This window comes from Grus americana, chromosome 2 (genome assembly GCF_028858705.1).
Source record: "Grus americana isolate bGruAme1 chromosome 2, bGruAme1.mat, whole genome shotgun sequence".
Classification (NCBI taxonomy): Eukaryota; Metazoa; Chordata; class Aves; order Gruiformes; family Gruidae; genus Grus; species Grus americana.
In genome coordinates this window covers 136,587,682-136,861,725 of record NC_072853.1, presented here as the reverse complement: position 1 = coordinate 136,861,725, position 274,044 = coordinate 136,587,682, and the positions used below count along the sequence as shown (strand labels likewise).

Genomic DNA, 274,044 nt, shown 5'->3' with positions numbered 1-274,044 from the left:
TAAAAGGCACAGAGATTAATCTAGTCAACTGCATCTGATTTTCCAGACATTTTTCTTGTTTGCATTATTACAAGGAGCAAAACAAGATCTTTTTAGTTCTGATGGCTCCTCCCACTGTACATTGGTTCTGAGGGGTAGGTAAGTAGGACATTCCCAAACACATACACAACCTTCAGAACTATTTTCCTCTTCCTTCTTGACATTATGGTTTTGTACTTCTTCCCTTACTCCAGCAGTCTGTTGTGCCTAGTACCTTCTCTCTTGCCCAGCCAGTGTTTCCCCACTTCATTTCTTTCACGCATATTAATTCTTCTGTGAAGGATGAAAAGGCAAGAGAGATTGAGGAACGTGGACCACATGTCAATACTGGTTCCATTCTTGTTCTGAAGCCCATTTTCCTTATTATGTTAGGTGGATGAGGCTTGATCTGTCCAGAAGTAGTAATATTTGATAAAAACTGTGATGGATGCAGACATCAGTGTCATCAAATACGTTGTATATTTATGGTGAGATTGGATGATCCAGCCAAATACCACTTTGAAGCTGCTTTTGGCTGCATTTGAATGTCAGATGCTTCAGAAGTTTTCATGCTTTCCACAGTCCCTATGGACTATCAAAAGATTCTTGTCTTGTGTTGATAGTGCCTGTTAGTTCTTCAAGAAGCCCTTCAGTATAGATTCTTGGGGTCTTGGTTAGACTGCACTTCTTACTGCTATTTCTCCTTTTATTTTCTGTTTTCTTAGACAATGATGCCGAAGGGAGAGCATATTTAACATCATTATCAATTTATGTTGTGTCTTAACATGAGTTAAGAAAATTGGGATTTTTGGTTTTACGTCTTTTTAATATTCATTTGATAGTAACAGGCCATGAAACACAGTGGCATTTTGTGAATACATAATTTGCTTTAGTTCCATTCCACTTTGCATTTTTTATTGAATCAATCTAATAATTTGGTTACTATGTATGTATGTGCATGCTCATATATAAACTTTTGAAGTGGGGTCAAAAGTAAATTCACACATATTGGGAAAACAATTTTACATGTTTTTTAATTGGATAAAGAGGGCCAGAGGCAACATTTTTGCCTCAAAGCAAGCAAAGAGCAGGCTAATCCATCATTTCTGTGCAGGGGTATAACATCTGAAACCACAGGAGGAGTTTGCAATTATGCAGTAAATATGCCACTCATAAGACTGAAAAGTGTTGTTTTTTCTTTTTTATTGAAGAAAGAAGATATGTACAAATTGGAATCAAATTACAGAAGTGAAATTCACCTGAAAATTTAACTACTGGGGGGAAAAAAGAATCATCTGTTTCTATGACTGAAACTCATACAGCATAAGTTATCGGAGTGGTAGAAATAATACTGAAAAGGTTTAGTGAAAAATGATTACAAGTAGAATTTCTTGATTAAAAATTGCAATTGAGTCTTCGGTAGGTGTGGTATAAATTAACTGAGAAATCATCTGTTCCTTTTTCAAAGTAATTTCTAAGCTTTTGAAGAATTTTGTTTGTAATGCAGGCAAAATAAGATTAATTTACCTTTTCTTGACCAGCAGCATGGTTCACTATTGTGTGTTTTAAAGAGAAATGCATGCAATCAAGGCACATTTGGCAAATTAAAGTGAATTATAAAAGTAAAATTAGCAAAAAATACAGTACTTCCTGCTATGGAAGTGCAAGATCTGTAAAAGACAACGTAAAGCTAAAAATATCTGAGAGCCATTCTTGCAGCCAGAACGGTATCTGCAGCATTCTGAACAGTGATGCAGGCTTTTAGCCAGAATGTTGCATTTGCAGGACTGTATTTCACTAATTTTATCCAGACATATAAGTTATTACTTCAGTGGTGGCAAACCTTAAAATGAATATCCAGAGCTGTAAGTGAGCAAGTGGAATGTCAGTTCTCTTTAGAGAGTTTTTCTGTTCAAGTAGGATAAGTGTCTTGGCTTTCTTTAAGTCACCAATAACTGTCTCTAATTGTTGAAGTCACTGTTTACAGAGACAGACATAGGTTCTTTGCATATCTGAAGAGATTAGAAAGTCCCCAAGAAGGCAGTGTATCAGGTTTTATCTTGCATGTGTATTGCTATTTGTAGCAGTTTACACGTGTCATGGTTTTGCCCCAGCTGGCAGCTAAGCTGCTTACTGCTGCTCACTCACTTCCCCCCACGGTGGGATGGGGGAGACAACTGAAAGGGTTAAAGTGAGGAAACTTGTGGATTGAGATAAAGACAGTTTAAGAAGTAAAGCAAAAGCCTTGCACGCAGGCAAAGCAGGACAGGGAATTCATTCACCACTTCCTATTGGCAAGCAGGTGTTCAGCCATCTCCGCGAAAGCAGGGCGCCATCATGCGTAATGGTTGCTTAGGAAGACAAATGCCATCACTCCAAATGTGCCCCCACTTCTTTCTTCTCCCCCCAGCTTTATATGCTGAGCACGATGTCATATGGTATGGAATATCACTTTGGTCAGTTGGGGTTAGCTGGCTCAGCTGTGTCCCCTCCCAACTTCTTGTGCACCCCCAGCCTACTCGCCGGTGGGATGGTGTGAGAAGCAGAAGAGGCCTTGGCTCTGTGTAAGCACTGCTCAGCCGTAACGAAAACATCTCTATATTATCAGCACTGTTATCAGCACAAATCCAAAATGCAGCCCTATACTAGCTATTATGAAGAAAATTAACTCTATCCCAGCCAAAACCAGCACAACACAAAATCTCAGGCTTCATCATTATTTCTACGTCTAATACGAGAAAAAAAAAATTGACAAAGCATAGACTAAACATTTTGTTTCCAGATATTTTATTTCAGTTCTTGATTGATTACTAGAAAAAATAATTATGTGACAGTTTTCTTTTATGCTTTTCACAATCTTTTACTAATTGCCTGTGACTGAGACCTAATCGATCCTTCACGTAGTCCTTTTGGACTGACTTACATCTTTGCTGTTTCAGTCTTTGTTGCACAGCAGCTGCCTCAGAGTATTTGCTCTGTGGTCTCAGAGTATTTGTTCTGTGGTGACAGTGGTTCCCAAGTCAGTATCATGTCACAGTGAAGATATAGCTTGAGGCAGTATAATACATAGTGGAATGTTGGAAAAGGCAAAACTGTTTTCCCTCTGAATCATAATTAACACCTTTGGGGAAATCTTATCTTACTTCATAATAGCATATTTTTATGTTTGTATTTTTACAAATATGATCGCAAAGGGTTATTTCTTGCTTTGAGATTCTTTGATGAAAGATGCTATAGATGTGTGGAATACTTACATAAAGTGTGCTATTGATTTGATCCTATTGCTATGTGGAACTGAGATCAAACCAGCATGTATTTAGCAAGGGAGTTATGCACATGCATAACTTAAATGATGTAAATAGTTGACTACCAAAAATCAAAGACTGCTTACATGCCTAATATACAATGTGCATAGAATCACCTATAGATCAGATCCCTAAGGGGAATTCTAAGTGTTATTGACTTCATACACAGTTCTGCAAAATATTTCTGATGTATGTTTTTTATTTTTGACAAAATGGTGTAACAAGCGGTAAATTTTAGTTAATGATGTAGAAGTGTTCCATGATTTTTAATTTGTTAATAGTTGAAGTATAAATGGAGAATATGAACACTACAAATGTAAAGGAAATGTGGTCTCTGAAGACAATGGAGTGTTTTCGTACTTGCAAATCATTGTAGCTAAGTGTTCAAAAACTTATATTGAGTTTCACCTGTTGTATCAAGTGTTTTATGTCACACTTTTGGCATTGTTTTAAATGGTTCTGGTAGCTAAATTTCTTCTAGAGTCTATGAATACTTGATACAGAGGAAGCATCTTGTTTATGTTCTGTGCAAGTGCTAGAGAAAAAATTGACAGAGATTTCATTTGATGTTTGACATACATTTTAAAGCTTCACCCTAAAATGTTATATTCTCCCTGGAGTGTTTATCTATTCCATACTCAGTAATCCTTTAGGCTATTTCTCTAGAGTATGGAAGGTTACTTCAACAACTAATGAGTATTTTGTGTACCCAAAGTAAAAGAATTTAAAGATAAGAGAATTACCCCATAGTATCTAATCCAATAATTTATGAGTGAGAGTCCCTGACTGCAGGAGTTTTTGTGAAATTCAGAAGGTTAAAGACTTGAAGAAAGTCTCCTGCTGCTTTGGGGAGTGCTTTGGCAAGTAGGTGATGAGGTGGAGGCCTTAGGTAATTTTTCATTAGAAATGATTGACTAGTCTTAAACACTTGGCTCCGGGAGGGTCTCCATGGATTCTAGGTACATTGGTCAGCTGTTAAGTAATGCCAAGGTTGGGTAGGCCTATCTACTCAGCTTTAACATCGCCATTTATTGTGCTGGTTTATAGGAATTGTGTTTTAGGGTGTTTGATTGTCAGAGTGCATTGTATGGTAACCCTAACAGAGATTAAGACATAGAAGTTGAGGGATGGAAATCCCAGGGGCTTTTTTTCCACTATTACTATGACTTAACAGCAGGCACCAGCCATTAGGGTAATGCCCTATCATCTCAGTAAAAAAAAAGAAATGTTTAATTTAGTCTTTTTTGACAGGAGTCCAATCATGACTGGAGGAACAGTTACCTCTGAGCAAAGACTAATGGTAGTTTCCTTTTCCCAAAACGATTCAAAGCAGATAGTCTATGAACTGGTTAAATATATGGTATTAAGCCACAGATGCCAGTGATACAGCATGATGTAGTGAAACACTAGAGAATACTTAAGATCGAAAGTTAGATTTGGAATACAGTTGGTATTTTCACTGCTCTAAAGCTTTGTTTGTTTTAATTTTGATGTGTGCATATTATCATGCTGTGTTTTATTGCTTTACCATGTTGTGTGTTATCTCCGTGGAATGTTTGTGAAGGAATGTGAAACAATACACCAAACTTAAAGTGATGGAGAGAATCAAATAACACCAATGAAAATTTGCATATTTGGTACAAATAGGAATATGAACTTTACTGTTTATTACTACACTGAAAGTATTGCTTCTGTATCTCGTGTCATGTTAATAATGTTCCTTACCCTTAGAATGCCAGGAATGTTATTCATTAGTCCCATGTCTGAAGAACATAGATGAACACAGATTGCCAGAGTTCATATAGAAGGGATTCCATCTGTTTAAGTTTTTATTTAACAAATGAAGACTGATCCTAGCTATACCATCAGGGACTGAAATTGCAGCAGGTAAGACAAGATACTATTCAACACAAAAATTGGACTTTGCCTTCATTGTGGATTTGTATGGTATACATTAGACAAAACAATCGTGTAGCTAGTTCATTTTCCTCCTTTTCTTTTGAATTTTTAGTGTGACATTCTAACCTTTTTGGCAGTTTGTAAGGGAAGTGCCTTAAAATGCAGCCTGCCTTGTTGAAAGGTTTGTGAATCTTTTCTCTCTTTCTAAACCATTTTTATAGTGAGCAAAACCTGCAGGATGATAGTCCTTAAAAACAGTAGTCCTGTCATAATCCTTTGCCTTATCCTTTGCTGACTTGTCCAGTTCTAGCATGAAAATGTCAGATTAGAAAGGGTCAGTCCTTTGATCCTGTTCAGTTTTTAGAAAGATCAAGGTTACAGGTTTTTCCCAACTGCAGCAATGTGGCTACTTGTCATCCAGCAATTATATAGAGACTCAGCCTGTTTAACATATACCACTGAGCAACCATCAAAGGTTAACCGTTTTCCAACATACTAATCTAGCTGGATGCAAACCAACTACTTAATGAAAAATGCTCTGTATCCTGTTACTGTTTTTCTGAGTAGTGAAGTCCGACTCATCTTACTTTAAAAATTCTTCTGACACTTAGCTGTGCCAGTACACTTGTGTTTCCACATACATTGTCTTCTTCAGTACTGAACACTTCAGAAAACAGAATAAGTAATGCATCCTTTTCAGTTTCTTGTTTGTTTGTTTTGTTTTGTTTGTGGGTGGGGTTTTTTTGTTGTTGGAACAGAATTGTGGGACAAGTAACCTAACTACTGGAAAGACAAGAGTTTGGTCATTGAGACACCATGGGAAAGAAGATTTAGATTTTGCCAGAGCCAGAAGTTTCAAAGTGGAGGGCAGAAGCAGGCAGATTTGCAAGGAGCTGCAGTATTTGAGTAGGTAAAGATTACTACAAAGTACTGCATTCTTAGGTTAAGATTCAGACAGTGGCTTGAATGGTCTGTCTAATGAGGGCTTTTAGGGAAGAAGTATGCAAAAAAGTACTTAATTAAGCAAATAAAAATAGAAAACCATCTTAATATTTACTTTATTCTTGGCAAAGGATGTTGCAAATATTTTCTTCTGGCAGTGTCAAAATTCATAACTGATTACAAAAATTTCAAAAGAAAATACAGGGACAATAGTTGCAGAGCACTTAAAAGAGGCTTTATGGATAACTCATTACCTGTATTCTTAATGGTCTTGTTCACAAAATCAGATTACTGTAATTTTATAAGGGTAACACTGAGAGGGCATCTACTGATAGATTTTATGTAGGTTGTAAGCAGGATTTTGAGCCAAATTCTTCAACAGGGAAGTCCAGGTGTGTGGTAGCCTTATAGCTTTCTAAGAAACCTGAATGTGAACCTTTTCAGCTTAGGCAGTATTCTTTCTCCTCAGAAAGAGGAGGCTGTGGTTGCCCACCAGCAGATATGACCAGTGCAGTGAAACATGAGTTTCTGTGAAGATGTCAGATTCTGAAGTCTCCCTGACTTGCCCTGGTTGAGTATGGAATGTGTGAATGGTACAGACACACTGTGCTGTGCATTCTTCCCTTTGCAGGGGAAGAGAAGACACAGAGACAGTCAGAAATGGGTATCTACCATGTGAATTTAGACTTGGCAGTCTATTAAATCCCAAGGGCAGCATGTGCATTGGCTAACGTTTGGTTTGGCAATCTGCAGACAGAATAATTCTTTTGAAGTCTTATGAAAAGTTGTGATGATCAGAAGAAAATGAAGGACATGCAGCACATGCTGTCCTCCACATGTCATTTTGTTCCATTTTTTTGATCCATTTTCTCTTCTTTCTCCTCTTCTAGACACACCCACATTCAGACATTTCAATATCTGAAAACAAAAGATGCAGTGCAGCGATCCAACCTGTTCCCCACTGCTATAAGCTGTTCTGGCTACCGTCCTAAAAATTTCAATAAAGATGTACAAAAGCAAAAGTTTCAGCAGGCTTTTTCAGTAACAAAAAAAAAAAAAAAGGCAAGTGATCCTTGCTAAAACCAAAATTTTTGCAGCTTTACATTTCAGAAACACTCAGACCTCTGTTCTCCATCCCAGCTTAATGGCCATAGGGAATCTAAAAGAGCTTTCTTCAACCCATCCCAAAAATAAATGAATAAATAAATAAGTAAATAAATAAAATAATAATCTAACAGGCAACAGATGTTTAAACTTGCTTCAGCTGCAATTAAAACAAAGTCTTTGTGCTACAGAGTCTTGTTTTAAAGCTCTGCATAGTCCCTCCATTTCTCATTGGCTGTTCTTGTGGTAGGACTAGACAAGCACTTTTCTCCTTAGGCCCTCTCCATCAACTCTCCACTGTCTCATATAAAAGAACTTTAATGAATGTTCCTGGTTAGCTCTTCTTTAGCCCACCAAAGCATCGGACTTCACAGACTGGTTTATACTTTTACTAAGTTTCTCTGCAATTTCCTCACTAAGTCACTTCTCACTGGGGCTAACAAAACAAATCACATGTGGAACTGCTAGGTCAAGTCAGAGCATGACTTTTCCTCTCAGTAGTCAAAATTAAAAAATGATGCATCCAGTCATTCTAAAATGAGATTTTAAATATTTCTGTATCAAAGAACGAGTGTGCTGTAGCAAGTATAGTTCAGAACAACCAAGGGTTTGAAACAACAAAACAATTATACGCTATTGTACAACTACTAAAATAAGGCAGGGGACAAGAAATAGACAAAGTGTTCAATAAAACATTTTTCAGTGATTTAATATTTTTTACTTAAGTAGATAGTAACAAAGGTCACTTTTTGACAGCAGTTGTCCTTGGGGTGTAGTAAACAGAACTATATTATTGTTGCAGTGTATTCTGATTTAGGCCTCTTTTTCAGGGAGCTGATTTTTTTATTATTATTTTCCTTTACATTCATGAAGTACCATATTCCACAAACTGCCCTATTAAAGTCAGTGGTCCTGATTTTCATTTATATTAAGAAGTCCTCTGTATGTCTTTGTGGTTGTATAGAGGTACTAAGAAGGCCTGAACTCCAGCTAGGTAATGTAATGCTACCTCATTCATTATAATATGTTGTCAAAACAAAGTGAGTTAAGAAAAAACAAACTCCCAAAATGGAGTTACAGTCCAGTGTTTGTAGATATTTTTCTCAGCAAATAGTAGAAACTAATTATTTTCATGGCATGTAGTTTGATGAGCATTAATTAAGAATGAAGAGTATTTTCTTGTCTTGGAAGTACTGTGGAAGGTAGATGTTTGAATATGAATTCGGTGGTAGGCAATATCACTTGTAAATCACACTTTTCTAGTGTGTCAGTCCACATAACTCATACGATGAGTGAGCTGAAAGGCTGGATGTCTTTCAGAAAGATGCATGGGCAGGCTTTTCATTGTGGGGGCGACGTTCAGGCAAAATTAACAAATCCAGTGACAGAATGTCTGCTTAACTCATAAATCTCTAGAGAATTTTCAGTTTTAGCCTGAAGCGATGTTTATATATATGTCAGTGAACTTAAAATCAAAGCCCTTTGCCTGGCCTACAGGAAGGGAAACGCATCATGAGAATAGGATACCTTCCAACACTAAGGATTCCTTATAATTTTCCACCAAACACCTCCAGGTTAATACTGTAGCAACAAGACTCTCACAGTGGAATGTGTTGAGCAGTCCTTTCTTGATTAATGCTGTACTTCTTCAGGAAGGATATAAAGGTCAAGGTTAGGAGGACTACAGTGATTTACTAGCAGAAATCTGTTAGTTATTTTGAAGGGTGTTATTCAAATGTCTGCTTTATTTCCAAACAAATGACTGAACTTGGATTGGGTGGGTTTGGTTCCAAGGCTGCTGGAAAGGAGAGAGCAACAGATTTGTTACTATTACTAAAAAACTGCATAAACAAACTTCTCAAAGGGTCGTTTTAGTCTAGACTGCAAGAGTCAGGCCCTTCTAACTTCCACAGTTTAAAATGTCTTAATGACTCATACTATCTCCCACTGCCTCTACACGGTGTGCCTCTGAGTGCTACCATGCTATCAAAACAATCAGCATCTGGCTAAGTTTGTTTTTAGTGATGTCTAAGGAAAATTGATTTCCATTCATTATAAAACAATTTACCCCTTAGCTGGGGGCAATTTTCATCAACTTGAAAGTAATGAAATAATGATGGCAGATTAACAGATTATTTCTAATTTATTCACTTTTAGTTTCCTAAAGAAGCAAGTATGAGAACTTATAAAATTATTAGGTTCTTTTTAAAATGCTTGAAATGCTTTTTAAGAATCCCCTGGACTTAATGATCTGCCCATACAATAGGATATTATTGAGAAAGTCAACTTCTATATATTCTTAGTGTAATAAACCTAGACTATTTAGTGGTCTAATTTGTGTAAAAACTTATCATCTGATCTGCCTCTACATTGTTCTTTTTCAAAACATTTTCATGCTTCTTGTATCTATTTGGCTTAATATTTCAGGTGAAAACTAAGAAAATTCTAGCACATTTGTCTTTTCTTTTTAACTCTGAAACAAACGTAAGAAGATGTATCATATTTAAAATTATTTCAGTTTAAGCAGTACTATTTTTTTCACTGAATCTTTGAGAAACTTTGGCAAGAGTCTCCACTGTGAATACAAGAGCAATGGCCTACATCCTACCCACTGCAACTTTACACGCTGGAGATTCTCCATATAGAAAAAAACTAGTTGGATGTACCCACGTAATACCTTTTGTCTAGATCCTTGGATAGACCCCTGTGAGTTCACATGTAACAGGATGAAACAGAAGGCAGATTGTACAGGCCAGGTTGAAGCATTCGGAGCTAGGAGATGAGTCATGAAGTGTAATGTTATTCCTTGAGAAAATTCAAGATTAACATATTTCTAACACTGCTTTCTTGCAGATCTCCCCCACAAAAGGCCAAAGTCATGGCCAAAGAAGAGACCATAGCTAACTCAGGTGGCACTTCAAAGTTAAGTCACTGCTGATGGACAAAGCTCCTACTGGCTTCCCTCATGTTTCCTCAAATATGCCAGACTTAGAGATTGGCCCCATGGTCTTTCTATAGCATGTCCAGCAAAATTTCATGAAGTCTTAATGGAAGTATGTCAAATTATTTCCATTCAGGTAGTTCTGCGTGCAAAGACAAACTAGGAGTTATTATCTCTATTGCTAAAAGCGAACTCTTATTAAATGTACATATTGTTCCAACAGACAAACTTCATTGATTGTAGAAGAGTTGTGAGCAAGATGTGTCAGTTTTTTCACCATTCTTATTTCTGGGAGTCAAACACAGAACAAATAGGGCAACTTTACTGACGCGTAATGACTATCAGCTTTGAAAATAATTTTGGTTAAATTTTGGTCCATTATCTCAATCTTTTGTGCTTTATCATCTTGAAGAAGTAGCTGGAGAACAATTTAAAAATGGAGAGATGTTTGGCATTTGGGAATATTTTCTCCCTCATAAAATGATTGAATGAGACTATAATGTCTGTTAAAATAAAAAAGTAGGATATCTGTAGGTCCACTGGATTGATATACCTAGTAGCAATGTCATGTCACCTATCTCCCTGCTAACTCCTTTATTCATCATCTATCCTCTTAGGCTTGAAAGAAGCACCTTTAACATCAGAGAATTTAAGTATAAATGGTCTCCGATCTCGTTGTTCTGATATTTTTGTGATCACAGAACTAAACTAGAAACAATACCTTTCTTACATGTAGCAGATTTTAAAGAGAATTCTTGAAAGTAGCTTTGAGGAAAAATCATTAAATTTTGTCGATAAAATTTAGGATTCAGTAAGTCAAGCAGTAGAGGTGGTTTTTAAACAGTTCTACATTAACAACCAAGGAAGATCTCTGCCAAGAACTTCATGATGAATCTTTTGGAATTAAAATGCAAAATGGAATGAGATAACGAGAAGGTCAAAGAGAGCTTGTGTGAGACCTTATCAGGCAAGACTTTTCATTACTCTCTCTTTGTGTAATCTTTTCTTTAGGTGCAAATGGGTTGTAAAAGTGAATGATTTAAGAACAGCAGAATCCCGTGGTGAAATCTTTCCTGTAGTATTTCAATATAGTTTGAAAGATTAAGAACAGGTGATTCTTGGACTATGTGTTGAAAGGTAGATTGCTTACTATATATTTCCTGATACATTCTGTAAGAATTTGTGGATAATGTTGTGCAGGGCTCTATTGGCTCTATTGGAAACATGAAACTGTATGTTATTTTTACCTTTAGTCTTTGACTTCATCATCATCACTAATGAAAATAATAATAAAAAAAAAACCATTGTGATGTCTTACTAGCTTGTAAAACTTCCCAAATACACACTTCTTCTGGAATGTACAACTTGAGAATTGTTAAATAAGAACATGGCTTGGGCCATTAATAAGCACCATCTGTTAAATGGCCATATAAGATTTTTACATCCAAAAAGAATCCACAGAAATATTATTTTAATGTTAAATATCATGAATAGATTTTTTTTTACCAAATAATGTTCTCCCACTTTCTAAGATCAAATGTTGTGACTGATTAAAATGTGTGCATTTTCATACATAGAGCCACACAATACAGTTTTTTAGCAGTATTTATTTTTGTAAAAAACCAAAAAAACCAATGAATTTGAAAGGAAATCATCATATCTGTCTTTTGATTGCACGCTTTTAAACAAAAATAATACAGTGGAGAATGAAAGAAAAAAATTTTTATGTTGCTACTTCAAAATAACACCTAAGTCTATGAATTTTCAAAATGAAAATATATATACCAAGAATGCTAAAATATCTATTTTACATTATCTACAAAATGTATGTTCTAATCCAGCCACAAATCATAGGAAAATACTTCGATACATGAGAAAAGCTATAAACATAAGAACATTTTTGAGGGAAATAACACACATAAAAGCTCATTAAATAATTACAACAACAAATAAATAGTTTGTTCAGCTTTACTTTTTGATTGCTGCCATGCATATTTTAATTTTTGGTATACTGAGATAAGAGAAAGGTCAGCATGCAAGGCATTTTTTTTAGAATGAATCTGAAAGCAGATACTAGGTGTCATATTTTTAAGCTGTTGTCAGAAGTTCATAAAACATGATATAGAAGGCAATAGATGTGATAACTGTTCTCATGAAAACACACAACAAAGCATCTTTTTACAAAATAGACTTCAGTGAATATTCATGGCAAATTTTCTTTGCCTCCATGGCTGGAGAAAATGTAAAAGTTTATAGTGTGGGTTTGGAAGGCTTGTGTTATTCCCCATCTTGAGCATTTGGAAAATCACCTAACAGGTCCATATGCTGAGAATGCCCCTTTTGATTTTGGTCAAAGCAACAAGCATGTAGTGTCAACTGAGAACACAGCAATGGCAGACTTGTCTTTAAGCAGTCAGAAGGGTAAAGCAAATGGTTACAGGTGAGTTCAATTTTGGCAGGAGAATAGGGAGATGAGAGAGGAGAGAATGTCTGACTTCTAACTTGTACTGTGTTTGCTGGATTTACTGGCTCTTTTCCTCTCTTTGTGATGCTGGATGGGTTTTGCTTGAGAGGTTCCCTCAAAGTTGTGGCTGGACTCATTGTGCTGCCTGGTGTATCGCTTGCACTTGCAGGCAGTGACCACAGTTATTTTGTAGGTTCTTATACTTCCATCCTGGCACTGAAGCTGGATCCTCTGGGTGCGAGTTTTGTCATTGACACATCTCCACTCTTGCGAGCTCCGCCTGCTCCAGTACTTGGTTCCGTAGCCTCCTCCAATCCAGTTGGGGAGCAGTGGCAAAGGGAGACATTCACCAGCACACACCAGCTCCTTCAGTGGATTGATGCTGGTGCACTGGCCATCTGAAATGTACTTGGTGGATCTCAGTTCCCGACAGCCAACTTGAACACGATCTGCAGAATGCACAGAATAATAAACACTGAGATTGAGAATGGAGAGATTTCCTCAAGCAGTCATTTTCACATTAACAAGCTATGTTTTGCAGAAGTTGAAGTAGGCTGTAATCTTTACAGGACATCTCTTTACTCTTGTGTCCCCCAACACAAGGGCCTCAAGCGCTGATGGTATCTCTGGGTATTACCACAGCATAAAGAAATCATAATGATATGCACTTCAGCAGTTGTGGTAAGAGAAGCAATTTTTTTCCTCTATCCTTCTTCTCAGGGACATACCTTTTAGAAGAGAAAAAGTGCCCCAAGGGAAGAAGTGTTTCCTGCTTGTTCTCAGTCTAGGGAATCTGCTCTGTGATGTTTACAACAATTATGTTGGATCGTTAGCAAGGGGGAAAATAGTGCTTTGGAAACTGCTTATATGCTTTTAATGAATTTCAGTGTGTTTCTTCTCATTCCACGGTTACAGTGGACTGAGTCTCCCATGAGTGCTGCTGCTCTCAACACAGATACTGCAGAAGTGATAACAGCCAAAGTTACCAGGGAATGGTGTTCTGCATGTAAAGTTTGATTAGCAGTGACGATTTCAGAGTGGTCGTTTTGCCCTCAGGGTAACACCATCTTTCTACCTGTAGTAGTCTTTATATTATATGTAACATAGAGGATCCTGAAAATTCTCTCAGGCAACTGACATAGAATCAACATGCAGAGCTTGTCATGCAGGCATGTTTGTACCCGTCTGTATGTGCAGTTCTGCACCCTGCAATAAACACAACTGTTTATTTCAGTAATTACACTTTTAAATAAACGCCCACAGTGCGCTTAATTTTAATAAGCAATCTTTACTGGCTATGCTCTCCCTCTTTCTGAAAGACAATTACGGCGCAGATTCTACACACAATGCAATTAACTAACGCCTTTAAAATAGAAGTAATTACTAGAAACATTTTAGAGTGAATCATAAAAGACTTTGAAGGTACATCTACATATCACAGCTACAGGCTGCTTCTGTTTCTACTTGGAGTTTTGGAAGCAAGTTCTGAACGGAGACACTGACTTAAGATTACTTCACCCTGTCCCCTGTGCCTCAGGATGGGCAGTCAGAGGGACGGTAAATCTGGAGGCTGATCGGAGGGACTGTTTACTGGGCTATTCTCCTGCCTGCCTTGCAGAAAAGATTCAAGCTTGCCTTCCTGCAGCTGCACTCAGGAATGTACCTGGAAGCAGCTGGTCACAGATTTGAGTTTGTGTCTCCTGTTTTTGTCTTTCCTGGCTCAGCTTTTCTCCAGTGACAGCTCATTGACAATGAATACCTATTGGGCTGCTCCAGTAATCTCATAATGATAAGATGTTTCCTGTGCACTTAAACCCTTAGCATTCAGAGAAGCTGACACACCTGGCTTAGCTGAAAGGTATTGGTGTCGCTTTTTGCCTTCACTTTCCAGGAATGACACTATTTTTATCGGATCATTGTGGGTGGGTTGGTGTGTGTGTGTGTCTCTATTTGGATTTCTTTCATTTTAAAGAGGCGGGCAGGGGAGGGAACAGATAAAGTCAGCAGAACGTTTCCAGATCCCCATGTATCTGACATACATGTAAAACTCAGCAGGAAAAGACTAGATAGAAAAAGGCAAGTTAGAGCAGAGATCATAGGTAAATTATGAGCTGATTTGTTTACTTTTGCTGGAGGTGTTAAGCAGGTAAGTGCTGCAGCAGGAAGTAAAACTAAACAGCGGCAACAAAATTCAGAGTTTTTTATTGCATTTGAAAAGTAGCCCAGACACCTCCCCTGCCCACAGTGGGAGGGTGAGTTAAGAAAGCGCTTTGGAAATGCCTCTCACTCCTTTTCCTTTATCTCGCTTCCCTGCCGGATAACCCATAAAACCCGGTGTTCCTGGATGAACCTCCCTCAGGAAGTAACCTGCCCGAGAGAGCCGGTCCTACAGGACTCGCACGGGGGAGGGAGGCTTGCTCGGGGGCCGCCCGGCGAGGCAGGTCCCAGCCAGGAACCAGCAGCATCTTCCCTTGCCCCGGCTTCCCCGAGGCGCTGGTTCCCAATAGCGCCGCACTCGGGGGGCGGGGATGGGGGAGAAAGCGCGCTGCAGCGGGGCGCCGCGACTGCGGCCGAGGGGGCTCCACTCCCGGGGCCGGGCCGGGAGGGGCTGCCGGAGCGCCCCGCCGCCGGAGGGTCGAGGGCTGCGGGACGCCGTGCAAGTGCCGCCGGTAGAATACTCACTGTTACGGTCGGATCCAGTATTGGTGTAGTGCCTGCCTCCGTTCCTGGCTTGATTCAACGTGCTATTGCTGCTTGGGCTCGCTGCAGCAGGTTTAACAACGTGTGAATAAAGTATTTCTGTGGCATCATTCTTGAAAGCCAAGTAGCTTTTCGTGAAGAGGCAAGCTAGAAGAAAACCATAGAAGTGAATGGCAGGGAGAAGCATGGTTGGTTCAGTCTCTGAGAGAGCTGGATGAAATCTTTTTCTTCTGCTTCTTCTGGGTAACTCTGAAATTGCTCTTGAAGGTTTCCTTTATATATTCAGAGAGGCTTGGCATTCATTCAGGTGTAAAGTTGTGGATGGCTTCAGAATGAAAACCCACAAAAGGGGTGGGATCCCTACACGAGCCTGTGAAGACCTTTTACCAATAGGAGAGAAGACTGCAGTAAAGGAGGAGTTAGATGCACTAATTGCAGGATTCCTATTTGGGGCTTTGGAGGGTATCAGAAAACTTAGGCACCACACAGCAGCATTCGGGCTGAGACCCAGAGGCTGCCGGCTCTGCCCTGCCGTTCCGTGTGGCCCTGCATGCCTGGCATTTTTGTGCGATGTGACTAACGCGGTGTCAGAGTGAGTCTCTCTTGCTCCTGTTACGCAGAGTTACGTCCCCTGTTCTCGAATGTGACTTTGAGAAAACTTGCTAGCTCTGTAAGGATGCAAAAGTTTGTAGAACTTACAGAAGACTGCTAGTTACACAAATACTGTCTGCTATATACCAAGATCACTTAAAAAAAATACATTGTGAATAATTTAAAGCTGCCTCTAGATGCTTTAAATTATGCAGCTTTGATCAACAAGGAGCACTGCTAGAGAAAATACTTGTTTTAGGGGAATATTCTCTCCCTGGTGTGCAGAGTTACAAGTGTGTATTTCAGTATCACCGTGCATAAAAAGCATCTCCTCTAGGCTTCTTAGTACAAACATATCCATATTCATAGCCTCTCACTATGCTCATTCACCAAACTAGTCTTTTTTTGTTTTGTACGTTGCCTAGAGCACTCTTATATTTTTAATGTATTATTTCATGTGATAAAGAAAACAAAGAGGAAAGAATAATCCTTATTTTGGCACACTATTTTACTGTGTCACACACTTATTTGATTTTACATAAAATTACATGGCCCAAATCCAAACGCTAGTATAAACTGAGATGCTGTCAGTAGGCCAATGCTTGTCTGCATCATGGTGAATGCTCTATAGATTTTCATTATAAATAAACCAACAGTAATCAGCACTGAAAGCTGTAGCGTTCCAATTAAAAGGAAATCTTTGTCCTGGGAAAAAGCACAGCCATGAAGGAGGCCACATTGTGTAAAGGTTAGACTTTAATCTCACTTAACACTCTTTGTGACTGAGTTGATATCTATAGAGTCATCCTGGATTTTATTTGCTGTAATAAAAGCAGAAGTGGAACACAGGTCGGTTACCTCTACTGTCAGGGTCAAAATCTCAGTCATTCAGAGAAGACAGCTTTGCTTCATCCTAGTCACAAGCAGGTATTTGTCTGTATCTGCAACACTTCCCTCTTGCATCACTAAGAAAGTTACCCTGGATTTCAGCAGGAGTAAGGACAGAACCACAGTAAGCGCCAAATTGATAGGCTTTGCTTAAAAGACACAGGAAAAACAGGAGTGTTGCAAGGTGAAGTGAGTTTTACTGGCAGAGCTGCATGTGGGGAAGTTGAGTTCATTGCCTGCATCTATTATAACTAGCCCAACCCAGTTCTGGAATAACAAGAATGTTGCAAGGCAGAGTGAGATCTTTCAGCAGAGTAATGTATGGAGGAGTGGGATTGCTGCTAAGCCCTGACAAATCTCCAAGTTCCACTCTCATGGAACATCTTATTTAACCATAAAAGCAAAGATGTGCATTTTAACTTTCCGTTAAAATAAAATAGAAAGTGGAAGTTTTCTTAAGCAACTTATTGAAGATATGTATATTAATATTTGAGCATTATTTTCCTTCAACAGCAGCTAACCAAAGGTCTACTTTGTCGATGTTCAAGTCCTACTTAATTTTTTCTTATATTCACAGATCACACAGATCCTCAAACACCTCACCTTCCCTGCAGGATAGTCTCTGTGCTGAACTGAGCCAATATAATTAAAAACATGGGACCCATTCTCCAGTTATCCACAGTACCTGTGGATACCAGTCAGGGGACCTGTTCCCGGTGGAAAGATTTTCCCACATTAGATGAGACTTGGGGAAGTCAGAAGTTTTCCTGAGAGCTGTTTTCTTTGAAATAAGGCATATCTTCTCACAGGAAAAATGTATGGGACCTTTCAATGAAAGCTAAAAATCATCCTTTCAAATTTGGGCTATATGAAACCATTAGGTTTGTCACATACTTCTCTTGGTCTTGTCACTTAGAGAAGGAAGACCTCAAGACAAGCCTCTTACAGCCTTTGTAAAGGAAAAATTTGGCCCTGAATTTGCCATAGGAAAGAGAATACAGATTACCTCATCTTTCTGTGCACTAGACACAGAATATACATTATTTTAATTTGATTTGTATTTTCCATTTCTTACAAATATTGTATGAAAATTTCACTATTTCAGTTCCTTGGTCAGTACTGTCAGTTTCCCTGCTTTGAAAGTTAAGCAGGCTTCTGAGGAGTTTGACAGTTAATTTGCTTTATACTTTATTTTGTCAAACCTAGAGCTTGCAGCCTTTCACTTTTTCTGAGTCTTCCTAAGAGAGATTAGAAGTCGCATGAGGGGAAGGGATGCTGGTCAGTCAAATTTGTTATTCTTCCTGAGCGAACTTCACAATCAAAAGGGGTTTCTTGATGCTTAGCTCAGAACAGTTTCCTAGACTTAAAATGGTTTTTTGCTATCGTTAGTTAGATGGCCTTCACCTTCTCAAAGGTGAAGGCTATAAGTTACCTTTGTAGCCTCTAAAATAGTCTTATACAACGCATAGTCCGTCCTTATTCTAGTCAGATTCGATGGCTTGTGTAGAACATTGCTCTGTGCTTAATCTGTAATATTGGCCATAAGGAATATATTACACAAGGTCTTTGAAGTCTGTACTGGCTTCCTTTTTGCCTCTGGGCATAACTCAGGATGTTCTTATTGATCTATAAAACCCTATATGTTTTGAGTCCTAGGCAGTAAATTCTCTCTCCTTTATCTCCCATTATGATCCTTAAGATCAGCCAGGGCACACTGACTATACCTGAGTGTCTGGAGAGGTTAAATGCTCAGTGTGAATGGCCCAGGAATCTGGATTTCACTGCTCCTAGGGATCCACGAGAGCTCCGTTCTGCTGCTTGGCATGGTGTAAAGGCCATTGTTTACTCCAGTCCTTGAAAGGTGACTGTGAGGATGGCACAGGGAAGAAACCCGTTAACCAGATTAATTTAAATGTTTAAATAAAAAACATGTACCCAGGGATAAAGTGCTACATTTAACTACATGCTTTTTTTTCAATTTAACTGCTTCTTGTATCTTCACAGCCTTGTTTCTGAATGAACCTAAACATAGTGGTAAAGCCATCCATCACTCTTCAGAGAGAATGGTATCCAGTTATCCACACCTTAAATCTTGCTTTCTCCATTTTCTGTGATAGAAAAAACCACACTCCTCTCGGTGGATGCAGAATAATACAAGGCATATGTTCTGTAAAGATCCCAAAAGAGAATTCCCTTCTTTGTGGTCATTTATAAGTCTGTCAGGATCCCATCTTCCATGTTTCTTAGACACTATAATGATGTCCAAAGGGCAAAGTTTTGTATGGAGTGCACACACCTGTCTAGCAGCACAAAACAGCCACAGGGAATAGAAGGGTATGCACTGACAAGTACAAATGACTGCCAGAGCGCCTTGTCTTTGCAAACCATACGATTGCTGAACATGCACAAAATAAGAAGGATTTCCCAATTTTTCATACAACTTGGGCCTGCCCAGTTTTAATAATGACAAGGAAAGGCCAGAGTTAGAATGAAGGCTGCACAGAAAGACAGGTTCAAAATTTGGGTTTATATTTTTATTGTTAGTCCCAAAGAGAAGACCATTAGAGCATTGCACTTCTGACTTGTTTCCAAGGGAGTAAGTACAGGCTCAGATAAATGACTGCAAAAAAGAAACTGACATTTATTACTTTGCACCTTAAAACCAAAATGACTGTCAGGCTATTTTCTGTTAAGCAATAAGCATATTAGTAATGTACTTCAAAGCAGCATAAAGTGTGATTTGGAGCATGATAAGAGCACTTGTCTGAAAGTGAGGTAAAATTGTAATAAATGCAACTGTTGAGAACTTGTAAGCTGTTGTGCAACAAGTTAGCATAGTTTTAAAGCTCATACAGAAAACATGTTAGAAAACCAAGATACCCCCCCTCAAATTCTCAAACCAAAGATTTTTTTGAATACTGAGGTTTTTCTATACTAAGTGGTACTTTTTAATTTTCTGAGCAAATTACATTTGAGAGATTCAATGGAAAACATAACATATATTCTCATTAATGAGAATGACTAATTAGTTCTGATTTATGTCTTCTTCATCTCCCTAAGATTTCATATTACAATTTTATTTTTTTCTACTCGCTCTTATACATAATGTAGGCAGAATAATTTAGGTCAGGCTGTGGCTTCAAAGGAGGCAATTTATCACTTTTATTGAAAAAGACATTAAATACAGACTGAAAAGGAGGAAATATTTAAGTTTATTTTGAAATTCTAAGAAAATTTACAGTAGAGTGAAGAACTATCTGCACTAATTAGAATTACCATCTCTTCTTGAGCATCTTACTTTATAGTAAGATTTTAAGACCTGTTTGAAGACAATGTGGCTTATTATAATCCAAAATATGTTTTACGATTTTCTGCATATGATGAAGAAGAGAGGAAAACAAAACAGGGGTTTACAAATGAAAAAAAAAAAGAGAGAGAGAGAATAACAGCTTGTTTATTTGGAATAATATTTTTGGAAACTCTTAGGTGACATTGAAATGTAACACTTCTTTTTGAAATAAATTTAGGGCAATAAAGCAGAATTTTTAAACATACATAGACACTGAAGTCAACTGGACTTCAGTATCTACATACTTTTGAAAATGTTGCCCTAAGGAGTGAAAGTCCTATTGATTTTCAGTGAGCCAGTTGCTTAAATGCTTTTGAAAATTTTACCCTCAGGTTAAAATTCTGAAACTCCTACTCAGTGTTAAGCAGGCAAAGTCCCATCAACATGCCCCAGTTGCAAATAAAATAGAAACTGAGTAAAGGTTTTGAAGTCTGTCTTGTTTCTTTACATGTAATTAACTGAACTCTTAATATATCACTATGTTTCAGTAAACTGCTTTGTGTTTCTAATTACGTGGTCTGAAATGATTACAGTGTGTTTAAAAAATGCACACTCTACAACAAACCAGCTAAGAAAATCTGGCATAGTTTCAGGATTTCCTAGGCAAACACTTGCCAAACCTGTTGTTAGATCCAAAGTCATAATTTAAAAACAAGCCTACAAGGTATCTGGAAGAAGATCCCTCTTTCCTTCCTTCTGCTCTATCTCCCACTCCTTTACAAGGAAATCACTTTACCTATCAAAACAGAACAGTTACTGACATTTGTCTCCTGGTAAGAAACCTATCCCTGCTATGTTCAGAGTTTAGATTTGGCTAGTGTGTATTCTTGTTAAAGAAAAAAGTCACCTTCACCAAGAATGTTAGTGTCCAAATTCTTCGATCAGATAAACATGCATAACTCCCTACTGAAATTAAGGAAGTACCTGAGGGCAAAACCTGGCCCCAAATTAGAATTTTAATAATTGTAATACTGTGTAATCCTTTCCCTGCCAAGAGACAGAAATGGCCCATCCTGAAAAACAAATTCACAGACTTGCCACACACTCGGTATCAGGGTTTCACTTAGAACCCATGAACCAGAATATAATTGAACGAAGTGCATACAACTTATTTTATTAAAATGAATCCATCCAATATTATAGTGCATTTGTACAGTATTGAAAATCTCTTATTTGCTCCTGTAAGACCTGATTAACTATATGCTGTACTCATGCTGTAACCCAGCAAATGTTTCCACATTATCACCCTTAACAGTTTTAAACACTGGGAACCTTCATTAAAATGGAGATCTGTCTGTCTCTCAAAGGTTCTATAACAGTATCATTTCATGTGTTAGTTTTTACTCTCAGCTACTGATATTTCCTTCTACCTGAAGTCAGTTTCAGTCATCTAGTTCTCTTTTAAGTCCCAAACTGTTTCGTGCAATCAATGAATGAGTCAGGCTGAATGAAATTAAGACAGAGAACCAAGTATCACCTGCCTACGCAGACACTACAGCCCATTCCAGACTTCCTTTCTGGCAATTTTAATTATGTTGAATTCACATGTAAAAGAAAATGTAACAGAAAGAGCTGATAGATCCCTGCCAATTGAATATCTCCTCATTGAAATGCTCTAGGATCTCTTTTAAAACAATAAAATTGCATTTTTACTAAACTAAGGTTTAGTAAAACTTAGTAAGACTGCAGTATAGCCCTAACTATGGCTATATGGCAAAATTCACACTGAGAGTAAAGTTTCCAAAATCCTAGGGCAAAGTGCTTAACAGGTTTTTAGGCATTTTTACAGTGAGAACATTTTGTTGTTGCTGTTGACTCATGTACACAAATATAATATATAGAAACACATGCACAATCAGTTTGGCTAGGAGTGTGAAAAATGCTATTGCCATAAAGTTGAGAGGTGGGAATGAATATTTAGTACATTCCACCCATTCTTCAGGTTGTATGTAAAATTTAATACCAAAACACTTCAGGGAAGAACAAAGAATGGAAATTCTTTGCAGCAGTAGGTGTCAAGATTTCAAAATCTTTTCTTCAGTCTAAGTCAGAAAAAAAAATCCTCACATTCTGAGACTCCTTACAGAAGAAATTTTAGAGAAAAAAGAAAATCTAACCAGATGTTTTCTTTGATTAATCTTGCCTTTTAATAATTGTGGTTCAACAGCAGCAGGATAATCCCTGCCTTAAGCATGGCATTAGGTTTTAAGGGATTATTTATCTTACCTAAGCTTAGAAGTCTCTAAGTATACCTTTATGGTGATAAACAAATATTAGCCGTACTTGCTTAATCACAGCGTTTTAAGCAAAACCATCCTCTAGCCTGACTTGCTGTGGGATTTCAGTCTTCAGCTAATGCTCTATATAGCTACATGATCACAACAGATAAGCATTTAGAATTAAAATGCAGTTAAAGTAATATGGTTACAAAACAACAACAAGGCTGCTGTCAGCAGGTATAATCAGCAATGATGAATTTAAAATTACTACTTCCCCAAAGATTAAACTTTGTCTATACTGTCCATAACTGACGGTTAACAGTAGTTCCTGTCACTATTGCACCTGACATCAGTGTCCAGAAACTGAATAGGCTCCATACCGAACATGTGTTACCCCATATTCAAAACCGTGTCACTGTTTATGTCTGTAATCTTCAGGCAATGAAGACGTTCTTTTTCCAGGCAAAATATTGTTGTTGTGAGAGAGATTTATTTTGGGACTTCAGTCTTAAGTCTTTTTGGAATTACAAACTGGTTTAGATGACATGTAAACAGTATTCAAGACAGGAAATGTCAGAACATTCTGTTTGTTCACTTGGCCTTTCTGCAATTCTTCAAAGCTTTTCACAGGGTTGCTTTTCTAAAATGTATCCTAACATGGAAATGTTACACAAATAAAGCTTTCATAACTGTCAACATCTGAATCTTTTTTAGGAGGAATATTTCCAATACATTTTCACTCTGACAAAAAACAGAATAGTGTCCTCCCTTCTGGTAGTTTTCATCTAAAATGTAGCTCTCATCTCACACACTCGTGCCTGCCTGATTAGAACAATATAACAATTTTTACTGTAAATGAAAAATCCTGCAGGTGGAAATCCCTGGCATGATTCTCCCCTGATGGTAACCAGATTGGCCTCCTCTAAGTCCAGGAGATGCATGTTTCCTTTTTAAGGTCAGATGTAGCAAGCCACCTTTGTATAAACAGCCAGTAAGAGAGGGTGTTTTGGTACATGCCTCTGACCTGCATAATTTTTGTTTTTTTCTTTACTTGCTACCTTTGCTACCTCTTGGGAGGGTAGCATCATGAAATCTTGTCTTCAGCTTTCCTTCAGAGTGTTGCATCACAGATGCCAATTTCCATCCTCCTGTTTAGTGGCCAAATGAAATTTGTGTCCCACACTGACTCTCTCCTTCACTTTTTCCATTGCAAACTCTGGCATTACCACATCTCTTATGTTGGAGCATAAGAGGTGTGGTAATGACTGCCTGGCATTTCCATGTCTGTCCACCTGGTTCCTCTGTGCCAGAAGCACCTTTAGCAACCAACAGAGGAGACAGAGGATTGGGAGGGTATCTCTCCAGAGATTTTTTTACACAGTTGAAGCTTCAAGAGAGGAAAAGTATTTTAGATACTTATTAAGGCTGCATACTTGCACAACGTCATAAAGAGCTAGTAGATCAGGCAGGTCCAGGAGGCAATCTGGGGACAAACTTTCTAAGATAGGTATTCTGAGAAGATTCTGTTAACTAGTAGATGGCAATGCATTTCACACTCATTTATGTAAAAAATCAGTGGAAAAGAATTTTAGTAGCTTCTATCACAGATCAAAGTACCTGTTGCTGTAGAGCTTCTTACAATAATAAAGAACCATATCTGTGAGGAGTTTTTTCCGTTAAAGAAATTACTTAAAGGAAAATTACTTAAAAATAACTTCTATATGTAGAAGAAGTTACAGCATAATTTCTGTTTTGCAGTTGTATAGCATGTCAGTAAATGCTGTTATATCTCAAATGCCTACATGAACTTTTAGGTTATGCCCACTCTAGCCTATATCCAGTTTTACATCTGCTTCTTACATGAACTGTACTGCATTTACGTATGTAGCATGTTATAAGTTCTGCATAGAGTAGATATTTTGTGCTCCTTCTGAAAAATAATATGGATAACATAAAAGAAGGATATCTTACTCAGAATAAAATATTTTTTTCTGGGCAACCCAATACATAATTCTTGTCAACACTCAGTATCATTATAAGGTCTGTTAAAAAAACACTAAAACTGAACTACTGGAACTAATTTATTCAATAAAACTTTAATGCCTTTCTCTGTTCTTAAGTGAAGTGAGGAAAGTGGTTATTTTATTACTATTCATTTAGTCAACAAGTGTAAACAAAAATGAATGGATATGATGGTTACTAAGGACAGAGATATATATGGCCATGAAATACTTAATTTTATTTTACATTCTAGAAAACATTTGCTGTCAAGAATAAACTGTTTAAGATAGTTAATTTGTTTTATAAATCATCATAAGGAAGAACTATGAATGCTTTTGATGCAGCATTAGCTTTCTTTAAGGGTCCAATTCAAACCTTGTTGAAGTCAATAGAAATTTTTCAATTGTCTTAAAGGGACTTGCGTTTAGTGCCTCCATGCAGTCAAACAGTCACCAAGAGTGGAGCTGGCAGTGTTCCAATAATCTGTGTTCATAGCATGCACATTACATTAACTTAAAACATCTGTCCAGTAGGTGGCATATGAGATCTCCTAGTCTAAAATGTAAATAAAGCAATGGCATGTCACCACCAACACAGGAAAATAAGATTTTACTAGTTAGGTGTAAAAGGCCAATATGAGCTATAACTGTCTATATGTAGCAACCAATGTGGTCTTTTTATTAGCTTTTACATAATTAGCATTATTAGATTCACATTTCCATATTAAAAAGAACTCATCATATTTATGAATAGCATGGTTATAAAATATTTGATTTATCAAGCTTGTTAAAAAGTTTACATTTTTCAGTTTTTCCATTACTTAATGTTTATTACTAATGTCAGCACATTTGTGCTTATACTGTGGTGGCAGTCCTTCCCAAATCCTTGTTCCAAACATCTGAGGGAGGACTTTTTTTCATTCTTCCTGACAGAAGTTTAGTCTGCTTAGAAGTCATTAGCGAATGTATCATTCCCTAGAAGCCCCTTCCCTTCCTATATGCATTGCTTCCTATGGACATTCAGCACTGAGACTGCAATTTCAACCTCATGCCACATGCAGTAATGTCACTGTAAGAAATCTGGGATTGTCCTTGAAACGAAGGCCTGGGGATCCTCCCTTCCCATTTGAGTCCTCTTTGTATCACTAACTGTTCTTTATTTTGATACAATAGGTAATGTAGCTGTGACATAATACCACATGACCACACAAGACTAAACACCACTTTGTGAAACTACAATACCTGAAAGAACTTCAAAATATCTTAATTATCCCACACACAAAGATTAAAGGAAGGAAGACAGTCCCAGGAATACAGAGGCTGCTTAATGTAATCATATTCAGGATTACTCTTGGTTATTAAGGTCCTTTTTGGCTAGGGATGTTGCAGAGGATTGAAGTCGCTCATTGTTTGCCTTATTACCTTCAGCAAAACATCTGAAGAGCAGGAACCCTGAGTTTGCTCTCCAAACCTAGCCTTCAGCTTTGTGGCACACATAATCTTTGCATGGTAAAAGTTCAGGCTGTATCCTGAACCCTAACTGGTTTGGGCTCCAGCATCAAAAGTTGGCAGTGTACTTGAAAATATATCATTAATCTAGTCTTGTGATTTTGGGGCCATTACAATGTTTTATATGTCTAGGATTTGCATCTATCAAGATGCATGTGTGGATCTTGGAATATTCTGAAGACCTAACTCTCCCATAATTCACACCACAAACCCTTAAATTAATACCAAGGCATTATTTTAACATGAGTGCCAGGAGGTGGAAAAACTCTCGCTATACTCAGAAACACTGATTATACTCAGTGGCTTTGTGTGGGCCAAGCTTTTGTTCAGGCAGTCTGCCTGGCCTGCACCCAGGCAAAATCAATCACAGTAATGGTTCATCAGCTAGTACTGGGAGGTTGCTTTTCTTTATAACAGTGTAGATTATTTAAAACTGAGCTGTGAGTGGGCTACGTACAAAAGTATAGATGGAAAATTTGTGGGACATGTGGCTTAGTGTGCGCATGTGTGCAGTCAAACCCACTTTTCAGTTTGTAGTCTAGACATGGCCTTATGGCTTGGATTTGGAAATGCTGAACCTCACAGAGATGAAAGTAGGGTTTAATATCCTAAGGCAGATGGGTTGGAATGTGGAGAAAACCTAATAATGCAGTTTACTTTAAAGTCTGCAGTATGACTGTGGTCAATCCCACTCTTTTAAATGGGGAGAGGGGGAATTTAATCTCATCTAAATTTGGCAGGTACAATTCAAGATAGTTTGAATCTCTAGTGCCTGTGGTTTGGAAACAAAATTAAGCTTCCAATAAATTTCTGTAAATTTTCTTTCTGAATGTTCTGCTAAACACAACTTCTTTCCTGGAGGCAGCTGTAATAATACAATATTTTACATTTATAAAGTGCTTTTCATCCTGAAAATTCCCAACAGATTTTGCAAACTGCATTTGTTCAAAATCACCTAAATGTGACTAAACTGCATGGGGAGCAACAACCAGACGTGGAGGCACAACACATACCTTAGACCACAGAAGTTTTGGCCAAAACACTAGACTAAAATTCTATTACTGTTGAAAGAATAATACTACATGAAATGGCCAGGACCCTGGATTTTTCAAAATACTCAGTTGATTGTAAACTTTACCAGTCCACTAAGTATCTGGGAAGGTAGAAACAGTGAAATGATTTAGTTGGGACTGGAACAGTAATAGCCAGGGTGTCTTAAAACTAATGCTTAGAGTGTTAGGCTTTCCTTGCCAGATATATCTGGATACTAGTTCCAGGTCTCTATGATTTGCATGCAGATGAGACAGTTGTTGGGTACAACGCCTTAACAAGGCTGCAGACAAGCAAAAGCACTTTCCTACAAGAGGGTGACGAACAGAATGTTACTAGCAATCATTTACCAGACTGGTATGCTCTGTGAAAAATAGAAAATACTAAACATAGCAGTAATTTAGAAAGAAAAGAAGTCCTGTATGCAACTAATGCAAGTAATAGTATTAGGTGAATGTTTATGTTAAGATCATGAGCTTTTTCATTACAGTGGAAATAAAATGGAAGATACAGTGAATGCTCATTTTGTTAGCTTACAAAACTGTCATGTAGCTCTCTATTTTGGCATCAAGCATGTTGAAAGATCCAAAAATGCCCGATACAAGTTAGAACTCAAATGGCTACTTCTTTAGAAGAAAGAACTCTCATGGAATTCAACTGAAATTGTACATAAGTGAGGCAGGATCTAGCTTGCTGAAGAGTAGCTGCGCCATTCACTGAAATGCAATTAGTTAAGACTGGAAAAATAATGGACTTAGTACATGGCACTATAAATATTAAATCAAATTGAAACTGCATTTTTGTACATTGAGAAAAAAGTCTCAGCAGAATAAAAATGTATTTCACCAGAAGAAAGAGATTACACTGATTCTTCTTTTATGTACTCCATGCTGCCAAAGGGCCAGTCCTTATCCAAGCACTTTAAGTAATTTATCAATAGAACACTTATGGACAAAGCACAACTCATATGGTACGGATAATAAACATGTACATAAAAAATTTTCAAATGTACATTTTCTTTTTCCCTTTCTAATTGTAAACTATAAACTACATATTTTCCTTTTTTTTTTTTTGGTATGAGTTTTTGGAAGAATTCTCTTAAAATTGGACCATTTTAATTTTAAAAGAAAGTAATGATAAAAATTGATGTTGTTTCTTGGGACATTTACAATGAATTTTTTTTTTTTATTATTTTCCGCACATAGTCTACGGCCAAGTTGTGTGTTGTTCTATGCCACAAGCTGTAAAGTCTTTTATACAATATTTCTTTGTTTCAAGGATAACTGTTTAGAAAAACAGAAGGAAAATACTCTATTTCTTTTTAAGCATATGGTATGCAAATTTTTCTTGTTTCTGAGATTGTATTTGCAGGAGAAACATAAAAAAAGGAAAACTGATTTTGGCTGAAGTCTTTAAAAGAGCCAAAGAAAATCAGCTGTCCACTTTAGCTGGTTCACGACGATGGTTTAGATTCTATCACTTCACATTTGTCTGAAAAAGACAGCCAATAAAGCAAGGCACTATTTTTCATTAGAGCCCAAGAATCTGAGACTATAGAAGCCACAAAAAATTACCCAAATTATTCATTCTAATGGCTACAGATATGATAAAATATTTGATGCGCACATAGAAGGTATTTAAATGTTGTTACTCTTTTTTAAATGGAAGAGTAAACAGAGCATGGATCCAATTTTATTGCATTTTCCAAAGGTTTTTTAATATTGGAAGGCCAAGGGAGATTGCTAGATGATTATATACAATATGCGCATGTACTTTTGTACTTAATGAACTTCAGAACCTGTATTGACTAATGAATGTGTTTCAAAAAGCACTGAAATGGGAAGGAAGACTTCAGCAGATGCAGAAACCATCTCTTCTGCCAATTTGGACATTCACCCTTGCTATTAAGAATGCATGTCTTATCTGTAGCCTGAAGGTTTGGGCTTTCGGGTTTTGGCCACAAAAAAGATTTCTCATCTATAATACTACCCAGTACTTTCCTTGTAAGGGTACAGGCACACCAGGTTTCAGTAATCTCTAAGTCTTCTTTTATTTCTCTCTCATTTATCACTGTTCAGTCTCTGAGACAGCTACTAAGCTACTCAGCTGAACACAAAGGAGTTATTTTTGTCTCTAAGAATATGGTATGAGACCTACTATACACAAAGTACAAAACATCAAGGCATTCATGACAAAAGTCTAATTCAGGAACAGTGCTGTCAAATTCTCAGCAGTATCAAAGTGAAGAATACCTTAATAAAAACAGTTATATGTGTCCCCAACTTTCACAAGCTTTGCTTCATCATGCAAATAGATACTGCTGGAAAATTAAATAGTTGAGGCGAACTGCTCTCACTCCTGTTTTTTTGACATAAAAAGATTCGTAACAAGAAGTGTACCCGTTTCAGGCTGGTTGGTGATTTTTCATTGGATGTTGGCCATTTGTACCTCTGCACAATTATGCATTCTCTCTAGAAACATCTTACAGTAGAAATTACAGAATCATTAGATTGATTTCATTGGTATGTACTGGTTTATGAATAAGTAATACAGAAGTTGTCTTTGATTCTAAGGCTAGACACAAATCAGGAGGTCGGTGCTTTCATGGACGTGAAAGTAAATTGTCCCTAGAACTTTTTGGATGAAGGCTGGTGTCATTTGATGTGAACTGGGAGCAAGGTTACATGTTCAGGCGAGTCTATGGTTTCAGACCAAAATTTCCATCCCCATTTCCATCCCCTTGAGGTATATTTCTTTCGTATTTCATGAGGGCAAACTCCTGAATCTGCAGAAGGCCTTAGCAATTATACCGATGCCCCACATACCAGCAGAGTGCTACAGTCCAGGTGCATACCAAGGAATAAAGGCAGTGAATGCTGACATTTTAAACCACTTAAGGGTACATATAGTTGCTCCTCATGTTTTATGTGCTGTAGAAGTCACTGAGAAGTTAAAAAAACCCCCACAAAACAACAACTTCTACTAATAAACAAGGATTAAAAGAAAGATTGGAAATTAATAAGAAAATTGGAAACAGAATATAGCAAATAAGAGATGGAGCATACTATTAAATAGGTTCCAAATAGCTGCACATCGTTACTAATCACTTTTACATCAAATTATGAACTCTACCTCAACTATTTCATAGGTATCTCTGACTCAAAGTCAAAAGAAGCCTGAGTTCTTGGGGTTTGCTGTTTGTGTAACTTACTTATTTGTCATTCTGGGCCAGTTCTTGGCGTAGGAGGTCGCTCCCCATGAATAATGCTGCTTGAGAAGTGGCTGAAAGATGGATGAGGCCAAGGCACAGAGCTGTGCTGAGGGAGTGTCTGCTGGGAGAAGGGCTGATATGCACAGGGCAGGAGCAAAGGGAGGCCATGGAGCAGTGAAGCCGCCTCCCGAACTGTGGTAGCTCCAGAACCTTCCTCCTCATGCAAAGCAGATGGTGGAAGGGACACCAGGAAAAGAAACAGTGACACTCTTCAACGTTAAATTAATCAGTCACAACTGTTAGTGTGGGATCTACATGATAAGGGGTCAACCTTTCTTTATCCATGATTATGTATCTACTTGTCCAACAGAGAAGTTGCCTTTTGGCAACAGTTTTCATACTGCAAAGGAAAGAGGAGACAGCAGGGGACAATATCTTGGTGACAGCAGTGGTAAAGGTGAGGAGAAAAGTTTGCAAACCTATGTAAATTATATTAAGATGAGCACTGTAGTTCTTACTGGCTCAGCAGATACGGTTGGGCACTTGGTACAACTGAGAATCACTGTTAATTTAAGAACTAGCTTTAGACTCCTCGTTTTGAAAAAGTATTGGAAGTGTTGGCTTCAATATCAAGAATTTATGAAGCATTTTGTATAGATTTTAATATAGCCTATTGCCATGAGCTCTTTCAGTTTAGTTAACATATACATAATGAATGACACACTACAGGAACCACAGATTTTTTATTTTCTATTTGTTTTTGTCTGTCTTACTATTCAGCTAGTAGAGAATTAAAAGTGATATTGTATGCTTTTGTAAGCACAGAACCACATTCCACTCAAATACAGACCTGTACCTATTCAGTAAAAAACTTAAATTCTCATCTTCTCGCTTTCCATGAGATTTATTTTTTAGTTTGTCACGTTTCATTTCCCTATTGTTACTACAGACTCCATGGGGTACCATAAGTGAAGATTCACCAGAATTCTCCATTGTAAGATCCTCCTTTTGTGCTGGCTTTTGTCCTGGCAGGAGATAAACCATCTCCTTCACTTTGTCTGGGACACAGATGGGTATGGGCAACATTCTTCCATTACTGAGTCATTAATCAACAGGATCTATTTTTCCACTGTTTAGTGGCCTCTCTTTTTCAAAATTTTGTCATTGAGTAGACTGTTGAATATTTTCTATTTATATAAGCCTGATCTTTTCCTAAACCAGCTTGAATTGATTAGTTTAGTGTCAATATTCTCTAAACCGTGCAGTTTTTCTATATTTTTAATAAAATATGGACACTTGAGAGCTTCCTGCCTCCATGGCTCGTTGAAAGATGAAAATGGGCAAAATGTAATGCAGCAATAAGACCACCATTTACCATGACTTTTTCCAGATACGGCATTTTGATAAAAATTAAATTTTGTCCTTGAGCATTCAAGTATTGAAAAATATTTGTGAGTTTCAAAAATCCAGTGCTGGTATCCGTGAAATAGATGTAGAACCATTCCTCATTCTTTACAGCAACTCCTAAAGGATATGTTGTGGCATACCATCCAATGGATAAATGTAGTTAAAGCAAGTATTTATATTTGCAAACAAGTTCTTTTTTTTTATTCTACAAAGTTCATATTTGCTCGTATCTTACAGCTTACAGTTTCTCTAGTCTTATCTAGTCTCATACTAAAGGAAGGTTAGAAGTACTCTTGTGATGCAAATCCTTCACAGGCATGTCCTCTAGGTAACCCAGACCGTGAAAAACCTTCGTGCTTAAAGTACAGAAATGTAACTAGTTTTGAATGTCAATGATACCTGTGGCTGTGTTTCACCATTAGCATTGTGGCATATGCTTCTGGAGTATTTACCATGCTTTTATTCACATCACGAAGCGATCTCAGAGCATAGGAACTAGGTTCCTTTTGGATGAGATTAAACTAGACGATATGCTCCAAAAAGCACACCTAATGCTCTCCAGGCTAGAAATACCCCTAAGTAAACCTTCCTGAAATATGTGGTGTGCATGTTAAGCTCTCAGCACAAACTCTTTCTTGCCACAAATCCTTTGCTATTGTAGTCTGCACTACTTACTAACATAGACATCATTCATGTGGCTCACCTGAACCTACCTGCAGAGCAGAGACTACCTAGATGGGCTTTGCGAATCTGACTGGAAACTTCAGTCCATCCAGCAAAGTGAACTTCAAAATGGAAACACAGATGGGTCAGGCTCCTGTGTGTTTGAAAATTAGTTTGAAGGTATGTAATGTAGCAGCTAAGTAAAAAGCCCTGGATCCCCTTAGTCAAACACAGTCCAGAACAATTAATTTTCAGAACTTGCTTTTTTTTTTTCTTGGCATGATATGATGAATGTTTGAAAGGCTTCCTTAGAAGAAGGGTATTCTACTGAATTTCTTTGCATTTGGAAGATGGCATTACGGATACATATGTTATACCTTTGCTTGAAAAAAATGCATTTTGTCTGCTACTTTTATATTCCTCATGAAGCAAGCAAATAGAGAGATAGGGTGTCTTTTATAAAATTAAAAAAAAAAAGAAAAAGAAAAAACAGAGACAGAGAAAGAATTGCATCTGTGTATAATTACAGCTGATGTGCTGAAAATTTACTGATCTTTTGTGAGCTCATCCTTAAAACCTCACACAATCATCCCCTTTATGCCAGCAAAATTAGTTTTGTAGCTTGGATTTTTCTACATCTTAAATGTAAAAATAAAGCAGTGTGTTGGGAAATATTATCAGCACCACTGTATTTCTAACGAGCTATAATACATTGCTGTATGTTGGTTTCTGGGTTAAGCCTGGCAGTAAATTTGTAAGCACATAAAACCATGTAGTACTTTCACCTTATATGATACAATATGGAATTTTGACATATACAAGCTGTGTATTTGAAACAAAGTAACCACAAATTCTTACAATTCAGAAAGCAGTAGTATTTCCGTAAAGAGAGGACATCATTTACTGAAATTGTTTTTACTAGGCACACCCAATTTTTACTTTTATGAGGCCAAGATAAGTAACTCTGATTTCTTAAGTTATTTTAACAACAAACTTAAATATTTGAGCTTCACATTCACTTTTAGGATTAGTAATGCCTATCAGATTGAGGTTTTCAATTAAATAGAGCTCTTAATTTTATTTTAAGAATGTAAGAAAGGCTTTACTGGGTCAGACCAATAGTCTATCCAACCCAGTTTTCTGTCTCCAGCAGTGGCAATAGGAGAGGCTATTCACAGAGCATAACAACCCAGCTGTTTTCAGAGGTTCATTCCTCTTTCACTGCCCACAACACACCATCGTTGTGTTAGGGATGCCAGAGGTACATCCCTTCCCTCTGGCGATATTGTCCATCTATTTGTCTAATCCCTTTTTGAACCTGCTGACACAGTTTGCCTCTACAATCTCATGTGATAGTGAGTGCCAGAAGTCCACTACCTTGTGTTTAAAGAAATGCTTTGTTTTATCTGTTTTAAGCTGAAGTTCTATTATTTTTATTAAGTTCTCATATTATACAATAGAGTGAACAGAAGTTTTGCCTTATCCACTATTTTCATGACTTTGTAACCCTTCATCACTTTGCTTCCCAGCCTTCTCCTTTCACTGAAGACTCCCAACCTTTTTAGTCTCTCCTCATAAGGTAGCTACTCAATCCCTTATTCATTTAAGTTGCCCTTAGGGTTACATGCTGTTACACAGAATGCTTTTTTTTTTTTTTTTTTTTGAGAGCTTATCAGCAAATTCTGAGATCCAATTGCCATACTGGTGAAAAGAAAACTGAAGGCCTCCGTATTATCGATTTGATAGTTGCTTTTCGAGTAACACAGGTTAATTTTCCGTATTGATTATTTCTAAAGGTTCAAAAAATTAATTCTGGATAATATAGTTTGATTTTCCTCCTTATTAATTCAACCTATTTTATACATCATGCTATTCATTAAATTCAAATTTAAAATTTTGAGGAGTTCCTTATTTTTGCTATTGCAGGCTAGTATATTTAGCTGTGCTTCAGTAATACTTACACTTTCCTCTAATGTGATATTTGGTTATTCCTTTAATGCATTTATCTATCTACAGCTCTTTTAATTATGTTAGGCTCTTCTGGAATGCCTTTAAAGTTTTCCTCAAAGACTCTGAATCGTATATATTCATTGTCTTCTCTGACACACAGTATTTCTCCTGCTCTAGCAACTTAGGCTGAACACTGGTTTTGAAAACTTTCCTTTTTGCTTTCCTTTGGCGGGTGTTTTTTCCACCTCATATGTTAGAGGTTTAATTTTGCATTAGTAACAAGTATTATGTAGAAGTAGAGAAGCTTATGGCTACAGGTAGCTATCTTCTTTTCTCTCAGGAGAAAAATACAAGCATTGTGCTGGCTGTTACTGATTTATAGAACACAAAGGCCTCATTCATTCTCATTTCAAGGTCATCGCTATGTGATCTTCTTGACAAGTTTGAACAACTTGCAGATAAGCATCAAGAAGTCCCCGTGAATAACAATGACTAAACTGTCAAGACAGTAATAGTATGATTGAAGAGAGCATCCTCTAAATGCAACACATACTAAGGAATGTGGAGAAAACTTCCACACCTTATAGTTGTGACAAAATGGGATGTGCCATTTTTACTGTAATGGTGAACTGGATTACTGATTGGAATCAAATCTTAAACGAATGGCTTATTTAACTAAGACGAGAGGAGGTTTGACATTTTGAATAAAGCAGAGCGATGTGCAGAAAGCTCATATAATATTTTCTCTGACTCTTTTGTTCCTCTGTGGGAGGCCACTGTATAGCATTCAAGAAAATTCCGTGACGTTGCTGAGTTTCATATGAGCGGATTGACAGGATGCCCAGTTTGGCACAGTTTTCTATTTCCGATCAGGATTACAAATAGCAGGAGTGGCAAAGATCCAAACTGACCTATACTGGCAGAATAATTCAAGTAATTGTACTTGTAAAGTATTGCAAACACATTGAGTCCTTTACTTTCATGTGGAGTTCAAAATGCTTCAAAACTCTCATGGTACGCTGCACAATTGTGCCTTCCATGCTGCATACGTTGATTAATAATGTGGTGAGATACCACATGAGACTGAGACAAGAAGATACATACAACAAGGTTTAAAAGAGTGATAAACTGGGTTTATTTAATTCCTAGATAAATTTCATAGAAGTAGGACACACATGTGAAAATTAGATGGCAAAGACTCCCATGCCCAGTACGACTAGGAATGTCATGTACACTAATTAAGCAAACAGAAACAAGAAAATAATTTGTATGTATTTTTGAGATGCATACAATTCACAATAGAACAGGTTTCCAGTCTCAGTGCCAGATAAGCCTAGCCAAAAAGGATAATTGATTGGTTTTATGCACCATTGCACAGTGTCCAAAGGCATTCAAAATCTATGGTTGATTGCATTTTGAATATTGCCAAAATGAATACAATCCCCTTACTGTTGAACAAGAACATAATATTTATATTGACAATTGAGAACTTTGAATAATACATAGTCCCATCATGTCTCTTGTACAAAATTAAGACTCTTTTATGTCCAAAATAAAAAACAGATTGCACAGTCCAAATAGTTAGGATTTTGTCAGCATTTTTCAATTAAAACTGCTTATTTGTATAAGTTTTGTCTTCGTCATATAAATATGAAAATACATTCTTATAGTATAGACTTGGACTCAATTCAACATCCAGTTTTTCTTGTATGTTCTTATATTAAGCTATCTGCCCTCTCAGAAGGAGATATAAAGGAAGTTCTTAGTTTATGAGGCTGAGAGAATAAAACAATGTTCCCATTTAAAAAATTTTTGTCTCAAAAGTTAGTATTAAATATGGAGACAACTTTCAAGAAGAGCGACGAGATTCACTTTAACAAAGCACAGGCTGAAGGAGAGTATGTTCTCTCTCTGAAAAACATCCCACTTTTCAGCCAAAATTTGAAATAAAATGTTATTTCAAAATTTCTGATGGAACATGGAAACAATCACTATGTTCTGTGAGTGTCCCAGTCAAGCAAGAATGTAGGATCACTTTTGACATACCAGTTTTGAGGTACTTCAAAAAATTCTTCTCAGACTCAAACTTCACTGCATGCATTTAAGTATTTTGAAAATTTTTAAAAAATATTTTATTAAAATATCTTTAAATTCACTTTCTTTCTTTTTACTTTCTAATTGCAGGGAGCCCTGCTATTTGAGCATAGAGTTGAGTTTCAGTAGATCTTCCTTTTATTTCCATCACTGCCATTATGTTCTTTTAGAATTCTGTGCTTTGGATTCTTCATGAGTAAAACATGGAGAAAAATAATTTCCTTGGTATAAAGCTTCAGGATTTATTGATGAAAGTATGTCTTCACACAAATCAATGAGATTCATTTTGGTTACTGGGCTTACATAAAAGCTGTAAGGTATCTAGATATCCTAGAACAATTTTGAGACCTAAAATGATTGATCTTTCTTTAAGGGATGAGTTTAACAAGCTTTCACCTGCATGGAAGGCAAACAGCCTATCCCAGGCCAAGGCAAAGACTTCTTTGTTTTAAGGGAAGTTTTTGTTGTCATCAAAACTTAAGGAAAACAAAACAAAACAAAAGGTAAGTGGACTGCCCTCACCCTTGCAGTATATCCAGTGGAGCAGTTACATTTTGCTCAATGGAAGGCTTAGATTGAAGTTCCTGCCACAAATCTGGCAGAGGAGTGACTTGGGGCCCTCTGTACTCATTGGATTTGGGGCTTAGAAGACCTTCTCAGAAGAAAGTGCACACAGAAAGGCTGATACAACTGGCATGTTGTGCTGATGCTGGACAGTCTCTGGGACAAGGGGAGTCTCTGAGTACAGTAAGCACAGTGCCCCTGCCCAAAAATTACCTCTGAATGTTCCCTTCATTCTTTACAGGCAGAGGAAAAAGGCACTGGGCTGCTTTGGGCACCTAATTCCCACAGAAGGCACAGCTGCAAATTGCATTTGCTGTTGGCTAGCTTAGTTTACAGTCTGCCCTGCAAACTGATTTCAATTAATCCCCTTCTCAACACCTATTTTTTCCAGGGCATTGAGCATGGAAAGTTCACTCAAAATTCTGAATTTCTGGAAGTGAGATGGTTTCCAAGAGTCAGGCACAGCAATACTAAGTTTTATAACTTACATGTCTCTCTTAGATCTAGATAAAGGTTGTCTGCTTGTGAGTGTTAGATAAAAAGGAGATAATCTTTCCTGAGTGTTAGATAAAAAGGAGATAATCTTTCCTGTGTGATGAATGCCACTGAAGCAAGGCATTGCTTTCCCCTAATTTTCACACATTTCATAGTGGATTTTTAAGACAGGGGCACTTATTTCTGTTTTTTTGATCTTACCACAACTTAAATTTTTTCTTTCTTCTTGTCTACTATTCCTCCAGTGTCCTTGTGACATAAAATGGCATGAGCTGTACAACGTAATTGATACCGGATCACTGATGTAAATGCATCTGCTGGGTCAGAGTATAATGAGAAGCTGCACAATGAAGAACTTTAAAGACCAACGGTGAAGTCATGAAGGCAATCAGAGCACCGGGGATAGAGGTGGCGTGCTACGCTGTTGTCAGGAGGGCTGCAAAGACACTTGTGCGGACTGGCTGTTCTGCAAGGGCCGAGGTCTGACTGCCTTGCCCAGGTGACGGAGGATGCTTTGAGGTTATGGAGCACCAGTTTGGAATTTTACTGCGGGATGTCCCAGGTACCAGTTCCAAATATTAATTTGTGTCATTTTTTAAGTTCTGTGAGAATTCTGCAGAACTGCTTTCTACCTTTGTTGAAGCTATTTCTAAAACATTAATTAGGATTTCTATGGTTCTTTTAGGCAGTATGGGAGAAGATCAGAGAAAATTGTTCAGGATGTGCTGTTTAATTTTGGCACACACATTGTAGGCCAAAGCTGTTTATGTATGTGGTTAGCACAGTAATAGAGGGGGGGAAAACAAACAAACAAAAAAACAAACCAGAAAGCCAGTTGCAATGAATGGCAGTTTAGTTTGTTCTTATTTGTGGTGGGGTTTTTTTGCTAGTGATTATTTGGGGAAAAAACAGTAAATCCCATCTACCCAGGAGTTAAATATTCAGCACTGCTTACTAGTGATCTAGCATAGCATTAAAAACATGACATTTACTGGCAGTTATTAATGTTCTAATAGTACGTGATTTAGACCATTCTGAGAGTTAAGATGGTACTGTATAAAAAGCTTCCACACATATATCCAGCTCCAGAAAAAGTCACAACAATGCCCCAGCAGACACAGGAAATCTTGTAGAAAACTATCTCAGTGCAGACTAGACAATATTTTATTCCTGGCCATACAGAATATTTTAATCAAGGCATTTACATATATAAAGTGTAGTTTCAGAAAATATGTACGGTTTTTGTTGTCTTTTAAGCTGAAACCAAGGACTAGATTTAAAAGCTATTTAGATGTCTAGAGTTACAAGCAAGTGTCTAATGTCATCTTCCAAAACACCTAGCACAAATCAGTTTTCTTAATCAATTAGATTGCTAAACATTAATTTTTAGGATTTTTTAAAAACTTACTAGAACTGCACTTTGTCCCAGAGCACCAAAGGGAAACTGCAATACTAGAGAATTTTTTGAGAGATCCCTAATTTTATCCTAAGCTGCTGTATTTTTGCATTGGGGATGTCGCTTACTGAGGTTAAAGAATGAATACAATTTATTGAAGCTGGATTCACATTTTCAGCTTAGAAATCTGACTTTTTTCTTCCCTCTTGGGCATATTTGCAGTTCAGATAGAGAAGTCTGGAAAAGGGTGTAAAAACTAAATTCCTGGACATAAAGAATGAATTAGAAAGTAACAAAGACTAGAGGATTTTCAAAGGATGGATGTTTGTTACTTTCTGAAAATCTGAAAAATTAAAGTGCATCAAATTGGGAACCAAAACTGTGTAAATGTAGTGATAGATAGTTTGGCATGAATTTAATGGAATATATGTTTTTTGCTTAGATTTAAAAAATTGGGGAAATTGAGGATTAAGGTTATCCTTGTAGATACACTAATTTGTTCTGGATTATGTCTTTTTTATATATCTTACACAGTTAAACTGAATCAATACTGCATATTACAGCATTCCACCTTAAATTTAATATATGATTTGTTTTGCTGTAACCAGGGAAAATAATTTTGAGATAGAATAATTCGAAGGCAAATAAACCCCAGCTGTATTCTGAACTGTCTGACAAAGTGGTGATGGTCCTGGAAAACTGAATTACAGTAAGTAGGATCAAACATCTGTCACTACTAAAAGATAGAAGGAAACAAAGAAGTAACTTGAAGGCATCCACTCAGTTTTGCGAAAGTATTTCAAAATTCTGAACTATGTCCTTGTTGAATAGAATATTTCAAACATTTATGTGAAGTGCTCTGTTTCAAAGTAGTATTTTTTTAAATCCAAAAATTGAGCTCCTACAATTCTGCTTTCCATTCTGAAGTTACATAAATTTCCTGGATCACTAGAACTTCCTAAAAATGTTTGGCTTTAACAAAACAGTATGTTTGAGTAATATTTTTTAGGTGAAAATCTTCTTATCACTTTGAATAAGCTAAAATAACAAAAGCCAATGCGCTCTGTGTGTGTGTTAATTGACTAGACAAAAATCTAAAGCACAGATTCCACTGCAATCAAAATATTTGAAAAAAAGTCTGTTTTTAAACATCCTCTGTAAGTACAGACAGTCAGCACATAGTGTGAACTATGACTAGACTAGAATTTTTTTTTATCACATCAGACATACACCTTTTAATGGAAAGTTATTCCTACTCATCAATAAGCAGACACACAAAACAGGGAGCTTCCTTCTATCAATAACCTTTAACTGCGAGCAAACCTTCTGTTTCCTCAAGGCAAACAATCAGGTAGCTCTGACACCTGCAGCTACTGGAAACATTTGTCTAAGAAGGAATCAAACTAGTGGGAGCCTGGGGAAGTATAAATACAGTAAATGGCTTGAAAATACTTCAGCTGGTGCTTAGAAATTGTACAGTTATGAAGTACTGCTCTTTGCTAATAAAAACACCCTAGAACTCACCAAAAGTTAGCTTACTGGGCTGTTGGAGCAATTACCAGATATATTTAGGAGAGGAGAAAGCTATAGTATGGAGTGTTTATACATACAACTATATGAAGGCAGAACAGCTCTCTAAGATGACAATCGCTTTTAAGGTCTGCTGGTACATTTTACAGAACACATCTATCACTTTATTTTAAAAACACAGATCTATCAGTAGAAGTGGGCTCTGCCCATATGTGATTTTATAACCGTACACGTCTTACTAAAAAGAAATCACAAACTCAGCCTGACAGGAATAAAAGCCAAATTCTCAACGGTATCAGTGTACCTAGCAATCCAAGTAGTTATCTAAAAGCTCTTTATAATTCGCTTTGAGTAATTCCTCTGCATTTGACAGTTCCAAAGAGTCCATACTGGATTCAAATTGTGCTCTGCTACAATGACAATTACTTGTTTGAGTTCCCTACCAGTTTTACAAACATAATCTCAAGTATTTTTCTCCCTGGTATAGTTTTGTGAACTTGAACATGTATCTTTGTTAGTCATGGGCCTAAATAATGCCAATACATATTGGTCATCCTGGTTTTGGCAGGGATAGAGTTAATTTTCTTCCTAGCAGCTAGTATAGTACTGTGTTTTGGATTTAGGATGAGAATAATGTTGATAACACACTGATGTTTTTAGTTGTTGCCAAGCAGTCAAGGACTTTTCAGCTTCTCATACTGCCCTGCCAATGAGAAGGTGGGGGGCAGCCAAGGAGTTGGGAGGGGACACGGCCAGGACAGCTGACCCAAACTGGCCAAAGGGATATCCCATACCATATGATGTCATGCTGCAGTATATAACTGGAGGTTGGCTGGAAGGTTGTGCAGCTCGGGAACTAGCTGGGCATTGCCTTCAGGTGGTGAGCAATTTGTGCTGTTCATCACTTGTTTTGTATGTTCTTTTATCATTATTACTATTATTATCATCATCATCTTCATTTTCTGTCCTATTAAACTATCTTTATCTCAACTCATGAGGTTTTTTTTCTTTTCGATTCTTTCCCCCTTCTCACTGGGGGGGAGGGGGAGTGAGCTAAACGCTGTGTGGTTGTTTTGGCTGCTTGCCAGGTTAAACCACAACATCAGTATACATACCATACCTCTACATATCATTCCAAGATAATAATATGAAAAATGAGAGCATAGGCATAAGAAAACTTTAATCTGAATTTATTAAACTGTTCCTACATGACAGTGAAATCATCATGCTTACCAGCTGTAGAAAAACCTCAACAGTCAATCACAACTATGTAGTTTGTAAGAATCTTGCAGTTCATGAAGGTGCTCTTCAAGGACCTTCTCCAGCCCTTCATCATTCAATGTTACCTGCTCCCTTTTCTTCAGCCATGAAGGGAAGAAGGAAGAAACAGAATCAGAAACAGAATCAGAAACAGAAATTGAAAATACTCTGAACTGTTTAAATATAGGGTCAAGCTTGTATTATTTATTGGGAAAAACCCATGCTCCCAACATTCTGCCTCTGAACTTGTTAGGGTCACTGGGATGTCGTCAGTGCCATCAGCAAGATTACTAGTATGAGCGAGAGAAGTCGTTCAAATGCCTAAATGCTTTAGATAGCATGGAGTATTTGAAACATCTGCACAGGGCTTGCAGCTACTGGACCTATGGGAGACCCGCACTCTTCTAGAGCAATCGCTGGAATGCAGGTGGGATATCCTGCTGATCTTTCCTCAGGCTTCTGGGTTTCACCTGATAAACACAAATTATTTCTGGTAACAAGAAGAAAAAAGGGAATATGCATTTATCTCCAATATTTTGCATTTACTTCACACCTTTCCAAGTGAAATTTATTTACAACCTCAAAAGCAAGTTTATTGTACTAGTTTCTGTGTAGCATTAGTATAATACAGACAATTTTAAATTTGTCCCTGATAGTTCTTTTATTTTTTGATGGATGTTCTGTATGTATGGAGAACTGTACAAACATGTGAGATGCAAAATAATTCTGTAGTAGGATCTTCTTTCTTTGGGGGGTTGGATTAGATGGCCTCCAGAGATCCCTTCCAACATAAATTACTTGATTCAATAAAATGAAGATGCAGTTTTAAAAAATACCTTTTGTGGAAAAGCCATACAGCCCAGTACCTTTGATGATAAGTATTTAATTATAGAAGATAGTAAAGGAAAGAACTGTGCAAGCACCATACTGTAATGGTGTATATTGCATCCATTTCTTAAAAAAAGTGGTGAGTGCAATCTCGCTATTTTATTTTTCATTGTTAAATATTTTTCTTTTTACACTAAATAAATATGCTGCAAAAATGTAGGCCTTGTCAGGCAGGTGCATTGAAACACAACATTAAATCAGGGGTCAGTAAGACTGCAAAGGTGAGACTAATATGCAAGTAGCTTAAATTATATGTATGAACACGAAAATAGATTGTACTTAAAATATTTGGGACATGGCATGAAACAAAAATCTTACTAGTATAGTATATAGAGAAATGGAGACCTTCAAAACTGTAATTTTTAGAAATTATACAGGACTTGAAAGACAGAAATTGAATATAAACCCTAAAAAATAAAGAACGTAGTTCTAATATCGTAGGCAAAGAACAACTGAATTTTGAACATTATAAACTTTGGTGGTTAAAAATATCACGTATCAGACATTGGCTTTAGCATGTTGCATCTTTCCCAGCTATCGAACAATAGGTTACAAAGAGCCATTACGCTGCCAATTTTTCAGTAAAGCCCTATCGAAATCATTGGGAAGTCAAAAAACAAAATAAAAAATGGTAGAATTATTTAGCCCATCATCTAGTTGTCCCAGTATCACTTGCTAGACTGTGATGAAACCCTTCCCACCATGTTTTCCCCCAGAGAGGATGGAGAACATGGGAGGCTGGACTAGAGAGCACCCAAACCCGTACACAGGGGCTCAGCAGTGTTGGTAGAGACCGGTTATGCTTTAAACCAGATTTAATCTGAGCTTTATTATCCAAAGCGAACCTGCTTCTATCATGTGGTCTCTGAAGTGATACAGTGACAATCCCCTCTACCCATGGTGTGGGGCTGGAGCATGGACATACTCAAATGCACTAGGAGGCCTCTGAAGTTCCGCAGGGAATGAAAGGTGTTACTCCAGGGGTCACATGAACTCCTCTAGGCATCTGCAGTCCTAGTGGTTTACAAAATGAATAATCTCCTGTTCTGCCCTACCACCTTTGTCAGTGAAAACGGAAGATCTGTGCTTTCCCCTATTTTCATCGTCTGTTACCACATACTGTAAGATCACGGTGTCTTGTTGCAACTGTGTATCCACGTATAAGCAAATTAAGTATTTTTAGCACAGAAGTATAGTGAGAATTTTTTGGAGAAAAATGTATAGCAAGTCATTATTCTGAATATCCCAAAGGACAAGTGATCGTTTATTCATTTATGCACAGCAATACAAGAATGGGATTAAATAGGTGATAGGTTACGCATTTTGGAAAAGGACACCACCTAGTCAGTGTAAAATATTGTGATAGTTCAGTCTGAATACTAAAATATTCATTTTCTGCCCACTTTAAACTTAGTGGTGATTTTAAGTGTCAACTTGCAGATGCAGAAAGAAAAAGAATTTATTTAAACAGTCTCTATTTAGACAGCCAGACTGTCTGTAGCTACCAGTTATTAAGAGAGACAAGCACCTCAAAAAACCTGAAACATACCAAAACCAACTTCAGTGTTACACCTCTGTGTTGGAATGCAACAAAGTACCTTCTAGAACTTCCATCTCCCTCCCTCCATACTTTACTGAATTTGCTTGTCATATCATGTTAACTGGACTACTTGATAAGACAATTTTATTACTAAAGTGGACTTTTTCTTTAATAACCGTCTCACCTTTCACAATTCTGAAGTGGTAGCTTTCTCTTGTTGATTGAAAACACAGAACTCAAATGTAAAATTAAAAAAATACAGATCTGTGTACCAGTTTCTTCTTCTCTGGTACATTTCCCCTCTTTATGTTTTTTAATGCCCTACAGATATTTTTAGAAGCTAAAATAAGTGATTAAAGACATTTCTGTTGTCAGTTTTATACTTTTAAGATGTCTAGTCTTATTTGAGGTTTTGATTTGTTTAAAGCTACCTAGTTGAAATGGAAGCCACCCACACAATTTTTCCATGAAAATTAGATATTTGCAATATAATACTTGTACTGTAGTTCCATTCCTCCATCATACACACTACATCTAGTTTCAGTGGTCTGAACAAGCAAAGGCATGCACATAATTAATTCCATGAGGGATGGCTTATTCATATATTTGCACATACAACTCTTGTTCTTTGTGTATCAGTTGCACATAATTTACAATGACTATTGCTGCAAACTTGAGCACTGTGTAAATTAAATTCTAAATAAAGCTCCAAGTTTTCAGACATATTTTTGTCATAGCTTGATCAAACATTTTCTATTGTCCTACACGCACATAAGTGTGCTCACACACACACTGGCAATGGCTTTTTCTATTTTTCAGCTTGTGCTATGCAGTAAAATGGTTATAAAAATAACAACATGGCAACGGTTGCCTGCACATGTGGATGTCATAAACATTTTGTGTTACTGTACAATCAAACACGCTGTTGCAGCGTCGGGCCCATTCCAGGAGCGGGGATGAAAGGCACCGAGGTGATCTGCAAGTTGAAAATGAATAATGCATATGCTGTAAATTAGTTGTAAATTAAGTCACAAGTGTTTTCCTGACAGGTGACACCTATACCTACCCGCACATAGGATTTGTGCTTTAAAAAAAACCAAACAACCCCAAAACCCACAAAACCCCCAAACCCACAGAGGAACAGGCAGTACACTTTTTCAGGGTTGTGAGCGAATACGACCCAAGAGACCTCCCAGACGTAAAGCCGATCTCTCCCATTTCCCTCAGCTCCCGCCGTCCCGGGCTCTCCCGCATGGACGCCCGAGCCCCAGCCGCCGATCTCCGGGGAGGCGCCCCTGGCTCGCCATCGACCTCCTTGCCCTGACACGAAGCCTTCCCTGTCCGGATAAGGGCCCAGCGGGGGGCTGCCCAGCAGAGGCTCAGGCTCCCGTTTCGGTGTCAAAGGGAGCGCCGGGACCGCCACGCCCGCCTAGCCCGTCACCCGTCAGCGGCTCGCGCTCCTTCCTCCCGGCCACCTAGGAACGGGACTCTAAAATGGCGGCGGCCGCCACCTCCTGCGGGCAGGTGAGCGGAGCGGCGGCCTATCCCCTCACCCCGTCCCGGCACACCGCCAGGACCCGCGCTCCTCCCTCGCCTCCCGCCCGCCGCCGGTCTGAACAGCGGCCGCCCCTGGTGCGGCCCCTCGCAGCCCGCCCGCCTCCGCAGCGCCCCCGGCCCGGCCCCACAGGCGGGCGGCGCCGTCCTCACTCTCTCGCTCTGCCGTGCCGGGGGCGCGGGGGCGAGAGGAAAGCTTGCTACCGCACAGCACATGAAGGCGTGCTCGGGTCCTCCCGCGGCGGCGGAAAGAACTAGCTTCCCCCGCTCGCCTTGGCAGTGCGGAGCGGCCCCGCCATCCTCCGTCCGCCCTGGGGCGGCAGCGGGCGGCTCGGCTCCTCTGAGGGAACCAGCCCCAATCCCCGAGCCACAGCCTGCCCTTCCTGGGAAGGATTTGGCCAGGAGAAGCCGCACACCTGAACTCCGCGGGAGCGGCTGGGGGCCCTGCAAATCTTGGGGCACAGTCGTCTTGAGTGTGATTGTCGAACGCAGTATGTGGGATTTCTGTTCTGCAGTAGGGGTATGTTCCCCATTGGTATGTCTGGCAGCCACGCTTTTTGCGGTCCCAGAGACAGACATCAACACGCCTGGGGTTGTCACACAGCTGCTTTTCTCCAAATAGCACCTCTTGTTCCAGCTGCAGATTTTGCCTGTGTACAAAGAAAACTACGTTCATTTGTCCCCAATTTTTCCCTTACCTGATGGCTGCGGTCAGGCTCCTGGCCATACCATGAGTCCTGGGCAAAACGGCCACCGTCCCAACATCAGCTGTGTGGAGTACGCGGCTGGTGCACGCTGCAAGTCCCGCAAACTCCTTCCTTCCTCTGTTCAGAAAGTGCCACAGGTCTGGCACATGTGCAAGTGCACCCACAGTTAATTTATATATATTCAATACGCCCAGAACACGCTGGGGTGATTGTGCAGCCAATACAGGCCACTCTAGACATGTGCATCGGTACTTCCAAGCCATTTTGTATTTGTAAGGTTATATCAATTTTGTGTTTTAAACAATAGTGATCTTAATGATGTTCAACATAATGACTTGTTTTTCTGATAGATATTTTACTTTTTATCAACCACTAGTAACTGAGATCCATAACACGTTACAAGGATTCATTGCTTTTACAAATCATAGCACATCAGTAATATACTCTGAAAATTGTGTCTACATTTTTCAACATTAAATGTACAAGCAGAGTTTTCTGGATGCATAATTTTAAAACATCGTGTGCATAAAGTAAAGTTGCATAAAATAAAGTTGCAACTGTTTTGCAAGGTAAGCAGTTTTCTTGTTGATCACCCCTACTGGCTTGGCTGACCAGAGTGAAAAGCCCATTCTCCAGTCAGCATATATTACTTTTTCACTTCATGTCTATGAACTGTGATTCTCCACAGGAAAAGAAAGTTAGTGTAAGTATAACATAATTGTTGGAGTATTTTTGTCAATTAAAAATAGAGACTAATTGAATCTCTCTTTTTCTCTCCTAGACTATGTTATAGTTTGTGAAGTGCTGTGATGCATATATTAAGTTTGATGTGCATATTAATTTAGACACTGAATATGCGTATGTTATAATGTAATGAAACTATAATTATGCAGTATATTATGCTGACAAATGTTCTGTATACTGTCAGGCAGTAGAAAACCAGTTGAAGATCTGTGGCTTTAAGAGGAACGTGGATGTCTTAGTATTGTATCTGGCTGGACAGTAAGTAAAATATGTTTTCTCGGTTTGGCTTTTACTAAAAGTAAAGCACAGAGTGAATGGTAACCTTTCATAGTGCTTTCTGTATCAGATACTCTGAACATCATTTATACATAAAATATCAGTAAATCATGTCTATACCTAGTCCGTACACATTGTGAAGAAATGGTGAAGATATACTGACATATGCAGCAGAACTGTACTCACAGTGAAGTAGTTAACTGCCTAAGCCTTAGATACACAATCGTTCCCCAGCAACCCAGAATTGCTCGAGGGTCTGTGAGTTCACAGGGTTGTGTATGAACTTCTACCACAGGGAGCAGGGGAACGAGGCTTAATGGGCTGATCTCTGCCTGTTCTAACTGGCTCGTGAGGCTGGCTGGGAAGAGTATCAAGAAGGCAAATGAAAAAACACAGGATCTGCCTGGTCTAAGAGCTGCCAAATTTCTGATCTCCCTGAAGAAATCTGTTATTGCAACAGTAAAACTCATTGGTAGCACCTTTGAAATTACCTGCATCTCCACTATTAAGAATTGAAGGGAGGGCAGGGCACCATGAACTAAGTACAAGAACAGTTGTTTGGGGCTGGCAGTACTGATCAGAGAACTGATCTCAGCTTTATGAAATAGCTTGAGATGTAGGGCAGATGAGGAGAAAAAAACATGCTAAGTGAAGGAAGGCAAAGCTTTCATGAACCTGTGGGTGATCTAGGTTGACAGAGGTGTGTGTTGTAGGATGAACGTGCTGAGAGGCTACCATGGAAAGATGGATGTGTGACAGGGCATACTTCAAAGTTTTTGGAAAGCATACTTTGAATTTCTGGCCAGGGCATACTTCCAAGTGTTGGATACCTGTCTACAGCCTCACAACTGCATCTACTGTTTGTACAGTTGATACTGTATGTAAAGAACTAATACAGTTTAATACTTCAGGGACAAGGTTTTCAAGGTCTCCAGGTCCTATGAATGCAAAAAAAAAAAAAAAAAAAAAAAAAAAAGTTGAGGGATTTCAGTGTTGCCTAGCCTGGTTTTAGTGGAAATCAGGTGGTCTTGAAAATCTAAATGCGCCCACTGGTATCTTTAAATTCCTTAGCACATCTCCTGATTTACACCAGGAAAGTATTTGATGCTTTGTGAAAAGAAAATAGTAAAGTAAAACATATAGTTACTGTCAAAATTATTAAAATACATATTTTAGAAAGAAGAAAACATACATAAAATCTAAGGGAGAAGATTAAATAATGAGAAAATTACAAGATGCATATATATATTTTCTAAACAATACAAGAAAATTATAATGCATATGTATTAAATAATTAAGACTGTATACAGTCTTAATAGGCACATTTTCTGATTTTAAATACTTAAATGTGTGCCCTCACTGGCTTTGAAATATTTTTTGGTGTGGAATAAAAAGAAATGTTCAGATGACAGATATAGAAGTATCTGCCTTCCCATGAAACCATGTTGAGAAAGATGATGCAAGCTGGCTGCTTTGTCGATTGGAGAGAAGTGAATTCCTTTTATGCTATACCAATTTATATAACCTTGAACCTCAGCCAATCTTGGTATCAGATCATGCCTCCTTAACTGTTGGTTTTACATAATTTTCTGCTAGCTGTAGAAAGAAAATGAAAAAATAATGATTAAAGTCAATCAAATAAGAGGGAATGAGTTTCTAATTTTAAACCACTGCTATTAAAGGGACATGAAAAAAGTACTTTTGGACACTGAAAGCTGTCATCCTAGGAAAACTGATTAACTTAGCAGTAGGTAGGAAAAGAGTGCTGCAGGCCAAAAAGGATCAGTTTGTAAAAGACATGCAAAATCTGGAAGGCATATAGAAAGGGACAAGCTCTTTTAAAATGTTAGAGGAATTAAGCTCTACCTGGGGCAAATTAAATGCCTTAATACCAGGGGGAAAAAAAAGAAAAAAAACCTCAAAAAAAACCCCTCAAAAAAAAGAAAAAAACCCCAACCAAAAAAAACCCCAAACAGATCAAGGCTTGGAGATAGTCAAGATGAGGCTGTTACTAGAGAGGGAGTAAAACCAATTAAAATGTAAAGCTGTAAACTAGGTATATAACAGTGGTGACAAAGTGTGTGAAGAAATTTTGGCTTTGCTACCTGAAAAGTAGTTCAGGGGTGTACAGGTAGAAGTATACAGAAGAATTAGGTAGTTGCTCTGTAAGAGCTCTGTGTGTTCTATCAACACTCATCTGCTTGTCTTTACTACTTGCAGTAATGTATTTTCTGGTTACTTGTGAGAGGGTTTGTTTTTGTGGATTATTTGAGGAAGCCAAATAGTTTAACAAAGCAGCAGCTTGGGATAATCTGGTATTCAGAAATAGAGAATAAAAGTACAGCACCTCAACTTTGTAGGGTTTGTTCTTGACAGATTTTTTTTTTCAAATGCAATATCAGAAAAGGTGTCCACTCCCCCTTTTTCTGTATCTGGAGGGTTTGTTGGAAAAAAAACAAAACAAAACAAAAAAACAAACCATGGGAAACTAGAGACTAGGCTTCACATTTTAGGCTGATGATGTGAGGTTAATTTTTCTCAGTCCTGTTAGTTCTTTCTGAAACACTGGCCCTAGTTTTGCAACATGTTAAAATCCACAAAAGTTTTATTATGTCAATTAAAATCTGTTATGTAAAGGTCATCTATAATTATTCTAGTGGAAATCAAGACCATTTATTTAAAACAATGAAAAATAAAGAGGACTAATTAGTGAAAATTACTCAGCAGCTCACTAACATTCTCTGGTTAGTAGGTAAATTGTTATTTATAGTACACTAGCAAGCCTAAAGTGCTAGATACATAATTAAACAAAAAAACCCTACCAGCACATAGGAGATGGATCCAGCCTCAGTAGATGTGCAGTTTGATTTAAAACTAGACTGTTAATGAATATGAGTAAATACTAATTTTATGTGAGGACAGGAGAGAAGAGGGGTGAAAAAAAGGCAAAAGATTTCACAATATCCACTAATATGAAAAATAATAATAAATGTACATCGATGTGCTTGGTGACTGTCTTCTGTTGGCTTATTTGGCATTGTGGCTGGGCAATCCAGGCTGCACCTTCAAAGCAATTTTCTTTTTAGATTTGTGTTTCCAGGATGCCCAACTTCTCCTGTGCTCTGAGCGGGATTTCTATGAACTGCAAAGTACATGGGACTCATACTCCCTGGGAAACTAAATGCTGTGATGGAAAAAAAATTAATGTATCATTTAGTTTGTTCCCATTTCTTTACCACCTGCTGCTTTGTTATACTTTCAGGTGTGTAGAATGCTTACACTATCTCTGCCATCTTTGTGTCTTTCTCTGCTATGATTTCTATAGAAGTGTGGCTTTTTAGTGCCTGTATAATAATATTTATCAAAAATTCAACCTCTTATAAAATGATTAAGCACCATTAATGTTAGGAAATATGTTACTCTTTTTTTTTTTTCCTTCCACCAGAGGACTAAGAAGTATCCCAAGTCTATCACGGTTTCATAGGTTAAGGTATTTGTGGATTAACAACAACAAGGTAATAAGGTATTCCTTTAAAGAGCAGAACAACGCATCTATGCTCCCTGATTATTATTTCATAATTTTTCTAGCATAAAGTATTATATAATTGTCAAGCTAATAAATTCTTTTTCATTTCCAGGCAAATGTAACTGATTTAAATATGACAGATTTGAAGAAACAGGGTTTTTTTTTTTCATTACAGAGTATACGCTGATACATCTTTGTGGTGGGTTGACCCTGGCTGGAGGCCAGATGCCCACCAGAGCCGTTCTATCAATCCCCCTCCTTAACTAGACAGGGGAGAAAAGGTATAACGAAAGGCTTGTGGGTCAAGATAAGGACAGGGAGAGATCACTCAATAATTATCGTCACTGGCAAAACAGACTGAACTTAGAGAGAAAATTCATCTAATTTATTACCAAGCAAAACAGAGTAGAGGAATGAGAAATAAAATCAAATCTTAAAACACCTCCCCCCACCCCTCCCATCTTCCCGGGCTCAACTTCACTCCTGGCTTCAACCTCCTCCCCCCTCAGTGGCACAGGGGGATGGGGAATGGGGGTTACGGTCAGTTGATGACACGTTGTTTCTGCCGCTTCTTCATCCTCAGGGGGAGGACTCCTCTCATCGTTCCCCAGCTCCAGCATGGAGTCCCTCTCACGGGAGACAGTCCTTTGTGAACTTCTCCTATGTGAGTCTCTCCAACAGGCTACAGTCCTTCACGAACTGCTCCAGCGTGGTCTCTTCCATGGGGTGCAGACCTTCAGGAGCAGACTGCTCCGGTGTGGGTCCCTCACGGGGTCACAAGTCCTGCCAGCAAACCTGCCCTGGCGTGGGCTCCTCTCTCCATGGGTCCACAGGTCCTGCCTGGAGCTTGCTCCAGCGTGGGCTTCCCACAGGCCACAGCCTCCTTCAGGTGCCTCCACCTGCTCCAGCGTGGGGTCCTCCACAGGCTGCAGGTGGAATCTCTACACCCCCTCATCCTTCCTCCATGGGCTGCAGGGGGACAGCCTGCTTCACCATGGTCTTCACCACGGGCTGCAGGGGGATCTCTGCTCCGGCGCCTGGAGCACCTCCTGCCCCTCCTTCTGCACTGACCTTGGTGTCTGCAGAGTTTCTTACATCTTCTCACTCCTCTCTCCAGCTGCAAAAGCTCTCTCTCTCTAAGTGTTTTTCTTCTTCTTAAATATGTTATCACAGAGGCGCTGATTGGCTTGGCCTTGGCCAGCGGCGGGTCCGTCTTGGAGCCGGCTGGCATTGGCTCTGTCAGACACAGGGGAAGCTTCTAGCAGCTTCTCACAGAAGCCACCCCTGTAGTGCCCCCATTACCAAAACCTCACGCAAACCCAATAAAATTTTCCTTTAGATTCACATCACATTTATAAATTTTGCGTACTTAGGAAGCTGAGGTTTTGTACTAATACCTTAGCAATAAAAAGAAAGATTAAGTATATTTAGAACTAAGTTATTGGTAAAATTGCCTGATAGCATACCAATACCTGAGGTCAGGGATAGCTGTTTCCAGTGTAGCCTATAGCAAGTATACCTTGCTCACCAGAGTGGGCAGTTCTTGGAACAGACTGAGGGGTGGTATGGCTGTAAGGTATTTTTACAACAACTTCTAGGCTTCCTAGTTTTTCAGGAAAGGAGTAAACTGTAGGAAATGCATAGCTCTTTTTTTTATGCCCTTGCAGACATGCATAGTTTATTTCCTGGCAGGCCGGTGGTTGGAGCAAGGCTCCTTTCTGCTCTCATGCACACAAGAGTGACATACAACTCTTCCAAATGTGCTTACCCCTGTGCACAGGAAGTAGTGCTGCAATGCTAGGGGCAATGGCGTATCTTCTGCCATTATGCAGGCCGTTGTGTCACCTAAACTTGTTCGATTTCAGAGGAATTTTCAGGCAAGTGATTAGAATATGACATTGGGCCACATTAATTGCTCTTGTTTCCAGTGCACTGTATGGTCCTAAATCAGTTACACAAACCACGTGCCTTATTTTCTCCATCTGTGCAAATCTAGATTATAGTATTTATTATATCCTGTAGGGGTTTTAAGACCATGCTCTGTCAAAATCTCCGGACGCTACAGTTTCCAGCCAAGTCTAGGCACATTGTATCTTACACAAAATCATCTACTTGACAGTAGAATTACCCGATTTAGAAATTTCCAAATACATAGCCAGCCATTATTAAATGGTTGAATATAATCCAAATCTTTACCATTAGCCACTGGTAATTAAAAAGCAAGAAAAGTGAGAAGAAACACAAGTTGCTAACCTGCTTTTAAATCTTTTACTGTACAGTAGTTTACATGACTTTCACAATGGGCTCAAGTTCTTAAAATGCCAGAATTGCTTGCTCAGGTAAATAAGTAGCTCTGCAAGTAGCAGAAAAAATAAATTTACATTCCATGTCACTTAGGAGTGTATGTATATCTGCTGCCTCAGGCTAACATCAATTATATAATATCTTAGGTGACTTCATTGAAAGACCTGTGGTTATCCAACTATTTTTCAAAAAAAGCAAAAATATGGATACATGAAAAGGTTGAACTAAAATCACAGATATAATAAGTCTTTCCCTTGCATTTCGAAAAGAGACTAAAGAATAAGAAGGAATGGCCCGATGACTAAGCAGAACTGATCTTGCTGACCATAAAAGATAAATAAATTTGATTTTTGCACAGATCTCACTTTCCTACCTAAGCAGTAACAAAGAGCATTCTTCTGCTGTTCTATATAACTTGTGTGGAAATGTCATTTTCTATATAACTTGTGTGGAGAAGCCACACAGTGGTTTTTCTTAGGAGAAGCCTCAGCTAAATGCTGAAATAAGGGGAGCATATTTTTCTGAACTCAGAAGACCTGAGATCTTTTTTTCTTTCTTTAAAAATGCATCACAATAATTTTATCACAAAAAACCCTGAATTTCAGATGATGCTAAACCCCCCAAATTTGTCCAAGATAGGGAAACACCACTACGATGGGTAAGTATGTGTGGGCTTTACACTATACAAGATACAATAATCGTTGTGAAGAATAGGATTTTTTTATTTGTAGAACATTGCTGGTTTCACTGAACAAGGTTTTTCTGAGCTGAAGCAAGACTCAGAGAATGGTATTGTTTTAAACTTTAAAGTACCTTTTCTCAGAGGATTTCAGAGAACTTTAGGTATGGAAAAACCTCTGTCTTATTGTCCTCCTTCCAACCTTCAGATACTGTTAATACATAGAGCAAAGCACATTTGTTTCAAAATCACTGGCACAGTTCAAGGACTGAAATCATTCCCCCACTAGCAAATGACTTTGCATCACAGAAATCAAAGTAGTGTCAGGAAGAAAAGTCTGTTTGTTGTTCTTGCATTTAAACTGTAGGATAAATACTTGGGCACCATTAGTAGTCTCAGTTCTCAGCTATTACAGTGGTCAGCTTGGTATCCCATTGCATATACTTTACCTTGCACTGAAGTCAAGACAATATTAGAATTGAGCTTCTCTGAGCAAGGGGATGAAATTTCATAGGGACCAAAGATGACTCTTTATTGGGAATATACATATACATACTTTTTTTTTTCTGTAATTGTAATTGATTCTGTAAATGTGATTAAATGTCATTTTTTGGAAATTTTGAAGAAATAGGTGCTCTTTAGACCTGCTGATGAAGAAATCATTTTAAAACTAGATGCTGGACTTATGCCAAAGATACATTTCAGGAGTATTCTTAAATCAACATAGAATTACTACATCCTACAAGGATGTTCTCACAGTAAAAAATATTTCAAATATGAATAGAAGGGAAAGAAAATGTGAAGACCAGTAATTCAATGGAATTTGTTTCCAAATACAAATATTAAATTTGTAGTTTAAAAAATTAGTTAAGGCTGTACTATAGGTATTTGATGTGTAATTAGTATTTCTAATGAAGGTTCAGCTGCAAGAGAATCCTTAAACTAAGAGTCTTAAGCAGAAATATAAGAAACTACCTATAGTTAAACAGTTTTCCAGAGGCTGCGTTTATACTTCTCCAAAGTTAAATTTAGACTGACATACAACAGTTTTCCTTACTCTAATTTCAGATCCAAGATTTAACTTTCTTGATCAAAAACTATTGCTTGACTGAACTCTATCTCAACAATAATGAACTGACAGATATATCAGGTACCAGTCTTCCCTTTTTAGGTTGTTGAGCAGAAAGACCTATACTTTCTTCTCTGTGTATTGACATTCAAATTTATAAAAGTAGACGACAGCAAGTAACTTAATGGGTGAAAGCTCCTATGTATGCATAAAAATACATGTTAATTTAATTGCTCCAGTATACTTGAGTGGCAACCAGACGATATGTTTATCCTAAGGGATGAAATGTCATTCACTTTAATGTCAGGCAATTGTAAAATATTTTTGATCTTGTATGACCATATTTCATATTGAAAATGAACATGCAAAGCTCTTTTTTACATGATGATTTGTAGTCCTCTTGCTGACCAGGTATTCCATAAGCTGATAGAAGTACCTTTTGAGAGCCATTTACGTTTATATGATGAAAAACTGATAGCAGTGCTGACAGTCTTAACATGAAAATAAAAGGGTAATAAATTAATAAGTTGTCGCACTTGTAAGGTAGTCACTAAGGTTGTGCAGTTTCTTCATGATATAGTTACATTTATAATCAGAAGTATTTTGCAAAGTTACTGCAAAACTGTTTTATTGTGAAATTCCATCTGTCTTACACTTCTATTTCAGTTTTGCTTGCTCTTGTAGATTAAAGTGGCTGTACCAGACTAGTGAATTTGTGAATGAAGAGGCCAAAGCATAATAAAATTTTGTATATTTTAGACATTTTAGATGTTAATATTTTACTTTTCTCTGTCCCTATAAAATGTTGGGATGAGAAAGGATGTCAATTAGATTCTGTGAGGTTCTGAGAAAAATGAATGTTTGAAAGAAAGAAGCATGAGCACAAGAGACAATACAGAAGATAACAAAATATGGGCAAGTATCATTAGTAGAGAAATGTGGATGAGAAATACTGTATAGAATTGGGAAAATGAGACGTCTGAGCCTGATGTGGTGTGAGGATGTGAACACATATTCTGGGTCAGCCACAACAATATTTTGTAATAACTTTTAAATACATTATTAATTATTTGAAATGGAACTATTTTCTAAGGAATTCACTATTTATTGCTTGTGAGGCAAAGGTAGTATTAGGGATATACTATTGTTTGAGAGGCAAAGGTAATATTAGGGTAAAAGGAGAGGAAGGTGAATTAATCAAAGATTACTGGGATATAGGAAGGAGGAAGGGAGGAAGAAGAGGATGCAATTAATGTTGATTTGTTGAGGCAAGTGTGACAGGGGACAAATGGAAGGAACTGGAATGAAAAAAGTTAGGCATGTGTTCAAAGGATATGACTAGAAGGACGAAAGCAATATTGAAACCTCTGATAATTTATTTGTTTTTACTAATCTCCTGCAAGGTGTTACCAAAAAGCAGGTGTAGATGGATAACTAGAATATCAAATTCAGTGTGGAGCATAACAAAATAATTACCTAATAAAGGCAGTCAGGTACAATTAGAATAATTACTTATTTTTCATTTTATTTCAGGTGCTCTGAAACACTTATGTGCGTTACGGATTCTGTTGCTTCACAACAACGAGTTAAAAAAACTTGGCAAAACAGTGAAGGAATTGAAAGGAATGATAAGCTTGCAGACCCTAAGTAATACCTTATTTTTATTTTTCAGAACAGCGAGCAGTAGTTTTTTAGTGTTTCTTATCAGGATGTTTCTTGTCTGTTTCTGCATCATTTGCCAATAGCTTTTGAAGCTAATTATCAATTTCAACCAAATTTGACAGAAGAAAGAGATCTCTAAGACATGAAAATTCCACAGCGAGTACCTCAACTAAGAAAAAACTGCCAAACAAGTTCAGAAGTTAACTCGTTTTGGCTGCTGGCTAGCCAGTCTCACTGGATGAGTAGCTTGGAGGCAGTCAAAGCAGTTTACTGCTGCCTTTTTGTAACGGAACATGGGAGTACAGTGAGATTATCATAGAGGTGAAGGGAGTTGAGAAATGGGTGTTATTGCTGTTGAGAGTGTGAGTGATAGGTTATAGAACCCAAATTTCTGTCTCATTAATTCTGTTGCTTATAGAACTTTGCATCTTTTTGGCAGACTCTATGGATTTCTGGAGTCTAAGAATAAATATACTTTAGATATTAAGTATAACAATATCTAAGTAGCATACTTTTTGATATACTGGCTGGAAATGAAAGTAGCATAAGCTCTGAAATTTCAAATTAAGTTTTACAAGACAGTGTTGGCGCCACTAAGTTACAATGTAAGAATTAGCCTCCAGGGAAAGTAGGATTATATGCTATTAACCTATTGAAAGTGAAAGTGTAAGCAGTCTTTTTCCATGGTTCCTAAACCAATGTCATCATAGGTCACACTAAACAGTACTTTGAGAAAACAGGAAACAAGTCTTGCATCCTAGTGACACAATTAATGGAGGTGAATGTCATCAAGCCATACCTCCCTATGCATTCAAAAAACTGAACATCTGATTCTGTGAAAGGAAAATATGGCTTGAAAAGTACACTTTTAATTAACTTGACACTGAGCCAAAATTAAAAAACAAATCAAGTGTTTAGGAAGACAACATGCCAGCCAAATTATTGTGATTTTTTTCATTATATGAAAGATTGAAAAAATAGTCCATTTAAGAATGCAGTTGTTGGAAGTGATTAGGCAAAGTCTGGGCAGACATCCTATGTATGAATGGTGCAGGCACTTGAATTTAATGTTACAGGTCTATGTGGTGGTTTAACCCTAAAACAACCACAGAGCCATTCACTCACTCCCCCTGTCCCCAGTGGGATGGGGAGAGAAACAAAAAGGAAAAAAAAGATGAAACTCGTGGCTTGAGATAAAGACACTTTAATAGGATAGGAAAGGAAGAAGAAGATGATGATGATGATGATGATGATGATGATGATAATAATAACAACAATAATAATATACAAAACAAGTGATGAACAGCACAATTTCTCACCACCCGAAGCTGATGCTCAGCTAGTTCCCGAGCCGCCCCACCTCTCGGCCAACCCCCACTTACATGCTGGGGCATGACATCATATGGTATGGAATATCCCTTTCGCCAGTTTGGGTTAGCTGTCCTGGCTGTGTCCCCTCCCAGCTTCTTGGGCACTCCCCACCTTCTCATTGGCAGGGCAATATGAAAACCATTGAAAAGGAAGAACTATCTACCCTGATAAAAAAATTGTTCTTTAGTTCAAAGATATGAGAGTAAATGCTAATCAGTGAAAGAAACTTAATAAGCTTAATAACCTTCACTTTACAGTCATTCCTTTTTGACCTTTGCAGACATGAAAAGATTGTCAATGTGCTTATTTCAAAGAGATTTCATAATAACAAGTTCTCAAATTAACAGGACTCTATTGGTTTAATAAATGCACTGTCGTATTTGAAGTAAAGGACAGCAGTAAATGAACAAAATAAATTTTCAAAGTCATATCCTGTGTATCATATCATTACTATATCATTTATTTCCCTACTTGCAATATTCAGAAACGTGAAATGGGTGCAGAATTTGCACTATGTGGCTTTGAAAAGGCCTGTACTTACAATGCGCCTTAAAAACACTCTTTTGGGAATGGGAGAGTTCTCACTGTTGGGAGGTAGGTCTTTGTTGTTGCTGGACAATCCAATTAAAAAACCCCATTTGCTAGCTTTCAACAGAACTTCTGGATGCATAGTAACATTTTATTATTTTGTAGCTCTTGGAGACATTAGAACTATTAAAATGGAGCAGTCTAATACACTATGATTGTTCACTTCAGAAGTAGCATCCGGCTGCTGAAATGTTGCATTTCTCTTCCTTAAGGTTTTCTTGTGGTTTTTAGCCATGGCCCTGCACTGGATTTGTAGCGTAACACTATTCTTCATCAGGCGTTTAGGGAAGATGCTCAGCTTCTAAAGATTTACTGATTTGGTTTCTCACAACTGCAGCCTTTTGGGAGATATAGAGGGTTTCTCTATGGGCTCACCTTGTGCTCTTGGAATCCGAGATTTTTGTTATGTACTTTGTAAATTGCCTTAACTGATTTATTATTCACAGCTGATAACATCTTGCTGCTAGACCTCAGAAAACTTTTGTTCTTCAATGTTTCTACCACAGTAGTTCCTTTCTGCCCTGTGTGGGTTAGGCACGCTGTTTTCCTACACTCTAAATAGAGAAAACAGACAAAACTGTGGAGGAAGAAAGCATTATCCCTAATTTGTAGAAGTAAAATTGCGTGACCTTGACAAGAACGTAGATAGCAGCGCCCAGAATTGATCCCAGATGTTTTCTAAAATAAGACCATCTTGATCCATACGATGGTTGGATTTATTGTAAGAACAGGCAGTAGAAAAACTCATATACTCTAAAACAAAACCTACAAATTAGTGTTGATGAGGAGGGATGTGCTACAAGCAGCATCCAGATTCAGAAGTGCTTAGTATCAACCCCAGTTTGTGCTTTGGAAAAATCTCTCTTGAATCTTCATTCCATTCCACTACCAAACATACCTGCTTTTAGAGATCTTTCTGAAAAATTTTTCTCTCTGGAATGCTGTCACATATTTTCTTGACTCAAGAAGAGACTTATCAGATATATACCTAATATTTTTTCTGATAAACACTTTCTAGAAAAAAATAGCTATATACTACTTCGTTTGGTAAAAATGAAACTTACTTTTGCTGCCACCTTGTGGGTCTCTTACTACTTCTAAGGACAGTGATTTTTAAAAATTTGTTAAAGGATTAAAATATTTTAAGTTCTCCTCTGAATACAGGAACAGGTGCTTTCTGTGTAGGAGATACCAAATGCCCATTTCCAGCCTTACTGTGCCTTCAAAATAACTGTAAATCGCATCAAGCACTGAGCCCTCTTTGGCAGTCATATTTATACTGAAGAACAGGAAATGGCATCTTGTACTTTGCAAATCTATGTGGAATATTTCCAGACTTTTTTCTTCTTCTAGTGTATTTTATTTGCTTCTGTAATACCATCTTCCCCTCCCTAACTGCTAAAATTACACATAACAGGATTTTTTACCCTAGAGCGAATATTAGGCACAGCCTCTCAAAAACAGAAAAACAGACCAATGTAGACCTTGGCAGAAGTTGTCAAAAATTTTTTTTTTTTCTCTGCTCTGATCTCAAGGTCGCAGCCTCCTGATTATCTTTACTGTCTCAGAAGAACAGCATTTGTACAAGGAGAAAAATAGCATTATTATGTTTTTCATTTACAAAAAACCAACCACCACCCAACAACACTTGGTTTGTTTCTTTGTTAGCTGATCTGGGGGTGAGCCAGTTTCTGTTTTAATCAACCTCAGATATCACTCTCATGAAACAAACTTACCTGGCATGTCAGCTAGGCAATGTTCCACATCTGGCAAAGCAGCAACAGAGCATTGATACCTGACTCTGTGTTGCAAATGTTTGGTTATTCGGGTAATGTGAACCTGAACGTTAGTCATGTTGCTAATGGACTTCTGGAGCTTAATACCTCAAGTCTCAATGAAAGTTAGTGGGACCCAGGTTCTCAGGAACTCAGACCATTTTAAACATTTTACTCTTTAAGTTTCTTGAGTTTTCAAATTCATCATCTGTCAAAACATCGGAAGACTGGGTATTTACCTTTTATATTGTGTCTATGGGCTAAAAACTTTATACCAGCTATAATAAAGCCTTAGGTGTCCTAAAGCTCATCTGGTTTTAATAACTCTCTCCCCCTACAAATTTTGTGTCTAACCTTTAAGCTGTCACACCTAAAAGACTACTGTTATTTAAAATAGGCATCACTTAACAATGCGTAAGAAAATCAAAGGCAAACACTGTGTGGTTTTGTCTGTATATCATAAAAAATAGAAAAAACCCCAACCTTTAAAGGTTTGGAGGTCATGATGGTACCTTTACTCAGTTCTTGCTTGTGGTATTTTGCATGCTCTGCAATAAGCCAATTCTTGCAGTCCGTGTTTAGTTGAGTACTTTTGCATGTGTAAAGAGACTGTGCTTTGTTTACCCAGCATAAGAACAATTTGTATTTGATTGATAATATTTTGTACAAAGTCTTTGGCTACTAGTGATATTTACTTGTCCTGCCTTGCTAAGTTAGTTGTTCTTTTGCTGGGCTTGTTTTTTTGTGATGATGTTTGTTTTTTCTATATACATTTTGCAGACCTATTCCATAACCCTCTGGCACAAGACCCAGACTATCGACTTTATGTGATATACTTCCTTCCTTCGGTACAGCTCCTTGACAGGAAGTGTAAGGATTGCTTTCCTCTTCTCACAAAGCATTGACAGTTGCTTTTGACTTTAATCAATTTGGAAAACTAGGTGAATTAATCTTGCCTTTTCTTTTACATGCATTTGTTGATATAACAAAACTTCTAATGAACAGATACCCATTTTTTGCAAGCTTTTTCAAGCAAATAGAGTTCGCATGTCATAAACAGTTTACTTTGCCAAATGCTTTTGATTTCTGTCTTTTAAAATTCTGTATGTTTATCTTGTATCTTGGTCTATATATTTTGGGGTAAGACAGATAAAAGCCTGTACGTGTAAACATGTAGGTACATTGTGCATTCAGACTGGTATATTCACATGGGTGAGTGTGTTTACTTAGATATGGATAATATCCTCAGCTATCTACACATTTCTGTACAGTTTAAATATGTATATGCACATTTCTTGATGAGGTACATGCTGACCAAGCTTTCAAATATATATCTTCATAAATCATCAAGAAATCTTTCACAGCTTGTCTGCTGTAAATTCTACAGGAAAAAAATAATTCATAAGAATAGCCAGATGATAAATTAGTCAATCCATAAACATGCCACGGCAGACCCAGAAAATCTGTTTTGGTGATTTTTGTCTCGGTGTTTGGAGAGCTATGTGATTGGCAGGAGGACTGAAAATTACTGGAGAGCACTGAGAAAGGTGTTGATTCCTACCCCAGCTCTACCTAAGAAAGTAGGAAGGAGAAACAATGTAATGTTAAAAACCTGCTCCCAGTCTCTAGGAAAATCAGGATGCAAGACTTGAGCAAGGCAGCCACAGGACATCTGCAGGTGCTGGCAGACTGTGTAGCTCTGTCATGAAGGAAAGCTGGTGGCTGGGCCACAGCATGTGTCAGGGGTTGATGAGAAGCTGCTGGATCTGACCACGTGGCCATTTGCTTACACATGCATTTTGCACTGGTACCTCCAGTCTCTTTAATATTTGGTCTTGTGTTACATCTGTGCTTAACACGTCTGTCAGGCTGTTTTACTAATGATAATTTTTTACCAGGGAGCGATGACTGAAGCCTAATGTGTTGGAAAATACGTGTTGCATTTACAGCTCTAGAAACACTTCCGTAAAACTTCCTGGACTTAATCTAAATACAGTTATACTGTAATCAGTCCTGGATTAAGACTTGAGGCATTAATTTATATCAGGTTATACCCTGGACTTTCTATTTAGTGAACTCTTTCTTTAACATTACAAAGTTTCTTCGCCATATGTAGAACATTACCACAGCATGGTCCTGGCTGTCTCCTTTACACAAGACATGTGCTCACACTTCTGTTACCTCCAGGCATGACTACTGCAGTTCCTTCCTAATTGGTCCCCTAGACACCATGACTTAAAAACTTCCCTGAATTCAAAATGCTTCTGCCAGAGTTAGTTACTTGTTCTAAACCTTTAGCTCACTTCTGTTCCATAGCTGAAGTACTAGATTAGTATGCAGTTCGTATCATTGAAGTTAACATCCCCTATTTGACTTAACAGTCTCAAACTCTTTGTTTAAAATTTAAAGTTATTTTTGAATTAAAGTGCAAACCCAGAAAATTTGAAGCTTTTCATTTGATTGCAGTCCTACAGTTTTCTCTGTAATTGAGCAATTGCAATTGAACTGGCCTTGAACCAGGACTGGTTTTTGCTATTCCTAAAGAAACTTCCAAATCTTTACTGACTTCTGCGGTAGATCTCAGTTAGGTGTATGAAAAGTCTTGCTTTCTAGTTTCTCGGTTTAAAACTTCTGATCTTACTGCACCCAAAAGACAAAAACTTTATTTTATTGGACAGGTCTTCACCTTAAAGCCTTAGGAAGTATCACTCCATGTTCCCATTTTGAATTGTGGTGAAATTATGCAGATTTACACCACTGTTGTTACAAAACGCTGCACAAAAAAAGGTGAATCACCTTCTGCATGCAGATAGATAATACCGGCCTTTTAAGTTGGTAGGAAAAATAAAATTTGTCTATCCCTTTTAACAGCAGTTACACAGAGAGAAAGGGAGTCAGCGCTTCATCTTTACAATCGTGAAAGGTCTTGTGTCCTCCAGTCAATAGCTTTTGGCAAGAGAGTAAATACACCCCTAGGGACTACAGCGGGCTCTAGCAGATGCGCTCAACCAGCCAGAAGACTGATGATGCCCTCAGGTATTTATAATAATGTAAGGAAAAGCATGCATTTTTAGGTGATTTGAATTAGAAAAAGTTCTTGTCATTCATCTGATAAAAAGTTATTTGGTTTAGTAATAAAGTATAAATGCATCAGGAACTCAACCAAATTGCTTTGTAAAGTAAGTAGTAGTAGCAGCAACAGGCAACAACTGAATCCTACTACTAAGAGTATTGTGGCAAATAAGTTCTCGTCACTGCCTGCAGTTACAGAATTGTCTTTAAAGATAGCTGAACAAACAAAATTCTTTTTTTTTTTTTTCAGTATGTGTCTTGTGAGTATTTAGTTTTACTTTTATTTCATTAAAAACATCTCAATAGACTTCTAGGCTGAGTCTCAGACAGTGATCAGCATCATAGAGTTTTGATGCCCTCTAGTGCTTTTATAAAATAATCTCCTGAAGAAAGTATTTTCTTCTAAATAGTGTTTTAAATGTTATGTATCTTGCCTAGTTTTGTAAGCAGATCCCTTTTTATGCTTTCCAAGCTGAGAAAATTTTAATGATGTCTTATAATAGCATATAAAGGAATACTTAGAGTTCTTAAAACATTCAGATCTGGAAGACAGCATGATCCTGGCACAAGAAAGCAGGTGAATACCACCTGGAATCTTGTGACTTGTACCGTATGACAATCCAGAACAAACCTTGAAATCCCACACGATCTTGTCTGCTTTTTTGATGTTTTAGAGATAAGAAAAACAATATTGTGCATAGATGACTGAAATGGTAGCATTTTAAACAGTAGTGTAGATGAAGTTTGGAAGAGTAACTAAATAACTGAAATTTTTTTCAATGTATATGTCACAATAGTAAACCTGAAAGCAGTGTATTTAACAATAATTTTGAAAGGGTTGGGAAAAAAAGGATGGTTTAATAATATTTAATAATTTATTTGTTTTGCTGATAATTATCAAAATAGGCATACAATTGTCTTTACCATGCAATCATTCACATATATAGACAGTGATATCATTTTTCTGTGAAAGAAAAAAAAATACATGGAAATATATGTCTACAGGAAATAAAACAGAAGAACTATATAAACTTAAAAAACCCCCTAACAGATACTTGTTTCCACAGTAATTTAACAAAAGATGATCTTGAACATTTCAAATCATCCTTTAGTTTTCAGTTCACTTGAACAGTTAATTCAGGATCAGGATGGTAATCCTCAGCTAATCAAAATTACAGCCATTAATGTCTTAATTTGAACTTTTTGTTACAGGTTGTGAATTTGGAAATCACACAAATAAGTAAGTAATTTTTTTGTATTTTTTTTCTTTTGCATCTCTGAAGCATTTACTTAATTTCCTCTTCTCATGCGTAAAAAATACCCTAACTAGAGAAAACGTCCAGTAAAAATGAGCTTTTGAAAAATTTTCTGGTCTTTTTTATTTAACATAGTTGCAAGTCTATACTATTCTGATAAGACAACCTACCTGCTGCTGGCTGAAATTTAATATTGAAAGGTATTCCACATTTGGAAATGGGTATATAAAAATGCTTTTTATTTATAAGATCAAATACTGATCACTAGAAAAAGCATGCTTTAAATATTAGAGTATCAGATTAGCTGTTCTGTATTGTGGCCTCGAAAACTCTCCTGACTGGATGTTCAAAAATACATACTCTCCGGAAAATATTACTGACTTATAGAGTGACTTTTTTAGTCTGTACTTTTATTCTGTTTGGCTTCAAAATCTTCAAAATAAATGTAAAACTTATCTCTGTTATCTTTGTGTCTGGATTGAGGCAGTATAAAGATTATATTTGCGCTGATATTTTAGATGCTATCTTTATAAGAGTAAATTTACAAACTTCAGCTATCATCAGGCTTGTTTTTACTTTCTAGTTTTACAAGTGAAATATTCGAAAAATTTATTAAAGGAAATAATAAATGCCTACATATGATGACATCCTTTAACAATTTGATTTTATATACCTACTCACTTTGAGTACAGCTCTTTTTTACAATCAAGCTAATTTATGTTTAAAAATTAAATCTTACCTTCTTTCAGTGGAGTTAGCTGTCCTCATTGATAGAGGGGATGGACAGCTTCTGCTCCATCTTATTTATGTAGATGCTTAGGCTTTGCAGAGCACCTCCTCATGACTAAATGTGCTACACTCTGTGGAGACAGTCTTGTGGTTTATATTAGGTGTGTGTTACTGCAGGTACATCTTTAAGAAATAAGTTCTTATAAGATCAAGTTTTAATATTGTATATCTGAGTTAAAAAGTTTTGGTCTAACATGAAGTCCTTGTCAATTCTGCATTGATGTTGTGTATCCAGCACTTTTCTCTCCCAGACGGCAGCTGTGGCAGGATACATGAACAACATAAGCTCACGGTGCTCTGGATTCAGCGCTTGGAGAAGGGTTATTTGCATGGTGGCTAGTTAAAGATCCATGATGAAATAAATGTGCATTTGCATTAATGGGTATCATACCACTGTGGAATCATAAAATTAGTTTCATGATTTCCATTGAATCAGAACATTAAAAGTATACAACAATTAGACTTTTTGTGGAAAAAAAAACAAGCAGTGAAAACAAAATAACATTTTAAAATCTACTATAAACATTTTAAATAATGTATTGCATGATTTTTTTTCCTTAGAATCCTGTGATTCTGACCTTTTATCATTTTTTTTTTTTTGCTGCTTATATTTGTTAACAGAAGGAAGCCTTCCAATATTTGAAAATTTTCCAGTCCTTGCTGTTAGTGTCATCATGACTTCTAACTTCACTTTCTACACAGAGTGGGTATAGTCAATTTGCTCCAAAGTTGTTTGGAAACATTCAGATAATGCGTATTTGCTTTGTTCTTTTTGCAGAGTACCGTTTGAGAACCCTGAAGATGCTGTGTTACTACGGGCAATGACAAGATCTCTAATGGAATTTTCCTCTGTTGACTGGAACAAAGTAGCCACCTGCCAAGAAAGACGGCTTGAAAACAAAGCAGAAGAACCTCATGAGAAGCTGACAGTCCGATTTAGATGAGTGATTTCTTCCTTAAGAAAAAATTTATTCCTCTCTCTAGTGCAAAGATAAGCCTCTTAAGTAAGTTAATATCTCTATAAAACAAGTACACTAAAACATGCATCTAATTAAATGATCTTCAAGCAAAAATAAGTATTAGTGTAACATTCCTTTTATGTAATAGATATGTAATAGGGAGAGTGAAGAAATTGAGAAAACAAATGATAAATAGTGGCAATGTTACAATAAAGGTTGCTTGAAATGCAATTCTTACCATACTTTTGTTATCAGAAATTATTAAAGCTAAACTGCAAGTTAATTGTCAAGAAACTAAGGATAAATAATATCATTCTTTATAGTTTCTACTGGAGAATTAGACTTAGTGTGTTCACTAGAAGTAATTTGTCTTCTTCCCTCAAAATAAAGATATGAGAAAGCAACCATTAAGCTTTTCTCATTTCTGAGAGGGATTCAAGTTTCGAGTTGCTCATTTGTGTGCTGCATGAATGCACTGAAAACTAGTTTTATCCATGAGCTCTTAAGCATGCTGGTATCTAGCTGTTGTCTGGGGCTGCTGATACTCTCCCAGGATGCAGGACTTGCCATGCACAATGCGCTGCCCCAAGGCTGCTGGCTGGTTTTAACACACTCTGGTATAACCACGTGGGCCGTACAACGCTGTAGCACTGCCCCGACACTGCTGGCTTCTAAAGCTTGTTACCACTGAGGAAGCTAGTGGGAGATGCGTGTATAGATGGAAAACAGTATGTTTCCTCACATCTTTCTCGCTCCCTTCTGCCAAAGGCTTAAAGACAACGCTACTGACTTATCAAAGCCCTTCTTCAGCCTGTGGCTTGTCTGCTGAGTTCCTCGTTTCTCTCCTAAGTTAGCATGGAGTCACAGCACAGTCTAGGTTGGCAGGGATGGATGTCTGGAGCTTATCTAGTGCAGCCTGCCTGTTGAGAGCAGGTCTGAGATTAGGTTACCCAGTGCCCCGTCAAGGCGAGTCAAGTATTTCCAATGAGGGAGGTACCACCATTTCTGGGAAATCTCTTTCAGTGTTTCATTGCACTCCACAGTGCTTTTCTTATATTCAGATGGAATTTCACCTGCAATAACTTGGACCTGTTGGCTATTGTCCTGTCACTGTGCATCTCCCACCTTCCCTATAACTACCTCCAGCTATGGTAAGACTGCAAATAGATCTCCCCGAATATTTTCTCTGGGCTGAACAAACAAAACTCCTCCAACCCTCTGAGCATCATGGTGGCACCCTTGCTGGACCTGTCATTAATCTCTCTTTAACTGAGTTGACCAAAATGGGACACAGTATTCCAGGTGTGGCCTAGCAACTGCCAAGTCAAGTGGAATAGTTACACTTTTGATCTGCTGACAGTACCGATGCATGGCACCATCGACCTTCGGTGCTGCCAGGGCATACTGCTGGCTCCAGGTGAGCTTACTGCCCACCAGGATCCCCAGGGCGTTTTCCCCAGACCCAGGCAGAGCCCAGTCTGTACTGCTCCATGGGATTACTCCTTCCCACATACAGGACTTCATCATTGTTAAATCTCCTAATTCCTTTCACCTTTTTGGCATTAGATTCCTTTTTGATTTCAATTTACCTATTTTTCTTGCTTGAAGTTCCATGCATTTTGTCAATGCCCTTAAATTAGCCTCATCTTTGTGGTTTTAAAAGGTAGATCAACGCCTTGGTTTTGATCAGGTTTCAGGTTCTCAAACTGAATCAGTCTACAGAGAAGCTAGACCAAACAGCTTCAGCTAACGTTTTCTTAAAGAGGTACTCTTAAGGACCTTAAATCCATTAGGATTTAGTAAGTGTAATCTCTAGCTTGTCTTGAGTCTTTTGAACTCTCACAGCTGACTGTGCTCATGGATGCTATGACATAATCATTTCAGAGCAGAAATTTCACAATCCCAGAAGCTGTAGATTTTACATGTCATAATAAACACAGAAAAGGCTGAATTTAAGAGAGTTTCTCTGAAAGCAGACTAAATCCCACTTGGAGCTGGACTACGGTAGTAAGCAATGAAGCAATGTCATTTCAGAGTAAATCTCATTGATTTCAAGTTTTGGGGATGAAATTAGAGGCACAGTATTTCTGGCTTGGAATATTTTTCTGCCCCTGTTTTCTTTTGATTAAAGAAAAATTAAAGTGAAATGAAGAATTGTTTCGGTTTTCTGCTCAGAGAATGCTGCAATGCAATGTTTCAACATAATGAATTTTATTACAGAATCTTTTTGAACAACTAATTTAACGTTTACCCCAAAGAATACAGATGTTGAAAAGAAAATATACATTTTACAGGAGTAGCTGTTAAAGAATTTTAACATGACTTCTTGTAATCTTTTTTAGCATATAGGTGGGCTCAGAGAAGACAATGATTGAATTTATACATATATAATCTTTGATGGTAAAAAGTCCATCAAAACCCTCTTATATTTTTTGGCCCTCCCACCATTGCACACAAGTATCCCAGGAACGCACAGATTAAACCGAAAAGCCCCTACCATAGCATCCAGCAGCTCTTCATTCTAACTTTTGCTACCTGTTCACATTTTTGGTTTGTAAATGTTGGATGCTGGCCAACAAGTCACCAGTCAGCAGAATCGCTGACTGCCAACACGTCCCCCCAGTTAAAAGGCAGCGCTTTCCGTGCATTCATCTGTTTGAGCTTTGGAAAAAGTTTTGAGTCTCTTTTACAGCCATTCGTGAAAAAAGGAGTAACATTAGCCATTTATATATGAAGAAATACTCAAATTACAAAGGTAATTTCAAATTTTGCTGAGAATTCCCTTTAGTTAGATGAAGAAAACCCTTGAAAATCTACCCGCAAAGATCTACAGTGATTTGAACGTGCAATATTTGGTTCACTAGAAGATATGCTCAGATAGTTTTAACAGCTTTTGTATATTCTTAATTCAATCAGATTTCCCAAGGTGAAGAAAACCGTAGAAGACAGAATAGATATGAAAAAAACACTTAGCCTAAAAGCAAACTAGGGAGCAAGAGCTGTGATGAAGCAGGCTAGACAGATTCACAGCTGCTATGTTCTTATAGCTAGCAAAACAGCTGGAGAAGTGAGAATTCTGTTTCCTAGAGGAGGGGAAATCACACACCCTTGAAGGGGCTGGAGTGTGTCTGTTGGCTTTGCACTCCACAGCTGTCTTCTCACTCAAAACCTTGCTTAAGGAATCAGTCCACTGCATAAGAATTTTCATTCTCCTTTAGGTTTCTTATAAGTAACGTCACATGAGATGTTTCCTCCAATTCATGGTTATGCAAGAGCTAGTCATTGCCCCAAGTTTATGCAGGACCTACCAACCACAATCTTCCAACAGCAGAGCTCAAGCTGAGGGGGGCAGTGGTAGCTGTGGAGCAACAGCGTGCACCAGGACCGTAACTTGGATTGCAGTGGCTCCCCTCCGAGATGCAGTGCAAAGAGAGAGAAGTGGCAGCCTCTGCTCATACTGACTGGGAAGCGTTTTTGAGTTAGGATGAGAACACAACTGCATAATCTGTGATCCCACACTTCACACCTATTTCCAATGTTCAGATCTTCTCCTATTGCTTGGGCTTTTCTTCATCAAGAAAAAGCGCTGGCTGGCAGAAACGTGGATTTGTGCCGTGAGTTTTACAACGCTTCTGAAATCGTGAATCATTTGTCCTAAAGGGCTTGTGTTTTCAGAGAAACCTTGAAGAGCAACACATCCCAGCGAGCCCCAAATGCTACACGTGGAACAGGGAGCCAGCAGCGCTTCTGTATTGCCAGATCCAAGACTGCACAATGACTATGTCGTGACTCCACATCTAAGTTCCAGGCATGCATCTCTTGCCAGTTGTCATGAAATCAAACTTGTACACCCGAGCTACAGGAGGCTCATGCATGTCCAATGTGAATGTCACCTTATGTCCTGACAGGCATTAACAGATGCAGTAAACAAGAATTGCCAGTCAGCTCCCTTCTTTTAAATAACTTCCCTTTATTCTTCATGATTTATTCTTCTAATCCTTGAAATTAAAACATAGGTGTGTTCCCTGCACAGGTGCATTTATGTATCCTCACTCTTAGTTTTCAGAATATTAAAGAAAAACTTTCAATATATTAAATATTAAAAAACTAATAGCATTTTTTCTCTGTTTCAAGGATGGTCCTTATTCCTCTAAGCTGAAGGATATTGCTATGTTCAAAACACCAGTTATTCATCCAATTACAGAATCTCAAATTTTGCCATCCTTCTGCAGCAAGTGATATTTTCAGTTGTGGCATTCCCACTGATTTCAGGAGACATGGTAGTAAATCTGAGTGAAAGCAGCACAGCTGTGGGAAGCTATTTTCTAGACGTGGTATTTAACTGAAAGCCCAAGTGAAATCCTTGTTGTATCAATGCACACATGAATTTTCCCATTTAATTCACTGTGACCAGGTTCAGCATGAGCAATACTAAGCATCTTTTATGTTTATGAAATAATTCATAAGTAACATCCCAGTGTGCTCTAAGGCACCATTACCTGAAAGCTGAAATTTAGAAACCATGATTCTTGTCAAAGTATTTTAAATCATTCTGGTCTTCCCTTCATTAGACTTTGACAAACGTGGAATATTTTTGACCAAACCAACAGTGAAAAAATTCTGTTGAAACCCACGTTTCACAGTCAGCTTCGAGACATCTGAAACTGCAGTATCATTTAATAAAATTGCTGCAAAATAGACATTATTGTTGTGTACTCACTAGTGAAAAATATTTAATGCCAAGAATAGTTGAGAATTCAGATGAGTATCTTCAGAAACTTAACTGCTACTGAATTCCTTCAGTAAAGCTTCATAAAGTGGTGTAAAAAAGCAATTTAACAGTTGGCTTTCCAATGCTTTTAACTGCAGTTCTGCGTACTTGCAGAAAAAAATATTTAAATTACAATTAAAATAGTTTTGAGATTCTGGAATGAATCTAGAATAATCTAGATCCAAATTTTTCACTAAGTGGCTGGTTAACCACAGATACTCATAGATTTTTGCTATGCTTGCTGTTGGTATACATACAGATGGATCTATGCCACTCTAGTTTTTATCAAATAAATATCTATTTGACAATCTACAAGAGAAGTGGAAGTATTTATAGAGAAATTAGCCAGTATTTCCTCTCATGATGAAAAGAGACATGCTGTCTTTCATAGGGAGCCTTGCATAAGCCGTGCTGTGAGAACTCAGACATGGTCAGCATAAAAAATTCTTTAGGACCCTTCAGGTACAGGGACACAGCCAGAACTCTTAGTGCCTTCCTACCCTCTTCTTACTCCTCCACATCCTGAACTTTTTGAAGAGCAATGTCAGCTAAACCAGCATCACTTTCCAGCGGACTTTCAGGCTGCAGGACTAGTGCCTCGGTCTCTTTGATAAATTCAGGGTCTTCTGTTCCATCAATAGCATGATTTGGATTCACTTCTTCAGTAGCATCTGGACCAGGATCTGATGCTTCTTCACTTGTAGAACTACCCTCTACTAGTTGCACTTCGTCTAAACAAAAGAGAAATCTCATCATCAGAAAACACTGAACTCATCTGCAAGCAAACATTCCTATTACTGAAAAATAATAAACACTAGGAAATGTTGCATCAATTACAAAAGTGATTAATTTAACCAAGCTTCATCAAAAAGACCTAAGATGCTAGAGTTCTGCCTAAGTTGGTGTAAGATTACTCAGCTGTTACACATTTTAAGTCCTGTTACTACTGTTCCTTGTGGTGCAGTTAACGCAGCATTAGTTTCAGCAAGCAAACTATAGATCCTAACCTTTCTTTTGCTTTTTTTCTTGTCTCCTTTTTTCTTTGGCAGCTTCTAGTTCTTGTTTTTCATGAATTTCCTTCAGGGTCTTGCAGACTTTTTTGTGGGTAAACCAGTGTATTTTCTGGCAGTTCTGGTCGCAGTACATCACCTGAAAATTACCAGAGCTATCAACTCATCTTTATATAGTAAAAAAATACACAATATTCTTGTATTTCTTAGTGTACCAAGTTAAATCTCTCTATGTATATTACTTAATGGTATTTTTAAGCAATTTGTAAGGTCATATTGAGTGATTCTAACCTATATAAAACTCTATAAAGAATAGTTTGTTAACTCTATACATACAGAAATTTTACTTTCTTAATTCTTAAACATGCACACTTGGAAATCCAAGTACTCCTACTTCTGAATTTCAGGCATCTCTCCCAGAAGCAGATGGCTTGCACATTTTCAGTGCAGGCACACATGCCATTCCTCCTAAGTCTACATGGTAAACAGTCAAGCATTCAAAATGCTCAGCACCTCAGTGGCACTACTTTTTGTGATTCATTATAACTATTTATGGATTCTTACCATTTTACATACTGAACATCTTTTGTCTGCTCCCTTTCCCCCACAAGTTGTACAGAATTCAGCATCCACAAAACCCACTTGGCCAGTGATAGCTTGTGTGAGTACAGAAAAAGCTGTAGGGTCAGAACCCTGAAAGGTAAGACAAGAGGTGGTGATGAGGTTAAAACACGACACTGTCACGGAGAGGGACACGCAAGAGAAAAACAAAAGCGGCAATGCAAGCTTCCAAGTGGCCAGCTGCAGTCACGCTCAAGATGCTGCAGCAGCAAGAACATAAAACTAAATCATTGAACTTCAACTAAGATGCCCAACTTCATGTTTATATGGTTAGATGGAGTTTTATATAGAAAGTTAACTTAGTCCTTAGCTTCTGTGGAAGGGAGGATAAAAGTTATAGTTTTTTACTCTGTAAATTATTAATAATACTATTAATGAACTCAGTGTTCTTTACACGCTATCACTGTTTGTAGATCATGTGCAGTGGGTATTTGCAGATTAGTCTCTGCGGTGGCACACAGGAAGATATTTTACTTGTCACCGATACCTATTGTTCTCAGTGTACTGAGATACTACAGGCCAAATGTCAGAACTCAGAATCTTCCAAACAATTATTTGCATATTATTATTTAGATATTATTTGCAGCGTCTTTCCCATGCCATAGAAACAGCAAGGTTTAGTATATTTTACTGGTACCCATAAATTAAGACTATTTTTTTGGGTAATGAGCTAAACATCAGAGGAAAAAAATGCCAAGTTGCTCCAGCACTAAGTAAATCCTTAAAGTGTTAGACTACCAAGGAATATGCACAATGATAACTACTACGACAATACTGAGATGCCCAGACTGAATCCCAGTAATTGTGCATGCCAAAGGTCAAGGGCTTCCAGGCAATTAAAAATTTATAGCATCTCGTCCTTCCCAGTTCTGCATAAGGGACAGAAATCCAGTGTAACAAACCGTATTTCTTTGAAGGAAGAAGGCAGAAAAGACTGCAAGTTCTAAGAAAAAAGGGACAGGAAGGAAAATGTTTACTGTAAAGCAAGTCTTAATGCATCACAATGGCTTATGTTTTCAAACTGTGTTTATTTTTCTGGCTTAGGCAAACAGCAGGGATTGTATTAAGCCTCAGGACATTTTAGTAGACTGGAGCCACTTAAGATGGAGGCTATTTTTAATTCACTCAGCATAATCCAAACACGTCACAAAACTGTTCCGCTTCCCCAGTGTTAGCACGTAAAACATCTAGCTCTCAGAGACCAGAGAGAACATTCTTAAAAAAGAATAGTAACTCTTGTCTAAGATTTATTATGAACTAATGAAATAGTACTATAATGAAGAGTGTGTTAGCAAAGGCATATGAGGAAAACTGAAGTCAGATTTTTTACTTGTAATTTTGATTTCCTAATTTAGATACACATTTTGTTCTGTATTGCATCATCTTGCTTCTCCCTGTGATAAAAAGAGCTTCACAGAATGCTCTCCCTTTTTCTACCATCATACATTACCAACTTTTTGTGTGCACTAGAAATAACGAATGCATTAAATGTAGGGAATGATTTGATCTTAAATTGAATTTAGACATTGTGAAAAAAGAGTGCAAAATGGGTTTTGTCTGTGTCTGCATTTACAATTTGTAAAAGCAAAATGGCAAAGAAAAACTTAATAGACACTCCAGAGTAGGAAAAGAAAGCTTTGATACAGAAACAAATTGTTTCAATTTTCTTTAAAAGCTGAGGTATTTAAGCATTCATTATGGGCACAGGTTGAAGTATTTTAGAGCGTTTTCCTGCAATATGTAAAATAAAATTCCAGTTTGCCAGAGAGTTAAGGGACACCAAAAACCTTTGTTTAATCTAACACGTTGCAGAAGCTGAGACCAGAAAGATGGCTTAGTTTAAACTGAATTTACTATGCAAGTTGCTTAGAAAGTATTTTCTTGACAGGAAAAACTTACTATTTCAACAGGAGCAATACTTCTCACGAGCTGCTGGAGCAACGTAGCTTCACAGTAAGGAAACTTTCGGATACTTTCTCGAATTAGCTTCTCTTGATATACAGGAAAACCATCTTTATCTCTCCCTTTCAAGAGACTACATTTTTTAAAACCAAAATCAAATAAGAAATCACATAGTAAATGTTCAAGAACAAATGCACAGCATGCTGTACTCTGTCCTCTTTCAAATTTTAGAGAAGAATTAAAATTCAAAAGAATCTGGCAACTTCATACGTTAAAGTGTATAAAATGCAAACAAAATTATCTTTATTCTAATGCACAATCATTACGAAATATAAAATAACTAAATGTATGCTCTGAAACCACTACTTACTAATTCAACCACGCAAAGAATCACCTACAGCTAGACTAGTATCTACATCAGACTGAAGTAGCAAAATGCTTTGTTGTGTTTAAAAATGAGCCTTGTAAAAATAAACACTGAAGAATGCACAATACTTTAAAATACAAATTCTGCTTTACTTATGTTTAATAACATGTTAAGTCCTGATGCCTCTTATCTATCCGGTTGGCTCCTACTTTTTTATGTGGTTCACTGATGAACTATTTGATTTCAGTATGTGAAAGCTGACTTCGTAATTTATTTTCAGTATCACAGAAATCCACGGAGGTCTATGGGGAAAGTGATCCCTCTAAAAGTCAGGCCACTTGCTTTGATACTTAAGATCAGGCAGCTGGTTTTGTAACTCTGAGTAGGTTCTGAAGATCTAAGTGATTTAAGAGTCCAAGTCTCATCCAGAGCCAGTGGGATTTGTAGTTCTCAGTTGCTTAAGTGTTTTTGAAAAAAAAATCTCACCCTGTATGACTGCTAGAGCAAAATAGCAAGAGAAATGTTCCCAGGTGATCCATATCAGACACTGAGAAATTATTTTTTCAAGGCTATCACTCCCCTTTTTCTCCACCACGTGTTGCTCTCTGCCACTTCATTTGCCATCTCCTTTGCACCCCAGGAAAGGACAACTCCACTTCAGACAGAGAAAAGGGAGTCTGCACCACCCTGAAGTGACTGCAGCTGGGATTATTTAAAAATTTACTTGGCATAGCCTCTATCCATGACAATCCAATCTATTACTACAGTTGTCTTTTTCTGATATCTGTAAAGCTGGTTCATATATGTGCCTTCAGATCTCTCTGTAGACATACGTACCTTTTGATAAATCCATCTAGTTTATCCTCTCGCTCATTTAAGAATGTGATACATTTCTGGAAGATGCAACTGATGTAGTGCATTTTCATAGCAAGTACTTCATTCATATCTTTCTGTTTCATGCACTTCTCGCAAATTAGATCCAGAACCCTGTAACATTTCTGCAGTGCTTCTACTTCGGCCAATAGAGGGTTCTCTTTTACCAGCAACACAATCTATGAGAAAGATTGAAGAAAATGTAATCCAATTAGGAACTAATAACTTTAAACTTGTGCACTAGCATTACAGGTTATATAGCTCATTGTAGCTAAATTTCAGCGGAGTTTCTAATATTCCTCTACTTCCATCTCAGGCAGTCTTCCCCTTCTGTTTTCAGTCATTATTTGGTATTATTATTTAGTATACTGTAATTCACAATTCCCATGCAAGAAACATTTACAATTAAGACTGGTATTAGAAATAACAAGGATTTTTTCAGAATAAGAACCTGAAGAATCAAAACCATTTCAAAAGAGTTACACGCACCATCCTAAAATCTCTTTGCTTCTGAAGACTTAAATCAAACTGGATGTGTATGAATTTAAGCAGCTTCACAGAACACATCAAACTCACGTAGTCTTGGAGTACTTCAGGTGGACTAGTAAAGCACTGAACTAACCTTTTTATGAGGAAACTGTATACTCTACTCACTAAATTAGCTGCCACTGGTGCGTTACTGTTTGTATGTGCCACAGATACCTGGTTGGTAACTGTTGACAAATTCCTGACTTTGGCAAGCCCAAGGCACCTGTCTTTGAATTTAGGTGTATTAATTTCTCAAACCATAAAAGACATTATTTTCAACAAATATACAGGAGGTAAAAATAGACATCTCTTGCCCATACTTCCAGAAACAGCAGCAGCAGTAGGTGTTACTATGGTGAACTAGTGATGAAGGTAGGATGATACATGCTGAGACAAGCATTGAGAGAACAATGAGATTTTGTTAAGATAGGAAATTGTTTTATGTTTCCACTTCAAGTGGGGCTAGGAAAAAAAGAAAGCCAAAAAAGAAAGTTATTTATGGTTATTGATGCAAAAAATAAGAATCTCTCTGCTTCAAGGTGTTAGTCTAAGATTCTGGTGTACATAAACACTGAAATAGCTTTATTTTTGAATGAGGTCTAAATGTTGAGCCTGATTCTTTCTCATTTTCAGAAGCATCTGAATTAGTGGATAATGCTTTTGATCTCAGTTGGACTTGGAAAAGCTGAATGCTTTCTGACATAAAGAAACAGTTCCCATGCCAACAGACATATACAATTTATTTATTACCTCACCTTAACAGGATGCATGTTAGTAGTAGTAATAATTTTATGTAGAGGCCCAGCTAATTTTACTGGCAGTTTTGGTTCTTTATCTAAGCCTTGTGGTTTAGTATAGTAGTCCAGCCTTTCACGTGGAAAGAAGTTGTTGATGACAGTCACACAGTCGTGTTGACCTAAAGGCACACAAGAAAAAAACCAAAAACACCAATGAAATTAAATAATAATAAAACAGAACACCTAACCCCAAATCTAATATAAGCAATACAGGTGAGAATTACCCACAAAGGAGCTTAGCATGATGTGCTTTGCAGTGGTGACAGGCAACTCTTGCCATTCTTTTACATCAGTAAGTGTACCTTACTGACTCCCAGCAGGAAATGACTTCATGAAATTTCATTTTGAGAACTCTATCCCCTTCCCTGGTAAGCCAAAACTAAGAGACTAAGTATTTGTCCTCAAAGTTATACTATACTAGTAATCTCATACTGATGTTAAAATTTCTCAAGAGAAGTTCTCTCTGCTTTGTAATTTAAAAAATTCATGGCATTTGCGTTGGGATTTACAAGTTTTCAGACCTGAAACAGATTGTAGTGTATTAACCTAAAGCAAGAGAAATTATAAGAACAGAACATGCTTAAAATTAAAAAAAAAAAACCTGTCATGTCATGTGATGAAAGTAACAAGATGAGAGAAATTACAGCCCCTTCTTGTTTTCTACATCTGACAATATGATGGATTACTGGGCTAAAGGGAAAGTAAAATTTAGCTTCTCTAGTTCAAGACCACATCCTTTAATCTGACTGATTTATCTTGGCACTAATCCTATTAATCAGTAGAAGACAACACAGCCAACCAAATTCCAGCATTTAAAACCCTCCACTGTTTTAGAAGAGACTGTTCTAAGCTAATAGAGCACAGTGTAAGACAAATGACAGGGGAAGAAGTATCCTCACTTCCCACACACAGACAGATGAATTAATGTTGATTGGACAGAGAATAAAAAAGAACAGGAATGGATTCCAATGTTCAGACTTTTACAGAGTAGCGTATCTCAGTATGCCTGAAAATATTTATTCAATCTTGGTGACATGATGAGATTTAAAACAAGAATTCTCCAAAATCATGTTGGAGATAACATTCCCCATTCACTAATAATTCAGCATCACATTGGAAAAGATTCTCCAAATCCAAAGTATAATTAACAGGAGTGGACTTCTCTGACATATTAAGTGAATAGTTAAGGTTTTGCTGCTTGAATCTCAAGTGAGCAATGTCAATCTTCTCCTCTTTAAAAGACCAGAATAAGATATGGTTGAAATTGAAACTGCACTAACTCACTATTCAAGGAAGTAAATCTAAATGGCAAGGTAGGCTCTTGAATCCAGAACACCCAATGGACTTGCAAGAGAGTGCTCAGACATTTAAACAATACGAGAAGGTTGTGTTGAAGTGAAAATACAGGTCCTCATGTTTGTTTCTTGGGAAGGTGTGTGGGGTTTGTGTGGCAAGGTTTTGGTAGCGGGGGGGCTACAGGGGTGGCTTCTGTGAGAAGCCACAGAAGGTCATCTGGCCAGCAATAGCCGAGTCTTTAAAATGACTCCACTTTTTCTGGTAATATGTCATCATGCATCCCTGCTAGAAATAGAGAAAAAGTGGTATATTTGGGAATGTTAATCTAGGACTCTCCCAGCGCTGTCAAGACAGGTAAAGAAGTAAAAATGGTTTAGAAAAAAAAAAAAAAGGCAAGAAAAAGAAACATAACAACGGAGAAAAGCCTAGTTACATGTTTTGCCCAGGATCACACAGCGCACTGGAACAACAAATCTTTTCTCTTGTTCTGGTCAAGCTTAGGTCACTAAGTAGTGACTACCTCAGAGCAGGTTCCAAGACTTCTCCCTGTCCCACATACAGAGGGCGAGAGCAGGGGGTGACTCCCCGCTAGCACACAGCATGCTGCTTGGTGGCAGAGCTCAGGTGAGAGTTCCTGACTCCTACCACTATGTTCATTCCTTCCCACAAAGGAAGTGCCAATTATGCACTTTGTACTGCACTTCAGACACCTCAAATGTTACCAGCTTCCTATTTGAAAAGTGATGTCACAGCAAATTCTTGCCCACTTGGAGAACAGCAGCATCTATTCTTACCGATAAGATCACTTGTGCTTTTATGAAACAAAGCATGGGAACAGAACATAAATTGACTCTGTTACAGGATGAGATGTGGAAAAAAAAGCCAAACAACTGTGTCAGTTCAGAGCAGATCATTAAATAATGTTTCTCCAACAAAAAGCATCAGAACCTAACATTTTACTTCTTTAGGAATTTAGGAAATGATAATAGACTTTCTCCTTACCCACAAAAGCAGCCATCTGGGCCGCTGTCCTCCCCACAGAGTTGACAACATCAGTCTCTGCTCCAGCCTCTAACATCATCCAGGTGATTTCTTTGTTTCCTGAATTTGGAGGGGGGGAAGATATGGGGAATGAGAGAGAACAAACCAGAACTTGTCATTCTTTATGTTGCAGAAAACCAAGGGGTGAATTTCTTAAAGGCCAGGAATAACACTGAGGGAAATTAATGTTCTTAATGTCATTATTTTAAGAACAGATTAAGAGAAAGGCACAGTGCTGCCTCCTTATTTATGGTTCCAGAGGGTCAAATGAAAAGTACAAACTAAATTCAGGCAGGCTGTAACTGCTCTCTGTAATGCACATTCAGCTCCCTGTGGAGCTTATGGGAGTCATATGCATGTAAGTACACTAGAGCTTGGTCCCTCTGGATAGCAGTATAGAAGCAAATTCTACTAATCTAGTTTGACACTTCAACATTTGCTATTCTAAGAAGAAAAACAAATCCAGTACTATTATGTAGCAGGAGCACAGAGAAGAGAACAGATTGTTCCTTTCTCCACAGCGGGAACTGGGTGTTCAGACTGGGCTAAATACCAAGTAAAATGAAGCTAAAATTTGATGGGAAGATTAGATGACTTAATTGGTGCCCTTCAGAGACTAATCAGGACACTTGTCACCACTCGTGCTGGTTCTGCTTTCAAAGGTATTCTACTTTATCAGGTTTTGTGCATATGCTAGGTACAGAAAAGTGAATATAAAGAAAGAAGGGGGTGTTGGATGGAAGTGAATGTTTCTGATTCAATAACAAAAGCATTGCATGAGTAGTGCTCATGTAGCTTTTGCACTCACAGATAACAGACCTTAAAGTCAACATTCAGTAGCATTCACACCCAGGATGACAGGTTAAAAGCTCAGCTGCAAGAAAATGGTAAAAATCCAGCATTTTCCATAAAGCTGCAGTCATTTACCAACCTCTGAGTTTGTTCCCATCTATCTGCTGCAGCTCTGATATTGCTCAATGCCACAGAACGCAGAAATTTCCCACATCTTTTTGCCAAAGTTTCAGCAGAAAAGAAATCTGATGATCCAGTTAAGGTTTCATATACACACATACGCCATTTTTTTTTTTTATACTTATGATGAAAGAAGGCAGAGTTTAAACTCTACCTAGTAAGAAATCTTACTTCCCTAGAATCTCCTTTTTGGGAATACTTAAGTGGCCTGGTAAAGAAGAGACTTAAAATAACCTAATATTCCCAAATATAGTCTTTTCTCCAGAAGAAACAATGTTTTTTTTAATGTAGTGTCTTTTTCTCACTCAAGGAAATAATTGTTCCTTTCATCATGGAAAAAGAATAGCAAGAGGAAAGCTGCAAACCACCACCTCAGACAGAAGAAGATACATACAGCTATAAGCACTCTCATTAAAAAAAAAAAGAGTAGAGTGAAAATTAATGTGAGAAAACATGTTTTTAAAACTTACTAAATACATTTTTTAAAGCCCACAAGATAATTGCAAAAATAATGTAGGACAAAGGCAAAATTTGAAAAATACTGGGTTGATTTGACAAACCTCAAATATCACTAAAAGCTACTGTAGTCCTAAAAAAAGCAGTTTAGTGCAGCATCTTTTTCAGTATAACACAGTATAATTAAACAGAATGTATCCCACTGCACAAGAAAACTGTCACAGGACACTCAATTTTGAGATCTGTAACAGAACAAAGTACAGGTAGACTATATGACTCAAAATGCTGAACAAAATCAATTTTTATATGAAAAAAGATCCCAAGCCTAACAGTAGCTCTCCTGATGACTCTACTGGTCTTGACATATTCACATGGTTCACGTAATAGTAAATCTGAATAACAAAAACACACCAACATTTTTCTTTATTAATTTATGGCAAATTGTACTCAGCAGTGTCATAAAAATCAGTGATCTAAGTTTAGTAATTAGTTACCTGAAAGTCCAGCAAACATCAAGGCGGTATATCCATGCTCATGTTCATTGCAGTTAACATCAGCTCCGTGTCGCAAGAGCAACCTGCACATGTCTACTTTCCCTTTGTACGCTGCATGCATTAGGGGGGTCATGCCATGCTAGCAAAAGAAAAATGAAGGAAGAAGCATACAAAAAAGAATTCATTATATCTCTTGATCTCCTCCTACTATTGATAATTTTCACTACTACACACATATTCAGTATAACTACCAAAGCCTCACGTAATATTTGTTAGTAACAACAAAAAAGCTCACAAAATCTTGATGAAAAAATACGGTTACTAAGATGCAGATTTTCCATTTCCATGTCACTTTTCTGATTATGCTGTGCTATATATATGAAAACAGACCAGTGGTGAATAAAAAAACCCCCATTTAATGCAAATCTGTCATTCGCCTTTTGTATAAGACATTAGTGTTAAAGAGAACTAATGCTTCTGCCAGCAGGAGAAGCTTGTTTTTATAAAATTTGTCAGGTTCCTAAGTTATTACTTTCCCCCTGCATTATATAATAAGCAACAAGAAAACTGGGAATAGGCTGTTGTTAGTTTTACCATTATGAAGATCTGCAGTTTCTGAAACCCATCTTGCTCCTTTTTAGTCATGATTACTGGTAATTGTGCTAACCTCCTCTCTCCCACTTATCCACCCTTTTGGTATTGTGTCTGTGATCTTACATCAGCCAGAGCTCTGACAGCCCTTGTAAAGACACACAGCTCCAACTAGACTTTAACAACCACACAGTCTCAAACCTTGCCTTTTGATAAACTACACCAGTGCAAACAGGATTAGCTTCAGCAAGGGAGGCACCGAGGTTTTATTAGAGTTGCACTGGTGTAATTATAAAAGCAAACCTGGGCAAAGCCTGGGGGGGAGGGAATTTTCAGAACTTGGGTGAATTGTTAGTGCAGGCTCTCTCCCTCTCAAAGGGCAGGGAGAAGCACATTTCTGTTTGAGAAAATTGCATGACATCTCATTTTTAGAATTTGATATGCTTTTTCCAGTACGTTGTTTATTTTCACTTAACGTCAAGTCAGGATTCACGTTATCAGCCAAGACATAGTAATTGCCCAAGAACATTCTCCAGCACTTAATACATGGGAGCGTGCTTTAGTTTGTCCCTGAAGGAAGACAAAATGGCATTTTCTTCCTTCTTTTTGCAGGTTAAGGCTGTGTGCATGAATACATTCATATACACCACTACTGCAGCTCTGTAAATGCATGGTAATGTGATACTCTGAAATAATCTAATTGTCAGTTTCAGCCTTAATATATTTTTTGTTTCAATTTATGATACAATAAAACCTAATTCAGTTATGTTTATGGGTATAATTTTTAAAAAATGCCTAAAAGTGAGGGAAATTGGGAAAGTTAAAATTATAACAACAATTTTAAAGTAGTATGTTTTCATTATTCCCCATCCTAACTGAAAAGAATAAAAAATGGTTACTCAAAGTCAAATTACTATCAGCCTTTCACATTCACAGCAAACAAAAAAGGGACAGGCTAGACACAAGCTTATCTGGAAAAGCTTGGTATCCTGTATTATGTCCCTATGCAGAACTAAAATGACTGCAAATACTCTTCTCAGGCTGAATATCCAAGACAGGTCCAGCAACAGTCTGTTTTCTGACAGATGACATCTGGATTGTCAATACAACATATTTAAAAGACTAAACCAGCAGACAGTTTATTAAGCATACAGACAAAACAAATTATTTATTTTTCCAATATTGAACAGAGGATGAAGAATCCATTTTCTAGCAGCTAGTATGTAACATTCCTTTGTCCAAAAATCCAGTCTTTTAACCTCATTCTCTAGAACAAAAAAGAATCTTTCCCAGTTTCTTGTTTACTTTGCAGGGATGTTACATAGTTTACAGGGAGCAAAATTAACATCTCCTGTCTTCTGCAGGGCTTTAAGTATTCCTTGCATGTCTGACTGTACAAGGGGAATAGAGTTTGCAGTGCCTCTAGAAATGGCCTGGCACCTCCCTTGACCAGGTTCTTCAGCTCATCAACCAACAAGGACTCCCTGGTGCAACAGGGCTATGCCTCATGGCACAGCCAGCCCAGCCATTACACACCACCCTTCCCAGTTCCTGATGTTGAAAATATACCCAAAGTGGAGTGAGGGATTGGATTCCAAGAGCTAAATTGACCTAATGCTGCCATGGTGGAGAAGCCAGTTGAAGAAAAAAACCCCAGCACACTACAAGGTCAGTGGGCTGAATCAGCCAGCAAGGGAAGAAAAGGGCACGTGGGGAGGCAGGAAGGGCAGGTGAGTCCCAGAACCAGGGATGAGTTGGGCTCTACCACCAGAAGTGGGGGAAGAAGAAAGCAGGTCAAACTATCTCTCTTCAGCACCTGGGAGACATATGCTTCCACAGGATGAATAAAAACAAATTTATAAAGATAATAAACTGGAAAAGCAACCTTCTGCCTTCTAGGAACTATGGAGGAAGTTTTCAACAACCCTGTTTCTCAACCTTTGCTGACCACAGGAAGTGGGGAGCAGGGGTGGCAAGGGAACAAGAGTCAGGACAAACAAAAAAAAATAAATACACAGACCATCTCGCATCCCAGTGACCTGTGCATATTTGGCAGAAAAACTGAGTATGTTGTGAGCATTTAAACATGCATGCTGAGTGTGTAAGGGCACAGACATGATACACGTATATTTTTAAAAGCCACTGTTCTGTGGATAACACACTGATGATTTGCTACTGAAGTAGCCACACAGATTTGCGTTACTGAAGATAAAAGAGGCATCCAAGTGGTCCCAACATGCCCAGTGCTTTACACTTCTCATGCTCACTTCACCCCTCCTCTCAACTGTGGAAACCTGGTCAAGATGTGGCACACACAGGCTGGAGCACACTGGAGCAGCTCCCTCAGCAGGTATTGGGGTACACCACAACATTGCATGTGTGAATACCAGCTACCTAAATAGAGAGGGAGAGGGCTGTAAAAACCCTAGCTGAAAAACTGCTGTGGACACTTCTATGCTGACAGCCTGAGAGTGTTAAAGCATCCAGCTCTCTCTTTCCCAGCTCATTTTGCAATGAGGAACCCAGCCCCACATTAACATGGAGAGTGCCTTATTTTATTCGTTTGATTCAGGCAACTATACCAGTTCTGTTAATTCAGAGCATTACAAACTAAAGGCATAGACTGTAGGTTTGGGTTTTATTAGAGACAGTATTTGGGAAGTTACTAAAAAAGAAACAAATGATGAAAAAAGAACAGGTGCCACAAGGAACACAGAAATACCAATTGTGGAATGTCTTTGAAATCAACTCTCCTAAAAAGAAGAGCAAACAAAGGAAAAGCACTACTGAAATTAGACCAACTCACTAAGTCTCATTCTGGTGGCTATTTGGAATTGGATTGTAAAAATGTCTGACTTTTAAGAGAAATTATACTGAATGCTGCTAGTCTAGAAATATGTGTCTTGACTTTTCATGGGATGAAAGCCTTTAAAAATTTCACCCTTAAAGCTTTTGAATAAGATGGCCCTTACTTATTTTAAACTTCTAAGCAGGATTTGGAAGGTAGTCAGCAGATACATGGATGAAAAATTTTAGCTATAGTTAAGTATGAACTAATTAGAATATGAAATACTGTTCAGTGAGCGTTGATGATAGCTATAGGTCTCCTCCTTTATAGTCACCCTGATGAGCTTTTGGTTTCACATATGCAACACATTAGATTCCTCTGATGATCTTTCTGTTCATCTGCAGCGATGAAAAGTTAAAATCTACATCAGTCAGTGACCTGCATTGAAACCAGATAATTCTTAATAGCTGTTGAATATTCTTTGGTTTGTGTATTTTGAAATACCACATAAAAAACATCAAAAGACAGAACTCTTTCTCCTCAGTAAAGGCCAAGGATCCGGGCACAGGAAGTTCATACTGGAATAGCAAGGTAGATTAACTGAAGAACCCTCCACTGAACATAATCAGTCTGAGTAAAGCTGCACATATCTCATACACTAGTAAGCTGGCTGCTGCTGTAATTCCCAGAAAGTATTCAGTTTTGTAATTAGCATACAGAAGCAGACTGTTTCCAAAAGATGTATTTTATTACTGAAGTGAACAGCTAAATTGCCAAACTAGAGGAAAAAAGTAATACTGCTAATGCCAAATGATAGTTCTGTATATAAGATTATGAATGCCCTTAAAATTATTTTAAATACAGAAAAACTGTGAAGCCTTTTCAGATCAAGTCTCTCTGCTTGATCTGCAGAAAATACAGGAATGTAGCACTACAGTGCTCCTTCGGAACTTCAACTATTGACATGACTGGAGGAAACTTTCAGAGCTAAAAACCCGTGTAGTTCCTCTAGACTGCCTTTCTGTAATAATCTGAAAGATCTTTGCCACACGCTGCAAATAGATGGAGTTGAAGTCAGCAAACTGGCAGCGTGAAGTCACAACACTATTTACAAGCTCTGTATTCCCAGGGGAAAGAAAGTTCCCGAACGCTGTCTTCCACACTACGTTTCCAAATTAGCAACCATTCCCTCTAAAATAGGACAAAACCTAAGCAATGTGCATTTAAATGAAATATATTTGTGTGTATTTTGCATCCATTTCCATTGCCCATGTATTTGTCCTAATGTTTCGGCACATGTGAGCTTAAATGCCCCTGAAGTTTTAAAGCTGCCAAACTGTTAAAGACAAGTTTTGTGGAAGAGCTATTTAGTTCTTCGTTTTCATAGACAGTGATTTAGCCTAAAAACCATTCCTTTCTTCAATTACCTAAATCCACAAAGAAACAACAACAAAAAATTTGACTTGGTCATAAAGGATGCTGGGGAACAAACAGGACTGTATCAGCTCGATATCTACAACCTTCTGGAAGATGGGCATCTGTAAAACAAATTTGAATAAAAAGGTCTTATTCCGCTTTCAAGTGACCTACCGCTCCTAGGAGAGCACTGCAGACAGGAGAAGGTGAAGAGTGAGTCAGTCTTGGCACGTGGGCAGGAGAAGAAATAGACTTAGAGATTTTTTTTAAATATATGTAACAACAGCAGAAGCAATGCTGAAATACTGTGTCCAGCTCACACCTACATTTTTGAAGATGCTGAAACAACTGGAAGAGATTCAGAGAAGAGCCATGATTATGGCTCAGTTACTGAAGAAACATAACTTTAAGCACGATGCTTAAGAAGTCAATACATTTGGAAGATGTTAAAATGTGACTTGGCCTTTGTCTAAAGGTACATAGAGAAAAGATTGCTGATTGTCAGTAGTTTCTAATCTAGAAGAAAGCAGACCTGAGCAGTTAGAATGTATGATCAAACAAAAAATTAAAGGCACATCTTATGCGTTTATTTTTTACAGTCCGGAAGTGCAACATGTAACAGTCTGCTTCTGGATGCTGTGGATCCTCCAGGCTGTGGAAATTATTAAATTGTGACTGCATGTTTGCTGCAGCACAAATAGACACGAGAATTGTATTAAACCTGTGCTCATTCTGTGGATTCTCTCATTTAAAAAGGACTTTAAGGAAGGAAATGAGTTCTTAGTTCCCAAGTGAATTCTGATCCCATTTCAATATCTAAGCATTCGATTTTCAGGGCTGTTTCCTCATTTCTTAACATTAATAAAATGAGTAACAGTAGCAATATAAATAATAACGTGAATTTCAGGATAAACAGCTAAAGCAGCAGCAGAAGAAAATAAGACCTAATGCATTCAAAGCAGTCTCCAGTTGTGGCAACACTGAATAACAGATGAAGCTAACATTTAACTTGGGTTTCACACACTCTGTTTATGTACAGATATTAGAATAACACATTAAAGGGAAAATGGTTTATAGCAGAAAAATTCTAAAAGCTGACGTGAGATGACTGATGGATTAAGAATCCTAAACAAATCTGAACTCTTTCCTGTTCAATATGCATCATTACTCACCACTCTTGGGGATAAAAAGGAGACTGCATGAAGTCCATTGCATGAACTTTTTAAGCCTTGTGTGCCTGGGGTGTATTTAGTCAGATGTGAACATTAGGCCAGTATTGTTAATACTACTTCTTTAACAATAGCCTGAGGCATAACTCAGTTTTGGTTTCTATTAATAAGCCATATCCTTTCAACAGGAATCCTGCATGTTGCACTAATATCACATCAAGGGTGCAGTCGTTCAGCACTACTTCAGAAATTACACTAAAAGAAAAGCTTTCAAAGTCCATACAATAAAACGCACTTGCAAACATACTTACATTGTTTCTTGGGTTCCTAAAGTTTACTGTAAAGCTTAGTTTGACTAGTTTGTCAGAAGACTGTTGAAATTCATGCATTAGAAATTAAGGTTTAAATATTTAACTGTATTTAAAAACAATCAGAAAATGGATTGGTTGGCAGCACAAAAAAGGCTAACAATATTCCAGGAACATGACCAGTAGATGAAGTGATCATTTTCCTCCATTTAGCATTCATGAGACCACATGTGCGATACCCTGCCCAATTTTTGGGCCTTCCAGCCCAACAAAGACATGGATAAACTGCAGCGAGTTCAGCAGAGTACCATCAAGACATGGCGGGAACGTTAGCACTTGTGCACCGAAGAGAGGCCACAGGAACTTGGCTTGTTCAGCCTGGAGAAGAGATGGCTTTGGTGGGACCCAACAGCAGCCTGCCAGTGCCTACAGGAAGATCATCGAGACGACAAAGCCAAACTCTTCAATTATGGTGATAGGAGGGCAAGAGACAATGCGTGCAAGTTGAAATAGAGGTTCAGAGATAAGGGAAAAACATTTCCATCGCAAGCACAGTAAGTCAGTGGAACAAGTTGCCCAGAAAGATTGTGCAGTCTCCATTCTTGGAAGTTTCCAAGGACAGACAGGATAAAGCCCAGAGCAACCTCATCTGACCTTGAAGCTGAAGCTGCCTTGAGTGGCAGGCTGAACTAGAGACCTTCTGAGGTCCCTTCTAGCCTGAATTTCCCAGTGATCCTACGAAATTATAAAGTTGAGGGAAAAAAACCACAAACTGACATTTAAATTGATAAATTACACATTGATCTGGCATGCAAGCTGGGCAATTACAGTTTTGCTTCCATGTTACACTTCAAATTAATGTTGCATGCTTTAGAAAAACATTGTAAAAAAAAAAAAAGGGGAAACAGATGTGAACATCACACAAAGTTCCTTTCTCCATAAACTTCCTCCCATCTTCAGCAGCACTTAAGAATTTTACCTTCTACACATCTGCCTCTGCAAGAGACAGTGTGTTTTCCACTTCTGTCCTAGCTGCTCACTGAGTAAGTTTATGGGTCTACAAAGATAAGGCTTTGGGTGATGAGATGCAAGCGCGAGATGGGGACAGGTATTCTTTACGCACGCTGTCTGCCGCTATCTAAGCAGAGGGACTACAGTTTGGCGGAGGTGACAAAAAGTCAGGGAGCACCCCCATGTGTCTTGCTGCAGCGGTTATCTTACCTTACAGACACCAAAGCTCATGCTGGAACTTGAGACAAAACACCAACAGTGTAGCACTTTAAGTAACTTTAAGTAACTTTCTTAAAAAGAAAAAGAGCTCTTCAAAGATTCATTATTCAGCTGCAGGCTGGAAGTATCTTCAGAATAACTCTGATTTCCAGGAGTCTGTATAGCAATGTTATTTAACAAGAAGGCCTTCAGACCTAGTATTTTCGTTGCTAAACCCAGCATAATGCTTGCACGGTTTTGCTGTACCTCATCCAAGCAATTGACACGGACATTCTTGCTGCCCAGTAGCCTTCCAGCCTCCTCGGTGTTTCCTTTAATTTAAAAAAAAAAAAAAAAAAAAAAAAAAAAAAAGACAGAGAGAAGGGGGGGGAGAAAGGGAATAAATTGAGAATCAAGAAATCAAGAGGAAAAAGATCAATTCCATTCCTGATTAGAATCAAAATCTTTGTAGATTAACCACTTGGAATGTAGACTATCCACCAATAAATCAATCACACTTAGTGAAGAGACTTAGGAATGAACAGCGCTCTGTTCTAGAAGCTAAAAACCAAGAAACCACAACATCAAAGAGTAGTCTGAGAGCATGCACTAGAAGCAAACGTCCATTTTTTGTGAAGTAACTGCTCTACACACATACAAGAACAGGACCCTAATATGTCTCTTCATAAACTGCATCAGAACAATTCTGAATGAGTAAAATGATGCTGAGCATTTTAACATATTGAGTACTTTGACCTCTTCTGGAGCACCGTATGTCTAAAAGAGCTATCTAAATTCTCACAAAAGGGAATTATCCAATTTCAAAGACTTTTCTGGTCTGAATGAAACATGCTTTAATGTAGTTACATCCCCTTCCTGTTTAAATTTGAAATTTGCAACATTTCACCTCCCAGGTCCAGAAAAGTGGAAGGAATTTGCCTTTAGTAATAGAGAATTGAGGTGGAAAGGACAAGGACTGAGCTAGGTTGATCACCAACTTTTCTAAAAATTGCCAAATGCGTAAGTAGGCTGAAGTCTGAAAAAAAATCTGTGCAAGGAAAAACAGGCCATAATTTTGCCTTGATTTCTAAACAAGGCACTAAACTGATAGATTTCAGACTTGTAGAATTGGCTAGAGCTTACAGTTGGAACCAGGCTGTTCATAGTGGTAAGCGGAATGGAGCAAAGAGACAACAAGCAGAAGTTGAAAGAAAAAGAAGCTTCAGACTGTATATAAGGAAAAACATTTTCACTGTGAGCCCAGTAAGGCAGCAAAACATGTTCCCCAGAGACACTGTACAGTCTCCATCCTTGGAGGTTTTCAAGGCTTGATCGGATAAAGACCTGAGCAATCTCATTTGACCTCACAGCTGACCTGTTTTGAGCAGGAGGTTGGCCTAGAGACCAAGAGATCCTGAGATCCCTTCCAACCTGAATTATCCCATGATGCTTCAGGAAAGTTAGACAGAAGCATCTGCAGGATGAAGCCCTGAAACTTCTGTTTAAAGTGAGTCAATCAAACTGATTCTGATCCACAGTAAACTCATCGCCAACTGTTCTGTCCTTGTGTCTCCGACACAAAGAAACTTCTTAACATAAAGGAGAGTGAAGCCCCAAAACTAAAAATAAAATTTCATATGGGATCAAATTGCCTCAGAACTACATACAGAAATGCATGGAGTACAATCAGGTGTTTTCAGTTTACCTCCAACTAACAAAGAATCATTCAGAATTTTCAAAATACAGTTTGGAGTATAACTGTTCAGATAGGGGTGGGAAATTCATGTTGCTGGACTGTGACATCCAACTGTTATGACAAGCGTGACAGAAGGGCCCTCAGCAATAAGCATATACACCACATAACATGGTGAAACTGCAATGCTTACAAAATAAAACAGTAAAAGGGATAGAAGGTGCACAATACTCTGGACAAGCTCAAGTTCTGTTAATTTAAGAACGTCCTGACTGCAAGGACATCCTAGTTTGGCAAGAACACATAGGGAAACTTGTAACAGGCTAAAAAACTGGATTATTCCCAATAAAACATTTTTTTTTTCTAAGCATATTAACACAAGTCAATAGATAAATGTCAACGCCCATGACTAATATGAATACACACAAGAAAGGCATAAGCTTTCCTTGGCAGAGTTAGACCCTCACAGCTGGGCTTCCCCAGCCTGAACTGCACAGCACGGCGCACCCTCTCCACACCTGGCAAGCGGCCCCTTCGCATTCCCTGGCTGACACAGGCCTGTCCCACGTACGGGCAGTGTGAGAGAGAAGCCTGCCCTCGCTTCCAGGGGAACAGCCATTTTCTCCGCTGGGGAGAAGGGGGACGGGGCCCAAAGGCGGGGGCTGGAAGGCAGGCAGGCCCATATCACGGCCCCCGAGAACGGCGACCCGAGGAGCCCGCACCAGCACGGCCAGTAACGGCTCCAGCGCCCCCGACGAGGGGCCGCGGCCTGCCCTTCGCCCGCCGCCACTAACGCCGGCGGCGGCGGCTGCGAAAGCAAACATTCCTCGGGTACAACCGGCGGGGCCGGTGCGGCGGGGGGCCGCCTGGGCTCTACGAGGCCCGACGGAGCTGCGACACGACACGGCCCGGCCCACGGCGGCGGGGCAGGACAGAGCGGTGCGCAGCCTCCGCCGAGAGGGGCGCCGGCGGCAGCCTCGCGACGAGGTGAAGGCACCGGGGCCAGGCCCGCCGGGGCGGCACTACCGCCCACCGCCGCGGAGGGGCGAAGGCCGCGCCAGGCTCACCTGTGGCGATCACTCCCAGCAAGTCCTTCTCCTCCGGGCTCAGGTCACCTCTCCTGGGAGGAGCCATCGCGCCCCTCTGCCTCCCGCCGACGGTAAGGCAGACACTCGAAGCGGTGCCGTCTGGCAAGGCAAGCTCAACCCGGTCGCAACGACTGCCCAGGCCCGGCAGCGCCCCCCAGGCACCCCCTCCCCGCGGCGAACCCAGCGGCGCCCACCCCCACCCCGCTCCTCATGGCGACTTCCTCCCACAGCCCCGCCTCGTCAAGGGCCGGCCCGGGGTAAACCATTCCGGTCGAGGCGCTGGGGGGGATTGTGTGATGGATGTCCCCCTCCGCCGACTTCCCAGCTCGGCGCTACGGGAGAGAAGGAAACTGCTCCTTCCTTGTCGCTCGTCTGAAAGTTGGGAAATGGATTTTGCTTTTCTTTTGCCGCCCCCTTTCTGGCTTCCCTGTGGCTGCTTCTCCGTGCCCCCCCCCGGAAGGCTCCGGGAGTGGGGCGGCCGGGCGGAGGGGACGGCCGCAGAGGCGCCCGTGTGTTAATGTGTCTGTCCTTCACTCCTCCATTGTCTGCTGCTGCTGCCGCCGCGCTTGCTCTCCCCTCCCCGGACCGCGCAACCACCCGACAGGTGCGGCGGGCGAGCGGGCACCCCTCACGGCCGGGCCGCCCCGCGGAGAGCGCGGCCGCCGTCGAGCGGGACCGGCGCCTCAGCCCCGTGGCGGCGCTGCCCGGGCGGGCGGCGGGCGGCGTTCTCGGGCTGCGGCGGGGCAGCGCCGGGCGGGCGAGAGCGCGGGGCCTGTGCGCGACGGCCATCGCGGGTCCGGGCGTGCGCCGCGGCGGGATGACCGAGTGCCCGCGGAGGAAGACCGCGCGTGGAAATTCCGCCGTGCGCGGGTTTGCGCGTCCCGGCCGCCTTCCCCTCCCCGGCCGCTGCGAGGGGCGACGCGGCTGGACGCCTGCCGCGGGGGACCCCGCTGGAAGCTCCGAGGCCCCCAGGACGGGCGGCGCCGGGTCTGCTGGCGGGAGGGCGGGCGGCCGTGCGGGCTGGCACCTGCGACTGGGCAGCCCCGGTAGCCGTCGGTCTTTCCGCAGGGGCTGCTTTCTTGTCTTTTTATGGCATCGGTGTGTAGGGTGGGTTTTTTTTAGGCAGGAAAAGGTGTTTATTCGGCTAAAGCGACCGAATAAAGCCCTGGTTGTGTCACGGCGTCGTGTCTCCAAAAGGAAGCAGACTCTGATGAATTGGGAAGGGAAATAACCCGTTTGGGGTATTTTGAACGGTGCCTTTTGTTTAGCGCCTTTCTAAAATTAAACCGTCGGTGGAAAAACGATCTTTGTTACGGATCCAACTTTCCACTCCTCCAGTTGAAGCTCGGTAGGCACGGGGATGATCTGCAGATCCCCAGCAAGGCACAGGCAGAGACTCGGGTTTAGCGTTCTTGATTTCTGCGTGTGTTTGTACGAGAGAGAAAAGTAGAACCCTAGTACTTGGTGGTGACTTTACCCTCCTTTGTGCTACTCTTCCGTCTGTAATTCTTGTATCCTTTCTTTTAAGGAACCTGTTTTTCCCTGTAACTTATTTTTGAAGGCACAGCCTTATCAGCAAGCTTATTTTTTTTCTTTCCTTAATGCTTGCAGGTCATCTCATGGCTACTTATGTCTTGGAATCTCTCTCACTTAGTAATCTTGTTCTCTGTTCTCACATTTGTTAATTGCTTAACTGACTTTCAGAAATGGCGAAGTCCTGGTATTCGCTTCCTGGTTCACAGACGAGCATGCTCTCGGAACCTAGCATACCTTTATAACTATTTGGGTACAAACCCAAAATGTGATACGATTTTATTTCAAAGAAACAGTCAAGTTCTGTATGTTTTCCTGATTTTAGAAATCATGGAAATAGAGGGATGTATCACCATCTTGTTTACTGGAATCAACAAGTGTAGATAAGAGAGATCGCTTTGGACTTGAAATTGTAACAGATTCTCTTGACTCTTTTTGTGGGAAACCAAAAATGTGTTGAAGGAAATCCCCTCAAGACAAAAGTGCTTTTAATATTCTGGTCTAGAACGATATCCCCATGTAGTGCTAACAGAAATCTGTCACTGGCTCAACCATGAAGGCTGAAATTACGGTTTAAGTGGTCTTTTGTTGGTTCACTGCAGGGTGTGAATTTTACCCGCTGTGAACAAATTTTGTGATATTATGGTATGCTGATAATCTCTGTGGCACTATTAAATAATAAGATCCTACAAGCTTCCTTTCATATTCCAAAAAAACCCCCAACCCATCAGGCATTCAATGTACGAAAATATGCATATTACATTCTTTTTTTTTTTTTAATGTGAGATTGTCAGTACTGTCACTGCATCCTAGTTCACAGAATAAACAGGCAAACACAATTTTTCCTTGGCAGCCTCACTGGAGCTCACTTGGTGACTTAAGGCTGCAGGAGTGCTCCATCTGTAAGGGTAATAAAATACTTTAACACTAGTTAAAAACATTTCTTGCTCTTACCAATGGAAGGCTTCTGTATGACCTTCAGTTCGGTAGTTTGCGGGCATTTCACAATCCAGTTTATCATTGCAAGATTGTGATGTGGTAATGAAGTGGCGTTGCCTCCATTTTATGTATAGAATTTGAAGCATGATGGCAGCAAGTGATTTTTCTGAGGTGGTGTAGGGAGTCTGCGTCAGGGCACGGAACTAGAATCTGAAAATATAGGTCCTGTACTTTTATGTCTTGCCCCTTGATGTATTTTCTTTTATCTACTGTATCTGGTTGTTGCACATATTGAAGTTGTGCATATTACTGTGTGGTAACTAATAATTTAAGTTGTGGGTATTACAGAGGGAAAAGGACATGTTCACCTCACTGTGACTCAATATTGTTTAGATTTCAAATGGTAAGTATCACATATAAAAAAAAATCCTTATTTCCTAATCAGGTTATACATCTGATACTTTTGATTTGTGAAGCAGGTACAAGTGGTTTCCCCTCCAGTTTGCTGGTTCTAGTGTGTGCAGTTCTGCTCCTGGGAATTTATGATGGCTGTTGTAATCCATGTATAGGTGTTCCTAAACACCTGATGTTTTCTGCAACTGTTGAGAGCAAGGCCCATGCAAGAAAATAACAAAGATTTCTTTAATTAAGTATTAGTAATACAATATACAATACAATAAATGCCTTTTCTTGGGTCAAAGGAGAGGAGAGAAGACTGCCTTATGCCATGGAGAGTGCACCATGAAACTCTGTCTTTGGACATGGAAGAGAGGAAAAGGAGATGCTGAACTGGTTTCACTGATTTCAAGCTGGTTTTTGTCAAATGACTAACCTTTGCTTGTATCTTGGAGCCTTGCTTGAATTATGGCCATGTACTCTGTTGCTCAGCTAGTGGTAGCATGGGTCAAAGGTCCTATAGCCTCTTTCTATGCCAGGGCTTAGCATGATCAGAATCTTGGTCTGCCCTCCTGCATTTTATCTAGGGAAAAATAAAATAACAGGCAAAACAAGTACTGATATTCCTATGACTTATTCTTCTAACCCATCCCACTGGTCACAGCTAAGGACTTCCCTTTGTATTGGATCACCTGCAGTGGGTTTTTTGAGCTTAGGTAAACTCTGCATCTGCAGCGTCCTGTGGTTATAACTTCCACAGCTGCTTGTGAAAGACCTCTCTTTATTTGTTTTTGAACCTGCTACTTTGTGGTTTCATTTGATTCCCCAGCCCCCAGTTCCTGTTTGGGGAGATGAGGAATTGTTCCCTGTTCACCCTTGATATGCAGTCATGCCTTGACAGACTTGTATTATTCCCTGTCACTGTCTTTTTGCCAAGCTGAAGTCTTAAGTTTATTTAATCATTCCTATATAAAAGCCATTTCATATGGTTCTCAAGTGTGTTTTTGTAAAATGGTTCTGTCTTCTGCATGGCCTGGGCTATGGGAAATCTTCATGTGGAGCTGAGCCTTTCAGACAGACCTTCGCTGGGTTTTGGTCCTGCTGTCTCCAATTCTGATAGTTGTGTCCTGGCCAAAGTGAGGAGTATCTAAAAGGATTATTCATTTAGAATAATTCAAGTTCATGCAAGTTCAAGGGTATTTTATTGCTAGAAATATCCTCTGTTTTTTCCTCTCAGATCCTAATCTGTGGATAGGTTACTTTTTCCCCCCCAGTTGATTGGCACTATATAACTCTTTGACTTCCTTAAGTATTTTTATTTTATTGTAAGTGGGTTTTTTTTTTAGGTTTCATCTGTGTTGGGATCTCAGGACAGCCACTGGATCTATAATATGATCTGTCAACATTGCTAAGTCTTGTTTTGTACCAGAAGCTGGATTATAAAAAGACTGTAAAAGAGTCACTGAAAGCAGCCAGGGACTGGTGAGCCTGATACATGTTTGAACACAATAGGTATATCTTTGAATGACAAGGTATTCCTATAGCCAAGGTGCTCATCTGAATCATGCATAGAAATCTCCATTACTACCAATTCCCTGTGGGACTTTGCACAAAGTTAAGCTTTCTCTGTACTCTGAAATTTAGGTGCAAATCCCCACACTTCACTCTAGCTGTATCCAAAGCCTGGCAAGGTGAGACATGTGCTCGCTTCATCTTCTCTTGAAACCTGACTTGAAGGATTCTCCAGCATATTGGACAGGAGGACACCAAAGTATCCTCCAAAAGATTGGTCCAGACTATTGGGTAGGCAGAGTTGAGGTGAGCAGTGTTAGCCAGTGTGAAATACAGGACAGAGCAGTACCAGTTTGGGACTTGAAGATTCATAAAATGGTACAGTCATCCTGACAGGATTTATTAGTCTGATTTGGCATGAGCATTAGTGATATGCTCCTAGACCTGATCTGACTGAGCAGAGCCAGCTTTGGTGGTTTTGCACCCAGAATATAGCCAGCATAGCAGCCACCTATAGAGGTGCTAAACTGCTTACAAGTTTATTTGTGTAGGCTGCAAAGTGCATTTTTGAGTATATGCTTTTATTTTTGCGTATGTCTTTATCTGCTAATCATGAAAGGGTAGCCCGCGTAGTCTTCCCAGAGACAGTGAGGGTTAACGGTGCAAAGAAGGAATTTTGAGGTGCTCAGGTATTGTGATGATGAGGGCAATGCGAGTGCCTTTGTGTTGTGGTTCAGCCCCAGCTGGCAGCTCACCACCACATGGCCGCTCGCTCACTCCTCACCCCTGCAGTGGGATGGGGAGGAGAATGGGAAGAGAAAGGTAAAACTCGTGGGTTGGGATAAGGACGGTTTACTGGGACGGCAAAGGAAGAAGAAAATAACAAGACTACTAATAAAAGAATGTACAAAGTGGGTGATATAAAATGCAATTTGCTCACCGCCTGGAACCTGATGCCCAGCCTGTCCCTGAGCAGTGACCCCTCCTCCCCGGCCAGCCCCCTTTATATACTGTGACATATGGTATGGAATATCCCTTTGGCTAGTTTGGGTCAGCTGTCCTGGCTGTGTCCCCCCCAGCTTCTTGTGAAAATTAACTCTAGCCCAGCCAAAAACCAGGACACTTATCTAAGTGTGTATTTGTTCTACCTGGTTAAAAGCTTCTTTTTTAAAAAATTAGCATTACTTTCATAACAAAACTAGATGTGTGTACCCCTTGCTTCATTTTATGTACTCAACATTGGATCTATAATTTAGGAAGAAAATAAATTGCTTCTTTGCAGGCTGACTTCGTACTCTCTTAATAGTTTGTTCTAGGTGGTCCGGATATGAACAACTTGCTCAGACAATACATCTTTTTTGGTTTTCATATGAGACTTTAAGTCATTGTGATTCTTTTTGATTGAGACAAATCCAAGCTTTAAACAAATTGTTTCATGCATAGGAATTCCATGTAGGTAGGTACTTTAATTTTTTTGTAAGCATAATGGAACAAGCAGCTTTCTGCTGATGGAGGACTGAGATGTGTTTAGTGACTGCAGAGCAGTATGTATCAGAGGGCCAGCTGAGCATGATTGCAAGACTAAATACTTTCCCACTTAAGCTTTGCAAGTGGTGGCAATAACCCGATCACGTATTGGCATGGCATCTGTAAGAGCTGATTTGCAATGTCTTTTCAGACAAGTGTTGCTAAAATAAATTGAAAAGTTCAGAGATGTAAAGTAAATCAAATTACATAAAGCTGTCACGGAAATATATGTGCATGTAGAAGGACATTGGAAAACTTTACAGCACATATAGACCCCACTCCACCTTTTGGGAATCATGATTGCGATACTGGGAAAAATAAAGTCCCTGGGAGTGTTAGGTGTTAGCGGCAGATAGTGACAATCAAACCTTTTATCTGGTGAAGAATGGCAGAGGCATTTGGGTTAGACATATCTAATTAGATCTAATCCGTGAGTAATTTTTTAATGTAAGATAAACTTATTTAAACTCTGCTTACGTAATAGTCATCTACAGATATACGTACCTGTTTGCAGGCTTAAGGTGATTGTTTAGGACAGAGGAATAAGATTATGCATTGAATGGATATGTACTATTAAGTTCAGGTTGCTTTGAGCCATAACTTTTTACTACTCAGCTTATTTTCTGTTCTCATTCTTCCTGTTCAAATTCAAGAATTCTTATGTCTGTGTTGCATACAAGGCAATACACTGTCACCTATATCTGTCTCACTGCCTGAGCCTGCATGTAAAGTAATTCTGTTCTGATATGTCACATGCAATACATTTCACCTGTGAACTGCCATGGTTGCCCATTAAACTCTGGATTTGATTTCCGTCGTTGATTAAATATGAGTCTTCCCCTCAACTGCAGCAGGACTTACTTGTTAATTTAAAATAGTAATTATCTGTTCAAAGATAACTAGAATGCTCAGGGATCACTCAGAGGTAATGCCGATGTGTGAGAGGAAAATTGTCAAATGGAAAAAATCTATTGCTTCTCCCTAGGGAGAAGTCTGTGGAGTGCAGTAATATTCTGCCATCCCTGAAAACCCTTTTGAACTTTCCATTCAGTACTTCTTAAATCTAGATGTAGATCTTGTAAGAGACTGCAAAAGTCAAAGTAAAAGCTAGTCCAAAATAAAGAGAGAGTCCAGTGACCAAAGGGTGCAGTAGTGTGGTGGCCATATTTAGGGCAACGTAGTGCTCCTCAAGGTTCTTGCGTGCTATAAAGCTGAGAGCGGAACGAAACACTTGAGTTTCAGAGTTTAACAGCTTTGGTCTTCTGTAAAGTGTGCAAGCACAATAAAAGGAAATCATATATTTGTAACATATTGCTGGTAAACCTTCCGACTCGGATCACAGTTTTGCGATGGGGTTGGATAGGTGTAAGCAGCAGCTCATGTAGACCAGATTGCAAGACTAGGAGGTGCTTGATGCATTCCTAGCAAAGGGAAAGCAGTTAAGAGGTAAGCTGGTTGTGAGTCAGTACGGAAGCTGAAATCTGGGTAGTGGCTGATGCATGTGGTAAGAGCTTTTTTTTCTCCTGTTCTTCAATCTTGTTCCCACTCCATCTTTATATGCTTTTATCACTATTTTTTAATGTAGTAAAAAAACTTCCTCACATGTGCCATATAAAATAAGTAATCTTCTGTCAAGTTACGTATTTTGGTTTTTAAATTCCCAGAAGTCAGGAAAATATTTCCAGGAAGTAAATCAGTAGTAATTCCTACCATAATAGGGACTTTGTCTATAAGAACTGTTTGTTGCTATGCATCTGTGGTGGATTGACCCTGGCTGGAGGCCAGGTGCCCATCAGAGCTGCTCTCTCACTCCCCTTCTCAACTGGACAGGGGAGAGAAAATATATTGAGAGGCTCTTGGGTCGAGATAAGGACAGGGAGAGATCACTCAATTACTGTCACACGCAAAACAGACTTGACTTGGGGAAAAATTAATTTAATTTCTTACCAATCAAATCAGAGTAGGATAATGAGAAATGGACTGCAGGAGGACAGCTTGCCTCACCATGGTCTTCTCCACGAGCTGCAGGGGAATCTCTGCTCTGGTGCCTGGAGCACCTCCTCCCCTCCTTCTTCATTGACCCCCCGCTACGCAAAACAGACTTGACTTGGGGAAAAATTAATTTAATTTCTTACCAATCAAATCAGAGTAGGATAATGAGAAATAAAACACTTCCCCCCCACCCCTCCCTTCTTCCCATGCTCAACTTCCCTCCTGATTTCTCCACCTCCCCCTGCTCAACAGCACAGGGGGATGGGGAATGGGGGTTGTGGTCAGTTCATCGCACATTGGCTCTGCCGCTCCTTCCTCCTCAGGGCGAGGACTCCTCACACTCTTCCCCTGCTCCAGCGCCAGGTCCCTCCCATGGGCGACAGTCCTCCACGAACTTCTCTAATAATGAGTCCTTCCCACGGGCTGTAGTTCTTCATGAACTGCTCCAGCAGGGGTCCATTCTGTGGGGTGCAGACTTTCAGGAACAGACTACTCCAGCGTGGGTTCCTCACAGGGTCACAAGTCCTGCCAGCAAACCTGCTCTGGCGTGGGCTCCTCTCTCCATGGGGCCACAGGTCCTGCCAGGAGCTTGCTCCAGCATGGACTCTCCATGGTGTCACAGCCTCCTTTGAGTGCATCCACCTGCTCTGGTGGGGGGTCTTCCACAGACTGCAGGTAGATATCTGCTCCATCATTAACCTCCATGGACTGCAGGAGGACAGCTTGCCTCACCATGGTCTTTTCCACGAGCTGCAGGGGAATCTTTGCTCTGGTGCCTGGAGCACCTTCTCCCCTCCTTCTTCATTGACCTTGGTGTCTGCAGAGTTGTTCTCACATATTCTCCCAATTGCTCCTGTTTTTGTTTGTGGGTTTGGGGTTTTTTTTAACTATGTTACCCCAGAGGTGCTACAACTGTTGCTGATGAGCTCAGCCTTGGTCAGCAGTGGGTCCGTCATGGAGCTGGCTGGCATTGCCTCTTGTTAGACATTGGGGAAGGTTCTAGCAGCTTCTCACAGAAGTTACCCCTGTAGCCCCCCGCTACCAAAACCTTGCCACGCAAATGCAATACAGCATCTAAGAGCTTTTGAAATTAGAAATGTGTTTTTGCAGTAGTATTTGCATAGAGTTTTCTGTAGAAATTTTTAAATTCATTGAGTACTTCATACATAGGCATGTTTTGGAGGGCTGTATAAGGAAAACCTGCAAAATCTGTTATTCTTAGGTCAGATGAAGTTTTGTATACAGATTGCTTGCAGTTATAGCAGACTTAAAGTAGTGGACGAAGATTATTGCTTTTAGTCAGCCTCTTAGAAGGATGGATTACCTCTGGTGAGAATTAGAACAGAGGACAGACAGGTCAGGCAAGGAGAAGGCTAGACGCAGTCTGGGACAGAGGTTGGTCAGGGGCACAGGAAGGAAGCACCTCCTGTGATGTCTTGAATTCCAATGAGTTACACCCTTGTGCAACTCCTTCAGCTACTGCAGGCAGAACAATTAAATACGGCTTTGAGGTTGTACTTCATTGTAATAACCACTATTTCATGTGTTTTCCTTAAATGTGTTTTATTTTCATGCAGAAATGAAGTCTATGCAGTTCAGCAGTTTGTAATTTGCAAGCTTAAGTGATCCTTTCATTTTAGGTTTCGTTTCCATAAATAAAATCCCCTATTTCTCTAGAAATGTTTTTTTAAGAAGAAATATTCATTCAGGGCATTCAAGTTATACGTTAGTCATTTTTCTTCTGATAAGGCACAGGAAGTGAAATCTTAGGAACATGTTACTGAGCATTGCAGATATAGGGCTAGTCATTTATTTTCACTACCATTTCATGCCTCAAGCGATAGGAAATTAGAAAAACAAAGTTATTTGTTTTAAATACTCAAGATGTCAACCCTTGAAAAAGAGGAGGGGATGGCAAGTTTCTTTTCAATCTGTAACCTTCTCTGTATGAACCAATGTTGATATGATGAGTTTGGTTAGAGTCTTGTTGCTGCTTTTGTCCTGTGTCCCTGCACCTCTCTGAGGTTACTTCTGAAGCCTGTGCTGGTAGTCTCCTTTCTGTCTTAGGTCTGCTTTGAGTACATTATCTTAATGCATGGTTTCCTGTGACTGAGACCCGAGCATCCCGAAACCATCAGCCTGAGTGCTTTGGAAGCCCGGTCTCGTGCTGCTGAATCCCATATTCAGTCCGAGATGTTTTGGTTTTTTTTCTATATTTAGTGAGGCCCCAGTCAGGATGTCCCCAGGGCTGCCTGAATCCTTGGCTCTGCCCTTGAGATTCATCGTCCTGCGCATCAGACTCAGCTTCCTTCCCAGCACAGGGAAACACCTGTTTCTTCTGTGCTCAACTACGTGGGTAAGGTCTTTTGCCAGGTTTTGAGTTTGGCTATCTTGTTTTGCGGAACTTTATTAGAAGACTTCCTTGAATTAGAGAAAGGAAAACGTAATTTACTTTTCCAAAGGAGCCAAGGGAAGGGCTTTATATTTTCTGTCTTTTATTCCTGTTAAAATGTTGATTGGTGTATGCTGAAAAGTTGTGGCGCCTTCTTTCCAATGTGCCCTGCCATCAGTGTGTCAATTTATTTGCATTGCTGTTGTGCCTCCAAGATCCTTCCTTACCATCATTAACTGGTTCTTTAGTGACCTGCACTGCTAAATCATCAAGGCATCAGACTATCAGGTCTCTCCTGTGATGAAGTTGTGTGACTCTTGGATGTTCGTCTATAAGCAGTGGTCTACAGCTCTCTGAAGCCAAATGTGTCAAGTCAAAGCGTTTCATGGGTAGCTTATTTGATGCTAGGATTAGTTGAGTAGCTTAGTACCCTCCCTGTATTGTTATTGTTTCCTGGGTGTAGGAAGGCGTGATTCTTTCCCATTGCCTTGTCTTGTCAGTTTAAACAGTTGTTGAACTTTTCAGTCTGACCTGGTAGGTGTCAGTGCTGCAAAAGCAGTGTTGTGGTATGAGGAGACAACATGCAAACAAAAATATCCTTTGAAGCTGAGGGAGAGCAAGAAGTCAGTGATGGGGAAAAGGGCACTGTCTTCCTAGAGTAGACCAAGATGTTCCCCATTTATTCTTTTCAATATCCTTGTTACTTTTTTTTTGTAATCTCAGTATAAATTACTCAGTTCCTGTTAATAACAAAGTTATTAGATTACTGCATAGCTACCTTAATTAGTGTTCTCAACAGTTGGTTAATAAAGGTTCATATCAACATAATCTGAAATATCAACTCTGGTTTTGCAGCATTGTCAAGAATAGAGGAAAATTATCACCTATGGCAAAGCCCCTGATTGAGAGTCATGTTGAATATCTGCTTTCTTTTATTTTAGATTTTTTAAAAAATACATTTAGGTTGGCACTTCTGCTACCTTTGCATTTTATCTTCTATTAGCAAAGAACGTATGCCAGGTTTTCTAGTTTTTCAACTCTGTAGAGCACATCAAACTAGGCAGAGCAAATGCATTGGTCTGCATGGGCTTTAACAGTCACTTAATTGATTTTGAGAGTTTGGCTGTATCCATGACTGAACAGATCTACATTTTGGGATTAAGCATCGGTTCACTTCTTAAAATTAGAATATTGTTTTTTCTCTTTGTATGATAGATGCAGTAGCTGCTAACAGTTGTTTGGCTTTCAAAAAGCTTCTGTGTCTTTCAAAAGGACAGGAGACGTAGCAGTGAAAGGTATATGCTCCTTTTTCACTGGAAGTTAATGTATTTTGTAGAATCCTTTTCTAGATCCACAGATGATTCAAGAGCCCTAGGTTAACTGGCACGTCTGTCTCAAGTCCTCAGAGAAACCAGCCAAGACTTTCATTGTGTTTTTTCAGTCCAGAAAAAAAATAAATCCTTTAGTTGTCTCATTAATAAACCTTTTAAATTCTTTGTGTCTTGCATCCTTGTAGGAAGTGAATTGTAGAAATCTGACGTAGCTTTTATTGGTATTCTTACTCTTTTACATGTACATATGTATGCAGACACCTACAGACATACATCCCGTGGAACCTTTATTAGGTTATCTGCAAACGTAGGTTGTGATATTGGTCTTTCCAGTGCATGAACAATGATGCTGTAAACAAGAAAATAGATTTCCCTATTAATAGTGTTGAATATCATTATGCTGAGCTGACATTGATACAGCCCAAACAACCACAAAGCAGATGTATGCTTTTTCTGCTGAAGGAAGCAAGGCTGGCTAGCATAGTGATGTTTTATGCTCATTTAAAAAGATATGAAACCTATTCCAGTTAGAAATCCATAACTCCTGCAATAACACTTGGCTTCAGAAACTGGGTTGGGTGCAGGTGGGTTGTTGTGGTCTGATGCTGAGCCTATTCTGTCAGTTTATTTGTAGTACGCTGGATTTTGATGCTTCTCAGCCAACAATGGAAATTCTGTGAATCATTTCAGAAAGATAAACAAGAAGGTCTACTGAATTAACTATAGAGCTGAATAATATGCCATTAGTAATTGTCCTGTTGTTAATCTTGGCTGTGTAATTAAACTCTTAGCTCTGCCTGAGATGTTTTTAGGCGTCACTGAGCTATAAGCTTTCACACAGATTGCTAGTCTGCAGGTGTGAATTTCTGTTGCAGGGTTGTAGAAACTGATGAAGTTTGATCTAGTTCAAATATCTAAAAAGTGCCTAAAGCTGAAGCTGTTTGCAAGAGTGTCCCTTGAGATCTCATCCTACAATGGTCAAGCAGAATATTTTAGATAAACTATTTTCTGGAAATAGTTTACTTTTCTGCATTGATTGTGAAAAGAGGCAAGGATTGCAGGGTCAGACTTAAATGTCTGCCATTATCCATTTTCAAAGTTAGGTCAAATGCACCCCATTTTTGGGTTCTGACATTTGGCTGTTCAGTCCAGAAGAGTCGATATGGGTTTTGGCTTAGCTGATTGCCTCCTAAAATGTTCGACAGTGAAATATGTAGTGGTTCTCACTACTAATAGTGTCAATTAAACTGTCAGTTTTTGCACTGAGCTGAGCTAACTGACAGCTAGCTGTCTGTGTTTCCATTGCCAGTGTGTGGGGATGAAGCACTTCAGGAGCTGCCGCAGTAAATGGTACTGCGCGCAGGTGGGATTTGCTGCCTCTGTGATGGAGTGGGGTAAAACATTATGTGTATACCTGCTCTGGTCTCCATCTGGGTGAAGCAGATGTCTCTCAGTAACTTCTACTAGTTTTTTGTAATGTGATTATGCTGTTAGCACATGACGCTAATACTGGAAAATAGATACAAATTAGTGAAGCAACAGGCTAATTATTTTTTCTAGCTCGGGTGATTTACATTGCTGCTTTATTTGACTTCCTTTTGTGGCAATGTTTCTTAATTCTGAGATTCTGGCCACCTGTGTATATAAATGTATGGTTTTGAGAACTGAGTTTTCATCTGATTGCAGTTATGACCAAAATTGCTCATATATGTATCTTCTGAGGAGCAGAACTATTGAGATGCATTCATAATAGCCATTGCTTACAATGCTGTGTTTTTAGGTAGACTATTAATTCTTTGGGTTACTTTGATGGACTTCAAATTCTCATGAGTCTGGATTACCAACAAAGATGTATTCTTAGTTTTATGTATTTCTATTTTCAGGTAAGTATTGCATTTAATGTCATTTATGTTCAGGTACAGCATGGAAGATTAAGAAAAGGGAAGCTGAACTGTTGAAATTGAGAGACAATGTAGTGTTTTGAGCACTTCTGTGACTGTGTCCATGCATGGTATATCAAAATAGAGGAAATTTTGCCATACGTGATTGCTTAACATTTGAGCTTTTTGGTTACCAAACCAAGACTGACCTCCTGGTTTGTTCTGATGTGTGAATAGTGTCGACATCTCATACTCTCTGACCAGCCACTTTTAAGTATTACATATGTGGAGGGTGTGATGTTTAGTATCTCACTTACTTATCTGAAGGTAGTTGATTTACATGGGATTTCTGATTTAGCAGAATGATACAAAATACACTGGAAACACAATACAAATATAAATTACATGTAACAAAATAAAGCAATTGCAACACATGGTTCAATCACAATACCAGTGTGATTCCTATTACCAGTCTGTACAATAGGCTCACCATCACGATACTGGGCATCCCCAGTCACTGGGAAGAAATATGTGGGTTGAATCACAATATTCTATACAGACTGGCTCAAAGCTTTTTGTTTTCATCACTGAAGACAGCTAGTTTGAATGTTTTCTCTGATCTCAAAAGCAGCAACCTAAAGTCCTCCTACAAAATTAGTGATACAACATGCTGACCCAGGTCAGTCCTCTTGGGAGTTATGTTTACTTCTCCTTATCCTCACCTGGCCCTATTGAATTGGCACCCAGCTCTCAGTGCTGTTGTAGTAGTACTCCCAAGTGGAGTATGCTGTTATGGCTGAGTAATGCTTGTCTTCCGTGTTCATGGATTTAAGAGACAGCCTTTCTTGAAGTACAGAGTGAGAAGGAGCTACGTGGGATGCATGATGCCTACAAGTTACCTGACCTCAGACCAAAGTGTGACTTACTGGGAGAAATTGGCCTTTAGTTCAGAGTCTGGTCTTTGAAAGTGGCCTGTAGAGTTGGGTGGACATAAAAAACAAAAAAAGCAAGGGGGGGGGTGGGGGGGGGGGTGGCAGGGGAGGGAAAGGACATGGTGGTATAAAAATATAGATAGATGGAAGTGCTACATTTCGCTTGCTTTCATGTTCTTGTCATACTTACAGCAATTTTCAGTTTAGAAGGCTGTATCATCCCTGTGTTTAATAGGCCTTGATAGACTCTTCTTCCAGGAATTCATCTAAGAGCTTTCAGGCTTCCTCACAGAGGTGAAGAAATTGTGAAGTCACGCTGAGCATGCTGGTATGTGAGCTGCCGAGCAGTGGGTAGGATAGCAAGTGTGTGCCCCCTCTCTGCATGTTCAGTCAGTAATAGCTAGTTTTCTGACTCACCCAGGATAATAGTTGATTGTGTAGGCACCCTGTGCCATAAACTGTTGGGTGGATTTTGGTTTTGGATTTTTTTTAATTTTTTTTTCCTTTTTCAACAACCAACTTGTGGATATGAATATATCTTTTGCCATAGAATTTTATCTTGGGTTGGTCTGAGAGGATTTGTATCCATCATTGCCTAGAAAATAACTATTTGCAGGTTGAAGCAATCTGACCATTGACTACTTTCATCCCCCACTTCAAGAATTTGTTCATAAAACTGGTGTGTTCTGTCAAAATGTTCAACCCTCTCTGAGGAGGAGGAAGCAGCCGCAGGGAACATAGGACTGCTTGTGCAACGCAGAGTGATACAAGTCAGTTATGGACTCCTTTTCTGTCCAAGTGAATGCTGCTAACAGCATAATCAGTGTTAGCTGGTATGTTTGGAATAGCTGACATGGTGCAAAGTGTTGTGCGTTTCCACTGCTGGCTCTTTGTGCCATGTTTTTTTAGCCAGAAATAGCAGAATTCAAGTATCCGGAAGCTGATTCACTGTCCTGCAGGTAAAAAGTCATGTGTTCACTTGGTGAACTCCTTTCCCTTGCTCATGTTTTGAAGAGGTAATTAAGGAGTTCTAAGTTAAAACTTGCTTTATTGCTTAGAGCAGTTGTTGTTTTGTTAAAGCCAAGGCCTTCACTGCTTATAAGTGTGTAAGAGGTGCTGGCTATTAATACATCCCTCCTCTGATTACTGTTCATGAAATAATAAACTGTTAGCAACTGGGAGGCATTGCTTTCTGGAGAATGCAGAATTTATTTTTTTTATTTTTAAGCTTAGTCCATGTAATTTTTAAGTCGATATATGGGTTTTCAAATGCTGCAGTCTTTCAAATGTCTCCAGATCACCTGGAGACACTAGTGATCTCCTCTGCTTTTGCTGCTGCTTGGAGTTTTGAGGTAGCAAGGCCTTCATTGCTGAGCTGTTCTTGTGTTGTCTTGTGTCTGACAGACTTCTTTGCTAGGAATGAAGCCTCTCTGGTAATTTTTTTAACACGTTTTCTTCCAAATACTGGCATTTATTGTTTTGAGACCCGGTTCAGGGGGACTCTATAAAGTAACTCCATTAATAATTTCTTCCAGGTGTACTGTGAACAGTGGCTAGTACAAGTCTCTTTGTCAAACATAAATGAAGGATCGAGCTAAATTGCAGTAGTATCTTTATAATAATTTTTGCAGAATTTCAGCCGCGTTGTTTTTCCTTTAGCAACATCATCTCTCACAGTGATTGCTGAGATGGTTATATTTTTCAGGATGAAATCCAATGTCCCTTCAAATTCAAGAATTCTGCTCTAACATCAACACAGTCCATTGAAAGTGTTGTCTTGCATGAGGAAAAAACCTTATTAGCTTTGAAAGACTGCTATCTTCTGTTTTCTAAGTTCACCTGACCTTGATCTCTGCCAATCCTTTTTATCACCTTCTCTTTCTAAGAGGTGTTCCTACTGGCAAGGCATGCAAGCTTGGAGCTTGATGGCTAGCCATCACCTTAAAATGAATGTTAATTGGGTATGAACTGATGTGTGGCAATACATCATCTCCATTATTTCAGGGTACTCCAGTTAGGAGCACAGCAGCCTAACAGAGCTCTCAACAGTCTGAGAAAAGCTCCTACTAATACCTTGTCCTTGAAGAATTATATCTAATTCCTCCTCTTAATTGCTGAAAGAAACCTTGTTAACGAAAGATAACTTTCTGTGTGTGTCAACCTAAGTGTATGATTTCATTTTCTTTACTTGTATTTTCACCTGTCAATGATTAAGAATTTTTTCTTCCCCCCCCCCCCCCCCCCCCCCCCCGCCACTGGCTGTGCCATGACTCATGCATATTTCATATGGTTGCTGATTATGAGACACAGAAGTCTGTTGCTTCGGTGGTTCAATTTACAGTTCTGTTGACCTTGTGAAGTGCATCTGGAGTACTTCCGTTGCGGGAGGTTTCTGTCTTGTTTTTACCTTGTTATTCAGCTGAGCTGCTTCTGTAGAAATTCATGATCAGTGATCTGAGAAATACCCGCTCTCCTGAAAGACGTGCAGTGAGCTGGTTCTCTAATGCAGTGTGTGATTGTACGTTAATTGGTGGCAGTGAGCTTTTTTTGACTGTTTTTCAAGAAACATCTTCCTGTGCATTCCAGTTTAGCAGTTAAGTGATGAGATTTATGGTGCAAATTTTGGTGAGTTTGTCTTCTCATTTTTATCTGGGCTAACTGATTTCCCAGCTGGATAACTACTTACAGGTTGCATGCACAATTCTTGGCTGGAGAATCTTGCATGAGCACAATTTTTTATTTTTTTATTTAATATGTGGTAAGTTTCATTCTCTTTTGGTATTTGTTTGTACTTGCTGCAGAATGAAACCAATTCCACTTGTTTCATGTCTTTGTTTTCTCTCTCCCACTAGACATACTAATAAAGGACAAGTACTTTTATTGGAGTGGAGACACTCTTTACTGTGGAAAAACACTGTCCTATGATTAAAAAAAAAAAAAGAAAAGCCTTAAGAGCTTCTGGAAGGCTCTTTTGGGAAAGACAGGGCATTCAGTGCATGTCAAAAACCTGCTAGAATGCTATCTTAAGATACTACACATGATAGCCACTGGTGACTAGGGCATGCTTCCAGGTATGAAATCAAAGGTCGGTATTTAGTTGCTTCATGTACTGTAATGTCATAAGAAAAATTAATCCATAACAGAAGATGTATTTTTCAGCAATAAACATGTGGATTAGCAGTATCCTTTTTTCATGTAAATATTAAAACATGAGGTTGATTGTATTTACCTTACACATCATTATGTGACTGCTTAGTCCCTGCGTGTTGCCATTGAGGTTGTTTGTGCAATAAAAGCAGTGAGGGGATTTTAACGTGGTGTGAGCCTGGCTCTGGCTTTACTGTTTCTAATGAGTGGGACCTTTGGGATAAAAGTTTCATGGACATTGTAACTCTGCTGCTGGCCTCTGTGGGCAAAACAGCAAGATAAACCTTCCGGCTGCCAGTGCTGCCCTTCCTGCTGATTTGTACTATGGCTGAAGTCACAGACCTCCAGGTTATTAGTCATTTCTTAAAAAACACTGTGTTTTAGGAATGGAGGGCAAGAGTCGGAAAATGGTGATGAAATAGCACAAATCAACCTGCTTAAAGAAAACCTGGTGTGCCTCGCTAAATGTAGGGGCTTGGTCTTGCCGGCTCCCCAGACATGCAGTGAAGGAGAGAGAGGAGGCGGCCTCTTAGTGCTGCTCTGGTCCTGTCCTTAGCACTTGGGACCCTGGGAAGCAGTGAACGGAGCTTCTTATGTCCTTATTTTTCAACAGTATCAAAGTGAGCTTTAGTGGGAGATAGGGAATGTTGCCACCACTCTTCATATTGCAGGCTAGCCATCGTACTGCCTCGGATGTGTAAATAAAGCGCTTTTCCTTCAGACTGAACCTGGGAAATGTCGGCAGCCGAGATGGATTTCATAGCCTTACAAGGGTGCGAAAACTGTGTTAAAGCAGAAAATGCTTCACAGCTGTCGCAGCAGTGAAGGCTGCAGGAACCGTGCAGGCTGCGTGACCTATGTGTGTTGCGGTCACTCGCCTCTCACCACAGCCGGGCGTTGGGATGTGCCTGTGGAAAAGGAGAAGCTGCGAGAGTCCCTGCAGGGACTCGATGTCTGGGTGGAAAGTGGGAAGCCTGACGAGGATTTGGCGAGAACCAGCGGCTGCATTGCATCCGCTCTGTCCTGTCGTCGCCTTACATCGTTCTGTTCCTCTGTACTGGTAATGATTTATGAGTTTTCCACCTACAGATTTTGTTAGCTCATAATCTAGCTGCCTCCTGCCTTCCTGGGGAGTGGAGACAGCTGCTGGCTGTGTGCTGACAGGTTTCCTCTTCAGCAGAAGTGCAAGGGCAGCTCTTCCTCCATTCTGCTCAAGTTTGGTAATTTGCTTTTAACATAACTCCTTGGCTTGTTGCTGAAAGAAGAGGAAGCTCCTCTTTAGGTTCTCATCCTAAGCCTAAATCTGTAACAGTGCAGGGATGAAAACACCTCATAACATTGCTGGATGAAAAAGACCCAATAAAGCCTTTTAATAATAGAATCATAGAATGGTTTGGGTTGGAAGGGACCTCAAAGCTCATCTAGTTCCACCCGCCCTGCCATGGGCAGGGACACCCTCTGCTAGACCAGGTTGCCCAAAGCCCCATCCAACCTGGCCTTGAACACTTGCAGGGAGGGGGCATCCACAGCTTCTCTGGGCAACCTGTTCCAGTGTCTCACCACCCTCAGTGAAGAATTTTTGCCTTATATCTGATCTAAATCTACCCTTCTTCAGCTTAAAGCTGTTACCCCTTGTCCTGTCACTACTTGTCCTTGTGAACAGTCCCTCTCCAGCTTTTCTGTAGGCCAAATGTTCTGGATATGCCACTTCATGGGGGGAAAAAGATTGACCTTGATATGTGGGTTGGGGTTTTTCCTTCATAGAAACTCTCCCCGTCTATACTTTGATTTTACTTTGTGATAAGTGCTCCTGTCTTGTATGATGTCTGAGCAAGGGAAGGAGGTGGAAATAATTCCTGCCAAGCATCCGTTCCTGTGAAAGCTGGTGGTGCTGTGTTGGTGGTGCTCTGGCAGCTTTCTCCAGCACCCTGTCAATCAAACACCATCAGTGCAAGTCCCTGCAGCAGCAGCATCCTGTGGAGCAGTGTTGCTGGAGCTCCCCGGTCACCTGCCCCTGTGGGCTCCCTCGCCGTTGTTAGTGCCTTGTGTACATAGAGTCATTGTATCTTGGTAGGGAATTTTATTAAGAGGTTGGGGGTTTTTTTGGTGTTGTCTGGCATTGATTTCTCTCTCTCTGTAACTAGGGCAGTGAAGTTTCGCTGCTGTGAAGGAACCGTTCTTGAATTCATCGTGAGCATGTTAATGTTTGAAGAATCTCAAATGATTCTGAGATTTTGGTTAAAAGAAGTGTAAAATGATGCTTAGAAAAATAGTATTGGTTTGGATAAAGGTTTTCAGTAGTTTTTTTGTTCCTGTTTTTTCAATTTGAGCTGTATGTTTCCAAGAACAAATGTTTCCAGTATTTCAGCTTGGTAGAGTTGTTAGCCTTATCAAGGCTTTCAGTAATTTAGGAGTTAATCATTATAAGAATTTCCGTGTGGTATGGATAAAAGACTGCATTTTTCTAACTTGTTAAGCAAGTTCAAGCTTACTGAAGCTCTGAAGTAACTTTTACTTCATCTGTTGCTGGTTTTATAAATTAATTTTATTAATTCTGGTTTTATTAATTCTGTTACAATTTTTATTAGTTATGTGAGAAGGATTGGTCGATTATAGAAACTGCTATATCAGATATGTCTAGGTATCTACAACTGTAGATGTCCCTCAGTTTCGTTTTAACTGTATAGAGTCTTTAGCATGTAAATGAGAAGCAGCTGTAGAGAAAGCTGAACTTGTGGACTTCAAGCAGTTTCAGGAGAAACGCAACACCTTACGTATTTAAGTATGACTCTGTTTCCTAGAAGCCTGTTAACAAGAGTGGGAGTGGAATTTGGGGAACTATTTTGTCATGCATATTTTTATTTTTCTGATGAATTTTATAGCTGCAAGTTAGTTGTCAGCAGGCTTAGACATTTGAGTTTTTTATGGAAAATGAGCCCGTTCTGGAGTGTGATGCCTGGTTCTGTACTGCTGTCTGACATCTCCCACTTGAGTCAGCCCAGCTCCTGACTTACCTGCTTATAAAATAAAAAGTATTTGGGTATGGAATTTGAACACATGAGTTTTCTACAAGAGGTTTTCTGGATCCTAAAGGGAGAATCAAGGGCAAAGTTGAACCTCTCCCATCTTCTGTAGAAGAGTGAAGTCTGTGAAATGACTGTGCTAAGGAGCTATCATTTCCACATCTCTTGCTCTCTTCCCTGCTGGCAGTTCATAAGAATTCTGGAGGATGTTGGGCTGCAAGATATAAGTTTGATTGGTGGTTTAGGTTTTCTTTTTGAGGCTATTTCCTTCCTACCCATACCCATCCTGAAGATCTTTACTCCTCTGAAACCATTATGACTTCTCTAGCTGGCATTTCAGAATTTGCCTTTGGCTTTGACCTACCCAGATCCTGCACCTTTCAAAACAGAGAATATATGTAATAGTTCAAGGTCTTTTATGATTTCAAGGCTTTATAGCTACATGACACCTGAGAGGCAGGCTGCACTGTGATGCAATCAAATGTACTGTGCAAGTTTATAGGCTGCCACCCTGAATTTACAGCTTTCAGCCATCATTTCTGTGCTGTTGTTGGTGTGTTCTTGATTAAAAAACAAAAAAAAAGTTCTTTAATTGCATTCACTTTTGTAAATTTTAAACTATCATCCAGGCACCTGTTGTGGTGGCAACAGCACTTTGACATCTCATTTGCAGTCCCTGGTGTCATTTGTAGTATAGATACATCCTGGGCTGTTGTGTAGATCACTGGGTTGGTTTTGCTCAGGCTCATGCTGCAGTTTCTTGATGAAAGTGCCTGTTCTCTCCCTGGGCCAGTGCTTGAGGGAGCGCCTTATAAAGCCTGACCCTCACTCGAGCAGATTAGGGCACAGTGCACTTAAAGCTAAATATAGAAGAAGGCAGATCCTGTGTTCCTAGTAATTAACTATTCAAGAGTCTTCTGTTGTACTGAACCTCTAGTTATTAAACCTCCCACAAGTGGGGAGTCTTACTTTAACTGGTTTTTTTTTACCCCTAAAATCTTGTTCCCAGCTGTCTTAAAGGGCATATTTTATATTTACAGGGAACAGTTTTAAAATCTGATAGTCAATCTTCAGGTCTGTGCAACTCTTCTCCCAGTTTAAAAAGACACTGCATCAAAGGAAAGGAGAAGTCTAGTGCTAGAAATCTAGCATATGCATTTATATCTTTTTATAGCAACTGGGAAACTGTACCAGTATGGCTGGGTTGAGGGTCAGGTGTCATTCATTTCATTGCCCCCAAGGAATTCTTTAAGGGAGCGGGCAGTGTCGATCCCAGCCTGACAGCATGTTTGTGCTGTGTAAGAGCTGGGACAAGAGGATTAATTCTTACCTGCTGCGTGGCTCACTTGACATTTTCTTTTCAAACCTCATGGGCTCCTTCTGCAATCTATTGAAATGAACAATTTTAGACCCAGAACAAGGGGTAAGGTATCAGGGCCAAGCATAAAAACAATCAGAAATACCTGAGTGAATATTAAATTTTATAGGTCAGTCTCTTACAAATAACTGAAGGTCAGAAAGACAAAACAGATAAATATGTTAAGTCTAGCCGGTCACGGCTAGAGGCTTGGCTGTTGCTTATCCCTGTTGACTGCTAGATTATCCATGCAATTAATTTGTAAAGCACCTCCTGTTCCTCTGCCACAGAGACAGCTATGTGGGGGAAGGAGACTTTTGAGCTCTGCTGTGAAGGGAGGCATAGATCCTACAGCGCTTTAAAAGATGCTATGATACCATGGTTTGCCATTTTTAACTCTCTTTGCAGATGGGCAAATCATTTTTCCAGAAGGCTATTAAGTGTTGCAGTTGTTTCAAAATGCTCCTTGGCCTGTTAAAACCGTAGCTTTAAATCTCAGTGATGAATGTGAACCTGTCAGTTTAACTGCTTGTTGCATCTTTCTATTTTTTATGACTTGCAGGAAGCAAAACCAGTCTTGACTCTGAACCGTGCTGGCTATTTCCAGTGCATGTGGGCAGTTTTTGACTGCGGATAAATAGCAGACCTAGACTAGAAAGCAGTGGTTTGCCAAGTTAAACATTTGAAATGCTGCAGAAGTGATCAGCTAGTGATGCTGCAACTAGAAGAGTTAGTCTGGTGAATGAGAACAAACTGTGTAGCTGGACCATTGTTAACAAGAGTTGTTAAATGAACTTTCAGGGGTGGAGAGAGCATTAACTTGGATAGTAGCGTGTGATTGGCATCTTTCTAGCCATGGAGCTTGAGCTTCTCTTTGCTCACGATAAGAAGTAGTGTTGGCAAATGTATGTACTTTTAAACTAGACCTGCAGAGTCCACAATGAAGAAATACAAATAACAGAGTTTTTTGTGAAACTAAAGTTATTAGAAGAACATGCCCAAAGAACAAACCTTATTGCATGGTAAGGCCTGATTCTGGATGATCAAATCATATGTAACAGTGACCTAATGACCTGCAGGGTGTGAAATAGGTGGCCTATAAGTCCCAGCACTGGTGCTTGCTCTTAGCAGGACAGGGGGATGACCTGTGACGATTGCCACATGCTGCAAAGCTTCCTTGTATTCACTGCTGTTTGCGTTCAGCTGTCGATTTAGCTGCTCATTGCACAAGCTGCGTCTCGTGTGATTAAACTAATTATATCCAAAGCTGAAAAATAGTTTTGTTTTCTTCATCTAAAATGACATTAATATATGATCACTTCCCAAATTTTTTAATGTTGCATGTTGAGATTTGCCATTAAGGTCTGAAGTAATACGAGCCTGATGTTTTTTATTTTATTTATGTTGTTGTTACATGATGTGCCATGTAGGTCCTTAACTGTGTATTTATACACAAAATTGATGGGGCAAGGGACTTGGTTATCTTTTTTTACAACAGCTACATGTTTTTAGGAAATAAAAGTTATTAAGATATAGTGACGTTTGGAAGAAACATTTGAGTGGGATTTGATGGTTAAAACATTGTCTTTGTGGTTAGACTGCAGTCGTGTCTTCAGCAGGATGGCATGTAGCCCCAGGAGTCCATGTGCCGGAGGGCGAGACCTGTGCTGTGCCCAACCCCACCAGGGTCAGTCCTGGTGCTGCGTCCTCATGGCTTCTGTGTCCCCGAGCATCCCTGTGAGCTGCTGTACCCCTGCCCTGGCAGTAAGGGTCTGTCACCTTCCTGCTTGGGTTTGAACCTTCAGGGTTTTTTACAGGGATGCTAAGAGACCACATCTCATCAAAGTTACTCTTGGATCATAGTGCTCTTCATCTTTAAGATAATGTAAATTATTATTTGAGTATACATCAAGAACTTTCTTTCACATGTTGGGATTTTACTACACTGAATGTTTATTTTGCCTTGAGGTTAAACTGTTGTCTGTAAATGCCGTGATAAAAAAAAAAACTTTTCTCTTTTTTTTTTCCCTCCAGAAATTTTATGAATAAGAATCAGAAGCCGGTGCTAACAGGCCAGCGGTTCAAAACTAGGAAGAGGGGTAGGTTATGTTACATTTTTTTACTTTATTTTCCTCTTTGTTAAAATGACTAGAAACAGGGCAGGTGGAGTAACCGAAAGTTCAATAGGATTAAGGTTTTTCTCCCCTTCAGCCATGTTAAGAGTGCAAATGTTGTTTTTAACTAAGCTTAATGAATTTTATTATGTTCTTTATACATCTTAGCACTTTCTGTAAAATTTGAATTTATAGCTATTAAGTCTTGTAGAAGCCTCAGTTAAAAAATTAGATTCTAACTGAGTTTATAGTATATTTTCATACGAAGAAGAAAACTTGTTAGATGTTTTTCAGGTGTTTCTTAAAATCTTCCTTTCAACTAAGAAAGCAAAATATGAGCTTTTATTTTAAGGTTGCATAAAGAAAATTATCTGGCTTTTTCTTTTTATTTTTTGTTTTTATTTCTTTGACTCAAATCAATGTCATCTTTATAAATGAACCTTTTACATGTAAAAAGGAATGCTCTCACCTTCCTTCTTCATGAGGGTGGTCTTGTTGGCCCTGCTTTCTGTAACAACAGAGGTCAGAAAGCTCCTTTTTCACAAATGTTATTTCTGCTGTGCTAGTGTAGTTTGGTTTTTTTATTGTTAAAATAAAACAATTACCATTGTGTAAGTCCCATTTTACTCATTGTGCTACTGATTTGCTGTAAACATGACCAATGCTCTCTTTCTTCATGTACAATATTGCATCAATTTTTAAAGAAAGCTAAGTGGTGCTAATTACACTGATCATCCAGCTATTCTGTACAGCTAGTGTCTTCCTAGCATGCTTGCTCATGCTGTACTCAGAGTTCATTTGTCATGGCTTAGGTGTCCGAGACAAATCCCCAACGCTTTGGGGAAGAGAGCAAAAATATGTGTAATAAATGATTGTCTGGTTTGTGAAAAGAAGGCTTAGATATTTTGCTGTTACAATAGCAAATTATTATAGCACATATGGGAGGGGTTCCTGTCTGTCATGTAACAGACTTATTCCATCTTGACTTTCCTGTTTCTGACCAAAAGCTAACACCTGGTATTAACTTCTTGTGACAGAAAATGTAAATAAGAGCATTTTCTCAGAGTGGATGAGAGAAACAAAAAGAGCTTGCAACCTTTCTCAGAAAATTACAAATTCTATCACGAGTCTGAAGAGCTGAGTGAGTTTCTCAAGATCTAGTATGGTCACGAAGCTTGGATGAGAATTGCAAAATAATTTGGTTTCAGTCATGTTAAAAATCAGTGCCAACTTTCTCTCATCTTTCTTCCCTTGCACACATGGCTTCCTCTGTTAGTTTGACTGGTGCAGTGTCTTAAATTGAAAATGTCCTTTCTATAATGCACATACAACATTTGTAGGTATAAGCAATTAAAAAAAGAAACCTATATTGTTTGTAATTAAATGTCACGATGCTCCAGTAATTAGCGGGATTAAGTTTCTATCAGTGTGGTCCAGAACATTGTGCAGTAGGAGCTGTACGCTGCATTAACTAGCAACAGTATAGATGTAGCTAGAGGAGTGGAAGTAACAATCTCTAAAGAAGTACCTCTGTCAGATCAACCAGTAAAAGCAATCAGATGTGCATGCTGCTGGATTGATCCAATGTATTGTTCAGTGTAGGTCAGTCAGTTATGGTGCATATGTTGTTTGCTAAAATTGTCTTAGAAAATGTTCTCTCTCTCATAAAGACTTTATTTTCAGTCCATGTTTTGCAATGTATTTGGCATAATGGGTCTTAATACAGATTTTGTCTTTGACTTCTATTTAATGGAAGTAATAACTAGAATAAATAAAGAGCTTGTATTTGTAATTCTGTGCCTATGTCTTGAATTTCTGTTATAGTGATTGAACGTGACACTAGATACTCATTGACTGCACGGAAGAAGGAAAAGATTTGCATAGGGGCTAGAAGATTGGGGAGGTGGTTCTTTGTTTTTTTGAGAGATTACTTAAATGGGATTGGGGACATTAAATGGCTTTAATGTAGAAATCTTAACATGCAAACACTTCTGTGCTTAAAACATAAAATCTCTTCTTTAAAAATGGTGGGATTCTGGTTGCCTTAATATTTGAGGATCCTGCCTAGAAATATTGTAGATACCTGTTATCTTTCTAGAGGCAGAGGGCTTGAGGTAGAGAAATGGCTTCCTTCGCTTCTGTGTGTATAAACATTTTCTTTTTGTGTCATAGCAGTGTCACAGACAGCTGTGTCTTGGACTTCAACTAGACAATACTACTAGTTTTTCTATATCCTGACTTTCAGTATATCAGGGAGTTGTGAAATTTCACTCAGGTAGGAGAGTTATTAGTTTTATTAGTTGAGCTAATAAAAGGTATAAACCTTGCCTCCAGCATATATAGTGAGAGGCATTAAAATAGTTTTAAAAAGATTTGAAGGAAGAAAAATGATGTAAAGGGAAGAAGGCATCTCACAGTTCCATATCAAGTTTTTAGCAGTCTGGGCAAAGAAATTTGTTTGGTTCATTCTGAGTATAATTTCTGTCCCCGTTGAATGCTGCATTTTTGGTGAGGGTCAGCAGTAGTTGGCATCTGGCCGGGATTTGTGCTTATGGTGTAGATACGTGGGATGTGGGTTGTGTTGATTGCGCTGTACTTGGATGCATGCAAATTGATGTCTTTGTGTTTTCTGAAATGGAAGACGAGGAAATAAGAGTAGCAGAAATGCCAGAATAAGGAAAATTTATGTATCCAGACAGTTGACAAATACCCACAGGACAAAAACCTTCCAAAAGCATTAACAAGAACAAACAATGTGTATTGTTTAATGTAAGCTGACAGGCAATACCTGAGACCCAAGTTTGTTCCCATGCTATAGATAACATAGAGTTAATATCTGCTGAAAAACTAGTGCAAAAAGGTAAATGGCAGCATAAAAAGAAGCTAAGCAAAACGATGCATGTTACTTTCAGGAAGAAAATTATCTAGTAAAAAGTCAATATTAATACCTTTAACATGAAGTCAGAAGAGGGGGCCAAAGAGGGCATCCAATTTTTCTTCCACAGAAATACAGTTGTGGGCCTTCTGTTGAAGAGTTAAGGTTAATTCTTAAGGAGGAGTGTATAAATGTACTTTGTGATTTCCTTAGAAGCCAAAGAAAGGAAATAAGGATCTGGGAACATGATGAAAATGAAAAGCTGTGTATAGCACTGCTGCATTGGATATTGTATGCATCATATCTGCAAGCTACACCTGCCTCCACTAGCCTGTGATTGAAACTGTGCTTGTTTAGTAATTATGTACTTGACAGCTCAACATACTGTCACCACTTCTTGATGATGGCTTCTTACTCACCCTGTTGTACTACATCAGCATATTCCTCTTCAGTACATTATCTTGGTAGGAAAATGTTTCAATAAAATTATAAATCATTTTTCATGCAATGAGTTTACCTCCTCTTCCTGTGTAAATTTTTAGATTGTGATAGACAAGAAAATAGTAGGGCACTCCAGATGAGCAGAGGACTTCTGGGGCAGGAGGAGAATCTGTTTAAAATAACTAAGAAATATTAATCATGGTGTTTGTGTTTGTACTAAGCACTGTGTACCCATGATACCAAACACATAACGCTTTTCGGTTTAGATGTGAACATCTTAAATTTTTAGACAAGATATAGTTGAAAAAGTAAAATATGATATTTTTTTAACTCCTCTCTTAGGACAGAGCTCTGTCTCCTTACTCGCTGGTGAGTCATCGAGCATTTTTTTTTTTTTTTGTCCTGGAAATAATACATATTCATTTGGTAACCCAAAAGAGAATAATTATACTCAGATACTTGTATGTGGGTGGAGCTGTGTTTCTGGTGTGCAAATAAAACTGCCTGAAGTACGCATACTGAAGTACTTAGACTTATTCAGTAAAAGGCTTTGTTTGTGGGTTGGTTGGTTTGTTGCTTGTTTGGGGTTGTTTCAGTATTTCAAGTTGGAAGAAAGCTGCAACTGAGTATTTGGTAACAGGTCTGATATCTCAGGTGGGATTCCAGTAGCATATGTCTCTGTAGGCATGTCCCAGACCAAAAGTATGTTCTTCAGTTTCCCCACTCGACCCTCTCTGGTTTGTCCACCATGGGCATGCCCTGCAGATAGGAGAGATGGTTTCTCAAAAGTCAGACTCTAGATTTTCATCACAGCTGTAAGTTGAGGTAACACAACTGAGAGCCTGAATACCTCCAAGGTGTGGGATGACGTAAAAGCCTGAGAAGTCATTTGTAGCCCAGGGAAGGGGCTTATTGCATAGTTTATTGGGTGAGGAGAGCGTGATGGGGAGAAGCTAGGGTGGCACTGTGATTGTGTGCATCACTTCAGGATGAGCTGGGGTTGGGAAGAGGTGGTTTTCTGAGTGTGTATATGAGTATCCATGATGTTGAGTAATCCTCAGCTTTGGTCCAAGCAGGTCAGCTTCAGGGGATGGGGCAGCAAGTCACTTGGAGATAGGTAGTAGGGTCAGCAAGCCACTAAAAGCTAGGTGTAGCAGGGAGTTTCTGGAAAATAAGGTGATGCCTCATTTTTCCAGTGCTTCTAAGCACTTGACAGGCAGCCCTGGAGCTGCTGTTGGCTGCATGCTGCCGGGAGCCTTGGAAACACCGGTTGACTAGTCCACTGAGGTTCCCAGTGGCCTGGGACACAGTGGGAGGAGGGAGTGCTCATGCTTTCCAGATGTGATTGCTATGAGGTAAGGAGATGCAATGGAAGAGGGGGGCAATGGGCAACTGATGCCCTGAAGATGGTAGAATGAGTGCACCCCAGGTACATGCAGGGGAACAAGGAGAGAGAAAAACGTTTCTATATTAGAAATAATAAAGCTGATAAAAGTAGGCATTGTGCATAAAATAATTAATTAATTGCCTTAAAGGCTATTGTGGCAGGAGGAAAGAGATTGGAGGGAGAAACATTATCAGAAAACAAGGTCTTTGGGGGGTTTTTGATTAATATTTGGGATAAAAAGCTGCACTATGAGTCACAGGGAAAGGAAACCTGCAGCCAGAGGATGTGTAATGTCCAGAATCTCTTCTCCCAAAAAGGCTGGGAGAGTTGCAACTGGCACGTTTCAGACTGTATTAGCACGTGTTTAGACAGGAATTTTACCAATTCTCATTTGCCTTAGTAAGTAGAAATCTTTAGATTTATGTTCTGGATATAATATGGGCAGGTTTTTTACTAACTTGTATCAACATTTGTGTCAGCAGGTGATAACAAACTAATTTACTTTTTCTGAGCGTCACAGAACAACTCACAGTTCTGTTTCTGAAGTTCAGAGTTATTTTGATGGGAACAAGCATTTTGTATGCGTCCTTATATAAAGCCAAGACTTGTTAAAAAGCTTCAAGTGTCTGTGGTAAGCTAAGCTGTTAACAGCCCGCAAGAAGCAGCAGCAGGAGGTATGGGTAAACCTACCTAGCTTTATTGGAGGTTGCAGTTACATCTGTTGTAGCTAATGGCTCAACATAGGGATGTTGTCTGGGGGTCAGACTGTACCTTAATGGAGTTCAACCAGGGACAGCTGTGGAAAATGCAATGTGAGTGCTGCGTTTCTGTGTTCCTAGTGCTGCTTAAGTCTGTGAATACGAAAAATAAGTTATTGGTTACACTGTGTTACTTGGTCCTAAATGTTTGCGCAAAAGCTATTTTTATGAATACCTTGATCTCCTCTTTTCCTGAACACTTATCTTTTTGAAAACATTTTAGATATGTGACCATAGTTATTTAAAGAAAAATATCAAGAAATGAAAAATTGAGTGTTCCTACAGTGAGATTGTGTACACATAACTGGCATTCCCTTTATTCTGCTATCAGATTTAGCAATGCATAATGATACACGTGTTCAATAGTATCTTCGACAAGAGAAGTAAGAGTGAAATTTGAAAACAATTTCAATAGTTGCTTTTCCTCTCCTTTATTTATTTATTCCCATATATTTGTGTGTGTTTTGGTGTTGTGGGGATGAGGAGGAGAGGGAAGTGAGGGTAAGCACTGTGGAATTTCCAGAGGCAGTAAAAGCCAAACAAACAAACTTTTGGTGGGTTGACCAGAATGGGAAGAATATGTTTAGGTGCCTTGGTCATGTCAATTGCTGACTGATACAAGATTTTAACAGAAACATTAAAAACTGATTCTCCTTTTCCTTCCCCTTTATCTCTCTTGCAGATGAAAAGGAGAAATTTGAACCTACAGTCTTCAGGGATACAATTGTCCAAGGCCTCAATGAAGCTGGGAGTGACCTGGAGGCTATAGCCAAATTTCTGGATGCAACAGGCTCACGGCTTGATTATCGCCGCTATGCCGACACGCTCTTTGATATTTTGGTAGCTGGCAGCATGCTAGGTAACCGGCAGTGTACCTGATAGAGAATTTTGATGATCAGCCTTGCTTCTTTTTAGATGCTGTCTTCCTTTACAAAGTGGAAATTATAAATTGTATTACAATTTCACTTATCTAGATACTTCTTGCATTGTATTATAGCGTTGTTTATTGTTTGTAGTGCAGTAATACCTAGGGACTTGATTGTGTGAGGCATTCTGCAAATACCACAAAAAATGGGTAGCAGTCTGAGAAGCCTTCGCTCTGAGCTGAAACAGCACATAAATGCAACAGCAAAGAAAATAAGAGAGATGCTAACTGGGGGAAACAGAAGAATTTATTAGCATAAAAAGATGTAATACAGCACTCCAGGTTATTAGCTGTTGTAAAGCTTGCTTTGTAGACGTTGCAGCAAAGGCTAGCTAAGAGAAGTGAAGGATAATGAAGAGTGCTTTGTGGATGTCCATGGGGCATTTCTCCGAGGTATCAGTGGCAGCTTGGGCAAAAACATGCCTTTCACCTTCCTCTGAATTTTTAATAAGTTCGCTCTTTTTACTGGTCACATTGGTTTGATTCCTGCTTCCTGCCCTTTGGTATGTAAGAAGAAAAGATGTTTTTGTAAGACTTGAGGTAAAGCAGGAAACAAAAGCCAATGGAACTATCTAGGAATAAAGCTCAACAAAATAAGCCAGGAGAAAAATTTTGCAGCAGTGTTTTGAATGTTTACATGGGCCTGGAAAGCATTAGAGAGGTTAGGAGGATGTTCCAAGTCCTCAAATTAGTAACAGAGTGCTAATACTTTTTCTCTTTGGTGAGGATTTACGTTATTGTGGTGTTTATAGTAGTAGTTAAAATATGCACAAGGGTTATGCTCCAACCCATACTTACTTACCGCTCAGTGCTCTTAAAACCAGCTAAGATTCCTTTGTGTGATGTGAATCTCAGACCTGTGAGGTCAGTGTGATCTAAGGTGCAGCATCTCGGCCAGCTGTCTCTTCTATCAGGTGCCACCACAGCCTCGCAAAGCTCCCTCTCTTTCTGTTCCCCTTTCTCCCCTGCTAGGTCTTACTCTTGCCTTTTGCCTCAGTGATACTAACATAAAACTTATTAAAGTAAATCTTAAAATTATAGAACATTCTCTAAAGTGAGAAATTGTTTCTTGGCTTTTTTTTTGCTTTTTTTTCCTCTTTCTTTTAGCTCCTGGAGGCACACGCATAGATGACAATGACAAGACCAAGATGACCAACCACTGTGTATTTTTTGCAGATGAAGATCATGATGCCATCCGAAATTATGCTCAGGTCAGTAAAGGCGTGGTTGATTACTGTTTTCCATTTATGTATCTAAAGGGATTACGGTGGAACATCTGCAGACTGTCTAGGCTGCAGTAGGCTAGTAACAGGGCAATTGAAAACCCAGTTAACCAGTAATCTGCCCTAAACTATAAATTTTAGGTAAGAAAATAGGATGTCTAAGATAATCTGGTCACAGCTAGCAATGCTTTCTTTTACAGAAAGCAGTCTTACTTATTTCAGTCTGCTCTTGGTTCAGTATATTTTTAGACACCGTCCTTATTATTTTTGTTGACCTTTTCTGTATGCAGCCTGAAAGATTTGTATGAACGTATTTTTAGAAACACATGAAGTATACGAATGACAAAAAATATAAAGCTCACGCCTCCAACCTTTAGTTGTATAACTAGTTAGGAACTGGGCATATATTCCAAGAGCTTTAATTTCTCCTGTGTAAGTAATATATAATTTCTTTTTGCAGGAAGGCTTGCACAAATAGGCCTATGTGAAATTAGCACAAAAAACCAATCAAACCTAAAACATTATTGAAGAGAAGCTGATGTTGCGTAACTCCTTAATGGAAGATAATAATTATATGAAAAAATACAGTAAGAATTCTATTGAAAGTTCAAAGCCTCTATGCAATTCTGGATACAAGTAGGATTGCATAAAAATGCAATACCATTGAAACTCCCGTATGTCAAAACTCTGTTATTAAGTAACATATTTATCTTTTTAAATAAGTAGTTAATATTGGGATGGTGGAGACAGTAATTGAAGGCATAAATAACACTGTCCCTGCTAAGGTGTTGAGGGTGGTAAGTTGCTGAAAAGGTGCATGGTTGATTTAAAGGGTGCTGGGATCAGAATCTGCATTGGTAACAAATGTTTGCTAAATAGCAGAAAGCTCCTTTAAAACACGTTTCATAATCTGAAGAAGTGAAATATACTTATTTTTGGAAAGGGAGTCAGTATATCTTGTGTGTATCAGCTTTATCATCTCTTAAAACCAGAAAACTTGTTATTGGTCAAAGCATTGATTCTGTCTTCTTGAATTTTAATATCTTAACGGTTTGATAATAAAACTTGGCAGTACCAGTCCTCCAAGGAGAAATTTAACTTTAAAATAAAAGGTTACATTTTGGAAAATGGAGAGGAAGGCTTCAGAATTTGAAGCAGTAAAAATTTCAATGTATTCTCTGCATTTCAAATCAAAAAGTCACCAAACTAAGTCAACATTTTGTAGTTAATGCCTGAAGAGATGTATCCTTTTGTAGACCTTGCCAGGTTTTTTTCATGCATAATGAGAAATAGAGCTCTTACTGTATTATGAAAAAGTGGAGTTAGGCTAAAATAGTGTTAAGAGCTTCCTTATCTTCTAGGTAATTTCTTACTCTGAGTCCCAAATGAACCAGCAGTGTGGCTATTTTTTTGTGGTTTTAGTTATGGAAACAATTCAAAGAGTGAAAAGTCTTCAAGAAAAGACTAAAGCTAGCGTTGATACTTTAGCAGATTATTTGCTTATGAAGTGTACTTCTGTCATTTACAGGGACTTATACAAATGTACAAAATTTTGTTTGGAAATATCAACAAGATGCTAGCTTACGTTTTTGTTTTACACCGTATTTTATGCCTTATTTTATTAGAATTCTGTGTCTCTGCCTCTCAGCATGGCCACAACTTGATTTTTTCACTTGTTCTGATTCAAAATGCTACCTTTTAGGGTGTTTGGATGTATTTTATGTTCTCTGAAAAGTTAATTGAAACTTTGTAAACTTAATTTCTCCCACCACCACCATCCAGCCTGACAATAATATTATTTGTTCTCCATATAAACCTTTTTACCTGTGACAGAGGCATATGTTTTGTGGCCTTTGTACAGTAGTGAGAGCAGTGATTTGTTTATTTAATTTCTTATCTCTCTTTTCTTCCATCTGAATGTACCCTGCACCCGTGCTGCTTCTGCTTTCATAATCTGTGGTCACATGATAGGCAACCAATGGTGGAAACTGGAGAACAAGTGCTTCCAAGAACATACTTGTTTTAAAAGCTTTGTCAGATGTTCTTCCTCTTTCCCTGGTAGTAGTGTGTTTTGTTGTAAGCATTCATGCTAGTGGATTTGACAAAGATCCTGCCTGTACTGAAGATGCCCAGCAGTGCTACCTGAGTGCTTATACCTGACAGCTTTCCCAGAGCTGCATTGCCAGGGGAAGGGTGCAAAGTTAACCTCCTTGCCCTCCTCCTTTCCCCTGCTCTTGGTCTATAGATAGGGTGAAAAGTAGAGTAGGAATAACATTTTGAGAAGTACGAGAAAGAAAACTCTCAAACTGCAGTAAATTCTCTGATCCAGATGTTGCACTATAAAGCAAGAATTGCAAAACGTATTTTTCCACTTGTGAACAAACTAATAGAGAAGGATGTTTCATGATCTGCCATGAGACAGACAACACAACAGATGACTGCAGAAATATCATTCTGCTGGCTGCTTATTTCCTGGAAACAATGTCTAAGGGGAAACTGTGGAGTATTAGAGTGTAAGAAGCCAGCAGTGCTTCCTACTTTTTCTTTCCTGCTGTGGAGATAACAGAAAAGAAAAAAATTGTCTTATCATGGATTAATCAAAGATATTCTTTATGGATTCAGTAGTGGCAATCATGTTTCCCTTTGCCTTTTTTGTTTATCTGTGTTTCTTTAGGTCTTCAATAAACTTATCAGGAGATACAAATATCTGGAGAAAGCATTTGAAGATGAAATCAAAAAGGTAATGTTGGTGGCAGTCTCTTCTTAAGCGTTAATATTTTTTTACCCTACGTCTAATATAATTGCATATGTACAAATGCTGCTCTGTTATGTATTTTATTTAGCTCTGCTGGAAAAGAGGATGGAATCTACACGTGGCAGCTGTGGTCTGCAAATTTAGCTCTGTGGGAATACTGCTGGCAGAACTTGATATCGAGTAATTCTGAATTAATGCTTCCTTTGGTTGTTTTGACCAAACTCACCACCTTATCCCAGACTTTTCTGTGCAGAACTTCAATGTGCTTTGGGGGGGTATAGTTTTTAATGACAGGAAATGTCACTATCCTAATAGAGAACAACTCTCTGGTTTTTTCCATAGGATAAATGCAAAACTGCTCTGCAGAATTGCACTTGATGTATGAATATTAAACTGCTCCTGCATTGTGGAATGAGTCCTAACCACAAGTTTTTTTATTCAAGGCCATAGATACGTGCAAGAAAGTCATGACCACTGGCAGAGTGCTCAGGATTTGCTTGTTAGACTGTAGTGGATATTTGTGGATACTGTTTTGTTTTGTGATACTGACTTCTAAGGAGACAGGAGAAACATGGGTAGAAATTTTTGAAAAACAAAATACAGATTTATTTTCTCTATTTTGAGTTCCTAGTAACAGATGTAAATATCTTTTTCTAATGGCCTGAATAAGTAATAAACACTGCTGTGCTGTAAGTTAACAGGCATGCTGATAATGGCAAAAACTGTCCTGTGACTAAAATGCCTTGTTTGTTAAAAGTGTGTTTCTATATTATTTAAACATTGGAAAGATTGCTGCAAGGATCAGTGAGGGTAAGTCTGGAGCATGATGCCTCACCACCACCTCTGAGTAAATTTGGCTCTTGATTTATCCATTCTTGCTCATATAGGAAATTATTTTTGCGCTTGTGGCCAGCATGCCTATTAACTGGTGCTGATTGCTCAATACATCGTTCTAAAGACCTAAATTTACTTCTATCCCCACACAAATCTAGTGTTCTTGCTGTTAATTACTATAATCATTGACATGAGAAGCGCTGACTCATAGCATTCAAGTTTCAGAGAGTGTTCAGCATATTAAGCAAATGCCGTGTCAATTCAAGCCGCCTCCTCTCTCTTCTGTAACTTGCTTGGTTTTGAATCCTCTAAGTTTCTAAGAATTCACTTTGCAAGCTCAATGACAAGATGAGACTATGGTTAATATATAATAATTTGACTCTTCAGCTGAGGAACAAGTGCCTCTGATGTGAAGATTAACTATAGTGTAGCTTGAGAGAAAGCAGTCATTTAAGGTACAGTGTGACTGGAGTCGTGCTACTCATTTAAAGCCATTGGAAGCATCCTAGCTGTGCCAGCATGGGGTCAGAGTGGGCTTGTTCACCTTGCAGACTGAAAATCTCAATTTTATGTACATGCTTTTTGTATAGTTTTTAGTGTCACGTTAAATCTTGTATGACAAATCATGAGATCGCGTTCGTGTGGTCGTCCTAGGCTGGGGGGTTAATTGCCATCTGCCCTTCCTTCGTCGCCCTTAGTGCTGGTGCAGATCTTGCCGTGCCTCCTGGGGACCTGGACTTTCGGGATGGGTGCCAGATGCACTCCATTCCTTGGTTAATGCAGTTTATCGGAGAATTAGAAATTAGGAAGGTGGCTGTGAAGGTTTGCACCTGTGTATTGCACCTGTGCTGTCATTGCCTCAAAACCCTTGAGGGCTATTTGTGGCTGCCTTCTGCTTACCTTCTCCCTCCCTCTGCTCATGTCAACCCATACTTCAAGTGGCTGTCATCTCACTGATGAGGCTGCTGGGGTTTTAACTATTTAATATTTTAATCACTGGGTGCAGTAATGTGTACGAGAGCGGCTGCCCGTGAAGACGGTCACAAGATAGATACGTTAATGTTTCTAGAAGGGGTTTCCACAAGATTTAGTGGTTCAAAGACTCTACTGCAGTTGGACTATGGTTAGAAAAGCAAGAGAGCAACTCCTCGATGTTGTTTCGTGGGTCATTGTCCCAGCAATGAAAGTGATTTTTCTGGCAGGTTCATTAGGCAGCTAAAGCACTTGGGGGAAAACTAGCTCTTCTCACAAAAGGTCACGCTAAAAAAACCCAAGGCCATGCCAGCAGTTTCACTCTTAAGAACCAGATGGTGTCAGTGGAACTTCTCTTTCAAGAGAGGTTGTCTTAGATGGCAGTATCTGTACAAGTATTTACTTTATGTCTTCTAGTGCATAATTTAGTCATTTTATTTTTGTCATTATTATATTCTGTCATTATTGCTTCCCAGCACCTTTCCCTTTTGTGTCTGCTTCCAGCTTTCAAATATTTTTTCTTGTCTCCCCCCAAAAATTGCAAATTATTCTTTCTCTAGTGACATAAGCAAACTGTACATCTAAATTTTACATCTAAATTATTTTGTGCAAGCAATTTCCACAGAAGGCAAGGATTTTTAAGTGCATTGCACACCTGCTGGTTTTTAATATAGGCACCTTAAGTTCATACAGCACTGACCAGTGTTTCTGCATAGACTTACGACAACATTTTGCAATAATTTAAGTAAAATACTCAGTTCCAAATTTGCATTCATCTTTCTTACATATCTCTTTCTGTTCAGGTCAGCGAATGAATCATGCAGTATTATCTATGTAGTATGTTAGTTTAAGTAGCATTCTGTATAGTTTTTTATTATAAAAATCAGGATGAAGTACAGATAAGTACATTTTTGGTCTTAACTGCTAAAAATTACTGAGTCATATGAGGACGTGTGAAGTACTGAGAGATGTTATGAGGTCCTCTGTTTGTGTTCCTGTTTTTCTAATGAAAGAACCCTAAATCAAGCTGGGAATTACAAAATAAGAGGAGACTAACATTCTGAGATCAAATGGGGAGTAAACAGAGATGCTTTAAGTCAGCTACGTGAAAGGCAAGAATCAGTCAGCGGGTATCTGTTGTTACATTAGCTGCCTTCCCCTTTGCTGACAATTCAGCGCTGTCTACAGATGTGACAAACTGTCAGATGCTAAAGCAACAGAGCACGTCAGATAATGAAGATATAAAAGACACCACACTCCCTGTGTGGATAAAATTCCTTAATTTTCACTATTAAGGTTTCCAGATCGCAAGAGGAGAGCAGAAGCACTTGTTTCTCTTGTATGCTTTTTAACGTTGCCTGCTTTTCTTTACTTGTGTGTATCTTTTATGCCCAGGATTTGTGCCTAAAAGATTTTTTCTTTAAAGACAAAAATAGCATGGAACAGCACATTGGGTCTGGTCTTGTGCTTATTAGGCGTTCTGAACTCCCACTTAAATAGGTGGGAGTTCTTATAGCTATGATAGAAATACAAAATGGTGAGCCAGAACTGCGCATTTTATGCCTGGAATCAGTCTGTATCTGTAACAAAAGCAGTAATGCCAGTGCTTGGCTAACAGCAGGGAAGCATCAGCTTGGAGAAGTTTCTGTGGGTGGTTTGGTACTATTCTGAAGTGACTTGGACATTTTGTGACTTCCCTGCTGAGGTCTGTAATCGTGATGGTAAAAGAAGAGCTCTTAAAGTAATCAGCAATAAAAATCTGAAACGACAGCTTTGAACAGAACATTTTGTTCTTTTTGATGGTTTTTAAGTGGGTTTATTAAAGGTTTTGATACTTCCTGTCACCCAGTCTCCCCCAAAATTAGTCTGTGTTTCACAATTGCTTGAAAGTATAGAATAATATCCTGAACAGCAGAGAACTACATGTGTAAGTTTATTGGAGCTGCTTTTCAAAAATATTAGTAAAACAAAGATTATGCTAGTAGCACCAGCAGTACTTTAAGCAGATGTGTAGAAGACCAGATCCCTGCTCAAAATACACTGCAGTGGGGTACTGTTCAAGAACCGTAATTCAGGTTCATTCCAAGAGACTTGCAAGGAGCATGCTTCAAAGGAAAGGGAAGAGGATGAGGCTGTGAACTTTATAGATACATCATTTCAGACCTTCGGAGACATTTCAACAAATACAGATTTCTCAAAGCTAGAGTTGATAAATGTTTGGATGTTCTTCTCTTAGAATCCTTCTCCAGCTTGGACTATGTAACTCTGGCTTTGCAGCTGGATTTACTGCTGTTGTTGCTTTCATGGCTCAAATCTAACATGAATGGGTATAGCTGTTCATGTTCTACCCTACTGACAAAACCTAATGGAAGTTACAGCTCAGAACTATGTCAAAACCTGGTCTGTCGTGTTAAAGTAGTCAGCGTGACCACTTTCTAATAGAAATCCTCATCTGTTGCTTATATGGAAGCAGAAGGAAAAAGCGTTAAGTAGGCTACACAGAAATGTAAAGCTGTTTTGTCTTTAACAGCCTCAGTACTGAATGAGCAAAAGGTCTAATTCCAATTTTTTCTTATGCAGATCTCATTTTGGTACAGTATTGTTGATAAAACTTGTATAAAGAAAGCTTTAAGTCCCCAGGCCTCCACTTTATGCTAGGCTTGTGTTGAAATTTTGTAAAAATGTTTTCAGTCTTCCCATTAAATGTGGCCCTGGAGTTCCTTTACCTGCACCACATTATATATACCAATTAATTGCTGCATTTGGAAATACAGCACACCACTTGTTTCTTATCCATATATTTAGAAATAATAATTCCATTCATCTACATCCCAAATTTTCATACATTTTTTGGTTGTGAGTCACAGTTTGTTGAAATAAAATTACAACTTGAGATTTTACAGTTTCATAATTTTTCTTTTAAGCTAAAACTGCATGTTGCAATCATTTGGCTGAAGCCCACTAAAAACCCCCAAATGATTTGTCTGTGGTTGAATCATTCAGGCCTGTGTAAGCTATAATTTAAAGCTGATGTTATTATGTAAGTACTACCATATGAATGAGGGTTTTTTCAGTTCTGTTCACTGATACAGAGCAGAGCTATCCATAAAACTCTGCATGAGTTTTAATAACTTTCTTCATTAGTTATCTGGATTTTTAAAATATCACTGCATTCAGAAAGCTTTACAGTTAATGATAAACTGCTTACATATATTGGAGAGGAGTTCTCACTGTCCATGGTAACTAACAGGCACAGGGACATGTCTGATATTCTGTCCCTTTGTATAAGTAGGTTTTGCTAATTAAGAAATACCCTTACTTTGGAAACTGGGTGGGATTTTTTCATCAGAATCAGCTGTTTTGCTTTGATTGCATCTATGCTCATTTGGAGAAGGAAAAAGGGTGTCATGACAGAAGAAGGTGGCTGAATAAAGTACTGGTAGCTGAAGAAGGAAATGAGAATTCCTTTTTAACTCTAGAAATGGATGTCTGCAGGGTTTTTTCTTTTTTTCTTTTGTGTGGTGACAGTAAATTTGTAAGCTAGCTTCTGATGGAGTAAGCAGCTTTTTGCAATGAATGAAGCTGCTCTTTGCTGTCTAGTGTCCTTTTTCCCATCACCCATATTGTGATTGCTACCAACATGTTAACAAAACATTGTTAGCGGTAATGCTATCAACAAAATCTCATTTCGCGTAAGTTTTTTCCTGATGTGAAGAAAAAGAGGTGTAATGTACTTCAATATGCTTTCAAGTCATTAATTTTATTTTAACATATGAAATTATGATATTTAAATAGACTCAATTGCAAGTATGTAGTTCAGATCTTCTAGTGCTTAAGATGGTGAGATTTGTAATTTTTTCTCAAGCTGCTTGTTTCCTCTTGTAGTTAGTAGTGGGAATGGTGAGGTCTTAAAGCAGCTTTTGTTCCTGTCTGTCCTTTGTCAGCTTTATCAAGAATGTCTGAACTTGAAATATATTTCTTATTTTAGCCAATAGAAAATCTGTTGTAATTGTGCTGTGTTCCTTTCCCCAAAAGGAAAACAGGAAACTTTCTCATCCTTTTATTGTTCACATGAGCAATAGTTTTTGTAAGCTAGAAAAGTAACTACAACTCTATGGGGCTTAGTCTGAAGTCAGAAGATGTGAGTGGCAGGGTCCTGTCAGCCTGTTGAAATCACGAAGTCTGTGATCCTGTAATTTCTGTGGGTCTCAAGCATTTAACAAGCACTTTTATTTTTACACATGTATATGCGTATTTGGAGAAGACAGACCTTGTCTCCCTGAGTAAGACTGTATTCCACATGCTTGCATCCTTACAGAAAGTGAAATTGTAAGTGATCAGCGAAATGGCACTGCCATGCTTAAGGACAGATTTTGACGTGATTGCTATTAATTACAGTGGGACTTCTTGAGAAATAAGCAATAAACTGTCTGCTAATGTTCATCTCTACCTGTTATCATTGCCTATGGCTCAATTTTTTTTTATTTTTTTTTTCCCTCGTCCGACCCACAGCTTCTGCTGTTTCTTAAAGCCTTTACTGAGACGGAACAGACAAAGCTGGCAATGCTTTCTGGCATCCTGTTAGCCAACGGGACTCTTCCTGCTACAATTTTAACAAGCCTCTTCACTGACAACATAGTCAAAGAAGGTAATTTTCTATATGATCTTTTTTCTTACACTAGCTTTCATCAGAGATGTATTTTATTGCAACATTTTATATGTTGGAAGCCTATAACTGTGCAATTGAAATCAGTATTTTAAAGCAGAAGTGTATACAGATGGCAATGCTCAACATACTTTGTGAAATCTAATAAGAGAGCAGTCAAACATAGGGACAAAAGCAACAAAATCAAAACTAAAACCAAAGGATTTATGTTTTTTGGAAGTTATACATGTGTGTGCAAAATTGTAGAATATATGTATTATTGTGATACTATAAAAGTGTGCAGTGTAACATGTATTCCTGAGATATGCCCACTAATATTTTTTCAAGTGTTGCCAATGTCTTGTGCATGTGAGTGTGAAGTGGGACAGAGAGCACATGCAGGCCAACCGGATACTGCAGAAGGAAAAAGAAAAATTCAAACCCTTATTTTGCCTTCATACCAGTAGCGATCAGTGTTTGATACACTTTCCCATGGACTTGTATTTACCATATGATGAGTAACTGTTCTTTCAATCTTTAGGATATAATGCCTTTTTGAGATGACTTTTTTTCTTTTTTTCTTTTTTTTTTTAGGGTTTTTATTTAGTTATTTATTTATAGCCATCTACCTTGGAGTCCTGATTTTCCAAACAATGTCTTTCTCTGCCAGTTACTGATTGCCTTGCAATAATTGCAAATGCACTCTCAGTGTTGAAGAGTTTTCGTGAAATCTTTTTGGTTTTATTAAAGAGCTATGTATTAGCTAAAAATGTATTCTAACTTTCTGTTTTTTTAAAAAAAATATTCTAACTTCATGTTCTCATTTGCAACAAGCTAACCACTACATTTGTTTTCTAAATGCTGCGTAAAGAAAAGCCACAGCTGCAGCTTTGCTCTGTCATCACCCACAGCTTTTGGGATCAGAATTAAACTGGGAGAAAATTCAAACAAAAGCACTAATCCATGTCTTAGGGTGATGGCCTGAAATGTTTTTAAATCAAAGTCTATTCCTAATTACGGGAATACAAGAGGCATCTGAAAATGCACATTTTTAGAAGTCAAGTAATTTGTTTAATTTAAAATTTAACATTTTCAGAATACAATTGTTATGTACAAATCCTAGAACAAATTCCATTTGCATTATAAATGTAAGTTTCTAGGAGCTCTAAGCTTTTGTCAGGAGCTTACATATACTTTTGGTTCTTGGTTTATATATACTAAAAATGTACCTGTATCAGCATTTGAGGAAAAGATTTTTCAATCAGTGTTCTGGAGTAACTCTTATGGAAGAATAATGAAAGATGTGACGATAAACGAAAAGCAGGAGAAAGATCAAGGCTTAAAACAGGTAGATCATATGAAAATAAACTTGATACTTTCTTTGATTTACAAAAAATAGTGCAGGCGAGTGAGGTTAAAATATATGAGAAAAAAATTACCTGAGGGTGTTGTTGATCGGCATGGCAATTGTAACATTGGGAAAGAATTGGCTGAAGGGGAGAGAGGATAGATTGTGCTAATAGGAGATCTATCAAGTTTGAGGACAAATACCTAATTCATTTTAGGATTACTTTTTTTCAGTGTTGTCATTACTTTTACTGTGATGTATAGATGGGAAAAATGTCTTTTGGGGATGGCTGAATATTTCTAGCAGAGACAGAAAGGTCTAGGCAGTGGTGAAATCTCATCAGGGTTAAGTGTACCCTTATTGTGACCCATGCTGAAAAAACAGTGCAAATGCAAAGAGCAGCTAATGGGGTTAATCAATCAAATGAATGGCTGAAGTGGCTTTCTGTAAATAGGGGGAAAAAAATACCACAGAAAAAGAGCTATTTAAAGGAAAAGACAGTGACAGCACATGAATAGGAACTCGCCAATGGTAAATTTGGACTGTAAGTTAGAAGTAAGTTTGAAATCATGGGGTGTGAAGCCCTAGAACAACCTCCTTCTAAGATTTGTACTGGTATAACACTTGTTTTGTTTTACGCTAAAACTTGCAAAAGGGTTTAGAACGTGGGCACTGGGGACAGCGCTTGGTGACAGAGACCAGACAGTTCCAATCAGTGTTGGTATTGAACTTACAAGCACATCAGATATGCCAAACTGTGTCTGCAGGTTCAGAAGTTACAGGTGGACGTTATGCCTAGGTCCTGTCTTGGTTGACCAGGCTTTGTCAGTCTAGACTAGTCAGCCTGCAGTGCTTATGGTTGCTGCATCATGCTGGTTTCACTTGGGACCTGCTATGCAACATGTAAAACAAGCCCAAAGTAGTATTTATAGGCCTCTCTTGCGTGGTATCGCGCATCTATAGTTGCATACAGTACTTCTCTAAGGACTGTGCTTTATGACTAAGCTCTTGACATAAGGTTGCCAAAGCTGTCATAACAGTCAAGATCTGTAATGGATGTTGATGAAGTTTATGCTGCTCCGGGAATAATCTTTTCTTGTTTGATGACTCATTTAGTCAATGTATCCTAGAAATAAAAAGAATGGATATCTATCTATAAAGTGGCTAAGAATGACGAAGCTACTTCCTACCAGTAGGTCCCATCTAGCTCTCAGAACTTCAGGACTGTTTGGAAGTGAAACAGAAAATTACAATGACTGGCTGTAGCATAGTATACCGTCTTTGGTATACCAATCTTTGAACAATTGAATAGAGATGGGCAATACACAATGAAAAGATTCTTCAAACCATCTAGCATACTTCAGAAAATAAAAACTGCATTAAAGAAAAAAAAAAAGAGCATTTCAGCTCTACGTGCCTGGTCCTGTTGTCATGAATGTATTTTCATTCCATACTCTTGTAACCATTTTGTAACCTTGTAATTCCTATAAACGTCTCTAATTCATGTTGAAAATTGCTGAAGCATGTTTTGTGTTTTTTTTCCTCAAACAGGGATTGCAGCCTCTTTTGCTGTAAAGCTTTTTAAAGCATGGATGGCAGAGAAAGATGCCAATTCTGTTACCTCTGCTTTAAGAAAAGCCAACCTCGATAAGAGATTGTTAGTAAGTACAAAATATTTTCAATAATCCTTATATCGCCTTAGGAAAGAAGGAAATAAAATGCAGATGGTAGTTTGCTGTAAGCATGCTAACTCCCCCTCAGACTTCCTTAGCGTTTTTTAAATATTTTGAATCACAGCAATATTGTTATGGCTGCAGCATTGATACAGGTTCAAGAATATTAAATATCACACATTTTTACATTCTGTCTCTATTTTTCCTGTAGTTAAATGCTTTCTGAAAGACTATATAAATGGGACTTGGAATTAATTAAATGTTTTTTTCCTAAACACTGCTAACCAAACACATACCACCAGCAACTGTGCATGAGGATTTTTTTTTAAATGTGTTACTTTTGTAAATAATAAATAAAGGGCTATGATTAGAATATAAGTTTCCAAAGCAACAGTGTTTAAATAGTATAGCAAAAGCACAGTAAGCTAATTTTCTGCAGCAGTAGCCATCTGGGTAGCATAAATGATCCTGCAGTGGTGACAGCAGACCTAGTAGGAGCAATGCAGGAAGGCTTTCAGCCTTTGGACTCAAAACCTATGTTCTGGGTTTGTAGCAATGGCCTGAGGTATTTAGAGTATATATTAATATGCAACGAAGTCATGTGCCTTTCTCTCCCAGTGTCTTTCTGAAGATCAATAGGGTTTTTTAATCCTCAGAAAGATTGCTACTGTGATAATCCAGTCAAATGCGCTACATCCTGTGCAGGACTGCCTGGAGAACTTCAGCAGTATTTCCTGTTTCTACCTCAATCATTTATGATTAGGCAAGAATCCTTCAAAAGCGAAGCCACCTCCCACACCCCTTGATCTCTTCAATTTGTATTTGATTTTAAGAGTCCAAGTCATAAATAACTTGCCATAAAGCTAGGAATTGGGCTAATTACACTGTTTATTAGAGAGGGGGAAAAAAGCAAACTGCATCTTATTTCTATTTCAAGCTTGACTGACTTAAACTTTCAGCTGTTGGCTCTCATTATGCTGCTGTGTTAAACAACTATAAAGTATCAGATGATGTTGCCTAGCATAGATGCTTTCATGAAAATTTCTTCTTAATCTCATTTTCAGTAAGTAAACAGATCGAGGGTCTCTAGCTTCTTTTTAAAAAAAAGTGCTATCCATCCCACAAATCATTGTTAGACACCACGAACTGGACGGTGAGCAAATGCGATTGAATCCTTGCCAGGATGGGGCATTTGCTCTAGCAATTTGTAGGAATAATTTTTAACTTTTCTAAGTAGCTGGACTTACGTAAATCATAGATCAACAGTGTCTATGAATTAGAAATGCCTACAGGAGTTACTGTTAACAGTACATAATGGATTTTGTGATTTTTGTTAAATGATGCATTAGTGGTAATCATTGCTCAGCGGAGTAGCGACATCAGGCCAGGGTGCCTGTATTGCTAAGTGCATTTTTCTTAAGAGGTAAATGTGTGGACACACTGGAGGGCATGGTAAATGTGCTTTGCATAGAATGGCTTTACCATCTATTCCTTTGTAGTTTCCCTACAAGACTCTTGGAATTTGGAAAAGGTGTAGTTTCTCTGAGGACTGTTTTGAGTGACATCTTAAGCTCACAGCTGTTCATAAGTTCATGCACTTCATGTGGAGAGGATGTTAGGTTTTTTGCGTAACTGACCATCACTTTGCCCTTCACTATAATGAAACACAACATTATGAAGTGTTGACTTTTTCAGTGTTAATACAAGCATTGACTCTTTAAGTGCAATACCAGGTGATTCCCACTGTTCATTCTTAAAAAATGTTCTTTCCATTCTGTCAAGAGTCACAGTTGGTTATTTATTTTAACAGAGAACATTCCTGTCTTTTTAGGAACTATTTCCAGCCAACCGGCAGAATGTGGACCATTTTGCCAAGTATTTTACTGAAGCAGGTCTAAAAGAGCTCTCAGATTTCCTTAGAGTTCAGCAGTCACTGGGGACTCGTAAAGAACTTCAAAAAGAGCTACAAGAACGTCTCTCTCAGGAATGCCCAATTAAAGAGGTAAAGAGTGGTTTTTTACAACCTCTGTTTATATAATCATAGTCAAAGACTTAAATCAACATTAGGTACAGAGGAACAGATAGAAGCGCCTCATAGATTTCCTCTGTTTTTCTTTAAATTGTTTTAATTTATTCATCAGTTCACTCTGTGCTTAAGACTAAAGCAACAAACCATCCTCTGGATTTGCAGGTGCAGCTGACTGGGGTTTTTTTTTTGTTGTTCAGTTATGCTTGATGAGAATATATTTCATTTAATTGCTTTAACTGTTAGGTTTGAGAAGAGGAACAAAACTGGCAGTCAAGTAATAGTAATGTTGCTAAATAAAAACATGCTAAATTCTTCCTTTTTATTATTCTCGTTCTAATTTTATTTCTTATTACTTCTATACCATGGTGTTATTTGTAAATGACTGCAAGTATTTGGTAAGTCAGCATCATTTCTGGTTGATAGGAAATGTTGCTTAAGACAGCAGTTTATTTCCTGCTGCAGGTAGTGCTTTACGTAAAAGAGGAAATGAAAAGAAATGAGCTGCCAGAGCCAGCAGTGATCGGTCTCCTGTGGACATGTGTAATGAATGCTGTGGAATGGAACAAGAAGGAAGAGCTGGTGGCAGAGCAAGCCCTCAAACATCTAAAGGTTCGTGCATTGGTGAAGAGGGGAAGGGCTGCAGTGAATTAACAGAAGACATTGTACAGCTGTCAAATTTTTACCTTTTTAAATCCGGGAGATTGAGTCTCGAGGGCTGACACTGAGCGCACCGAGCATTGGAGTGTCTTGTGTGCAGTCCCTTCTCCTTTAGTCAAATTAATGCAAAATTGAAGTAGTTCAGATAATTGAATGCCCTAAGGTATACAGTGCAGAGAACCAGGGCAAGCTCAGGTGGTCACAGCCTGAGCGCTCTGCATTGCGCTTTCTCAGTGCACTGGATCCTGAGAGGCTCCTTGCCTTGGGGACAGTGCTAAGCAAATGCTGAGACTCAGCCCTGCTCAGACCTGACCAGTAAGCCTGCAGGAGCTGCCTTTGCAGTGTCTTTGCCAGAAGCAAAGTAGCTCTGGGAGCATAGTGAGGTGGCACCTGTGCTGACTTTGCACAGAGCTGGTTAGATCCAGGCGGTACTACTGAGCTCAGAATCTGTGAACTGGTTGTTGCCAATGTTGACTGTGGGAGCTGGATACTCGTCAACTTGTCAACTAATAAGCTAGGAGCTGGTTGGAGAGCATGTGCACTGTATGGTGTGGTTACTCTGATCCAGGTACTGTCCTGGTGGATAAGAGAACTGAACGCATAGAAAGACGGGCTGTAGTTTGCTAAGTGATGGATGACAGATTGCAGTATCACAGTTGCACGTTACAAAAACTCTTATGGCCTTGGAGTGGGGAAAAAAAAAAAACCAAACCCGAAAACAATGCAGAAGCATCAGAGTCATTGCAATGGTTGGTATTCCTCATCTAAGTCTGAAGGAATTGTGCGGTGCAAGACACTTGAACTGAGAACAGAGGCAGAGAGGTTTTTCAGCAGAATTAGTCTTTTTAAGCTGGTAAACCAGCTTAAAAAAAGAGAATACTCCCTCATAGCCAGGGCTGCAAAGATTTGCCCTAGGACAGAAACAATCTGTACTTTATTCTTTATGGTAAAATGGATCTTAAGCTTGATCTGAATTCCTTTTTTGTTCATATTGGATGCTTCTCCATATTGGGAGTTCCCACTTTGGTTTAGCTCCTACTGCTGCTGTCCTTTCATCTGAATTTAGTTTCCCAAGAGTGACATCAGTCATCCTAGAAATGCAGTCGCTTGAGATCTTGTGTTGTCTTTGGTAAAACTGAAGGCCTTGAAGTCTTCTCAAGTGACCCAAATAGCAGTAGAAAGACAAGATAGTTTCCAGAAGGAGGAGAGACATTGTTTTTCTTGTTCTTTTGATGTAAAAATTGATCATATCTCTTTGAGTTGTAACAGAGTATCCATTGAGATTTATTGTATAGTACTGCAGGGCAAATTAACAAACACTTCTTGGAATATTTGAACATTGGGAAGAGAGAAACATAGCTGGTTTTGTACAAATATTGTCTGGCTGCTTAGTCCTATGAATCTCACTGACCCAAGCCATCAGCTATGTATGTAACCCTACTAAATTAGGTAAGGCATCTTGCCTATATAAGATAGGCATTTTTCTAGCTACGTGCACTGTCTGTAAACAGAGGACAAGTTTGTATGGGGTAGGTATTATTGGCACTTACAGGTAAGATTTTAACAGAAGTAGTAGAAATAGAAATTTAGACTTTGCTAGCTACTTTACATTTCATTGTTCAACAATGAACAGCATTTGTTTCACATCCTTCATCTATGGATATGTAGAGACAGATCTTGGATTCCTCCCTTTGGGCTCTCAGCTGACCCAATATGTGAGCCAACTGCAGAAATCAGATTAAAACTGACACAGAGCCTAGTTCCTGTGCCCTCCTGTGTGTCAACATGCCCTGAAACAGTCATGGAGTTGTTTCACCCTGGTGGCGTGAGTCAGGATGCGTATCAATACGTACTTGACATTGGACATGCCAAGTGGTGGGATTTATTCTCGTATGGCTGTACCTGACAGATAACTTTCACAAAGCACAGTTCCCAAAGCTTTGACATCTGGGTACCAGTCTCTTGAATTTATTAGATTTCTTTTAGTACGCTGTATACGAGGGACCCCTGAAAAGATGTACCAAGGCATAGAATATTAACCTAGTTTACAGTTCTTCACAAGCTGTACTGGATGGGTGACTTCCTAATGGAGGTGGTGGGCAGCCATGGACCAGTAAACACTATGTGTACCATCTGCATGGCAGAACCGTCAGAAGCTGAACTCAGGAGGAGATGGGGCAAGCTGTTGAACCCTGAATCTTACAGGATGAGCTCCTCATCGTCCTAGTAACCTCACCAGGACACTGGGGCTTAGCCCCTAGGCCACCTTTAGTGCCAAGAAAAGACGTTCCCCATGGGTGGGAAAATCCTCCAGGCAATTTGCACTGCAGGCAAGGCTGTGGTGTGAGCTTCACAACACTGCAGCTGCTGACCTGCTGCTACCTAACGTGAGGCAAATGGAAAATAATGCCAGTAAGCTCAGCCAGCAATGAGAGGAAGCTAATTTTATGGTTCCTTACTCAGGCACTTGTGAAGCTTATAATTTTATGTCTGTACCAGTTGAGTGAGAGGAAAGCAAAGGGAGTCAGATGTGGCAAAACAAAGTTATCTTACTTCTAAATTGAAAAGAGAGGATTTTTATTATAAATTAGTTAACGCTTACACACAGTAGCACTCCACAAACCTGTGGATGGGAGTGGGTTCTGCTGATGCTGTTAAATAAACAAAAAGCAGCATCTATTGCTCTGTCTCCCTGCAACTTGCCTAGATACCAGCTAGATGCTTCCAGGGCCAGAAGGCAGGAAAACTCAGCCTCTGGTGTCAGCTCCATCTTGTCATTTCTCATAGTTACTTTGTAAAGGAGTTTCTTCCAAAAGTAATAATACTGTCTGCCTGCCTAGCTGCTCTTGTTACAGTTGCTGTGTGATTCCATAGAATTAGTGAGGTTGGAAAAGACCTTTAAGATCATCAAGTCCAACCGTTAACCTAGCACTGCCAAGTCCACCACTAAACCATGTCCCTAAGCGCCACATCTACGCGTCTTTTAAATACCCCCAGGGATGGTGACTCCACCACTTCCCTGGGCAGCCTGTTCCAGTGATTGACAACCCTTTTGGTGAAGAAATTTTTTCCTAATATCCAATCTAAACCTCCCCAGCACAACTTGAGGCCATTTCCTCTTGTCCTATTTCTTGCTCTTTCTTTAAATTAATAGCTAATAACTATTTTGCAAAAGACATTCTGGACTTTTCAAATTTTAGTTGATTTTCATGTGTTTTAATATTTTTTTTCCATGGATCATGTTGAGTAAAACCCTCGGGATTTAGCCCCTTGTAAAGAAGTCCTGCAGCGTATGTACTTTTGAACGTGCCCATCGGTGCTGCTGGTGATGGGTGGTTTGGTATCTGACCGTGTCCATCAGCAGCCCTGGCTGCACAGACCAGAACTCTGCTATAGCAGGCCATTGCAAATCCAGCTGAAAAATGCCAAACTGACAGTGTTATTGAAAACGATGAAGAAAGACTGAACTGAGCAGTGCAAGAACAATTTAAATAGTAACATGTATTTGGCCACGGGCTCTGAAGATCAAGGGTAATTTGTTTTCCCTTCAGCTCTGAAAAATGCTTTTAATATTACCTTAAATTTAAGATTGCAGTCTTAGCTGGACTTGTCACAGGCTAAAAGGAAAGGAAACTGTAGAGATATGGATATAAACACTGCAGTTTTTAAGGAAAGAGTGAACAGGATATGGTCCTTTAACGTAATTTTAAAATCTGAAATAAGAGGAAAAAAATCACGTAACAAAAAAGTTTTTGCTTTATCTTTTATTATATTAGTAAACTCCAGGAAAAGATAATGAAATGTACTGCTGCAGTCTTGTCAGAGTAACATTAGCAGGTAATGCTGTGCTTTGACAACATTGCTGTTTACCAAAGCAAAGGTTGTCACAATACAGTGATGGTGATAACGAGAAAAAATAATGACGCTTCATCACAGTTAACTTGGAATAATCTAACTTAATTCAATTCCCTGGGACTTCTGAAACCCCTGTGAAACTAGAGATTTGTATTTTCATGCACTTCATCCTTGGATGTCGTATGTTACGAACATCAATAAAGCATCGCTCTTGAATCAGCAGCATGCTGCCTTGTGAAGTGTACAAACAGCAGTACTCCAAGATATGGACTTTATAAATTGATTTTACAAAATTCAGTCCCTAAAAGTGGTGCTAAATTTTAGCTTACAACATGCAGCACATCTTACAAAAGCTCATGGATATTTATGTATATGCATTGTATGTGTTTAAGTAAATGCAAATAGCAAGTAAATCTAAGGTTTCAGTGAAACAGATTTTCAAGAATGAAATTTGTGATACATATGTTAAAAGTTTTTGTTTATTTTTATTTTCAGTATACTGACATGCATTTTGTTTTTTACCCTCTCTTCCTTTCAGCAATATGCCCCCCTGCTTGCTGTGTTCAGCACTCAGGGCCAGTCAGAGTTGATCCTTCTCCAGAAGGTGCAGGAGTACTGTTACGACAACATCCACTTCATGAAAGCCTTTCAGAAGATAGTGGTACTCTTTTATAAAGGTAAAAGTCTATATCCACTGTTGTATACCACGCGGGGATTCTCTGTGCCAACCACTCATCTATGATGTAATAGGAAACAGACGTTCTCCGGGTATTGCATATGAGAAGGTTGTGTTGAAATCTGAAATACCTTATGCTTTGATAGTTCAAAGGCACGTGTGGCAGCAGGAAAAGCTGAAACAAGCCCTCCCTTCTCCGTTGCATTTATGCCATAGTCAAGAAGTGTGAGACAGGATCTAAGCACCATCCACAGTCTGCTGAAGTGCAGTTTAGTCCTTGAATAAAACCAGTTCTAGGAAGACATTTCTATACTTTCCTGGAGCTTGGTTTTAAGAAGCCTTGAAGGCGCAAGCTCTTTTGGCAGGAAGATTTTTCAGGGGTTTTGGGCTGATTTTTGTTATTCTCTCCCTGCCAGAAGGAGCCTTCCTTATTCTTCTTTCCCTTTTCCTTTCCCTGCCAGTTTCTTGCAGGTGCCTTAGTTTGAGGGATTTAATTTTTATTGTGAAGTTGACTTCTTTGCAAGTTTATTCTGATTGGGTTGTCATAGAGACTGATGGTCTTGCACTGCATGTAATGGGTTAGAGCCAAACAGTTTGTTCTGACATTCTTGCTATAAATAGTTGAAGGAGAAAAATCAGCAGGAGTAGAAACCCAGTATTGATCTTTGTTCACCCTGTTGTGTCCAGGTACATGTTCAAGGTAAACAAGTTCAGACTGTTTAAAATAATTTCATGGCTTCAGAACATAGATATAAGTGAAGTAGATGGATTTATTTCAATCCTTGTGTCAATATAGCATGGCCTCAGTGATCAAATGAACACATGATATGCCTTGTTCCCTCTGCCTTCAAATTCTACAATTTGTAAAGACCATTAATGACTGAGGACAAACTTGAAGCTGCAACCTGCAGCAAGCACTTTATTCAGTTTTCTTTGAAAAAGAAATTTCACTTTGGACATGGTGAATGAGTGCTGTAACTGCTGTGCAATCGTACAGTAAGTAATGGTTAAACCAGAAACAGTTTTGTGTAGGACTTCCTTTAAAATCTTTGTAAGTCCATTACTGCATTAGCCTGCAAGAGCAACCCTGACATTCCAAAATATTTAAAAAAAAAAATATCACAAAATTGTATGTTAAACTTAACATGCTCCAAGAACCCAGTTCCCATCTACTCTGCTCACCCCACATGCTCTTGTTCTGACTCTGGAGATGTACTTCGGCAGGCTTGTTGGGAAGGGTGGGAAGACTTTAGCCTTGGCACTACAGGTGCCACAATGTTGTTTAGGACTCACATGATGTCTAGAGGAGTGTTTGGAGCTACCGCATGGCCTGTCAGTGGAAGCCATAAGCTCAGCGTGTCCAGCATGTGCAGTACTTGCTGTGCCTGTATTCCTGCCTGGAATATCTCGGGTAGGCGTGCCGGAGCACCTGCCTCTCTGCCATCTGATGCAGTCATGCGATGACCGCACAGCTGCCAGCCCTTCCTGGCCCCGTTTAGGCTGAAGCTGGATCTGCCCCATTTGACAGACTGATGCTGCCTGCTTAGCAACTACTTGCCTGATTTTACGGCCACTAGCCATGGGGCCCTTCTGAGTGCTGGACACGGCAAGGAAGTCCATCTATTTAAAGCAGCTTTGGAGTCAACAGCGGATTCTGGGAGCACTAGATCTCCCATTTCTGTTTTTCCCACGTGATGCGATCGTGCTTTAACTGCCCACGGCTTTGGCTTGTCCAGAGCTGTGAGGAAGACACCAACCTAAATTGGGGACCAAGTGTTGCCTGCTGCCTGCCTCTGCTTCATTTCAGTGCTGGTGGATGTCACCCTCTCCTTCTCCCCAACTCATACCTACTCACTGGAAACAAGCCACGAAGTCTTTTGAGAGACATGCACTTCATTATCAGTAAGTTGCTGATGACAACTTATCTTCTGTTTCCTGATAGTCAAGGAAAACAGCCCCCAAAAGCTACTACTGGCTATGTTGGTGGTGCGGGAACAGCAGGTGCCCATGTTCCCCTTTCTGTTGTGCCTCAAGTGTAACCTACACAGGATCTGGAGAGGTTTCGGGGTACCTAATGAACTTTTTCTAGTGACAAATATAGGCATCTGAAGTATCTGTGGATGGCAGACAGAAATGCAGCTCTCTACCAGCATTAATGTGGACAGTTTATTTCCTTTTACTCTTTATGAGGGAGTGCTTCCTGGGCATGAAGATAGTCATCAGTGATGATAGGCACCAAATGCCACCCATGCTTTGACAAATTTAGTTGTATGACTACTCTCATCAGTGTGTCCAACATCTTGCATTTAAGTCCTTCCCATGTTTCCATCAAAAAATAGCCCTTGTATTACTTTCCTGGGAATTACATGGAAATACCTAAACATAACAGGAGTGGTTGGGCTTATTAGCATCTAGAAGGCCTGGAAGCCTATGGTGGTTTTTTTTTTTATTCTGTCTCTAAATAAGGAGGAATATCCACTTTTTCCCCAGGGAAAGCCCAAGCTGTTTTCCCTTACGTGGTAGCAGCTTCTTACCAGCTTGTAAGTATAATCTGCAAAAGCAGTTTCATAGTCAGTTAAAGCTTGTTGACATTAGTATTAGATCTTTGTGCTCCTGGTACAGTACAGAAAAAAATAATCTCTCCAGTTCTGTACTGATCCCTGGCTATGATGTTGCTCCTCTGATTATCACTTAAAGGCAGTGCAATAGTAACTCTGCCAACTGCATTTGAACCAATAATCTAAAAGCCAGTTGCAGAGTAAGAATTACTGAATTCTCCTGAGTGACATCTACTACGTTTGCCAGCCTCCTTGCTAGTTATGCATGCGCTGCAAGATGTATGTTGTTTTTAAGTCCATTCCATATTGCAGTGTGTCCCTTAATTGTAGGTAAAATATTGGATTACATGCTTTACATTGTATTCACTTGCAGAATCTCCTTTCTTTTAGTTTGTGTCCAACCTGGAAATTTCCAATGTGAAATCCTGATGCTATTGAAATTAATAACCATTCCTTTCACAAGGATCAGAATTTCACCTATTGAGCAGCAAACACCCATAGCAGGCACAAAGCCTCTGTGTATTTCTACATTAGAATTCAAGACAAGGTTTACAAAATACAGGGGGTATTGGGGGGAACAACACAGAAGTACATGTTAAGTAGTACTCCTGTTTGCAGCAGCATAATTAGGCCTCAGAGATAACTCTTCTGCAGTATGGAGATCTTGTAACCAAATGATGCAGACTGTCTTCTCAAACGCCGCAGGAATCCTGTGCTTACAAGAACTGAATTTTCAAGCTCCACTCGGTACACGGGTTTTGTGTTTTGCTGGAACACCATTATCTTTAAATACCTTCATTATTCAAGTACCCTCTTTTGGTACTGGATGCAAAATTTTCCCAGCAAAAAACCAATATGCCATAAAGACTGTAACTGTACTGTGAGTGACATTCCCTGCACTGAAAGAGCCCTTGCCTTTAGGCTCTGTCCTCCCAACTGAGTTAGCTGCAGTAGAGTTGAATTTTGCAGATTGACTGTGGTGGCAGCTGACAGGGTGTGCTTTTCCCTGTACCGCTGATGGCTACGCAGTTTGAGTTGAAAGCAGAAATTCATTCGAACTGGGTGATTTAGTACAAAGCTGAGACTTGAACTTCAAGTAACTTTCCAGTTAACCCTGCAGTGAAGACACTGGGCTCTTCAGCGTCTCTGCTCTGCAGCCTTTCCTTTTCACGAGGGACGTCCCTGGAGGCTCTGGCGGTGGGTGGTTTGAGCGGCAGTTGGCTGCACCTGCAGGAAAACCAGCTCTTTTGGGCTGACATCACCTGGGACTGCAGTGAAAATGATGTGCACACACCCACAAACCACAGTGTTCAGCTTCAGCCATTAAAATCTATCTATAATCAACTTTAATGAGGAATAACTATATATACATAAAATGAATCATTCCCTTCCTCCTCCCATCCCCCCAGTGTTCTCATTGCTTCAAAGCAACCTAGAGGTATGATTAACTACACCCTGTTTAATTGAGCATCTCTGTGCTGACAGGAGAGTATCATCTCTTATGAGCACTGGAGGCATGAATTTATTACAAATAATATTGCTCAGAAATGAAAGAAGAGTTGCAGTTGTCTTTTTTTGTAGTTGAATGCATTTTGTTCTTCTCTGTTATAGTGTAGGAGGCTTATTGCTATGGAGTTATATACAGGCAAATTTTTCATCCACCTGACGAGAATGTTTTAATCTTAAAGGCACACAGTGACATTGCATGCTGCTATTATCAGGTTTGGGGTTTTGGGGAAGGAGGGAGAAGTTCCCCCTTCCTCTTTGGCAACAAACTCATTGAGCTTACAGTCTGCAAATCAAAAAAAATAAATGCTATTACTCTTGGACTGAGATACATGACTACCTGGAGGCACTTCCTTGTACAGTATTGTAATGCGGACGGTAATACAGCAACAGGGTTCTAGAAGAGGTTGCTCTACTCATTTTTAAATTTTTTTTCTTTTTCCTGAAATCTCTCCTGATTTTCTTTGCCTGTCCCTAAGGATCATAATATGTATCATGCCCTGTGTACTTCTGCAGATGTAGTTGTGTGAACTTCAGGACTCTGTGGTGAACATAGGCTTTTTACATGCAGGGATTAAACTGCACTTTCATGAGAGTCCGTGTGAAATATTTTCAGGTTTGCACATGAAAATCCTGATTTGTTAAATGCTGTAATGCCTTGGAGCTGCTGCTAGAGACTACTGGCGAGAATTTAATGCAACATGCTTGAAACCTCTGTCTCAGCTCCCATGTTCCTGTTGCGTTGGAGAACAAGTTCATTGTGGTGGGTTGTGATTTCAGGAAGATACAGCTTTGTGCCACTTGTAGGGTTCACTAAGCGCAACTTTATATGTACTGAAAAAAGCCCAAAGCCAGCACAGTTCTATTTTCCTTGTGTTTTCAGCTCACTGTCAGTTGCAGCAAACTGCAGAAGAGGTTTTATTGTGGAAAAGTGTCTGAGACACAAGGTGACTTCCAGTCACACGTGCTTGGTTAAATTCCAAATTTTCAGGGAAACTTCATATTCAGTTACTGTTGGGTGTCTTGGGATAGTTTTGATTAAGTTCAAATATATCCTTGGTTGCTTCCATCTGTTTATTATTCAACAGCATATGTGAAATGTGGCTACTCTGTCTCATTTGATGAGATGCTTTGGGGTTTTGGCATCATTTATTTCAGTTTGCATTCTTCTCTTCCCTGCCACATCTGCTGTAACCTTTAGGCTGAAGCAGAAGGTGATGGTCAGGGTCGGCCCTTCAGCAAGCGACTACCCCGTGGGTGGGATGGCACCACGGAGCTCAAAGAAACAATGAAGAACTTCACATAAATGTGTTGATTTTGCAGAGCAAGGGAGGCTAGTTTGTTCAAAGACAAAAAGAATGGAAATTTTAATGAGATGTAGAAAGCTGTCTGTAGTCTTTTTATAGAACAAATACAGTTTGATTTTTTTTTTTTTTTTGTTCTTGCCTCTTGCATTATGTAACTGCCGAAATGCCATTGTGGATCCCAGATTTTGCCTCCACAGCCATCAATTACTGAGATGCTTGGCTTGGCTGGATCGCAGGAGCTTTGTTCCTGGGGCTAGAGGTCTGTTGCTAGACCTAAATTTGCATCTGTTGGAAACAATAAGTGTCCTTGCTGTTCATTAGGATTTCTTTGGTCTGAATCTCACTCAGCCTCACGTTCCCTCACTGACAGCTATTTTGTTCTTGATGCTTGACAGAAAAATGTCAGCTGTGCTGTCCATCTGGGCCGGTCCCTTAAAATGGGTGGTCTGAATAGTGGCCGTAAAACTTATTAGCTAAAAACAATACAAAACCTTTAGGGAAAAATGACTGCAAAAAATCCCTACTGGCTGTCTTCTAACTGTTCAGTCAGGAGGTGTCTGTCACTTCAGATTTCTAGAACCATGCACAGTGCTGTGATCCAAGAGCAAGAAAAAGCATGGTGTTACTGTGGTAACTTAAGGTGTGCAGAGTGATTTTTCTTTATTTTTAATTTTTTTATTCAATCCTCTTATGTGGTGTTTTTAAAGCAGATGAATAGAGAACTATCCTTTACAGAAGCACAATATTTGGTACTTTATTTTAAGCCTAATGCATTGCACATTTTATTGCATCTGGAATCCCTTATATGCATCAGATATTCTCTGGTTGTAGCCTAATATAGTTCACGCAAAGCTTGTTCACTGAGATCGTATTAACTTATTTTATGCTGCCTTTAAAAAAAAAAATTTTTCTTCCCCCATGTTCAAAATCTTCTAACCTCTAAAAAATACATTCATTGTTTTTACAAACACTGATCTGTATTTCAGCTGATGTTCTGAGTGAAGAAGCTATTCTCAAGTGGTATAAAGAAGCGCACGTTGCTAAAGGCAAAAGTGTTTTTCTTGACCAGATGAAGAAATTTGTGGAGTGGCTGCAAAACGCTGAAGAAGGTACGGATTCAGTTAAAGAAATATGGTAGTCTCTTGGCAAATGAAATTTATTTTTCCAGGTTTTAGTTGTACCAGGCATACGAAGTATACAGACTTAGAAGAGAAAATGGCTGGTGTGGCTGCACCAAATTGTTTCCAGTCACACCTGAACCTAACACCACTTGCTGCTTTTTAACGTCTGTGGTGTCCTCGTGAAGTCCTTAAGTCATCAGGTACCACTTCTCTGTAGATAAATTCTTTAAGCTTCTGCAGGGAGGAACTCTGCACTGATGACAGCGTGAAGTACCTTGGTGTTAGCATGTGCAATCGAACAGTTTTCTGTATCGCTGCCTTTTCTGCTGTTATCACCTGTACTGGCAACACGAATGTAGCATAAGCCTGCCTGTGCCACTGCAGTTGAAATTGCTTTTGGCTGAATGATCAGGCTACGATACGAGGTCTGTGTTTGCTGCTTTAAGCCAGTTACTGGAGAGGGGAACTACTTTCTTTAGTCCCTAACTTTGTTTTTCTCATGTTCTGCATGGGAAAATACTTTGGTTTGTACCGAATAAGTTACCTTTTTTTGCCTTGAAAAGGAATTCCAAATCAGTTGGAAAGATGAATCCATGTGTGCTAGATAGGGATATAATTATTAGTGTTCATTTGCATCCATTTAATGTAACTGATTTTAGAAACTTGGAGGGAATATGTAGTAATGCCAAGGAGCAGGTAAGACTTTGCAGCAATTCACATCTGCAGACAGCAGTATAAAAATGGTAGCTTCTTTCACACTTGAGACGTTGGACTAGCAATCTTGGTCTAATTAAGCATTTCTTTCCTCTTTTAATCTTCTGCTTGCATGCCTTTCTGTTGCTCTTTATTTTTATCCTTTCCTGCATGTCGCCTCTGCCAGATGTCCTTAATTACAAAGTCCAGTATAAATAGGGACAAAATGTTGTGTAAGAACGTGCAAACCATGTTTGCTCTGAGAAATCTGATCTAATGTGTAATATTTGTTGGCAGCAAGCCCCTTCCTGTCAGGTGAACACAGACGGAAATACAGTATGATGCAAAGTAGCTTTAGGTGACAAAAACATTGTGTATGCTCCTACTTCTAAATTACTTCTACTTCTAAATTACTTTTATCTTGCGCTATACAAATCATAAAAAAAATTTGCTTGTAGAGATTTCATACCTACTGTAGGGTTCCACCACATATACCTCTCTAGATAGGCACATGATGATTGATATTTGCAGAGCAAATAGTTTAAAGGGTGCTTCCGGGATGACAGCAGCACAGCCTACTCATAGACATTAGAAGAGCAAGCAAGCAATGATGCTGATCCTTTAATAAACTCATATACGCATTGCTTGGATCTGCAGATGAGGACTAGAATAATTCATAGTGATCTGGTTAAAATTCTAGTGACAGATCTTTAAACGAAGAGCTCCACAGCGGAGAGCAGCAGAGAAGATCTTCGTCTTCTGAAGCTGCGCCTTTCTGGCTTACTCTGTTTAATCTGCCAACCCTTCCTAGGAACTACTAGGTGTGATAAAATTTTCATCGGAGGTTTGGAAGGCTATCTTGTTATTTTTATGGAATTACTCACCTCGCTGTCCTTGTGCAACCTACATGAAGTATTTTACTTTCTTCTCTTCTAGAGTCGGAGTCTGAAGGGGAGGAGAACTGAGACGGTTCAACAAAGCACAGTCTCAATCTGGGTTAATGCCAAATGCGCTTGGGAGTGCCGTACTGTTCAAGCAAAGAGGCTTTACTTCAGTGTCATACAGAAAACTATAGGCTAGGCTTTCCTTTTGTTTAGAAGAATAAAGGTTTTTAATGGAGCCCTGAGGCATTAGATGCTTTACTTGGGACTCTACCTCTGGCTCATTGTACACTAACTTAGGCAAAGACATTCAGCAAGGAGCCATATAGAAAAAGTGAAATGAAATACTTATGGACTCCTTTTTATTAACGGTCTTTTTCAGGTACTATGGTATATGAACACTCCAATTTCTGTTTATAGAACTGTTTGGTCTGTGTTTGTAGCTCAATATTGGCTTGTGTATGTGATTTGACACCACCACATTTTTTTGAATAAATGGCTTTTATATCTTAGTTTTGTGGTGTTAGTGTGTATGCTTTCTAAATTTGGCTTGCCAAAGTTTTGATAAATGAAAATTACACAAGAATGTCAAGAGACTGCTCTCATACTTCTTACCCAAAAAATCAGCATCTGTAGGTAATTGGGATCGCTCTCTAATCTTTATTCCCATATTTCCATATAACTTTGTACAGATTAACCAGATTCCATTGCAAATGTTGATTCATTCCATTAATTCAAAGAAAATGTACAGGAACAAATCTGCAGACTCCCAGTTTTGTAAGTACAAAATTTATGCAAATGGTAAGTAGAATAATATGCTGTTCTCAGTTCAGACTACACTCAGTTATTGGTGATGGCTAAGTTTTGCAAGAACAACGATCTCATTTTAGAAGCATTAGCTTCAAAACATGCATGACTAAAGTCATTACATATGAAATCTGAAATATATTTACATCAGTGTGATGTTACAATCAGATATTTGACTGAAATACATAAATGAATATATAAATTCTCAAGACCCATGCTACTTTCTTTTCTACTTGTGCCTTGATGTGATGCCACTTACAATTCCAGTGCCTGGGACCTGGCAAGGATATTGTATAAATAGAGCCAGTGTGCAGGTTTCTACATGCACCCAAGTCTCAAAACCCAAGTCCAGAGCTAGAGGTCTGACATTTTGGGGATACTCAGCTAGCACTTGAGATCAGAGTTCCTGGGATGCTGTGCCCTGAACTCAACACAAAGGTCCTGTGCAGCACCGTCTCCCCACTTGCACTTTTTTCATGCAGCAGTGGATCAGGTAACAGTTGCTGCCAATTCATTTCTTACAGGCAAATAGTCTTCTCCTGCCCTGCTTCCCCCTTTGCTGCCCCTATCTCTGACAGCGCTGGTGGCCCAGAGTCACTAGGGCAACAAGTCAACTTGACTTGCATCGCACCGCTCCATCATCTCTTAAGAATGTTGTTAAAAACATTAAACTTAAAAACACCCTGCATCCTTCCCTTCAAACAGAGTTAAAGCCACATGAAATACAAGTGATTGGATTAGTAAGGTTTTGAAAAGAGAGGCTTGTATTCTTATGGGGAAAAAGCATGAAAGAGCATAATTAATTAATGAGATGGTATATTTTGTCATTAGAAACCAATAAGCTAAGTATTACAGATTTTTCTACGGAAAAGTCAACACTTCACACAAACCACAGATCATATGGTTGTAAAAGTCTTGTCTCAGTACGTACCGAGCTTTACTGGAAACAGCAAAGAGCAAGTGGAAATCCAGTGCTGCTGAATGCCAGCTCTCCAGCTAGAACAGCATTTATTTTTGTAACAGGCATTGATCTTTGAAAGTGGAAATTTATAATGTGGATATTTCCAGTAGCTTAGAGGAGACAGTAAGATAGTCATATTAAAAAACAACATTGATGCATTAGCTGCATGCTTTCTATTGCAGTCTTTGTTACTACAGAGTAAGTTTGCCATGCACTACTGATCTGGGACACTCAGTTCACAAGCTCTGCAGCTGTGAAGTGGTAGTATTGAGTCATCATTGATACAGAGCCACTATTGTGAGAAACATTACAAATTCAAAATTGTGGTTTTCTAAGGTACTAACAAATATGCAGTTAGATGTACATAAAACTACTTTTCTATATGATTTAAAACTGAGACTGATTTCAGAGGTGCAGAGGACACCATGAAAGGCACCCATGGTGAGACAGGGCTGGCTGGGCCACCTGCTGGAGAGAGCAATCATGGGCACAGGCAGGAAGGATGGAGGCACGTCCTAGCAAAAGGCAGCGAGCTCAGATGCTGGCTGCGCCTGTGCCCTCAGCACAACACGGAGACAAGCAAGTGGGGTCCACTTCACTGAAGTTCAGGTACCTATGAGCCAGGCACCCATCGCTGATGCAGCTGTCCCAGGTTCCCTTTGTAGTTGCTGCGATAGAGAGAAATGGGTGGTTTTTAGGATGGGGCTGCTGGCCAAATTGAGACCTGTGATTTAGAGCAGGGTGAGGAGTTGCATTCTGGATTGGTGCTAGTTGTCCAATTTTCAGTCACCTGACTCCCCAAACCCAACATCTTCTGTGTATCATATCCAACATTTAGCTCCTGGGAACGCCTCTCAGCTTGCCCTTCCCCAGCAAAATGATCTGTTATTTTGCTTAGCAATTATGTGTTCCTGAATCTAGTTTTCAGGACTTTTCCCCACTTAACTGATCTCAAAGATTCAGGTGGGGACTTTTCACGCACGTGTGTATTTTCATCTGGCATTTCACGTATATGCTGGTAAATGAACCAGGTGGGTGCACAAATACAAATAGACATGGTTTGCATCAGACCGAATTTCAGTACGAACACGTGTAATGATTAGGCTTTTCAAGAAACCTGTAGTTTAGAAGCTGGGCAGAGCTTTTGATGCGACTCTCTTCAGGCAAAGTACCCTTCCCTGGAAGCCTTCACAGAATCTGCATTTCAGTTAAAAATATCCCCAACCCAAAGCATTTCTTTAACCCAACCCTTGAATTAGTGTTTCTGTGCTAGAAAAAGGAAAATTAGAGTCAACATTAAATATATTCTTCAAACATGCCATCAGTTGTCTGATAAAAAGATACCTCACAGACAATGCACTTCACATAATATATTGCATTTACTTTTGAAACATGAGTGGAATCTAAATGTCAGAACTGTGCATATCTCTTGTACTCAACAATAACTTGCAATAGGATGCACTTTAAAATGGAGATTACTGAAGGCGATTCCTCCCTTCTGAAATCATACTGAGATTTTAATGAAGAGAGCCATTTGTATTGCTTTAAAACATTCTTCTAGCATGCAGGTGCTCTCCAGGAGAGGGACCGCATCTTCCTTGGGATGCAACAGTGAGTTAGGTTTTGCGGTCTCCTTGGTTAAAGCACTGGTTAGAAATCTTAAAGGTGTTGATACAGTTCCTATTACTGCTTCAACTACCTAGTGGCATTGCAGGCTTGTCTAACTGTGCCGGGCTCTATACAAAGGGGGCTCCTACCCCACAGCAGTTAGTAATCCTACAGAGCACAAACTATCACCAAGCCAACACTCCCTTCAGTGTTTTCACCAGCAGTCCTGCTTTCACCCTTACCATGTTTTGGCCGATAGAGATTTGCCCCCAGGACACGTGGTGATGACCTTCCATGCCAGCATCCCTCTTACCTGCTTGGCCAGCAGGGTTGGCTGCTTCCACTTCTCCACCAGGCTTTTGGTTTTGTGCTATATTTAAGGAAAAGTTAATTCCTGCTCCTTAACAGCCACATGGGCATTTAGAGCTTCACGTAAATGGAAACAAATCTGGGGAGGGGAAGTTACGCCAACACCTGCAGAAGATGCAATTCAGGCAGGCGAGCCCTCCCAGGCTGTACACAGAACCTATATTTGGCCCTTGGCACAGAGCTGCTGTGCTGGTGTCCTGGATGACCTCCTCACTTGCTATTTTTTCCTGGCAGGAATCCGATCACCAGCATGATGGTGGCTGCAGTTTCCTCCCACGGAGGCCTGGTAGCTCCTGTCAGCCCACGCATTAGCAGGAGTTTCAGATGCTCAGCCCCTTCTGGGCTTCTCCTTTCCAGTTTACCCACATTATTCTCCAAAGAGAAAGAAATCCTGAGCTTAGAAGGGACCTCAGGAGCTTCAGTGGGAGCTGTTCAGGTTGGAGTCTCACCTCAACACTGCTCCCTGTTGCCCTGGGGTACCAGGGGCTGTGCTGGGGGAGCAGCGTCCGTGTGGTGGGTTGACCCTGTCTGAAGGCCAGGTGCCCACCAGAGCCGCTCTCTCACTCCCCTCATTCACTAAACAGGGGAGAAAAGGTATAACGAAAGGCTTGTGGGTCGAGATAAGGACAGGGAGAGATCACTCACTAATTATCGTCACAAGCAAAACAGACCAAACTTAGAGAGGGAATTCATCTAATTTATTACTAGGCAAAACAGAGTAGAGGAATGAGAAATGAAATCAACTCTTAAAACACTTCCCCCCACCCCTCCCATCTTCCCGGGTTCAACTTCACTCCTGGCTTCAACCTCTGCCCCCCCTCAGCGGCACAGGGGGACGGGGAATGGGGGTTACGGTCAGTTCATCTCACATTGTTTCTGCTGCTTCTTCATCCTCAGGGGGAGGACTCCTCTCATCGTTCCCCTGCTCCAGCATGGAGTCCCTCTCACGGGGTGCAGACCCTCAGGAGCAAACTGCTCCAGTGTGGGGTCCCCCATGGGGTCACAAGTCCTGCCAGCAAACCTGCCCTGGCGTGGGCTCCCCTCTGCACGGGTCCACCGGTCTGGCCAGGAACTTGCTCCAGCGTGGGCTTCCCACGGGCCACAGCCTCCTTCAGGTGCCTCCACCTGCTCCGGCGTGGGGTCCTCCACAGGCTACAGGTGGAATCTCTACACCCCCTCATCCTTCCTCCATGGGCTGCAGGGGGACAGCCTGCTTCACCATGGTCTTCACCACGGGCTGCAGGGGGATCTCTGCTCCGGCGCCTGGAGCTCCTCCTCCCCCTCCTTCTTCACTGACCTTGGTGTCTGCAGAGTTTCTTACATCTTCTCACTCCTCTCTCCGGCTGCAAAAGCTCTCTCTCTCTAAGTGTTTTTCTTCTTCTTAAATATGTTATCACAGAGGCGCTGATTGGCTTGGCCTTGGCCAGCGGTGGGCCCATCTTAGAGCCGGCTGGCATTGGCTCTGTCAGACACAGGGGGAGCTTCTAGCAACTTCTCACAGAAGCCACCCCTGTAGCCCCCCCGCTACCAAAACCTTGCCACGCAAACCCAACACAGTCCGTAGCACCCATCTGAGGCGATCCAGACAAAAAGAAGAATTAAAAGTATGTGTTTGCTTTCCCACTGCCTCTCCCACAAGGGATGCAAGAGAGAAATGCACTCGCCGGTCTCAGCCATCACTGAGCAGCACCACACGGGTGGCTCCGTTTTGCACACATACAGGACATGTCCCCTACCCGCTGGAGAGGTGCTGCTGGACTGTATATGCCAAGATCCATCATCTTCTCCCAGCCAGCATGAGGAAAGAGGCCAGTGCTGGAACTGCTCATATGACAGAGCTGCAGACTGACAGGTAACATTTTGGTACTTGGATCTGTCACTCCCATGGCTGCTGGCTGCCAGAAACTCAATTACCTCAGTCCAAGTGTCTCATTTAACAGTTCAACGTTAATGAGTGCCACTGCCTTCTACACTCATTATTAGCACTTCTACTGATAGCATTACAGGACTTGAGTGTCTGCAAACTGCTCTGGAACTCCACTAACAGGGAGAAACACATCCATGAACACCAAATTTCTCTGATTTAGGAACACACAGGAATAAAAAAAAAAAGAAAAATTCAACCCAGAATGAACAAATGACTGTATCATGGCAACTTCATAATACTAAGATGCATTTGCATTGCAGTCTCTTCCAGTCCATCAGTTGCCTGAGATTTTTCTGTTTATTTTTCCCTGATGAAGTTTAGGAACATTGCTGACAGGCCAACATAACTCTCTCTGTATCATTACTAGTTATAGCTGGGATATTTGCATAATACTGACAGCCATAAATTATGCCAGAAGAAATAACAAAACAGTGTTATTGATGTATCCAAGGATATGACCAAAATAAGGTTTGTAGGCAGACCCATGTTATTAGACCCACTAGTCTAGCTGGGAAAAATCAATAAGCTTTCAAGTACATCAGTCCTTCTCCAGGTCCAAAATAGAAGCAGTAGCCTTGAAAAAATAAAAACCAATTGAGAACAACTGCTCTAAAATTTAGTTAGATTTATATCAATAAGACCACCCAAGAGAAAACAGATGGTATCTGTGATACTGAAGGATATTCTGAAGGGAAGCAGGCAGGCAGATAATTTATAGCTTGTGGAATAAGTAGGGCATGTCAGTGGAAGAAAAGGTTAAAAGATGTCACAGAATCTCTCTCTCTGACGACGTTGATGACCTAAAGAAGTTCGAATATAGGAGATTCTGACTTTTCCACTTTTGCTCAAGGGTCATGGACAGCACTACACTAGCTGGGAAAAAATGGTATTTACCATGTGGCTGGGTGCCCATCCCTGCATCAAGTCTGCCCCCTTCTGTCCCTGTGATCCAGGCCCTTGGGATAACGCCAATGCAAAGACGTCTTCTGAAAGAGCTTGGAGATGAGACTGTACTTCCACAACCAGAAATTTCTCTTGTGTCAAGAGATGGAAGCAGTGTATGGACAGACTTTGAAGATCACACTTTTCCCACCTTTTGAAAATAAAAACTTATTTCTGTGGTTTTGCCAAGACAGTGGGATTCTGGCGTTAACAGAAATAATGTTGTATTTCTTCCTGCTATCACAGACTTCCTATTGCCTGCATTTTGCTTTGAGCTTAAGACATTAGTGAATCCAGAAACCTCTGAACCTGTAAACTGTTCCAGAAGAAACCATTAAGGTTTGATTTCAAATCAAAGGGTATCTCATCCTGTACCCAGCTGAGAATGTTCTGAATTCTCTCTCCCTTCACAAAATACATATAATTCAATAAACCCAACATGGAAACGCCTTCTGCTCCCAGACAGATCACCTCTCACAGCATTATCTGACCTTCCTCTCCCTCACAGCTTGGCCCAGGTTTCCAAAAAGGCTGGGAAAACATTTTGTCACCCTGGGCTCAACTTCTGGACCTGCAATCAGAGCCATCTGCCTTCCTGTGCTGCTGGCTGCCAACACCTGCTGGCTGTGCAGCTGCATCTCCTGCAGCCCCTCGCCTGGGGGATGGAAGGGGGATCCCCCCCTCCCCAGGGGCTGCAGCAGAGACCAAGCACCATTGCTTCAGACCTGCCTTGGTGCCCCTCCAGCCTGCGCACATCCTCCCTGCATGAACCGCATCTGCTGGCCTAACTCCTCCATTCCTCAGGGAAATCTGCATTGAGCCCTAAAGTAATCACAGCAGCCAAATTCATGGGGATGCAGTCTGGAGAGACCTCAAACAGGCCAGCAGCTTGTCAGGGGAAATGCCAGCACCTAGAAAAACTGCAAAGAGAGAGAGAAGTATGGGATACAAAAAAAAAAAAAAAAGGACAGAAAGGTAATTCAGAATAACTGCATAAATCAAGGTCATGTGCTGTCCCTTCTGCACCAAATAGCATGTATGTACTGCTCTCTCACATGCTGCTCCTCTTGCAGTCACACCGAGGTCCCTGTTATCAATGAGCAGAGATTGCTTTATTTCAATTTCTTTCATTTCAGTTTTCAACTACATTTTGTGCAGATTCCCATTCACAGTTTCTTTTACATGTTTTCTTAGTTTTGTTTGTATGGGTGGTTTTCATTATTTTTATAACAACTGGTTATAGTTTAGTGATTTATGTAGCATCTATGTCATTACATTTGTTATGATTTAGTGGCTGTCACAGCAACTGAAATGCCTTTTATTTTTAAAGAAACCTTCCTGAAACAGCAACTGATGGTGCTCATTTAACTGAAGAATTCTCAGGGCAAAATGCAGCTCAAATGATACAGTCACACATCTGGATGATTTATTTAAATTTAAATAACACAATTCTCCCTTCAAGGAATAGAAAAGCAAACGGCTGCTTGTTTATGCTCTGCCTATGTGCAAATTCACCTTTATACATTACTAAACTTGAGCAGGATAGACAAAATGCAAAAGTCACATGCAGACAAGAAGAATCAGCATGGATAAATCAAAGATGCATTAATATATCTACTGAAGAAGTCCTAAAGCAACTGGTTCTCATGACCCTAAACTCCAAATGGTTTCCACAGGGTCTGGGAGAGGTCTGAAAGCTGTAAGTGGATACAGACAACTGACTGAAGAGGAACACATGGTGGTGCTGATGTTGCAAAGCAACCCTGAATTTTTAACATGAAAAAGGCACAGAGGAAAAGTGTAGCCACCCTCATCCTCAAAGAGGAAGAAAAAGGACAACTTCTTCCCATATCAAGGGAAGAAACCACTAGGGACAACTTTAATAGTACAGATGGGAAGCAAAAAGTAAACAAGAGGAAAAGCACAAAAGCACTGCCTTCTGCAAACATAAATGAGAGTGACAGCAGAGCAACAACCTGCCAGTTGAAGTCATGCAGAGGGTCCGAACCATGCTGTAGACGACATTTAACCTGGAAATTTGTTTCCATGGCGAAATTCATGCTAACTCTTCTCACAAGAAGTCACTTAAAATATCAGGAACCCAGAGATATTCTGGAATTCCCAAGGGTTCTTCCTTTACCCCGTAACATGAAAAATGTTGGAAACCCAGATTCTCCCCCAAGAGGCAGGCATCGGAAGCAGAAACTCCTTCCAGTTTTGGAGAAGATATTGAACCTATAATTATGGTACTGGCCCACCTCTCACCAGCCATCTCTCACTACTGTGCTAGCCAGTCACGTGCAGAAATATGTCCTTCTTCAGAGGCAAAAAAAAAACCAAACCCAAATATCAAAACTAGAAATCACCCAGCTCAGTAAAATAACATTAAATAGATCTGATAAAGCACTACCTAAGCCCATATATTGCTTAGCTTGCATAAAGTCAGAAATACACTCCAGACCAAGACAAACAGGCTGATTTTCACAGTGATATGTCTACTACTGTACTGGAGCTGGACATAGCTGGACAAGAGCAGAGTAATAAATTCAGAATAAGCATGAGACTTTAGGGTTTCGCTGTCCAACTCTGGATATCACCTGACACTCCAAGTAACAAACAAGGTTTGTTTCTTCTATTTCATAGTTACTAGGTACCTATTCCACTGTTAGTGTCATCTGCTTGCAAGAAGACTATTGGAAAATAAAGAGCTGTGCTCATAGATGAACATACTTGTGTTGCTTTACATTTTTACGTGAGGGCCTGATACTCCTTCAAGGATACTCCCTTTCAAGGGAAAAGACTAAATGATGAAACTGTTTCCCAGCTTGAGCACAAATGATGGTGGTGATGCAGCAGAACTGTCTGGCAGCAGCAGGTTATTTTCCTAATTAGTGGAAAGAGTCGTAACTTTCTATATGCTCCTCATGCACGCCCAAAAGTACTGAATTCACATTACTAGCAGCTCACGGCTGTAGGTCTTCTTTTTGCAAGAAAAGAAACTAGGCTGTTCTAATAATGAGATATTTTAAAGAAAGATGAATTGCTAGGGGCACAGAGCATTATTACTGAACGGACTGCTTCAAAATGTATGTCAGGTGTCTAAATTAGTAATGACGCTGGTTTAAGATTTGATATTAGGAAAGAAATTGGGTTCTTTAAATTTACCTTCTGAATTTTGAGCCATTTACTGCTCATGTTTTCCAAGTTTTGCTCACAACTAAGTTGTCCATTTCTGAAAGATTCTCACACCACCACAGGACTGCAGCCACTAACTTTCCTACAGATAAGCCATGCTAATGGACCAGGGTGAGCATACTGACCATGCTTTACACAAACCATAGAAACAAACAACAGATACACCGAAGTTTGGCAGTCTTTCTCTTCTTCCTGTGAATTTCTTTCGCCTGGGGATTGCTGGTTTGAACCAAACATCTCTATTCTCTCAAAAGTGATCTATCCCAGTTTAGCAGGAAGTCAAAGGGAAAAGCGGTCACCAGCTCATGATGTCACAGGGAAAAAAAGGACTGCTCTAGCTCCTGAACAAATTATGTAGGAATGACAATGGAACTGTATTTATTTAACCTAAATAAAAGAAGGATGGGGGCAGATATGACTGCAGTCTTCCACTCTCTAAAACGAGTTCAGGTGAAGACAGAACCAAACTCATCTCAGAGGGACACAGCAAAAGAACAAGGCAACGGTCACATGTTGCAACAAGGTTAATTCTGATAACGGAAAAGTTTTCACAATGAGAGTACTCGAGCACTGGAACAAGTTACCCCAATAGATTGTGGCCCTCCATCCTCAGAGATATTCAAAACTTCACTGGACGTGTCCCTGAGCAAACTGCTTTGGCTCAGGAGTTAGCCCTACTCTGAGCAGAAGGTTGGATCAGATGATCTCCAGAGGTCCCTTCCAACCGGTGTTCTCCCCGGTTCGGCGACAGTCACAACACAACTTGTCACACAGCTCACATGCACAGCCTGAACAGCGACAGAGTCAACAGACTGACTTGGTGACAAGCACTTAGCTAAGCAATTTACATCGGAACCTTGGTGCATGAACTCTCCTTTGTGATGCCCAGCTTTTCTCCCCATCCTTCTGCTCCCACAATACAAAGTCTTGCTCAGACCATCCTCTACTGTTCTTCCACATACTTGCAAACACTCTGGATTTCTGCTTCTTAGCATATGATGCCTGATTACTTCAGAATTTCTTGGAAGTCTCCCAGGGAATCACCTGGGAGGTCATTCAGTGGATAGTATTCATTTTCCCTTCAAAACAAAAACCAAGTGGTGATGCTTTCCACCTGAACCTGATAAAGAGGAAATCTTTGGGATGCAATGGTAATGAGAACCTGCAGCAGACATAATGTAAGACCAAGAAAAACTGCAATTAATCTGAAAACTATTTACTCTCCTGCTGCTTACACCCTCCTGTTAGTCCACAGGCATTAACATGTCCTGTTAATCACAGAGCTATTGTCTTCACTGATATTTAACATTGAAGTTTGCTGGTTTTATTTCAGACCTGAAGAACAGATGTGGCAGTGGATCAGGTGCCAGCACACTGCACTGATATACTTCCCGCAAGAACGGGTAGGATAAGCACTGTCTCTGAGAAGCTACCTTCCCAGCAGTTATCCACCTCTCCAGAGAGACAAGGAAATGCCTAATACTTAACAGCACAACTAAGTTTGGATTTGGCTGCAGAAGCGTATGACCACTTCACTGCCTAGATCTAGAATTCAGCCTTTTTCTCCTCCAGACTTAACTAAAATCAGCCTAATTCCAGGACATCCCTGAATCCTGGTCTCAAACAGAAGGATTGGGTTTGGGGTCAAGCCTTTCATGTGCTGCTATTCAAAATATCATTATACTGCTATTTCCAGCCTCCAGTTGTTTCTTTAATACATTAGATGCAACAAACTCTCCTTATCCTAATCCTCTGTCAGCTTAATTCAAAATGGATTTTAAATGTGCCAAAAGGCAATTCTTTCAATTAAGATAAGATCTTCATAAAATCGCAAGAACGAGCTTCTGAACCTATAAAATGAGTATTTGCCTCTTACTATTTTTAGAATGTTGACGTCTGAAATACACTTTCCCTTTAAAGTCATTGTCCTGGTGCTATTTTAGGTCTTTGTTTTTTGTTTGGTTTTTTCCCCCTCATCTGTCTATAAACATTAGAAGATCAAACTTCACTAAGCCTATCTTTTGTCTGGCAAGCCCTATTCGTGGGTTGATTCAAAAGACATGGGCCTCAACTGAATTAACAAGTAGACACGCTATTGTTAACACTCCAATGTTATTTTCACCCACTGCATGGTAGATCCAGTGGGAATTATGAAGAGTGGCTTAAAAAGCAAGGTTGGGCATCCAGCTGCTCCATCCAGAACAACAGCTTCCTGTTTGCCTGTAGCTACTTTTGCTTGAAAAGTGTCTCTCTTCTAGGTAGTTTTCTAATAGCGATTTAAATTTCCAGGCTTAATCCAAGAATCCAAGAACTTTATGCCATTTTGATCAGAAAGTTTGTCAAAAAATACATTCAGCATCTGTCTTTCCAAGAGCAAAGATGAATGAACTGTTATTTCTTCAACAGCCACTTGTAACCACTTGTTAGATTTATTAAACTGAACATTTGCTATGCCTTTGTGCTTTTGGAGGAGCCATTTCTGACCTAGTTGTGAGTTGCTCTAGCCACTGTACTTAAATGGCCTATTTTCCTGTCCTAATTTCCCTTTCTCAATCTACAACGCTCCACTTCACTAAAAGATAAATAAAAATGCCAAACAGTTTTGTACACTTTTTCGTCTCTGCAGGGAAGACTCTCCGATCCAAACAGCGGAGGCAAGTTTATTCTGTATGCCAGAATGGTTTCTCCCTCGTGACTGGCTCTTTAATGATCATCAACATGAAGCACCACCACACCACCTTGTGTGTCTACCCATAAGACAGCAAAGATTGACACAACAGGTACGCCTACCTATATCATTCCCCACTGCCTGGTACCAGAAAGGGCTTCTTTAAGGTTGGGGGTGGAACGGCCTGAGTGCAACAGCACTGCCGGGAAACTGATTATGTTCCAGGAAATTAATGACTCCATTCATTACTAAACAAGTCAGTAAATAACTGGGGTATATCCACACAACGTGTGCACTGAATTAAGCTTAAAAAAAATAATCTTAATTGTTACCGCTGATAACATTTTCAGTGTATGTTTTGACTCCGTATATTCTACCTGCTGCCTTACTGATAACTATGGTGACTAATTGACATGACTGAATAACTGAGGCGGTTCAGGTGACTGAGATGACTCAGACTTCCCTTTCCAGTGACACAAGAAATGACTGGACATTAAAACCTCTGCTTTCCATGGAGAGACATGGTGGATCAGAGGCAGCATTTTACTTCACAGATTTTGTTCACCCTAATGCAGATCCTACAGCCATCATCAAACTTTAGACACACGTAGTGGTCCAGGCACAGGAACATGCTTTAATGGTCAACTGCCAAGGTAGGATAGGCCCTTTATTTACTCTAAGTTAAGCCAGCTGAATCCCTGACCCTGTGTGCATATACACTATTCACCTCAACACTAACATCTAAAAATGTCAACTGTACAAAATATATACTTTGAAAACAATTTAGACAGCAGATGTTTGGCTTGTTTTTTAGGGCTGATGCAGTAAGCTTTAAAAACAATCCTATGGGACTTTTTTGCATATATAAAAGGAAAATGAGAAATTCCCTAGATGATGCATCATCATAGCAAGAAGAACGAAATTACCAATTTTAACAATGTCATTTGCTGTTTTCCTATAGTGTCTTAAAGGAAGCAAAAAGATGGATACCAGACTTTAAAAAAACCAACAACAAAACAAACATAAACGCTAAGACAAATGTAGCCAGAGAAGACAATTGTGCATTCTAAGTCCCTTTAAAATCCTAATGGAATTAGCATTGGTTTTAACATGCCTGATTGTCTTGCAATGGAGTTCATACAATTTAGACTAATTTTTTTTCCTACTATCACAAGTATTCTGCTTTTACATATGAGAGAAAGAAGTCTAACTTTAACAATTACAAGTACAGAGATTGCAGGTGGCATTCCTACTCCTGGAAACACCTGGCTTTTTTTAACCCTGTTTTTCCCCTCTCCCATTCTGATATGCATGAGAGACTTTATACAAACAACAGGGGAAGAAAAATGACTTTACAGGACAAAGAGTGAAATGAAATACTCAAAGTGCTGTCAATGGCTCATTGAAAACCTGGGAAAAATCAAGCGATAAAAATCAATTTCTGCAAACAATGTTTTAGACACTCTGTAACAGCAGAGAGTAAGAAAAAGGTCACACTGTCTTAATGTTAAGACAATAGTATATACTTTAAAAGAACTTTGTATATCTTAAGCCTTCATATTTCAAATTTGTGCCTCAGAAGTAACATAGACCTTTAGATTTCAGGCACATAATAAATAACATAAACCAGCAGCAATAACATGGGATCACAGCCTACAGAAACAGAAGAGATTTGCCTACAAGCTGAGTTTGCATTCAGAATGTTTCAGCAGAAGGCCCCAAGCAGAAAACCTCCTGAACATAACCCAGCTGATGTGAGCTTTACAGGGAAACGAAGAGTAAACTACCCACACAGCTCTATTTGAAGCTCTTCCAACTAGTAAGAAGCCTGCTGGCATCAAGCCCCAGTAACTCTGTGTTTTCACTCCCCTCTACCCTTGCAGGAGCATTTCCTAGCATGCTTTTGTACTGTCCGTAAGTGCACGTCAGCAGCATTACAAGTGCCCAGTGTACTCTCCCCCCAGTTGCAGTTTCCCATGAAAAAATGACTAATTCACACTGTTCATAGCTCCTCCTGTTGCCGGCAGTGCCATTGAAAGACGCCAAAGAAGGGCAGGAGAACAAAGACTGTGCAAGGAAGTGGAGAATAAGCATCAGAAAAAGTGAGGGAAGAAAAGGAAAAGGCATATTCTGCTCTTGGTTATGTCTGGCAGCTCTGGATTCATTTAACAGATGGGAGTGCAAAATTTGTCCCCTGTAGAGACAAAGGGTGAGGAGACAAATAATTAGTATCCTCACTTGGACCAGCTATTTAAATAATCTTTTAAATCAATAATCAAATAAACACTATCTATGCTTTCCCTACAGAGAAGGAAAGCTTTCCCTCCAACTGCAAGACAGGCTTTTTATAACTAACAATTTGTAATTATCCGTTTAAAAGAATTAAACCAATTTAGTTCTAGCCAGAATACAAGCTAAGTGCTGCAGCCTGATGGGGAAGAGGAGCACAGACATACTCCTGACCAGAAACTCCTGACTACCAGAAACTACAGCAGTCAGCACAGCCAAATGCTGTAACAGCAAAAGTATTATTCTAAATCTAAACCATATTATTCCAAGTTTGTACTATAACTTGTGAATAGAACTGGAGGAAAGGGGGAGAACTAGACCTCAGCTACATTCATTTGTCATAGCTCTATTTACTTAACTGAAGCCTCTGATTATTTATACCAGTTGAACTGTGCCCCTGAGTTTATGGTGAGAGGTGGATACAAACCAAGTTACATTAATCATGGTTAGATGCCTACCTGAATCTGAAGTAAAGCTGTAATAGGTACTTCTCACCCACAAAGGACTGTAGAAGCACCACGGAAGAAACACCAGCATTAATTAAGAAAGTGGAGGTACACCTTTTAATAATTAATAGTGCAAGAGATCTAGAAAGGGTGGCAGTGGATGATATTGAATAATTCAGCACTATAACCAAAGGAACAATGGTACAGTAACTTTATATGGGAGCATTTGCAACAAAATCCAACAAAAACCATTTGATATACTGATGGCTTCTTGTGTTCAGGAAAGGGTATACACTGAAGATACTCTTTCCTAGCAAGAGGGTATCAAACAATTTCTGAAACCAGTCTTTACAACAAAATTAAAAGCAGCTGGTAAAATTGCACTGAAGCACATGACTTTATACCAGGTTTACGCTCAGCCAGATTTGGGCCCAAAGGATCAGAATTGTGGCCCAGTAAAGGCAGTAGCTCCAGTCAGTAAATCTGCATTCTCCAATAGGCCAAGTTAGCCACAACATCAAGTCAGTTTAATTAGCAAGGGGGAAAAAAAAAACACAACAGATTTTCCACTCATTCTGTCACTTCACAAAACTCCAGCAGCAGGGATAGTCTGTGTCTGTCAAGTTTAGAAACAAACAAACGAGAAAGGCTTAGCAGCTGTTGAACATTCAGATTTAATTTGTGGTCACAAATATTGGAGAATTTTAATATGTTGCCTGGCTAGCAGCTGAGAGGTAGATATACACCAGTAAAAAAGCAACAACTCTTCGTTATTGCATGGAAAAAAAAAGTATTATATTTAATTGCAGAATTCTGGCAAAATATCAAAGACCATGGAAAAAAGATGTTAAAGAAAAAAGATCTAAAGATTTGAGTGACAGACCAGGAAAGGCAAAGCCTGCTGCTGTTCAGCCTCTTTGTCTCACTGCTGGCAAGGATTATTAGCCTGCTACAGCTTCCCTTCGCAGACGGAAGCCAGCCAAATTACATAAACCAAAATGCTTTTAGGAATTTCCTTCTTAAATTGTTTTGATGACAAGTTCCTATTAAGAATTGTTGTGAATTCATCAGAAAGTAGATACAGCTTCTTCTGCTTACTAGGAACTGACCATCACTTCTCTGGCACCAAACCCTGATGAAGTAAAACTACTGCACTACGTACACTTACAGACATCCCAAGGGAGGAACATTAGTCTCTTTGTGAAGCCCAGCAAAAAGATAAGAAAGTAGCTTGGATGCTAACCCTGCAACACATCTACACAATGACATAGCTCACAGTTACTAGATTTGTTATAGTTATTACAAACTGTCATACAGCAGAGCCCAGCCCATGGCAATCATAGAGACAGGATTTTGGAGGGTACTAGTGAACTGGCACACTATTCACACAAATTAAAAACAGTAACAAAAAACTGGTACGGACTAGTAGGGAATTATTGATAGAGTTGGAGGACTTTGTTGGACTACCTGTAAGTAAAAATATGTAACCTTCAAACTAAGGAAATATACAGACGTAAGCATGTAAGAAGAGGCACCATAGAAACATGATTGTAAATAAAAATTTTAAAAAGAGAAACAAATATGCAGATGATTAGCTCATAGAACTTTACCAGTACTCCAAATATTTTAACACCCTGGAAAAGTAAATCCCTGGATGCTTCCTTCTGATTACACAGGGGATTAGGTCATCGCTCGTAGATGTGTACCATCATGGAGGGGCACGGAGGAAGCTCTCCTTCCCTAAACAACAAAATGGCCGAGGAGATGCCCAACCTCTTCCAGCCACCCCTAGGCAAGGCCCCAGCAAGCTTCCCTCTCCCCAGCTCATCTCGCAGGCAGAGCACACAGCCAGGGGCAATTCAGCGGCCGCCTCCGGCGGCGGAAGTGCAGGTGGCGCTAGCCAGCCCCGGGGGCCGATGCCCTGGGCCCGGCCGGGGCCGCGGGCAGCTCCCCGCGGGCAGCTCCCCGCAGGCCGCCCGCGTTCCACCGCCCCAAGGCTGGCGAGGCCCCAGCGGCCTTCGCAACAATAGAGAGGAAGAAAAGGCGGGGGGGGGCTGACACCGCCCCCGATGAAAACTGCCCGAGAGGCCGGGTTGAGTCCCTGCGGTGAGGCCGGAACGAAGCCCAACCCTCCACTGCCCGCAGATAACGGGTGACGGGGCCGGCGGGCAGGGCCGCCGCTAACCTCCCAGCCCCCTCCGCGCTCCTCATTTGCATGTCTTTACCTTTGCGCCCGGGAGCGGCCAATCAGCGGGCGCGGCGGCGGGCACCGCTCACCTGCTGCGGCCGCGCCCGCTCGCTGGCGGGGGGCGGGGCGGCAGCCTCCTGCTGCGCGGTTCCCCGGCGGCGGCGGCGGCGGCGGCAGCGGCAGTAGTAGTAGTAGTAGTGGCGGCGGCGGTGGACGGTGGCAGCAGCGGCGCGATGGTGTGCGGGGGCTTTGCCTGCTCCAAGAATTGCCTCTGCGCCCTCAACCTGCTCTACACGGTGCGTGGCCGCCACGCTAAGGCGAGGCGGCGGGAGGGGCGCGCGCCGGCCCGGGGGGGTCTCCGGGTTCCGCCGCCGGGTGGGTAGGGGAGGTGGCGGGGCTCTCTCCGGCCTGAGGCGGCCTCCTCTCGGCGGGCTGGTGCTGAGGGGGCGGGGAGACGCTGAGCCGGGACCGCCGTTCGGTCGCGGCCTCCGGCTGCGGCGGGGGTGGCACCGGCACCGGTCAGGCCGGGCTTTGTCACCGCAGGGACGCTCCCCAGGATCAAAATCCAGGGCAGCCCCGGAGCGGGCGGCACGGTTAGCGCTGCCTGCCTGGGGACGGGGACGGGGGGAAGTGTCTCATCTCCTGCGACCCCCGCGGCGGGCCGGGCTGTTCTGGGGAGGGGGCGTCCCCGTGGCGAGGGGGGGCCTGGCCCGCCGGTGCCCTTTTTCCCTGACTGGAAAGGTCGCTGCGCCAACCCAGGCATGAACGAGGAAGGGTTTATCTTGTTATTCCTCAGCCAAGGAGTAGCACCGAAATAAGCACAGCTCGGTGAGGGACAGGTGCCGTGTCGGTGTATTGGGCCCTATGAGACCCGTACAGACCAAAGCACGCTGGAGAGGGAGCGGGGTGCGCTGGAGAGGCCCCCAGCCCCATGGTAAGCGAGCTTCCCTGCTCTCCCCTGGGATGGACCAGCGAGTTACAAAGTCTGGCTGTTTCGGGGTGGTGGGAACATGCATGAGGGGAAAAATAGTAGTATGCTAAACTGTAATAACTGAATTGATGGGGAGCTCCAGGCAGGTGCCTGCTTTTATTCTGGCATGTTGGAGGACCTATTTTTAACAGAGAACAGTAAAATCTCTGTAGCTGTGGGGTTTTTTCCTCATTATCTATTTTAAAATGACACAGAAACAGAAAGAAACAGGACTATGTGTAATGGCTTCGTTTGACAGCACATCTGGAGAGGTAGTATGTCCTCTAATGTTTCATGTTAACAACCGTGCTTGGGGATGACTTTTGGCAGACTGAAATTGGGGTCAGCCAGAGCTTCTGGGCAGTTATATCAGTGTTTTTGTAAAAGCGCTGCCTGATCTACTGAAGATGAGACAGGAAGACAAACAGGTCTAATGCTGTTCATCAGAACAAACAGTTCTTATAGCTGGTGGTTACTGGACCTAATGGTAATCACCAGGCCAGAGTGCAAATGGATGCAGAAGCTGCATGTGCTGAAGAGAGAGTTGTTTATCATATTATTTAGAGCATGAGGTGACACTCATTCACTCGGAAAAGAGCATAACAAAAACCTTAATATAGGAGAGGCTGTGCTATTGCACGTGCTTCCTTGGAGGAGCTTGTGGAGTGGCGTATGTCCCTGAAAAAGTCTTTGGAGCATGCTTCGGGACCCCAGCCTACCCACTGTGAAAGTCATCTGGGATGCATGCGATATTATGGTTTGCCCATGCTACCCCCAGCCAGAATAGAGAGGAGCAGGTAGGCATTGCCTCGTTTGACATCTGTAGTCAGAGGTAGATCTAGTACACAGAGACTCTCACGATGAACGTAAGTTAGAGTCATAGAATAGCTCAGGTTGGAAGGGACCTCAAAAGATCATCTAGTCCAGCCTTTGGTGCGATTGCCCCATCCCAGTGGATGGGTTGCAGATTGATTGCCCCATCCTGATTTTTTTTTTTCGGTAAACCAGAGGTTAATACAAGACATTATTATCTCTTGTGTGACAGAAGAGAGAGAGGTGTATGGATCTTTCTAACATAATACATGCACAAATCTCATTTTGATGTCATGTGGACAGCAGGTGGTTTTTTTCTGAAGATACCAGCACTTATTCCTACAGCCATATATTAACTAGATCTAAGGGGTCTGGTAGGTCTTTTGGGCATATTTGGCCTCAGCAAGGGTGGATTAATCTCCGAGACCTCTGTAGTTCTGTTTGTGATGCCTGTACAATGCACCTATGACCTCAATCTTCCTCTGATGTCTCCTCGAGTAGAATTTACTTTGAGGGTTTCACTTGTTATTCTTTCATCAGACCTATGCAGAACATACGTTTTTGTTGAAGAGAAGGAATGACTTCTTTGAATTATAGTAACTGGAATATCCAATTGTTATTGCTTATGTTGCTTGTTAATTATAGGCAAGTTACAAGACTAATGCTTTTAAATTCTGAATTGCAAAAATAACATTGAAAGTGTTTAGTTGGCCTGGTGAAGTTGATACAGCAAAATGTGTGGGCTTCTGTGTTCCTTGGTTAGACAAAAACCTGACAATACAACACTTGAGTTGCAACAGCACAATGAATGATGGGCTGATTTTTTCCCAGCTGGAGAAAAGTACAGAAGACAATCAGAGCAAGAACTTCATCATCGTCTTTTAAAAGATGGGAAGGGAGTAGTGGGGGGTAAGTAGTTCTTGGGAAGGGAGTAGTGGGGGTAGGAAGGGATATAAATTCAAGTAGGTAACATTTCTTGAATGTTTTTCTAGCTAGCATTGATGTGTCTGTATCACTTGCTTGGAATGAATTAACCCTCAGAACTGTATATTGGAAGTTACAGTTTATATTCTACTTTTCTTTAAAACACTTCTAGAATAGGATTGATATTTTATTTTTTATTTTTTTAATGATATCTTGTTTTACTTTTTACCATAGTACACCAAACAAAATATATGTCCTGGCAGTAATAAATCAGTTACTGATGTAAGGCAAGAAACCAGAAACCCACTAACCTAATTGCTCACTTAACGTTCATTTCAGATGGTACTTTGCTGATGACTTTTGGTACTTCTCTGGGCTAAGTTAATGTCCTTAGGCCCTGATTCTATTCTTAAATTTATTTTATGTGAGTAATTCTGACATCTATGCTGAGTCTTGCTGACTTCAGTATGGTTCTTTATGGGTATTGGAAGAGTAGAGAAAAATGATTTGGACTGCTTGTTGACTCAGTGTGTATGTAATGATGTGTATTGCTGGAATAAAGTCTTCAATGGAAAAACTGTCTGCGTACCAGAACCTTTAAAATGCTAGTTTTGGGTATCTGACCAATTTATTTATTCATTTATTCAATCATATTTACATTTCCCATCCAATGGCAAACACATACAGGCTGTTTAAAATGCCTGTCTGCAGAGTTCAGCCAAATTCAAGGATGTGTACATAACTCAAGACTTTCAATCTTCCAGGTATGAGAACCCTAGATGCTGGCTCCACCAATATTTGCTCACTTTAGCCAGACAAGGATTTCCTTAGGTAGACAGTGTTCCTTCCAAGGAAGTCTTGAGTAATTGTGTTCAAGTGTGAACAGTTGATATCTTATTTCAAATCAGATTCTGAGAAAGGAAAGGGAAATTCCTAAGTCTTAGCTAGTGATGAAAGACTGAAGTGATATCTGGGCCATAAGATTAAATATTAAAAAAACCCCAGAAACTGACAGTTCATTTGGATGGTGTGTGCTGTTTTTTGTCACCCAAGGAGCTACTTAATTATTGCTGCAGCAGCAAAGGTGAACTGTTTGTTGTCAGTATGTAAATACCTTGCCTTTGTTTTGATAAGCAGGCTTTCAGTTTTTCTTACACCTGGTGTGGCCATTTGATTTAAAGTAAATATGGTACCTTTACTATTAAAAGTGTATATGTTTTAATAGCACAGAGTTCATTCCACAAAAGCATCCATGTTTCCTCTTAACAACGGAAAATACTTTTATCAAAATCATTTACTTTTTATAACACTTTGCTCTCTGAACTTCTTTTCCAGACTGCCTATTAAGTGTCCTGGGTTTTGTATCACTTTCCAAAGCATTGTACTTGAAAGAGATTTTTTTTTTCTATTGCTGCCTGTTGTTCTCTGGGTGCACTATTTATTGGAAGTGCAATTACTGCCCTCTTTATCAAAATTGCTTTTCCTGTATTACAGAAGTATACAAGGATGAGGACAGAAATTCTCAGATTTGGACAGCACATGTTTGGCATGGTAGGGGTTTTTAATAGTGTTTGTCTTAGTTGTGGCATTCCTGATGCAAAGGGATGAGCATGTTGCATCTTCTGTGCAGATCTGCTAGCTCCATCTCCCTTCTCTCTACATAGGGGAAAACTGGTCCTTGAGGCAGGGTGAACATCTGGATTTTCCTAGAGAGAAGAAATGTAACTGTTTTCCATGTTTTCTGATAATTCCTGGGTGCTGTAGTGGCTATTCAGAGCCAGATACAAGCAGACAGGAATCAGAGAAACACAGTTCTTGCCTCATGTGGCAATTTCTTTTACGGTGAATGAACCTGTGATCTCCGAGTTCAATTCCATTTTGGTTTGTACAAGTTTGTTTTCAGCTGTAAGAAGCGACGAGTAAATAGCCTGCTGTTTGCTGTGTCTGATGGTCTCTGGTCAGCATTTAGGAGTGCAACATCAAGAGTTTGCCCCAGCACCAGCCTGTGCAGGCCTGGTCTAGCTCATCTTCCTAACTGGATGCTCAGCAGATGGGACAGGTTGCCTTGGAGCTGTTTCTGTCATTCTCAAGGGCACTTTGAAGGTGGTGGTATAAGCTGTGCTGTCTGGTCTTCATGTGTAGATAAAACAGTGGTACAGAAGCTCCCAGGTATGTGGCAGGGAAGGTTAATGTTGGTCACATCAATTTAGGGTTTTTTGGGGGTTTGTTTTGTTTTGTTTTCATTGGCTTTTTGGGAAGGTTTCTATGCGCAACACTTGAAAACATAGAAGAGTGACTACAGCAAAAATATATATTGTAAGACCTTTCGTCAGTGCTTGGGAATGCTCTCTGCTACACTGTGTGTCAGTTTATAGCCAAAGTGACAGCAGTTTGTGGTAGCAGGTCAGAATTGAGACATGTGCTAGGTCTGCAGCACCTAGCTGCTACCTAGCAAAGCACGTAGTGGCATTTGAAGCTAGGAAGGCAGACCGTGTTTAGTGAAAGAACTGGAGGAGGACAGGGAATGGAAGGAGGAGGGTATATGTTTTGATACCACTGATGTTTACAGCCATCATAGCCGTGCACGTAGATACTTTAAAACCAGCCCAATTATCAAGAAGCCCTTTGAATGCCCTGTAGTAGCCTTGTAGCTTATATCATTAGCTATGTTCTTTCTACTGTTGTTTTTGTGTTGAGGGAGATATAGGTGTGGAAAAAGGACCTGTGGGATCACCGAGCTTCCTGAAAATGTTTTACAACTTCTTAAAAAACAATGAACAAACAAGCAAGCAAAAGTAAACATTTCAGAAGATAGTTGTTCCTTCTACACAGCAGAAAGCTTGCATTTCCACAGACCAGGGAGAAGAAAACAGGTTAAATCTCACTGCCATTTTAATGTGAAAGAAGCTTGATACATATAAAAAACAACTTGATCCTAATTATTGACCAATAACATGAAGAACTATGAACAAGGCCATCAAACCGAAAGAACTGGCTTTCGTGATAAGAGACAGGAATGCTGTCTTTCACATAAATTGCGTGTTCCACATCATGTGTCTCAAGGCTGTTCAGTAACCAGACTACTCATCACTCCTCATTCAAATGTCACCTAAAGGTAGAAGATTCTGCTTTCCATTAGAAAGCCTTTGGAGGTACCCAGAGCTTTACTTAACTGCTTAGCCTTTACTGTGCTCTCAGTAAAGCTGAAGAAGAACTGTGAGGAGATAAAGTTGCTTACAGGTTGGCTATCCTACAGCTGTGATGGAAATTAATTTAGCTTAGCCTTAGCTTGCTAAAGGTGCATCACTGTGTAATGCCTGTTGTTTTAATGTGGTGTTTTTAAATGAAGTGCAGTGGACCAGAAGATTTGTCTTCTAGATTCTCTATGGCTGTGCAGAAATGGTTGGCTAAGTTGAAGGGGCGGGTGGTGGAAATCTCTTAACTTCTATTTGAGACTATTTGAGGTTTACATTTTAAAGCCTCCTTAAAAGAAGTGGAATATGAACTTCTACGTGGAGGGAGAGATTGGGGAGGATGTGTTGCATCATTTGAGTAATCTCTCTGGTTTTAGTTCCTGTTCCATATCCAGCCTGACAGCTATTCTGTAAATATTTCCTTTGCTGATACCAGTGTAAATGCTATATAATCTCTTAACCCAGGAATGTTGAGGCTGTATTTCTTCAAATATAAGTTCTGAAATGCAGTTTTTGTTACCTCCTTTTTGGGCCGAGACTATGACAAAACAGGGAGAACACTAATTTCTGTGTATGACTTCCTTTTTAATGAGCAGTCCAATGTAGTTGAAATGCTGAAAAGTTGCTAGTTGGTCAAAACAGCAGATCTGCTTGTAGCTTGCTGTTGAAATAAGGAAGAACTGGTTTTGGCATTTGAATTGTTTCTCAGTGGCATTATCTAGAGAAATCATTTGTTTGTATCTTTTTGTAATGTAGACTATAAGCTTATGGATAAGTACGCAAGGGGTAAGTGTGAAGAGAAATACATTTTTCCAGTACTGGAGTGAGGGAAATGAGCAGCTATGTGCACAGGAGAACTTGGATTTAAAGAAGAGAACAAATTAGGAGAATTTTTTTTTTTTTTTGTGTAGGAGAAGTAGTAATTTATGCAGCAGTAAGGGGAAAGAAAATCTTAACAAGTACTGTAAAGGCTAATGCTTTAATCATGTTAATAAGAAGTTAAATGAAGAATAGTACAATCAAAGTTGTGATGACTTTACCTCTGTGACAAAGAAATTCTTTGTCTAGAAATTGTTATTTTTGAAACATCTCTGAAGTTCAAATGTGTGTGTATATATATATGTATAAAAAAATATAAGTCACTTAAAGTGGAGTCTGATCCATTCCACTGATCTTGAACTTGCAGTTCCTAAAATCTGTCCTGTAGAGGTACTGACATTGGAGTAACATTTTGTCTGTGGCAATATGCTTGATTTTCTTAATTTTTTTTTTTTTCTCCATAGAACAAGTACTCAATCACATAGTGAAAACTACTGATCTTCACTTAGGATTTGTGCTACTTATACATTTGTTCTGGTAAAGCATTAACTTAATCTGAAATTGATGAGTTTATATGATGGGTTATGCTAAGCCTGTGTTTACATGTCTGCTTTTTAAATAAGGTTGCTAGAGTTTGTATTGATGAAGAAAATAATATATAGTAAATGAGGGTATTAAATTAAAAATACTAGCTTTCACCCCCAAACCCATGCACACACTTCCCATGGCTCTGTGTTGCTTTTCTGGTTTGTGGATAGTATGTGCTTGTGGCCTCTTTCTGTGAGACAGATTGCTCCAGCTTAAGATTGTAATAAATTCTTTTGCTCTTCATGCCTGTTGACTCTCTATGTAAATGTGCCTTAAGTGAATGGGATCTTTTAAATCACTTCTGAGAACAAGACTTGTGTTTTTGAAACTGTGTAATGCTGAGGAATCATTCATTGCTCTTTTATTGAGAACTGCTTGTTAGATGTTTGGTTGATACGGGGTTTAGAAGCTGGTGGTAGCCTGTATTTAATGAGCTAGATGGTACAGAAGAGTCCTTGGTCAATGCTAAATCTGTCCCTCATCTGCCTGTTAAAACTTTGTGGTGTTTTTGTTTTGTTTTGGTTTTTGGTGTGGGAGAGTATAAGAATTTCCATAGTGGAAGAGCTGGCTGTGGTGTCTGTAATGTTGGTTGGAAAAGGGACTCTTCGGGCTCATCTGTCTAGTCTCCTGCTCAGAGCAAGGTTACAGTAACACTCGTTTGCCAGCTGTGGCTTTGTCTACTTAGTCTTGAAAACCTCTGAGAACAGAGACTATCACTTCTGTGAGTATCGCACCAAACCACCTTGCAGATGCTTTTTCTAATGTCCAGTCTGAACTTCCCAAGACATTACTTGTTGTTGTTGCCTCTTGTTTTGTGGTTAGTCAATACTGAGAACAATTTGCCTCCGCTGTTTCTGTAATGCGCCTTCAGTTGCTATTAGGTTACCTGTAGGGTGCCTCTTGGTCAGACTAAACAAACCAAGCTCCATCACCTGCTTCTCAAACATCATCCTCAAGGCTCCAGGCCATTTTGGTGACTCTTTCCAGGTTCTCAAATTCCTTTTTGACCTGGAGGGGCTTGAAACAGGACACAGTATTTGAGCTGCAATCTCACCAGCATTGAGTTTCCTTTGATTGCACTCCTTTTGATTTTCCCTGTTTGCAGTGAGAGGAGACTCTTGGCTCATATTCAACTTGGCAACCAGTGTGATCCCCAAGTCTGTTCAACTGGTCTGTTCCCAGGCTTCACTGAAGCACCCCAGGAGCAGAATTTTGTACTTCATGAGGTTCCTGTTTGCTTATTCTTCAAGTTTATCAAGGTCCATCTGAGTTGAATCTGTAGTTGGAGAGTCAGTCACTCTTTCTTGTTTAGTATCATCCACAAATTTTCTGACGATTCATTTTGTCTCATCACTCAGGTTGTTGATGAAGGAGGTAAAGCTTGAAAATGAGGCTGGTGGTCCTAAAACTAGAATATGATCAACAGAGAAACTAAACAATGTTAATTCATTTTTCAAAGCTGGTCACCTGATTCCTGAACATCTGGGATTCAACAACAGGTTTAAAAGCCAGAGAAGCTTTTTTCCCACTTGAAAACCGTGATGGTTCTAGATTCAGTATGTGGCTGTTTCTGTGAGAAGAGCTTTTTGGGCTGAGGGGTCATGGTAATAACTTTTAGTGTTGTACACTAATTTCATGTTCATATCCTCAGAATAATGGAGTATGAGTAACAGCAGCAAGAAGTAACCAGTACATTGCAACACACACACTGCACTTATCTGATCAATGTCTTGGGCACAGATTTTGTTTAGATCTCTTCTTTGATTTTGATACTTTAAGAATAAAACTCCTTTCATCTAATTGTTTTAGACCTCCGATGAAATGAACGAAGAGCTGAACAAATACATTTTGGTATCCTGGAGGCAGATTGGTGAAAATAAAGATTTGCAGTCATAGTTCAGGCAGAAGAAAGAAGTGTTGGTGAAAATCATTAGGAGTGAAGTTTCTTCTGCTTTTCTTTGTAAAATAAATTGAAATTTGCCATTGCTTTTGAGATTTTTTTTTTATGAGATAACACTTTGAAGAGCTGTGTAGTGGCAGCGTGAGTTCAGTGCTTAGAAGTTGATGCAGAGCATGGAACATCAGCCAGCACTTTCTAGTTGGAAATTGGGTTATGGGATTTGTTTTGTTGTTCACTTCTGATGCTTACGTTGAAAAATAAATCTCAGTGGTATGAGACAATGAAATAATGTGAATGGGCATAGATGAGAACAGGTAGATCTTGCATTTAACTGTCTGATTAGCAGGGCTAATTTTTAACGTAATAACATCAGGAAGTTTATAGCCTTTTGCAGTATGCGTTCAGAAAACGTCTGTGGCAGAGCCAAGGCTTTCTGTTATGTTTTACTTTTTCTCCTCCTCTTCCCCTCACCCTGTAATTTAGATTCAGGACATCTTGGCCGTGTGTTTTGGTTTTAACTAAACATGGTGATTAAGGCTTTTTGTTTGAGAAACAAGACCAAATGTAAATTAATCCTAAAACTCTACTGGTATTGAGCAATTCCTTTGAATTTTATATCATTCTGTTGTCTCTTCACATGGCGAGAGAGAAATGTAGGTATGACGAATATCTTCCTTCCCTTCTTGCAGATTCCTGTAGATTACTGGCTTTTGGCAAAAACATTTTTTGAAGTGTGTTCCTGCATGAACACACAAAAAAACTCAACCACTGTGTTTTGATCTTGATGAGCATCACTGCTTATTTTACTAGCTTTCCTGATGCTATCTTAGATTTCCATGTTTCAAAAGCAGGATTACATAGGTCAGTCTTCTAAAAGGTACTTAAGTTGAAAAAATATATAGACATACTTGGTATTAAAACCAACAAAAATGCTTACTTACTCTAGGGTAAGTACACTGAAATGATGGATAAGTCAGAAATTTGCCTTTTATTTTTATTTTTTTTCCCCACCCCTCTGGATAAGCAGTAAAACATCATGAGATATGTCTTGATTGAATGGAAACTGGTGAGCAAGTGTGCTTACTCTGTTTTTTGTCAAATAAAGCCAAGTATTTGGACTAGACTAAGCACTTACTGTTTTGGTTTGGTTTTTGTTCTTCTAATAATGATACAATTTCTGGGTATTTTTTTGTGAGGTCAGGGTTTTGGAAAGTTAAAACTTGCATATTGAATTGGTGTTATTTAACAGAGAGTGTAATGGGCAATATGTTGCACAAAGGTCTAACTGTTTCAAACAAGAGAGTGTTAGGCATCTTGTGTTTTGGACATCTGGGTTGGCTTTGTCTGCTGCTTCTCTTCTGCTGTACCTCATTACAGATTTCTCTGCAGCTTTTCATGTTGAATTTTTTTTTTGTTCTGTGTTTTTGGCATGGAAACAGGAAAGGCTGGAGCTTCCTGCCCCTATAAACAATAAATCCCAGTAAACTCACTGGGACAGATTCTGTCTGCCTTCCCTGAATACCATCTTTAAAACGAAGGAAACAGCATATGAGTGTTTTGGGTATTGAAATAGGATTGACTTCATAGTAGAGCTATCTTCTTGAGGAAATATGTTGTGGAGACAGGGCACCTTTATTGTTTTACTACATTAAGTCCTTGAGATACAGATCTGAAAAGTATTTTTGTGTGACTTTGAGTTGTGTTATATCAACTATGTAGAAGTTTCTCTAATGAACTAATACAGCTGTATTCCTGATTACAGTAAGTTTTAGCACAGAGCTGTGGAGTTGTATATCCTGTTTTCTTTAAATACACTGCCTCTGTTTCAGAAAACATCTGGAATTTTCATTCTTCCATTCTGTGAATTAAAGCTGATGATTTTTAGCTTATTTGTCAATTCTGTTATAATCTACACTTCAGTTTAGTGTCTGTAGTCAGTCACAGATAATGCAACAGGGCTTGACTTCTAGGTAGATTAAGTTGTAACAGCTCCACATTAACAGTGTTGAAAAATATGTGTCTTAAAACATCTGGAACTGAGGTTACCTGTACGATGAAGTGGAGGATTGGTTTGTTTAGGGTTGTGCTTCTTCTCTTTGGACTGGAAAGAAAAACTGTACCTTTCTAATAACAACTTTAATGTAAAGAATGTAGCTGTGTGTAGGCTGAGCCTGTCTTCATAAGCAGACTAACTTTTTGTTTTCTCTTCCCTCCAGCTGGTAAGCCTGCTGCTGATTGGAATTGCGGCATGGGGAATCGGCTTTGGCCTCATCTCTAGTTTCAGAGTTGTTGGCGTGGCAATTGCAGTAGGAATCTTCCTCTTCCTTATTGCCTTAGTCGGATTGATCGGTGCAGTGAAACATCACCAAGTATTGCTGTTCTTTGTATCCTTCTTATGCATTACACAGATTGCAGCTTGGTTCAAGCCATGTAAACAACCCGCTCTGTCAGCTGAGACTGATATGGAAGGTGCTTCAGAAACAGAACAGAAATTCACAATCCTGGTTTGGTCAAGTGCAGTCTAAATTAAACTTCCTTTCTGTAAAACTTTATTCCGGCTTCCTATTTTTCTCCGTTGTTTGTGCTCTGAAGACAGAAGTATTCACATCTCTTTTTAAAAATTAAAATATTTTAATTTTTTGAGAGCATTTTATGGTGGGTCACTGTGTCACAGGTGCCTCTTACTGTGTGCCCAACCCTGCACCATACTGGAGTATGTGAACTATTAATGTTTAATGGTAGAGAAAGGTAATACTTCCAGATAGCTAGCTAGTTGTAGCTGGCAGGGGAATGCATTGTGGGTAGTAATAGAGCTTGTCAAGAAGTACTTTCTTTTCATACCTAGTCTTTAACTGCGAACTCAGACTAGAAATGAGCACAGGCCTTCTCAGTGTGCTTTGCTGCCCCTTTGTGCTTACTGACACTGTGTAAGCAGTCTGTGGTGCTGCCTTGCATAACAAAATTGATCTGTTTGGATGAGAAAAGAGATTCATCAGATAAAATTCTTACTATTCTGGTTGCGGTCTATGAATAAGTAGTGACCTCCACTTTACAAACAGTTTAAGTGCATGAGATAAGTATCTACCTGTGAACATGGCAGCCAGGTTGGTGAAAACAGTGCCTGACTTTCAAAATGTGATCTTTAGTGTCATTTGGTTTTTTTGGTTTATACTGCTTTCAGATGCATTAGTCCAAAAGTATGTGAGGCTGTGTTCCAAAAGCAGCTCTCACTTTTTTTTTTAATCTAGGCTAGAGTTATCTTTTGTAATTAATTACAAGACTATGTAATTGAAGAAAAAAAAAATCTGAATATGCAATACCCGGAAAAGTATTTTCTTTACTACTTTATTTAAGTGGCGTATCTTGAAATGACAACATGAGTCCCTAAAGCTGGAGAAACTGGCTGTAGATTTTTCTCTCTCAAAGCTCCTTTTACTAACCTCTCTGCTCATGTTGTCTTGCTAGGCAAGAAGCACCTAACCCAGAAATACCAGCTAGTTTGGTAGTAGCCAAAAAGAGATAATATATGGTGATTGAGTTCTGGGAACATTATTTGGGTCATCTTTTCCACATCCAGTCAAAAGTTACTTCTATAGTTCTTTTGTTTTAAAGCACCTGTTGTTACCCAGTGAAATAAGGGATACCGTTAGACATATGTGTTATACTCTCAAATTAATTTTGCTTTTATATCCTTAACTACTGTTTCCAGTACATGATTATTCTTTTGCTAGTCTTTATTGTCCAGTTTTCTGTCTCCTGTGCCTGTTTGGCACTAAACAAGGAACAGCAGGTAAGAAAAGTTTCCTGGCTTCTCAGTTAATCTGTAGCATAATACTGTAAATATATATGTACATACACACATATATATAGTCTTCCACAAAATAGGCAGAGTGTGTTTTAAGAAAATCAGCATTTTCCTTTAATTAAGGACTAGACCTCAGGCAGTGCTTGGCTTTGGTAGCTAGAAAGAAATATATCTGGGTCCTAAAATGACTTTCAACTGTCTTTTTTTTTTCTTTTTTCTAAAATTGTCTTGGTTTTAAGCTTCCTGTCTAGGTTTATGGTCACAAATGTAGCAGCATGATACCTTGACTGTATCATGTATTCAGCAATTCCAGATAAGCTGATGAAATCTACAATAATCATAATCTAAAGATGATAAAGCCACTGAATTTTTCTTGTGTGACTGAAAAGGTCATAATTACATTAGGAACAGAGGTGACCCTAAAGTGTGAAAGTAAAACCAGCTTCCATGTGGTATGGAGACTACTTCTTACTGCATAAGAAGCAGGCAAGGGTACAGTGACTAAATAATCAGCTTTCACACATGTCGTGGTTTAACCTGGCTGGCAGTTAAAACAACCACACAACCGTTCACTTACCCCACCCCCCTCCCAGTGGGATGGGGGAGAGAATTGGAAATGAGAAGGAAAAAAAAAAGTAAAAATCATGGGTTGAGATAAAGACAGTTTAATAGGACAGAAAAGGAAGATAATAATAATAATGACAATAAAAGAATATACAAAACAAGTGATGGGCAGCACAATTGCTCACCACCCGAAGCCGATGCTCAGCTAGTTCCCAAGCTGCCCCGTCTCCCAGCCAACTCCCCAGTTATATATGGAGCATAATGTCATATGGTATGGAATATCCCTTTGGCCAGTTTGGGTCAGCTGTCCTGGCTGTGTGACCCCCAGCTTCTAGGGCACCCCTCGCCGCCTTGTTGGCAGTACAGTATAAGAAGCTAAGAAGTCCTTGACTGCTTGGTAACAACTAAAACATCAGTGTGTTATCAACATTATTCTTATCCTAAATCCAAAACACAACACTATACCAGCTGCTAGGAAGAAAATTAACTATCCCAGCTGAAACCTGGAAAACATGTAAGCATACTTTTTGTTTAAAGTCTGAGCAGTCACAGATTGATTAGTTGCGTGTCCCATTACTAGTGCTCTTACCAGGTTTAGGAAAAAGAAAGGTAGAAAATTAAGACCACGAATGTGCTGCTGCTATGTGCTGCTATTTCGTTACCTACACAGGCTGTTCAAAGATTCAAGTCATTCTTTAATATATTGTCCTGTTAGACTTCACAATTTGAAGGTTTTAGTTAGGGAGTTATCAACTTGGCCTAGTATATTGGTTTCCAATGAAATGCAAAACAGTTCAATTAATATCATATGTCTTTGCTTATGCCTTCTAGAGTCAACTTCTAGAGGTGGGATGGAATAACACTAACAGCGCGAGAACAGATATTGAGAGAAATCTGAATTGTTGTGGATTCAGAGTTTTTGATCTGAATGAAACCTGCTCCTCTGTAAGTTCTTCAAGCATGAAAAATCTTAAAACTTCATTGTGTTTGTTTGAAGATGTACAACTGTTTTCATAGTTACAGAAAGCAGAGTTTTTTAAGAAAAGTGTAAGGCAGTTGTTACAATGATACTAAGCTCTTCAGTTAACTTATTAGGAGCACAATCACACAGCACCCTGCAAAGATTGTACTCCATTGTCGTTTATATACTTGATCTTTTGGAGTCTTTTAAAACTGCTGGAGTTTTGTCCGTGGCTCGCAGACTTTTAGAGAGGTAGCTAGATGCTTTCAATCAATGGTAATTAGAAAATGGAGTGCAATTCTCTGTCTGATCTGCTACAGGATTGTTTTAGAAGTCGCCAGTGTCAACCATGTGCACCGATAATAGAAGAATATTCTGGAATGGTGCTGAGATTTGTTGGAGGCATAGGACTCTTCTTCAGTTTCACAGAGGTGAGTAGGAAGTTAGAGAATTGAGTGCTTTTCCCTCACTTTTAAGTCTTTGTTCTGTGAAACAATTAATTTTAGGGTGTTTGTTACAGGAACTCTCAGTACTATCTCAGGAGTCAAATAATTAATTATGCCAAATTTTTCCAGGCTATCAGCTTGCTTAAGTCTGCCAAAGGGAGAGCTTGTCTTTGTTCAGCACTGGGAGTTCTTATAACTTTGTTATTTAGACTGCAAACCACAACTAGATACCACATTAAAATGTGGTGCTGTGAAGTTTAAGTTTTGCAGAAAGTTACCTATTTGGGCTTACCATTCTCCAAAAGTAATAAAAAGAGTGCTATTACTTTACCTTGTTCATGGGTTCTTCCTGCCTCCCTCCACCCATGCACACACACAGTCTTTGGGGTGTTTTGGCTTTGGGATTTTTTTTTTTTGTGTGTGCCTCCTGTAGTGCAAAGATACAGTTTCATCATGAGCGAACTGTATTTTAAACATCGGGTTAAAAAGGTCTTTGACCCTTTGCTTTAGTATCCAGATGATACATATACTTGCTTTATTGATGATGACTAAAAATCCTCAGAGCAGGTCTTTCATGACCCCACAGTAGACTGTGTGAAAATACTCCTCCTGCTTAGTGCAGTTTTCAGAAGGTTTGTAGATATTACAGCAACAAGAGAGATACAGCAACTTAAACAGAATCACTCTGACATCTGCCCTCAGTTTCTCTACTAAAAATGTGAGGCTGCTGGGAGGGTGGGGCAGGGAAGGACAAGATTTGAAAATGTACTAGAAAAATAATCTTATAGTTAAGTGGTAACTGTAAAATGAAACAATTTGGAGGATTTGTTTTTCATTACTCTACAAACAGGTTTATAAATATTTATTCTTTGGGGAGGAGGAAGAATAATGCTAGACGTGCCTATGAAAAATATTTTGCATTGCATTGTGGATACAGTTTTGGCTTTTTTGGTTTGTTCTTTGTTGCTAGGTATGAATTATTTCTGAGAAGGTGACTTCTTTTTTCTAATTAAGAAAGTTGGTATGTGGTTGTGCAGCTTTAGCAATAGTAAAATATCCTAAACTTGTGTACTGGAAACTCATTGTCGGGATTTTATGTTTAAAACACATCTTGTAAAACTGATGAAAGATGGGGTGGAGACCCTCTGCTTAATAATATCTTTGGGTTTTGTTTTCAGATTCTGGGAGTCTGGCTGACATATAGATACAGGAACCAAAAGGATCCCCGTGCAAACCCTAGTGCGTTTCTTTGATAAGTTTATAAAGGACTAAATCATCTCTCTGCACCCTCTACTTCAAAATACTGATTCGCCATAATAGGGATTCTACATGTACCCAAAAGAAAACTTTATTCCCATAAGAAATTTGTAGTTTTCATATTTAATTTCCCACTTTTTTTTCTTTCTAAAAATCTTTATCTTGAAGTAGACTGGTGCATTCAGTAGCTGGGCAGAGCCAGACTGCTGCTCTGAGCTGGTTAAATAACTCTGTTAAGACTTTGGTAATTGATGTAGTGAACTCTATACAGTGAGTTTTGTAGCACTACTGGCTTCTCTGGTGTTCAAAAAAACCCAAAAGTATTTTCTGCTGTATTCATTGATTACAATAATGACATGATTTTTCATTAAAATGACAAAAATATATGGTGGATGATGTACTGTATGATTTGACTAGGCTTTAGGATGAACTCTAGTCAGCTTTTTCACCTTTATAATGGCGTCCTACTTTCCTGTTAAGGTAATAATAGAAGCTAAAGATGTTTTCTGTAGTGCACATAAATGTATGTTAATGACTACTGTAGTCTTCACTTCTCCCCTTCCCTGTTTGTTTTGGCATTCTGGTAGCTTTAGAATTTTGTTGAGAATAAAAATAATTCTTTCCTTTTTAATGGATATCTTCATCATGAGAACAATGAATGAAGAAAACAAGGAGAATGTAATCTGCAGCTGATTAACTTGAAACTTCTTTGACAAGTGAATGAAGTTTGGTATTTGCACATCAGAATCAATAGCGGTCTGTCATCTTTAATGTAAGAACCTGGAAAGTTGTTGTACAGCTATTTTTTCAGATGGTGTAAAATTATTGTTGTAATAACTCAGCAGTGTATATTCCTCTGTCATCCAGTGAAGTCTTGATTTTGTGAGAGATTGAATGATGGTGTAAAAAAGAAAGTGATGGTTTCCAGTAGTTTGATTTAAAAAAAAAAAAAAAAAGAAAAGAATTAAAGTTATAACAGTACATTATGCATGTAGTAAGTGTTTTCTGAGCTGAAAGAAAGCATGCTCCCTCTTCCAACCCATAATGGAAGTGGTGCATCAGCTGGAACATCAGACATCTAAACACCCGAGGTACATAATATTCCATTTGTTTCTAATCACACTGAATTGCAGACCTGCACTGTACCTTTTCTTCATTCAGTTGCTGCTTCTGGTGTGGTAGGCAGCTGCTGTAGCCTGAAAGACAGCTCTGGAGGAAGAAAAGGGGAAGAGTATCAAGGCCATCTGCCAAGGAATGCAGCAGCTGAGCGAGGCGGAAAGGAAACCAGTGAGGGCAGGCAGAAGTGGGTTCTCATAACAGTCTTCCTTTACTAGGGAGATGCCTCCTTTCTCCTGCAAAGGAGGCAAAAAGAAATTGAAATACATGCCTGTGAGAACACTTTCAGACTTTCATGTACCCAAAGAAGGAATTGTCTCGAGGTTTTGAAGGGGAAGAATTGAAGCTGAATGCAGAGGGATGTCAAGAACTTGGTACTGACAGCTTCTCTTCAGATGTGGCTGATTCTTCAACATCTGCTCAGCGACATCTCCTGGTGTTTGGTCTGTGAATTGCTGCTTCGTATGTCAGGAAGTATTGGTGGCTGTTTCAAGCACATACTTGTACATTCAGTGCAAGAGCCCATTCATGTACTGAAAGACCTTAAGAGTCTTCAGACTATTACTGAAGTATAATGTAAATGTACGCAGTTTTTTTTTTTCCCCAAGTGCTATCCTGTTTAAGCAACTAACCAGCTGTTCTCAATACATGTCAAGAGGATGGTGATCTTCTCGTGGTTGTCTTTAGCAACAGTTAATTTTCCTAGTTTAGACAGGCTTTGTATTTTGTACATTACTGTAATAAATTAAAGGAGAAGTCTTATGGAGAGGGTGTATGAAACTTAATACCACGTTGCTGCTTCAATTTTTACTTTTTTCCTGATTGATTTTAGTGCTTAGTTTTGGGTGGGTCTGGATTCATAAATATGGTAAGTGATATTGGAGTGTAAATGTGCATCATTGAGAAAATACTGAAAATGTTACCGCTTCAGAAACTCTCATGTCTTGCAATGTGACTTTGTTTTAGTAGTCAAAAGACAGATCAGTGGATCGTATGATTTGATTAAAGTTTTTCTATCGTATTAATAATACTTTGTCTGTTCAAGATTGTGATTTTAAAAAATCCAACCAACAGAAACCTTGAAATTCATATCAGAGGTGTGGATTCACTTTCAGAACCTAATTCTTAAGTAGGGCAGTGAAACACACTGAGTCTGACTTTGGTTTTCGAGGAGAACAGAGTAGCCTCCCTCAGGAGAGGTCTGACTCACATGTCAGTATACAAGAAATGTACTCTTCTGACATGTTGAAATAGAACATTTGAAAAATTATTTATATCTCTTTTTGGTGGGTTTTGTCTTTGAAGTTTTCTTTGTTCTTTGCTTTGTCTTTCCTCTTGAGAAAATAGTTTTGGTTGCATAAAAATCTTTTTGTATGTTTCTAGAGAAGTATTTTAATTTTTATCTGACTGCTTGAGAATTGGACTTAATTGTAACCAGATTTTTTAGAAGTTATTTGCAGCAGCAGAGTATCAAAATAACAAAGCGGTTCAACTTGGAGTATTCTTCATGCTTACATTAGATGTCTTTTTGACCTTAGTTATGTTGAAATGCTTTCTTAAAGTTGGTTAGTCTGGAAGAATGTAGAAAGCTGTCTTGATTTTCTTCAAGACACCTACACACTTTTATCACATAAAAATAACTGGCTATAAAATAATATAATTCTTCCACATCTGTGCGAGAAAGTGAGTCTAGATCTTAACTCACATACCACTGTACAGCATCTGCCTCCTTTCACATGAAAGTAACTATTACAAAACCAAAAAGGTTGCAGAACTGGAACTGATACCTGTAAAAATGTACCTTAAAATCTATAGATGACAAGTGAATAGGAATGTGCTAGTGTTACTAGCTTGCATTATTATTTTTAGGTCTATTTATTTAAAGATGGTCTGAATGGTAGTGGAATTTGGAAACCCCATCCGTCCTGTATACTTCAGGTTACTGACCACATGTACTTGAGCAATGATTTCCCGGGTTTTCCAAAAAAATGGAGAGAGGTCTTTTTTTAGATATCTCAGCTTGGCTTGATGTCTCTGTAAACCTAAATAATTGTATTTAGAGAAGGGGATGAAAAGAGCAGAATTAAGTTGACCATTTATGTATTAAGATTCTTGAAAATTTGTCTAAAATGAAAAGCAAATGAGAAAAACATAGGCATGAGTGCCAAAAATGAACTTCAGTTGCAAAAATTAATCTCTTGATACTTGTAGGCTCAACTAGCTTGTGTATTTGCATCTACAACACGTAGACTACTAGACCCTTGTAGATTATGCCTTATATCCATTTGCTGGATATTGTCCATAGGATCAGTACACCTGCTTAAGGAAATTATGCCACTTCAGTGGCATTACAAAAACAGACTTGTAAAATGTGATGCCACAGGCAGCTTTTATGTCAGATACACAGCTCTAGCAAGTTTACTTTGGGTTGAGTAGATAAAGATGATTCTGATAACAAATCACTCCAGCCTCCCTCTGTGCTGTCCCTCTGCAAAGTGGTGTAACCACCTTTTTTTTGCTTTTTCTGGCTGATAGCTGCTTCTAGAGAATATTTCTGCCCCACTGTGTCCCTTTTTCCTCTTATCTTCTGGCTGCTGCAGTAGAAAGGAACATCTTGCTGAACTGCTGAAGGAATACTCAGTTGCATGTCTGGGGCCATTTCCAAATACTCCTTGAGATTTTCTGGTTGGTAGGGTTCACAGAGCTTGCCAAGGACGTACTAGCAGGTGCCTTGCTTCTAATTTTGCTGAGAAATTCCCTTGAGCTGAAAGCCTTGCTTCTGTTACCTGTCCTGTCGTCCCAAGTCTATTCCTCTCTTCTGGTTCTCATCATGACTGGTAGTGGCAGTAATGTTAATAGTAGTGGTAATAACAGCTGACATTGCCAAAAAGCTGAGAAGATAATGGAGGTATAGTCCTGGGCAGAGTTTTTCTCACTGGTGTTGCTGCTGAGTTCTCCAGTGTTTGAGGTTGGAAAGTCTCCTTTTGGCCTAAGTCTTGAAGTGGTGTGTACTCCCATGGTATTCAGCTGCAGGGTTGCTTTTAGTTCTGGCTTCTCTTGTCCCTTTTGGGCTTGTAAATTAGCAATCACAAGCCGTAGCGCAATCATGAAACCAACCACATAACAGCATCCCTTCTATTAATCATCTCAAGGCTTTACTGAACTCTGATGTACACAGGAATCTTTTAAGGGAAGCGGTTTTTATCTTTTAAAAAAATAATCTTTGAGTAGATAAGGTGATCCTTGTTTCGCTTCAGAGTGCAGCCAGTTTGTATATGGGGCTTTTTTCTTTTTCAAACAATCCCATCTTCTAGTCTCAAGTACTTTTCTGTAAAAGGCTTGCACTTCTTGTTATCTAACTGTAAAGAAAGGGCTGATAATGAGGGCTTGGCATAGGTTGGTGCTATGAGAAAATAAATGGAGATAAAGCACGCTGAGCAATACAGAGCTTAGCGAGCTGCTGAAATGAGATAAAAAGCTGCTTTCCTCTACTGGATTTGGCTGGGCCAGAGTTAATTTTCTTCACAGTAGCTAGTATGGGGCTATGCTTTGGATTTGTGACCAAAATGGTATTGATAACACAAGGGTGTTTTCTGTGATTGCTGACACACAGAGCCAAGGCCTTTTCTGCTTCTCACCCCACCAGTGAGGGGGCTGGGGGGGTGCACAAGAAGTTGGGAGGCGACACAGCCGGGACAGCTGACCCCAACTGACCAAAGGGATATCCCACACCATATGATGTCATGCTCAGCATATAAAGCTGGGGGAAGAGGAAGGAAGGTGGGGACATTCAAAGTGATGGTGTTTGTCTTCCCGAGTACCCGTTTCTGCATGATGGAGCCCTGCCTTCCTGGAGATGGCTGAACACCTGCCTGCCCATGGAAAGTGGGGAATGAATTCCTTGTCTTGCTTTGCCTGCGTGCGCGGCTTTTGCTTTACCTGTTAAACTGTCTTTATCTCAACCCATGAGTTTTCTCACCTTTCCCTTCCAGTTGTTTCCCCCATCCCTCTGGAGGGGAGTGAGCGAGTGGCTGTGTGGGGCTGAGCTGCCGGCTGCGGTTAACCCACCACAGCCCTTTTCTTTCCTAAGTGCTTAGACGTAAAAATGCAAGCTGTGGTCTCAAGTGATTGTACTCTTTCTAATAATGGTAGGTGATAATAAGGAAAAAATGCAAAATGCAGCAATATTTTGTATGTAAACACTTGAAATGGATTTATTTTTTAAAAAAATCATTTTTACAGTTGGATCATACAGTATTCTTCTATATGTCTTAAATTAAAAGCCTCCAGCTTTTAAAAATGCTGCCCAGTACAAAAGTGCTAATGTAAAACTGTAGTGTTTATGTATATAAACCAGCACTATACATCACTAAATATGACTCTAAATAGTCTCTTCACCAGCGTCAATGAGTGGAGAAGAGATGGAAGATCAGACTTCATAGTATTTAAGGGATTCCTTCTTCCCCTTACAGTTCAGTCTTCAGGAGCTTCAGCGCTTTCTGCATGTTTGAATACACTAGAAATGAAATATTCATAATGTTATTTTTGTTGCAACTTCCTCTGCCAGAGACTACAAGTACTAGAGAGAAAATGCCATTATTATTAAAGCTTTTGCTCACATGCCTATTGCTATACAGATTCTGACGCGCTGTGCTCTTCCAAGCATCTTGCGAACATCATCTGTTTAACTTTGGTGAGAACATCCATCCGTTAATGCAAACGCACGGGCATTCGCAGGGCAGAGACAGGAGCTGTGCGGGGGGCAGGGGGGAACTAGCACACAACTCTTCCCCGCTCCCAGAAGGTTTCCTGACCTGGCCCGGCACGGCTTGTGTGCAAGAGTTCTCACTGTTGCTTACAGTGAACGCCACTGAATTATGCAAGTTCCTACTGACGTATGCTTTCTTTCCAAATCGATGTTTAAGGCTCTGGGGCTCTGCCATCCTTCTCTTCACCTCACCGAGTTTAAGTCTAGCATCCTGTCTAATTTTAATCCTGGTTAACTGTCTTTCAGCAAGTACTGACTGCAAGAGTCTGTAATGCCTGGTGTTATTCCTTGTCATATGAAAAATGTGACTGCTTTCAGAATATTATTTCAGAGTATTTCAGAATATGCTACTTACACAATGAAATGTCAGAGGGCTCATATGCATAGAGACGGTTTGAGTATCTTCCAGTAATATCTGCTCTCACAGTCAGGGAAGGATCTGGAAAAAAAGGATGAGAGACGTTGCAGAGGACAAGACTAACCTTGAAGCAGAAGGAAATAAACCTTTCTGCACTTCCACTTGCTTCCTGAATGTTTCTGCAAGACAAGTCTGTTCCACTAACAACCAAGAGATCGTTCTTCTACACAGTCATTGACATTTATGTCTTGTGTTTGCAGGTTTATTAAGAAGGGGATAGGTTTCATTCCGCTTAATGTTGATCAGCCTCCCACCCTGTGCCACTGCATAGTGCCTAAATTAACTCTACAAGCTGAGACAGCTTTCAGGCCACAAACGTTGTTAAAAAAGAAATAATAAAGGAAGAGGTAATGTGACAGGTCCTTTGGTCTGTTGAAAATGGTCATCATGACCTAAATTTATCAAGGTATGTGTTAATGATACATGTGCGCAGTATATAAGGTTTCATATCTGTTCTGGGAATACTTGGATGCATGCACGGCCACTCATAGGTCTCCAAAATGCAAATGCTTATGAGGGGTTGTGCACATTGGTAGAGCATGGACCTGAGTACTGAGCTTCGAAAATTGGCCCCTGAAACATCCGGGAGCCCTGCTGTTCCTGCGACATCTGAAATTGTGTTCCAAACAGAAACCTGACGGGTGTACAGTATTTCTAGAGATAGGAGGATGAGCAAGGCTGAGCCAGTGCCTAGCCATTCCAGTGACTGGGGCATCATGTCACTTCAGTGACACAAGGGAAGAAATGACATCATTTGTGGAATCAACAAGGGAGCAATGCTGGATCTGTGAAGCTAATGACCTGCCTGGGGTTGCTTTGAAATTTCATCCAACAGAGTCAACTACAAATTTTATATTTGTCATTGAATAAATTCCTGTTAATAAGACGGAGGATTTGAGATGCATGGCACGGCAGGGGCTTTGGTCTGAGATCAGCTTTGATGCTTGAGATACTCACCTATGAACAAAATCCGAGGGACGTACTGGCCATCAGGTGAAAGATTCTTGTCTGTGGTTTCATACTAAAAGAAAACAGATAAGGTTCCCAGTCAAGATTGCAGGAGGGCATGTTACATAACTTTTTTTTTCTTTGTACTTTATGTAATGAAATAGAGCTTAAATAACATATTGTGCAGTTTAAGAAATTCACTGTCTAGGATGCAATCTTTTAACAGCTGGAGTTGCAAATTGATAGCAACAGTTAATATTATTATTATTATTATTATTTAAAATTCCCTGATATTTTGAGGTTATGATAGCTACAGGTGAAAGAGACTAATTACTAAATCTATTATGCTTCAGAACTAACCGTTTTTCTTAGCCAACCCTATCTATTAAACCTATTAAAGCTAGAGAAGCCATAATTAAAAATAGAACTTTATTGCTTTCTCTTAATGAAGTGCAACTGGGAAACTTACCACAAGGTTCAGGAGAATGAATTTTTCAGCCAATTTCTGTATGTCTTTATGTTCAGCAAAGACCTTCTTGAGGGCTAGAGAGAAACAAATGGGAATGAAAGTTAAAAATATGCGCCTGAAATATATTGTCCTTGAAAAACAAATTCCAATAAGCTGATAGAATCAAAATGAGAATTCCCAGTTTACAATTACAGCAAATGAAGATTTTAAGTTCATTCCGCTGGAAGATGACCAACTCATTGATGTTCTGTGGTAAAGAGTAACTACAATACTACAAAATATCCCTCCTTCCTTCAGATAGAGCAGCTCACTCAAATTTGTCTGCTTAAGTTTGAATTTGAGCATTTGACCCTTCAAACCTCCTGTTCTGCTACTGCGGTTTCTGGCTCCAGTTCTTAGGGCAGTGACAATACAGTGTGTAGGTCTTCAGCCTGAAATGTTTGAAAACATTTTTCACTACTCCTGGTCTTGTTTTTGGTTTTAGCTGATTGTGATACACACCAAAATCAGATTTGTCACAGGTCAAAACCTGCTGACCTCTGCCCATTTCTGTATCATGTAATACTGAATTAACTTTTTAATTTTTTTTCTGCACATTGGAAAATGCCTATGTGGGACAGCAACTTGAAGAACACTCCTCCGCATGCTTGAGCAAGTTAGTGTTTCACTAAGGCTTACTCAGCAAGCAGAATGGTGGCTGGTTTTGGGGTTTTTTTTTTTTTGTTTTAAAGCAAAAACTGCAAGCCAGCTGAATTTTTTTTAACTTTTTTTTTTTTTTTCCCCTCCCCCAGTGCAAAGGGTTTAATTACCTTGGCTGTGCGGGCAGTCGTCCAAGTGGTGGATAATCATCAGGGGTTTGTTGCTGGAACAGAAGAGACCTCGTTAGGGGCCGGGGAGGCGCTAGGGGGCGCGGCGCGGGGCGCGGCGCGGCGCGGGGCGCGGTACCTGTGCTTGGCGCGGAAGAGCGCTTCCTCGTACGTCTGCGTCCAGATGAGCTGATCGCCCCAGCCTGCGGGGGAAGGACAGGCGGAGCCTTGTAAGCGGGGCAGGGGGTTCGCGTCCCGTCCCCTGCCCGCGTCTAACGGGAAGGGCTTTGAACAAACGGGCTGCCAGAGGGCTTTAAATCGGGAGTAAAAGGGGAGCGGGTGCTAGGAAATACTAGAAAATGTCTTTGCAGAATAAGTTGCAAGAAAATTAGGTTTTTTAAACAGCATAGGAGTCGAAACTGTAGCAGATTGCACTTTTTATTGGTATTATTATTTTTTACCTCTGGAGAGTGTCTGAGGCAGTTTTGGTTTAGCAGTAGTCTCCTTTGTCTCCTTCTTGCCCACATCCTTTGCCAGAGCACAGGAGATGGCAACGAGCAGCAGGAACATGGACACGTAACTCTTCTCCATGGCTCCTCCTGGAACAGATGAGAGAAACTTCACGTTGTCGTGCCTCCCAGGCTGCTGCTTGCTTTAAGGCACACAGCAGATAAGGATGGGTAGAGCGGCAGGTCAAGTCACAAGTATGCAGCAGGGTGAGTCAGGGCTGAAACGAACTGCTCCAGGCAGGGGCCTGGGCCTGGGGAACCTCAAGGAAGCGTGAGGTTTGCTGAGCAAACTGCCACAGAGGACCTGGCTGCTTTCTACTGTTCATGCTGTTGGGCTGTGGTCCTTTTAAAATGTGCGCTTATGTGTTAGTTTCTCTTTCTTCCATTTGCATATATTTCCTCAGTGAAACAACTGAGTTTTGGCAATTCCAAGAGTACTTTCAAGTCCTAGTAAATTAACACTTATACCTCGATCTCCCAGTGTTATCGTAACCAAGTACTTCAGCAGCCCAGCTGCTGAAAACTTCACTTGTCTTGGCTCTTCCTTCATTTTGCACCTGCAGCAACTCATGAGAAGTCAGAACGTTAAGCTAGGCTTTACAGTGAGCCACTGGCATAGGCACAGCTTAATGCTGTTGTTGAAAATTCCGATCCTGTCTTCACCCTTAAAAGTATCACCTAATCCTTAAAGATAAAACCAGTAGAATGTATAATAAAAAGAGTGGGGAGGAGTTGCTGTGTGGAACAGTGAGAACTGAAATGCAGTTTGCCAGTGTAAGCAACACAAAGCAGAGGGCTTTTCCTGAGCTTGACTCCGGGGTGTGGAGATGGAAATGCGACACGTCTGATGGGAAGCTCCTCAGCGTTTCAGCTGAGATGCTTCTTTGAAGGGGGAAAACACTTTAGCAACATGACCCTATGTTTTCTCATCAAATTTCCTCCTGGAAACTAGAACACCAGTGTAATGGGTACAGTGGGAAGACCTAAGATATTCCAAAAGCAATACAGAAAATTCAAAAGATTCATGCAAAAATTGCAACGGGCTGGCAGTTTTTACAATTCAGACAATGAAAATGAAAGTCCAGGCAAAAAGCATTTTTCTGGGTAAGAAGTGCAGGAGGAGGCATTAGCTGAGTTTCCATCAGTGAAACAGTGCTCTTTCCTATCGGGATGTCCAATAGACCTCAAACATTCAAAGAGTCACTGTTTCAAGTGCATGAAATATGACTTTTGTAGCAGACTGCCTTTCTGCACCGAGAAAAGTTTCCTTGGCAAGGAAGAAAATTACATAAAGTTAGATTAGACCCACTGGATTTTCAGGGTTGCCTCAAGAGTTGTTTTGGCTAGAGTTGTATAGCGGAAGTAATGCTTCTCCAAAAAAAAAAAAGAAAGAAGGTGGTATGGGACAACCAGGAAATCAAAGACCAGGCAAATTTTCTGCTGTTGCTGATGCAGAATACAGAAAGCAAAACAGAGGAACATTAAACCTGCTCTTTAAAAACTTTGCCTCTGGAAGGCTATGTGCACTTTGCTAAGTTCTTCACCCCTCCTCCAAAAAAAATCCCTCCTCTCCTGGCTCTTTTAACCTCCAAAGCCAACATTTCTCTACACATTTTTTTCTTCCTAGCAAGCTGTGCTGACCTCTGCCTATGTTGCTGCAGTCTTTTCTTCCCCATTGATCGGCTGCTCCAGCCCCAGGTATCCCAGGCTCACAGCTCCCCCAGGGACTCTCTAAAGCAGTAAGTGTGCCGTGCCGTGCCGTGCCGTGCCTTACCTTGTTTACTCTCCCAGATGCCTGCCAGGGTGTGAAGGTGCTCCTGGTTACAGTGTGAACGCTACCCTTCCTACTGCCTATTTATGCACCTTCACACACCCCAACTCCACCCACAAGTTTGAATTTGAATACTACCTCCAAAGAGCGAAACTTCCAAGTTTTTTTCCCCACGAAAACATTCAGGTTTAAGTCTGTAATTAAGTAATATTACATTTTCCTGTCAGACACTGCATCTAAAGCTCAGAGATGTTTCTATAGGCTTTTGGGACATTTTTTGAAAGGTGATTTTAACATGTTGGCAAAGATCCAAGTCCAGGTAAGCTTAAGTCAAGACTCCTGATTTGCCTAAAGAGTGATTTGTCTTTTTTTGATTGGCTGGAAAATCAATATGGGTTGCTGTTCTTTTAGTCCTCTGAAAAAGTTAAATTGGTAACTCAGAACTTTAGATGTTAATTAGATAAATATCTGTGCATGTTATACAGATATGTGTGTACACATGCACATATAACAGCACATAGGAAAATTGTCATAAAACCTAAAAGAAAGTTTGTAAAGATCTCCACAAAAATGTATTTGGCAGCTATAACAATAAACTCTGTTCATAAGTGGAGGTCTAAATAAACCTTTAGTTCAAATTCCATGTTTTATTAGTTGTGTGGACATTTATTTTTAACTACAACATCAAAATCAACCATTTTAGGTTTCAGAGACACAGTACAACACTTAGGAAGATGAGACTTTTTCAGGTGGCTGGAAGGCCATCCCTACTGTTGCACTGACTGCACATGGTCCCTCCTCAGAGGTCAATGCGATTCTGTCCTCAGCAATGTATGTTGAAACTACAGTATGTTCTCCTTGGTGCATGCCTCATATATTTCAGTGAGATTAAAATCACATGTTCACGGGCAGTGAACATTTAACATTACTCAGTTGGGTAGAGCAATCCATCAGATATGGATTTTCCTGTTTGAAATTCACAGTGCTCTCTGATGGCTGCTAACAGCCCCCTTTTTTACGAATACACTTAAGAGAATGTAGTGCTTTAGTGCTTTGAATCGTGGTTGTTGTTTATTTTTTAATTTTTTTTAATCTTTTGTAAATAGTGATTAGGAAAATGAGGTACAGAAGCAAGATGGTGAACTCAAGCGAAAAAAAAAAAGTATTGCTGTTCCTTACAAATGCACAGTAATACCGTGCTTTGCTTGGGTGCCTCACTTATTAGAAGGGTGAAACCAAAGCTCCCAGGGAGGCCAGTAATTTCAACTCCCGTTTCTGTATGTTTCATGATAAATGTATGTTTTCCTGCCAAAGAAATGAAATGAGAGAGATTGCATATGAATCTTTGTTCCTCCTCCAGTACTTCTCCCTGAAGATTCAGAGATGTATTTGTTAGCTTCTATATTGTGTATCCAAATCACATCCACTCAGATTTTCTTCAAAAACATGTACCAAAATAAGTTTCCAAGTTCCACATTTGGACCCATGAGCGCTCACTTTGGACAATCAGGTTACATCCTTAATCCACTTCTGTGCAAATGTAGGAGTCAAACATTAGGTACCCATTTCTGAAATTGTGGTCTCAGCTCAGGCAATTTATAATTCTAATTTAACACGTTCTTGCTCTCTGTCTTCTCAGGTCACGCCTAATAGCATTTGGTAGTTTTAAAGCCTGTGACAGAAGTTCTAGTTGCTCTCTGGTTATGCGAAGAGATAATGAGCAGGTAGGCTCCCACTCATACGCTTCTTTAAAAAAAATGGGGTTTTGTCTAAAAACGCATTTTCAAAACTAAGCTCCCACCCACTCCCTAGCTCCTGCTTTAGAAATATTTCCATTTAATTTGCACCTTTGCTTTCTCCTCTGTTCAGGAGGTGACTTACCTTAGCCTATTTCCACATGGCTTTGTGCTGCTCTGTAAGATTTGTTTCCTGCAGGAAACTCAGTAATTCAAATATAGCTACTCACAGGGACTTCTCTGTCAGCTCCAACCCAGTGATCTCAACGGAGGTAGCTGAACATGTCTCTAAACCATCCTTGTGCCTTGACGATGATGAGAGAGGAGAGCTCAGCCTTTCCCACAGCTCCCTGCTTGGGTCCTGAGCCTGCACCCACCCACTGAGCTGGCATCTGGCTGTTTATCAGGGGCTCCTTTCTCTGCCTCAGTGACTAAATCCAGCAGGAATTGCCTCAGGAGAGCTTGGAACAAAATAGGACTATCCCAGAAGGTTTTTCCTTTTTTGCTATAAAAATCTTGTAGACTCCATTACTGTTAATATTTAACGTCTTTACAAAACTAGTCACTGGATTTTTCCTTTGATTTTAATTTCTCTGGTCTGAAGGTACCTTTGTTCATTATGTTACACGGAAATCAGCATAGTTTTGATGACTGATATTATAGCCATTTTAAAGGCATTTTCTGAAGTGCTTCGTTTTTTCTTGTGTTTCGTAATACGGAAGTTTTAGAATTCAGCCATTTCTCCTAATTTCATAACAAACACATGCTTCCAAATCTTGTGATCTGCTGCTCAGAATAAATAGCGAAAGTTTATGTTGGAGGAATAAAAGTAATGAATGAAATGTATAGTCAGTCCCACGCTAGAAGTGCCCTGAGTCAAAGCCAGAGAGAGCCATACCTGGGAGTCAGCAAGCTTCCAATGCTGTTAAAGTTGTATTTTGTGAGATAAAGTCGTTGAAAGTAGAATACGTTCAAGAACTGGTCAAACTTCTTTTGTCAATGCCTTAACCATGTGAACTGAGTGGTAATTTTTTATTAGCTGAAAGCTTTTTGGATGAAATTTGTCTGGTAATTTTTCTGGAAAACCTTTCACCCCAAAATTTAGGAGCTGAGACACCTCTGACACCTATGGCAGATGCAGGTCCCATTCTGTTTTCCCCTCCCTGAAATAATTTAAATCCTTGTCTGGAAGATTACAGGGAGGTGCTCTCTAGATTGGGATATGGAATGATGATCGATGTTCCCAGTCACTCATGTCAAGACCTTTTCTTTTTGTATTAATAGTCATTTATGCTGGAGCAGGTACCAGACCCCAGGTACCCCACTTCCCAGCTCAGTATTTGGTCAATTGGCAAGAAAGTGATTTTTCTCACGTTGGCTCAGGAAACTTTTGCTAATACATGAAATTGATAGTACCACTAAAAGAGAGACTCAGAGGGACTTGTTATCTTCTAAGTGGTCCAAACATTCTTCTGGGAGTTGGAAAACCATGGTTTGACCATTTTCCTGTCTACTTTATTTTCAATACAAAGCTGCATTTCAATACAGAGCTGGAAAGTCAAAGGTTCAGCAGATTTCTGCTGCTGAACACTTAAAGTTGGTAACAGGTAAACATCTGCTAAGAACGGATGATTTGTCTTGAAGGACCTGATGATTTCCCAAAATACGTCAGCCTAACGCTTTCCTCTTTTTTGTTGAATGAATTACTCAATGAACTTGCAGTACCTGCAGTTTAATGGTAATATTTTTCAAATTGGATGCAGAAGAGATGGTTAGGATTTAAAATATGACATTCTGACCCTTCATTCACTGTTTTCAAAACAAAAGACCAATCCATCAGGATTTTGATATCTCTGAAGACATTCTTTCCCACTTGCGTGTGCACATTTATAATACAAATCACCACCACTTAATATAAATTGGCAAGCTGGAATGCAAGCATGGAGCGTCCTTTACATAGCTTCAGATAAAGGTGGGGATTTATCATGTAACCAGTTCTCATTATTATACTCTGTTTTGAGCTGTGAAGTACTGGGATGTCTGGAAGGCATTGCTGAATAATGTGTTTTAAAATCAGTAAGTCATTTGAACCCCCATGGTAAACATACTTACTCTTGTATTTTTTTAATGCCCTTTTCCACAACAGTAAGGAAACTATCATGATCTGTTACACCAAGGAGTATCAAGGTTTTCAGCTTATGTAGGACTTAATTGCTTAGCTTGTATTTGGTAAGAGAAAGCCTGATCCTGACAACTCTTAGATTTAACTTTGAAATGTTTTGTTCAGTCCCACAGGGAGGCAGTGAATGAGTGAAGAGGGATTCTTTGATGAGCGGGCTTGGGAAGCTGGGGGTGTACCACAGCCTGTGGAGAAGACTGTTTATCTACTCTTCTCAACTGGGCAAGTTGGTTATGATTGGCAAGGCCTCATGCCTGAAATTCTTGTAATTAAGTTTAAATAAATGCATTTTAATTAATTGAAATAACTAGCTGTGTTTAAAACCAGAAAATTTACTGTATTTCAAGATTTAAGCAAATGACTCCTGCCCTAAGCAACTGATATTCAATTTTCAGATTGCTCGAAATCTGTAAGCCAGCAGTTTCCTATTTTTACTGTAGTGTAATATATGAGGATGGTGGGAAGACCTTTGTGTTTTGCACAGCTTAGGTTTGTACTTAGTATCACATGCAGAGTTTTTAATTAACCCCTTTCTGTTAATCTAACTTGTTTATAAAGCCTGCCTCCCTTGAAGCATGGATGATAAGCTCTATTGCGGGCAGGTAGCTGAGCCACAATGTCCATAACTGAGCAAGTCTCCCAGAGCTGCCATCTTACTGTCATCTCTCTGCGTGCCTCCTTGTATTCATTGTTCTTATTTTGAATTTATGTTTGGTTATCTGTAGCCCAGACCCTCTCAATTTTCCTGATGCTTTACCTCAAAGATCAGAAGACTTTGGCTTCTAGTGAGTATCGGTGACATGATGTCAGCTCTGACTCCTAGAATTAGTCCCTAAGTGGTAAGGGACGAGATTCTCTTTATCCTTACTAAATCGCCTGAAGTTTTACCAAAATAAAGGATTCCATCCTGGTCATTTTTTGTTGTGTGGGTTGGTGGTTGGGTTTTTTAAAATTTTTTATTTTTTATCGATGAGCAGTAAATACATCTGCTCAGTCAAATTCCAGCTGAACCCACTGACACAACTGCTTTCTTTGCCCCACTGCTGCTTGTGAGCTAATCTCACATTACTAGACATTGCTTTTGCTTTTGGGCCAACATACTAATCAGCATCACCTCTGCAATGAAGCTTATTTGTTCTGCCGAGTTCATCTCTGTTACTGGTAGTGTTGATCTTTTTCTCCAAGCTGTGCAGACTCTAGTGGTGTTCACACCTTCTGGCTGGCATGATGTGCTCCACAGCACCCTTAATCTTCTCCCAAATTCTTGACATTGCCTTGGCTTGTGTATTTGTCACAAAATGTGCGGTTCCAGTCATCACACAAACTGCAGAGTTTTAAGGGACTCCAGCTGTGAGGTTCAGCTGCCTTTCTGCAGCAGGTCTCACAGTCTTAGATGTTCTACCATGTCCCCACCATGTCCACATCACAGTACCATTTTTTCCTCCCTCTACTTCAGTCTGAACTGGATGAGGGTCTTTGCTTGGACAACTCCAGTTGCCTTGTCAAGGTTAAATCTGGGATTTTGCAGTCTCATTTTTTGAGTTGGATTTCCCAGATCCTGAATATAGTCTGTTTTTTTTAATCTGGGCCTCAGCCACAAAATTGTAAAACTGACTTTCCAGATTTAGATCAGTGATAATCTCCTCTGTTTTCACCTTTTTTACCTTCTTTTTTTTCTTTTCTTTCTTTTTTTGGGGGGGAGGGGGAGTGAGGTTCTCTCCCCTCTTCTCCCTCACCCCGAGTGCAGTACTCTAAATTTCTGGCTAATGTCACAACTGACCTCCTCTACTAAAAAGGTGGTTCAAGAGATTGGCTGGTCTTGTCTAATCTGTTGAAGAGAAGGATAAGGGACTATCTAATAGCAGCCTACAACTCCTTGAACAAGTGCTACAAAGATAAAGGATCCAAACTATTCCATCAGTTTGAGGACCATAAGCGGTGGCTTGGGAGGTTTAGAGCGGACATCAGGAAAATCATCTTCCTGGGGACGATAGTGTAGCACTGGCCCAGTTACCTAGAAAGATGGAGACACAACTCTGCTGTCAGGTTTCTAAGAGCTGGTTCAACAAAGTTTGAATCCTAATGTCATTATTCAGTGATCATGCAACATGGTGTTGGAAAGAGTACCTGCATCCTGTGTCTGACCTTCAGCTGTTTAACAGTTTATAACACGCGTTTTGAAATAACACAGCAACCTGTTCCATCATGCTATGAGGTAGTTCCTAAAGCAGATCACTGAATGTGCTTCTGAAGGCTTCTCACTACAATTCTTGTCTGCAAATATTGACATAATATAGTTCCTTTTGTTACACAGTATTTAACGACATCATATAGACCGCTGATTTGTCTTCCCATTGAATAAAGTCATTCTGTTGCAGAATGCCTCAAACTTCACATTTTCCTTAGTTTTTTACTTTTACATTGCCTATATTCTATGCTGATATTCTGGCTCCTAAAATAATCTTGTTTTGCCAATATAACAGAAACATTAGGGACGTCACCTTTGAAAAGTTTTAACCAAGGTCACCTTTAAAAATCCCTGTAGAGGTACAAATCCTGACATAGTCCCAGGACAAAATTCATCTCTTTTTGCATTCCCCGATTATGTGAGTATAAAGTTTTGCTGGATTTTCAATGTTCCTCCCGCCTAAACCCCACTTACTGCAAAACCAGCCTATCTCACAGGGATGAAAATCTTTCCTTCTGTTTCTCTGAAGAGTAACATTTTACTGCTAGTAATCTCTTAGCACATATTACCGGTACACTACCCTTGCTAAGAATGTGTTTGTGCAGAAAGCTGTCACAGGAGCAGGATCAATGATGGTGGCTTCTCAAAGATCATCTGTCTTGAAGGAGCTGAGCTGTTTTCTCAGTCAGGGAACATGTCACAACACAGTGACCTTGTATAAGAGAAGATACATCTCCCATGACATCCCCATAGAAAAACTGATAAAGTATGGAGTAAATAAGAGTGACATGGACTGCTATGCTCAAAGGGTTGTGACTGGCAACACACAACCTGGATGCCAGTCACTAATGGTGTACCCCGGGGTCAATAATGGGGCCAGTATTAATGGATTGGAAGAGCACACCCTCAACAAGTCTGCAGGTAATCCAATGCTGGGAGAAGTGGTTGATAGATCAGATGGTTGTCATACCATGCAGAGGGACCTTGACAGGTCAGAGAAATGAGCCAACAGGAATCTTATGAACCTCAACAAAGGGCAATGCAAAGTCCTGCACCTGGAGAGGCACTAGTACGTGCTGGGGTTCAACCAGACGGAAAGCAGCTTTGTAGAAAATGACCTGGAGTTCCTGGTGAACAGCAAGTTGGACATTAGCCAGTAGCATGCCCTTGTGGCAAAGATGACCAGCAGCCCCTAGGGCTGCAGTAGGCAAAGCATTGCCAGCAGGTCAAAGACAGACAGGCCACACCTGGAGTGCTGGGTCCAGTTCTGGGCTCCCCAGTACGGGAGAGACATGGACATACTGGAGTAAGTCTAGCAAAGGGCTTTAAAGATGATGAAGGGATGGAGCATCTGTCGTTTGAGGAGAGGCTGAGAGAGCTGGGACTGTTCAGCCTGAAGAAGAGATGGCTGAGGGGGAACTCATGAATGTGTATAAATGTCTGATGTGGGGTAAGTGAAGAAGACAAAGCCAGACTCTTCTCTGACATTGTGACAGGATGAGAGGCAATGGGCTCAGATTGAAATTCTGGAAATTCCATGCAAATATTTTTTTTTTTTTTTTTTGTGATGTGAGGATGATTGAAGAACGGAACAGACTGCTCAGAAAAGTTGTGGAATCTCCGTCCTTGGACATATTCAAAACCCAAATGGATACTGCCCTGAGAAACCTGCTCTAGGTCACCCTGCTTTGAGCAGGGGTCTCGAGTTAGACAATCTGCAGAGATGCCTTCAAATCCAACAATTCTGTTATTTTATGATTCTACATATGTAGCATATATGAAAGAAAGGTTAAATAATACAAAGGTGAACTTATAATTGAATGCAGACATATCCCACTCAGCTACAGCTGACCTGTTGCCACATAAAAGCTAAATTAATGGAAAGATGCCATACTGTGGTCACAGATTAGGATATTATTGCTACAACAGTAATGAATGGTTATTAACTTTTACCCATGAGCTGCTCGTGTTTCACCACTGTGTGGGTCATACACTGTACAAATACAGTTGTAATATCCGTATCAGAATAGTTAGCTGGCTATTTAAGCCAATTAGACTGACTTAAGGCAACGTGTACTTAAAGTCTTGTTTAAACGTTATGGCCTGGACAGGGTAAGCACACTCCCGCAGGTGGTGACACTAAATAAGCACTATCAGTCACAGGGAGCTGATAGGAGGATGGGTGTTCCCACTCTCCTGCTGGCCCAGTTCCAGCCAGTGTCATGATGATAACGTGGCTCTATCTTTGCGTTCAAATGCACAATGCTCCTTTAAAATGACCTTTTTTTTTTTTTTTTGTAGCTGGCATAAGCAGTGCTACCCCAAATCTTGTGAAATAGTTTATAGTGGTCCAAGGGCTGAGATATGTTTCAGCTGTGCTTAGCATAGAGACTTAGAAGCTGGGACAGAGCAGCCAGCTCTCATTTCCCCTCCTTCCCCATAAGGTCATTCTGGCAGCTGAGAATGGCTGAAATAGAAGCGAGCTTAGGCAGTGTGGTCTTTTTGCATCCAGCTGTTCCCTGTATCCAGCTGTATCACTTGGACATTCCATGGGAGTCAGGGAATTCCCCACATAGTCAAGTCACAGGTGGTCTAATCCCTGTATGCCAATAAAACTTAGTGGAAAAGATGGAGATGGGAGTGTGATCCGACAGTAGACCACTTAAAACTTCATGAAAAGTCATATGTATGGAAAAATGCACATACAGGAGTTCCTATGTCAATGGTCTGTTAGGAGCCATTTATGCTTTTAGCATGTCTGAAAGGAAAAGACAAAACAAGGTATCATTTCTTGTTTTCTGTGGAAAGACCTGTGGCTATCCTACTTTGATTAGCTAAGTTTTCAGAGTTGAGTGCAATGAGTCATTACAAACCCTAGCAGTCTGAGGCTCTAGTTCCTGTACTCCTATTTCATACTGTGCAGCTGCTGGAGCTGCAGAGCAAACAGGCAGGTGGCAGAGAGCTGCCTGCAACCAGCAGCCTGCTGCATTCTGCAGGTGTTGCTGGGCAGAAATAACCTGGGGCCAATTGGTAGCACCCACCAGCTTTCTGGCATGGGGATGGGGGGATATAAATCATCAGCACAGTAGGAATGGAGAAATGTCTATCTATGCTTGATCTTTGCTTGGTTAGTGTGAAGCTCTGGTGTCTGCTACTTTGGTGCATTGGCTAGCAGCGCTGAGATTCAAGTTGCTAATTCAATATGCAATGATGCTTCCTCCACTGACTGCAAGTTTTTAATGTCAAATATCTTACTAAAAAGCTGAACAAACTGAAAGTAATGATTAACAGTCACATAGATTATGTCACTTACCTGGAGAGAAGCAAATAATGTATCCTATGCTCTTCAGTAATGTGCAACTATGTGGTTGCCACGTGCCAACAGACTGTAGGCATGGGAGCCTGTAAGTATTACTATTATTTTCATTAAAGGTTTATATGATAGATGTTACTTTCACCTGTCTCATATGATGGTCAAATAATATAACCTGTAAACAGCTGCTAGGCTCCACAATCTGTTCTAGCTCCCTATACTTTCTATTTTAAAATCCTGAAAGGAATAGGCAGAGATGCCATCTAAAAGATAAAATGACTTGCAGGTTTAGATGAGCTTGACGTAGACACTTGGATGTTGCAAATGTCATGCTTGTGTATGTGTGAACCTGTGCTCTATGGTTAAGAGTTGTGACGTCTGGCATGGTCTGCTGTAAAATCTTTCTCTTCTCTTTCAGAAGAAAATGACAGTCTGTCAGACAGTGGGTCAAACTAAGGATGCCTTCATTGCTGTTTTATTAAAGATGCTTGTTATATTCAGGTTTCTTTCTATTGACCAATAAGATTGTCACACCTGTATTTCCTTGCAAACTTCCTGGTTGATGTGTGCAATAGATCAGCATCAAGTTTGCTGAACTTTGTCTCTCATGTAAGTGTTATGCAGAACCAGTCCCGCTTTCTGTTTTTACTGTCTTGGCTCAGCCCAAAAAATAAATAACATTCTTATACCTGGTTAATTAAAGTGGAGTCATCATAAAAGCCTAAAAATTGATGTAAGCAGTCGCAAGCTGCATCTTGAACCAGGAGACCATCCTTTTTGTGATTGACACTGCTATGTCAATGAAACTTAAGCATGAGTGCACCATAATAATAGGAATTTTCCAACTGTCTCTCTGAGGCAGTCAGATTGGTTTTGAAATGAAATCACCCCATTTCTTCTCTTAAGTACAGGAAATGTAGGATTATAAAACTCCTAATGCGAGTAGTTCTACCTTTTATCAGCCAACACCCCCAAGTCCTCCTCCTCAGGGCTACTCTGAATCCATTTTCCACCCAGCCTGTAGCTGTGCTGGGGATTGCCCCAACCCATGTGCAGGACCTTGCACTTGGCCTTCCTGAACCTCATGACATTTGCACAGGCCCACCTCTCAAGCCTGTCAAGGTCCCTCTGGAGGGCATCCCTTCCCTCCAGCGTGTTGACTGCACCACACAGCTTGGTGTCGTTGGCAAACTTGCTGAGGGTGCACTCGATCCCACTGTCCATGTCGCCAACAAAGATGTTAAACAGCACTGGTCCCAGTACCGACCCCTGAGGAACTCCACTTGTCACTGTTCTCCATTTGGTCATTGAGCTGTTGACCGCAAGTCTTTGAGTGCGACCATCCAGCCAATTCTTTATCCACCGAGTGGTCCATCCATCGAATCCATGTCTCTCCAATTTAGAGACAAGGATGTCGTGCAGGACAGTGTCAAATGCTTTGCACAAGTCCAGGTAGATGACATCAGTTGCTCTTCCCTTATCCACCGATGCTGTAACCCCGTCATAGAAGGCCACTAAATTTGTCAGACATAATTTGCCCTTACTGAAGCCATGTTGGCTGTCACTAATCACCTCCTTATCTTCCATGTGCCTGAGCATAGTTTCCAGGAGGATCTGCTCCATGGTCTTGCCAGGTACAGAGGTGAGACTGACCAACTTGTAGTTCCCTGGGTCTTCCTTTTTTTTTTTTCCTTCTTAAAAATGGGGGTTATGTTTCCCCTTTTCCAGTCAGTGAGAACTCCACTGGACTGCCACAACTTCTCAAATATAATGGAAAGTAGCTTAGCAACTTCCTCTGCCAGTTCCCTTGGGACCCACAGATGCATCTCATCGGGTCCCATGGACTTGTGCACCTTCAGGTTCCTTAAATGGTCTCAAACCTGATCTTCTCCTACAGTGGGTGGTTCTTTATTCTCCCAGTCCCTGCCTTTGCCTTCTGTGACTTGGGTGGTGGAGCTAGAGCACTTGCTGGTAAAGATTGAGGCAAAAAAGTCATTGAGTACCTCAGCCTTCTCCATATCCTGGGTAACCAGGTCGCCCGTTTCCTTCTGGAGAGGGCCCACATTTTCCCTAGTCTTCCTTTTATCACTGACACACCTATAGAACCTTTTCCTGTTGCCCTTGACTTCCCTGGCCAGATTTAATTCTACCAGGGCTTTGGCTTTCCTAACGTGATCCCTGGCTGCTCAGACAATTTCTCTGTATTCCTCCCAGGCTACCTGCTCTTGCTTCCACTCTCCTTAGGCTTCCTTTTTGTGTTTGAGTTTATCCAGGAGCTCCTTGTTCATCCATGCACCTGGTGTTTTTGCCCGACTTCCTCTTTGTTGGGATACAACGTTCCTGAGCTTGGAGGAGGTGATCCTTGAATACCAACCAGCTTTCTTGGGCCCCTCTTCCCTCCAGGGCTTTATCCCATGGTAGTCTACTCAGCAGATCGCTGAAGAGGCCGAAGTCTGCTCTCCTGAAGCTCAGGGTTGTGAGCTTACTGTGCGCCCTTCTTGCTGCCCCAAGGATCTTTAACTCCACCATTTCATGGTCACTGCAGCCAAAGCTGCCCTTGAGCTTCACATTCACCTCCTTGTTGGTGAGAACAAAGTGCAGCATGGCACCTCTCCTCATTGGGTCCTCTGTCACTTGGAGAGGGAAGTTATCATCAACACATTCCAGGAGCCTCCTGGATTGCGTATGCCCTGCTGTGTTGTCCCTCCAACAGATACTGGGATGGTCAAAGTCCCCCATGAGGACCAGAGTTTGTGAACATGAGGCTGGTCTTAACTGTCTGTAGAGGGTCTCATCCACTCGGTCTTCCTGGTTGGGTGACCTGTAGCAGACCCCCACTATAGTGTCGCCTGTTCCTGCCCCCCCCCCACTTTAATCCTGACCTATAAGCTCTTGGTCAGCTCCTCATCCATCCCCAGGTAGAGCTCCATGCACTGCAGCTGGTCATTGACATAGAGGGTGACACCCCCTCCTTGTCTCCCCTGTCTGTCCTTCCTAAAGAGCCTGTATCCTTCCATCCCAACGCTCCAGTCATAGGAGCCATCCCACCACGTCTCCGTGATGCCAATGAGATCGTAGCCCTGCAGGCGTGTGCATGTCTCAACTCCTCGGTTTATTCGCCATGCTACATGCATTTGCATAGAGGCATTTAAGTTGGGACCCCGATGAAGCTGACTTACTGGCTGGAATTCCTCTGTGCTGCACTTCATTGGTGGTTTGTGTTTATGGATAATTTAAATTGAGAAAAAAACTCTTCAAGGAGTATTATTTTTACTGCACAATCATAAGATTTTCTTCCTGGTCACTAACGTAAAGCAGAATGACTCCTTTTGGTCTGTCAGCACAATCAGGTGGATCTATTAGCAAGGATCCCTTCAGGAAAGTCACAGAGTTTTGCCTTCATGAAAGCACATCGTGTTGCCATGTTTTTTTCCTGTTACCTGTTTCATGATCAAACAAACCTTCTGCGAGTTCATTCAGTGATCTGGTCTGTACTAAGCAGAGAGGCTTAAGCTTCCCAATTTTCTATGCAACTCTCTCAAATATATCTTAACACAGTTTCTAAAAATTGTTAGGTTAAAGCCAAGCTCTGTTCTTCACCACTTGTCAAAAGATCATTTTTGTAAAGGAATGCCACTGTGATGGTCTGTTAGCAACCTGGAGCCTGAAAACATCTCCATTTTTACAGGTCAACCCCTGTCAAGTGAATCTCAAACTGAACACCCCTTGCTTTTTCTGACTGCATCAGCTGGTTTAATATATGAATTCACCTCTCCTTACAAACTAGTTTATGTAGAAATCTTGCTTGATCAAAGGCTTTGGTTGGAAGTGGAAGATGCATTGTGGCAGGAGCTGAATTGTGTAAAACTTTCTAGCCAGTTGCATGAAAACACTGCTTTTTAATTTTCTTTGTTTCACTGAATTGTGCCTGGTGAGCGAGTCTCACCCAGGACGACTTGCAGAGCTGGCGAGCAGGAATCTCTCATAGCAGCAGCCCTGGGTGTTGGCTCTCTACTGTTTGGCACCATAGCAATTTGGGAGTGGCTTTGTTTAATTAATACTCAAAATATTCTACTTGCTGCCTTTAGTTATATTAGGGAAGGGGTTGGGGAGAGAAAGTGAGTGCACCTGTGGCTTATCACAGTAATAAGGTTTAAATCTGGTGGGAGATTAATAACAAAGGGGATTTTTTTCCCCTCATCTGTGAAGGAGGATATCCTTTTCCTTTCTCTTTCTGTGTTTTGTGCAGGATGGTATTGCATTCTGAACATACTGGAGAGGGCATCCTAATGCAGGAATGCAGTTTGCAGTCAGCAAATCTGAGATGGCAAAAAGGTAATGCCGGGTTTATTGTGCTGGTTGGACAATAGTTTGCAGCTAACTTGTACAAAGAACATTACTGCAGTTTTACTAACAGGAAGTGAATTGGATATAAAACTAAATGCAAATAAAAACGCCACCCTACAATTTTGGTTTTCTGTTATATCTTTCTCCATTTTTAAGATTGCATTATTCTCCAGCTCATCTTGAGTCAATGTTAAATATATTAATGATAGACCCAGCAATGCCTCTTTCCCCATTAGCTGCAGGTGCCAGTGTTGATATTTTGGAAAATAAATGTATATTTGTAGGCTGTAATAATAGCCTTAGTTCTTTGTCTTAGTGAAGATACCCTCTGCCCCATGACCTACTTATAGCTTCTGCACCACGTACAACTTCAAAATAGTAGTGGAGTCAGATTCAGGGCACTTTCATTCATACATTTTTTTTTTTGCTCAAACTTTGCAGAGGGGTCAAAACTATGACTTAAGCAACATTTTTGAAACAGTAGACTGGAGATCCAGAGAGTTATTTACTGTCAACCAAAACAATGAAGCTTTCCACTACTTACTTCACACTGTAGAGCTCCAATCTGAAGCATAATAGCTTTACAGTGGTATCACTAAAGTGTTTTGGGAAATGCTAATGTTTTTGTGCCTAATATTTCAGTGCCTGATCAAAGAATAGGATTTTTGTTGTGTCAAATTGTCATTTTGGAAAAAAAATAATCTGTTTGGGAATGAAAAAGTAAGACTTTTTCAAGATTTCTCATGCAAAAGAAATAAACATTGTTTAGAAAAAGTAATTATTTTGGCTACACTTCCCAAAATGAAACTGTGCTGCAGAGAATTGCCTGTGCTGCCTCTAACGCGTGGAGATCCAGTAAGAACTGGCAGTGTGAAGAATTCTTTAAGTGAAAGCATGAATCAGATACGAAGTTGGCATTTTAGAAAGGATTCAAGCAGGTGAACAGTCTGGTGGGAGACTGGTTAGATGAAATAGGGTTAAGTCATAGGAAGATGGTGGGGAAAACTGTGGCATGACAGATGAAATAAGGAGCTCTTCACAGGAGTCTTCCATCTTGGTAGAAAATTGGATAATGTAATTTTGCTTTGCAGAGTAAAATGGAGCATTTAAGTGCTCTTTCAAGTGCAGTGAGGCTTTTGAAAATATTAGAGCAAAAGATTCAAATTTTTGAAATTGTGATTCATTCAACCTGCAACTCCAGGACAAAACTTCACTGAAATTTGAGCGATTTTGGACTCAGCACTTGAGTCCACAACCCAGTTTTGCATCTGGTGCCTACTGTTATTGAATTTACTCAGGACTCTCTACTAAGTCACCCTCATGTTCTTGTTGATTAGAAACACTTTGTTAAACATAGGTTAGATGTTTAGTGCTGCACAATGACTACTGCTTTTACCTTCCTGGAGGAGTTTGTTTTGGATATGAACCTGGGTCATTCTAGAGTTCTTGTTGGGCATCTCCATATGACATCTACAACTTGGGTCCGTTTTTTCTTTAAAGGACCTCCATGATTTATGCCCCCAAAAAGGAAAGCAAATAACCAACAATTGTAAACATATAAAATGATTCATATAGATAAATTCAGTTATGAAGCTTGTACTATTATAATAACAAAAAGAGAAGCGATATAAATGGAGATGTGAGAGCACAGAGTGCTTGCGAGGTTGATAGCGTCACCTATGCCAGAGCTACTGGAGCAGAGCAATGTTGTGAATCCACACAGCAGTGAAGGAATCAGCAGGTCACAGCATAGCTGCATGAATGTTTGGAAAAGTTTCTGCTTTTGAGTAGGAAATCTTAGCTTATGTGATATGATACTGTGAGATATTTTAATCGCTGAAGGAATAAAATTGGACTGTGCAGCACTGTGGTTATTTGGAAGATAGCAGTGATTGTACTGTCATTTTGACAGATGGAGTGCATCAGGTTCTTAATTATTGGCTATCAGTTAACTGCTTAGCCAGGTGCCTCCATTCCTACACCATCCCTTTCTCTCAATCACTGGAGAACTTCCCCTTTCTTCTTGGATGAGCTTTGCTATATTGCTGAATACCCTATCCTTCACCAGGACTGTATGAAGAGTTTCGCTTCTGCCAGACATGCTTTTAAGATTAAGCTATCTATCTGAGGTATGCCCGTGTGTCACACGTAAGTGCTCAGTTATGTCCTGGTTCCTGTCCAGTTTCTGGTGAGTGGCTTTGAACTGAGGCACCAGCTTAGAGTGAAATCTCAGCCCACTCCCTGAATGACCTGGGGGCATGATGATGCGTATATGTGTGATTATAACTTTTGGGTTTAAAATAATGTGGTGAGGCAACTTTTTTGTTACCTGCCTCAAATTTTTTAATTCATTCCTTCATTTTTCATCTTTCCCAATTATGGTGATGTCAAGATTTAATAATCTTTGAAACACTCTCCCTGTGGCACAGAATGTGGAAATATAAATTATGTATGTGATGGAGCATGCATGTGTTCAGGCATCCTGAGCCGGATGTGCTGGCAGAAGTGTCCTGGAACTACCTTCCTCTTAATTCCTGCTTTTAGCTCACTTGCAAAGCTAATTGGATATAGTTTCTCTGTGTAAGCTGTAGCTTGCCTTGTATTTCTGCTTGGTTTAATGACTAATCTCCTTCCAATTGATATATGTTTAATCAGGAGATGACCTAGGTCAGATAATATGTCTGCTGCAAATGTTGTTCTACTTGCAGCATGTTTCACTAAGAGATAGCAAATCTGTTGAGCGTTCCTGCCATGCAAATCCTTTTCAAAGCGCTTTTACTGAAGGAGAGAATACGTGTCAGATTGTGAATGGCTGCCTCCCTATTCCTTACTGCCTTCGTGTTTTCAAGAACATTTTCAGGGATACAATACACCTATGCTATATTTATCCACGAAGGTTTCCCCTCCTCAAGCTGCTGCTAATTTAAGTTTCAAAGAACTTCCTTTGGTATTAAGCAATTATTTATAGGTTGGTTAGATTTAAATTTGTCCTAAACCTCAGACCTGTCCTAAGTCTTGTTTATTTTCATTCCTGTTATCTTTCCTGTTCCTAATAAACGTAAATCTCCATATATCTATGAAATCTGCTCTACAAATTTCATATTGCTGAGTCTGTCAAATCTACAATTTTTTTAACATCTGTCTATATGTGACTATACACATGCAGACACCAAGGGGTCTTACTGAAACAGTGAGATGGTAGCCCTCTTTTTCAGTTAATATTTGGGAACAGGAAACAAGCTTCTTTTATAGCCACTTCAAACATTTGATATTCATTAAGATCACTGCTTGCTGTTGCAAAATTGAGAAGCCTCATGGACTTTTCTGCTTGTTTTGTGAAGAGTGCTGTCAAGACTGTCCATCTGAGGGTCTTTTCATCATGGTCAACAGTCAACATTTAGCACTAACACCACTGCCACCAGTGGCACTACCTTGGAGGAGAAATGCTAAAGCAGAGCCAGTGCCTGCTCCTTATGGGTGAATCTATTCCAAACCAAGAAGTCATGCCTGGGAAAGGGGATTGTCAAGTTGAATGAATCTGCCCATTGAGAAAGGACATGTTGGTCAGGCCTACTGTTACAGTGCCTGGTATGACATCCATGGCGCAGCTCGTGTAAGTGAGACCACTGTCTCTCCGGTGAGGGAGAGGGCAGGGGATCAGGTCTGCCAGCCCAGGCTGAGGAGTTGCCTCCGTGCTGGCTCTAATTGTATTCCTGCTGCTGAGGAGCCCAGAAATGAGAAAGCAAAGAGTTGCATTAAGCTGCTGTACTGGGGGGAATATTGGGAGGTTTTTCACATGGTAGCCTGTTGAAAAAAGCCCCTAAATATACCCATGTGGGGAATAGCTGTCATCCTGACCCTGGCTATTTGTTTCCTTCTTGCCTGATTGTTGCAGATTAATATGATGCTTTTTTTCCCCTGTAATATTCTGGGCTTGAGGGAGCATAGGAAACAGCATATTCCATCAAATAAAATGGTAGGGAATGGCTCTTGAAAGCTTGATCATTCTTGACATATTGTTTGCTTACTCTTTTCGCATTGTAAATGCTCAGTAAGACCTTTGATCCCTAAGCTGGTCGCATTAAGTTCATTGCTCGGGGTGAGGCCCTGCTGTGCATTCAGTGAAATTATTGTATCTGTGGAAAAGAATTAAGGGACACAGGCTGCTTTGTGCAAACAAACCAGGGACGTTAGATGTGTTCTGGAAATTAAGCTTCTGCGTCTCTGCCTCAGCTGTGCCTCTGCAGAGGGAGCGGCATCGCTGTGCTGGCTGGCTGCTGCAGCTGAACGCAGCTTTGTCTTGCCGTGTTTGCCTAGCTGGGCGGATGCTGGGAGACAAGAGGAAAGTGGATAGGAGCTCAGACTGGTTTGCCTGTCGAGCGTAGGATCCTTACTGAAACACGGGAGTCATCATGCAGCAAAAAGGGAAAAAAACCTGCCCTGTGCTTTCAGTGCTGAAAAGGGAGGTGTGATGGCCACTGACAGCCCTTCCTGGCTGTTTCCTCAATGGATGCAGCTCTGCGCTGGAGGAAGAAGTGTAGAATCAGGGCAGTGACACATACACTTATGGTGTGAACTTCCTGTAGCGTTGGAAAGGATGCCGTTATCTCCCACAAAGCCTCCCACAAACCCTGTAGGAACAATTGCAACCACTCTTGACATGAGTAACCTTGAGCGACTGCTTAGCGCAGTCAACAGTGAATAGATGCATTGTGAAGGGTTTGGCTCGCTTCTGTCCTCACCCGTGTTTCAGAAAGAAGGATCTCAAGGTAAATGAAGATAAATAGAATCAGTAATATAATAAACCAGACAATGACAAAGAAGTTGTAAGCAACAGTCAAAACTCTATGCAGGGACCAAAAGTTTGCTTTCATGGATATATGCCCATTTCTGGGTCACTTTCTTTGTGCAGCTAACTTTATAATACAGAAAAAGACAAAGTGCTGTTTTAGTGAAAAAAAACCCGCACACCTCTCTATCATACCTATGATTTTACCTAAAAATAAGTGTTATAGTATTTTTTGTTTATTGTGAAAATTGCTTTGGTTTATGAATAATACTTAGATTATCTGTCCTGGTGATAAAATAGTATTCTAGTCACTTTTGAGAGAAATCAGCTGGAGAAGTATTTCCTTATTTGCACCCCTTGGTGCAGAAACTGGCACTCTTGTCATCTTTGATTCATTTCCTGGCTCAACTAATCCAAGTAGCCTTACTTTGGTCATGCCTCTAATTCCCTTTCTTGGGAAGGACCAAGATGCCTACATCAGGAAGCTGCATGGTCTGGTGATATCAGAGAGAGTGCAGTGCATCATTGCCGTGAATGGGATGGTCAGATTTCCAAGCTCCTATCCTGGCAAATCTGTGCTGGAAAATGGCTGCTTAAAATAACTAAACCCAGCATCTTTGATTTAATTTGTTACTTCACAGGTACAGAGTGACAGCTATGACCCTCCTTACCCCTGGCAGCCTCTGAGAGCTCACTGCTGTTTCTCTCCTAAATACTAAATACTTTGTCATGCCCACCTATAGTCTCTCTTGCTGTCTTACCCAAAGAATAAGTTGAAATATAAAGATGAATTTTAGATCCATGTGGTAGATGTGGTTTTGTCAAAATGACAAAAAACCAGCTGTAGAAAGAGAATACATTTTTCAAGCTTAACTAATGTGTAGTGCAGCTACATTTATCTAAGTTACTCATGTAAGTTATAAGTTACCACTTATTTACATCAATTTGCACCTAAAATTAAAAAAGAAATCTGTACTTTGATTCAGGATCTACTCTTGCCTGGCATTATGACTTCAGCTGTGTAAGCTGTCCTTTTCTATTAAACAAGCTAATCTTTATCTGCTGTTCTATTGTGGTTGCACAAAGCCTAGCTTATATAGGAGATGAGTTTGAAAATTTTCTGTAATCATTGCACAGTAATTGCCTTGGTAACTACGTGGATAATGAGATATGTTTTGTTCCCCTAAGAGGTGCATAAAGTAGTGATTAGAGCTAATATATACCAGGAGGACACAGCCTTTCTATATCAAGGTTTTTATAAGAAGAGATTATAACCACCCCCATAATTTAACTGCTGAAACACACAATGTCTTTGACGTTTCATGTACAATAAGTTTATATCCTTCTTATGGGCAATAAAATTAGTAATTAAAAATTCAACTACCCATTACAGGAGAGACAACGTGTTACAAGTACGTGCTTAAATTGCATTATACCACTTGATGTGTAAGTCCCACAAAGTGATAGGTTCTCATATGCTTGTGTACACTCACCTTCAGGTACAAATAGGGAATGCAGTGCATCTGTTCTAATTCAGGCACGTTATGCTAACAGTTATTCTGATTTTAGAGTAATACTACTAGCATAAGAGAAAAAAACTTGTAAGAAAACTTCAAGACTTGGTTGGTAACTAGTTGCACGCTGAAGACCAAGGCTCTGCTCTGAGGCGATCACTGTTCTCTAAATGGAAGTTAGCTCCATATGTGGTAGATACAGTGCCATCCCTTTACTCTTCCTGTAGCCTGCCTCGAGGTGTAGTGGTACCCTGCCTTTAAACACAAGCCTCTCCCTTTTGGACAAGGCCAACTAGTGTTTAGCTACTTGATAAACTTCTGATAAATTTGTAACAACCAAGGGATTATGATTATTGTTTAATCATGCATCAAAATGAACCAAGAAGTACAAGAATAGTACAGCAGCTACCACAGCTTCCCTCCATCTAAGCAGAGCCAGTATTGTCTACTAGGAAGAGTGCATTTTACTTGTGCAGTAAGGTAATCACTCACAGACAGTACCATGTGAAGGGTTTAATAGCCAGAAAGGGGAAACGTGTTCACATCAGCCTAAATGCTGCTGTTCTGGCCAAATTCTGCCCCCCATTACAGTCCTAGTATGGGCAAAAAGCATGGACAGGCCAAAATTTCTTCTCCCGAAGAACAGGGCTGTGGTCTGCTATTTGCCTTGTTTTCTCCTAATGGGATCCTAAGCTCCACAATGCCATGGTCACTGTTGCCAAGGCTGTCTCTGACCTTCACATCCCCGACCAGTTCTTCCTTGTTTGTAAGGATGAGGTCCAGCAGAGTGTCTCCTCTCATCAGCTCCTTGATCACCTGTGTCAGGAAGCTATCCTCCATGCCCTCTAGAAACCAGCTGGATTGCTTGTGCCCTGCTGTGTTATCCCTCCAATAAATATCAGGGTGGTTCAAGTCCTCCCCCTATGAGGGCCAGAGCCTGTGAACTTGAGACTTCTTCCAGTTGTCTGAAGAGGCCTCGTGTATTTCCTCCTGATCAGACAGTCTATAGCAGACAACCACCATAATATTGCCTATGTTGGTTTGCCCTCCCATCTTAGCCCATAAGCTCTCAGCTGGCTCCTCGTCTAGCTGGCTCTCCTCCATAAAGGGCAGCTCCCCCTCCTTGCCAGCCCATCCTATCCTTCCTAACGAGCCTGTATCCAGCCCTCACAGTGCTCCAGTTGTGCAAGCTACACCACCATGTTTCTGTGATCCCAATGAGATTGTAGCCCTGCACCTGCATGTGGCCCTCTCATTCCTCCTGTTTATTCCCCACGCTGTGTGTGTCAGTGGACAGGCACTTCAGAGAGGCACCCAGTTGTGCTGTACCTAGAAGAGGTGTTGGAGCCGTAATGGTGCCCTGTCAGCACCCCCTTTGTATGCATATCCTTGGGGTGGGCCCCCTGCAGCCCCGCTTTGTTGGTTTTGAGGTCTCTTGTTTGTCCACTTCACCCAACAAGAACAAATGTTAATTAATATTGCATTAGTATTCCAAATTCTTTTTTTGTTTAATGCAGAGAACAGTAATGTGTTATTGAACAACACGTTGTTAAGAAACTATAGCTTTTACTAGCGTATATTTTGTTGTGGTGAGGGAGAGGGGACTATGTAATTGTTGGAAAGCTTTGGCATTCAAGTAGTTTCTGCTGAGAACAGTTGACATCAATTCTAAAGAGCATTGAACTTTACTTCCCCCTCAACCCCCCACCCCATATCAGCATGCAAAGAGATCTACACTTCTATAAATGAAATAACCTTAGAAGTATATTTTTTATTTATTCTAGGTTTCATAAGTGAGTTTTGCCAATACAGTCAGATTTATTCGTACAAATATGGAAGTTTTTTATTTCTCCCTGTACTGTTTTATATTCTTGTAATTATCTTTATGGAAGATTTTACTTGTTTTTCAACTTTGCTGTTTCACAATGTGGTTATTAGCCTGACATCTTTTTGCCAACTTGCCCCTATAGTCACTATGTAGTTTGAACATTTCCATGATTTATCAGCATACTGTCACAAATGTATTGAATCTACATGACTGAAATACACTCATCGAGTAATGCCAAAGTACTTACTGGCACTGGCAATACTTGCGCTTGTTAGGCTTGGAACCACAGTTTCTTCTTTAAATTAATTTTTTACTTTACCTGGAGACTTGGTAGCTACTATAAGACCTCTAGCACTGTAGCTAAGACTGTGGAATTATCTGTTTACCACAAATATTTCTGGAATTTAGTCTTTCTCAAAGACATTGTTACTTCTGGGTTTTTTTATGGCTCAGTACAGCATGTTATGAAACTATATAGCACAGGGAGAATTTTCTTTAGCTTTCTTGGTGAGTCATCCTTTCTCTTGGAGGACACGTATCCCTTGATCTGTTTCAGTGCATGAGGGAAAGGCTTTATGTTTCAAGGCTTATGCATTGGTTGTAACAGATGCTTTCTTTCATTTATCTTAGCACAATGCCTTTTCCCCCTTAATGTCAAGAATTCAAATGACCAAAAGAACACATTTCACTGTCAGAAGGAGGCAGCACTAATTATTTTGTGCTTATTTTCATTCATATCAGCTGGATAAATGCACCTTCAGTTCCTTGCCCTGCCACATGCTTTTTGTGTGGTCTTAACCTGCCTATGTTTTAGTTCCTTCTGTATAAAAATATGGAAAGCTAAACATCCTTAGCTCCTGTGACTCTCTTCAGGGTAAATAAGCAAAGGATCTGTCAGTCTCTTGAATACTGCTACATCATAAGCAACCTTCAGGCAGTGTACTAGCTTGTGGATAACAGCGTTGGCTGATGCTTAAGCTGTTTGGTCCTTTGTGCTCCAGAGATGCCCTATAGCTGTACCTGGGGCTGTACAAGCTCAGCGCACCATCTGTGCAGTCAGCACATTTGGTCAGGAAAGACAGCCTCAAGGTATCCCCAGCAGTCATACTCGATGGCGTTAATATACTGGATACTACATAAACACTTAAGATAGGTTAACAGTTGCACTGTTGCCTTTTACAAATATCATATGAAAGAATACTTATTCATTTAAAAAATCTCTGAGAGACATCAACAAAATTGTTTCTTGGCTTTTATAAGCAACAAACAAACAAACTCCAAACCTTTCTTTCTCTTTAAAGGAGTTGTTCCACATCCCGTATCTTTAGTCCAGGAATGGAGAACAATCCATAATACGTTTTCACTGGAGTGTGGCTCCCTATGTTTTAATTTGTTTGGTTAGTAAACAAGAAAGGGCGTTTTTCCAAGGAAGGAAAGTTTGAGTTTCCAGGCCCAGGATAACTGCTGCTCTGAATCTTTGAATTCCCTTTTGGGAACTCATTATACGATTTAGGAATTTTTGACTTTTTTTTTTTCAAGGTTGAGGGCATATGAATTAATAAGAACTAAAGCCACTGAGGCCACAAGGGAATATTTCTTTCAATTAGGGTGAGAGTGCTCCTCAGTGGACATGTATACATGAAAATATTTGATAGCAGTAACATATATTGAATGTAGAGTTGTCTTCCAAGTGAAGCAGTGCAGGTCTGGGAGATGCGGATTCTTGTTCTGCTCTAACAGTGCTCTGACACAAATGTTCAAGAGCTGTGTAAGATCACACCCCCACCTGCTTGTAGGCTTGGAGTAAAAAATAGCTTAGCAGATCAAGGCTCCTTTTCTCCCCATCCTGTACAGTACACCTCACCTTAGGGTGTAGCTTCTTCTCCAGGCGGTCACTGTCATCTTCCCTGTATGTGAACATAAGCGATGAAGCCAGTGGTTTGTATATATCCATGAACTCAGTTCTCCTCAGCTGGCTGAGGTCTAAATAGCAGGGTGGGTTCATGTGTGCCAACCTTTTACAGTCACCTGGGGATGTGCAGCCAGGCTGTGCAAAGCAGGAACGAGTGATCCTCAGTGTGCACAGAAAGGTAACAGAAGACACAGTAGATCTTTTTGAAGTATTTTTAGGCTCTTTATTGAAGCAATAACCAAGTCTAAGCACCAAAATACCCCTGAGGAGTGTTGTCTCATGAGCAGTATAACCTTGAAAAATTACTATATATAGTATCTTTTTCTCACAGGTCACACTTAGACACATACAAAGGATGACTTGATAAACATCTACTTAAGAACAGTTGGAATTATAGGGAAATTTTGAAATGCAGTGCTTGATATGGTAGTGCGAACTAAAGGATGGCTCCACTGTATTTGGCTTCTTTCTTATTATGCAAAGATAGGGGAAGCCGTTGTTATTTGTGTGCCTTCTCTTATTCTAAAGGGATCAGCAAATATCTGATACCTCTTAAAAGAAAATGATCTGCTGAAATGGATCCACTTTTAGTGACTAGTGGGTCAGTTAATTTACAGTACACAGTAGCAACCCAAGATGGTAAATTATGAATATCATGAGCACCTTAAAGAGCAAGTTAAGGTATGAATATATAGATTGCAAATTCTGGAGTTTTTCTGGTGGAAGAACAAATATTCCTCCCCTTCTCATTGGTGTTTTTAGACTTTCTAATTGCCATGGAGATTTTTTGTTTCTACCTGACTCATACTGTAGATCTGTGCATCTCTTTGAACAAAGGAAGAAACAAAAGGAAGCAGACCAGTGACTTGGCCAACCCTGTGGAGGACACCTCAGCATTTGGAAATTTCTCTCTGTCAGCCTTTGGCAAGAACACGTGTAGCATATGAAACAATCCGAAGTATATCAACCTTATTCTGCAAGATCGAGTTACTTTTGCATTTTAAGTGCTGAGGTGTCCCACAGTCTCTCACCTCCATGGTACACAAAGGTACGATGACTTTTCTTTTGTTCTGGTCAAGCGCAAATATTTGCACATGGGAAAATGTTTTAGCTCTGGAGACCCATACATCAGCCATCTGCCTAGAAAAGCCAACGCCTTTCTGTGCTGAGACGGATACATAGGGGAGGATCCTGTTCTGTCAGTTCTCAGATTCCTGTGCCTCACCTCACTGACGTTAAGTCCACGTTTGTTTGACTACCCGTGGTCTGATTACAACAGATAAGTCCAGACAGTAAAGTAGGCATGGATATGCGAACAAGTGGCCAATAAAGTTTGCTTCCCAGAATACATCGTGTTCATAGCAAAAGCAGAACTCAGAAAAGTCTTTCATACAAAATGGGCTTCCACAGATGACCCTATATTATGCTCATGTTAATATTAGCATCCATACATATAGTATACAGGTTATGAATGCTGTAAAAGTATACAGTCTACACAGGCAGGCTTTCTCAGCTTTTGGTCCTTACATAGTGACTGAATTTATTCTGTGTAAAACAGATGCTGCTCTCACATTCACATTTTCAGTCTTTTGTTCTCTTCCTTCAGCTCTAACCTAAACAGCGGAGGTCAGATAAACCTGGTTGCTATAGTTCCAGTTAACCAAGGAACAAAAGGAACAGTTTCCCACTCTTTCTTAAGAGAAGGAAGTAACAAATGGGAATAAAAATCTGCCCACTAATATTGTGAATAAAGCTGTGTGGTACACAAGCAGACAAGAAGGGAAGAAAAGAGGGAGTAGTGTCTCATGCCATTCATTTCAGAGGAAAAAAAGGGAAGGAATCATATTGTGTCTGCCATTGCACAGGCTTCAGACTTATCATCTTATTCCAGAGCAATGAGACTGAGATCTGAGTTTCTGTTCCATCAGGAGAGATATTACCTGGCAAAATAATCTTCAAAGAGGATAAGGCAGAAATATAGTAGCAGCTTTAAAATTAGGGATGAATGTTGAAATAAGCTGTGAATGGAAAATATGCGTGCAACATACAGGGTGGTTTTTACCTGAATATCTAGCTCCACCAAAAGGACTGTATCTGAATCTTTAAGAATTGCAAAGATTTAATCCCATTTCTCAAGGCTATGGCTGAGAACAGATTTCATCTTGGTACCTATGAGGATTTGAGAAGGGAAAGAAAAGGGTGAAATCTGCTTTAGTCATTTTGCAAAGAGATCTCATCTAACACAGAGGAATTCATGTGCCCGTGACATTTCTGGAAAGTGGCTGCTTTCTGCTTGGATGAGTGGTTTGTGAAAGCTGTTGAAAACTTCTGCTGTGGAAAATACTGTTCTAGATTACAGATGCAACCAGTATCAATAATACCTTTGGAAACGAATCCAGTTTTTCTTCAAATGTTAAAATAACGCACATTTCAGTGTAGATGTAAAGGCTAACTTCCATTCGAGAATGAAAGTCAGCGATCATTGTTACTGTTCTGAGAGTTTTGTTATTTATAATATATTATTTTATTTAATTCACATAGTTTATTTCCTGTCTACTGGCTCAATATCAAATGCTCCAAATAAGGAGAGCAACAGTAGACTTCTAGGCCCAGGGCTTGCATTACTTGTTTCTTCCACAATCCCAATGAGTGATAATTCTACCATTTATTTTCTCTTACAGCACTGAGATCAGTCAGACTATGGAGATTAGCATTCCTGACCCCAGGCAAGTTCTGAACTGTGGTCCTGAATCACAAAACTTTTGGTATTCCAGCTTTGTGGATTCTTGACAGCCATCTCTCTGCTTATGAATGGATCCACTAAAAGAAGAAAGAGCTTTAAACTAGATTTGAAGGGGGAAGGGAATGAACCCAGGCTTGCTAAAGATAAGCCTGGAGGCAGCACACCAATATTTGAAGGATGGTGTGCTAGCAAGGTCCTTCGGGCTGCTGTCTCAGTGGAGGTAGGGAATGGAGTTCCATGTGGCAGCAAAGACACAAGGGTTATTTATGTGTTAGAAACCATGGAAGCACCTGAGAATGATCACGTAGGAATTAGGGCTTCTTCTCCAAAACATGGTGGCAGGATCAATAGCCCAAATGAAGTGCATCTACACCAATGCACAAAGCATGGGCAGCAAAGGGGGAGCTGGAAGCCATTGTGCAGCAGGAAAACTATGACATAGTTTCCATCACAGAAACATGGTGGGATGACTTGCACAACTGGAGTGCTGCAATGACTGTCTATAAACTCTTCAGAAAGGATAGGCAAGGAAGGAGAGGTGGTGAGGTAGCCCTGAATGTTAGGGAATGTTTTGACTGTCTAGAGCTTGACGATGGCGACAATAGGGTTGAGTGTTTATGGGTAAGAATCGGGGAAGGCTGACGAGGCAGATATCATGGTGGGAGTCTGTTATAGACCACCCAGCCAGGATGAAGAGGCAGATGAAGTATTCTATAAGCAGCTGGGAGAAGTCTCACAATCGCTAGCCCTTGTTCTTATGGGGGACTTGAACTTTCTTTCTGCTGGAAATACAATACAGTGGAGAGGAAACAGTCTTGGAGGTTCCTGGAGTGTGTGGAAGATAACTTGCTGACACAGCTGGTGAGGGTGCCGACTAGGGAAGGCACCCCGCTGGACCTGTTGTTTGCAAACAGAGAAGAACTTGTGGATGATGTGACAGCTGGAGGCTGTCTTGGGCATAGTGATCACAAAATGATGGAGTTTTCAATTCTTGGAGAAGTAAGGAGGGAGGTCAGCAGAACTGCCACCTTGGATTTCTGGAGGGCAGACTTTGGCCTGTTTAGGAGCCTGACTGACAGAGTCCCTTGTCCTGAAGGGCAAAGGAGTCCAGGAAGTCTGGACATTCTTCAAGAAGGAAATCTTAAAGGTGCAGGAGGAGGCTGTCCCCATGTGCTGAAAGACCAGCCCTCAGGGAAGACTGGCTTGGCTGAACAGAGAGCTTTGGCTGGAGCTCAGGATAAAAAAGACAGTTTATGACCTTTGGAAGAAGGAGCAGGCAACTTAGGAGGACTACAAGGTTGTCGTGAAGTTATGCAGGGAGAAAATTAGAAGGACCAAAGCTCAGCTAGAACTTAATCTGACTAGTGCCATAAAAGACAATAAAAGTGTTTATATAAATACATTAACAACAAAAGGAGGGCTGAGGACAATCTCCATCCTTTATTGGATGCAGGAGGAAACATAGTGACAAAGGATGAGGAAAAGGCTGAGGTGCTTAATGCCTTCTTTGCCTCAATCTTTAGTAGTAAGACCAGTTGTTCTCCGGCTACCCAGCCCCCTGAGCTGGAAGACAGGGAAGGGGGGCAGAATGAAGCCCCATAATCCAAGGGGAAATGTTTAACGACCTGCTGCACCACTGAGACACACACGAGTCTATGGGGCCAGATGAGATCCACCCCAGGGTACTGCGGGAGCTGGTGGAAGTGCTCACCAAGCCACTTTCCATCATTTATCAGCAGTCCTGGCTAACCGGGAAGGTCCCAGTTGACGGGAGGTTAGACAATGTGATGCCCATCTACAAGAAGGGTTGGAAGGAGGATCTTGGGAACTACAGGCCTGTCAGTCTGACCTTGACACCAGGGAAGGTTATGGAGCAGATCATTTTGAGTGCCATCACATGGCAGGTACAGGACAACCAGGCAAACAGGCCCAGTCAGCATGAGTTTATGAAAGGCAGGTCCTGCTTGACTAACCTGACCTCTTTCTATGACAAGGCGACCTGCTTAGTGGATGAGGGAAAGGCTGTGGATGTTGTCTACCCGAACTTTAGTAGAGCCTTTGACACCTTTTCCCACAGCATTCTCCTGGAGAAAGTGGCTGCTCATGGCTTGGATGGGCGTACTCTTCACTGGATAAAAACTGGCTGGATGGCCGGGCCCAAAGAATTGTGGTGAATGGAGTGAAATCCAGTTGGTGGCCAGTCACAAGTGGTGTTCCCCAGGGCTCAGTACTGGGGCCAGTTCTGTTTAATGTCTTTATCAATGACCTGGATGAGGGGATCGAGTGCACCCTCAGTCAGTTTGCAGATGCCACCAAGTTGGGCAGGAGTGTTGATCTGCTTGAGGGTACGAAGGGTCTGCAGAGGGATCTGGACAGGCTGGATCGATGGGCCAAGGCCAGCTGTATGAGGTTCAACAAAGCTCAGTGCCAGGTCCACAACAACCCCATGTAATGCTACAGGCTTGGGGAAGAGTGGCTGGAAAGCTGCCCGGCAGGAAAGGACCTGGGGGTGTTGGTCGACAGCCAGCTGAGTATGAGCCACAAGTGTACCCAGGTGGCCAAGAGCATCCTGGCTTGTATCAGGAATAGTGTGGCCAGCAGGACTAGGGAAGTGATCGTCCCCCCTGTGCTTGACACTGATGAGGCTGCACCTTGAACACTGTGTTCAGTTTTGGGCCCCTCACTACAAGAAAGACATTGAGGTGCTGGAGCGTGTCCAGAGAAGGGCAACGAAGCTGGTGAAGGGTCTAGAGCACAAGTCTTATGAGGAGCGGGTGAGGGAACTGGGATTGTTTAGTCTGGAGAAAAGGAGGCTGAGGGGAGACCTCTTATTGCTCTCTACAACTACCTGAAAGGAGGTTGTAGCCAGGTGGGTGTTGGTCTCTTCCCCCAAGTAACAAGTGAAAGGACAGGAGGCAATTGCCTAGAGTTGCGTCAGGGGAGGTTTAGACTGGATATTAGGAAAAATTTCTCCACCAAAAGGGTTGTCAAGCATTGGAACAGGCTGCCCCAGGAAGTGGTTGTGTCACCATCCCTGGAGGTATTTAAAACATGCGTAGATGTGGTGCTTAGGGACATGGTTTTGTGGTGGACTTGGCAATGGTTGTGGTTGGACTTGATGATCTTAAAAGTCTTTTCCAACCTAAACAATTCTATGATTCCATGATTCTAAGTGACCCAAATGTAATCCCTAAGCATGCAAATATTTGTGTAAAATAATAGTCGGCGTACAACTTTCAGATCAAGCAAGTTCACACCTGTCTGCTCATACCTGAGTATAATGTAGGATGTATACCCGAGTTCAGTGTTTCTGTAAGGACCATTGATTTGAGTATCTAGTCTTTTAACTTGATAACCTACCTGCTGCATCATAGATGCTAAGAGGGAAGCATGGCAATACTATCCATTTTAATGTAAACCTGCACTAGCCAAAGTAAATATATACAAGTGTGTATCTTATTAGCAGTTGTTAGCAGTGCAGAATGAATAAACTTGATTTTGACTGAGTGGAGGTAGCCAATATGCGCTGTCTCCAGAGAAACCAGAGCAAAGGTTACACGTCAGGACTTCTCAGTACACTAAATTCACTGAGGGCAACCACAGGTATGAGATGTGGGTTAAGCTTGGGAACCTTATCTCAGAGTGACTACAGTGTGTCCTTGTATCTAGGAATAGCTCTTGCACATTAGCTATTCACTTGCTATGAGGGCCACCTCTCATCTCTATCAACCTGACAATTTAAATTGTAAAAGTCGATTAAGACCCTGTTGCTGTGAATTCTGTTGCTTTTGCAATTCTGCAATTTTGCTACAGTTAGTTAAACAAGCAGGTCCTGGTTTTTATTCATTGAAATTAGTGACTTATTTTTAGCTGATAATTCTCTAAAAGCAGTTTTTAATTTCAGCTAAATAATCCCACTGAGTTTGGACTGCTGACTTCACAGAATGGTTGAGGTTGGAAGAGAAACTCAGGAGGTCACCTGTCCAACCCCCTGCTCAAGCAGGGCCACCTAGAGCCAGTTTCCTAGGACCATGTCCAGATGGCTTTTGAGTATCTCCAAGGAGGGAGACTCCACAGCTTCTCTGGGCAATGTGTGCAGGTGCTTGGTCACCATCACAGTAAAAAAGTGTTTCCTGATGTTCAGACGGAACCTTCTGTGTTTCAGTTTGTGCCCATTCCCTCTGGTCCTGTCACTGTCACCACTGAAAAGAGCCTGGTTCCATGCTCTCTTCAGGTATTTACATACATTAATGAGATTCCCCCCAAGCCGCCTTTTACAGAGTTACAGTGGTGTGACATCAGACTGTGTCTGTGGCTTCCCTCTCTTTGGTATAGAAATAGATTAACATTCCAGTGTGAGGAGTGACAGCAATCAGCACTAAAACGACATCATCCCTGGGTTTGGGCTGCATATATGTGCATGTATCTACTTAACAGGAAAGAAGTGAAATGTTCATCCACTGTATAATCCCAGAGGATCCCTCAGCATATTTATGCTTTTCAGCATTTTTATGTGTGAGGATGCTCTCCATTTACTGAAAGGTTAATGAATATCTGGACTGACTAGGGTAATCCATGAGAGGGGTCTTTTATGACAGACACTGTCATCGTTGCAATTAGTGGAATAGTAGCACAGGCAAGGAAACAGGAGTACCACAGACAAAGATGTAGTTATTAGAGTTGAAGAGAGGACAATAGGTTTGTTTTGCAGCTGCTTTCCAGATCTGAAATGGAAAGCTTTTGTTTCACACAAGAATGAAAGCATAGCCATACAAATACTTCCACAAATACAACCTTCCCTCAAATATCCATCCAGAGCCTGAAACCTTAGTCTTCTGACTCTTAAATAGGTGAAGCAGGCACTGGCTGATAGTGTAACTATCCCACATTTGATTTCCTGCCTGAGTCAAAGCAGAGGTTGTTTCAAGCTAATGTCTCCCATGATCTCTACTGATGTTGTTTAAATTGAATGTATGGAGGGAAAAAATTCCCTGCAATACGACAGCAAAGACCCACCACTGTCCGCTTACTCTTTTTGGTAATATTTTGAATCTAACGTACTTAAGTATTTCCAAAGTTATTTTGTGCTGTGCTTCTCTCTGAAGCAAATCTTCTCTCAACCCTACTTTGAAAGTGCTGCCACGGCTTTCTGGTGTCATCTCTGGCAGCTAGCTCACATCTCTTTCTCCTTCTGAACACCCCTGGCATTCCCCACAGTCTGGGAAATGTTGTCAAATTTGGAATAGACACAGACATAAATGTGTGAGCTAAACACAACTCAAAGGAATGTGATTACCAGTTTAATTTTGTTTCTAGCATTTCCCATAGGTTAAAAAATCAGTTAAATGATTATGAAGGCAATATACTATTAATGACTACAAGAATTATTTTTTTTTTAATCGTGGTGTACAGGTCATTTATCACCACTCTGTTGGAATATATGCTTATATCCAAATCTTACATAATTATGAAGACATAGATAGGTGCAATGGAACTCATTCATGACAAATTAATACTAGGTATTGTAAATTAGCAAAGCTGTCTTGCAAAGATCTTTCCTTCATCTTTTACATGTGTGTACAGCTGGCATCATAGGAACCGGCAGGTAGCACAAACAACTGACGCTGGTGCTTTGCACATAACATAACTTAGCATACGTGCTCTTACTGCAGATGAATTGCTTACTGTCTTGCTCTAATGAAAAAGCACATTGCTGGGATAATAAACTATTTCAGCTGATTTCAGATTTTTACTCAAAACAAGCATCCACCTTTGCATACGGTGATCATGGGGAAATTTTGTGAAGACTTTGTAGGTACAGATGCCCTCACTAAGTTGCCACCACGACGTCTGGGTTGGGATGCTACAGAAAAAGAGTGAGTGACCTGGGATGAGCTTCACATGACTCGAGTGCTATTTAAATGAAAAGAGCTAGGACAAGCCTGCTCATTTTTCCCATACCAGATTTTACAAGCATCACTTAGCCTCAGGAGTGGAGTTGTGGGACTATCTCCTTCCATCGCTCTTGCTTCACTTTATCTTTATTATAGCAAAACCTGTAGTTGCTATTTGATGATTATCACCTCATTGAGACTACATGCTCAACGTGAAATGTCTGTTCTGTTTTCAGCTACCAGAATGATAGTTAAAGAATTATACAGAAGAAAGCTAAGCTCAGATCACTGATTTTTTTTCTATATAAGCTGTTCCAAAATCTATAGGAAGAGCCTTCCTGTCTGATTTGCCAGCAAAGTTTCTTTTCCTTTAATGAGAAGTAAGTGCATAAAACAGAGTTACACTAGTGACTTACAAGCTTCTTGCAATAAAAATAAAAATTAAGAGCTGAGATGCAGCTATAAACTTGTATAACAAATTGCAAATACACATCAAAAAGATTGGTTAAAACTCTTGGTCAGAAGTCATAGCTGACTTAAAGTCATAGCTGGATTGATGAAATACAGCTCAAAGTTGCTGCACCTTGAACCATCACTTTCGGTTACTCAGATAACTAATTTCAAAGTGTTTAATAGATTTCTCCTCTTGTTTTCCAAATGGGCACGATAGTCTTTCTATGTTTGTTCTTCAAATTGTACATATAAATGTCTTCTGAAATCTTATATACCAAATCTGCTTGGTAAGAGTTCAAAATGTTAGTAAAGGCAGAGAGATTAACTAAAATATTTCAAAATGTTGGTTTCCTAGTGCAGCTTCACCTCGTTGAGGCTACGGTCATTTCGCTGTTGCTGGTCACAGTTCTGTCTGAATGAGGCGTAATGCTTTCTTCATGTTCTCTATTACTGAAAGAAAAATAAATAAGAAGTGAAAAATGCCCTTAAAGTGCACTTGTACAATTAAAAACCCCACCTAGTTTGATTAGGAAATTGTTCACATTGAAATTAATTTATGGTTACATATTATATTTTAGAGCTTTCTATTGTGAAAATTCTGGCATTGATGTTAAAGCAGAAGGTAAAAAGTTTCATGAATCAAAATGTTTAGCTTAAAGGGATTTGACAAGACTCCTTTCAACTCCCTTATTTCTCAACAGCAAGCCTGGTAATCAGATGTGATGTGCATATTTGTGGTGAGATACTGCATTGGTATCAGATAGATGGTATAGAGTAAGGACTAGTTCAACCTGAAAAATCACATTCCTTTCTGAAATATCGGTGTGAGGTGGTACCCAGGTAACTACCAGCATTTCTTTACCGATTCCCTCCCACCACAGGCTGTTTACATTGTGCAGTTGTATACCTTTGAGCATAGTGACTTTCACCATTCTCCAGCAAACTGCTCAGATCTTGATCCTGAAAGTTCTCACCCATGATCTTTCAATCTGTCTTACCTGAGTACTCCCAATAAATTCAATGGGACAATAAGTGTGCTTAAGTGTGTTGTTAGAACAGGTTAGACTATTATAATTTATTGCTAATGCTCACACATAGTCTTTATTCAATACTTTGAGTTCTTAATGGATTCTCAAGCACAAACGATTGGAACGGGGTGTATCTAGCTGCTTACAATGTGAAATGCAAAGTAAGACAACAAAGGGGGCACTTACAGAATGGTATGTCTTGTGGTTCATAAGTGTAGAGCCTGTTGGAGTATCTTCCTGTGATATCAGCTCTTACAGTGAGAGATGGGTCTGAAAAAGTAATTGTATTAAAGACTGCTTTCTAGTCCCACAACAGCTGAGGGCGATGTCCGTGGCACTACTTTGACAGCCCTGTTTCTGAGGTGTTCTGATTTCATCAACGAGGCAATAACGAGGCCGTTATGCTCTGTTCTAACCAACTGCTCTTTACTCAGAGAAATCCTGAACAAAATCTAATGCTCATTTTTATATTATGCAGCTACTTTAAAATGATAGATTACACATGCATTTAATCCATATTGAAAGAAAAATATCCCGTTTTACAAGTTCTGGGGTTACATCAGAAGAGGCTAATTTGACTGGATGCACACATAGCGAGGGTTATGTGTACCTATTGCAATGTTAGCATAACCTACTTAGAGCCTTCAGAATTAAAATCTTGTGATTCTTAATGTTTCCATTAATTGCAGATGCCTCTTCTCCCAGTTTTCTTTCCAAGCTTTTTGTTAATTAACTGACTCCTGTTACTACATTGCTCTCTGTCTGAGTGTGGGTTTCATCTCACCTAACTTTGGATGCCACCACAGAGCTGGTCACTCTAGGCTTCCTGTACAGTCAGTGAAAAGGAACAGGCACTCTGGGGCATGATTCATTCAATCTATTCCAGAAGTCATCTTTACGATGGGATAAATCATTCCTTAGATGCCACTGACTATTGACTTGCTCTGTGGTAACGTCCACACGGTAGACATCTATATTCAGTCAGATATTTGACTGTTTTCAGTAAACTTTGTCTTGTAATGGCACTAGCAAGAAGCACGGAGAGCAAAAGCCCAGATGCTAACAGATATTTAAGCATCTTGCCCCCAAACACAAATTAGGTACCCTCCAGAACATATCTGCAACTGGAGGAACTTTACAAGGGTCAGAGCCTGCGGCAGAGGGAGAACTGAATTCAGATCTGCCAAGATCCAGACTAATGCCATGGTAATGATAAATTTTGAGATATTTTCTTTTTGCAAAATTAATCATTTTGATGTCCCCAAAGGAGGACACTGGCATAGATACAAATTTCACAACTTTGAAGGTACATACATATTGTACATACCTACGAACATGATTCGAGGCACGTATTGTCCATCAGGTGACAGATTTTTATCTGTGGTTTCATGCTGGCAGAGAAATTAAAGCTAGTTATTAAAATATTTCTGTAAATTTTGCTGATGTAGTATAATCTGTGAATAGTCTTGTACCAGAGCACAAAACCAAAAAAAGCACTACTTGTATATATATACACATGCACAAATGCCTGTACGTACACGTAACTGAAATGCCAGAGATACTTAATCAAAATGACGTGAAAAAGCAAGACAAAGAAAGAGAAATCACAGGCCACAAAAAGATACCAGTCAAACCGCCCCAAACCCTTCATACCATGAGATTCAGCATAACGAAGTTATTTTGGGCCATTTCCTGTATCTCTTCATTTTCTGCAAAAGCTTTCTTCAGTGCTAGAAAAGACGTGATCATTTTGAAGTCCATCTCAAACACTGCCTTTCCTTCTGCGTTTAGGACCACATTGGCCAGAGACTGGCCACATTGTTCCTGTCTCTGCTGGTTCACATTCCTGAGGAGACACTTAAGGGCTCTATCACTGCTTTTTGTTTTTTTGACCCGTGTCAGTACAACCTCCCGGCTAAGAAAATGGAAGCTCTTTTCTGTTATTTATGAAGCCTGTCGTCTCAATGGATACCATGTCTCGGCTTGACAAAAGTGCATTATTCTCAGAAAATTCTTATTAGATCGATTTCAGCAGCCCTGTCCTTGTGTCCTTCTTTAGTTACCAGTTCAGGAGAGCCAAACAATATTAAATCTGTTCAGTGAGTCACTAGAAAATCTGTGTCTCTTAATTTAAACTGTCGACTGCTGCGTTAGGGATAGCAGGACAGCAGCACCGAGTATTCTTCATGTTCTTAGTTGGGGAGTTTCATAGTGGAGTTTTTGTAAATAACAGTAATAAATTCTTAGCTTTTCAAATACATTTTCAATTACCTATTTCTTTAAATAATTTTCAGTAAGTGCAAGATAAATATATAGATATGTGCAGTTTCTTATAGAAATATTCACAAAATTTTAACATTCAAAAAGTCAAAATTACCTTGGCAGTATTGGCAGTCTTCCAAATGATGAATTACCATCAGTGGCTTGTTGCTTTATTAATAGTAATAAAACATAGTTAGATCATTTGATAAGTATGCAAATGGGTGATTTTACTATCAGATTGGAAAAGGCAAATTACATTTAATCTTATGTTAAGACATAGTGAAACCATACAGACATTCTGTAAAGAATTACAGACATTTTTGAGCAAGGGAAAAGAACATAACTCCTTCGTAAAAGAAAGAAATGGAGAAATAGAGTTTCTATATCTAAACAGGTTTTCTGAAGTAAGAGATTCTGGAAGAAAGAAACAACAGAGCCATCATCATTTCATTCCCAGTTAGCATATACTCAAACTGAGGAGATATGTAATATTACCTAGGTGTGAAGTTCTCCATGATTAAGAAAATTAAATAATCTGTATGAACTGGAATAAAATAATTTTTTATAAAATTTAGTTTATCATCAAATACTTCCCATGAAAAGTTTCATGGTTTTTAAGCTTTCTTGAACAGATGTAAAGTAAATTATTTCTTTTCTGTAAATAGTTTGGTGAAGTATCAAAATTTTATATTTTGGGATGTCAAAACATAAAACAATTCTGTGCATTTTCTCCTGTATTTTTTAAAAAAATACTGTTACTGTTCAGCAAATCAGTTACTAATGCTTGATCTGCTATCACTGTCAAGAATTGTTCAGTTCCTAGCCATTTTCACAAAAGGTACATGAAATTAATTGCCTTTTATTTTAAAATGAATTTCTCTTCAATAGCTGGTGCTACACTATTATGATCTAAAATGAACTGTAAAAGAGACTTAAATAAATATTGTTATGAATTCTCAGATACATTTTCAGCTGAGTCTCAGAGAAGATTCAGATTGGAACTTTCATTTCTACCCAGATAGCAAGAAACTGTGAGTACATCATGCAGATAAGCCAGCTAATAAAGCATTGGGGAAAACATCGGAGGCAGTAGATCACCATGCAAGAGCAAATGTAACTGATTTGCAGATGTTGATTAAGGAAGTAATCAGAGGTACATGATATTGAAAAAACCACAACAGGTGTATTTTTTAAAATTATAATATCTATTTATCATTGCTTATTCAAATAACAACACTGCTGTTGTGACAAAGAAATGACAGTACTAAACTGTCGGCCCATGATATTGCTTCAGAATCATAAGACCCCTACAACAGCTTTTACTTATAGACGTAAAATCTGTTTTATTTAACTGGGTGCTCTGCAGATCAGCTGTCATGGTGTTTCTTTGTTCTGTTTCATTATAGTATATTCCGGCATGACTGATTAACAACTTTGTCTTTCAAACTATTTTTTAATCTCTTACCTTTTTTTCGCTTGATAAAGCCCTTCTTCATAAGTTTGTACCCAGGTAATTTCATCTCCCCACCCTAGAAATATAACAAAAGGATTAACTGGTGGCCAGGCAAGTAACTCATAACAAATTCCTTTTTATCTATTTAACAATAGTTGTACACAAATAGGATTTGCATTTTTTAGTCAAAGGTTCCTAAAACGTGGATATGGTAATTCTACCTCTCTCGATAGGTGCATTGGAAGATTATAAAAACCCAAACACACCACCCCCCCCGCCAAAACCTTCAGCTGGTTGCATATCCAGTTCAAGTCCTTTGGCAAACCCATTAGATATCTTTCTAAATACTCGGAGGTCCCTAAATCAGCACGCAAATCTTTTATATCTCTATATTGTCTGCTCTGTATTTCATGTAGACCCTGAGGCTTAAAAAGAAAGTTAGCTTATATAGAGTGAAAAATAAAATATGACAGCTCAAATAAGATTGACTTTAATATGAATGTCATTAGAACGTCTTGGGTTGTAAAATTAACTCCTGAGGAATGAATTTCAATCCCTCGAGTTGCAAGTATTTCATTTAATTAAACAATTTAATAAAAGAATGGCTGTTAAATAAAAGCCTCCATTGAAACAAGATACTAATGAATCATCAGCTTCATAGCTCATCAGTGATACACTGATCTCAAAAAGAAAATTGTCCAGTTGATTTCATGCCTTCATATCCCAAGGACGCCAGCCCCTGTGTAGTAGATCCCTGCCCCCCAGGCAGTGTTGCTCCATTCATGACGGCCCTTATGGGAATTGTCAAACAGCTTCTGGATCTGGACCAAGTTAAGGCTCTGTTTTCTTCTGCGCTGTTCGGACATGCTACTAGGTCATCTCTTCTTTCAGGAGAGTGATTTCAATTACATATCTGTCTGGTTGATGGTGGGATTCTGGCGTGTTGACCAGTGCGTTCCCAGCCCTGGCTGAAGTCAACTGCTGACGTAGGTAACTGCACAGAGGAGTCAGCGAGGGTCATTTTGCAGCACGTTTAAGTATTCCCCTTTGATCTGTGAAAATTACAGGTAAAGTGCTCAAGGCATCCCAAAAGGCCTGAAATCAGAATTAGAAAACCAACACGTGCTTTCTGTGACTGGTTTTTTGGTGGGGTTTTCCCCCCCCCCCCCCCCCAAAATTGCCAGAATTGAAGGGATTTTGTTGTCTTTTTATGCATTTAGGCTTAGTGGGAAAAATAAATCCTGATCTAGGCAAGAGAGACAATAGATATCAGATTGAGTGTGACCTTTCTCCAGGGATCCCGCTTATGATAATTGATTTGCTATTTCTTTTTGCTTAGTCGAGGTGTTGCACGATTTTGTCAAATGCTCCCTGAGCAATGAGGCTCAGATGGGACCTCTGTGACAGGCAGAGATTTGCCAGTGCTTCGTGCAGGCTTTGCACAGCTTGCAGAAGAGGTCAGGGAGGGAGCTGCAGATTTTTGGGGGTAAATAGGCCTGAAAGGAGAGGAAAGATGGAGAATAGGAAAAGACCTTGGTAAGTTATTTCTCTGTGTGTATTTCTAAGGATCAATAACTTAAAATAGGGTCTTTAGTTAACATCCAGGTTGAATATTATGGACCGCAAGGAAGAGAATTAGTCACTGCAAAGCACGACTGTGCCTATCTGATAAAAAACAAAAGAAAAAAAAAGTCATGCAGAAAAACCCCATCAGCGGCTCAAACTGTTGTTCTGTGTAAAAGAATGGATCTGTAGAAAAATTGTTCCATAGCAACTGAGGTTATGAAACTGTGTGTCAGCAGTTAATAAGTTACCATAACAAAATATCTTTTAACTGGTATACAAAAGAATAGTTTTTCATGGATAGTCCTACAAGTGCTTCCTGATTTGAGAAACTCAGTTTAGGTTTTTTGCTTCTCCTAGGTCACTGAGTTATATAAATTATGCAGGTTAAACGAGGCCCTCAGCCATATCCTTAAGAACAAAAGGATGGAGTGAAACACCACAGAATAAGAAGATGCACTACACAGAGTGTCACTTAACACTAGAGAAACACACCTCAGTATATATGTGCTTTCAAGTACATTCCAAATAAAAACATTTGCTGACCTATATAGTAAGATAAGGAGGTAACTACATATAGTAAATATACAGTACCTCTTGACAGTGTCTGAGGTGCTCGTTTGTCCTTTTTGATTGCCATCGCAAGGTTGGAAGAGACTGCAATTAGCAGGAGAGACAAGGCCAATGTTGAATGGAGCATTATTTCTTTGAGAAGACCCCTTTCAACACAGCAAAGAAACTGGAAAACAAAGCAACAGCTTTAGTTGCATGGATTTGTGACCTGGTGTAGTCTAAATCAATGTGTTAGTGGTATCCTAACAACCTGTACTACAGAGACAATTTTGGTCATTTCTAGAAATACCTTTCTTTGTGAGAAAAGTGCAAAATACAGGTGCTTAATTTTATCATGCAGCATTGCTTTCAGCTGTCAAAGTTAGGCTGCAGGGGAGGGTTCTCACTACAGTGTGATCAGGGCAACAAAGTTCATTTTAGCTCATTTCTGGTCACCCAGCATTTGATTCTTATGAACTAATACAATGTTGTGGTACTGGATCATGCAAGTTTCAAGACAGTGCTACTAGTTGTTCATTTTGTCAGTTTTTTAATTTCAGCAAAAGGTAACAGCATGGGATCTTTTTCACAAATAGTAGGCTTTTTGGTCAAAAGATGTCTCATGATATTCTTCTTAATAAAACAGGAAAATTGGCAAGTATTTGCCTCCAGGTATAATACATTTTAAATTGGCAAATCCCTCCAGAATGTTGAAACTTCCATCATTTTTTCAGCCTGCACTCTGTGAACCAGGATGTTAAAGACTGTGAGATAAATGTCAAGGAAATTTCCAGCTGTTTCTCACAATGAAATCTCAAAAAATTTCCTCATTCTTCATGGTATTTTTAAACTGATTTTCAGCACAAGTCCTGCTTAATAAGACAAACCATCTGTGCTCCTGGCTATTTCAGTATTCTGAAGATGTTTGCTTCTCTTCCTGACAAAAATCTTTATAAGAAATTCAGTAACTTCTGGTCTTGATAAAAGTCAGAGAACAAAAGCACCAGTTGAAGAAAGACATTACAAAGCCAAATCGTTTAAATTGATACATCTTCTTTCTGCCCGGTACAATCACCTTTAGGCACTAAAACTCAGATATTCAGGTGGATACCTGATGATTTGAACTAAGTTAAAAAATATTATGCATGTAGCTCAGGATATGACCCAATCCACTTATCAATTCTTGCTGGAGATTCCACTTTTCAGAGGCTGAGCTTTAGGAGTTACCAGGATGACCTGTTGAGAAAGTGCTTTGACTTAAATTAAAAAAAAAAAAAGAAATCCCCCAAAGCACTCGTGCCTGTATTTATAAAGAAAATTTCAAACTTGAACTTAAAAGTTATATCCAGTATGGAATTACAGCCCTGCGCACTAGCAAAAGAGGCTCGTGCTGCTTAAGACAGAGAGGCATGAAAACTGCAGCAGCTTTTATCCTTACTTCAATGAATTCCTCAACATTACTAATATCGCTGTTAACATTTCAATTTCTGGTGAACAAAATCAAATACCACTTCCAGTAGCTGGCAATCTCAAGACAATAAAACTTTTCTATTCAAGTGTCTGAAGAAAAATTTGCACATTAAAATGTGTAAAATTTTACAAAAAATGAATTGTCGTCTTATAGTAAGAATTCTGTTTCTGAAGGTTGCTAAAATAATCGATACAGCCATTATAAAGTTTTTATTTTCAGTCTTGTCCACAACAATTGCCTTTTTCCCCACATGACATCACAACACTGGAGTTGTTCTTTGTTTCACATTCTTTCCTGCTTAGGCTTGTTCATGTTAGTGATTGTTGGATGAATTTTAGAAGGGAGTCTCCTTTGGAGCTTATTAATTATGCACATTAATTTGATGATTGGAGATTATGGGTGTTTAATAAGAAAATGTGAAGTTCCCCAGTGTTTCCTAAGGGGAGACTATTACTTTTAGTTAAGTCTGGGGGATGAGGATTTTTTGTAATAAAAATTCCATTCAAATTTTCTGCATGTTTGTGCAGACCACTAACTTCAGTCAGAAAAAGCAGATCATCACACCCTACTATTATACTCTTGACAAATGAGTATTTGTAGCAAGTCTGTGTGAAAGTTAATAGCTATATTTAGTATCAGTTTACCTATTAGATGTTAACAGTAAAATCTAGCATTTATATTAACATGTTAAAATGCTATTTAAACATAAATAGTTATGGCTTTGAAATCACACCAGATAATGTCCCAATAAAGCCGGTACAGAATGCGTGCATCAGTTCTTTCTTTCATGATGTATTCATGAAAAAATCAAAGTGTATATCTCTTCAAGTCACAGGATTAATTATCTGAAGCTTAAATAATTGGTTATCATCCTACTGAAAACCAATAGGGTTTTGGAAGGATAATTTATGGAGCTGTAGCTAGAGGAAGTTTAAATTCATTACCCTGAATTTTTGATGTTACACGATCCAATGTTAGTTAATTGATTAAGAGAAAAAAATGACAGCCAACGCCATATAAATTCCCTTCATCTCTCTGTCGGAACAAATGTTTTGCTAGCTAATCTCTAAGAATCTATCATTTGTCTTTTTTGTATAATTAGGCTTGTAATTTGTAGACCAAACCTTATTGCTGTATTAAAGGGAAGTTAAGAATGAGAAATACTTGCTCACCGGCAGCGATCAATTCTCCTGATGGAAGGTCCTTTTCCTGGAACTTGTTAGTTAAAAATCAGTGTGATTTAAGCACAGAACACCTGAGCTGCCCAGGTCTCTGTGTAGCAACAGCAGCACATTCACCTGGGAAAAAAAAAAGAGAGGAACCTTCTAGCTGAAAACCAAATTCACGTGTTTCCACCCTCCCCCTTCTTTTTCTGCCATCCCTCCAACTTTCACTCTTGTGAGTTCCCATGCTTGTACACTGAATCCTTGGATTTCTCTTCATTGTGGCTTGTATCAGGTGTCTTGTATGAGGATTGGAAATAAATAGTGGCTTGTGTGTGTCTGCTACTTCCCCCCTCAAACAGTTTGAGTCTGGCTTATGTCCAGCGAAAAAAGAAACCACCAATGAAAGCTGGAACTGTATGTGCTTTTGTTCCCAGTGAATGGCTGGGTTCACTGGTGCTTGAAGATAGGTATGAACCTAATAGGAGGACACAAGGGTTACTTTGTGTAGAGGAATGTAATTAACAAATAAAGGTAATTTTTTTTTTTTTTGAGGGTGGGAAATGAAATTACTTAAAGAATACAGTTTAAAGTATCTGATTATTACTTCTGTGAGCTGTAGTTTAAAAATAGTCAGATTCTTTTGACATGATGCTTGATATAATTTTTACCTAATTTGACTAATACAAGAGGAAAAGTCCTTTATTTGTCATCTTTACACAAAGAAGGAATTAGCTGGGTCACCTTTTCCCTCCTCCTTGGATAGCTTTTGCAAGGGAATTGGCAGCAATCCTCTTTTGGTTCTTCCTCTCCCATGTATTTGTTTATATGGACTATATGGTTACACTTTTTCCTCCTCCTTTTCATGTAAAGTCTGAATTCTTATTATCTTTGACCTACTGAGGTTTGTTGTCACTGACATGTATATGATGAACGGTGTACAGTTCTTATGTATTATCAACTATTTTGATACAAAAAATTGCAAAATGTGACTTTTTGTATTTTTAATGCTGAGTTACCTTTAATATTTGTAGCGGGGAGTTCAAACTTGCATTTCCAGTTTAAAAAAGTATACTAATTGTATTTAAATCCATAATATGCTTAGCTCCTGGAATGGCTGAAAAAGAAAGGAATGTAGCTTGGTTACAAAAGAAATGTAGACAGATGCTTAAATCAAAGCGTTATATTGCATTTATTCATTTAAGTTTCAAGCAAATAAAAAAGACTCTGAAGTCAAACCAAGGATGATTTAAAGAACCTCCATCCATCCAAGCTATCCATCTATATTTCTCCATCCAAGCTTTGGGTTTTCACATAGAAATTCCAGGCACAGAAGCTTCATTTCTTGTTACTCTTCAACTAATTACAAATCATTATGTAATTAGAAATACAGAATTTTTCCAAGAGGACTGAAGTGTATTGCTGCTCAACCCTGAGATACTGTGTTCTTCACTGCACAGGTTTCTTATTGTAAGGAGTAAAGGGGATTCAATCAAATAGATTAAAATCAGTGCTGAACTACCTGTGAGTACCCTTTAGCAGGACAATGTTCAGCAATTTGTCTTCTGTGCTCCATATTTGAAGATCAGAATTTCAGCCTTTGTCCATCTTGCCATGGAGAGGTTGGCAGTTCAGGTCAAATAGACCTTGTCAAGGTTCAATACTGGAAAAAAATGACTGTAATACTTTATAAATCCAAGCTGGATGCCTTCACTATACCTATTCAGTCACTGCTTGTTAGGTTGGACCGTATCAGATCTCTGTCCCTGCTCTCTTCTGCATGTGTTCAGCATGAACCAAGCGTGAAAGGAGACCTCATGCTAGCAGAGATGCCTTCCACCCCAGCCACCAGCCAAATATTGAATCTCTGCACTGAGCATGTTTCTGCACTCATTCATTAAACTAGCGTGCTCTTGTTCATCGAACTTGGCCAACTTAGTCTCCAGGGTAATGTGAGCGGAAGGTGTTTCCGTTTTTCTCTTCCATTCTAAAAGATTCATTTTGTAGGTATGAGTAACTACAGGTTAACTATGTATATACAGTTGTATCCAGGTGAAAATTAGGAAATGTAAGAAATAGCTAAATATAGGGCAGAGCAAGGCAGCAATAAAGCATGTGAAAAGGACAGATTTTTAGAAAGAGAAAGACATTGGAGAATAACTGACACCTGGAATCACATGCCGCTGCTTTTGTCTGAGTCATGCAGCAGCAGGTTTAGGTACATATCAGCCCATTTATGAAATGTGAAACCGAGTTTTACATTTTGTTTTACATAGTGCACAAATGCTAATTCAGAAAAGAACCCAACCCCACCGTGTTGATCAGTTGCCCGATCTCACCATTTCTGTGGCCTCACGAGTGTTTGTTCTGGCACAGGGCAGGGGATACCCTGATATATGGAACAAGCAGCTGATCAGGGTGTAGCAGGACAACCCCATGTGACATTTGCTCTCACTGAGGCGTAAGTTTAAATTAAAGTGATCATGGACTGACTGCATAAGAGAAATGCAATTTATTCTTATAAAATTTCATTGAGTCAAAGCCTAGACAAAATACTTACCTAGGTAAGGCGCACAAAATCTTCAATGCCAAAAGTAATAGCATGGTGATATCTCTGTAGACAGAAAAGTCAGTCTTCAAACTGAAGTAGCTTGCTGCAATCTGCAGCATGAGTCAGTGACAGAGGACGAGCATCTTTACTTTTCTAAACTGTCTTTCCTGTCCCCAGGCTGCAGAGATCCATACGGCTAGGTAGTTCAACTTACCACATCTTTTCCAGTAGTCTTTGCACAGGTATGGCTTGCTTACATGACCCAGTTACAACGGTGTAATGGGCTACTCTGCATCTGCTGAACTGTAAGAACTGTCCGCTCTGTGGGCTACGAGCATGAGTGCAGGCAACGCTGGGCTCAGTTAACATGATCACCATATCAGATTTGTTAATCTGATATTTTAGCCCTTAAGATGAGTAAAAATCTGAATTTTCTGAGTGCACAGTATGAAAATTCATACTATGAGAAGATAAAAAAGTCTGCATCTGAGAGAATTTCTAGGGAAAAAGATCCTGCAGTGGCACATCTTTATGTGGTTTCTCATGGGTTACAGCTTCTCCTCATGAGGGTGAGTGTGAAATCCCCAGAATTACAGTAGGTTCAGTAGAAGAAACTCCTATTATAAGTAAGATAAAGTATTTTCAATTCAAATGAAAATGAAATTTTCACTTTTGCTTTTGACTATTAAAAATCTCCTCCTTCAGTATGTGCAGAGCTGAAACACTCCTGTCTGATACCTCCTCTCTGCTGCTCCCATCTCTTTGGGTCCCACGGGAATTGGCCTCTTCCTGTACTCAGGGGAAGGTATGAAGAGGATGATGATGTGAAGCACACCTCCACTGCAGTAATAAAAAGGAATATTAAGACCCTTTAAAAAGCTGTTTTCTGTTTTAGCATCTATGATGTAGACTCTTTATTGGGTCTATCAGCTAATTTTGTAAGTGCTATAACTTAAGCAGAAAGGGTGGAGCAGGCCTGGTGAAATGTGTTGGAAGGAGCCTGCTCTGCTGGCCACGCTGTCTGCTGCTGCCGGCGAGCTGATCTCGCTGCAGGAAGCCAGGGAAGGTTTCCAGCTCAATCGCATTAAACCCTGACCGCATTTCATCAGCAGATGAAAACAAATGGCTTGACCCTTTGTTTTTTAAGCCTGGCAGTATCAGCTCTCTCCTTTATGACAGTAAGACAAAAGGCTCTGGGTTTAAAAAGAGAGGCAAAAATGCACTAGTGTCACTGATGGCGGAAAGAAAAGGGAATGAAGGATTCAGATTTCAGTGGTGAGTTACTCGTATATAAAAGATTTCCTTCTTTTTCCTTGTAAGTTGTTCCACAAAGGTCCTAGCATCAGGATGGGTGTGAATTTTTGATAGAGCAGTTGCTTGGTTTTGCTTGGACCACACTGTGCAGAAAGCTGGAAGTAAAATACCTACCCCATGGAACTCAGTCGGCTTTTGCTTGGATGATGCCAAAATGTTCCCCTGGATTTTTAAAGATTACTACTTGTGCTAGGCATTGACTTTCAGAGGCATTTGAGCAACTTGGAAACCTGCTAGTAAACCGAGACACTCAACTCTAACCTTAGTGGGGTTAATCCCATCGCTGTGGACGTCTATGCTCAGTGTCTAGTATGTGTCCTGGCATTCTTTGGTTCATTGGTACCCTGGAGTGGTATGGTGGGGCAGAAATAAATATTACACCCTGCTGAAACAGTATGTCCTGTGCAAGTCATAAAGCTTCTCGAAGCCTGACCACCCCTTTCACATCCACCTTTGGGCAGGCAGAAACTGAAGCTTGTTGGCGAAACTTCCCAAGGCTCATTTGCCCATGTGGAGCTCAGCTGTGGTCCTGCATGGTGGAACATATCCACCTTGGGAAAGTAGCAATTACAAAAGCTGTCCTTGTTGTTCACCGTACACAGTGAACCATGCTTGGAGAGGCAAGATACCAGCCAAGATCAGGCAAGGTATCAGGCTGATAAGATGAATTCTCAAGTTCAGCTAACTTCACACAAAAAAAACCCAAAACCCAAAACACCAAGGCAAAACTGGATCAGTAACTAAGATGGCATTACAATTCATTTGTAACATGCACCTACTACATTATCCTTACAATTTTAATTGCACAGGAATTTGTATGCAAAGACTTATAATGAACTAAGTGATGATGGACAACATTGCAACGTTTGACTCTTCGGTGGTTTTTTTTTTACCTTGGAAAGTTGATATTGTAGAGAGTTCCTAGTTCTGCTTCTGAAACCTGCTGTGATGCCTTCATAAGGATATTAACAGCAGCACAATGGTAAAAAGATTTTTCTTCTTCATTTTTGAACCTGCTAAAGACATTTGTTTTAAGAATGTACGTAACTCAAGTGCATAGTAGAGTAAGCAGAGATTTTCAGTAGTGCCATTTTTCAAAACCTTATGAAAAGAAAATCTTCAAAACACCAGAAGGCCTTTTGGTTTTAAATATTACATGGTTTACTTCTGACTCACTATGCCATAACATTGAGGTGAGCTGTGTTAGTTCAGATAAAAACTAGTGATTACAATTAGTTTTAAAGGCTTTACCTCACTAGACTGCTTCAGTACAGTTGGACACATGAGCAGCCTTTGGTGGCAGTGAGAATGCGGCTGTGGCCCCCAAAGAGCTGCTGTGGGAGGCAGTGAGTGGGGACTGCTGGGCTGTGCCAGAGGTGCCTGTTAGCGAAGGTTGATCTGTGATGCTGTTTGCTCAGCATGAGTGTTGCCATGTGTTTTAACTGTTGGAATAAAATAAATAAAATAAAATAAAATAAAATGAAATGAAATGAAATGAAATGAAATGAAATGAAATGAAATAATAAAATAAATGGGAAGGGAAGGAAGAGAAGGGAAGGAGGGGAAGAAGTTGATCATGGAGACCAATCCACAGGCCAGCAGACCTGAAGACAGGGAAACCCAGATTCACAAGAGGATGTAGGCACTGTAGTTAACTGCCTTTGCTTTGGCAGTGAAGCTCCTCAGGCAGCCAAGGTGTTGCCACCAGCAGTGGTCCTGGCAGGGCTGAGCAGCTTTGTGCTGATTTCCAGGTGAGCTCAGGAAGGGTCCCACATCACGTGTGCCTGCAGCCAGGTCTGGGAAAGGGTTTCATCAAGCAGATGGGCTCTCATAACTGTTGTACCCCTAGCCTGGTCCCAGGTATGTACGTGCCAGGATGACACTGGAGGATACGCTTTCTGCCTGCCTGTGCAGGTTTCCTTGAGCAGACAACTTTTAAATACCAATCCTTCTGTGCATTTAATCTTATGTTACTGATACTATCTTCAGGAAGCTCTTTGTACCTATACGATCATAAATTAATTCTTGGGTATACAGACAGTTTTTTTCAGTTCAGCATGGAAAAATAGGAGGTGGCAGATATTAGAGCGTCATATCTGGCTGCATGAATTCTAGAGCACTTGCTCAGTTATTATACTACCTTTCTAGGATTTTATATAATATTTTGTGTCTACATATTTCTTTTCAACCTGCTTGACCCCTTCAAATGATATACAAACCTGACCAGTGTCTAGCAAATGATGTACAAGACTTGGCAGTGAAATCCAGCTGTATCTGCAGGATGGAGGACTAAGACCTGAGCAGAAAGCTGTCTTGTAACTCCAGAACTTGGAAGAGCATGTATGTGAATATAAATATGGTTCTCAAATGAAATGTCTGTTCAGGAGAATATAAATAGGCAGCTTATAATAATCCCTGAAACAGGACATTAGGATTAAAAAATGTTGACAGCAAGAAGCTGGGGAGTCCTTGGGTCTGCCCTACCTAAAGATGGTACCTCCAGCTAGTGCTCACTAGCGGCAAGACCGATCATCATGGGCTGATGGAGGGTTAAACATTGGCTGTTTAAGTTGGGAGTTTGCTGACAAAGTTCTTACTCTGTCCAACTCTGCCTTAGCTCACACGTGAGCAAGGGATGAGATCACAGCTCCTGTGACAGCTGTAATTCAACATCGTTCCTGCAACATCTATTGATAACTCTGCAAAAGACTTTTACACATGCCCAATGTGCCTTTGCAAATCAATACAAAATTGATTAGCAGATTACACAGACACAAAGCCCAAACAAATTTTATACTAAACAATATGAGAAAGCTTCACAGCACACGTATTTTCATGGGTGAGAAGTACTTCTGGCTTCTAACATATGTAATTGCTTCGCAGTGGGTCTGGACCTCAGGGCACAATCAAACAGCACATAGACCAGAGCTGAGAACTACGCTTTGGGCTCAGAGTGCTGAGCATTAGCTTTCACTGCCAAAGAGAAAAATGAATAAATGGAAAAACCCTGCAAGTGTCTGTTGGGCTTAGGTTTTGACTGACAGCCAAAAATCATTATCAGAAAATTTCTGATTCATTTCAATGAAGACTTTTAAAGAAATCTAGATATGACATGCTGCTTTGTTTCTGTGTGTGTCTTTCAAAATAGTCACCATTGTGGAAATGTCACTTCTGGTGTTACAAACTGATTCACAACAGATGTGCTTTTTTCTTTTTACTTTCCTAAAAGCAGAGCTCTAGGTAATGCTTAAGTGAACAAACTACTCCAGTGTTGCCTGAACCCCGGTGGTTTGCTTCCACTGGACCACTGTAGTTTTTTAGCTTTGTATTCCTGTAAAGACATTGTTACGGAACATAAGCATAATAATATAACTGGAAAAACATTTATTGAATTAGTTTTTATAGTGGTTTATAGTGGCTGCAAACCATATTCTCTGTTTCCCAGGCCAATGTCTATGCTTTCACTTCTAAGCCTTCATCTTATTCCAGTACTGTCACCTCCAACTCCTCCAGGGTTTTCTCTGCATTTTTGGGAAGTTGGCTCCTCCATCCTTAAACTTCCCTGTGGTACACCCCCTGGAAAACTTGGTTCCAGGCTTAATTGGCACCTTGCTGTCAGCTGCTCTGCAGCTCTGTGCCTCTGAGTCACTACCGTCTATTGGCTTCCACTTCCCAACGAGATTATTTTCCTGCCCTCTAGGCTTCTCAGATTTCCCAGAAGCTTTTATAGATGTAAAGCTTTGAAGACTGTCAGGGGAAAAATGTAATTTATTATCTAGCATGAATCTTGCTGAGATTTACAGAATAAATGTGTTTTGGTAAATAAAAGGAAACTAACACTGGATGTTGTTGGCTCCTCCCTTCAGCCCAAAAGTACAAGCTGTTCTGGACAGTATGTTTATTTAATGCTGTGTGAGCTCTGACAGCCACAGCTCGCCCTTCTACCAGCAGATCTTCTTGTTACACTGTGGTTCTAGCCGTGCAGTTTTCAATCAATTGTCTAGGCTTCTGCTAAAGAAAAGTCATGTTTGTTTACATCCAGGCATCTCTCCATCTGAATATCAGTGCAGAGCAATAGCAAAGGGAATCCCCGGAAGTCCTTCTGGCCTCCCAAGCTCCTGATGCACCCCAGGAGGAGGGTTGCAACGTACTCCCTGCCTGGGGCTTGGCAGATCCTGACTGCTGTGAAGGAGCATGGAGAGTTGCCATCTGCCTGCTTTTATTTCACCATCTCAGAAGAGACCCTTGGAAACGTCTTTCCAAAGGGACCTGGTACAGGTACAGCTCCCAAAGCTGTTTTCTGTTTACAGTCCTTAATTAGAAAAGGTGAGAGTTGCATGTCCTGCATCCTGTAAGTCTGGAGCACAGCCGATAAGCCTGGAAGTATGGTGCATCCTCAGGCTGCTCGGTTTTCTCCTTACCAGCAGACTCTGCCTACGCACAGGGTTGTGTTTGATTTGGCGATATGGCAGAGGAGGGATGGGGAGCAGCTGGAATGAGCTTTTCCCCAAGACTTTGTTGGACCTTGGTTGGCACAAGGACCTGCAGAAAGTCCCCGTCCCCCACTGCTCCATCCCCCTCTTGCTGGATACTGGGCAGCTGCATGCCAGCAGGGTTGGCAAAGCGGGGCCCAGCCAGCTCTGGTCTGTGCGTGGTGTGTGAACATCGATGGCTTGGTGTTGAGCATCTTCTCATACAGTCATCTAGCGAGCATGTGCATGTCAGGGAATCACATGCAACAGGCAGTAACTAAGCCTTTCTGGTTAAATGCATGTTTTCTCTATTTTCAATCTTACTGCTTCAGCTGTGAACAAATACCTTGCTCCTCAAAGTGTACACCACCTTACAAAGCGGAAAAGTTACAGAAATGGGTTTTTAGCCCACCTGAAGAGAGAGTATGATTTATTTCAATAGATTACGAGGTCTTAGTGAAATTGTGGGTTGAGAAAATGATATCTAGGATTTATTTTGCCTTCAAAGTTATAAATTTTTAAATGTTTTGATACTTGCAATGTCTCATGCAGGTTTTTTTTTTTTTTGGGGGGGGGAGGGGTTGTTTGGTTGTTTGTTTGGTTGGGGTTTTTTGTTTGGTGGGTGGTTTGGTTTTTTTCTTTTTTTCCCAAAAGCTGTTAGAATAGCTCAGTAACTCTTTGAGAAACCTGGAGTAATTTGAGATCTGACTTTATTATATTTGAGTTTCTGGATGATATGATTTTTAATAGAATAATAACACTTGTGGTATTTGGATTCAATAAATGACTTACTGAAGCATCAAAATCTCAAGAAAATTAAATGCAAACACCACTGTAGTTGGAGGCTTTGGGTGGGATTTCTGTAGAGCAAATATGATCTTTCAGTATTTATAGTTATACAACCCTTTAAGTTTATTGATGTGGTCCATAAGACAAGAATTTGGTCGTTCCCAATGCCTCTAGTTGGCAGTGTTGCATTACTAATAGTTAAAGGACAAATGTTTTTATTTTCACTTTGCTGGATACCAGTGATAAGTTCAGACTACATAAAAGTGATTGCATATAAAAAGTCACAAAGCTTGGGAAAAGAGTTAAAAATCAATTTTGAAAAATCAGAATGCTTTTTAATTTTTTTTAATTTATTTTAATTTATGTGCACATAAAGTAATTTGAGAAGGGCCAGGGGTAGAAACCCGGACCAGATTTTAAGGAAGAGAGCCAGGAAATTCAGCATGTGTTTTGGAAGAGATTGAGAGCTCAGAAATATTCAATGAAACTTTCTGACTGCCACAAGAAATGAAAAGCGGCTGCATTCCCCTACAGTCAGTGTCCCAATAAAGACTTCACAAGCAAGAATGCTCTCCAGAAACACATTGGATTACTTTGCTGCAGCTGTGAGAGTGAGTCAGCCAGGCATCTGTTGAAAGAGATGCCTGTTGCTGCAATGTTTTTGTGATGTTTTCCTCCAGTGACATCACTGTATCTGCTTTAAAATGTAATACCATATAAAAATCAAAAGACATTATGTGCTGTAAAATGAGAGTGTTTACAGTGTCTTTTAGTGTTTAAGATTTCTGTACAGGTATTCCTTTAACTTTTACTACAATAAGGGTTTATGCCAGGGCTTGCTTCCATGAAGGACTGATGCAAGAGGGCATGAGAACAATTCAGTATCTCTCAGCTTTTGTCTCCATTTTTACTCTCTGTTCTTCAGCCAAACCTTGATCCTGCAAGTTTTTGAGTCCTTGGCCCCATTCCAGCACAGCACTTGATACATATTTAACTTTAGGCACATTAGCAACCCCATTGATGTCCATGGGACCACTCATATGCTTAACATTAAGCATGTTCTCAAGTGTCTATACTGGATCAGAGAATATGGGATTGAGGTCTCTGGCAAGTCTCCAGGAAGGCTTCTCCTAAAGAAGCCAGACAAGCTTCTCTTCTTATGCAGACCTGTCCCGGTGCAGACGTTTCATCCCCGCAGCCAGTTGCTAGAAAGGGTCTCTAGCTGATCATTCTTCACAGACTGAGCAGGCAATGCTGCTTTACCAACAGAAAGGTGTCAGCCGCAGCCCTTGCAATGTAGAACTGGTCACCTGAGCACCGTGTAGAGCCGCGGCCTGGGGTCCCTGCACTAACCCCTTTGGTAATGCTCATCCATTACCCAAAGTCTGAGCTCGTTCACTGCGGTTGATCCATGGAGCTGTCAGCCCTTCATCTGCAACCTGTTGTCACATGGAGCACTTTTCTTTCAGTCTGAAAAAGAGAAGTGACAACACACTTCCATATTCCTAATATAGAAAGCTGCTTTCAAATATATTTTCCTCCATAGTATATGCGAATATTCAGAAAACTTGAATCAGAAGTTAAAAACCCAAAACTTTTATGGATTGCTATGCTGTCCTGTTGTTACAATTCACATCTGAGAAGCAGGACAAAGTTAGTGTTACCTAATTGAAAACAATTTCACTCTGAGTAGAGTGGCAGAGATGGAGACAGGGGACATGTAAAAAATGGGAGTATCTTGAAATGTTGACAGGTATCCCAGGTGTTGCTTTTCTTTAATGCCATAGCTATTAAAAACTGTTAAATATCACAGTCTGGCTTCCGCTGAGTAACAGTTCACTTTTAGTGGTGGAATATATTTTTAGCCTGGCCAAACATAACCTTTTGCTATTTTGTTGTTACATTTATAGCCTACATAGTTGATGCAGAAACATCTTTAGCTTCAGATTAGCTTCTAGCTACAGTATTTTCTTGTTGTTGCTTTTTTAAAGCCAAGGATTAATAGGAGACAGACAGAAACATAGAACTTAGTCATCAAGTGCTGTCCTCCACTCCTGGAGGCAGCCACACTAATAATATCCTGCTTATATATGCATTAAAGTTACTTAGGAATTTTGCCCATTCTTCTCTCTCATGCCTTTGAAACTCACTCCTTTGAGAGAAACTCTGGTTTAACTAGCCTAAACTTACACTTGGCAACTTCTGATCAAGTATTCTTTTGCCAGCACTGCCCTAAATGATTCTTCTCTCTCTCTCCCCTAAGTATTTCTATAGGGAAATCATGTCTTTCCTCTGGACTGAACAAAGAAGGGATTTTGAATCTCTCATTGCAAGAAAACTTCTTCATTCACTGCATCTAGCTGCTCTTTTCTGCATCTATTTGAGCAGGAGTTTAACATTGCTGAACAGAAATGTACCACTATATTACAGATATGGTTCTCTGAGGGCCTGTACAACTACTCTGTTTCTCTGGAAATGCATTGTCTGATACCTCCTAGTGTCACATTTGCCTCTCTTACAGCTTTTTTTTTTTTTTTTGCTTTTTTTTTTTTTTGCCTTTTTTTTTTTAATATTAGTTACTAATGGTCAGTCATAGTACAATCCATCAAATGGCTGACCATGATTACACCCACATCTTTATCTTCCAGGATCTTTTCCAATTGACAGACCTCAAACTTTGAGCAGAAATGTCTGCCAGTAGTCTCTGTGAAAAGAATTTTTTATAGGAGTGCCCTTTCCATCTTTAGCAATCTTTATAAGACGTGGATGAGCTGGCCTCTGCGGTGAGGAAAGCTGGAGCAACTTGCATTTTTCCCTGTAGGAGTATTCATTCAGGCTATACCTAGACTAAAGCAGTTAGTCTTCCTAAAGCCACTGCTTTAGGCAATGAAGATGAACAGAGATGACTGCAAACATATAGGTTAAGTCTACTCTAAATCATCATCTGGAGAAGCCAGATGGGACCCGGATGGAAGGCACCAGGTAAAGACACCTGAGGAGATTGTCTGCCACTAACTGAGGCTAGTCTCTTTAGGCATCTTTCAAGTCACATCTTTGGAAGATCTCGTTATATCTGCATTCTTCCATAGCATGCACATCGAAATAGATGATGTTAGATCTCAAAAAAAGTGTTAACAGATTTCAAGCCCAAAGATCTAGATATTTGAAACACTAAAATCTATGCTACTGATACTGGAGATAACCTTAATGAGTCTATTATGTGCCCTAGCCATCACCATACACCTGCTTAACTGATATTCTGCTGACAATCATTTCCGAGGCTTGCATAATAGTTTCCAGCTGTGGCACATTGCTGTATTTTTTTTTTTTTCCAGAATCAAGGATGATCTGTTGTTTGAATTAGTGAGGTGTCTCAGAAGACAGGCATAACCTGGCAGTGCTTTGTTAGCAGTGATGGTGATGTTGCACAAAAGACTTTGTAAGAGATTCCAGTGACTTTATCTTTTCCCGTTTCTTGAATAAGCAGCATGTTACTGTTATATATACATGTAAAGCGTTGCAACTGATATTTGGCTGAAAGATTTCAGTGCAGTGTTTCAGGAAGCGTGGTTTGTGGTGAGGTGCAACTGCCCTGGGGGTCTGTTCAGCTTCTGCCACGTTGCATTTCCATGATGAAGCAGAAATTAATGAACTTTCTCTCTCAGCTTACACCACTGCAAATTGGAGACAGCCCACAGAGAGACCAACATATTCAGATTAAAGGCTGTGAAGTGGTATTCACATTTCTTAACTTTATGTGGCTAGTGAGGAAGATACTTTGTCTAGGCTAAGCTAGATTAAGCTAGACTCCTGCTCTCAGTCACCTTCTTGAGAAAGCCCTTCTTTCTCAGTTGACTCTCAGCAGATGCTGAGGATATTGGCCACTTCTGTGAAGCGAGGTGCCTTGGTCAGTCTAACTGTAGATTCCTCCATACTCTGCAAAGACTGTTGTCTAAACAGAAACAAATATGTTCAGGAAAACCACATCATCCTGAAATATATGGGGGAACATACATCGTTGGAAAGCATGTAGGTCTTGTATTTATCATAGATATCAACTTGTCGTGGTTTAACCCCAGCCAGCAACTAAGCCCCACGCAGCTACTCACTTCCCCCCGGTGGGATGGGAAAGAGAATTGGAAGGGTAAAAGTGAGAAAACTCATGAGTTGAGATAAAAAAATTTAAAAATTAAAAAGAAATAACAACAATAACTGTAATAGTAATAGTAATAATTTGTAAGGAAAAGAAGAAAAAATAATAAAGAGAGAGAAAAATAAAACCCAGGAAAGACAAGTGATGCAAATGAAAACAATTTCTCACCACCAACCGATGCCCACCCAGTCCCCGAGCAGTGGCCCCCCTCCATCAACCTTCCCCCTAGTTTTATTGCTGACCATGATGTCATATGGTATGGAATATCCCTTTGGTCAGTCGTGGTCAGCTGTCCTAGCTGTGTCCCCTCCCAACTTTTTGTGCATCTCCAACGTACTTGCTGGCACGACAGCGTGAGGAGCAGAAGAGGCCTTGACACTGTGTAAGCACTGCTCAGCAGTAACTAAAACATCAGCGTGTCACCAACAGCATTTTCAGCATAAATTCAAAACAGCCTTATACATGTGACTGTGAAGAAATTTAACTCTATCCCAGCCAAAGCCAGGACACAACTTTACCCAAGATTTGGAGACTATTTTCCGTACTTTTCTTTCATTTCAACAAAAAAGAGCAAAATCTGGATCCCACTGTAATAAAAGGCAACTTTCTCCTTTATGTTAATGGAACCATGCTGTCACCTTCAGCAGTCTTTTTCTTTTAGAAATGTGATGGTATGTCTTCTGAAACATGAACTCCTCTTTTGGCAGCATATCATTTTATCTAGAAAGTTTTCTAATAGTAAAAAAAAAAGATTTAAATTTCCTTTTCTGTCATGGTTTTCCTAAGGGATGAAAAATCCTTATTTTAACCATGGTTATTCAGGATAATATATAAGAACAATTCTAATGCTGGCCAGAAAGTATTATTGCCAATCCGACTGACTGAAAAAATCTGAACTGTTCCCCCCCTCCCCCCCCCAAGAGAAGAACGTAAGTGAAGGAGAAGAGAGAATAATTTTCAGAAAAAGTTGAATTTCCAAGGTGGACCACTGGAGGAATTTGAGGGGACATTTTTACTTATAAACTGAGAAAATTGTTCATAGTTTGTCATTTGAGAACTGCATACAAATTACAGAGTGCTCTGTGACATTTCTTGAGGGGTAAAGACAGAAAGAAAATTAGCTAGTTTTCACCAGTAAGATTTCAGTGGTGAGACTGGAATGAAAAAGAACATCTGCCAATGGCTGAGTTAGTTTGCCCACATTGCAGGAAAGACAAATTCAAATAAATCAATACAAAAAGAAATAAAATATTTAATTACAATATTTAATTATGGCAGGAAAATCCAACACAAATGAAATAGCAAAGATCAGTGGAAACTTGCTGAAAAGAATGCTTGTTGTTTGTTGACTGAACTAGACTGAATGCTGAACTATGTCCTCAGTGTAGTGCTACTGCAGAGGTAACTGGCACAGCATCTCACCGGTGCGAACTGGACTGCTTGGGAGAATGCTAGTGGCTTACAAATACTTTCCCCTTCTCTTGCACGTTGATTTAATTTTAGCTTAGCTTGCCAGCAACCATAAGTTGCATGAGAATGCTATATGGATGCCATAGCACAGTTTACCATGCTTTTGTGTTCTAGCTGAGCTGAAAGACCCAGTTCCAATATGAGAGTAATGCAAATGCCATGGGGATTTTCCCTCTGGCAAATGCAGACACCTGCACTATGATTAGTCTCATTCTCACACAGAAGTCTAAAATAGGTTGGCGGATATCTCTAAATTTTGTGGTTCCACTGATCATAAGGTATTTCCATGGAAGATCCGTTGAATAGCTCAGATATGGAAGTCTGCGCTGTAGGTATCTGTAGTAAAGTTATGTGTGGAAAAATCTATCCCATATGTTTCAGTTGGGGGTGACAGAGGGAGGACACAGTGGAGGAGTCTGTGGAAGAACCAACTGCCAAAACTAACCTATCCTCATGGATAGAAAGCTGACCTGGGGTTCTTACTGAAGGGATGTCTCTTACATTGACAGTGTCCACCAAACTAAAAAGCAAGCATAGGCAAAAGACGGGTCATGACAGGAACAGGAAAAATCAGCTGTTGCTTGTACTACACTGAGCATGTTTCAGAGGAACACTTCAGAGGGGCATCATGAGGCCAAATTAGCCACAGTGCTGAGATGGCATTTGAGTAACAGGATGATGCTCTAAAACCTAGTAATTTCTTGCCTGTTTATTTATCTTCCTCTCATCTTCATAAAACTGACTTTCTTGGCCAGCAGGTCATGCTATTTTGACTTCTTCCAAAGCATACTTTTAAAAATGGAGAAATCAATGTTTTCTTCAATTATTTTAAGAGAAATCTGTTTCCTGTTTCCTAAATGAGTCCAAATTCATTGGTGGTGTTTAAATACAGAAACATTCAAGATAGAAAGGACCTTGGGAGGTATATAGTCCAATCTCCTGCTCAGGGCAGGTTTGACACTGAATTCAGACCACATTGTTCAAGGCTTTGTCCAGCCGGGTCTTGAAAACCTGCCAGGAACGGGATTCCATGCCTTCCCTGGATAACCTAATTAAATGCTTAATTATCTTGAGATTTTTTCTTTTTTTTATTTTTGTCCTTGAGTCCAGTTGGAACCTTTCCTGTTCCAATTGACAATCAGTATCCTTCCAGTGAAAAGCTTGGCTCGTTCTTCTAATCTCCCAGTAAGCACTGACAAGCTTCTGTTAGGTTCCCCTTAGAAGATCTCTTCCCCAGGCTGAACAACCCCAAATCCTCCAGCTTTTCCTTACAGGCAGTTAGTTCAGCTCCTGACCATCTTGGTGGCATATTGCTAAATACACTTGCTAAGGTGTATCTTCATCTTTCATGTATTTGGGGGTACAAAACTGGATTCAGGTTTACATACGCAGTCTAATAACTGCCAAGTAAAGGAGAATAATCACTAGCAGGACTCTCAGTCCACGATGATGCTGGCCTTTTTCACTGTCAGGGCACACTGCTGGCTCATGTTTAGCGTATTGTCAATCAAGATCCCAGTTCTTTTCAGCAGAACTGCTATTAAAGCTGGTCAGTCTCCAGCAGTGGAGACCACTCATCCCAGGTTCAGGACTTTGCATTTTTTCTTTTTGAATTTCATGATACTCCAGAAATATAATCACATTAAATTAGGCTTAGAACAAGACACATCTAGTTCCTCACCCTACTCAAACAACCAGAAGAAACAGTTAGAATGGAAAAGCAGAAATATTTAGAATAGGACAACCACAGAATAAGACTATGCGATTAAAACCAGGCAGGGACCTAAGGGCAAGCTCTCGGTTTCATTTAGCAGTTCACAATTAAAGATTTAAAGCTCAAGCCTGCAACTTTATATCCTTAAACATTCTGTTTTCCCAACCATGCCCTAAAGGAAGGAAAAGTTCTTGGGTATGAGAAGAACCAAACTGGTTTTCTGTTTTGTCCATGGCACAATCTGTAAGCAACTCTTAAAACTACGTTTGATATGCTCATATGTCTCTGATATTCATAGAAGCATCTGGAAAATGAGATTTGGAAATATATATCAGAATTTATCCCAGAGATGAATCTCAAAAGCATTTTTAACCTGCCAAAGAACAGAAAACCTGGAAAAAATCATCCCAGCAGGCATAATTGAAACTAGTAAATTAACTGTGCTGAGAGAAATGCCATTGCAAATGTATAAATGGAGGTATTAGATGGGGAAAAAAATGGAATTTTATTTAGAACAAGTCATCTCAGACTATCCTAAGTACCCAGTCTACATGTTTATGCATCTGTATTAATCTTTCTTGGCATCTTTTCATCCATTCCACTATTCTTTGGTTCTGACTTTTGCTTTTTATCAAAATACTGTACATGTCTTTGGTGAATGGTGTGTCTGAATTTTATTCACTTGTGCAATAGTGACAATAATGTAACTATCTCTGATTTCTCAATCATTACACACAGCAAGTAACAAAGATTTGCAAAACCACTGAGGAGGTCTTGAAAGTAGAGAAGGAGAACAAAAATGTCAAATACTCCCAGCCAAAATTCAGATTGCATGGTGCTTCACTGCCAGGGTGCCAGTGCTCTGCTAGTAAGCTGTGATTGTCACAGACACTCCTAAATAATGCAGAAAACAAAGTCGCAGTATTTAAATGTAGAGTCAAAATAACAGAAATTCTATTTTTTCCCAAAGTGCAGTAATTCATTCTAAAAATAATGGTCTAGGTTAACCTGACTCAGGTTCTCCATGCCAGGTCTCTGGATCTATCAAACATGCACAAAAAAGAACTCTGGAATGCAAAAAAGTTCAAAGCTTTCTTTATGCTGTCCTAGCTGCCACATTGTTTTACGCGCAATACTCCTAACTCACAGGTGTCTGTAGTACCACAAGACCAAAACAAAGCACAAGGTTAGTGTTCCCCAATCTCTAGCCATGTCCCATTTCTTTCAGTATGAGTTTCATTCTACACCAGTGAAGTCAACTGTGATGTGGAGGATGCCTTAAGTTGGTAACTGATGAAATACATATAGTACTTGCATGTCTATTCTACATCACATGACCACTGTAGGTAGAACCCACTGCAGAACAAGCTGGTGGGTTGAGGAAAGCACAGGCGATGCAGTCAATTGCACAGAAGGCAAAGATCAGGTTCTGCATTTCCTTTGCCTCTGGGCAGGTCTAGGAGGGAGAGTCTTTTCTTTTATTCTCAGTCCTAAAGGATTGCTACATAACCTTGTACAAGATGAAAAAATTAAAAAATATCTTCTGTAGCTGTGAACATAGACCCGTGGACTTCTTCCGTGATGATTGCCACTGAAGAAATGTATCTACCTCCTTTAATTATTGTTATTACTTAAAGATAACTTATATCAGTGAAGAAATGGTTGTGAAAGTTGCTTTCAAAATTAATTCCTGCATCTTTTCTATGAACTTCTTAATAATGCTTGAACATCTTGATAATGCTTCATCTTTTCAACCTTAAAAGTGAAGATCTAAGGTAGGTTACTTATGACCAACTTCTATGAATAAAAAAGAAAAGGAAAAAAAGTTATGTATATTTCTTGTAAAACCTTATTTTATTCACTTGGATAATTTATTTAGTGATATTTTATCAGATTTATCATTTGCTTCACATGTTTCTGGTGCCTGACATCTGGAAAATACTTCTTGATGTCTGTCTCTGTGACTGATATTTTGCTTTCCAAAGTATTAATTAAATCTGTCAATTTTTATGTCACATTTATTTTAAATCAATATTTTATAGTATTTCCTATTGATTTCCTTGGATATATTTTCTGTTGTGTTATATTATCTTGAATAATCTCCTCCATGTTTGCCTGAGCTATGCTTTTTGTGACTCAGTGGCAATGCTTGTTGGTCATACTAATGATGAGTCTCAGGAGCTGCATTTTCCACTGCTTTTGAACTATCATTTTAATAAATTATTTTGGAAATACCCATTTCTATGTTATGGTGTCACAGTATTTTTGGTATGTTTGTGCCTCTGGGGAATGCATTATAATACATTCATAGTGTGTGTGTTATGATGATACTGTCTACCAGTCTAGTTATAATTATTTTGTACTCATAGGGTTGTGTCCATCAGAGCTTTCACTGAACAGTTCTGACACAGAGATGTAAAGTCCATGTGATTTTTTTATAGCACATTTTATTGTAGTTTAGTTTCAAGTTGGGCAAAGAGATGACTCCTGGAAAGTTGAAAAAAGTCAACAGTAATGTTTTCATTATTACTGTTTTTACTCTTATTTTTATAACAGATGAATGGTAATAGTAGTTTTTCATGTAAAATGTTTAATTACTTTATTTTTTTCCTCATCATGTGAAAATTTCATCCTGAATTATTGCTTTGTATTTTCATGGCAAATGGCTGTGATAAAAACAATTACCTAAATATGACCCTAAAACGATGAGCTTCTAGAAGACCATGCAGGTGAAGAACAGTATTAGAAGACAAAGAGAAATGCAATCTCTTGCATTAGTGAGGTGGAGATTAACTAGCAAAGTATTTTTAAGAAAATTCTGAAAAACAGTGTTACCTGGAAGTTCCATGTGCAGTCAGTTGTGCCTCTCCCCAGCTAGAAGTACAGTTCCTACCACAAAAAAAATTAACACGTTTGAAGCTTTTTATAACTAGCTTTGCTTCATTCTTCTTCGGTTCAGAGAACAGGATGTGCAAGAGAAGTCTTACAAACCACTACCTGTAACAACCAAACTATATTTACCACAACGGGACCCAAATCTTTTTTCAGAGATGAATAAATTATAGATATGTCTAAAACTGTCTAGACAGGACTTCCTTTTCAGAACTTCAGCAGTATAGTGATGCGAAAGTAACATTTTTATAGTTTTTTAAAAATTTCATATTACCAAAAAGGAAGGACCATTTTAATTATTAATAACAGGGTTTAAAGTTTGAGTTGATTTGTTAAAGCCATCAGTTACTGGCAGTTCTCCCACATCCTTTCACAGGTGGAAAAGATCCATGGTACTGTTGTTGGTTTAGGTCATTGCATGGGAGAATGAGCAAGTTTAAGGTACCTACATAAGGAGGTCTGTACCTGCTCCTGTGGGACAGATTTCAGCTTCTTGGAAACACCTTATATTAAGACAGGATGGGAAAGAGATTTTGGAAATAGACAATGAGGAGTTCTGCTTATGAGATTATTCAGCTAATGTGAAGTCCATGACGGGGCTACAGAGATTATTCTTTTGAGTAACTCGGAGAGTCTGTATTCGTGGACTACCTCAGCTGTTTTAGAGGCTATAGATATGGAAAAGGAGTCTTCCCTCCTTTGTAGCCACCTCATCAGCAAGCTTTGCAGCTGAACTGAATTATCTGTTTTTCAGGAGGTATTTAAATTAATGAACTAACACAGGTTAGGTAATACAAATCCATGCCTGCCTTGCAGATTTGGTTTATAGGGAGTACCACAGCAAGATTTACTAGGCCTAAAACACTGCTGTTTCAGGTTTCTAATGAGATGCATGTCTTCCAGACCCTTCTGACTCCATGAATGCGTTTTATAGATTGAAACCTAGGGAAGAAACTGATAAAGTAACAAAAAGAAAGTTAGCATTTTGTACATGGCCATCTGCAAGGCCTCCCGCTTACATTTTCTTTCAGTTCTTGGCTAAATCTCAGAAAACAACCTCCTCATCCAAATTCTTCGTTGTCCTTGAGAGCCTTTCCACTGACTTTAGAAGGTACTGCCTTTGGCCACGATGAAATCACACATCTATTAATACTCACCTGGGAGTGTCCCACCTTTGCTGGGAACGTTGGCATGATAAGACTGTAGATCTTGTGCAGCTCTGGCCACAGTGACGCACATCAAATGAAACTAAACTATCCATTACAGGCATGTTGCTCTCAAGATTTCCATCCTTTCAGTGGTAGCCTATGTGCCTGAAGTAATTCTCTCTATGAAATGCTCTTCTATGTAGGCAGTCTGCTATTTCTTGCCTTCTGAGACTTATACATACAGAAAATTTCAATAATCATGAAGTCTGGCTCTTGACGTGTAATGTGACCCAAGCAGCTGCCCTTTAAGTTAGAAGCTGTGATTGAAAAGACATCTTCTTGAAACAAGTAATTGAAACTATCTGGCCTCATTCTTGACATTTATGGTAGCATACTGGATTTCTATAGGAGACATGAAGGGATGACAGAAAACATTTTCAGATGTGGTTGTGGACCTCTGAATGTATTTAGAGAAAAACAGAGTTCATAGCGTTACTTCATATGGAAAACAAACATATTTTTTTCTCATACTTCTGTATGCACAGAAAGTATAATGCATTTTGCATCTTTTTCAAGCCATGTGGCAGTATTCAGGAAACATGCTACAGCATTGGATAAATGTGGAAAATTCTAGTTTACACTGGGTTATTACCCATAAGACCCATTCAGGCTCAAGATCTCTGTGTCCCAAGCTCAGAGACTCACCTTGAGAAGTGACAGAGATTCTGTGCCAGCCAGTAAGTCCATGTTAGTTTGGATGGAATGCTATTTCACCCCACATGAAAGAAAGGATTATTAGAGAAATAGTGCAAAACAGAAGAAAGACTGAAGGAGTGAGAGATGGAAAGGATAAAGAATGCAATAGACAGGACTTAGCTGGGTAATTGTTCTGACAATTCGTTATTAAAAGGATGAGTGCAAATGTTTAACTTGTGTGTGCTGTATAACAGCAGAAAGACACAAATCAAAGAAAGACTTGTTTTCTAATAGTTATTTGAGCTTCTGCGTACACCTTGTGTCTGGATAATCCTGTGGGCTAGTGCAGTTGGAATAGGATAGTTCGTGCAGGTCGTAGCTCATAAGGGATTGAAACAAGTGACATTAAGTACTATTACTTCTGACCTAACCAGGTAGCCATTTCTAACTTCGTTGACTATGGTCAAAGACTTGAACTCATGCTCTTAGTTCTTGCGGCAAGGATTTATAAACACTGCAAATCAGAAGAGCAACATCTTGAGAGTGATAAGAAAGCAAAGAATCTGCCTGTCCTGCCTTTCCTGGTTTACATGGGTATAATGTCTTCAGATGCTGCAGACCAGCAGAGCTTCCCAACTCAGCTCTGCTCAGGAGCTCTGTTATTGAGCAGAGATCTCAGCAAATGTGTTTGGCCAATACGCATCAGTAGTCAGCAAAACAAATAGGATGCTAGAATGCGGTAAATTATGGCTATGAAAAAACAGAGAAAGTGTTATGGACTCAAGTAACATCAATTCATGTGCTGACATGTAGTAAATCTCTTCTCAAGGCTTGAAGATTTTGCTAATTAAAACACATTTGGAAGGGAAAAAAAAGGAGAGAATCTTACTTCAGATTTTAGTAATGCTAAACACAAGTCTGGAGACTGTTCTTGAGGGGATGGCAGGATAGTGCAAAATATGTGCAACACTTGATAAAAGTTGAAAAGAAAGAAGGGAAAACTGATGTCATATATACATTTATTTAGATAGCTTCTTAGCATTTTAACTTACACATTTAGTAACTTTTGGTGGTTGGCAAAGACCGAGAGAACTGTATGTTTGAAATATCTTGTGCAAAGGAAGTTGTGTTTTAGCTGGAACTTTGAGAAGGTAGTGCAATGCAACTGATAGTCAGTAGCAACAGAAAGGTGTACAACTATGGTGGATTGACCATGGCCAACAGCCAGACACCCTCACAGCTCCTCACTCGCTTTTCCCCCTCAACAGTACAGTGGGAGAAAATAGGATGAAAAAGCTCATTGGTTGAGATTAAGACAGGGAAATGACTTCCAATTACCATCACAGGCAAAACAGTCTTGACTTGGGGAAAATTAGTTTAATTTATTGCCAATTAAAATAGATTTAGATTGTGAAAAGCAAAACCAAAAATTAAAGCAACACCTTCCTCCCATTCCCCCATTTTTTCCCAGGCTCAACTTCACACCTCTGTTCCCAAAACTTATACCTCCACCCCACTCCAAGTGGTGCAGGGAAGATGGAGAACAGGAGGTTGCAGTCAGTTCATAACAGTTCCTCTCTGCTGCTCCTTCCTTCTTGGTTTTCCCTTCTCCATGGGCTGTGGTATCTTCAGGAAATATCCACCAACTCTGGAGTGGGCTGCAGTGTGGATATCTGCCCCAACATGGTCTTCTCCACAGGCCATAGGGAAATACCTTCTCTAGCATGTGGAGCTCCTCATCTGTCTCCTCCTTTGACCTTGGTGTTCATTTGGCCATTTCTCACTTTTTTTGCTCACTCCTCTGTCTGGTGTGAGGTTTACTTAAACCTGTTTTCCCAGAAGAACCACCAGGTTGGCTGATGGGGTCAGCTGTCTCCTGCTGTGGGTCCATTGGAGCTGTCTGGAACCAGCTGTGTCCCTGGCCTCTTCTCACAGGGGCCACACCTGCAGCCCCACGCTACCAAAACCTTGACACCAACATCAAATACAACAACCCAACAGATAAGCCTCTCCCTCTAAATAAGAGCATGTCTAAATGCACACAGATAATTGTAGCCACTGGACCTGTCTGGACACCATCAGAAAAAAGATGTTTGATGTTACATTTAATGCAGGTGTGTTTCAGTTTTTGAGAGCAGATTTGGGTTATATAGGCTTGGGGAAGAGTGGCTGGAAAGCTGCCTGGCAGAAAAGGACCTGGGGGTGTTGGCCAATAGCCAGCTGAGTACGAGCCTCAAGTGTACCCAGGTGGCCAAGAAGGCCAAGAGCATCCTGGCTTGTATCAGAAATAGTGTGGCCAGCAGGACTAGGGAAGCGATCGTCCCCCTGTGCTCTGCACTGGTGCGGCCGCACCTTGAGTACTGTGTTCAGTTTTGGGCCCCTCACTACAAGAAAGACATTGAGGTGCTGGAGCGTGTCCAGAGAAGGGCAACGAAGCTGGTGAAGGGTCTAGAGCACAAGTCTGATGAGGAGCGGGTGAGGGAACTGGGATTGTTTAGTCTGGAGAAAAGGAGGCTGAGGGGAGACCTTATTGCTCTCTACAACTACCTGAAAGGAGGTTGTAGCCAGGTGGGTGTTGGTCTCTTCCCCCAAGTAACAAGTGAAAGGACAGGAGGCAATTGCCTAGAGTTGCGTCAGGGGAGGTTTAGACTGGATATTAGGAAACATTTCTCCACCAAAAGGGTTGTCAAGCATTGGAACAGGCTGCCCAGGAAATGGTGGAGTCACTATCCCTGGAGGTATTTAAAACATGCGTAGATGTGGTGCTTAGGGACATGGTTAGTTGGTAGTGTTAGGTTAATGGTTGGACTTGATCTTAAAGTTCTTTTCCAACCTAAATGATTCCATGACTCTATGTGCATGGTGCCTTCCGTTGAAGGGTAAAATTACAGAGAAGCTCAACAAGGTCATCTTTCAGGTATTGCTGTGGAAGATGGAGACTTGCTGTCAGTATTTTAATGTTTTTCAGAAAACTGAATAGACAGACAAGGGAAGAATCATGAAGGAGAACTCTGCAGGCTGTCATGGGACACCATGTGTGGTCCCTGTATACCCGCAGGTGACCAAGAAAGAGCTGATGTTTTCAGTTTCTGCTCCACTGTAATACTTATTTGAAATCTATCAGTTCTTTAAACATATTTTAAGACTTTCTGAATGTTTTTCTTAGACTCCATCTAGTATCATTTCTGCATTTCTTTAATCAATTTGTGTGCAACATCAAAAAATACAAAGGAGAAAGAAGTTACTTGCTGGGACAATCAAGCTGCCCAAGCTGCCCACCTCTGGGGTCATTTGTCCCCTGCTTCTAGCAGGCATGCAGCGCTCTAATCTGACCGCTGTGTTGCTTTCTTGAACCCTTCCCTGCTTCATGCTGTTTCTCATACTTGTTTTCCAGTGAAAAAGAAAGAAATGAAATTTTAAAGTTTGAGGGGTGAGTGAAATGAAAAACACTTTATTTATTTATTTTCGGCCTACTCCACGAAAGAGAGAAAAATACATAAATGAAAACAAATGGTCCCAAGAGAATTTCACTGTTGTTAAAAAGCTATTTTTCATTAAAAAAGTAATTTCACTGAAAAAAATTTTTAAGCATCTGTAATTGTGCTTTTGTTGATTCAGAGCCTGCTGAAGCCAACTGGGAGCATTCCCACTGATTTCACTGATTTTGGATGGGGTCTCTTATGAGCTAACGATGTGTTGTTGATTTGGTGTTTGTTAAAAGAGAAGCCAGGACTTTCCAAAACTTTTCCTCAGACTCGTTATCCTCCACTCAATTTGTTTCTGCATTTCTTTGATGAATATATGTATGACATCAAAAGGGACAAAGGATAGACGAATATGAATTTACATTTCCCTTTCCCAGAACTTGCATGGTAACTTCATTTGTTGTCTGTTTTAATGTATAGCAGGCTCATGTTGCTTTCAAGATGGAAGCAGAGATTTTCATTATTCTATAGGAAGCATTTTCACGGCAAGATCCTTTGAACATTTTCCATTCCAGACTAATGGAGAATACAAGAAAGCCATGGGATACCATTGCAAGGTCTGATTTCATAACATTTTAAAAAGAAGCCTGTCTTCTTTTTAATCAATTTCCTAGGATCCTGCTGAGGACCCCTTCTGACATTTTGTCATCTTGTCAAAAATAAATTTTCTTTTCCTTTTGCTCTGATGGAGGTGGGGCCGTTTTTACAGATGGCTTGGTAAAGTGAGTAGGAGCCCAGAAAATGGGATAATTATTCATAAATGACATTTCCCAATTCTGTGGGTTTTCTTGAACAGGATAGATACTCTAATGCTTGGTTCAAATGACAGGGAAGGATTTATGGTGTCTCTGTCTTATCTCCTGGGAGTATAAATACTTTCCTTTAACTCTTCAAGATGTTTTTATTTTTTTATTTTTTTTAATCCCAAATGCATTTTACTTTATTTTGGCATTTAGCTCCAATCAGTATACAGAATCCTGACTATGTAAAGACAAAATATCAGAGAACTGGACAGCTGCTTAGCTGTCTAACATATGCCTTTCATAACAACCTCCAGGAGCACATAATTTTAATGGTATTATTTCTTAAGGTTAATTTGTACTGAGTGTGAAGCATTAGGTCACGCTGTATGTTTGTTTTCAAGCCCAGGAGCTGTGTGACAGGAAGCGTTCCCTTCTGGGGCTATGTAAAGCAGATACACGGTCATTGCAAGACAGCCAGATGAGTCACAGGTGGGAAACCATCGTGGTACTGTAGAATTAGACTGTAGCCACTTTCAGCGTCACCTCAGTTTGAGAAGACTTCCTCTGCCCGCACTGTACTGTTCACTTCTGACTCACCCTCACTCAGACACATAAGTCTGGGAGTCACCATACGGAGTCTGTTGAGCTGGAGCAAAGAACATGTCACATTTCTAGGTACATGCAGCTCACAGGACTTAGTGCAGCTGTTTTCTCCTTCAAGATGTTTGGATTTAACAGCCAAATTAGACCAGAGGGAAGTGGACGAATTAAGTAAGGTTTAAACTTTTGTGCCTTGATTGTGTAGCACATCGATCTGAGGCATGTTACAGTTGGGGAAGCCTGGAAGGTCCTTGCAGGCTGAGCATCTTCTCTGTAGGCTGTCAGTCAGGTCTCATCTTTTGCTCCAATGAAAAACCCAGCTTTCTTCTTATGGCATATTATCCACTAATGGGTTGAGAATTGTCTAAGACTCAACGGTGATGAATAAGGGATAGGAATTAGGGAACTGTATAAACTTGTTATTCAAAGTTGAATTTAATAGAATAGCAATCTCCCCCTTTCTCTTTCCTTTAAAGGAAATGGTGTATTCAGCGTTAAATGACTCTATGACAGCTACACAGAGGGGACTTTCCTTACTTTCTTGCGCACAAGGAACTCAGAGATCTCGTGTGAAAATCCTGTCTTACCTAGCAGATCTAGCAGAGTCTCGAGAGTTTCCAGAAACTAGCTTGAAATTTGTAGACAGCATCGGTAAAGTCCACTGATGAACCGTGGGAAAATGGATGCAGTCCTGTGTGTCTTAAAACCCTTTCAAAGAAAACCACAAGGCATTATCACTGCTGATTTCAAAGGGGAACTCAGGCAGAAGAAGAGAAATACCCACTTCTCCATTCCAAGTCCATGACTCATTTGGCCAAACTTTCTTTTCTGTCTCCTCTTTATATCAGTTTTTTATTATTTTTTTTTAAGGTAATTCTTTCTTCCTCAAAGACAGCTCCACTCCACAGTTTGCTTTGTCCAGTACACTGTGATTTTATTTTGATCTAATTGCTGAAGTCAGGGTGCCCAGAGTGTTCTGTTCTCATTTTAAATCTTTTTCCTACATAAAGTACCTATAGGGCTCAACTTCTGTAATATCATCCTCCTACTTGGTGAAAAAAATGCCTACACGGTGCTCTGTCAAATATCCCATCTTATATTTAGCAAAAGAAAATCTTCTCAGAACTATTTTCAAGAAAAAGGATATGGCTGAAAAAAAAAAAAAAAAAAAGGCGCCAAAGAGTCATGAGCTACATTATCTCTGTGAGAAAGGGGATTTTCATCACTCTTTCAAAGCCAGCTTCCTGCAGCATGTGTGATCAGCACCTGCCAAGCACATGGAGAATGTATGAAGGGAGAGTTTTTTCAGTCTTTAGTGAATTAACTGCTCATGAAAGGAGGCACAACAACATTGTACTTAAGAAATAGGTGTAGTAAAGACAACCACAGTGCAAATGCCCCTGCTCCTCCAGTGCACTTAACCTGTGATGTATGCTCTTCACTGCTAAGGCAGAGGGATGAGCTCTGCTTCAATGCTCACTTCGGCTCTGGCCCCTCAGCTGCCCCTGCCAGCCAAATAACTATCAAATTCCCTGGCTTAGGGAAATGCATCTGTGAGAGGCTGGACTGTGCCCGTAATCACATTTCACATAAATCACCATATTACCAACAAATACCATCCACTGTTGACATGAAACAACATATGTATCAGTAACCTAGGGTTGGTTGTCATTCTGCAGTGTTTCCTGACCAGTTTGAAACACCAATAGACATGTTATAGTGCAGAAATTGACTATTTTTACAATGATCCTGAAATAAAATTGTTTTAAATGCAGGCATTTAAAAAGGCTTTCAAGATATATCGGTAAAGTACAATGACTGCCTTTTTGCTAGATTATCAGAGCAGGCTCTGACGTACAGATTTGAATTAATATGAGGGTTTTTTTAAAAATTTATTTTTGTTGTAGGTGTATTCGCTCTGATTGTTCCTAAGATGATGTCTTTGCCCTAAGCGGCAGTGTGCTTGCTGTAATGTACCTATCGGTAACTGATGGATGCAGTAGGCAGCAAAGCTACACCACGGTTTTGCTGCCAGCAATCCCTGAGACAGCTCCTACCTCTAGCAGCCGCCTTAGGGTGCCCCATAACTTGTCCAGGTAACATCCAAGTTTGTGCAAAGTTATGCTGTGCACAGTAAATGTTGTAGCCAGCAGAGGGCAATGAAGGTCAGTTTTTGGAGAGGTTATGTAAAACAATCTCAAAGTGGTGGAAAAGGTCAAACAAGAGCATGTTGTGAACTGCTGCTATACATCCATTTCTGTTAATTACTGTGAGACCTAAGCGAACCCTTGTAATCATGTGATCTGTAAACCTCCTTTTTAATGGCCATATAAAACAATGTAGTCCCTTATTTATGACAATGTAATTAATAGTCTTTTCGACCAGGAGGGGAAACCTAATAAAAATGATACTCTCCTAAAATAGGACAAACAGCTTAAACCAATAGCCAATAAACTCATAGTTCCTCGTATAAATCCTGTTTTATTGGTCTGTTCTGGAGAGCAGTTGTTTTGTTTAACTTGATAAACAGGTCATTTTTCCCAAGACAATTAGGTGCCTTGACGAAAAAGAGAGGGCCAGAAAAGTCAGCTGTTGCTTAGTTCAGAGGAAAAAAGCTGCTTCTTTCAGTCAGATGCAAAGCTCTATCACAGATACTAATCCAACATGCTGGAAATAATGTGAACTTATGGTAGAGAACAACATTTTTTAACTTGGGTGACATCTGCTAGGGATGTAACTCATATATAGGCACTTGGGCGAGCAGTTGGTGCCAAGAGAGTGCAAGCTGCAAGTGTTATTATTTGCCTTTGACAATCTGGGCAACATCTTTGTTCAGCCTAATTGTGGCTCTAGGTGCCAAATATTTTAAAATTGATCACTTGACTTTGCTATGTTAACCAACGAACAGCTTAATAGCAGGAAATGCCTGGAGTGTTAGTGGGAAATTGTATTTATTTGTTCTGTGGAAGATCCTAAAAGAGCCCTTCAGGACTGGGACCCTGTTGCAGCTCTGCTACGCTGCACAGGAAAGATCCTGCGGGCAGTAGACCTGGGTTTCACTACCATATGTGTCATGCCTGCTCAGCGATCTGTGGTATGTCACTTGTCTTTTCTGTAATAAGCTTCCCATCTCAAAACAGTATTAGTAATTCCTCCTATTTAAAGTGCTATGACTAAAATGACTATATAAAAGCTAGGTTGTATTTTGTAGGAGAGAAAAAGCAGTACCTGTTTTATGAATGTGGTAAGCCCAAGAGAAGGGTCCTGGGCTACTTGACTGAAATGAATAGATCTTTGCCTCCCAAAATTTCAGCAGAAAGCTGGAAGCTGTAACTGTCCTGGTGCAATTCCTGTCTGACCATTCAGAGTAACAGGTCCTGGCAAGGATGCTACAAGACCCCATGCAAGAAAGAAAATACTCATTTTAAAAAGACACACCCCCCCCCAAAAAAAAAAAAATGAAAAAAAAGAAAGAAAAAAGAAAAAAAGAAAAAAAGAAAAAAAAAAAAGAATAAAAAGCAAAACCTTGTGATGATGGTGTGGACTTCAAATACTGAGGAGAAGGAAGAGCAAAGTCCCAGAGGAAGAGGAGGGCTGAGTCACCTGCCTTGCTCTCCCAGCAAGGGAGCAATCAGCTGGTGGTAAGTGCCCTAACGATCCTGGCTATTAGCAGTAACATAATTATAACTAAAGCTCTCAGTGCTTGTGTGTACTTATTTCAGAAAGAATACAGGACATGTTACATTGTGTCAGACCCAATAAGGAGATGTTAATAAGTACCTGTTTGCGTATGAAGTAACTGTTGCTTCTGAGTTTTTATGATGTGTCATCAGCTAACAGCCAGGAGGCTGGCTGGCGCCAGCTCGGACGTCAAGTGGGATCTACCTGGAGAGATGGCAAATATTTGACTTGGTGCTGCTGAGCTAGATTTCAGTCATGGCTCCCTGCTCCCCATCAAGTGAATTGTGGCAGAGGTAGTGGGTGTGTTTGAACCCTGACGAGTCTTACTCTTAATGGCTGCTGATTTTTGCCTTTTCGTTGGTCAGACCATTATAACGCAACCAAGAAGTTAGATTCATATGAGCACGACTGAAGTGCAGTCACAGGCTCTGCTCCCTCCAGAGCAAAGAGAAGCTGTTCCCAGTGCGACAACATCCCTGGGAGGGTAAGAATCGGTCCCCTGCTCGGGGGGGGGACGGGACTCGCTGGGGCTTCTTTTCGGCAAATGCAGGGTTCTGGGTGTGCAGTGGAGGGCAGCCTGCCTACATTTCCCTCTGCTGGGGCTGACTTCTCTCCTGAGTCATCAGGGCCAGCTGAGGATTTGATAAACGTAGGGTTGTCCCAGTTTAGCTGCTGCGCGGTGTTTTAATGGAGTCAGTGCACTGTAATGTAGCAGCACTTCTGCCAGGCTGACGTACTCCGCCAGCGTAGATTAAGTAAAATCAGTGAGCACAACAGTTGTAGGCAAGTCACAAATAAATTATATTCATAGGCTTTAAATATTTTATTATTGTTTTTTTTCTGAGGCTAAAGGGGGCGGTAATTCAGTCTCCTATGTCTCTCCCACAACACAGACTTTCCTCCAGCTACTCCTACCCTTTTGAGGACAAATTTTAGACCTTAAAGAAAAATGTCAGCATTCATTGTTATCTACTTAGGTGTGTAAAATAAAAATCCCTATCTCCTCACCCATTAAATGAATCATCAGGGGATTTTCTTTCATGTTCCTGTCTTGAACTGTAGGAGGAAGAGGAAAATGCTGCAGTATCTTCTCTTTTTTTTTTTTTTTTCCTTTTTTTTTGAGGTTTTTTTTCACACATTAGAGCAAAATGAAAGCACTAATCAAGGAATGGCCAACCTTCCTTAGTGTTCCTCCCTTCACATCCGTTTCTTCCACAGTTAGGCCACTATCAGCTGTTTGGGGAAAGGAGGGTGCAGCAGCTCTGAGAGAGGCAGCTCATGGCAGGGGAGCATGGCAGTGGCCTCCTGGGGCCCCTCCAGCAGGACGTGGATGAGGTGGAGGAGACCTGAGCCCTGCATGGACTCAGCGCATGGGCATTCAAGCACGGCAGTGCCCTAGCAGGGCTTTGCAGCTGGTTGCCTGGCATCACCTTTACGTTGCATACAATCAGATGTCATGGCTGCGCAGTCCCTGTACCTAACATTTCATAAGAGAACCTGTTACGGTAAAGTAATGAAGAAAATTTTGAAGTCCTACAAGTTTATGATAAAAGTGCAAGTATTGATAGCATTGGGAAGCATATTTGGAAGAAAGTGAAAGTCTGACACTTTTAAAAAAAGGAAGATTTAATGTTTTAAAACTTGTGAGAGAATCACAAATTCTTGAGGTCTACTTCTTTCTCTACCGTTCTTGCTTTGGCCTTGGTGAATCACAGTCGGTCCTGTTTCTAAACGCAGAGAGTAATTTCTAGCACCCTTTTATATCCAATCAAAAAAGTCTTATGCATACCACTTGCATTCTCTCTGAAGTATCTAATATTACGATTCTTTGCTGATAAGATCAAAGTTATGCATTTTAAAGAGAGGAACAGAAAATAACAGAATAAATAATAGAATATCACAAATGAAATTAATTGTTGATTCTCTTTGTATTCAAAGACCCAAGAGTGAAAGCTTAATTTATTTTGTAAGCCATTTTCTGCCACTGCAGACCCAGCAAATGCCATTTAATTGAATAAAGTAGAATAATGAAAAACAACACAAAAGAACAGTTGATCAGAGAGGTGAATGAAGTTTTTTCTGTTTTCTACATTAGGGAAACAGGAAGTTGACAGTGATGAAAAAAAAACATCTTAAGGGAACAGATTTGTTAACATTATAGGTATAGTTTCTAGAACATTTTACATCTTTAAAGAGCAAATGTTTGCTGCTGTACAAGAATCAGTTACCACAATTTTACAGCTTTCAACAAGGAAGTTGTACAGTTTATGAGTGGAGAAAGTAAGAGGCATAGGAGTAAACGTTTTGTAACCACACCAAAATAGGGAGCTAAGAAGTGAATTAGAGTTTTCTAAACCTGGAAATATTCATAATGAAACATAACCAGTTTGTTTCTAGGTAATTGGAATTTGTTTGTGTAAAGAAATCCCCATAATCTGATATAGAAACTAGCAGTGCATGCATTCTTTAAAATGAAACTGCATGCTCTTGGTTTAGGCTTATTATGTTTTACGATGTACCTTCACCTTGAGAATGTTTGGTGTTTCTTAATAGTGAATTATAATATATCTTCTCAGCTGAGAGCGATTTCCCACTCTCTGGTCAAAAGGTCAAAAATAGACTGGAAATTTCCATGGAGATGAGAAAGCCTTAAAACAACAAATGGCATAGGTGTGGTAATGCAAAATGTATGTTGCTGTCACGGGCTCTTAGCCAGACCTGTTCTGAGCTGATCCTACCTTTTTTTCTTCCCTGCTCTCTCCTTTCCCATCTTTTTCTTCTTTCCCATTCTTCATTGCTCCAAACCTAAAGATGGCCAGATATGAAATGCTGCCAGTCAGGATTCCCAAGCTTCAAAGGGATCTCTCATCAGCAGAGACAGAGGCTCTTTTGTGTAGCTGTTGGAGAGTGGCTCTGGCTGCTTCCGCGCAGGCAGGGAACTCCGGAGCTTCTCTTCACTCCAGCCTCCCACTGCACCGTCTGGATGTTGCAGGGATTTTGTTGTACGTCTTCCCCAAGGCTGCAGACGAAGTAAGGCTGCAGTCAGTGCCATGGTCTGCAGGGAGACGTCATTCTACATGAATGAATGCAAAGAAACGGGTCTCTGCATTTCGGTGCAAGGAAGCCTCTCCCCAAGAGATGCTCTCGGCCTTCTGTTTTGCCAGGTCAGAGCAGCCTTAAAACTACAGGAAACAAACGCTGAACTCGTGCCAAGAATTCATCACCAAACGGAGTCCATGGGTACAATAATAGAAAAACTGTGAAAAAGAAATGAAATAGAAGTAATACTAAAATCTTTAGGTTTTTACCATTGTCCTGAGGTTCTGAGGGTCAGGAAATACTGCCGTGCTTTCTGAGAGGTGTCTGGGATTTTACAGGAACTGTCAGCTTGATTTCACAGGGCTTTGCTCTAATTCGCCATACCCTGCTCTGTGAAAATGTGAGTGCAAAGTTCTGCTCTACTGACAGGTCAGGTTAATACCCACTTACCAAGGTGCAAACAATGTGCCAAGTGCAAGAGCCAAGGAGAGGTGACCCTTCTCTTTTGACCAAGCGATATGAAATGGGTGAGAAGGCAACATAAGAACAGCCACAGTGAGTCAAACCTCTGATCTGTTTAATTCAATATTTTAACACTTAAGGTGGCTAGCAGGGAATACTTAGCAAGAATGCAAAAAATAGTGCGAATACAGAAAGTGTCTTTCTGTAATACAGTCCATGAGCTGGGAGAGAGGGAAGAGTCACTGAACGAGGCTGTGGACGTCCTCTAGCATCTCTTACAGTGCACAATTTTAAAATGCCTGTCATTTACTCTGATACAGAAAGATAGTGTTTATCAATGGCTTTGCAAAAGGCAAAACTTGCATTTACTTTCTCTTTGCTTTCTGGGAGCTGAAGTTTAACGTGATTGCTCTCTGGGGCCAGAGGCTCCCCGAGGCAGGCACTGCCTCTTTCTGTGTGTCAGCAGCAGAGTGCCAGTTCTCCCTGGGGCTTTCACACACTCATATTTGCCACTGTTTCTTCCACGTCACAGATCCAGAAGATCTTACCTCTGGTCAGCGGTTCATGGTATCCATGCCTCTCCAGATCATGTGGCTGGGGTTTTTGTTTTTGCTGTGAGCCTGTGGGACTGGGACTGTAGGAGTGAAGTTGATGGGTGAGAAAGAAACAGCCTTCTGTGCTGGCTTAGATTTCTGATCACTAATAAAGCATTTTCAGAAAGAAGCAACTATCTGGAGAAAGAAAACCCTCCTGGGGATCTCTTGTCCCTTTCCTTATGGATCTGAGGGACCTGTGAAACTGTAAACCTGGTGACCACTTCACCTCCCCTGCTCAATGAGAAGGTATGCAGGCATGCAAAGTTTCTTGCAACGGTTTCTTGGCTATTATTACATTTTTTCACAGGTGTTTCATGAAAGGATGCAATGTGCAATGCACTTTCTAGGATTCTAACTGAAGGGGAACCTAAAAAGATGTACCATGAGTCACCTTCTAAAAATTCTTTTAGATGCTCTGAGAAAGTGCTCCGGGAACATTTGGCCATTGAAAAAATACCGTACTGAGCTTAAATCAGCACAGCCATTTTACAGTTTGTGGCTAAAAGGTTTAAAGGGCACACAAAGGCACAACTGAAGGCAGAGCTGGGCAGTACAGCAAGGAGAGGGTTTTGCTGACAGTGCATTGTACAGTGGGTACAAGATGGTGCAGGTCTTTGCCCTTCATGGAGCAGCACTCTAGCATATCACCATCTTTTATTCAGCATTTAACAAGATCATCGCTGTGTCATGTCTGCATTTCTGGGTGATGCCAGTCTGACACTACCTCAGGGTAGAAATGCCTTAAGTATAACACAAATGTACCTTACGATAATGGAAGATCCTTTGGCAAGCTGGAGAGTAATGCACTCTGAACAGAAGAGCTGCTCTGGTGGCCCCAAGGTGACGTCTCCCAGAGCAGCCAGAAAGGTGAATGCACAACAGCAGCAGTATTTTACAATAATTTATGTGAAAAGAAACAGAATGACAGAACTGGAGGCTACAGTGAAAACAGATGAGATTTTTTTTCCCTACCTCTAGTGATAGTGAAATATTCTCTGTAAGAATTTAATTGAAACTACATGCTTTGGGGAGAAAAATAATAATCTGGTTTTGTCCTTTCCTTCTCTTTTTTTGTCCATTTTTATTTGAAGAACAGCTTCTCATCTTCTTTAAAAGGCTTTACACAAATGGTAAAGTTGATTCATAAATAGAGGATACAGAAGGCATATTAATTTTCCTTTTAATATATCTCACTGCCCAAAGTAACCGAGAGCTTTTCCCCATTGCTTTCACTGTGACAGACTTGTAGTTGGATGGATGGCAAAACCAAGTGCAGCATGCTACCTTTATAGTGTAAAAGGACTGAGGACCACTTTGAAAGGTGGTTAAGGTCACAACATGTAATGTGTTGTTCAGCGGCACCTTGGAGGCAAGGAGACTCTATGACTCAGCTCCTCCCAGGTACGTGCCTTGGCTGTCTCCCAGCTCTGCAGCAAGACCTGGGCATGCACCAGCCCCAGCAAGCAGTGCCTGCTTATCCATGGGGTGCAACTGTGGGGGCTGAGGCTGTGAGGGTGCCATGATATGTCACAAGCTGTCTGGACAACTGGGGAGCCCATGCAGAGGGTGAGGATGGGGTAAGAGAGATACTGCAGAATGCAAGTTAGATATAACCTCACATTGTCTACAGTCTAAGCATTAATGTTGAGATGTATCATACAAGTGACTCCAAGCAACTGGTGTCAGAGCTTCCTAAAGGTACTCCTCCCTCCACCTTCCTTTCTCTCAGAAAATATAAAATGATTATTAACTAACAGTGGACATTGCCAGGCAAGGGAATTTCAAATGCTTACAAGACCTCTGTTACCCAGACCAGTGTGGCCCAGCAGAGCTGGCCGGGGGCACCCCTTTATGGGTACCATTGCAAGGAGGTGTGGAAGAGCTCTTGGGAGCCAGCAGTCAGTACCTTCCTCTGCATTTGCAAATAGCCTGCGGCAAAGCAACCAAAAAACATTTACTGCTTTTGCCTCCACATTAAGGGGATGGATTGGGAGGCTGAAGGCATGTAATATCTATGTGGTGCATGATGCAGAAGAGCGGAGTCATTACAGTCCCAGTGGCCTAGGGCAGCAGAGGGATATTCTGGGAACCAGCTACAGTGGCTACTGTGGTCGAGCTATTTGAATTTTAGAGTAATGAGGTTTCTGTGATGCCCAGTGTTTTAATCCAGATTTGCAGGTCTTTCCTACAGTGACCTACCTCTCTATCAAAACTAATGCAATCCCTTCTGCTTTCAGTGCAAAAGAGTAGTTAAAAAATATCCTGCTGCAACGTTGCTCTTTATTACAGGAGTAACTGCCAGACCTAGGAATTCTGATGCCTTTTGTATTTACCCAGGTTTTGCACACTTGAATGGTAATGCAAACTCAAGCAAAGAGATCTAAACCACTGAGCCTCTAGTATTTTTTCCAAACATCACATGTCATCTTGCTGTCTGCTTTTGCTCTAATTTGTGGGACTCCTTGTGCTGTGAACATGGCCTTGGAGATTTTTGCCTCTGGTCTCTTGTGGTA

General features: G+C 40.0%; 7 protein-coding genes across 11 annotated transcripts; 3 read left to right on the top strand and 4 right to left on the bottom strand.

The window, feature by feature from the left end:
• Positions 1-11,801: 11,801 nt before the first annotated feature.
• SOSTDC1 (sclerostin domain containing 1) lies at positions 11,802-15,617 on the bottom strand. The gene is made up of 2 exons (XM_054816319.1): positions 15,356-15,617; positions 11,802-13,122 (listed from the first exon to the last, which is right to left on the bottom strand). Exons 1-2 carry the CDS (start codon positions 15,558-15,560, stop codon positions 12,707-12,709), a joined length of 621 nt encoding a protein of 206 aa, XP_054672294.1. The 5' UTR covers positions 15,561-15,617; the 3' UTR covers positions 11,802-12,706.
• Positions 15,618-43,466: 27,849 nt separating this feature from the next.
• Positions 43,467-68,065, top strand: LRRC72 (leucine rich repeat containing 72). Its single transcript, XM_054815057.1, has 9 exons — positions 43,467-43,558; positions 45,382-45,501; positions 50,704-50,773; positions 54,836-54,917; positions 56,370-56,483; positions 61,013-61,102; positions 63,104-63,268; positions 64,517-64,544; positions 66,128-68,065. Exons 1-9 carry the CDS (start codon positions 43,467-43,469, stop codon positions 66,291-66,293), a joined length of 927 nt encoding a protein of 308 aa, XP_054671032.1. The 3' UTR covers positions 66,294-68,065.
• A 437-nt stretch (positions 68,066-68,502) lies between these two features.
• On the bottom strand, positions 68,503-91,916 carry ANKMY2 (ankyrin repeat and MYND domain containing 2). 3 transcript variants are annotated; one of them, XM_054816311.1, is made up of 10 exons: positions 91,678-91,916; positions 89,185-89,249; positions 81,437-81,575; positions 79,476-79,574; positions 77,136-77,296; positions 75,817-76,031; positions 74,610-74,745; positions 72,654-72,782; positions 72,087-72,228; positions 68,503-71,810 (listed from the first exon to the last, which is right to left on the bottom strand). In XM_054816311.1, the coding sequence occupies exons 1-10, from the start codon at positions 91,742-91,744 to the stop codon at positions 71,587-71,589; spliced, it is 1,377 nt and encodes a 458-aa protein (XP_054672286.1). In that variant the 5' UTR covers positions 91,745-91,916; the 3' UTR covers positions 68,503-71,586. The 3 variants fall into 3 exon arrangements, with proteins under 3 accessions (XP_054672286.1, XP_054672288.1, XP_054672287.1); XM_054816313.1 differs by lacking the exon at positions 89,185-89,249 and having other exon boundaries at positions 91,678-91,817; XM_054816312.1 differs by lacking the exons at positions 89,185-89,249; positions 91,678-91,916 and adding an exon at positions 88,930-89,177.
• Positions 91,724-151,404, top strand: BZW2 (basic leucine zipper and W2 domains 2). 3 transcript variants are annotated; one of them, XM_054816317.1, is made up of 12 exons: positions 91,724-91,769; positions 115,694-115,758; positions 121,917-122,093; positions 123,267-123,370; positions 126,057-126,122; positions 132,456-132,591; positions 135,488-135,597; positions 137,441-137,611; positions 138,101-138,247; positions 142,689-142,827; positions 149,184-149,306; positions 150,948-151,404. In XM_054816317.1, exons 2-12 carry the CDS (start codon positions 115,701-115,703, stop codon positions 150,974-150,976), a joined length of 1,260 nt encoding a protein of 419 aa, XP_054672292.1. In that variant the 5' UTR covers positions 91,724-91,769; positions 115,694-115,700; the 3' UTR covers positions 150,977-151,404. The 3 variants fall into 3 exon arrangements, with proteins under 3 accessions (XP_054672292.1, XP_054672291.1, XP_054672293.1); XM_054816316.1 differs by lacking the exon at positions 91,724-91,769 and adding an exon at positions 92,192-92,302; XM_054816318.1 differs by lacking the exons at positions 91,724-91,769; positions 115,694-115,758; positions 121,917-122,093; positions 123,267-123,370; positions 126,057-126,122 and adding an exon at positions 126,294-126,317.
• Positions 151,405-168,014: 16,610 nt separating this feature from the next.
• On the top strand, positions 168,015-185,519 carry TSPAN13 (tetraspanin 13). The gene is made up of 6 exons (XM_054816320.1): positions 168,015-168,588; positions 179,717-179,884; positions 181,210-181,290; positions 182,701-182,814; positions 183,151-183,261; positions 184,455-185,519. The coding sequence occupies exons 1-6, from the start codon at positions 168,526-168,528 to the stop codon at positions 184,527-184,529; spliced, it is 612 nt and encodes a 203-aa protein (XP_054672295.1). The 5' UTR covers positions 168,015-168,525; the 3' UTR covers positions 184,530-185,519.
• Positions 185,520-189,839: 4,320 nt separating this feature from the next.
• Positions 189,840-195,419, bottom strand: AGR2 (anterior gradient 2, protein disulphide isomerase family member). The gene is made up of 8 exons (XM_054816321.1): positions 195,342-195,419; positions 193,520-193,657; positions 193,198-193,261; positions 193,062-193,114; positions 192,253-192,326; positions 191,793-191,856; positions 190,773-190,856; positions 189,840-190,165 (listed from the first exon to the last, which is right to left on the bottom strand). The coding sequence occupies exons 2-8, from the start codon at positions 193,647-193,649 to the stop codon at positions 190,116-190,118; spliced, it is 519 nt and encodes a 172-aa protein (XP_054672296.1). The 5' UTR covers positions 193,650-193,657; positions 195,342-195,419; the 3' UTR covers positions 189,840-190,115.
• A 31,955-nt stretch (positions 195,420-227,374) lies between these two features.
• Positions 227,375-237,861, bottom strand: AGR3 (anterior gradient 3, protein disulphide isomerase family member). The gene is made up of 8 exons (XM_054817016.1): positions 237,736-237,861; positions 235,135-235,279; positions 232,990-233,053; positions 231,640-231,692; positions 230,916-230,992; positions 230,590-230,653; positions 229,449-229,532; positions 227,375-228,684 (listed from the first exon to the last, which is right to left on the bottom strand). Exons 2-8 carry the CDS (start codon positions 235,238-235,240, stop codon positions 228,635-228,637), a joined length of 498 nt encoding a protein of 165 aa, XP_054672991.1. The 5' UTR covers positions 235,241-235,279; positions 237,736-237,861; the 3' UTR covers positions 227,375-228,634.
• Positions 237,862-274,044: the final 36,183 nt, after the last annotated feature.

Bases quoted from the DNA above. Each gene is read 5' to 3' on its own strand.
- SOSTDC1 (XM_054816319.1), bottom strand. From the start codon at position 15,560: ATGCTTCTCCCTGCCATTCACTTCTATGGTTTTCTTCTAGCTTGCCTC. The intron at 13,123-15,355 runs GTGAGTATTCTA...TGCATTCTGCAG, and splicing joins TACTGGATCCGACCGTAACA to ATCGTGTTCAAGTTGGCTGT.
- BZW2 (XM_054816317.1), top strand. From the start codon at position 115,701: ATGAATAAGAATCAGAAGCCGGTGCTAACAGGCCAGCGGTTCAAAACT. The intron at 142,828-149,183 runs GTAAAAGTCTAT...TCTGTATTTCAG, and splicing joins AGTGGTACTCTTTTATAAAG to CTGATGTTCTGAGTGAAGAA. The intron at 149,307-150,947 runs GTACGGATTCAG...CTTCTCTTCTAG, and splicing joins GCTGCAAAACGCTGAAGAAG to AGTCGGAGTCTGAAGGGGAG.
- ANKMY2 (XM_054816311.1), bottom strand. From the start codon at position 91,744: ATGGCTCCTCCCAGGAGAGGTGACCTGAGCCCGGAGGAGAAGGACTTG. The intron at 72,783-74,609 runs GTAAGTTTTTCC...CTTACCTTTCAG, and splicing joins GTATTGCTCCTGTTGAAATA to GGTTCTGACCCTACAGCTTT. The intron at 72,229-72,653 runs GTAAGAATCCAT...GGTAATTTTCAG, and splicing joins GATGTTCAGTATGTAAAATG to GTGATGTACTGCGACCAGAA.
- LRRC72 (XM_054815057.1), top strand. From the start codon at position 43,467: ATGAATAATCTCCTGTTCTGCCCTACCACCTTTGTCAGTGAAAACGGA. The intron at 45,502-50,703 runs GTGAGCGGAGCG...TCCTTCCACCAG, and splicing joins CCGCCACCTCCTGCGGGCAG to AGGACTAAGAAGTATCCCAA. The intron at 63,269-64,516 runs GTATTTATAATA...TTTTTGTTACAG, and splicing joins AAGACTGATGATGCCCTCAG to GTTGTGAATTTGGAAATCAC.
- AGR3 (XM_054817016.1), bottom strand. From the start codon at position 235,240: ATGCTCCATTCAACATTGGCCTTGTCTCTCCTGCTAATTGCAGTCTCT. The intron at 229,533-230,589 runs GTATGTACAATA...TTACTTTTTCAG, and splicing joins GCCTCGAATCATGTTCGTAG to ACCCATCTCTCACTGTAAGA. The intron at 228,685-229,448 runs GTAAGTGCCCCC...TTTTTCTTTCAG, and splicing joins ACCACAAGACATACCATTCT to TAATAGAGAACATGAAGAAA.
- AGR2 (XM_054816321.1), bottom strand. From the start codon at position 193,649: ATGGAGAAGAGTTACGTGTCCATGTTCCTGCTGCTCGTTGCCATCTCC. The intron at 193,115-193,197 runs GTACCGCGCCCC...CTTCTGTTCCAG, and splicing joins CTCTTCCGCGCCAAGCACAG to CAACAAACCCCTGATGATTA. The intron at 192,327-193,061 runs GTAATTAAACCC...GTTTCTCTCTAG, and splicing joins CGACTGCCCGCACAGCCAAG to CCCTCAAGAAGGTCTTTGCT.
- TSPAN13 (XM_054816320.1), top strand. From the start codon at position 168,526: ATGGTGTGCGGGGGCTTTGCCTGCTCCAAGAATTGCCTCTGCGCCCTC. The intron at 182,815-183,150 runs GTAAGTTCTTCA...GATCTGCTACAG, and splicing joins TGAATGAAACCTGCTCCTCT to GATTGTTTTAGAAGTCGCCA. The intron at 183,262-184,454 runs GTGAGTAGGAAG...TTTTGTTTTCAG, and splicing joins TCTTCTTCAGTTTCACAGAG to ATTCTGGGAGTCTGGCTGAC.